General features: G+C 43.0%; 1 protein-coding gene and 1 long non-coding RNA gene across 2 annotated transcripts; one reads left to right on the forward strand and one right to left on the reverse strand.

The window, feature by feature from the left end:
- Positions 1-18,145: 18,145 nt before the first annotated feature.
- On the reverse strand, positions 18,146-228,974 carry LHFPL6 (LHFPL tetraspan subfamily member 6). Its single transcript, XM_039520956.1, has 3 exons — positions 228,572-228,974; positions 38,731-38,829; positions 18,146-19,297 (listed from the first exon to the last, which is right to left on the reverse strand). Exons 1-3 carry the CDS (start codon positions 228,954-228,956, stop codon positions 19,179-19,181), a joined length of 603 nt encoding a protein of 200 aa, XP_039376890.1. The 5' UTR covers positions 228,957-228,974; the 3' UTR covers positions 18,146-19,178.
- Positions 220,760-228,698, forward strand: LOC120396062. Its single transcript, XR_005592953.1, has 3 exons — positions 220,760-221,137; positions 226,491-226,571; positions 228,579-228,698. It is a non-coding gene; the product is annotated as an uncharacterized LOC120396062 (long non-coding RNA).
- Positions 228,975-240,785: the final 11,811 nt, after the last annotated feature.

Raw genomic sequence — 240,785 nt, forward strand, 5'->3', positions numbered from 1 at the left:
GGCTGGGGTTCGGAAGAATCTTTCTCTAACATCTGATACTGGGGATTGTCAGAGACAGGATACTGGAATTAGATGGGCCACTGGTGTGATTGGCATTTCAGTTCCTATGTGCCTAATAAATGCACGGCGGGAGAGTGGTAGAATTGATGGGAAGGGAACATAATTGAAATGACATTGGCAGTCAGAACAAATGTATTGGTCAGGGGCAGAACTGAATTGATTAAGGGGAGCAGTGCACACCGAACTGATTAATTGCTTGGGAGAATGAATGGAGATACATTGGAGGGAGGGAGGAGACAGAATTGAATTAATTAGATTGGGGGGAGTGAGTGAGGGCTAGAAAAGTTAATGAGAAGTTGCACAGAGTATTAATGGATGGGAGATGTGGGCAGATTTGAACTGGGTGTCGGGTACTAGAAAATGGTTTCAGGGGAGAACCAGAGGCTAGATATTGCCTGGATCAGTTTGCACCTATCAAATGTGTCCTGGCCATCCTGCAAAAGTTCTCATTACAGATGCACGCCCACAAGATGAGATTATGCAAGTTGATCATCATATAACTACTCAGTTTATTTTTCAGGAACAGGGTTTGTCAGTATTTCCAGCTAAGTGCACTTAAAATAAATGTATTTGCCAAGTGGTGTTGACTCCCTCTTTATTACGGGAAGTGTTTTTGTTTAAATGGGAAACCATAAAAATAGCGCCTCATTTCTCTGCAGTACAAGCAACTTTGGCAGCTGGGCTGTGTCACAAGCGGAGGTAGGAATTTTTTGTAGGACCCCTTTTTAAACTATTGTCAGTACATCACTGCTTTAACGTCCGTGATTTCAAATGAAAGGAGATGAAGCGAAGAGAAAATTAAAAGAATAAAACAAGTGCATTAATCTTCCAGAGAATATAATATATTCAATAGTTGTGTTTTGTCAGAACCAGCCACACCTGCCATAGCCAATGCACTTAGGCAGTCAACTGATGTCAGACACCATCAGAAGGCAATTTCCAAACTCAGACAAGAATAAAAAGTTTTCAATGCTTTGGCTGAGAACTCGCTTAGTAAAAATTGGTGAACATAAGAATGGCTGTACTGGGTCAGACCAAAGGTCCATCCAGCTAGGTATCCTGTCTACTGATAGTGGCCAATGCCAGGTGCCCCAGAGGGAGTGAACCTAACAGGTAATGATCAAGTGATCTCTCTCCTGCCATCCATCTCCACCCTCTGATAAACAGAGGCTAGGGACACCATTCCTTACCCATCCTGGCTAATAGCCTTAATGGACTTAACCTCCATGAATGTATCCAGTTCTCTTTTAAACCCCGTTATAGTCCTAGCCTTCACAACCTCCTCAGGTAAGGAGTTCCACAAGCTGACTGTGCGCTGTGTGAAGAACTTCCTTTTATGTGTTTTAAACCTGCTGTGTATTTATTTCATTTGGTGGCCCCTAGTTCTTATATTATAGGAACAAGTAAATAACTTTTCTTTATTTACTTTCTCCATATCACTCATGATTTTATATACCTCTATCTCATCATCCCTTAGTCTCCTCTTTTCCAAGCTGAAAAGTCCTAGTCTCTTTAATGTCTCCTCACATGGGACCCGTTCCAAACCCCTAATCATTTTAGTTGCCCTTCTCTGAACTTTTTCTAATGCCAGTATATCTTTTTTGAGATGAGGAGACCACATCTGTATGTCGTATTCAAGATGTGGGCATACCATGGATTTATATAAGAGCAATAAGATATTCTCCATCTTAGTCTCTATCCCCTTCTTTAATGATTCCTAACATCCTGTTTGCTTTTTTGACTGCCACTGCACACTGCGTGGACATCTTCAGAGAACTATCCACGATGACTCCAAGATCCTTTTCCTGACTCGTTGTAGCTAAATTAGCCCCCATCATGTTGTATGTATAGTTGGGGTTATTTTTCCCAATATGCATTACTTTACATTTATCCACATTAAATTTCATTTGCCATTTTGTTGCCCAATTACTTAGTTTTGTGAGATCTTTTTGAAGTTCTTCACAGTCTGCTTTGGTCTTAACTATCTTGAGCAATTTAGTATCATCTGCAAACTTTGCCACTTCACTTTTTACCCCTTTCTCCAGATCATTTATGAATAAGCTGAATAGGATTGGTCCTAGGACTGACCCTTGGGGAACACCACTAGTTACCCCTCTCCAGTCTGAAATTTTACCATTTATTCCTACCCTTTGTTCCCTGTCTTTTAACCAGTTCTCAATCCATGAAAGGATCTTCCCTGTTTTCCCATGACAACTTAATTTACGTAAGAGCCTTTGGTGAGGGACCTTGTCAAAGGCTTTCTGGAAATCTAAGTACACTATGTCCACTGGATCCCCCTTGTCCACATGTTTGTTGACCCTTTCAAAGAACTCTAATATATTAGTAAGGCATGATTTCCCTTTACAGAAACCATGTTAATTTTTGCTGAACAATTTATGTTCTTCTATGTGTCTGCCAATTTTATTCTTTACGATTGTTTCAACTAATTTGCCCGGCACTGACGTTAGACTTACCATTCTGTAATTGCCAGGATCACCTCTAGAGCCCTTTTTAAATATTGGCATTATATTAGCTATCTTCCAGTCATTGGGTAAGAAGCCGATTTAAAGGACAGGTTACAAGCCATAGTTAGTAGTTCCGCAATTTCACATTTGAGTTCTTTCAGAATTCTTGGGTGAATGCCATCTGGTCCCGGTGACTTGTTACTGTTAAGTTTATCAATTAATTCCAAAACCTCCTCTACTGACACCTCAATCCGTGACAATTCCTCAGATTTGTCACCTACAAAAGCCGGCTCAGGTTTGGGAATCTCCCTAACATCCTCAGCCGTGAAGACTGAAGCAAAGAATGCATTTAGTTTCTCCACAATGACTTTATCGTCTTTAAGCGCTCCTTTTGTATCTCGATCGTCCAAGGGCCCCACTGGTTGTTTAGCTTCCTGCTTCTGATGTACTTAAAAACATTTCGTTAGTACCTTTTGAGTTTTTGGCTAGCTGTTCTTCAAACTCCTTTTTGGCTTTTCTTATTACATTTTTACACTTAATTTGGCAGTGTTTATGCTCCTTTCTATTTACCTCATTAGGATTTGACTTCCACTTTTTAAAAGATGCCTTTTTATCTCCCACTGCTTCTTTTACATGGTGGTTAAGCCATGGTGGCTCTTTTTTAGTTCTTTTACTGTGTTTTTAAATTTGGGGTATACATTGAAATTGGGCCTCTATTATGGCGTCTTTGAAAAGTGTCCATGCAGCTTGCAGGGATTTCACTCCAATCATTGTACCTTTTAATTTCTGTTTAACTAACCCCCTCATTTTTGCATAGTTCCCCTTTCTGAAGTTAAATGACACAGTGTTGGGCTGTGGAGGTGTTCTTCCTACCACAGGAATGTTAAATGTTATTATATTATGGTCACTATTTCCAAGCGGTCCTGTTATAGTTACCTCTTGGACCAGCTCCTGCACTCCACTCAGGACTAAATCGAGAGTTGCCTCTCCCCTTGTGGGTTCCTGTAGCAGCTGCTCCAAGAAGCAGTCATTTAAAGTATCGAGAAATTTTGTCTCTGCATTTCGTCCTGAGGTGACATGTTCCCAGTCAATATGGGGATAATTGAAATCCCCCACTATTATTGAGTTCTTTATTTTGATAGCCTCTCCAGTCTCCCTTCGCATTTCGTTGTCACTATCACTGTCCTGGGCAGGTGGTCAATAATAGATCCCTAATGTTATATTCTTGTTAGAGCATGTAATTACTATCCATAGAATTTCTACGGAACATGTGGATTCACTTAAGATTTTTACGTCATTTGCATCTACATTTCCTTTCACATATAGTGCCACTCCCCACCCCACACAACCTGTTCTGTCCTTCCGATATATTTTGTACCCTGGAATGATTGTGTCCCATTGATTGTCCTCACTCCACCAGGTTTCTGTGATGCCTATTATATCAATATCCTCCTTTATCACAAGGCACTCTAGTGGATACAACTAATAGGAAGCTCTGCTTATAGTAAGGTAGTGTGGCCTACCAAGTATAGTACTGGACTCAAACTCAGGAGACCTAAGTTCTAGTCCCACATCTGCCACACAGGCCTGTGAGGTGGCTAAATCACTTTGCTGCTGTGGGCCTTGGTTTCCTACTCTATGAAATGACCATGAGCTCTTTTGTAAAGCACTTTGAGATTTACTGGTGAGCTAGGTATTATAGGAGAAAGGGTCTCAACCTTTTTGTGCAATTCTGCCTTTCTAGAAAACTCAGGTCTCTGTTTAATCTATCTAAGGTATTTATAGAGCCCCAAATGCAGTAGTTGCTAGGTACTGATGTGGGCTGCTACTGATTAGGGCTGTATCAGCATGTGCCTGCAGATTCTTAGTTTACTCTGCATGCTCTGACCTGCAATGAAGGCAGGACTGGACTTTGCAAAGACTCAAGTCTATTGCCAGTCAGAGTATGCACAATAGAGGAAGAGGCAAGTAGCAGTAATACACTAGAGACAAAGATCCATCATAAGAAGCAGAGGAGGGAAACCTAGAGTACTGATTACAAAAGACTGAAGGACGAGTACTGGTATACATTACCAGGCTGGGAGCCACTGTTCTAAGATACCGGGGTATTGTTTGTTTTACACCTTTATTTTAATTAATCAAGACTTGCATGACATCAGTACTCAGTGTGGCATCTGCTTGTTGCCCTTTCAGAAACTCTTTCCAGATCCCACACTGATGATACAGTCACAATGTTGACTACGAAGAAGTTAAGTATTAGAGGGGTAGCTGTATTAGTCTGTATCCACAAAAACAATGAGGAGTCCGGTGGCACCTTAAAGACTAACAGAATAAAATAAATAAAATAAATCTGTTAGTCTTTAAGGTGCCACCGAACTCCTCGTTACTAAGTTGAGACTAAGGCGGCATTTTGTCACTAAGATGAATAACATGGAAAGCAGTGAAATAATTCAATTCTCTTGTTGTCTCCCTGAGATTGCCTCTGCATCCCAAGCGCTCTCCAGTGTGTCTCTTCAACAGCTTTGCTGTTTTTGAATGCTGCTTCTCCAGAGGCAGCTGATCCACCTTAAAGCTAGTCTTACAAAGCTGTAGAATCTCATAGCGTTATGGAGCTTACAGGGGGGCTAGGTCTGAACTAACATCAAATGACAGTTGAAAATTCTTTGACTTTTTCTCATTAGACATGGAAGGCAAGAGGGAACCCATGCTGTGCCTGTAATCCAAAGCCAGCTAAAGAAGGCTCAAGTTCTGTTGGGTCCCAGAAAAGAATCCCTCTAGACACTGTAGAATAATAATGCAGCAATATTTGTCATCCTAAATATGGTTCAGTTATTCCATGCAAAATTCATGAGCTTCTGCTGGATTCTTGGCCATTATAATCCTGGAAAAGTCAACAGCTAAATCCCTAAAATTCATGCACACGAAGAGGAAAAACAATTTGTTGAACAGATGCTCAGCAATTCTCTGATTTCATTACATTAACTTTTCCCTGTAACAGTGTGATAATAAGAAGCCAACAGTATTGCCAAGCAATACAATGGAACACTGACAACATGAGAGAGTCATTAATGATATCCTTCAGGTAATGGAGGTGACATTGTTTTCCCACAAAAAGGATTTCTGATCACACGTTCCATTACTCAAGAGACAGTAAAATAGTAGAAACAATAGCTTCATGCATTGCAGGCATTAGAAGAATCTTCATGGCAGTGAGCATCATTCCTTGATTTTGGGGAGAAAAGGATATACAATGAAGTCTAACTGTAGACATGCAGCATGACACGTCTGTTTCACTTTCATTTTATTTAAAACACATGAAGAAACATACATAGCCAGATTCTGCCTTCAATCCATCTTAGGAACTTGAAGCATGACATCTGTGGGCAAAGGGTATGGCTCATATCATTAACCTGACATGAGCTTTACTCCTGAGAAATGCTGGAATTTCACTGCTCTTTAATGAGCTGTTTCTTTCTCATTCACGTTGGCGGGCACTCGGCTTGCAGCCAACAAGCTGATCTCTACAGTCAGCGCCTTCCCTGAGTGGTGGTTTTTCTAAACCTTGATCTAAGTGTTGTCTTTATGTGTAAACTGGTGCTTTTTGAGTGTATCCTACAGACCGACTCTGGTTTGAGTACAGTAGTTCCAAAACTTTTTGGCCAAAAAAGTTGACAGCAGTAACCAGTACCTACTGCGTCCCCAGCACAGGTAATGGCAGAGCAAGCTTCCCGAACCTCTCTTACCCATAAAAGCAGCAAAGAGTCTTGTGGCACCTTATAGACTAACAGACGTTTGGGAGCATGAGCTTTCGTGGGTGAATACCCACTTCGTCGGATGCATGCTCATGCTCCCAAATGTCTGTTAGTCTATAAGGTGCCACAAGACTCTTTGCTGCTTTTACAGATCCAGACTAACACGGCTACCCCTCTGATACTATCTCTTACCCATGTGCCTCAACTCATCTCTATGGGTGTAAGTGAAGCTCAGTCTCAAGGCCCATTCCCTTTTTGGCTCATCTGCTGAGATGATCAAAGGTGCCCAGTTATTTCTTTGTAATGTGGACATTTGTCCACAAGGATCATGACTGAGATGACTGGCTCATTTTCTATAGGCCACTGAAAACTAACAAATTGCAATGACGTCCAGTCACTGCTGAGCTGGTGTCATGGAAGAGTAAGCCTCACTATGCTATTACCATTCCTGAGGGTATCCACTGGCCCCCAGGTTCCTACGTGAGCAGCCAGCAGCAATGGGCAGAAAGGACTTCCATGAAATGTCCCTTCCAAAAGACATTAGGTGAAATCCTGACCTCACTGAAGTCAATGGCAAAACTCTCATTGATTTCAATGGGGCCAGGATTTCACCCAGCTCCTCCAGCAATGCTGCATCTACCTAAACCACCACTGCAAAGTCAGCACTGGGTGTTAGTAGCTATGTTGCCTGCAGCCTTCAAACTTGAACCCACAGCCTGCTGTCCCAGAAGAAAATGTGTGCTGTCAATTGAGGTATTAGCACTGTACTCTTGAGCAACATCTTGAAGACCCACAGTGCTTTGCACTGCAACCAAGTGTAAGCAGTGCATTGCTAATAGCAAAGATCAATTACTCACATGGCACAACATAGCGCAAACTAGGATTAAAACATTGAAAAACTATGTAGCTGCATGGGAGGCTGAATGGTTCTGTTTTAGGAATGTAAAAGTAGTGCTCATTTGAAAAGGACAGTACCACTTAGCTCATCACTGTTTAAATCGTCCATCTGCATTGTCCCAGCTCTGATGCTTCCCAGCAATGAAAGTCAGTGGATTTCTCAACCATGAGGGCCACATCCATCTTCAATTTACTGTAGTTCACAATGTCAAAGGCCTGTTGACTGGATGCAGTGTCCACTGCATCCTTTATAGAAAGCATTTGTATTGAAATAATCCAGCCCTGAAATTAGGCCCTTTTCCATCACCATGCAAGAGGACAGAATATTTACTTCAGTGGATAAAGTTCATTCTCACAGGAATAGCAACATTTGCAGTGCAGTTAGGAACAAAAAGAGCTTAGTAACACATTATTTAAGGGCTCAGTCTTGCTTCCATTGGGTGAATTGAAGCAGGTGTGTTAGGGAGAATTTGAATTCAAAGAGTCTTTATTTAATAGTGAAAACAGCCTTCTTTCAAAAAATGAGTTAATTTTTCTAAATAACTCATTACTCAACCAAACCCCAATAATTTTCCAACAATTTCAGTTATTATATTTTCTCTCTGATCTTTCCAACCCCTGCCTCTATGACTTGCTTAATAGTTGTAAGTTGTGCACAGCTATCCTACTGGCTAGAGGCAGAACAAAAACAAGTTCCTGAATATTTCTGCCTCAGTGATCTGACACTATTAGCTAAGATTCCACCAGAATTCCCCTGGCGAGACTAATTGTGCCAGAGAACAGCCCCATAATGTACAGTAGCAGATGCTGACAATACCCGGAGGCATAACAGCCTATAGACTAAGGTGCCATGACACCATTCTGCACTACATTGAGAAAAAGAATTCCCTACTGAGAGAGAGAGAGAGAGAATGAAGTGTTTCTTCTAGGCAATGGCACATGGAGCTGATGGTTTAATAGTCATTTGGCATAGCTCTAAAAAGTCAGTGCATGCTTTTTAAAAATGTCACTGCACATCTGTGTATCACAGTATTGGTTTTATACACACACTCAGATATTGTCCCATTCACTGGAAACCCTGCTGGTAAATTACAACTTACAGGGTATGAAACAGACAGTTCATAGTAACTAGCACTGTATTAATGTCTTTGAATAGACTACAAGGTAATTTGATGTAGCAATCACATCAGCAATGATGGGAGTTGATTTGTATAGCTATTATTAACCACTGGACTTATAGCAAGGTACTGCTGGAACCTTTCTCGTGCAATAAAGAGGAATAATAACCTGAGGGTAAAAGCTCTAACTGGTTAGTGAGAGATCAGCTTAAAACTGTGCCCAAGCATGAGATGGTCTGCAATACTTTACAGTGGCACAAAGAGCCAGAGAGGCAGTGAGCATGGTGGGAAATATCCTACTCAGATTGAGATAATGGTCTATGAAAAGAAATAGAAAAGAGAGGTCCCTGGCATATCTGTAAGAGATGCAAACTTGTGATTCAACAAACAGGGCACTGGATGTCACAAGTTCTTTGCAAAAATACAGCTGATTTTTAGAAAGAGGAAAGCAAATATTCTAAACTGCACGGTTGTGGTAATACTCTCGCTTGCACCATGCTTGGATATTAATCCCAGAGTCATAGAGGACAAATGTTGTGTTGACAGCTATTTGAAAACAAATAAGTCTGTAATGTCTGATGTTCAAAATTCTTTGGCTGGTCACTTATCTCCTAGCAATTGCAAATATTTTACCCTTTCAAATATGCCGTCCTAATTATATCTTGCTTTTCAACTCAGATTTCCTTTTCATATCTCCTTACCTACTGAGATTATTTTACATAGCTAACAAAGATCCTTTAAACCTCGCTTCATTCCTGTGTGGTAAATATTATCATTATTTATTCTTTTGTATTGTGGTAGTACCTAGGAGCCTCAGTCGTGGACCAGGACCCCATTGTACAGATACTGTTTAAAAGACTGTTATTGTTCGATCCATTTTCCGCAAAACTAATCTGGGGCACAGAGATTTAAATTACTTACACAGTAAGTTAGGGACAGAGCTAGGAATAGAATCTAGAAGTCCCAACTCCCAGTTCTTATTCTCAGCCACTAGACTTCAGTGTCATTCCCCCAAATCCCCGATTACACTAGCATACACACTTACTACTTTCCCTGTCCCAATGACACACGCATCCGACGAAGTGGGTATTCACCCACGAAAGCTCATGCTCCAATCCGTCTGTTAGTTTAGAAAGTGCCACAGGACTCTTTGCTACTTTTACAGATCCAGACTAACACGGCTACCCCTCTGATCATTTAGAAATGAAACCTTCCATCACTCTGCACATTCTGCTTTATCTTTTGTACAATTGTTCATTATTTTAATTAATGCATGTTTCACTTTTTCCCTCTGGAATGAGCAAGATAAGGATTTGTTATTGACTCACAAACTGGGCTGCACTGCAAAAAGTGTACTCTGTTACCAACTCCACCTGCTTGTACTCATTGTAAAATGAATGCAAAACATTTTAAAGTGGTTTATAACAATACATTCTTAATCTGCATTAATAAGTGAAAATGTGATCCCCAAATTAATACCTGTTTGCAATATTATGTCATACCTTTTGACTTTGTGGCATCTTTTAATGTTCATTTTCAGATGACGTATTGTTTATAGAGTTGACTGGATGGATACATAGACCAAAAGAGAGATTTTATAGATGTATGTAAATATAATATATTTTTCCTATAGAAATTAATACTGGAAGATTAACCATGATACAGCACAGTGGAGGATATAAGATATTTATAGCATTTCTCTTGTTGAATTAAGGCCTAATCCAATTTCAATTTAGGTCATTGGGAGTTTTGCCATTTGCTCCAACAGGAACTGGATTAGGCACTTAAGATCTTATCCAAAGCCCCCTGAAGTCAATGGGAGTCTTAATGCACAACATAGTACTTATGTGAACAGCTCACTTTCCATTTACGAGCTACTGTATTTGCAATGGGCCCACATATATGAGTGGTTACATCTGGGAATCGTGATTGAGACTTTGTAACCAGAATAAAAGTCTGGGCTGAAGGGGTTGGAAGGATATTTAAATAGACTAGCCTATAATTCTGAGAGACTGTTGTGCCATACACTAAAGATTTTTTTTTTAAGCAAGAGCCATCTTGTATTGCTAAGTATATTTCTTTAATGATTGGTTGGACCAAAATTCTTCCCTGGCGTGACCCCGTCTACCTAGGACAACGAGCCGTTGTTTCACAACATTCTTAAGCATAATTAAACACTCGGGTGGCTACACAGTGTTACTAAAATGGTTTTATTGGCCAGTGCGGATAGGGTCAAACTGAGCTCTATCACCTGTGGAGCCTTAAGATCAGATTTTTAAAGGTATTGAGGCGCCAAAGGATGCAGATAGGTGCCCAGTGAGATTTTCAAAAGTGCCTAAGCCCCAGATCCTCAAAGTTATTTAGGGATCTAACATCCATTGATTTCAATGGATCTGGGCCTAAAACACTCACGTAGATGGCACATCTTTTAACTTCTAATAGGCTCCATGTGTCCCACATTAGAATGATCATTTCCCTTGAATTACTTGCTTTAAAGTGTGCAGTGTTGATGTAGTCGTGTTGGTCCCAGGATATCAGAGAGACAAGGTGGGTGAGTTATATTTTATTGGACCAATTTTGTTGGTGAGAGAGAAGCTTTCGAGCTACAGAGACCTCTCCTTCAGGTTCTGGGAAAGGTACTGAGAGTGGCACCTTTCCCAGAACCTGAAGAAGCTGTGCCTCTCTCACCCACAAAAGCTGGTCCAATAAATGATATTGCCTCACCCATCTTGCTTTAAAGTGTTAGATTGGATGTGTAGACTTGATGTGGGGTGTTCTTAACATAGCTATATCCCCCCTAGGTACCTCCAGTGGCATGAAATGTCCTGAAAAGTTTTCTCTGAAATGGGGTCTGATCCTGCGGTCTTTACTCCTCTAAAACTCCCTATTGATTTTAATGGGATACTCTTCCTCAGTAAGGAGTGTGGGACTGGGCCCCTGTATTTGGGGTTAATGTATTAACCATCCCACCTACTCACATGGTTGTATCTTTAAACTACTTGTCTCAAACTCTTCCTTGTTCTCCCTGATCCATCATAATTTGAATAATAAAATAATAATAATAAAAATGCATAATACCTAGTAGAAATCATATCTTTTATATCCTCTCTGCTGAAAGGGTAACATTAAAATGTCATGGGCTTTTTGCATTTATATCTAATTTCACCATTGTGACTCTCAGAGGTTAAGTATGTGCGGGAGAGTTAACGATTATGTTGACACATAGATTGTCTGTCTGTCATTCAATCTGATATTTACAATGGAGCATTTTCAGCTCTAGAATGATATGTAAATTGTAGTGGCAAGTGACTTCTATGAGGTACCTAGGGAGGGAAAAGAGAACCAATTGAGGATTAAGCGTTATGAAGAACTCTTTATCTTTCTTTGATAGTCCAAGATTTTAAAAGGTTTTTCTATGGATCTACGTCTTCAGGGTTTTTTTTCAGGAGTAACCTACATAATGTTTATTCAAATTTTCATTTAACAAATACATACAAACAATTTAAAAGATATGTTTTAGTCAACAGTAGATCCCTGAATAATTAGCATGACAGAATGGAGACTTACAGTAGATGACAATTATCATGAAATGATAAAAATTACAGGTAGCTAATTGTGACAATTTCCTTAGAAGTGCAGGATTTGTTCCAGACAGCATAGTGCTTTGTCCATTCCAGCTTTAAATAACTAAGGGATGCAGCTTCCACTGCTTCCCTCAGGAGACAATTCTCAATGTCTAACAAAGGCTTAAGTGTCCCTTTTCCTCATCCATGTAGCCCCAAAATCATGTTCTCTTTCTCTCTCATGTTTGTTAGGATTGTGCAAGTATAACAGGCTCACTTCATGAAGCAGCTGGTGAACTGAACCCTGGATTGTTGTTTCCCAGGGAAAGAAATGAATCAACACCTGAAGGCTGGAGTTTATTGAACTTGAATCTCCAAGGAAAACCCTCACGGTTGAGCCTTCCCTAAACCATCAAGTCTCTGTTTTATCAGCCCAACAAACTCTGAGATTCCTCCTTCTTACCTTTGATATGGTTCATTGAGGGGTGAGGTGCTAGAATCTTCTGGATAGGAGATGGATAGCAAGGAAAATGTGGAGAGAAGGGGTTCTCAGACAAGAACCCACTGAGGGTGGGATTCACAAAGATATTTAGATGCCTTACTCCCATTGATTTCAGTGGGAGTTAGGTACCTAAATATCTTCGTGAATCCCACCCTGAGTTCTTAGTCAAGTGGATTAAAACTTTTTGTGAGAAAGGTCCCTTTATTTGACCGTCTCGAGTTCTCAGTCTTCCCAGATGGATAAGCAATCAAGTCTCAGGTGTGTCAAACTTTTGCTGGTCTGAGCTTGGGGTCACCAAAACCATAATGAGCTAAGCTATACATATTTAGCTCCTTTGTTGATTTTGGTACCCATAGAGTTCAAGGGCAGATGGGATCACCAGATCATCTGGTCTGACTCCTGTACGTCACAAGCTACCAACACCAGACAGCATCCACAGGCTAAACCCAATCACTGAAATTAGACCAAAGTATTACAGCCTCTGGTTTATCTTGTTGGTGTCCTTCTGTTACGGAGGTGCCCTGAACCATAGACAGTGTTGTGGTCTCAGGACTCAATGTGGCACATAATCAAAATGGACTTTCCTAAAACATGTTTCATATGTAGATTCTTCTGTAACAAAACTTTCAAAACACAAAAATAGGGGCTGATCCATCAATCCTGACTCAAGTCAATGGAAATTTTGCTTGAATAATGGCTGCAAGATTGATCCCATAATAGAGACCCTCCCTCCCCCCAAAAAATCTAAATAGGAAATTCATCAGGATAAATATTGTAACCATTTACACAAATGCCTTTCAAGTATGTTTTCCATAAATATCTAATGTACATTTAAAACTGTTAAATTCAAAGCAAAGTTTGTTGCTGAGTTCTCAGACTATGAACTCAGATAAGCTGGTTAGCAGGACCTCAGTGTGTAACTATGTGATAGGAATGCAGGCACCTCACTCCCACCTGCCCTTAGCATGAGGAAACCTTGTCTGTGCTTGCTGTGGGTCAGCTCTCCAATACCACCAGCCTCTGTCAACACAAGAAATGCCTTCCAGGCCTCTGCAAGCCCTGCTCTCTCTTTACAGGTTAATGATAGATACACTCCAATCCCTCAGTCCTCTGAGCATCTCCCTGGAGTGCCCAGCCCCTGGTCCACTGGACACTCACAGAATTCCCAGATCCTTTGTTCCCAAAGGAATAGCACACTACAGCTTACCGGTCACACTGTAGATCACAGCTTTGGTTAATGCGGGGCACTTAGATTTGCTTATAGAGAAAGCAAGTATCCGTTTATTTAACAAAGAACAGAAATTCAAATCATGGCAAATAGAAATATTGGAATCAAAGGGCTGCATATAAAATAAAATCATAAAATGCATACTAAACTTACCTGCCGAGACACTGTCATGTCATATAGACCAAAAGTTCACCCCAAATCCTTCCAGAATATTACACCCAGGCCTGGCTGTGATCTTATTCACAAGACAAGTCCCATTGTCTTCTTGCCTCTTCAGTGGAAAAATCCAGAGTTTGTCTGTGTCCCTACAGTTATAGTCCAAAAATCCATTGTCTTCTCTTGTAAACATAATAATCCCTGCTGCTTGTGTTTTCCTGTCCTAGATCTCCTCTGGAGAATCACGCTGTCTGGAGTGGTTCACAACTGTGAGTGTCCATCTGTCAAGAAACAGGGCAGAGACCCCAAACTGGTTGTGTGTTCTATAATTAGATGTCACCAACCCAGAAACAAATGTGAACTCCTGAAGCACTGTAACAGTCTTACCACAGATTCACAGACAGTCCCCTTGTGCATTCCAGTCTATGTTGCCACCCAGGAAAGCTGGATTTAGTGATAGTTGGTTGCTATACACAAAAGATCACAAAATATTCAGGTTGCTCCCAGTCCCAAGAGACTAGTCACTTACCTCACGTCAACTTGCACCTTGGATCTCTCATCAAAAACAATGCTTATAGCCAGTCCTGTAATAAACTAACTAAAGCTGTATTAACTAGGAAAAATAAATGAAAGAGTTATTACATGGATAAAGCAGGCAAGCACAAACACACAACTGAGTTAATCTATGGGTTTAAAAAATGGAAGAGTTGCAGTAATTTGTCAGCTTTGAATGTCTTTTAGGGCTACACCAGGTTGACTCTGGGGCATTCTGCTTCTGTTTCATAGCTCCAGCCCTGTGAGAGTCCAAACAACAAAAAAGAGGTGACACATTTTCTTGTCAGCTATTTTTATTTCCTTCTTCCAGAAATCAAGCTGACGGGATGAGCCCTTTTGCACGTAGCCTCTTCATGTGTGTGAAGGGGAAATTAACAAAGTCTTTGTATTGTGATGTCCCACAATGGCCCATTTAGTTTTGGTAGCCTTCTTGGCAGTTAGGCAACGATCCCTCCTGACTAGGTTCATAGTTTCAGAGCAAACATTTTTTACAGTCATAAAGCAAAAACTTACATATTGCCTTACAGCATGTGATAAAGTGTTATAAGTGAGATTAATGCATGCAGCAATTTACGAGCATTTCATAAAGTCTAAACACTAAACGCATTGTTATAAGTCCAATACCATTGTAACCTTACTAGCACACAGGTGAACCAGACTGGTTTCCAGCAACGAATTTGTCAGTGCTTGGCTGAGGCCTAACACTTTGGTAAGAGCAGTCAGCTGGTCTTGATTATAATTTTGCTCAGACTATAAATAGGCATTCATTGTAAAGTATACAATACTCAATGGAGACAGACCAATATATAAACCAGTTTCTTTCAGGCAGAATATGTTTATCAACTTCTGGTGATGGGTCCCAATTCACAGACTGTAAGAATGTAATTTTCAGTATACATACATAACTCCTAACATCCGTACATAAATTTCACAATTATGATGATCCATGTGACACAGGCTTCTGATAGAGACCTTATATAATATGCTTGGTGAACTAGTATGTAGATACCAGATGCAATGGATCCTTGTAACCCTATGTTGCTCTCTTCCTGTCAGCATCAAAAAGTCCCTTGGTCACAAACAACAAACAGCATTTATATTATAATACATAATGGATGCCAAAACCAAAACATATGAATACAGGCAAACCTAATTAAACTGGGATTGGTTTATTCATGTCTCAGCAGCTGAAAGTTATATTTTAACCAGTGACAGAGCCGGTGCAGCATGCATCATTGACTAGAGTATTCAAAACTGCTGTTTTAGTCAACTCCAAATAAAACAAAAAGTGCAAGCTAATTTGAATGAACTCAGTCATACTGTAATTAGATTGCATAATTCCAAAAAGCTAATTTTGATCCTGGAATACTTTTATATTTTCAACTTGCTGTGGTAAGTCACACCAACCCATAGAACGATCTAACAAATGTCAGAAGTCCCTATGATGCAAACCACAAGGAGTCCAGGAGTATGGGGATGTGCAAGGTTCCTTACATTTAGAAGAAGAGTACTCACATTTTCATAATCAAGTCTCTGGAACTTTGTAAATCCCCAGAACATTGTTTCAGTGGCGGTGTGATGTGCAGAGGCAGGCAAGTCCTAGTGAATGCTTTGCTAAAGGTCATGTGGAGCAAAGGACCTGGGGAGCCACCACCGTATAGGGAGATGTGACTATTTATCCTTAATGTTTAAAAGGTTGCACTCAACCCCTCTTTAAGGCAAATTCAGCCTTAGTGTGAATGGATGGAACTCCACTGAAGTCAATAGTGTTTCACATGTATGCTAGGGCTGAATTTGGTGCTATGTTGTAATGAGACTGTAATGTTCTGAAAACCCTAAAACAGAAATATGAAGGGCCCTAGCACTCTGTGCACAACTCTCATTGATACCAGTGGAAGATCCGTGTGAGGATCTAGGCCGGTATATGGTGCTAAGTCTCCACAATATAGCTGATGTGGTTCTTAATGGAAACTTGAGGTCAAACATGATATGGCAATTATGGGCTAATCTGGAAAGTACAGGGCACAAGATTCTTCTCAGCACATGGTACAGTAAAGTGGATAAACACTACTCATCGTACAGTAAAACCCAATACAAATCAGTTTGAGAAGATCGGAATTAATCATTCAAAACTGACATAACTATTCCCACAGCAACCACACCTCTGAAACTCTGTCCAATTTATTTGGCCAGCCCCACTGTACAATTTTCTGAGGTTATTAAGCCAAAAAGTGGTAACTAGAACAAACATCATACCCGTGGCATTCATAATTATATATAAAAAACCAATTGGAAATATATGAACAGAAAAATACATTTGAAATGTAATAGTTAATTTTATGATTAATAAACATTCAAGTTTATCAGTTGGGAAATGCTGAATTACGTTCTATGCTCATTCTGCTTTCCTTGAAATAAATGAGAGGTTTTTTTGCTTTTCTTGTCTGTTTGAGATTGGGAAAGGACTGGTTTTTACTAGGTTTTTGTTCAGTACCTAGCACAGATGGGGCCCAAATCTCAGAGAGGGCCTCTAGGCGCTATTGCAATATGAATAATTATAGTTTAGAAAGCAACCACGTTTCTAAAGAGTATTAAAATTATGGGGTCTCTTCTACACTCGGGGTAAAATCCTAGCCCATTGAAGTTAATGGCAAAACATCCACTGACATCAATGGAGCTAGGATTTCCACCTTGATGTCTGCATAACACCAGCATAGTGTTAGAGGGACACTGCTGTTGGAGGCTCTTGGCTAAATTCTGCTCAGTTATACTAGTATACAGCTGAAGTAACTCGACTGATGTCAGTGGAGTCAAACCGGAGTAAATCTGGAATAAATGAGGGCATAATCTGATGCTTTGTTTTTCAAATGACATGCAAAACCAAGATCCTTTCTCCACTGGTGATCATGCAGCATTTTTCATATCTGCAAGGCGTTAGCTCTGGTATCCTGGCCAAAATCCAGCTTGGGTAATCATTTGTAATAAATAAAATACTATTTCACATGTATACATCATGGGTATTATTCTCCCCATGTTATAGATAGGGCAACTGAAGCACAGAGAGGATAAGTGACAGGCCCACAGTCACAATCAGGGGCGGTTCTAGCCATTTCGCCACCCCAAGCACAGCAGCACGCCGCGGGGGGCGCTCTGCCGGTCGCCGGTGCCGCAGTTCCAGTGGACCTCCCGCAGACGTGCCTGTGGAGGGTCCGCTGGTCCCGCGGCTCCGGTGGACCTCCAACAGGCATGTCTGCGGATGCTCCACTGAAGCCGTGGGACCAGCGGACCCTCCGCAGGCACGTCTGCGGGAGGTCCACCGGAGCTGCCTGCCGCCCTCCCGGCGACCAGCAAAGCACCCCCAAGCACGTGCTTGGCGTGCTGGGGCCTGGAGCCGCCCCTGGTCCCAATGCAAGTCAGTGGCAAAGCCAGGTATTAGAACCCAGGTGTTCAGACACTCAGTCTTTTGATTTATTCACATGACCATGACCTTCCAAAACTGCATTCTACCTAGCTGAGACTGGCAATTTCATTTTTGGTTGGATCAACTATCCTCCACTTCCTGTCCTGAAATGTGTAGGGCAGCTAAGTCTGTCAATTGTTGCTATTTCAGCCCAAAGACTGATGAAGTCACTTGTGAATAGGTTGCATATCAGTCTGCTAGGTTAATGATCCTTTTGAAGGAAAGGTGTTCTATAACTGTGAAAGGTTCTGATGGGAGTTAAATTGTGTGTACATTAGGGGCAGAATGTACCCAAGAGGCGTATGAAGGATGTGATTATTTGCAAGACATTTTTATGGAGATCTAAGAAATTAACTGATTCATCCAATGACACTATAATGCATTTCCAGTACTGGTCAGAGAAAAATTTATTTACAGAGATTTTCAAATACAAACATAATAGCACATTTATATATTTTTTTACAAAAATGAATATTGGAATAATAAACATGGTACAGTACAATACAACAACAATGAGTTAAACATAACAATGACAAAATCTATATCTGGAAGACATTTCCCATTAGTCTTACGTAACCAACAATATCCTACAGTACCATGAGTGGAATTCTCCCTGGACTGAAAGATGTCCATTTACTGCCCTTCATAATAGTACTATAGGCAAAGCCCCTATATATGCTGAGTAAAATGTTGCATTTTTGTAATAACGCTGAAAACACAGAAGCTAAATAAAAATTCTATAGGGCTGAATAAGCAGTGAATAAATGTTTTGGGGAAAAGACTAGAGAGAATATACAAAATATTGTTAAAGTGGCTTATTGGTCCATTTATTAGGTTTCACGTGTAGTTTTAAAAGTGGTATAACGTTGAATTTTAAACCATCAAATGAACAAAAAAAAAAGGAAAAAATGCACCAATAAGTTTGCATTTTATTTATTCTGTGCCATGTTCTATACGTGTGTGTGTGTATATATATATATATGTGTGTGTGTGTGTGTGTGCACGCACACTTTCAGCAGTGTTGTGCTTAAGGGGAATTTTGGAAGAGTATACCCTACCCAAAACATTATTTTCATGAGTCTTTCAATTTATTGGTACACCCATACGGTCACAATTTACCAAAGGGGAGCATTCCTTGCTCGTAAAATTGTATTCTTCCAAACAGACGAGAAATATATTCTGTCAAGCAAGAACTGTCCATGCCTTCCAAGATTTGCAGCGTTTGGTCCAGCTTTCCAGACTCCCCATCCTCCCCACAATTCACAGTGTCACCTCACATCCTTGACCACGTCCATTTTCATTTCATATTGACTGTTCTGCAGTTAGGAGCTAAAGCACTTTTTTCAGAAGAAGAAGTCTGTAAGTCACTTCTGCATCTCAAAACTCATTCATTCTCTAAACTGGACTTTCAGGCCGCCGGCCTCAGTAAGGGTACTGTTTCTGTTTCTTGCCAGAGAAGCAGGCCAACCAAGTGCAGATTAACATAGCGGCAGCTGCTCCTCCTCCGGTGCAGTAGTAAGCCCAGCCAATTTCACAAGTACCTAAGATGAACAAACAAACCAAGGAAACAATGTTTTATTCAAGGAGAGAGGTTTGCTTTCACCATAACTTTATAAGCTCTTTCCTTTTGGAGGGAAATGAAAGCACAAGTAACCAAATACAACATATGGTGCTGTGTATTTTATCCCCGTATCAGCTTACTGGTTTCATTCTCCTTGTAAGCAACTTATATTTATACATCTCCATCCAAAGCCTTCCTATTATGGAAGAAGGCAGCCAGATATCGGTGCTATCTAATCTACCTAGGATGAATTTTGAGTCTGAGCATACAGGAACCTTCTTGCCTTTTTTGTTGTTGTTGTATTAAATGTAATGGTAATGTGAGGTACTGGAAGGCTGTAAATATCTCAGGGCAGTGACTGCATCATTTTATGCATTTATGTCGTGCTTAACACTTGTGTTGACTGGCGCTTCTCAGCACTATTGTAGTAAGTGAAATACTGAACACGGCCACCTGGAAAAGGTACAAGTCATTAAATGATACAGATCCACAGAATCCTGTCTTTAGTATGGCTAATTAGAATTGGTATAAGCACGTCAGGATCTCATAGCTATTTACAATATGGATTTATTACATGATGTTTATATGGACAGAATGGCTATGTTAGAATGTAGACTTAAGCCAAATAGGTTCTCTAGGTTCCTTTTACCAATCTACACAGCATCAAATCCAACAGTGAATCTGGGCTATTGCCAAGGGAATATAAAATTCTGGACCCCCTCCGCCCCCCGAGTAGTTGTGAATGGATGTGGTGAGCCAAATTTATCCTTGGTATGACTTCTAGCTTGTGATAAAAGGAGTTGGTTCACAGGGTCCCACACCCTGTTACTAGCTCAGTGTAGTCAGTAAACCAAAAAGATTAGATCTGTCTATGCTGGAGTAAGTGTGCAGTTCATGGGTTTAGCCTGGTAACTTCCATTCACTTTAACATGAGGCAGACAACTTAAACTACACCAGCCACTTCCAAAATGGAGGCATGTTGTCCTCATCCTGGAAAGAAATGCAGATAGGCAGGCCCTCGTATCTGCACAGGGCCTCACTGATTTCAGTGGAGTTGGGTAACCCACACACCTTCTGGGTGTGGTGTTCTGTCCCATCTAGTGGCAGCGAGACCACTTAGAAAGAGAGAGCGAGAAAGAGATGTTAGATGGGGTGGGATCTGAGTTACTACAGAGAATTCTTTCCTGGGTGCTGGCTGGTGAGTCTTGCCCACATGCTCAGGCTTTAACTGATTGCCATATTTGGGGTCAGGAAGGAATTTTCCTCCAGGGCAGATTGGCAGAGGCCCTGGAGGTTTTTCACCTTCCTCTGCAGCATGGGGCACGAGTCACTTGCTGGAGGATTCTCTGCAGCTTGAGGTCTTCAAACCACAATTTGAGGACTTCAATAACTCAGACATAGGTTAGGGGTTTGTTACAGGAGTGGGTGGGTGAGATTCTGTGGCCTGTATTGTGCAGGAGGTCAGACTAGATGATCATAATGGTCCCTTCTGACCTTAAAGTCTATGACTCTAAGTCTGCTCTTCAGCTGTAGCTAACAGGCATATGGCTTGAGGCTCATGCATTTAGCTCCAGAGATCCCAGGTTTGGTCCTGCCCGCTGATGACCAGGGTCTGTTGGTGTTACAGTTGCATGTGTGTAAAGGGATTGCCACCCGTGTGCATTTCTTGCAGAATTGTAGCCTATATTTCCAAACCTCAATTAATAAAGATATTTAGACTTCACTGTACAGTGCTCCTCTTTCCTCAGACTGATGCCATTCTGCTAGAAGGGACAGAGCTGTGGAGTCTGCCTGTTAAAAATTTTCACACCTGAAGCAAAACTGGTGAATCTATGAAGATAGAAAACCCAGTAGCGTAGCTAGGGTGGGAGCGGGGCAGCGGCTGCTCTCCCACTGAGTACAAGTGGCACCTTTTAAATTTCTTGGCGCCTTTTTAATTTTTACTCACCCAGCGGCGCTCCGTTTCTTCAGTGGGTGGCGCCTTTATTTGGGATCGCTCCCCTTCTTCCCTCCACCTGGCTACACCACTGAGAAAACCCCTCCCCTTTCTCTACTGTAGTTATACAAGTCTGTCATAATAAAAAGCAGGGCTTCTGGGCCTTTCTTTAAAAGAATGCTTCTAAAACAACACCATTTATAAAACTGTGAAATTTCACATTGCAAAAATGCCCCGGTCTACTGCACCATTTCACCAAAGAAGGAAACTCAAAAAGTTTTGGACAGTTCCACTAAAATAGAGAGGACATTGCCTTAAACTGAAGAAAACAAGCATCTGCGAATGACTGGGCCTTTATTACCTTTTTGCATAATGAAAGAGCAGGAGTGTTTTAGGCTGCTGGTGAAGAGAGACTTTAAAGAGTGAAAAGTATTGTCACAGCGGATTCCTTTGGGTTTCAGAGGAGTTCCAAATATAACCAAGAGGCTGCTCTTTATTGACCTGAGGTGCAGTGCTCCTTCTAGAGTTCTGTCCACCTATATTTAATTCACCCAAATGGGGAATATTCAGTTAGAGGACTTGGTTTGCCTACAACCCTTTCAAGAAACGAAAGAAGCAAAATTATTTTAAATGTTCCCCTTCGCTGTCTATAATGGCTCATCAGATAAGCCTCAGAGCTTACTTGGTTGGTAAATAGCTGTTTTCAATGCAGGGGAAAACTACACTTGACAGTTAAAGTAGAGGTTGCTGGCATTGAAAATAGGTTAGTAGTGGAGCAGACAGCCCCACTGCCTGCCAAGTCCAGAGAGACTGGCTGTGGGGCTGGTTTCCACAGCAGCTGCAACTCAGAAGGGTCGATGCTTTTTTATTTTGTTTTGTTTTCTTGGTGTTCTTTTCTGTACTACAGGCAGCTTTTGAGCCCCTTTGTGGTGGTGTAGCAGAGCACTGGGTCTCAATGCAAATAACTCAGTTCTGGAACTTTTACATGCCTCCTCGGAAATAACTGCACGAATCATCCTCTGCCCTTATCATAACTGGTCTGAAAAGTGTAACAAAGTTCTAAACTGCTACCCAAAACTACCCCCAGGGTGCCACTGCAAGCAGCCTTTCCCCATGCCAGTCATACTCAGTGGCCCAAATCTGGATGTTGATTTGCTGTGTGGCATGGAACTGCCTGTAGAGACCTGGGACCCAGTTTGATTCCACAGATGAACAGTACAACCAAAAGTCTGATCGGGGGAAGGCGCACGTGTGGCTATTCTCTGTCCCCAAACCTCTCCCCCTGCTCAGGGGATGGAGTCCAGGAACCCACTCCCTTATGCCCTTGGGGATAGGAGGCACTGCAGGCACAGAGCCATCACAACTCTGTTGCAGGGGTTGGGAAGAGGGGCGGGGGGAGATGCCCTGTATGGTGTAGAGGAATTTAAAGGAGACCACGCAGCTGAGCTGAGATCACCACCAGCTCAGAAATGGAATAGTCAAATGGAGAAGGCGCAGCCTCTATCTGGGAAAAATTGCCCTACTGGAGATCAAGGAGACATCTGCTCTCCCACTTCAGGACACCTACCCATCCCACAGGTCATTTTTATTTGAGCCAAATTGAGGCAATCCTGGGTCCTAAGCACATCATGATACCGCAGCCCCTGCGACTCAGTTTTCGTGGTACATTTTGAATGGGGGTGGCAGGTGGCCCCCTTCCCTCCCATAGAGGCAAGAGCAGCAGCATGAGGCCCTCTTCCTCCCTCCAGGAGCAGCAGCAGGGGTGACAGCAGGTGTCCCAACTCTGCCTTTCTAGAGGCCAGAGGGAAGCTGGTTACCCCCAGGCTCCAGGGTGTAGCTGGGCAGGGGGGTCAGGCCACAGCCCTGCCACATACGTTCTGGGCACACCTCATTCTCTGTTGGGTGGTGTTGGCAGCACTCACAGAGCTGCGGATATTGGAGTTCAGAACCTATGAAGCTGAATGGGAAGCTCTCACCTCTGAGAGCAATTGTGTCAGGCTGTCTGCAGGACCACAGCACTGTTAAATTTGTTGCATGTTTTCAGGGTTTTCTTCACAAGCCTGAGGCCTGGAAACTGTTTAAAAAAAAAAAAAGAGCTGTGATTCTGACACAATCAGATGACTTGAGGATCTGGTCCCTATGCATGGGCCTATACAGCCTATGCCTTAATCCAGCCTTGGGAGGGCAGCCAGACTTAGCCACTTGCTAGGTCCCACTTTTGTGGTTACTCCATAAGGATTAATACCACCCTCAGTGGTGGCCTCTGTGGCTCCTGTGAGGGACCAGAATCCTTCGAGTGTTGCCAAATGGTGGGAAGCTTGGTTAAAGGAGGACCTTAGCCACCCAATCCCACAAAAGGTGTGAATCCCACCGTGGAGCGGGTGTGGAGATCCTTCAACTCCCCTACACCATGGCAAGTCTGACTGGTCCAGAGCCAAAAGTAAGAGTTTAACCTGCCTGTCCTCTAACGTATAGGGCTTATTCCAGTATGTGTTCCTGACTCTTGACAGCAATTTATAACACCGATATACCGCCTAAAGGATCCCGCATTCCAATCTACCTTCCCATCAAAATAAGCTTATTTGCCACATCAGAGGGAGAATCTTCAGCCTGATAATAGTGCACAGCAACATCACAAAACAGTTAGTGAAGAAGAATCCTGTCACGAATGGAAAGTTCAGGTGGAATTCAGACAAGCAGAATGCAGTCACTAAGGTCAGAATGTTTCTCTGTTCTCAGGCGTTTGAGGAGGAAGTGGGAAGCTGTTTTTATATATATTATATTCTGCTGTTTTACTTTGTGTGTTTTAACCTCTGGGATATGCGCCCAGAGATGATGATTGGTGCAGATAGCTGGATTTTACAACAGAGAACTCTTATCTAATAACTATTGCTTGTACATGGAAGAATCCATTATTTTACCTCTGCACAAGCATAATAACAATTTCAGCTGGGATTTTCAGAAGAAGCTGGCAGACCAGGTGTCAAGTCATGCCAAGGCCCCCAGGCCTCACTCAACACTGACAAATGCATATCTGGAAACTAATCTGGCTCACCTGTATGTTAGTACTGTTAAAATAGGTATTAGATTTATAGAGATGTTTAGTGTTTGGACTGTATGAAATGCTTGTGAATTGCTATATGTATTAATCTCACTTATAATATCTGTACCCCATGTTGTATGGTAATATTTAAGTGTTTGCTCTGTAACTATTGTAGTGTTTTCTATGAAACTGGAACTCTCCCCACCGAGTCAGGAGAGAAACATTACCAAGCAATACTAGTTTACCACAATGGGTGTCATCTCCTGCCCAACAAAAGAAGGCCCACAGAAGGTCAGTGGAGAAAAGACTTTATTGATTGCTCTCTCCACACCCGGGAAGAGAGGAAGTGTACAAATCCTCGTCCCATTACTATTTGAACTCTGGGAGAAGGGAATAAAAATCTCTGACCAGAAGGCTCTGTATCACTATGCTACTTGGAATTTGGAGAGGGCAATATTTCTAAGTATAAGCAAGGGATCCCCAAGCTGCTTAGCTTGGGTTAGCCCAAAAGAACATACAGAGCTTGCACATTACAGCAGGTTCTATTACTTTTTGAAACCTATGACTGTGACTCACTTGTGTGTGTATGTGTAACCGGGTCCTTTCTTCCGCCCCTACCTGCTGAGCTCTTTGCTGTTCCAATAAAGCACTGCGAGCCTTTTCTTGCAGCACCCGTGGCTTTTATTCACACAAAGTTCCCACCACCAGTGATACTATTTACAGAGCCTTACAGGTCTTACTGTCTCCTCTTTTACAGGGAGTCTCCCCTAGCCTGGAGACTGCCCTTTCCCTGGCCATTCCCCCCTTGCTCTGGCTGCCAGCCAGCCTTTATGGCTCTTCAACCGGCAGGCCCACAGGTGCAGCCAGTTCCAGAGGCCAGGCACCAGACTTCTCCCCAGCCCCAATCTATTTCCCCTGATTGGGGCTGGCTGAGCAGGGGCTAATTAGGTGCCCTTGCAGCAGCACCCTGCTACAGTATGTTTACCTGCTTTAACCCTGTAAATAACTCTTACTACTTTTTCCTATTTAATAAATCTTTATTTTCTTTATTATAGGGTTGGTTACAAGCATTATCTTTGGGGAGGTATCTAAGGTACCATTGACCTGGGATCAGTGACTGGTCCTTTGGGACTGGGAGTAACCTGAATATTGTTGTGATTTTTGGTGTAAGGGACCATCTGTCACAAAGCCAGGCTTGCCACGAAATGCTCAAGGGGCTGTCTGTGACTCCATCTCAAGGCTGTTATAGTACTTAAGAAGTCACACTTGACACTTGGTTGGTGATATCTAATTATAGAACACACAACCAATTTGGGGTTTGTGCCCTGGTTTGTAACAGTCTGCCCTGAGGTTGGCACTCGCATTCATGAGCCACTCCAGCTTCATAAACCCTTTTGGGAGACGGGTGGCTAAATCTCTGAGTCTGGTTTGAAAATCCCTGTATTCATAATATATCATTCGGGGTGGGAGGGGGCGGCGGCTCCTGCCTGTCTTGGAAGGGTGATGGACTCCATCTAACAGTTCCTTTTGGTCACTAACTACTCTCAGAGTGTGTCTTCTAAAACAACAAAATAAGAATTCTACCACTGCCTTGAGGTATGTCACTTTTCCCTGTTTTGATCCCGAATACAGAAAGTGCTGGCTGAAATGCTACTTTAAAAGAACCGGAACCAAAAATTCACCTGCTGGGATCATTTAGAATGTCTCAATAATGCCCTAAGGGAAAGAGGAAGGAAAAAGGAGACTTGATTTCTGCATGGGGTGAATTCAACTTTTGTATCTTGGCAGCGGACAATGGGGAGATGTATAGTGAGGAGTGTGTTTATGCATGATGAGCCAGCTGCTAGATCAGTGTCACAGCATTGCACATTCAACCTGGGACTTGGCAAGCCATGGTTTCCCCCTCACTGTCCTCTATTTGCCCCAAGGAACACCATTACCCACCTTGATCAGATAAGGAATTACAGGCAGTCTGTTGCTCTTTCAAGCTCGCAAGAGGGAGCTTGGTCAAGAGGAACAAGTAAAGGGACAGGGAAGTACAGCAGGGTGGTTGAATGAACATTGGGACACTGACCTTAGAGCAACAGTGACATGAAAGTCAACCCGCTTATTAGTTCCATTGAGTGCCAGAAGCAGTGGGAGTCTCTTGCTAAAATAGCTGGATGTATACGTGGAGGCTGCAGAATGGGGCAGCATTTGGAGCTGTAACACTGAAGAGGAGCCTACTGTTGGAAGGGGTGAAGTGATCTCTGCAGTGTTCTAATTATAGTTCTCAAGCCAACAATAAAATGTTTCAAATGTACATGCTGAAATTAACGCGCATCTACAACAAATGGCCAAGTGTTAGACTGAAGCAATAGTACTCCCCTTGTAATCTTGTATTTCATGGTGGGGGGAGGAATGTTCTAGTTTATGTTTTTGCTCCAGTGTTTTCATTTTGCTGCATGTACCAGCAATTTTAGTCCATTGCACCCTAAGGAAAGATTGTTGGTTGTCAATAATTGGGCAATTTAGCTGCAGTTTAACCTGTGAAATGACTTTTGTTTCACTTTTGCATTAAATTCTCTCATTTAGAAGGATGGTAAAGCTTTGTAAAGGGCAGGATATAGAATTCAAATGATTAGACTAGAGGCCAAATCAAATGGCAATACATGAGCAGAAATTATATACTTGAGAGCAAAAATATTTAGTTCTCCTGATTTATATTTGCATAGCAGTTATAACAGCAGCTACCATAATAGGGCCCTGATGAAGCAAAGCTTTTAAACACATACTTAATTTTTATCGCAGTGACTTCAATGGGACTACTCACATGCTGAAAGTTAAGCATGTGCTTAAGTGCTTTGCTGGATTGGGGCCTAAATTCATCCATCAGGTACAGTATTTTGCCTTGAGGGACTCTGTCTTGCTAAGCATGATAAATATTGCTTTTTTATTTGATGCTCTGTTGTTGAAATCAAAACTCTAAAAGGAACAGCAAGGTCCACAATTACATATGTAGGCAGTGTTTTTTGTTAGAGTTAAAAAAAATAAGGTGAAATACTGTGTATCTTTGCCCCCCTGTGCTCAAAGTGTGTGTGTGTGTGAGAGAGAGAGAGAGAGAGAGAGAAAACGTGGGGATGGCATGGTTTAAGTTTCATGTAATGGAATTTCTCCAAGGATCTAAAAATACTTAAAATACCTTCCTATCTAAGTAAGTTGTCATGCATTATAGTTTTATGTTCTGGAATGATGCTGTGCTCAGGGCCTACACTAGTTTTTTATACACCAGTATTTACCTTCCAGTGCAGGACAGAGGAAGGGACTCTGGCAGCAACAGGAGCTGCAGAGTCATCATCATGCTGGTGCTGAATGCTCACTGGCCATTTGAAAGCTTTTGGTTTCATTGGTGTTTTTCTGGCAAGGAAGCTGATAGGCAGCATAAAGAATTGGAGCTACGGGCCTTCCGATTGGTCAGTGGGCAGCATCATCCACCAACAGCCCAGGCAAGATTGGAGACAGCCAGCGAGACATTTTTTTAAAATGGGGTTTAATGCTGCTGACGTTTGGGGTGGGGGGTTGGCTAGAAATCAGTTTGGGGATTTAACCCTCAAGTCACAGTCCTTAAACATATACCACAGGTGAACAAAGGGGGGGGGCAGAGTGGGTGCATGGAACATTTCCCTCCATACCACCTGTCCCCAGTACAGGACGTAAAAACAATTACAGCCCAAGCTCCATTAGGAACAAAGGCTGCTAGGACTAGGATCCTTGTAGGGAGCAGGGAGGAGTAAGAAGGAGGTAGGGTCACATCCAGTCAGTGAAGCTAGCTGGCTGTGGAGGGAGCACACACTGTCCCCTCCTTAGGGGTGGCCTTGGAGCTGCAGTAACCAGGATCTCTGAGTGACATGGTGTGTAGTGCCTCCTGGTGGTTGTCCTGGGGCAGTGTCTCTCTGCACTGCTCCTTATTCAGGGATATGCCTCAGCGGTATAATCTGGAAAAGCAACCACAACACAAAGCTGCGGATGTGTCCCAGCTGTCGTGAGAGTTACGGAGTGCATCACTTTAACAGCTTTCTGAAATAAATCTCCATGCTTTTTGCACGGGTGAATAAATGGTCAGTCAAGTGAATGAATCCACAAGTGACTGAGTGAATGGCTGAGTCAGTGAGGGTACAGACTTCACTGGCTCTTAGGAGAAGAGCCCATCTGAAGGGGCAGACGAGATCAGTAACAACAGTGCAGGGATACAAAGCACTAGATTCTTGAGGACTGGCAATGGAGAGCCCAAGAACAAAACTATTATGCCAATGCTGGATGAGCAGGATAAGATAACAAGGGGCAGCAGGACGGTGTCCCTAAGATGTGAGAATGTGTTACATAAAAGAAATCAAAGAATGGGAGAGGGAAAGGGGCACTAGCTTCACACCTAAAGCAAACCAGCAAGAAAAATCTGTAGAAACCTAATTCTGCAGTGATGGTTCAGTTTATTGCAAAACACGTGACTTTTCCTAATTTCTGCTATGATTTCCATGGACATGATATTGTTCCCATAATGCCTTGGCTTTCCCCGACATTTATCATGACAAAGATGAAGCAGAGTTAATTTAGGCAGCTGGAGCAGTGCTAGTCCCTGATTTACCACAGGGCTCCACATGGGATCTGTTTACCTTGATCCAATTGCAGGACTGGGGCTTTCGTAGTATACTTTCAACTCATACCATCCTATAAAAAAAAATCACAAGTACTTAAACCATTCCTGGAAATACATGTGATTTTTATCTAAAATATCCAATAAGTGAAATGTATGAAAACTCCAGAATATAGGAGTGTCTGGGATATGAACCTATTACATTAATTGCAAGACCTAAAATAGGACCTTACATTTTTCCTTTTTTATTACTGTTGAAATCAATGAAACTTGCACTGGGCTAGAAGCCTGGAGAACCTGGCAAACGCTAATAACTTAGCTTTAAGTAGGATCCATTTTCTAAGACAAAAAAAAAAGAGTTGAGAATTATTCCAACTGAGGAATACGGTGCTAAAAAGCCTATGGCAAACATCACTGATTAATCCATACATCTAAAAACTCTTTCTACTCAGAAACCTTGTGCTCTACTCTAGTAACCAGCTTTGCATGAGAGTCCAATACTAGGAGAGAATGTGAAATAATTTAATGAAACAGGGTTGGTTTTTTTTAAACAGAGACTAAAATGGAGAGAGAGATAAGTACAGGAACTGCAGGTCTGAACACCACAAAACTAATAGAAAAGATAATCAGCTAATAAAGAAGAGGACCTGGTTGTTTGAAAGGCAACTAAGAAGAGTTCAAGAACCGAAGATTCTTTTTCTTTACACAGTGCGTTATTGACATGTGAAATAAGCTACAGAAGGCAGCAGTAGAAGTCACAACCTGGAATGCATTCAGAAAGGAGTTAGATAGGTACATGGACGAAGGCAACAATAGAGAAGGTACAAACTACAGCTGAGTGAGTAATTTGGAACCAATAATGTATTTGGTGAAGTTTGCCCCTCTCTGTCCATTGAATGTCGATGATTTTCTCAAAATTATCTGAACATTTCCCCCCTTATTTTTAACAAGATGACATTTTATTTAATATTCGAAACTTGAGCTATGCTGCTTTGTTGCTCAAAGAAAGCAATAATGGTCTGGTGGGATGGGGTGTACCAAGCCCAATGAGGTCCTCCAGAAGGCCCTGTAGTCCTACTACACCCCAGGAAAAATCTCAATCTGTTTGTAGATAACTTGTGAACAGAAGTTAGATTTCTGACTGTTCATGACAAATAGTTTAAAAATCTTTCATTGTTAATAGTGCTCTAAAAAACATCCTGGTTTCTAAATCTCTTCTTCACAGTCTTATCCTTTGGATGTCGACGCTGAGCCAGGATGCTGAAATGATGCCACCTAGCTATTTGACAAAGCTGTTCTATATTTGGTGTTTTCCCAAAGAGATGGCTTTTGTGTTCTTTAGTAACTCTATTGTTTGTTTGTAAAGACAATTTACTGTAATAATTATTTTAAGGCAATAGTGCCTATCAGTTAAATAGTTCTCTTATGATCCTCTCTTCCAACCCTCTGAAAGAAGCAAAGGGAAACTATAATAAAGCCATTAGACAAACACATCCCTTGACAGAAAGAAATTTTGGGATATTTAGAATGAAGTTTAGATGTATGCCTAGCACAGGACATGATGGAGAGAGGTGAGATATGACTATCAAATTCTGAAGTCTGTATTATACCTGTGTTGAAATATTGCCACTGTGACCACATTCATTTGGACTTGCCCAGGGGCAGCCTGTTATGCTGCACTCCAGATAACCGCCCTGCTCAGGAAAGGTGTTTGGCACACCGTGGAAAGGTCATCAGTGAGAGCCATCAAGGCTGCAGTCTGGGGCTATCCGCTTTGACCGACTCAACTACTGGCCCACCCCCATGGTACCAGGCTCTTTCTAGACAGCCTGCAAGTGGGAAAGCAACCATGACTGGTGGTGATAGTTTGAGCACATGGCCTGGAGATGGAGGCCTTATTTGGGAGCGGGTTTCTGTTCTGTGCAGGGGGCCAACCATCACCACATGTAAGGAGCGACTCTGCCCATCCTGAAACACTGTTAACAGATAGACTCACAAGAGGGGGTGAGACCAGACTGGGGAAGGGGCACCTCAGGACTTCTCTTGTTTTCAAAGATCTGTAACTCATGTGCTTTAAGAGTCCAGTCACTGTGGATAAGAAATTCCTTTGCTAAGCCTGTGTTCCTTGTTTTCCTGACGTGTTGTCCTCAAAGGGGTTAAACTGGTAAGTCCAGAGAACCCACAACCTAGGTAGAACTCAGGGGGAGAATCAAGAGGTCTGATTCCAGTTTCAGGGTCTAGGAAAGCTGGATGGCAGCATCCCACATCAGAAGGAGGGTGTCAGATAAGATGCCAGGAGTATGCCTTAGAGTCCCAGAGCTAGAAACAGTGACTAGCTTCTATCCCACACCCAACTCGCTTGGAAGCATGTGGTACCCAGCGACTGAGTCTACTCACAACAGACTCTATGGGGATGGGGAAGGGGACTGGGTCATATTGTAACACTCTCCATTGAAAGCCTGTCAGGCCTTTGCAGCAGCTTGCAACTTCCATAATATGCCTCACAACAAGGAAACGCCTGTGTCTGAAGAGCTCAATCTGCCAAAGGAAAGTAAGCAAAAAGTAGAGGCTCCGGTATATCTTAGAGTACTAATAGAGAGAGAAGATGCTAAGAACATCTCATCAAGACCTATTTCTTTTAGTTAAATCTCTGAAGGCTCAAAGCAGTGGAGCACAGCAGGTTTGAGGTCTCTGTTGCCTTTATTTGCAAAGGCTAAACCTTGCACATTTAAAAACAAAAAGTTACACTAGAGTCCAGGGTGCAGTAAAATACAAGCAAACCGCAATGAATGGGATGAGTCTCTGCAGGATGCTCTAATATCTACAATCACAGACCAGAAAAAAGTTGAGCACAGGAAGATACCATGAAATCTAGCCAATTGTACAGTAATCTTCCAAGGAAAGTGGTGAGATCCCCATGTCTGGAAAAAAGGTAAACTACAGTGGACTAAACATTTGATAACATACTGACATGTAGAAATATATTTTCTAGGTGTCACCCTATCATTTCAGAACTATCCCACTAAATGCCAGCTAATGCTCAGTATTGCAAGTCAAACTCAATATGTGGTGTTTATTTTAAAGTCATTTAGAGCTGATGTAAAAAAACATTTTTTTGGTGGCATCTCTGGTGGATTTGGCAATGAATAATGATAATACCTAGCACTTTTCATCAGTAGATCTCAAAGTGCTTTACAAAGGAGGGTCACCACCATTTTACAGATGGGGAAACTGCGCAGAGACAAAGTCACCCAGCAGGGATGTAGCGGAGCTGGGAATAGAACCCACATCTCTTAAGTCACCATCCACTGTGCTATTCAAGCAAAAGGAGTTGGGTATCTTACTCCTATTTTTGCCTTTGAAAATCTCCTCTGACCCATACAGACTCCCCCGGCTTTTAAGGAAAGCAGCAGCATTTCAGAAACTTTTCACAATGGTGGTTTAGATTTTGCAAAATCTAAAAGCTGTCACAAGTATTTTACACAGTCCTAATTTTAATGCAAATTCCTTCTGATTCCTGACAAGCTCTCACAAACCCGTCAAACCTTTCTCTGCTGGGAACTTCACTTTTCAGCTGTTACTCCTGCATGATGTGGTGGTGTGTTTTTAAGTACTGCATCTAGCCCAGACAAAATTAAATGCACTCTAAAACTGTTTGGTGGAGATCCTTTTAGAGAAAATGACTTGCTAATAGCTCTTGCTGTAAATATAATCCTGTATATCTGAATCAACTTAACTTCTTTCAACTAGCAGCTCAGAACTACAATGGAGTTCTGATCTTGATTGGGGCTTGGGGCAGCTCCACAATATAAATAATGAATAAATAACAATAACAGCATATGTTGCAACAGGAGATGGGAATGACTTTGATCCTTCCCTATATATTTGTAGAAGAATTAGAATCCTTTGGCACTTATGCTCCTTGCTTATGACTGGTGTATCATTTGTGCCAACTGGGGTAGCCTGCAACCGAATGCTAATTTAGATAATTTATTATTGTAGCTTTCTTTCTGACTGACAATAAAAAGCAGTAGTGCATGAGTCTAGTATATTGCAGGGTCTTCTACCGATATGCCCCAGTTTATACATCTATCTATCTAGGTTATCACACCATCCCCATTTCCACAGAGGCTGAGTCTATGGATGTTATTTGGTCTGTGATAGGACTACATGAATTCTACCTGGCCGTATATATTCAGCTAAAACACAACTCCATTTGTGTATGCATTGATCTGTACCAATATTTTCTTTTGATTGAAAAATGTAGATGTTGTACATTGTGTTACCCACCAAACCCAACTGAATAAAATGCACTTGAATACAGTTCACTTTTAAACAAATTTCAAGGAAAGCATCAAACTGTGGGGCACGCCAAATAGTGCGAAGTCGGGGTTTCTGGAAAAGTATACAAAATCCACTTACATATAGATTAAAAGCATGAATAGTTTTCCTGCAGCCATATTAAATGCCACTTTGAAATTTATGTATAAGGGGGTTTTGTTTCCCCTTCAGAATATGGCCTATCTCGGCTGTATCTGGAGTGTCTAATTAATCTGATGCCTTTGTCAATGTTCCTGCAGACATGGTGTGACGATGCGGTTCTGGCGGGACCCAACTGAGAGTGCCAATTCAGGACAAATCTCTTAAAACAGGGCAGTTACAGCCCAAGGCTGGGTTTTTTCCACCTCTAAGGCAAACCAAACCAGCCAGACAAAGAGGACTTTGGTCTCACCCCACTGGCTAATCACAAGTCACACAAGCAATTCCCTTAGACACTCCAGTTTCCCAGTATCACCACCAGTGCCACTCGTCCTGGGGATGAATGGTTATGAAAACCAATACCCCAATAAAGGAAAAAGGTTCTCTCGATCCCAAAGAATCAAGCCCCAGACCCAGGTCAATATACAAATCAGATCTTACCCACAAATCACGCTGTTGCCAATCCTTTAGAATCTAAAATCTAAAGGTTTATTCATAAAGGGAAAAAGGTAGAGATGAGAGCTAGAATTGGTTAAATGGAATCAATTACATACAGTAATGGCAAAGTTCTTAGTTCAGGCTTGTAGCAGTGATGGAATAAACTGCAGGTTCAAATCAAGTCTCTGGAGTACATCCCCCGCTGGGAGGGGTCATTCAGTCCTTTGTTCAGAGCTTCAGTTTGTAGCAAAGTCCTTCCAGAGGTAAGAAGCAGGATTGAAGACCAGATGGAGATGAGGCATCAGCCTTTTATAGTCTTTTCCAGGTGTAAGAACACTTCTTTGTTCTTAATGTGGAAAATTACAGCAAAATGGAGTCTGAAGTCACATGGGCAAGTTCCTGCATACTTTGCTGAGTACAAGGTGTATCTGCCTTCTATCAATGGGTCAGTTGTGTAGCTGATGGTCCTTAATGGGCCATCAAGCAGGCTAGGCAGAGCTAACACCAACTTGTCTGGGGTGTTACCCAGAAGCATAGCATAAGTTTGAAGTACAGACAGTATAGAGCCAATATTCATAACTTCAACTAAAAAATGACACATGCATACAGACAGCATAATCATAACCAGCAACCTGGTCTTAGACACCTTATATATCCCCCTTTACATAAGATTTGGTGCCACTACAGGACCTTGGTTGCAACCATGTTCTATATGGTCCCAGATTATATCAATAACGTCACACATGGAGAAGCACTTCTTATCTAATGTACCTGTAACACCAACAGACCCTGGTCATTGTTGGGCAGGATCAAACTGGGGACCTCTGGAGCTTAGTGCATGAGCCTCTAATGCATGAGCTAAAAGCCAACTGGCTATTAGCAGATTAATTTTATCTCTTTCTCTATGTGGTCTTGGTGCCACTAGATGGGACAGAACACGCCCAGGAGGTGTGTGGGTTACATACTTCCCCTAGCTGAAGAAGCACGTCTGGAGCTTCAGAGTCTTCCCAGTTGAAATCCCCAACAACCCCCCACTTGTAACGCCAACAGACCCTGGTTGTCGGTGGGCAGGATTGAACCTGGGACCTCTGGAGCTTAGTGCATGAACCTCTACTGCATGAGCTAAAAGCCAACTGCTTGTTAGCTAAGGCTATAGAGCAGACTCATTTTATCTCTCTCTATGTGGTCTCGGTGCCACTAGATGAGGCAGAACACCACACCCAGGAGATGTGTGGGTTACACATCCACTAAGGATTATACACTGTTGCTATTTTCCCTGTCTATCTGTGTGCAAAGTACATCTATATCATTTTGTACTGGGGGTGGGGGTTGTGTTTCTTTTCTTAAACCCACTACGTTCAACTGTTAATTCCTGAAGATTTCTAGCTAGCCTTGTTTTATATGATGCAAAATTCAGCCAATTTTTTTTTTTATCTCATGACTTGAAATCCCAGACTCACCACCCCATTCTTCTCATCCACCCATCCTAAAGATCCAGCACCAGGTCAGTCATTATCTTTCTCCAGACTGCCCCAGTCCTCCTGCCACCACGTAGTTCCCAGGTCCCTCTCCAGTTAACCCATTTTGCCGTCCTGGCTTTGACCGCAACTGGGGCTCCCTAAGGTCACAACAGATCCTTCTCGGCCTTTGCTGCTTCCTGCAGCTCAACTCTTGGCCCATGCGTCTTGCAGCAGCTCCATGTCAATTCTGCCAGTCCTAGAAAGTTCTCTAGAGTGCTCCAGTTGTTTTCTGCCACCATTGGGTGTTGACTCTATTCCTCGTTAGTTTCTCTATTTGGTTTCTCATGTACTGTTCCTGCCACTACCTTTTTCTGCCCCATCCTCAGAGGTATACGGATAGCCTCCTCCCTGGCTAGTTAATTTGTCACAGACTAATGGGTCAGTCGCAGAAAACTTGCTCAAAATCCATTAAAATGTAGCATAGAAAAGTTTACATTCCTAACATGTTACTGTGGTGGAGGCCAAAAATAGCTTATTTTTGGCCCCTGTCTAGACAGCAGAACTGGCCTGCTAGCCATTTTATAAGTGGTGATTATGCCTAAGAAATCATCACTTGATGCAACTAAGACAAGTTTGCCAAATGCCATTTTGCATCTAGCTTTCTCTTTTGGGGGAAAGTAACCCAGGAGATTGTGCTAGGGTAACTCTGGGTTCATCTAGAACCATCTGACTTTCTGAATCCCTGTCACTCCCGTTCCAGTCCTAGAATCTGAGTTAACAACCTTGGCTGATAGTTGCTAGTGAAGAATGAATGCCAGGTGTCTGTCCATTTTATTGGAGCTATCAGTAGTCTTTGCTATGATGTTGCTGATTTGTCTGTGTGATTTGTTGTGGGTGGATGATTTTGTTGCCCAGTTCCACACTGTTCCTTTCTGAAAGGTCTTGGGGTTCTCTTGGCTCATCTTATAAAAAGTCCAGTAGGGTTCCATTCTGCCACCCCTTTGGACTACCCATCTGTCTTTCAGGTGCTCCTAGGGTGCCCATACTAGAGCAGCAGCTCTGATACCCTTGAAGAGGATGCAGCATGCTCTCCTGCTCAGTGCCCTGCCAGCTCTCTGCCCTTGCAGACAGCTACGCTCCAACATGATTCTATCTAGCTCCTGCACAAGGGTGAAGGGGTGACAGAAGGAACTCCATACACACCCGCTGCACGCCCACTCAGAGGCTGACCAGCATCTGTCCCACCGCACTCACAGCTCACCTGTCTGTGAATATTGTTTAAATGCAACTTGTGTGCAGTTCTGGAGGCAACTGGTCCCACCGATTCAAAAGGAAAAATCAAATGAATGCTGCTTAATCAAATTAAATATTCAAATGAAAGCAATAATTACTCAAATGCATCTTGAGACTTAGTGAGATGGATTCTGTGAAACACCGGTTTTTTGGCCCTAAAGCTATAATGGGAACACCAGTCTCTAATGATTAAATAAAAAAGCCTAGGCTTGGGTTATCGGTAATTGTAAGGTTTAAATGAAAAGAAATGAGCAATCTCGCTAACACTCACTCCCAGTACTCCACCTCTCCCCTGCCAATGTCCTGGAAAACTCAGCACCAACATCGAGCAATTTAAATGTAAAAATACAAAACCAAGCATTTAAATTCAGACAAGGTATACTGAAGAGAGACTTTTAGCAGATTTCTGGTCTCATTATAATCTGTTAATTACTATGGTAACATAAGATTCTAACAGTCAGCACAACCAGGACTCTAGTAAAGCTTAGGTATGCATAATAGATACCTAATAGCCTTGAAATCCAGAAAATATGGGCAGAGTATCGAGCATCATAATTATTATTATATGTCCCCTGTTCATATTCCTTATGAATTCCTGAAAGAAAAAGCTGACAGCTGAATTCTTTCAGAAGAGTTCTTTTATTGAATGTATTGTTACAATAGCCTGACTTATTCACATGCCAGGTTCATGAGTCATGATCTTGGGGACAAGAGAGGGCAAGGGGTGCTTCTAAACTCACTGAATTCACAGCTCTCCCACCAAGAAGTTATTTAAACATAAAATTATTCTAGGAACTTCTTGTAGCCGCTGCCATCAAAAAGAACTCAAGTTGCCACACAAAACGGTCTTTGTGTGGTGCTTTCTCAAGAAAGAGCAGAGAAATGTAACTGTTTGCTGTACTTCGGCAAGAGCAAAATGGTGGTACTTAGAATGAAGTAATTGAAATCAGAGACACACAAGACCTATTAGGATTGTTCCCTGCAATCTATTTTCTAGAGTTCTGTCTCGTCTTAACCCACAATGGAGTTCCTCTACTTCCTTTGAGAGACCACTCCACGGTATTATTCATCTCGCTCTCAGGAAATTTGCCCTGATTGTTAACCTACATCTTCCTTTTCTTAATTCTGCTCTGTCCTTGGTGTTTGCATACTGCAAATATTCATAGAATAATTGAAGGAATTTTTATATTTCATTGGAAGAAAATATACACTATAACATAGTAATAGCCAAGAATATTTGAATTAAGAAATTCATTTCAAGACAGGATAATGTTTTCAGAGGGTAGACTGGGGTATCCAGGCCAAGAGACTATTTTTGGCAATCTATGATGTTCAGGGCAATCTCTTGCATCCCCAGGTCAAAACGTTTGCAGAGGTTCCTAAGTAGCTTTATGAGCCAAGGACAAACATCTCTTGGGTAGGGATGGTTTGGCTGTAGACCTGGTTAAAATATTTGTGCAAAATGAAGAAACATTCTAGTTTTGTCCTTACCCCCATGGGCAAGAAGAGATTAATAAGTATGCCAGAGTCCTTTAGAGAGGGACTACGGCCAGGGAGTTACGAACTCCACCGAGTGTAGGTCATGAAAGGATTCACAGAGTGACCCCACTGATTTGCTTGAAGGAGTTGGAAGTGAAGAAGTCCCTGCACATTTATTTGGACATTTGAGTTCAATGTACTTGAGCAGCCAATGGCATCTCTCCATGATTGGCCCCTTTATACCTCTCAGATGTAAACCATGAATTCCCCCCTCCACACACACATGCAGCTAAAACCTGCATTGACTTTTTTGCTGCCATATGCCAAATTCACATCTAATCTGCTGTCTTCTGTCACCCCTCAGTCTCTTTTGATGTAACTGCTTCTAATTTCTCTTCAGAGATTCTGCTTTCAAAAAGAGTTTTTCCTTTTGATGATATTTGTGATGTTCCATAGGAAAATATCAATAGTAAAGATTTAAGGAGCCCCATGCCGTATCACACTATATGAAGCAATACAATAATCTACACACCAGCATCTGGCAAATATGCAAGGATTGCTCCCAGTAAGCCTGCTCTCTAGGCTTCTCTCTGCATTTAGAGACAATAGATGAGATTGAATTTAAAGGAACTGAGATCCATTGACAATTACTTACCCAATTCAAACTGATTGGAAAGGTTACCACAGGTCTGTCTAACCTCTTCACGGTCCCAACCCAAAGGATAGAGAGCACAGCCAGAGCCAATCAACAAGCCTACAGAAAGAAAGGAAAACACGACTTAATACAACCCGTGACCATTACCATAATTAAGGCCTACAGGTAAAATCAATACTTGGAATTACATGAAAGGGTCACATTAACTTCTTATCATGAGGCACCTATGCTGGGAGCACTGGTAAAGCATGCATTAAACTTTCTCTACTACTCCTTCTATTGTGGGTATGTCTACTCAGCAATGTAAGCCTAGGGTTAGTGGGACCCGAGTTAGCTAACCCGTGTCTGGGAACCTTGAGCGTCTACACTGCCTTTTAACCCTAGGTACGGATTTTTTTACCCATGCTTGAACCTTGGGCTCTGACGTCCACACTACAGTGCACATACCCGAGTCAAAGTAACTCTACGTCAGAGTGCCTAGCGCCTCTCCCTCCTCTGGTGTTGAAACTCTAGCCCTACGAATGTGTTGCACAGTGGGAAAACTCTACTGCCCACCCTCTTTCCTAACTGTAACGGTGCTAGTGATGGGACTCTGGTCCCCACACGGAGCATGGGTATGTAAACTGCATAATTAGCTCCTTTGGTGGTTGTCTCAGTAGGCTGACTGCAGTTTGAGAAGGCTTTATACCAGGGGTGGGCAAACTTTTTGGCCCAAGGGCCACATCTGGGTATGGAAATTGTATGGAGGGTCATGAATGCTCATGAAATTGGGGGTTGGGGTACAAGAGGGGGTGCGGGCTCTGGGGTGGGGCCAGAAATGAGGAGTTCAGGGTGCGGGATGGAGATCAGGGCTGGGGCAGGGGGTCAGGGTGCTTGAGGGGGTCAGGGGTGCAGGCTCCAGGTGGCACTTACCTCAAGCACCTCCCGGAAGCAGTGTCATGTCCCCACTCCGGCTCCTACACGAAGGCATGGCCAGGCGGCTCTATGCGCTGCCTCAGCCACAGGTGCTGCCCCTGCAGCTCCCATTGGCCGTAGTTGCTGGCCAGTGGTAGATGTCGGGCGGTGCTTGGGGCAGGGGCAGCCTGCAGGGCTGCCCCTATGCATAGGAGCCGGATTGGGGAACATGCTGCTGATTCTGGGAGCTGCGCAGAGCCACAGCACGCATAGAGCGAGGCAAGCCCTCGACCCTGCTCCCTGGCAGGAGCTCAAAGGCCAGATTAAAACATCTGAAGGGCTGGATGCGGCCCCCGGCTTTATACTAAACTACCATCTAATCTGAGAACTGGGTTCTCCACCTCTAGGCTGAGTCAGATTGGCAGAAAAATGCCCATGTGCACCTGTTCTGAGGCTAATGAGGACATCAGTCTCCAAGGGTGTCAAACTATTAAAGTGAAACTTTGCAATTCTTCATTTTTAAAATGGAACGTTCAAAAATGGGAAGGTTGGTTTTTTATTTATTTTTGTCCTTTTGTTTTGAACTTTGACATAAAATGTAGGTTTCAGAGGAAAAACGCACCCACACACCCCGGCCTGGCCCTTCCGGCTGTGGAGCGGTGTGCTCCAGCACCCCCTGGGGATCCCTCCTTCCTGCCCCCTTTTCAGCACGGGAGGCAGAGATAAGGCTCCTTGGGTGGCTGGGGAAGTTTTGGGGCTGGCTCCCACTCATGGCACTCACGGTGCATGGACACCCCTGCACACGCAGCCCCAGGGAAGGCAGGGACACTTGGGAGCAAGTGACAGAGAGAGGAGCAGGACCAAGTGGCTGCCCTGCAGGGCTGGGAAGTGGCAGAGCCTCCATCTTGGCTTGGCTTGGGGAGAGATGACCTCCAACATCCTGGCAGCCACCTCCTGCCTGTCAGCTTTGCTCTCTGCTGAAGGCAAACTCTGTGCAGCAGCGAGGAGGAGCTGGAGCCGCAGGAGGCTGTGGGGAAGTTTGGGGCTGGCTCCCGCTTGCTGCCCTGACAGTGCCTGCTGCCCAGGCATCCCTGCACACACAGCGCCAGGGAGGGTTGCAAGGGCAGAGAGCGGAGCAGGGACTAAGCGGCTGCCCTGAAGGAAGGGGGAGCAGCCAGGATGTTGGGGGTCATTGCTCCCCCAGCCCAGGGCCAGCGCAACCCATTAGGCAACCTAGGTGGTTGCCTAGGGCGCTAACATTTGGGGGGCGGCGACCATGGCAGCCAGACCTTCCGCCACCTCTGTCGGGGGTGACATTTTGGGGGCATGACCTTCCACCGCCTAGGGCAGCAAAAAAGCTGGCAGTGCTCCTGCCCCAGCCATGCTGAGCTGGGAGCTCTGCTGCTCCCCATCCCTGCAGGGCAGCCACTTAGTGCCTGCTCCACTCTCGCCCCGCCCGCCACCGTGCTCCCTGGGGCTGCGTGTGCAGGGGCACCCAGCCAGCGTGCACCAAAATCTGGCTGTGCTCTTGTGACCAGGAAGCAGCTCTCTTTGCAAAAAGCTTCTTCTGATCCATCTCCACTGAAAACCTTGCAGGCTCTCTGATAATGCCCTTGCAGACTGGTGCTCAGCAGACAATGGGTTAACGCTGACCTTAGCTGCTGTCCTTTGCAAAGGGAGGTGTGGCTTCCATCTGTAACAGAGTGCAATAGACTGCACCACAGATTGAAGGCATAGAGAGGACTAAGAAAGTTGCCTCAGGGAACTCTGGGATACATCCAGAGAATATACTGAACCCAAGTCAATCCAGGGCTGTGTGCACACAGGAAAGCAACCCTAGGTCCCATCTTAACATGGGCTCGGACTCTCCAACTCTTCATGGTCCTGGGACCTTAGGGTCAAGCCTTAGGTTAACACAATTGGTGTGTGGATGCAAGGCAGATTAGGCTTGAGCCCGGGCTCTCGCCTGTGGTTACACTGCTGTGTAGACATACTCCGTGAGTCCAGTGGTAAAGAAACTCTGTAGCTAGCTTGGATTTAACTTTTCCTTTTTATGAACTTTTCCTTCAAAACTGCTACATATTTTGTTTGGAAAATTCAGCATGTGGTTAAACAGGCGCCATGTTAATCACTGCATTTAAGAGATGATTGCTTCTGATTAATTAATACAACAATCAGTCATGCTCTATAATTGTTCCAACATGAAAAAGTAAACCAACACTCAAGCCTAACCATTCTAATCCTTCGTTCCTCTTCTCCTCTTTCACATAGCCCAGGGCCAAAACAGACTGACTTAATAGGCACTTGATCAATTCATATCTCCGGAACCCAGAACATACGATTTTCATGAACCATTTCAGCAAAAGCAAGTGAACTCATGAACCACTTCACCTATTACCAGTGGTGAGCTGGAGCCAGTTCGCACTGGTTCGCATGAACCGGTTGTTAAATTTTGAAGCGGTTTTAGAACCAGTTGTTAACCCGCTTCCCTGTGGGGAGGGGGCGCTGCGGCTTTGATGGGCTCGGGTTGGGAAGTGATGTAATTCCTCCTTCAGCCACCAGGGGCGCTGCGCTGCAGGAGCCATGTGGGCTGCTGCCTGGCCCTGGCCCTGTTTCTGTTGCTGCTGCCCCGACCCCTGGCCCTGGGGCTCCTGCTGCTGCCTCGTGGGTCCCCAGCTGCTCTGCTGGGCCTGGGCTGCGTCCTGCTGCTCCGAGCCGCTCTCCCCGTGAGTACCCGCCACCCTGCCCGCAGCCAGCCCCTGCCGCACCCCCCTGCCCGAAGCCAGCCAGCCCCACACTCCTCTGTGTCCAGCCCTGCCAACCACTGCCGCACCCCCTGCGGCCCTGCTCTGTCTCCAGCTAGCCTCACACCCCCTGCCCTGTCTCCAGCCAGCCTCACACCCCCTGCCCTGTCTCCAGCCAGCCCCGCACCCTCCCGTCTCCAGCCAGCCTCACACCCCCTGCCCTGTCTTCAGCCAGCTCCACACCCCCTGCCCTGTCTCCAGCCAGCCCCGCACCCTCCCGTCTCCAGCCAGCCCCGCACCCCCTGCCCTGTCTTCAGCCAGCCCCTGCTGCACTCCTCTGTCTCCAGCCCTGCCAACCCCTGACGCACCCCCCTGCGGCCCCGCCCAAAGCCAGCCAGCCCCACACCCTTTGCCCTGCCTGCAGCCAGACCCTACCTCCAGTCAGCCCCACCCCCGCATGTCCAGCCAACCCCGCACCCTCCTGTCTCCAGCCAGCTCCGCACCCCCTGCCCTGCCCGCAGCCAGCCCCACACCCCCTGCCTCCAGCTAGCCCTGCCCCACGCCCCTGTATGCAGCCGGCCCCATGTCCATTGGTGCCCTGCAGTTCCCAGGGCAGTAACCCTGCACACTTGCTTCAATGAGGGGGGCAGGAAGCAGCTGGGACCCACACATGTGCACACCCTAGGGTGATCAGACAGCAAGTGTGAAAAATCGGGACAGGAGGTGGGGGGTAATAGGAGCCTATATAAGAAAAAGACCCAAAAATCGGGACTGTCCCTATCAAATTGGGACATCTGGTCACCCTAGCACACCCCCAGGGAGTGGCGGGGACCCACATGTGTGAAACGGAGCTCATTTCTAGTTCAGGCCCATCTTTATATAAAATAACTTTAGGTGGAGTTAACATACATCTGTATTTTCCCGGACATGTCAGGCTTTTTGGTTCTTAAATCGCCATCCGGGATTTTTTCCTCCTGGGAAAATATGGACGTATGGTAACCCTATTGGTACAAAAAATACATACTGGTGGCACATCCCTTAAATCAGAACTTTGTATAGGGAACCGGTTGTTAAGATTTTGGCAGCTCATCACTGCCTATTACTGTACTATGTTGAAAGCTTAACATTCACATGTTCTGATTTGTCAGCCCCTCATGCCACCCAGAATGGATGTGTATTTTGCCAGAGTCTGTCTCTTCATAAGATGTTCACAAGGCCATGATCATTGCGAAGATGTAACATTTTTATCAAACTTTCTTCTCAGCTGTTGCTGCAGCCGCTGCTGAAAGGGCAGTGTCCAGCTGGTGATGGTGAACTTTTTGTTGCATCTTTAAAAGGGGAGACTCTACAGGGCATTTAAAAATATACTGCATAGTTTTATTTTTTAACTTCATTTTGATAATGGCCTCGTAGAAGCATGATAATTAATTATGACTTACATTAGCCCAGGGGCACATGGCACGTTGCAGATTTATAGGTCAACAAGATCATTACAGAACTTGCAATCTAGAGGCGTAATCATGTCTTTTACCTAGTGCATGGAGCACTGGGCCAGGATTCAGGAGACCGGGGTTCTATTCCCAGCTCTGCCACTGGCCTGCTGGGTGACTGTGGGCAAGTCACTCAACCTTCCAATGCCTCAGTTTCCTCGTCTGCGAAGTGAAGATAATGATATTGACCTCCCTTAGAAAGCACTTTGAGATCTACTGATGAAAAGTGCTATGTAAGTGCTAGGTATTATTAATATATAGACATTGGCCCCTTTTGGGGCAGTGCAGAGCTGTGCCAATTCAGGGGGAGCTCTGGGAGGAATTCTCACTCAGGATCCCTTTGGAGTTATTTGTCTATCGAGGAGGTACTTGTTTCGTCACATCACCCCAGCATCTGAGCTCCTTGCAATACTAAGGAGTGTAGCCTTACAGCACCCCTGGGAGGTAAGGAAATGGAGTTATCTTCATTTTACTGCTGGGGAACTGAGGCATGAAGTAACTTGCCCAAGAACAAACAGGAAGTTTGGGACAGAACCAGGATCTCCTGAATCCCAGTTTCACGCCTTAGTCCCAAGACCCTCTTTCCTCTCCTTAGGGCAAACGATCAGAAAAGCAATCAGGTTTGCTAGTCAGGTTACTTTGTCTCATCTCGCTCCTGAGACTACGCAACATCCATGAGCCCAGAGCTCCACTACTTCCTGTGAGGTGTGTACAGAGGGACATAGCTGCTGTAGCCTTCCTAGCTTGCCCTCTGTGAAGTGCCATGATACTGGCCCCACTGAAGTCAATGGAAATTTTACTTTGGACGTCACCTGGGCCAGGATTTCACACTAGGAGGGAGCAGTACCTGTGTTGAAAAAACACAGATGGTGCAATTGTACCTGGCCACTGCTCAGGGCACAAAGCTTTGAGTCTTTCCATCTTCTTGCATAACCCTGGGGCAGCCAGGCACAAAGGCCCTAAATAAGGCACATCGTCGTAAACAAAGGATGACAGATGATGGAGGTGGGGTAGAGAAGACAATAGACAATAAAAGGGGATGACAATCTGCACTGTTGGAGCATAAGAATACAGATCAGGTGTGACTCATGGTTATGGGCCAAATTCAGCTCTGGTGTATGCAGACACAGTTTCACTGGCATCAATGGAGATGCATACATTTACACCAAGGCTGAATTTGGCCCTTTATGTTTTTATTTCTTTCACTGTCGTTCCAGATTTTTATTTGTAAGTTTTGTCCTGTTGTTTTTAAACAATTATATCAGGCGTGAGAGAGGGAGTGGTTAGCATGGGCAAGAGATTAAGAAAGTAAGGGGAGGGGTGTTCTAAGGTAAGATCTGAAGGGAAAAAAGGGTAGTTCATTGGTACCTAGGAGAAGGGATGCTGATCTGGGGACATGGGAAAGTCTGAAAGAAAGACACAGAATGATGAGCGGCAGAAGGAAACAAAGGACTAGAACAGGGGTCTCAAACTCAATTTACCTTAGGGCCAGTGCCAGTCCTCAAATCCTCCCAGTGGGCCAATAATGTCACTGAAGATGGTGTTCAGAAAAGAAAATGTTTATATTGTATTTTTTATTTCAAATTTCTTAGAAATAATAAAGCTGTCATACAACGTCATACAATTCTTCACCTGCCAGAGAGTTTTTAGTGTTTGCCAGACACCTGGCAATGCATCAGTTCTATCAGTTTGCTGATGTTTGGCCTCAGTGACTGAGCAGTTGAAACCTTCAGGATTGCAGCAAGGTGTGCATCAGATAGTTGTGCTCGGTATTTTGACTTGTTTATATTCATTGTGGAAAAAAGTGAAGCTGCCTCCATGACTGACTCTGCCCAGCAACTAATGGGGAGGTTCTCGGGTTGCAGATGGCCCATGGGCCGGGACTTTGAGACCCCTGGACTAGAACATCAGCCATGTTCTGGTGCTGTTCAAGCAATGACTAAAACATCAGCAGGGAATGTGATTGGGGAGAGCTGGGCAGAACCTGGAATAAGGAGTTTGAACAGAAAGCGCTAGGGAGCAAGTGAAGGGGCTAGAAGAGGGGAAGACATAGTTGGGGGAGCAAGCAAAGAAGATATTTTCTCTTCCTGGCCATATTTTTTTTGAAAACTTCAACTTTAATAGTGGGAGCATAAAATTAACCTAGTTTTGTTTGCTTCCCCCAACATATAGTAGTGGATAATCTCAGCATATCACATGAGCCTACTCCCGCTGCCCCAGGCAGCCTGCTCTAGGGATATTTTTGATATTTATCCAAGGCTGCAGAGCCAGCAGAAGCAGGTAAACTGACATAAACAATAGCCGCTTTGAATTATGTTTTCAGTCAATTTTAAACATGTAGTTAGTAGAGGTTGTTCCCCAAGCAGTAGCAGTCATAATGTAGGCCCAAACAGGGCCTCTCAGACTAGAACTGAATATTTACAATGTATATAAAAGTTTAGAGACAAAGGTCTTCCAATCATTTTGTAACATTTATGGCCAGATTGCCAAAGGTTCTGAGCAGCCATAGCTGTGAGTGAGGTCAATGAAAGCACCTCACCTCTCAAAAACATAGCTACAAGAGACTGGGAAAGCACCAAGATACTAAAGAAAGCTCTAAGAGCAGCAAAATGGGTCCTGGGAATTCCTCCTCCTTCAAAACTGCTTCCATTCAAAGCCAGCTCAGCACCCTGGCAGTCAAGTGAAAGGAATATTAACATAACAATGTTATTCCTGCCAAGAATGCAAAACAAACTGTTAGACAGCCCTTGCCAGTTACTCTCATCAGGTGGTAAAAATGTACAGGCTGCCTGTTAAACTCATAAAGGGCTGTTTGTTTCCAGTTCAATTTAGGTTTTGTTTCCGTGACAGTGTTTTTTCCACAAATACTGCTCCAAACATTTCCCACCCCATCCCCCTTTTATAGGCCAACCTCTTCCGAGCATCCTGTTCTGAGCATTCTCTCCAACAGCACATTTGGATACCGTGACTCTGTGCCTTTGGGGAGCTAATCTTTTATGCTCTTTCTTCACCTAGATTTCCCCACATAACTAAACTGCAAGACAGAGGGCAGGGGAATGGTTTTCTCTGGAGGTCATCTAGATATCATTCTCTATTGGTCAGATGGGAATACTATATAAGCGGTGCTGCCAGCTTTCTGTATCAAGAGCATTCACAAATATTTTATATTTGCAAAATTCTCACAGACCAGTGACCTAGAAAACGATACTCCTACCTCAGCTACAGAAAGCTGACTATTGAATTATCTGCTCTGGAACATACTATCATTATGTTAACTGTATTTTGTCTCTCAATTGTAATAACTTCCTAGAAGGAAGAATATTGCCTATTAATTTTGAGCTCATGCCTGTTTCCAATGAAGTCGATGGCAAAACACCCAGGATTGGGTCTTTTTGTCCTTTAGTTGACAAGGATTGTGTTTTGATGGATCCCTAATACAGCAATAGCCCAAACAGGCTTCTTTTTGCCCTGTTTTCTGTCTCTGCACAACATGTTGGACATCACGTGCATGGCTCTAAGACAGGTACTGCAGAGCAACGGGCAGAACTCAATGACTGATTTTGGGGTGGGAGCTTTTAAATCCTCTGTGACACAGCAGTGGATTTAAATAAACCTTACATCTATAGCCTAGGGGACATTCCAGGGCAAGCAAGCCACATTTCTGAGCCTACACAAATCCACAGCAACCTTTTCAAATATTCCCAGGCTCTCTCTTTTTCTTGTGGTGAGACCTGTATTCTACTTCTGGATCTGTCACAGACCCCTTTGTGACTTTAATTTCTTCACTTCAGCCTCCTTACCTGTAAAATGGGGATAATAATTCTAGTTTATATTACAGGCATGTTGTGAATCTAAACTGACAGATGTTTGTAAAATATTTTGGTCTCCTCAGATGGATAGGGCTATACAAGTGCAAAGGTTTATTTATTAATTATTGTTATTAATTATTATTATCACAAATGTGTCAAAACACATCCCATATATTCATTAGAAGAAAGTATTTGTTCTCAGATACTGCATGTATCTCCCACTAAAAGTATTTAAGGTCCCCATTTGAATATCTGAGGGCCCAGTTTGGCTCAAAGTATGCTGATATATCTCTCTTCAGTTTTCCTGGTGTAATTTTTTTGGGTCAGCTACTGTCATTTACTATGTGTTCGTAAATTACCTACACAAAAGTACCCTAGACCTGGATGAGACCACTAGCAATATAAATGAATAATATAATAAATACTGTTTCTGTGTTTCAGTTTCCTTTTTGGTCCTTTCACCAAACTAGGAAATTCTGGGGCCTGGCAGAGTCAAAACATTACAAAGGAAGCATCTTGCCATGGCGAAGGATTACACAGTCAAAGGCACTGGTTCTGTTCTCAGTTACTTATGTAAATCTGGAGGAATTCCATTGAAGTTAATGGGAAGAAACCAGTATGAAGCCAGTGTGAGATCAGAAACAAAGCCAATCATGTATACACAGTACTTGTAATGTGGTACTAATTGATAAAAAAACAATCTAAGGTATGGCTGGCATGACCCTTGAAATGTTAAGCTGCTCCAAAGGATGTGCAGCAGGAGCAAGCAGTGCTCTTGCAAATGATTGCACTGTGTTAAAAATAGTTCACATTTTCCAATAACTAACCCATTGCACTGATGTCTGATTCTTACTATTTTTGTGTCACCCAGGAACTAATAAGCCAAAAGGAAAACAGCAAATAATTGTGTGAAGACCAGATCAACTCCCCATTCCAAAGAGAGACAGCTCTCCCCCACTCCCAGTGAGCTGTTGTATTTCAGCAACAAGCAAACATTCAGTTTCTTTTGTGGAGTATAAGTCAGCCACTGTGGTTTCCTTTATCTATAAGTCTGCACTGACTTCTGACTCCAGGCAGTGACAATGAGATCAATCAGGAAGCTGCCACCTAACTTCATGGCTTCCCTAGTGAAAAATTGATGTAGCTAAATTGGTCCCTGTCAGCCAAGAACTGTTTTTTTATTAATCCAGAACAACCAATATTGCAGAGCTTTCCACATTTCCTAACAGACTCTGTAAAATCAAAACAGGATTAGCTTTGCTTAGACATCAAGCTTATGATGAGATCCAGAAGCACAGGCAGCAACTGTCTGAGTGCAGAGAGTGAGGAAGATATAACAGCCCGAGATGTATGTGCCAGTTTGGTGCACAAAGGTGCACACAGGTTCTTTGTGGACTCTCTTTAGTGAATACTGAAACAACCTGAGTCCAAATGGACTGTTCAGTGCATGGAGCCACATGACAGTAAGATGAATGGGGTTTAATTACAAACATACATACAGAGGGTGCCTCCTTGACATTTTCGAAGTAGTCACAAAGAGTTTGACTCACAGAGTCAATTAATTTTAATGGGAGGTAGGTGTCTAAATCCTCTAGATGCCTTTGAAAATCTCTGCCTCTTGTTTTAATGTAACACTTGCAAGACGACTACGGGTCTGATCCAAAGCTCACTGAAGTCAGTGGAAAGACTCTCATTGAGTTTAATAGATTTTGGATCAGCCCTATGGCACCTATCCTGTAATCCGACTGGCACTAGTGAAGCCCCATTGACTTCAGTGGGATGCTGCGTACTTGTAAGTGTCAACCTGGATCAGGACCTGTATGAGCATCGAGCCTGTTTACTATAATCTCCAGTTATTTTCAACCCTGATACTTTAACACAAAAGTTTGCAGACAATTCAGCTAGCCACAAGGAATATTGTTTGTCTAACTTAAGAGCTAAATCAAACTGCCCTGAAAGCAATGAAAAACCCTAACCTAATTTGGAAAGTTCAGCGGCGAGCCGACACTGATTTAATTCCAGCGTGCACATCCTGGTCTGCCCTATAGTTAGAATATTTAGCCTGCAATGCTTTCCAACTCTCCACGCCCAGCCATGCAGCTGCTTAACATGCTTAGAATGCCTGTGACATTCTTTAGAGAAAAGCACCCTGTGGTAATTACCATCATCTTTCAACTTTTGTTACCCCTTACAATCATCAAAAGAAAATGTAAAAAAAGGAACAGGACACATGCAGATGTGTCCATAAAATGCAGATGGATACAGGAGAATCCCAGCTTTCAGGTGTGATGGGATCAGTCAGTAGGAGAGGTCTAACTTGTCACTGCAAAACCTGTGGAGTAATGAGCATATCTAAATCTGTTTTGGATGACATGCTGGGTCATGGAGGATGAGCTGGCACTATAAGCAGCCCTCTGGAGTGATTTCACAACTGGAAGTGAAGGGCAGGGTCACCCCGGGGGGGGGGGGGCAAGTGGGGCAATTTGCCCCAGGCCCCGGGCCCCACAGGGGCCCCCACAAGAGTTTTCGGGGCCCCTGGAGCGAGGTCCTTCACTCGCTCCGGGGGCCTCAGAAAACTCTCGCAGGGCCCCCAGAGCTTCTTCCGCACCGGGTCTTCAGCAGCAATTTGGCGGCGGGGGGTCACTTCCTTCATTCTGATAGTCACAGCTAGCTTTAAACACAAGCAAAGCAAGCAGCCACCTGGGCCCTCCTCTTTTGGTGGCCACTCACCATGCGAGCTCTGCAGTTCCCAGCTTGACCCAATCTCTCATGCCAGCAGCAGGACTGTAGAGAGGCTATACCCAGCCTGATTGCTTTCTTTCCTTCACCGGCAAATCAGAAGGCAGGGCCTCATGATAGCATTTGTACTAGAGTTTGATTACCCAACCTCTCCAGCTGCACATGAATGAGTCAATCAGGTCAACTGGTTCCTAGACTATAATCTATGCATTGTTTGGTGCAGAACCTAATACAGTTAAATCGGCCTTAAGCAACCAGAGAAGAGATTGGATGCCTAGAAGACCTGGGCCCTCCTTCTCCTGCCATAGGATGCGCGTACCTCAGTGGGAGTTCCTTGTTTGCTATGGTAGAAACTAGAACCCTGGAGTGAAACCCTGTCCCCACTGACGTCAACAGGAATTTTTCCAATGACTTCTTAATTAAAGGTAGAATAAAATTGTACTGGATTTGGGGGCTACTTAAAAGTGGTTGCTTAAGGCTAGGCTGTTTCATAGCAGTGCTCCTTAGCACAGGATTCAGTGTATTACCAAATTCTCACACTGGAATAGAGAAGGGAAGGTGGGTCAGACAGATGAGCCCAGAATGTGAATCTTTCCCACTTAGGCCCTTCCTGGGGGACTGCATCTTGTTGGGGTGGGAAGGCTTGTGTGCTTGTGACCCTGTGAGCTATGTCATTATAAGTTCTTTGTAGGGTCACCTAAGCTAGACAGGTCAAAGGGTAGGGAACAGACCTAAAGCAGCCCACTCTTCCTCCAGGTTGGGGTTAAGCAATTGGCTAACAACCTGCCCTCATAAAAAATGTAGTTATAGAAACTCAGGATGTTTCCTGTTAAACTTTAGAAAGCTCCCAATCCATTTCCGTCCCCACTACAATCGTTACCTCTTTTATTCAACCTAAACAAGCCTCACTACCCTGGTGTGATCTCCAAACCCAATAGCTCCCTAGGTTTTGCTCTTTCATTGGTCTTTAAGATGGCAAGTTCCTCATTTGTTTTCTCTCGTAAAACTACATAAAAAATACACAAGTACAATTTGAGATGAATGGACAGGCACCACCTGGATCACAATCAAGGGTCCTAAAATTGACATGGCAATAAACTGAGTTAGCAGAGTAATGGGTAGTAGAATGATGAGTGACAGTGAGTGAGCTTCATCCACCCCCATTATAGACACATTGCTACAAAACAGACAATAAGCTTCATTATTGCTCATGCCACAGGCATAACTAGCACTTGTATTTTACTCCCACTTTGGATTTTAAAAGTGCTTTATGTTGGTATGGATTGGAGTTTGTGACTGAAAACCAATTAACTTACAAATAGTTGCTGTTTATGGCTGATACTGCTAAGCAGGGAAAAGACAGACAGTAATTACGCCAGTCTCTTTGCACAGAACTAAGTTTCAAATTCGAAATTATAAAGTGATGATTTGTGGCATTAAGCAATCAGACAGCCACTCAGAGGTAAAATATTAACATCTATTAAAATCGTGGGGAATTGTCTGGGTCTGGACAAGCCTGAAACAATACATAGAGTGGATTAATAAGCCGAGAGACATTAACTAGTTTTGGCTATGTTATAAACTCAGATCCATCATCATACTCCATGAAGCCCCCTCTTATTATGTGGCACACACGTGGCATGATGTCAGTCCATTTGATTGTTGTCTTATTTAAGGTCTGTAAAGAAAAGCCAAATCTTCAACTACTTTATCTCATCTCTTGAAAAGGAGGAGCCTAAACACAGTCCAGGATTCATCCGAGTATAATGGAAAAACTAATGGTGATCACTGGGGAAAGAAAGTGGTACTGATAGCAGAAAGAGTGCTTAACTTCAGACTTGTCCTTTTAGTCTTACTCCTTGAAACAGGCTTTGCTTTCCAAACGGGACACAAAGCCAATGGTGCTACACCACTTGTGGTCATTGAAGAGCATAACAGCTTTCACAGAGGTGTTACGGATTTTATTCATTTTGTGCACCCTAAATCGAATTGTTTCCTAAATTCCAATCAGTTACACCCTACAAACCTACTGAAAGCAATGGGACTGCACAGATGTCACTAAGGGCATAATCTGAAGGCAACAGCAAACAGATTGCACAGATGTAATTGAGGGCCCACAAAACCTTTATTAGTGGCATGAGAAGCATGAGATGAAAGGAACCCACCTTGACTTTTAAGATCCCAGGTTGAACTTGCAGGGTAAACAGAAAAAACATCTTGACTTGAGCAAATGTGATGTGCAAGTCACTGAGAAAAAATAAAAACTGAACTGCATGATACCACTTTTATAGTAATTTTTTCAGAGAATAACCACCCTTTAAATATGTCCTGGGTTTTGTTTTTTTTCCCTAGCTCCTACTTTTTTTCCTTAAAGTCACAGTTTGGGACATTACCAAAAAGAGAAATCCTTGTAAGGTTTTGTTTTTTTTTCTGGGCAATTCTAACAAACACTGCTCCATTGACAAAAATTCAGGCCATCTGCTGTACCTGAAAGAAACTCATTCCTTTCAAGACAATTTTAATTATGATTTTTCCTTTTCACATATTTTATCTGTAAGCCATACTGAAACTTCAAGGATGACAAAGTTTTCACATTCCCATCTGTCACTTTGAGCTACAGTACTTTCCAAAACAAGGTTCAAATGCAACATAGAATTTGACTCTTGGTTTCATGCAGTTTAAAAAAAATCTCCTTGACATAATGTTTCTAAAGAATTTATTCATTATAAAAGGAAGCTTACAGCATGAAAGTGAGATTGAGCTAAAGGATATGGATTGTTGTGTCATTGGCTTAGAGATGTGCTCTTGCAACTAAACTGGATTTAAAGTGAAATCCTATACGGCAGAGCAGCCAAATTCTGCTATCTTTACTCAGGCAAAACTCCCATTGACTTCAGTGAGAGGAGTGCCTGAGTCATGATTTTAGAGTAGGGTTCAAGTATGTACAATAAATTTAAAATACTTTAGACAAATGCTATTTTAATCAAAGTGGATTTGAGGATAGCTGCTGATCACCTGATGTTATAAATCTTATGCACTGTCCTCAAATTCAAGGGAGGTATAAAAATAAGGACAGATCACAAAACCATGTTTGTTATCCTTCCATTGCTGTTTTTGGCATAACTAGTCATGCAGGCTCATTCAAAACAGTTCTCCTATAAATATGGATCTGCAGACTCTCATAGAACTCTCCTTTTATGGCGTTACAGTCAGGACTCCTATTCTCCCTCCTCTTGTATGTAATTCCCCAGGGCCTCCTCTTCAGGCAGAAGTTCAAACATCCCATTTTGCCTGCGATCTCCACCACAGAAATTCAACCACTTCTCCTTAGCTGTGAATCGGGAGTTTTTTTCCATTAGATACGAAAACGGGAAGGTTTCCAAGTGCAATCTCTGGTATCTGCCTTGTTGTACAACAGATAAAACTGTGCCTCAAGAGCTTTAACTTTTCTAATAATTTTTGGGGGGAGGGGAGAATTAGAGCATCCCTCAACAGTGCACATGTGACCTCCATTCTTGTGTACATTCATGAACATTACAGGGACAATTTTGCAGCCCCCTCCCATTTCCCCAGAGAGTCTGCAGACCCCCCATTAAGGGACTGTGGGTTAAAATCTGTGTTTGAGAACCTCAGAGAAGATTGCACTGACACACCATTCAGTGGTTTCTATTGCAGGCTCCTACAGTCTAGCTACTAAAGGACCAAGTGTGCTGTGCTACTCCAACAAGGGGTGATAAGGACATGAGACACCCCAGCACCACCCTTGTGTTGCCCTGAGCACAGCACCTGTTCCCTCTTAGCAAAACACCCTACACGGGGAGGGGATGTTAGCAGGTGGAATTATGGCACAGGAGCCAGACACACACACTGAGGAATATGCAACACTCTCTCAAGAGATGTTGCAATGGTCACAAATTCCAGAATTCTTCCCTGCCCTCCTCATAAGGTGGGGCAGTCCCACGCGACTCGGTGCCTGCCTGGTACCACTGAAACCCTTGAAATAAAAACAAGCCGCCTGGTCAGGATTTTTCTTCCAAACAGTCAACCAGAATGTTGGAGGGATCCTCAACTTAAACACGCAGGTAGCGGGGGAGGGGCCCAAAAATTCGAAAAGCTCTTAGTTTCTGCAGGGATCTTGCCTCCAACATTCTGCTTTCTCTTTTGGCCCATTAGTCCCTGGGTTTTCAAACAGACCACAAACCGCCCAGCTCTTCACTCGAAGCCCAGATCCCCAGGTTTCGTACAAACACATGCAGGCCTCTAGCTTTGTTAGCTTTCCTCTTTTTGTTTCATCAGTGTCCTGCCTGCAAAGGACACTTTTCCTGTTGTTCTGAGCCATTTTCACATTGTGAGAACAAGTTCCCTTTTGCATCAGATGTGAGAAAACCTCAGAGAATGATTACTGATGGAAGAGAAGCTCCCCTCCTCCCCCTTTCAGAAAGTATATGAAAGAAGGCCCACTGGCAGAAAGAATCAAGAGGTGCAGACAGGAAAAAGCATTATAAATGCCTCTCAGATGCAAGCATCCTGCACAGCAAAAAGCTGCAATCCTTGCCAGCAGCTTTAGCTGTAGCCTGAGTGTATCAAAAGAGAATCAAATGAAGTTTTTAAAATCCTAACCTTACCTTTTGAACTGCCTGTGGGAAACAAATGCACAATCTGTGACAGAGGGTGTGGAAGAATCTTCTCTTCACTTTGATTTTCACTTGATCAAAGGTGGCATGTTCATTACAGCAGAGGAGCTTCAGGCTCCTGGAGGGAATTCCCTCATACAGGCTATCTTGTTACCTATGGGATAACAGCCCCGTTTGCTCTAATGGTTCCTGACAGCTTCTAAAATAATATTAAATACTTCAGATATTGTGAAGGGGGAGGGGAATTAAAGCCCAGTTATGCTAATACATGGAATGGGAGTTAGTAAATGGCTGGATTGCTACTTGATAAAAGTAAAACTCATGGGGTAGAGGCGGTTGCTGATGCAGAAAGGTAATAAAACAGCCTGCATAATTTTCACAACACTGTGCATTAGGGGCCTGGCTTTCAGAGGTTCTGAGAGCCTGCACCTCCCATAGACCCCACCCAGGTGCCCCGCATCTTTGAAAATCAGGTCCTATAACTACTTTTAGTTGTAAAAATCCGATTCCAGGTACTACATAGCATCACCTTAAGCACCAGAATAGAACCCTACTAGGAGAAGTTATGTGATCTTTAAATAACATGACATCATAGTCTATTACCCATTACATGACAGAATTATTTGTTATGCAGCATAATAGGTGCACGTGGGTTTTACAGAAATCTCACAAGACAGGTCCCTGCCCATGTGATTTGCTTTGTTTTGTTGTACATGCATCCTGTTAGTTACCAGTTTGGGGATGTGAGGTGGGGGTTAGGTCGGGCACAAGCACAGGAACAGGTGCAGCTGGAGTGCAAGTTAGCAAAGCTAAGTCAAAGCAGGTTCTGAGGAGGAACTTGGAAGAGAGTGAGGTTGCTCAGTGCCTGGATCCAGGGAGGCTTTACCAGGCCTGGGGGCAGCATGAAAAAAGACCTGACTGGGAGAAAGAGACAAATGAAATTGCAGGGTGAGAGCAGTGGGTAGGACATAGGGGGCAGGAGTGAACTGATCTGTGTTGTATGTGGGGCTTTGGGTTTCTCTTTGGAAAAACCAACATGCTATTTACTCAGAAAAAAATATTCAATAAACCATGCGGCATTAAAAGAAAATATTAATGCTGAGCTCTCCCTCTCCAGCTCCATTATATTGCTGCCCCTTCATCCAACCCCTATGTATTTTAAACAAAATAAACGTTATTTTGTGCTTTATGTTCAGTAAGGAGATTCTGCCATTATGTCCAAATGCTGGAGCTGCCCCGGCAACTCCCAGGAATCCTGTCCCTCCTCTAACAAGAGGATGTGACTGTTGGGGGATGAGAGCAGATCAAATCAGCTGCAGGCAGAGTCCTGTGCGCCATTTTGGATCTGTACATCAAATCTGAGGAGGGCGTCATTGCTGAGGAAACAAGATTGCATTGCCATCTCAAAGCAGCCTCTGCCGTGGCCCTAGGGATCCATGCCAAACGATCTCTCTGGCTGGTTCCTAGCAAAGGTTTCTTCTGCTACAAAATGAACATGCAATTGTGTCTGACTGGCAGGGTTTGCTTTAAAAAGGGCTAGGATGGGAACAACAAGGTGAGTTGCAGATTGGAACCAAAATTCACGAAGAATGCTCAGACAGAATCTGGAATTTGACTGGGGAGCTCATTTTGTACAGCCAGCCATGCTCACCACTTGTACAATCTTAGCCTTGTGAAAAAATACAACAAGTTTTCACATGCCATCAGACTTCTTTATGTGACAACCCATCTGTGTGCTTTCCCCAACATTCTATGGCTCAAACCCAAATTGCTGACAGTTCAAACAGGCTCGAACTGCATAAGGCATGTGACATAAAATCCCTCCATTAAATACATGAGGATAATTATGAACACTGATATAATAGAAGCTAACTTCATGGAGCCAAACTATAAGGTATTTTCCCTTATATAAAAAACATATTCCTTAAAAAAAACCTGTGTTCTACTTGTTGAAAGTAGACAAGGCAGATTTATTATTTATTATTATTATTTATTTGAATTGCAATGGCAACTTGAGGCCACAATTGAGGTTGGGGTGCCCATGTGCTTATACATAGTATGACTAAGAGCCGGCTCCAAAGATGCTGCAATTTAAAGCCCTGATCTTGAAAAGAGGACCATGAGGGCAGACCCTTACATCTGTATGGAGCCTGACTGAAGTCAATAAGGGGCCAAAGTAGAAAAGGCAGACTAAAGGAAGGATTATTATCCTCATTTTAGAGACAGGCTCATGCTTGAGTATCCACACCGCCTTGTAAACCTGGGTTTACAATTCCTGGATCCAGGTCTCACAGCCATGCTAACATGTCCATACAACACTACGTAGGCCTTCTAATTTGGGTCTGTGGCTTCAGCTGTATACGCAGGGCCTGGACATGAATCTAGTGGAACTTAGGCTCTCCATCACCCCCCTAGCCGGGTCCTAGGACCCAGGTCCTGAGTGCTTACTGACCTGAGTCAGAGCCCAGGCTTAGTGTGCAGTGTAGACATACTCTTAGTGACTTCACCAGTGACACAAAGAAAAAGTCTGTTACAGAGCCATAAATTTAACCCAGCTCTCCTGAATCCCAGTCCAGTTCCTTAACCACTAGAGAGCATCCTGATTCTTCAAGTTTTCAGACACTGATTAAGACTGTTCCTGTGGAATTACCTTGTCATACCATACATATAACCTAAAGATATTTCGAGGTATTTCACGGTGACAACTACATGAGATTACCCAAAATGATTTATGAGCAACAATAGTCTGAGATGCCTGCTACAGCAATAACACTCTATCTCAGCCAAGTCCTTCACTTTGATGCGACCGTCAGCTCATTTTCATGATGGTGGAACTGGAACTGGTCCAAATTATATAACCAATGGGGAATATTACCCAGGACCCCCTCTGTCCAGCTGGCATTGGTTTATTTTGTTTCAGGATGGAGCTGTCCAGAAACTAAAGACAGCTAGAAACAGACAATGATGCATGTCGGTCTATATCCCAGGAATATGTCTAAGCCTCGGAAGGAAGATGATAATGGGCTAGATCCTTACCTGTTGTAAATTGCTGTGTAACTCCATTGAAGTCAATGAAGTTGTGCCAATTTACACTATTTGGGGTACTAGCCCACCTTTCCTATTCCCACTATTTCAGATTATGTTCCACCGCAGGCCCTGAAATGTCTTAAACACATGCTTAACTTTACTCACTGTGTGTTATCACACTGACTTCCAAAAAAGCACATAATAGCACACGATAATGATGAGCCCTGAAGCCGAATGTTGGGATATTTTGCAGAACTATTAGTGCAACTTCCAAAGGGATGTACAGACCTCCCCAAACATCAGATGTCTCTCACTACACTGTGGGGCATATGGACAAGTCACAGACAGATGAAGTGGTGCAAAATATATTGGTATTGGTGGGGGAGAGTAAAATGTAATGTAATATCTACCATTACATCTGGATGATTTGTTTAACAGTCTTTTGGAGTCCCATTGACTTCAATGGGACTATTCAGAGAGGATAAAGTTAAGTCTTTGTAGCATCAAGGCCATATTCATCATAGTTGGCCTTTGTACTGAAATTAACAGCATGTAATCAAAAGAAATCAGGCGTAGTCCAATCAATTGTGAGCATCCTGTGAAGTCTGTCAGAGGTGTCCCCTATACCTTTTAGATGAACATTACTATTGTCCCATTCTCTGCCACTTCATTCGGAATTAGAAGGATGATAAAAATCAGTACCAGACTCAAATGAGAATTCCATGACATTCAAAATGTTCCTTTCACCGGCTATAGTTTCAAAATGTCTTCTGTTTCGTCTTGCATGATTTTACTTACCCCAAGGTTAGCTTTTCTATGAAAAGACTGTTTTTCACTTTAAAACTAAATGAAAAAATGTAAACGTCTCCATCTTTTCAGTGGAAAGTCATTTGCACTCACTAATTGGCCTACTTTCCACTGAAAAATGATTACATCAGCTCAATTTTGCTCAGAAAAAGGCCATTTTTCAGTTTGTCACAAAATGTGATAGCTCACATTTTTGGAGAGTTTGCAGTTTGTTAGGAATATTTTACACACCCATAGCTCAAAAGCACTTGGCACTAACACTTTTTCATTATCTAGAACAATCTGTAAGTATGTGGTACCCTGGGCCATCTCACTGCTTACCAAAATCCAGTGCACACTCAACCACCCACAAAAGGAAGAGATGATGGGTAGAGGGAAAGTGCCTATTCTAATGCCTGCCCAGCACAGTACATTTATCCTTAGATTAATTCAGAAGTTCTGACCTGATTGGGGCTCAGCGTGAGATATACCAGAATGTTTGAAAAACCTTTCAGCAGCCTCATCTTCATTGTGTTGAATGTTTTGCTACCCATGCCCATCGTCCACATGCACCTCCAGTGAACTTTCATATGTACAGAACATGCATAACATATCTGAACTGGTCACTCTCCACAGCCTCCCCAGTGTAGATGGTATCTAAGGCTGTGAAACTAGCCGTCAATCAGAAATGGCCCTATATGAAATATTGGAATAATACCAGCATAAGATCAGAGTAACTCAGTGGTGAATTATGCCCATTGTGTCCAACTGGAAAAGAGAAGAGGTGAGTTCATTGGGACATCTAAGTTGGTGGCAAATCTAGATGGTTGAAAGTATGCTTCCTACAAGCCTCTCAGAAATGATGCTTTACGAACAATGAAAGAACCCTTCAATATACAAATTATTGTCTTAATTAATTAATATTTGTAGATTATTTGAACAAGCAAGTGTTAAAAAGCAGTAGTAGTAGTATTTAGTCCAGGGGTAGGCAACCTATGGCACGTGTGCTGAAGGCAGCACGCGAGCTGATTTTCAGTGGCACTCACACTGCCCGGGTCCTGGCCACCAGTCCGGGGGGCTCTGCATTTTAATTAATTTTAAATGAAGCTTCTTAAACAATTTAAAAACCTTATTTACTTTACGTACAACAATAGTTTAGTTATATATTATAGACTTATAGAAAGAGACCTTCTAAAAACATTAAAATGTATTACTGGCACATTTAACCTTAAATTAGAGTGAATAAATGAAGACTCGGCACAGCACTTCTGAAAGGTTGCCAACCCCTGATTTAGTCCTTCAAAAAGGACATACACAGAAGATAGACTGATTCCCAAAAATAATAAGCCATAAAATGAAACTAAGTTCAGCTTAGAGGTCCCTAGTAATGGAGCTCTAAGTGTCAGTGACATGGTCCCAGATCTACAAAGGTATGTAGGTGCCAAACTCTCGTTGAGTTCAGTAGGAATTAGGAGCCTAAATACCCTTTGATGATCTGGGCCTTGAAACCTCCAGAGGAAAAAGTAGGCTTTTATCTCTACTTATTTAGTAAACATCTGTAGTGTTATAAAACCTCCCCACTCAAACAACCAGATGATGTCTCTGATTTGTACCAGCTGCTCGCTGGCTGCTTGTGCTGTTGATCTCTGCTCGAATATGTATCCCATCATTTTTATACTTAAAATCTGAAATGGACACTTTTGTGCCTGGCACTGTGCTTACTGTGATGCAAATGCATACCATCTGCAGATGGTCTCATGTCAATGACATTTGACAGAGTCATGCATTGTGCAGCTAGTCCAAGCTCAGCATTGGAACAAGGCTTTCAGTGAGCAGGCTGTGCTGACTCTCCTTGATTTACTTCCAGAAGTTCAGACACAAAGCCTCCATTTATCTTGATCAATGCATTTGGCTCCCACTTCCTAAGCTTTTCACAATTCTGGCTGAATAAAAATGCTTCTGAGATTTTCCTCCTCAGTCTTTTCTGATCCTCCCAATGTGTGCCAAATGTTTACCTGCCACTTGATCCTAGAGAACTGCAAATATAAATTGATTCAACCCCAGCTGCAACAATTACAGTATTATTAATGCACCTCAAAATATGTACTAAGCACACTGAATTCATCGTGTGTGTGTGTGTGTGTGTGTGTATAGCAGCTAGCACAATGGGGCCCCACCATGAGTGGGGCCTCTAAACTGTGCTCTAATATGAATGTTTAATAACAATAATGAAAACATGAATTGCACTTCAAGTACGGAGGGCACAATGCCACCTATACTTTGTTTCAAAGATGTTATATGCATTTCTATGGAAGAAGCAATCTAGAAAATACATCAATCGGAGAAAATACCAGAAAACATACCTCATATTTCTAGATTTCCTAAAATCTTGAAATTAGTGTACAATATGTGCAAGTGATGAGCTTGATCTTGCAGCCCTTACTCATGGGAGTAGTTGTGATGAGGTCTATCAAGCCTTTTCTGCTCCCTGCTGTAGTCAGCAGAACATTGAATCCCCTTTATTCAAGCCAGGCTACCAACAAGACTAAGTCCTCCAGGGGCCTATGGAGCAGCTGCAATTGTGACAGTAGTCAAAATTGGTGAAATCCTGTCCCTATTGACTTCAATGGAGCTAGGACTTCACCCAATGATTTTAGTGGGGCTTCTTGCGTACATAAGGAGCCTGATCCAATCCCATTCAAATCAAAGTGCCCCCCTCACAACTTGGGAAACACTGACCTAGTCTGACTTCCTCCATAACACAGACTGAAGAACGAAATCTAATAATTCCTCCCTACTGCATATTCTGATAGGTCTTTTCCACCTGCGCCTTATGTGACTCAGTGAGTTGGCCTATGGACTGCACACTGGGCACCTTTGTTGTAGCACAAATCATGCACAGAAGCATCAGGAGAGTTCTGTGAGCAAGTCAGGAGCATAGAGCTCATCCCTATGAAGGCTTTTTCTGGAACATAAATGTTCATTTTAAAGGGATCCCAGCTCAGCTTTTAGATCCAGGATTCAGTGTTTTCATTACATTTTATCATCATTGAATCCTTAGCAGGCCAGTTATGCAATTCAGGGGAAAATGGCTTTATATCCCCCAAGAAGAAAAGCTAAAGATTTTATTTTTGAAAGCTGATGCACCAATGGTGGAGAGAGGAGCTCTGGGATCCCCACTTAAAAGCAAAATTACATAGGATGGAAGGGTTCTAGCAAAGCTGATTAATAAAGCAATTTAGATAAACTCCATTTATGCTTCTATTTGTATAAGTGTCTTGGTAACTGCTTACTTTGCAACTTGAACAAGTCTGGAATCTTAAGCAGGGCAGCAGAAATCTTGCTGAAAACTGTAAAATCTGTGGCAGAAGAAAGTGTGGTAATGAGGGTTTCCTTTCTTCTTCCAACCAAAAGCAATCTTCTAATATTCCTGGCATAACCACTTTAATTAAACATAATTTATTTGATCCTTACACAGGCCCCATGGGATTACTTCTTTCAGATAGTCAATTAAAAACTCTTACATACTTTATAGCCCTTATTATGTGCACCAGAGACACTGTAATAAATAATACAACCCCCCCTTCTACCCATTCTACCTTTAGAAAGAAAGAGGGGGTGGAGTTTTAACATGTTCATATTTCCAAGTGGGCAGAAAACCATTCAGCTTTAGTTTCCTTCCTTGAAATGTTTTTTATTCCCAGACTGGACTCCTGTGGCTTGATTCATTGCTAGGAAAAAATCAAGTTCAAATAGGCATGGACCATGACAGACAAACTGTTGCTGTCCTGTCACTTCCTTATGACATCCTGTCAGCTTCAGAAAAGAGGGAAGGCCTGGAAGCGGGACTAACAGGTTGAATGCAAATGAACAGATAGGCAGTGGCGTAGTTTTAAGGGTAATGAAGCAGAAACAGCCTAGCCCCAAACAGCACTTTCCACCCTGCCTCCTCTGGGTTCCTGTTTCTGAGTTTTCACGCAGCACTGCTGCACCAGCCAAAGTGGTCTGGAAAAAAGCAAAGTTGCTCTAACTCTTGGGATGGCAGACCTCAAAAGGCAGAGGGAATGCCTTGGAAAAAACATGGAATAAAGAACAACATATTGCTCCACAGTGGACTATTTAAATGCAATATTTTCTTTTGAGCAGTATGCTGCACCATGGATAACATTTCACAAAAGATAAGGCCCAGTTGCAAGGGGGGTGATGAGGGTGTTCTTGCGGCCAATCCCCAAGGCTGGTGAATCAAGAGGCCTGGGCTCTGCCTGTACTCTGTCTTTCTGTGTAACAATATGTGAGTCATTTGGTCTTTCTGTGCCTTTACTTCCCTCTATGACGAATAGGGATAATATTTCTGAAAGTCATGGGGGTGTATCAGGCTTAATGCAGGTCTGAAAGATGCTTTGAGATCTTTTGAGATCTTTTGGTGCAAGGTCATAATTAACAAAAAGTATGAATTGTTGCTTCACCAAACTAGGGCAAAACAACAGAACAGAACAGTTCACTGGAGCCTGGGCTTTTATTGCAGGTTGAATCCAAATTCCCATCGACATGACAGAATATCTAGGACTCCATTTCCTTCCATCTAGTTTTAAAAGCAGAATATATATGAGAGAGCGAGCAACCCATTAAAGTACAAAACACGCTGCAATTCAGCCTTGATGGGACAACACAGGAGTGCACCACTTTGGCCTGGACTTCATCCATGAAGAGAAAGCACTGTTTTTTCATCAGTTTAGAGGCAGAAAAGGACATTATGTAGCTCTGACAAAACCTGAGTATATAGGATGAGAGACCCAAGTTGAGTATGACTCCCAGACTACACATCTGCTGACAACTGATGCCTGAATGTCCTCAGATAAGTGAGTAGTGATAAATTCTGCTAGATCTTTGAAATACTTCTCCTTGCCTATCAGGGCTCTCTCCATCTTGCTCAGGTTAAGACTCAGACAGTTGTTAATCATCCAGGTGTTTATCCTTGGCATATAGTTGTCATTTTGCCCTGTTGTGTTCCACTATATCCCCTGGTGGTTTAATATAGGTGTTGAACAGGAGAGAAGAAAGGACGAGCCCTGCCAGACTGACTCGGCAGATGAAGATCATGGAGAGGAGGAGCAGACCTCTGCATTCTGTTTGAGTGGACACCGTACCATTGAGTCCTGCTAGGTTCTACAGACAGGCCAGCGACCCTTCATGGCTGGCTATGTAACATGCTGCAAATAGATCAAATACGAAAATCAAAGATGACTTGCCATTGTCCATAGCTATGGAAAGACCATCTGCCATTGTAACTAAAACTGCCTCTGTGCCACAAGTGTGTGAGAAGCATGGTAGAGATGAGGGTAAAATTTAGCTAAGACTAGAAATGCTTTGCACTAGCTTCATTTCAGATACTGGCCCCTGCCAGGAGGAGGATATTGGACTTGACCAACCAATGGGCTGATCCAATGTGATAATCCAATATTCTTTTAAAAAACAACAAACACACACTGACAAAAAATAGGGAAATATGGTTTTTGTTTTCTGTAGCCACCTTCAGTTACAATAATCTTAAACTCTATCTGTAACAGGAGTAGGTAACAAATTTCTAGGTAGAAGTGTGATGGTATGTATCCTTTAAGGATTTGATAACCCACCTCAGAGCATACACTCTAAGTCTATGTGCACATTTGTGGTTTTTAATGAAGGAAAAAAACCATCTGAAACCACAAACGCCATGGAAGGTGCTTTTTGCAACTCTCAGGCACCAAAAAACAACCAAAAAAAGCCAATAAAACCAATCAAAATACAGATGGAAAAAGAATTGTTTGTACTCAGTCCACTCCCTCACCAGGGGAACCTTGTACCCTAGCACTTTATAGTATGCTGTTCCCTGCAGTAGTTTGTTCCTATCTGTACTGAACATTATGCTTTGTCCACTCTAATTTTAAAAGTTTCCAAGCAAACAGGTTTTACCACCTCTGGGATCATTCATCCTGGGCCCAGTTCAGAAAAATAGTTAAGCACTTGCTTAAATCCATCCCTATTCAGGAATGCACTTACGCACCTTGTTAAAGTTAAGTATGTGCTTAAGTGGTTTCCTTAAAAGGATTTCTTTTCTGAATCAAGGCCCTAGTCAACAGCTGTCTCATTATACTTAGCCTAAACTTTTTTTAATATCTTCCCATTACTAATCTCATTGTGCCAAACTAAAACAAAAGGCTAGATTACAAATCCTTACTCAAATTGACAAGCAGTTTGTCTAATTTAATCTGGCCCAAAGCCACAACATTTTGAATAGGTCTATATGCAGAACAAGAATAATCCTTGGAGTGTCTCACTGAGTCCCTTCAATTTTTCAACATCTTTTTGAAAGTGTGGACACCTAAACTGGACTCAGTCCCAGTCCTCCAGAGTCAGTCTCACTAATGCTGCAGATAGAGATAATATCACCTCCCTATTCCTATGTGATATCTCTACATTTGACCCTGTTAGCCCTTTATTCCTGAACTGGCTGCATTTTAACCAGTCATATGGACCAGCATCTAAATCATAGGTTATTAGGGTTGGAAGGGACCTCAAGAGATCATCTAGTCCAACCCTCTGCTCAAACCAGAACCAATCCCCAAATGGCCCCCTCAAGGACTGAACTCACAACTCTGGGTTTAGCAGGTGAATGCTCAAATCACTGAGCTATCCCTCCCCACAAAGGGCTCTGACATGGCTCCGGCTCTGAGTCAAAACAGAGATGTGACGCCATCTGGATTCTTATATCAAGTCCATCATCTCAGTGTCAGAGTATCAAGCAATGATGCATTAAGTGATATGACTAACATCGGCACAGAGTAATCTGACCTGATTATACAGCTGATTTACAGCTTTATCTTCTGAGGTACTTCCTGAGAGGTCAGGTCCCACTGGCCTCAAGCACCTGTTCACCCTTGGCTTCAGGAGACACTCAGCACCTTGCAAGGGCTCCATTTGCAACACATGCCCAGTGGGCCATTCTGGCAGCTAGGAATTGCCCAATTTCTCAGGCCATGCCCCAGTACATCCCCTATATCAGTGTAGGAAAACAACTCTGTGTCACCTGGGCATTTTCCTGTGCCACGGGAACAAACAGGTAGCTGGTTAAGCCAACTTTTAAGGCTGCTTTATACCACCAGAGCAGCAGAAAACTGCCTTAATGGCACATGAGTCCAGTTTTGGACATGCCAAGTTGAAGCTGATGGAGACACAACCAGGATGAGATGACAGAGAGGTGGTCAGAGATTTGGATTAGATGATGGGAAACAGGTTTAGAAGTGAGAAAACAGATTCTGGGTCATCAGCACAGAGATGGTAGGTAAAGTCCTGTGGATGGATGTTGTCACCTACAGAAGGGGAGTAAGAGGGACATGATGAGTGAGCTAAGAATAATGAATGGGTTGGGGACTGTCACAGTTCAGAGCAACTGCACCTGAATTTGCATCAAAGACACCCACTCTAGGCTCCCAGCTCCTTAGTCATCATCGCTATTGGGTGGAAACCAACATCTTTCTCCCTCCTGACCAGGGTTTTCTAGGCTGTACAGTTTCCTGGCGACACTGTAATATTCCCAGCAAGCCAGACTGCCTAAACAGCCCAGTGCCAGTGCTTTGCTTTCTTTTGAAGGCTACGAACAGCTGTAATTGGCAGCAGTTGTATGTTACCACACAGACCCTTATAAGCAAGCACATTTATTCTTAAGGTGAAAATGCTACAGAGAAAACATATTAAAAACAATAAAATAATCTACATGCATGCTAAATAAGCACAGCAGAGATCATCCCCCGCCCCCCGTAACTTCAACATGGGCTCTGGTAGAAGTCAGTCCTTCAAACCTCACAAAGGGGGTTTTCTGTGGTTACAAGCAGGGGCGGCTCTAGACATTTCGCCGCCCCAAGCAGGGCGGCATGGCGCGGGGGGCGCTCTGCCGGTCGCAGGGAGGGCGGCAGGCGGCTCCGGTGGACCTCCTGCAGGCGTGCCTGAGGCAGGTCCGCTGGTCCGGCGGCTTTGGTGGACCTCCCGCAGGCACCAGACCAGCGGACCTGCCGCAGGCACGCCTGCGGGAGGTCCACCGGAGCCACCTGCCGCCCTCCCGGCGACCGGCAGAGCGCTCCCCGTGGCATGCCGCCCCAAGCATGCGCTTGGCGTGCTGGGGCCTGGAGCCGCCCCTGGTTACAAGTTCATAGCAGCCTTAGCTCAGAACCAGAGCAACCATCAATAGTTCAGTCTTTCCTTTATGCACCTTTAATCTTGGCCTCAAGTAACAGCTGACCAGCAGACTCAGGCCTACTCCTCAGGGTGTAGTTGTAAAAGGCTGGGTTTTTGCATATCCAGGGGCAGAGAATTAACACTCACCTCTCTCTAGATCATTCCCAGGAAATCCACTTTACACATATTGTCCCAAAAGACCATTCTTGTCTGCCACATTGTTCAGTATAGTCCTTTGATCATCCAGGCCCACGATATGACACAACCTTTGCATTTAATACAATGGACTCCAAAGATAATTAAACTTAATTCAATAAGGTTTTTCAAGGTTATTGAAGGAAATAGCCATATCTGTCACAGAGACAACCATGAAAAGTGGTAGGAGAATGGATAAATCCTCCAAAAGCAATGCTGAAGGTATGGCCAAAGAGGCAGGAAACCAGGAGATGATGAAAGCCAAAAGAGGGAAAGAATTCGAGAAGAAGGGCGTGCCTGCCTGTGTTAAAGGCAGACAAAAGGTCAAGGAGGAAAAGGGTTGGAAAGAGACTCTAAAGTTGCATAACCAAGGAAGAATAAACTGTTTTGTATTATGAAGAGGCTCTCCAGTCAAAAGGCAATTGGTGTTGAAAGATATTTCTTAAGAGAGAATCCTTTCTCAGTTCTCTCATGTACAGGGTAGCTACTGTACTTCTCACATTCATTTATTATAATTGCCTGTTTCACTGCCTAATAAGTATCATTATGTCTGTCATTAGAAAAGAAGTTCATGATTATGATAAAAAACTTGCATGTAATTCAGCAGTCCAAAATGCCTCAGCTTTAATTTATTCATTCATTTAGATTTCAGTGGCACAATGACATTGTCCACAATCAGGGCTGGCTCTAGGTTTTTTGCTGCCTCAAGCAAAAAAAATGTTTGGCTGCCCACCCCCCAGTCCTGGGCTCTCTCCCCCCCCCCCACCAGTGCCCTCCCCACCCACAACCCCTGCCGCCCCAGGGGTGGGCTCCCCCCCTCCCCCGCATCTCCTGCTGCCCCAGCCTTGGCAGCGCCCCATCCTCTATGGCCCTGCCACTGCTACTGCTTCTGGCCACCCTGCCGCAGTCCCTGGGTGGCTCGGACTGCTTCGTCCACCCCCAGCTGCAGCTCTGGGGGACGGCCGCCTTGCGGCACCTGCAGATGGCTCCATGTGCCCCGCGGGGCGGCCCCCACCCCAAGTGTTCCCTGCTCGGAGCCTGCCCAGCCCAGCCACAAGGTGTGGGTGCTGCTCCCCCGCAGTGCGAACCGCAGCAGCCCCAGGGCGCCCCCCTGCACGACGCGCTGCTGCTGCCAGGGCCGGCTCTAGGCTTTTGCCACCCGAAGGAAAAAAAAAAGATGGCCAGAATGCCGCCCCTGAAAATGTGCCACCCCAAGTGTGTGCTTGGTTTGCTGGTGCCTAGAGCCGTCCCTGTCCACAATAATATTACATGAATATTGGGATAAAAGGGTACAGCTTGCTCAGGAAGGAAAGACAGGGGGAAAGGGTGGGAGTTGTTGCCTTATATATTAAAAATGTACACACTTGGACTGAGGTTGAGATGGAAATAGGAGACAGACGTGTTGAAAGTTTCTGGGTAAGAATCAAAGGGGTAAAAACAAGGGTGATGTCATGGTAGGGGGCTATTACAGACCACCTAACCAGGAAGAAGAGATGGATGAGGCTTTTGTTAAACAACTAACAAAATCATCCAAGCACAGGACTTGGTGGTGATGGAGGACTTCAACTACCCAGACATCTGTTTGGAAAATAACACAACAGGGCACAGATTATCCAGCAAGAGCTTGGAAAGTATTGGAGACAATCTTTTTATTTCAGAATGTGGAGAAAGTTACTGCAGGAGAGGCTGTTCTAGATTTGATTTTGACAAACAGGGAGGAACTGGTTGAAAATTTGAACGTGGAAGGCAGCTTAGATGAAAGTGATCATGAAATGGTGGAGTTCATGATTCTAAGGAATGATAGGAGGGAAAACAGCAAAATAAAGATAATGGATTTGAAGAAGGCAGACATTAGCAAACTTTGGGAATTGGTAGGTAAGATCCCAGAGGAAGCACGTCTAAGGGGAAAACAGTTGAAGAGAGTTGTTAGTTTTTCATTATTAAGGGTACAAAACCAAACTAATCCACTGCAGAGGAAAGATAGGAAGTATGGCAAGAGACCACCCTGGCTTAACCAGGAGATCTTCAATTATCTGAAACTCAAAAAAGAGTCTTACAAAAAGTGGAAACTACATCAAATTACAAAGGATGAATATAAACAAATATCACAAGTATGTAGCAAAAATATTAGAAAGGCCAACGCACAAAATGAGATTAAACTATCTAGAGACATAAAGGTGTGATGTTATTGATATAAGCTGGGACCATATAGAACATGGTTGCAACCAAGGTCCTGTAGTGGCACCAAATCTTATGTAAAGGGGGTCATATAAGGTGTCTAAGACCAGGTTATGGGTTGCTGGTTGTGATTATGCTGTCTGTATGCATGTGTCATATTTTAGTTGAAGTTATGAATATTGGCTCTAACCTGTCTGTATTTCAAACTTGTGCTATGCTTCTGGGAGACATCCCAGACAAGTTGGTGTTAGCTCTGCCTAGCCTGCTTGATGGCCCATTAAGAACCATCAGCTATACAACTGACCCATTGAGAGAAGGCAGATACGTCTTGTAACTCAGCAAAGTATGCAGGAACTTGCCCGTGTGACTCCAGACTCCATTTTGCTGTAATTTTCCACAGTAAGGACAAAGAGGTTCTTACACCTGGAAACGCCTATAAAAGGCTGATGCCTCATCTCCATCTGGTCTTCAATCCTGCTTCTTACCTCTGGAGGGACTTTGCTACAAACTGAAGCGCTGAACAAAGGACTGAATGACCCATCCCAGCGGGAGATGTACTCCAGAGACTTGATTTGAACCTGCAATTTACTCCATCACTGCTACAAGCCTGAATTAAGAACTTTGCCATTACTGCATGTAATTGATTCCATTTAACCAATTCTAACTCTCTAACTCTATATCTTTTTCCTTTTATGAATAAACCTTTAGATTTTAGATTCTAAAGGATTGGCAACAGCATGATTTGTGGGTAAAATCTAATTTGTATATTGACCTGGGTCTGGGGCTTGATTCTTTGGGATTGAGAGAACCGTTTTCTTTTATTGGGGTGTTGGACGAGTGGCACTGGTGGTGATACTGGGAAACTGGAGTTTCTAAGGGAATTGCTTGTGTGACTTGTGGTTAGCCAGTGGGGTGAGACCAAAGCCCTCTTTGTCTGGCTGGTTTGGTTTGCCTTAGAGGTGGAAAAAACCCAGCCTTGGGCTGTAACTGCCCTGTTTTAAGAGATTTGTCCTGAATTGGCACTCTCAGTTGGGTCCCGCCAGAACCGCATCATCACAAAAGGGTAACAAGAAGACATTCTACAAATATATTAGAAGCAAGAGGAAGACCAAGGACAGAATGAAGAGGCGAAAAAGAATAACAGAAAATGTGGAAATGGCAGAAGTGCTAAATGACGTTTTTGTTTTAGCTTTCACCAAAAAGGTTAGTAGTGATTAGACATCTAACATAGTGAATGCCACTGAAAATGAGGTAAAATCAGAGGCTCAAATAGGGAAAAAAAAACAAGTAAAAATTATTTGGACAAGTTAGATGTCTTCAAGTCAGGGCCTGATGAGATATATTCTAGAATACTCAAGGAGCTCACTGAGGAGATATCTGAGCCATTAGAAATTATCTTTTAAAAGTCATGGAAGAGGAGAGACATTCCAGAGGATTGGAAAAAGGCAAATATAGTGCCCATCTATAAAAAGGGAAGTAAGGACAACCCAGGGAATTACAGAATAGTCAGCTTAACTTCAGTGCCCAGAAAGATAATGGAGCAAATAATTAAGCAATCAATTTGCAAACACCTAGAAGATAATAAGGTAAGTAACAGTCAGCATGGATTTGTCAAGAACAAATTGTGTCAAACCAACCTAGAAAGTTTCTTTGACAGGGTAACAAGCCTTGTGGATGGGGGGAAGCAGTAGATGTGGTACATGTTGACTTTAGTAAGGCTTTTCATACTGTCTTGCACGACCTTCTCATAAACAAACTAGGGAAATACAACCTAGATGGAGCTACTGTAAGATGAGTGCACAATTGGTTCGAAAACCATTCCCAGAGAGTAGTTATCAGTGGTTCGCAGTCAAGCTGGAAGGGCATATCGAGTGGGATCCCACAGTGATCAGTTCTGGGTCCATTCTGTTCAATATCTTCATCAATGATTTAGATAATGGCATAGAGAGTATACTTATAAAGTTTCAGACTAGCAGCCGTGTTAGTCTGTATCCGCAAAAAAAAACCAGGAGTACTTGTGGCACCTTAAAGACTAACAAATTTATTTTAGCATGAGCTTTCGTGAGCTGCAGCTCACGAAAGCTCATGCTAAAATAAATTTGTTAGTCTTTAAGGTGCCACAAGTACTCCTGTTGTTTTTTTTTGCTTATAAAGTTTGTGGATGATACCAAGCTGGGAGGGATTGCAAGTGCTTTGGAGGATAGGATTAAAATTCAAAAGGATCTGGACAAACTGGAGAAATAGTTTGAAGTAAATAAGATGAAATTCAATAAGGACAAATGCAAAGCCCTCCACTTAAGAAGGAACAGTCAGTTGCACACACGGGAAATGAGAAATGACTGCCTCGGAAGGAGTACTACAGAAAGTAGATCACAAACTAAATAAGTGTAACATTGTTTAAAAAAAAGGAAACATGATTCTGGGATGTATTAGCAAGAGTGTTGTAAGCAAGATACGAGAAGTAATTCTTCTGCTGTACTCCACGCTGATTAGGTTTCAGCTGGAGTATTGTGTCCAGTTCTGGGTACCACATTTCAGGAAAAATGTGGACAAATTGGAGAAAGTCCAGAGAAGAGCAACAAAAAATACTAAAGGTCTAAAAAACATGGCATATGAGGGAAGATTGAAAAAAAATAGGTTTGTTTTAGTCTGGAGAAGCGAAGACTGAAGAGGGGACATGATAACAGTTTTCAATTACATAAAAGTTTGTTACAAGGAGGAGAGAGAAAAATTGTTCTTCTTAACCTCTGAGATAGGACAAGAAGCAATGGGCTTAATTTGCAGCAAGGGAGGTTTAGGTTGGATATTAGGAAAAACTTCCTAACTGTCAGAGTGGTTAAGCACTTGAATAAATTGCCTAGGGAGATAGTGGAATCTCCACCATTGGAGATTTTTAAGAGCAGGTTGGACAAACACCTGTCAGAGATGGCCTAGATAATACTTAATCCTGCCATGACTGCAGGGGACTGGACTAGATGACCTCTCAAGGTCCCTGCTGGCTTAGGTAACCAGAAGAGCTCAGGAAGCAGAAAATGCAATTCCCATTGCTATGATGAGTGATGTATACTACTGAAGAGAGTTTAACTCTCTTCATGCAGGTGGTCTTCATGAAATAGTCCTTTTGAACACAAACACTGCACTTACAAAGAACATCCTTACAACACAGAACTCATTACTTTGATCAGGAGTTAAGAATCCCTCCAAATCCCATTTTCGTGGAGGCTCGTCCAACTATCAGTGTTATCTGAAAATGGGCTGCTGGCAATCATGAAATGGATTCATTGTATCTTAGTGCCTAAAAAACGTCCTCTGCTAAGCTGTGCCAAGGGGAACATGTCTAATGGTTTCTGAACTACCAGGAGACAGGCCTTTTAAGGACTCCCCCACCACTACTGTGCCATTTAGCTGACACTAATACAGCAGTTTTTGGATATTTTCCAAAGCCAGAACTACTTAGGAACAACAACAATGCTCTTTACAAGGTTTTCTTATCAGAAAGTAAAGCCAGACAGACAATTCACAATATAAACTTACTTGCCACCATAAAGATGCATTTTATCCCTCCTCCCCAGTATAATCAAGGAGCCCCAGGAGGAATTGTCTCTCTATGGGATGTATTTGAGACTCAATGCTTCCCAGTGCTCTGCCTGGAACGATGCACCTATGCAGTGTGTACAAATAGCACTTGCATCCGAAGAAGTGGGTATTCACCCACGAAAGCTCATGCTGCAAAACGTCTGTTAGTCTATAAGGTGCCACAGGATTCTTTGCTGCTTTTACAAATAGCACAATGTAAGCCGTAGGTTTTAAATTCTTTGCAGCCGGGAGTCTTTTACTCTCTCTGTACCCAGCTAACACAATGAGACTCCAAATCTGGTTTAGGCCTTAGGGCGCCAGAATGCAAATAATAAACGGTAATAATCATTGCAGCTTACAAAGGTTGTCAGGTTGGATTTTTATCTGTGTGGGCGTGTCATTGCGTCTGACTGTCTCTTTTTGTGTTTGTCTAGATTCCTGTATAGCACCCATTTCCATGTGATTATTATAAAGTAAATGGTAAAGATAAAGTTCCCTCTCTGTGCTCCAGTCAGCACGGACTGGGAATGGTAGGTGGACTTTGTGTTTTGTTCTGTAATCACCCTGGGTTTGATTTTTGCCCTTGGTTTCTCTCTTTCTCGATTAGCAAATGTTGTATGAAGCAGGTCTTTTTCAGCCTTTTGAGCATAGGGAGCCCTTCATTTTGCTTGGATGCCATAAATATTGAAAGAAAATCTTATCCCTAACCTCGTCATCTGGAAAGATGATGGCTGCTTGGTGGTGAGGGAGGAGAACCTTTGTGAAAATCCAAGTCTGTGAGCAGATCATTTGGATACAGAAGAAAGAGCTGAACTAATAAATTGCTCACCATGAATAATTCACGCTGCTCTAATGGTAGAGGGCTCTGTCTATCTGTCCTGGGTATTTCTAAGGAGTCCATCATTGCAGTATCTAGGTGCTGAAATAGCACATTAGAAAGCTTTTAACACATACTAATCGAACAGAAAACAAGAACAGTTTCTGTATCCCTGTGGTTCTAACTGTGGAACTGTCTGCTCTGCTTTCACAGACACTCATCAACTGTCAAAGGTGAGCAGAACTAGATGAACCCTTTCCCATGATGATATCTGATGAGATTTCCAGAACCAGTCTGAACCAGTCTTTGCCTTTCACAGGATCAGATACAACATTTGCCTCTGAAAGCCCGGAAGAAGAAACAGAACAGTCACACCTCTGAGTAACAGAGTTACAGGGAGGAGACTGGATTTTTGCTCATAGTAGAAAAAATTATCACAGGGTTCTTGTCACATTCCGGGGTGCAAACCAGACCAATGAGAGAGTGTCTTCCCACCAGTCCCGTAACTGTGGGTGCCTCACAATGCTTTGTTGTTGTAGCTCCCAACCAGGGCTGCTCACAAACAGCCTAACAGCAGGCAGGTCACACCAAGTGTCTGTGTACAGCTACAGCTCTGGCCCAGCAGCCTGTCAGCAACACTCCAGTCACGCTCTGGCTTCCAGCAATCGTGGTTACCACTTGCAGGGTGACCCCAACACACTCCCAGTCCAGGATTTTCCCCAAAACATGTGTTCTGCACTGTCTATCCCTCTCCTGGGCAGGGCAGATATTAGTGGTTCACTGTCCTTGTAAAGGGTCAATATTCAAACTGGAGTTACCAAATTGTTCAGTTTAAACACAAAAACTAGACTAGTTCAGATTAAAAATGAAACAAGTTCATTTAGCTACACAAAGATAGATTTTAACTGAGTACAAGTACAAGATATTAAAGTAAAAAATGGTTACAAGAGAAATAAAGATAAAATGCTTCCTAGCAGCTAAAACTGAATCAACTAGATTTGGTAGAAGTTAAAATCCTTACCACAGGTTCCCAGTGACATGGCTGACCAATTTCTCAGATCAGGATCCCCCACAAAGTCAGAGGTCTGGTTCCTTTGTCTTCTTAGGTGAAAGAGAGAGATCGGGAGAGATCCCTCGTGGTGTTTTTGCCCTTCACTTTTATAATCCAGTCACCCTCTGAAATACATTTTCCTGAAAGTTATCCCTAGATAAAATTCATTCCAAGTGCAAGGATGGAGACATGGAGTCCTGTGGTGAAAGAGGCTCAATGTTGTTTGCTAAAATGTAGACCGGTATGCTCCTGCCCCCATTTATTGCCAAAGAATAGCCACTTGACAGATGATTGCCAATCAACTTTGATGACACCTGGCCAGAAGTGTCAGTTTGTCCTTTGTCTTTGAGAAACCGTTTACCCTCTCCCCAGACTTGTCTGGTAAACACTGTATAGTCATAATTTCAGTTTATGTTCATAACTCTTAATATGCATTTCGAACACACACAACACAAGAATATTAATGATCAGTGTGTTAATAGTTTTAAAATGATACCTAACAAGGCCTATTTTCCACAAGATTATTATATGAATGTATAGGGTGTTAATACAGGGGTGCTTTCGGTCACAGTTCTCTCTAACTCCCCGCATTTATTTATTTTAACCAGGTCAGCATCTTCGAAATCTCAGAGCAGGAGGACCTTGTTTGACATTTTTTATTTGATACTGATGGAAGAGGCTGCAGACAAACAATAATACATTGATATACAGGATATATTCTCTCAGTCTTTGCTGTGAACGTTATTCCAGAAAAAAAATTCAAAACCATTTAACAATTATTTTTACTGGGGTCCCTTTCCTGCCCTCAGGAAAAAAGAGTTAATGCTACTGCTTTCCATGCCATCCAGTTCACAGGCAGGGAGATTAGTGTGATCCTCTTATGAGTGTGGGAGCATGGCAGCACCTTTCCTAAAAGGCACAGGTCTGCCGGCAGTCATGGCTAGGGAAAAGAAACTGGATAGCTTAACCATACAGTTCTCTGCCTTGTTAACTAGTGTGGAGCTGTTTGATTGACAGAGCTAAATTAGGTCATGACAGCTGCATAAAACGAGACAAAGATTGGACAGGGAAAAAGCGGTTAATGAGATACAGTAAATTTCTGAAAGATTTTATTGGAAGGTAAAGGGCGTTTTTACTTCACTAATGTCTAACCTCTGAAAAACTCTATTTATTAATTTGAGATTTTGATGTATTTTAATCAAAAGGTCTAACATGCTGAGAAGTGGAAGAGGAAGAAGTTTGCTTGTTTTAAACCAGCACAGCAAAGCTTGTTAGTCCTTCTGCAGAAGTTCATTAGTTGAATGAGTTGTTCTAAACAAACCTCATCTTTATTCTTTTTTTTCCTCCCCCCCCCCACACTTCTTTCAACACAGAATCACGTCTTTGTTATCACTGAGTACATCAATGAACTATAACCCTGCCAAGAAGCCTAGGGAACTGGTGCAGAGGAGCTCTCATGTGGACTGCATTCCAATTCTGAAGACACTTCCCCCTCTCCCTACCCACCCACACAGGGCCAAATCTTGCAACCCTTTATTATGCCAGCAATCCCACTAAAGACAGTGGGATGCTGAAGGGCTACGGGGTCAGACCCCGATGCTGTAAAATAGTTCTTATATCCAAATATGATTCACGGCACTACAGCATAAAAAAAAGGGTTAGAAATTTGGAGTCACTGAGATGGTATCATTGGAAGATTTAAAGCATTACTAGAAGAGAGAGTGTGAGTAACTGGTGTTCCTTTGCATCTAGGGCACCTCTGTATCATACGCAGATAATGCCATTAGATACTTTGTCTCTACAGCTGTTTGAAGAAGCATGAATTCCCTTATTTATGTGACATTGAAGAGTCTTATTAATGGGGTTTATTTTTTCCCCTCTGAACATTTAAAGTTCATTAATTAATTGAACCAGATGCTAATTTCCTTTTATAGAATTTTAAAATGCTGTGAGGGGTTCTTAAAATTCAACAAAATTAAATTACAAACTCATTTATGTAGCCTAATTTACACATTCACTTTCAGATACAAACCAATGGAATCAAAATCCAGATTATTACAGGGGAAAGAGAAAGGATGGGCCTTATTCCAAGTGGTTAGGTTGCTCGTTTGGGGCTCAGGAGATCTCGGTTCCATTTCCTATTCTGATACAGACTTCATGAGAGACTTGGGTGAGTCATTTACTTTCTTTGCCTCCGTCTCCCATCTGTAAAATGGGAATAATAGAACCTACCTCATGGGGATGTTGTGAAAATAAGTACATTAATAGAGTACAAGTAGGGAGGTTGTTTTATCTCAAATTCAGACTGAAAATAAGGTTGAGATTCGAACACTGAGAATAAGTAACTATTTGAACAATTTGCCAAGGGTTGTGGTGGATTCTCCATGATTGACAATTTTTTAAATCAAGATGGTATGTTTTTCTAAAAGTTCTCCTCTAAGAATTATTTTGGGGAAGTTCTATGGCCTGTTATACAGGAGATCAGACTTGATTAACACAATGGTTTCTTCTGGCCTTAGAATCTATGAATCCTTGTGAAGCACTCAGATTTAAAAATATTATTAAAGCTAGTGTTAAAAAAAATTATATAATACATAGGTTGGGAAAAGTGTTTGTACATCTGGGTATAGTGCTTAGATTATCCACAATACTACACTGGTGGGGGGGCTGTATAAGTGCCTTAGAAGATGCAGGTTTCAGAGTAGCAGCCGTGTTAGTCTGTATCCGCAAAAAAAACAGGAGTACTTGTGGCACCTTAAAGACTAAATAAATTTGTTAGTCTTTAAGGTGCCACAAGTACTCCTGTTTTTTTTTAGAAGATACAGAGATACTTTGAAGCTGGAGTACTTCCATTGGTTTCAATAACCTAGACCTTGTCTATAAGAATGGAGAATCTTTAAAGATTGGATTCTCTCCCCACAAAAAAAATTGAAAAAGGGAGAAATGCAAGGACACGATCCAAAATCCACTGAAATCAGTGCAAGTCTTTCCATTGATTTCAGTGGACTCTGAATGAAGCCCTAAGTGATCGCCTATAGAAGCAGGAGCATTTGTGATCTCACTTTCTCCTGGCTCTGGAAACTGGGTGCTGATGTTTTTTTTTCAGACAGCATGTAAATCTCTTCTTTTATCAAAGCATCTCCTCTTTGTAATGCAAGTGGCAGATGGGGTTAGTGGAAATTGCATATTAAAAACAGCAGAAACTAATATCAGTTTGAATTTGTTCAGACACTGATTATTATCCAATGCTTTGAATGACAGACATTTGCAAATCTCCCGTTAAAGCAGGAGTTTTTGATGAGCCAAATAACAGCTGTGGATTTTCTTGAGTTATCTAAATCAAATATCTCATATAGCCACAGAAACCTCACAATATTGTCTTAGCTGAGTAAAAATTAAACAGCTTTGGCTTTTCAGTGCTCACTGACTCCTTGGCATTAACATCAAAATCCCACAACGGCAAAACCCACTGTGGGGATTACAGCATGTAAACAGTCCAGTTAATCCGGAGCTCTGCGGGAGATTAACATGAAGGAGCAAAAAGGTGCAAAATACGATTTAATTAGATTATAATATTCCACAATCCCCAGCACATAGATTCAACTTTATTACAGGGTTGTGATGTGCTTATTTTGATAGGAAGTTGATTTGCCCATGAAATTATAAAATTCCATCAATAACAACTACATTATTATTATCATAAGGGTCTGACTGCGGTTATGGCCCATCTGGCTGATGGACAATGAAACAGATCTTAGGGGGAATGGATTTCAGAGCCATCATCACCATAACGGAAATACTCCACTTGAGAACACATTTCCTGTCTTTCTAAGATTGCCAGGTTCTGTGGAGCACTGTAGTTCTAAAATGCATTTTACTTTAGCTTTTTCTACATTTGTTTCACTAAACAGTCTCAGAAAGGACAGATAGAGCCTGACCAAGCCTCACTGAAGTCAGTGGAAAGGCATCTACTATCTTCAATGGGATCTGGAGCAGGCCCTTAATGAGCTGGACAAAATATATCAGTAGTACAGCCAACCTCAAGTATTCATAAATTAAGAGTGAATCATGAGATCATCTTACAAAATGATGAATTTATCAAATAATAAATGCAGGGGGAGTCGGGGTATCTGTTCTCTGGATTTTGAGCCTTTACGATCCAGGTTTTCAAGGTTTTCTCCACAACTGTAAGGGATGGAAACTTAAAGTTGAGATTATCACGTAATCATCTGACTTCAGGAGCTAGAACTTTAACAGAAACACCAAGTTTCCTGAGAAAATTGTGGGAACTGACAACACTGTAATATGGAGCTAACTATGCCCTCATTTATACTGGTAGAAATCAGAAAAAACTCTCCAGAAGCTAATGATATTAAGGCAAAAGCAGTGTGAGATCAGAATCAGGCCCATAACAGCTGTGAATGAAATTCTCCCATCCATTTAGGGGCTATAGAAGGCCCTATCACAGGGCAGCTCTCCTGGTGTGCCCTCCAGTGGCATGCTGCAGCAGAACAGGCGAGCCGGCCTCATTCCCTCTCTGAGAGTCTCCAGTAACTCCAAGACAGCTCTCTTGCCTAACAGTTCTCCTCCTTGGTGCTGCTTTCTTACCAAAAACATAGCGCAAATAGTCCTAATGAAAATCCCCCCCCCAAACACAGTCCATTTATCACCCCCTGTGCATGTAGTCCTTAAAATGAGACATCCTCTTCTCCACTGACATAGCACATGTCACCCTCCAACATTTGCAGCCACACCTAGGCTCCTCCTCAGTCCTCTTCTGTCAGAACAGCAACCCAGTCCTTCCAGCTGGAGTGCCGCCCTATTCTTCCCAGCAGGAAACCAGTCCCACCCTGTGAGCTGCTCTGCAGGGAGACATCCTCACCAGGGGAGCATCCCTCATTCCCCCAGCCCTCTCAATGTTCCCCTGGGCCCAGCTCTCACTGGTTCCCCAGTTTCAGCCCTCTCTGGCCCTTAGCTCTGGCTCTCCGGCTTGAAGTCAGCAGGCAGTTCCTTCTGCTGCTCTCCATCCTTCAGCCCTCCAGCACAGGCTGTCTGGCTTAAGGAGTCAGCCAGCAAACCCCTCTTGCTGCTCTCCTGCCTTCAGCCTTCCTTAGGAACCACCTTCAGTCCTCTAGTCTCTGGCAGCTCTCACCTGCCAATCTGACTCTCGCACTCCCAGGCAACTCACACCTGCTGTTCGCTGACTGGCTCAGGCAGCTGTGACTCACCTGGTCTCTCTTCCCTCTAGGGCCCAGATGCCCTCTTTTAAGCCCAACTCAGGTCAGCTACAAGTCACAGTCTGCTGGCCTCTTACAGGGCCAGTGCCACCCAGTGACAGGCCCTCAATGCAGTGGAAGTTTGAACATAACATAAGAACATAAGAAAGGCCGTACCGGGTCAGACCAAAGGTCCATCTAGCCCAGTATCTGTCTACCGACAGTGGCCAATGCCAGGTGCCCCAGAGGGAGTGAACCTAACAGGCAATGATCAAGTGATCTCTCTCCTGCCATCCATCTCCATCCTCTGACGAACAGAGGCTAGGGACACCATTCTTACCCATCCTAGCTAATAGCCATTTATGGACTTAGCCACCATGAATTTATCCAGTCCCCTTGGATGACTCCAAGATCTTTTTCCTGAATCGTTGTAGCTAAATTAGCCCCCATCATGTTGTATGTATAGTTGGGGTTATTTTTTCCAATGTGCATTACTTTACATTTATCCACATTAAATTTCATTTGCCATTTTGTTGCCCAATCACTTAGTTTTGTGAGATCTTTTTGAAGTTGTTCACAATCTGCTTTGGTCTTAACTATCTTGAGCAGTTTAGTATCATCTGCAAACTTTGCCACCTCACTGTTTACCCCTTTCTCCAGATCATTTATGAATAAATTGAATAGGATTGGTCCTAGGACTGACCCTTGGGGAACACCACTAGTTACCCCTCTCCATTCTGAGAATTTACCATTAATTCCTACCCTTTGTTCCCTGTCCTTTAACCAGTTCTCAATCCATGAAAGGACCTTCCCTTTTATCCCATGACAGCTTAATTTACGTAAGAGCCTTTGGTGAGGGACCTTGTCAAAGGCTTTCTGGAAATCTAAGTACACTATGTCCACCGGATCCCCCTTGTCCACATGTTTGTTGACCCCTTCAAAGAACTCTAATAGATTAGTAAGACACGATTTCCCTTTACAGAAACCATGTTGACTATTGTTCAACAGTTTATGTTTTTCTATGTGTCTGACAATTTTATTCTTAACTATTGTTTCGACTAATTTGCCCGGTACCAGCGTTAGACTTACCGGTCTGTAATTGCCGGGATCACCTCTAGAGCCCTTTTTAAATATTAGCATTACATTAGCTAACTTCCAGTCATTGGGTACCGATGCCGATTTAAAGGACAGGTTACAAACCTTAGTTAATAGTTCCGCAACTTCACATTTGAGTTCTTTCAGAACTCTTGGGTGAATGCCATCTGGTCCCGGTGACTTGTTAATGTTGAGTTTATCAATTAATTCCAAAACCTCCTCTAGTGACACTTCAATCTGTGACAGTTCCTCAGATTTGTCACCTACAAAAGCCAGCTCAGGTTTGGGAATCTCCCTAACATCCTCAGCCGTGAAAACTGAAGCAAAGAATCCATTTAGTTTCTTCGCAATGACTTTATCGTCTTTAAGCGCTCCTTTTGTATTTTGATCGTCAAGGGGCCCCACTGGTTGTTTAGCAGGCTTCCTGCTTCTGATGTACTTAAAAAACATTTTGTTATTACCTTTGGAGTTTTTGGCTAGCCGTTCTTCAAACTCATCTTTGGCTTTTCTATTACACTCTTGCACTTAAGTTGGCAGTGTTTGTGCTCCTTTCTATTTGCCTCACTAGGATTTGACTTCCACTTTTTAAAGGAAGTCTTTTTATCTCTCACTGCTTCTTTTACATGGTTGTTAAGCCACGGTGGCTCTTTTTTAGTTCTTTTACTGTTTTACTTAATTTGGGGTATACATTGAAGTTGGGCCTCTATTATGGTGTCTTTAAAAAGGGCCCATGCAACTTGCAGGGATTTCACTTTAGTCATTGTACCTTTTAACTTTTGTCTAACTAACACCCTCATTTTTGTATAGTTCCCCCTTTTGAAATTAAATGCCACAGTGTTGGGCAGTTGAGGTGTTCTTCCCACCACAGGGATGTTGAATGCTATTGTATTATGGTCACTATTTCCAAGTGGTCCTGCTATAGTTACCTCTTGGACCAGCTCCTGCGCTCCACTCAGGATTAAATCTAGAGTTGCCTCTCCCCTTGTGGGTTCCCGTACCAGCTGCTCCATGAAGCAGTCATTTAAAGTATCGAGAAATTTTATCTCTGCATTTCGTCCTAAAGTGAAATGTTCCCAGTCAATAGGAATGGGGGGAGGGATAGCTCAGTGGTTTGAGCATTGGCCTGCTTAAACCCAGCATTGTGAGTTCAATCCTTGAGGGGGCCATTTAGGGAACTAAGGTAAAAAATCTGCCTGGGGACTGGTCCTGCTTTGAGCAGGGGGTTGGACTAGATGATCTCCTAAGGTCCCTTCCAACCCTGATATTCTATGATTCTACTGTGTCCAGTTCTGGGCACCACAATTCAGGAAAGATGTGACTGAATTGGAAGAGTCCAGAGAAGAGCAATAAATATGGGGATAATTGAAATCCCCCACTATTATTGCGTTCTTAATTTTGATAGCCTTTCTAATTTCCCTTAGCATTTCATCATCACTATTACTGTCCTGGTCAGGTAGTCGATAATAGATCCCTAATGTTATATTTTTAATAGAGCATGAAATTTCTATCCATAGAGATTCTATAGAACATGTGGATTCACTTAAGATTTTTACTTCATTTGAATCTACACTTTCTTTCACATATAGTGCCACTCCTCCCCCTGCATGACCTGTTCTGTCCTTCCGATATATTTTGTACCCCGGAATGATTGTGTCCCATTGATTGCTCTCAGTCCACCAGGTTTCTGTGATGCCTATTATATCAATATCCTCCTTTATCACAAGGCACTCTAGTTCACCCATCTTATTATTTAGACTTCTGGCATTTGTGTACAAACACTTTAAAAACTTGTCCCTGTTTATTAGCCTGCCTTTTTCTGATGTTGCAGATTCTTTTTTATGTGACTGTTTATCATCTGATCCGGCCCTTACATTATACTCTTCAGTACTCTGCTCCTGACTATAACCTGGAGATTCTCTATCATCAGACTCTCCCCTAAGAGAAATCTGTGTCCGATCCACACGCTCCTCTGCAGCAGTCGGCTTTCCCCCATCTCCTAGTTTAAAAACTGCTCTACAACCTTTTTAATGTTTAGTGCCAGCAGTCTGGTTCAACTTTGGTTTAGGTGGAGCCCATCTCTCCTGTATAGGCTCCTCCCATCCCAGAAGTTTCCCCAGTTCCTAATGAACGTGAACCCCTCCTCTCTACACCATCGTCTCATCCACACGTTGAGACTCTGAAGCTCTGCCTGCCTACCTGGCCCTGCGCGTGGAACTGGGAGCATTTCTGAGAATGCCACCATAGAGGTCCTGGATTTCAGTCTCTTCCCTAGCAGCCTAAAGTTTGGCAGTTCCACTGTGTGAGGAATGATGACCATAGTGGGCACACAGAACTTCTTACCCATCATGAGTGCCAGAACAGGGCTCCAGACCAGCTCCATAGGAGCTGACACAGAAGGTTCATTTAAGGTAGGGCTGGTGCACTGGATTCAACAATTACACCTCTACCCCGATATAACGCTGTCCTCGGGAGCCAAAAAATCTTACCATGTTATAGGTGAAAACGCGTTATATTGAACTTGCTTTGATCCATCGGAGCACGCAGCCCCGCCGCCCCAGAGTGCTGTTTTTCTGAGTTGTATCCAAATTCGTGTTATAGCGGGTCATGTTATATTGGGGGAGAGGTGTAAATGGATGCAGTAGTTACAACCCCATCACTCCTACTGTAGGAGATGAACAGAGGCTGAAATTGCTGAACGGGGGCTGAAACAGCAATTATGAAACCAGATTGGCAAAGCTGTCCTATCTCCCGCACATCTCTCAGTCCTGCATTGTTTCCTATACAAAGCCTGTTAATTTGTCCGAGGGCACAGAGGTGGTGCCTGTGACATTCACCCTATTAGAATAGCAGCCAGAGAATATACTTGCACAAATCTTCATTCATGTTTAATTCCCGATGAAGGAAAAAACAAACATTGTGGGGTGTCCACTTTATGTTAATAACTGGGCTTGCCAAAGCAGAGGAATACCTATGGAAAATCTAATCTGCTATTTAGTAACATGTAACCATTATTATCTTTCATTTTCACAGGCCCCCGATATTCTTGTCTGTTGTGGAAGAGTCAGTGTCAAAAACACCACAAGAGGAGTTGTTGTGAGTGCATTTCTGGCCTGACTGAAGCAGGAAGTACAGGAAATCTCACATGAAAGCCTGTCCCCTCTGACCCAGAATTGCCAACCAAATTCTGAAAATTGAAGTGGTGCAGATAAGCATGTGAATATTTTAGGGCTTTATCTCCTTTCCTCATAGATGTCTAGCCCCCATTATTGCTAATTGTGCCCAACCCCAGGAGGCAAATAGACCCAGAGGTCTGTTACACTAAAACCATTTTACACTGTGGTGCAAAATGGCCTTAATGTAAACAAGAATCAGGCCCAGAGTTTCCTCAGAGAACAAAATTATGAATTCCTTTATAAAGTCCTTATAGACTGTCTTTAGTTTATTTATCCAAGAACAATCAAAACCTTTGTCAATAGGATTCTCTTTGTGTAAGGCCAGTTGGCATCTTGAGCAGTTTCATATTGTGAAAGAAATTAATGTTGTTTGGAGAGCAAATTTTTTGGTAACATTACATTAACTGTGCATGCACAGTACCAATGTATATTATTTCCCAGCATGGCTTTTGTTTCCTACCATGTTTCCAGGATGAAAAAGTGCTTATCACTCATAGAGGCAGATTTTTAAAAATAATTCTAAGACCCAAAAAGTCATACAATGAAAGAATGCTCTCCAAGAAAAGCCCCAGAGTGCTTCACTCATTCCCTCAGGCTGTCTGCTCATGTCATATAAAACACATGCTTATTCTAATAAAATGTATTAAGATTTGATGGCATAGTATCTTGAAATAATTAGGAAACAACCCAGAAATGTCATTACAGGATGACTCTGCTAGGTGAATTATAGCTTTTGTTCAGTAATTTATTTCATACTCCAAGAAATTTGATCCACAAAAAACATAATTATTTTCATTTCCATCAGAACATTAACCTTGCTCCATCCATGGGTGAATGACCGAACAGGCTCAAAGTTCATTTACATCAGTGAACTGAGAATGAGCCAGCTGGTCTGGAAAACACAGAAATAGCCTCTGTTTCTGATTAAACTGAAAAAGTCCAGTAAGATATTTTTTGGTACAGTACACCCTGATCAGGTGTCTGAAAAACAGCAGTGCAAGCACTACTATTTCAGACAAAGGAAGGTATTAATGTGTCATTTTCTCACTTGGCAGATGAGACACTAAACAAATCATATGACTATTCAGTGCTGAAAGAGACATTACATTTTCTATTTCAGCTCTTTGCTCAGCCTGACTAGCCTTTAATAGGCAGATAAACCATGAAAGAACTGCCATTTTAAATCTCTGGAATATAGTCTCTTCTAATGCTCTTCTTCTCACAGATTTTCTCATAGCAAATCAAGGATTTCCAATGTTCCAATCAACACTGGACAGCTGAAACGATAAATAGGAAAGAAAATACTAGCAAAAAGCTAAAATCATTGGTCATTCCCCATATGCTCCTTCCAAAACAGGGGCAGCCATTGTTTTTCATAATTCTAATTTCTGCGTAGATAGGAATGGTCTATTGAGATGTAAGTTTATTTTATCAACTTACTTTTTTAGTGTACTAATTTCACCTAGTTTCTTTTGAGGATGATGTTATTTGAACAATGGCCTGAATGCACAAAGGGAGTTAGTAGCCTAGAAGATCATAGCAATGCACAAAGTCTGAGTTAGGTGCCTACGGTCCTATACAATGAATGGGGAGAGAAGGAACATTAAGGGAACAGAGAACTTGTTGTTCAATAAATCTTTCTTTGCAGCCACTTTAAACAGAGGATTGTGATACCCTGGAGCTAAATAATGTAGAAAAAATCTTAAGAACGTGATTTAATGTGTAGAGTACTACATACAGTGAACAACAGTTTGCACTTGTTTAGCAGATGCGATAGGAATCTATAAAGTTAATCATCAGCATCATTAAAACATAATTGAAATGAGTGTAACGTGTGGGAAGTGTCCCATCCTGAATGTGACACCCTTAACAGTTAACAAGTAATGTCTGGGCAGTAGCAGTACAATCTTTGTTACTCCCCCCAGTAACGTCCCTCAATTCTTTCAAAGGGACCCTCGATCGATAGTACAGAAGCTGGTTCAGTCTTTAGGATCTTTGATCAATGATGTATTAGCGATGGTGCCCATTCAAATCAAATGTGATACCCCTTTGTCTGTCCACCATCAACTTGGGGGACACCATCAACTCATTTCACACAGGTCCCCACACAGCCATTCAACAGGGCAACATTTCAGTTGCCACTAACTTGGACTAGGTTCAAACCAGTGAGCTGCAAACAGGAATGCACAGCACCTGAGCTTAAGGTTGCCCTTTGCTTCATAAGCCTGTTATCTACTCTGTTAAGATACTAAGGGTTAAATTGCGACATTTAACCACTAGCCTGAACAAGGGGTGACTTGGAACAGCACTGCCCTATCTGTTGCTCACAGATACACAATCCCACCTTTGGCACAGTGTGAACCATTCTTTAGGCTAATCCAGCATGTTCACCTAGTTCAACTTGCCCACTCTGCTGGCTGCAATAGAGAGGGCCAGGGCCTCCTCCCTGCTGCCTTTGGAGAGCCTTCGGGAGAAGGAACTGCAACTGCGACAGGGCCTTGTGTGGGCCATACAAGGAGAGTGGGGGCTGGCCTCTTGCATGTTACCCTACCCATCTGCCCATACTTGTCCCCAACAATGGGTCCAATTCTGTGATTTCTACTCATGAAATGCAGCACCTCCATGTGCAATCCCTTTGGAGTCCAGGGGAACATTCAAACAGGTAAGGGCTGCCCAGTGTGAGTAGGGTGACCAGATGTCCCGATTTTATAGGGACAGTCCTGATATTTGGGCCTTTTTCTTATATAGGCACCTATTACCCCCCACCCCCGTCCCGATTTTTTACACTTGCTGTCTGGCCACCCTAAGTGTGAGTGAGGATTTCAGAACGTAGCCCTCACTGAGCAGAAAGATAGCAGTCTGAATACAGGCACTTACTATGGGCCAGGTTCAAGTAATAAAGTACTGCTCTACGTCGGGCTGACAGAATCTGATCTCTATCTGTTTTTAAACAGATCAGTCCTGAAGGAGGCTGACCTAGTGACCCAAATGTCATTAGGAATTCTATTTTCTATTTCCACTGGCCTTTTGCTCCACTTTTATCCCAGACACTGATGAAGCATTGCCCCTAAAAACACACCCACCCACCCACCCTCCCACACACTTTATTAAAAGTCTCAACATCTTTTAAAAGTTAGATCCTTCCCTTATATGCACAATATGGTGTTCAGTGGATGCTGCCTTGAAGTGAACAAAATGTAAGGCTGTACTATAAACTCTGCATTTAGTAGGAAGATGCAGGCCTTTCAAACGCACCAGGTACATGTGACATTGGTTACGTGGATAATATCACATTGATGGTGACTACAAATCAGCGTTTTCTTAATATTTTAGTGGAAGTAATTCCTTAGTGAGACTGATATAATACAATTAAAATATATTGTAGATTCAGAAGGATATCTTGCCTTTTCTAAGGGACTAATTATAGTAGCAGCCACATTAATAGTTCCTTTTGAAATTGGATTTCTAAAGAATTAAAAAATTCAGCTGTAAGACCATAGCACAATGGAGGCTTGCATAATGGACCAAGATATAGCTAGATTTCATGCTCATACCATTCATCCATAAATTATGAGTTCGAATCTCTGAGATACCAAGTAAGTAGAGCACACTACCTAGTCAATTGTTCAAGCTAGAAAGCTTGCATAGTGCATTTTGGCATTTTTTTCAGTGTATTAATTTTCTGATTACAATACACCTCTACCCCGATATAACGACCATCCGATATAACACGAATTTGGATATAACGCGGTAAAGCAGCGCTCTGGGGGGCGGGGCTGCGCACTCCGGGCGGATCAAATCAAGTTCAATATAACACGGTTTCACCTGTAACATGGTAAGATTTTTTGGCTCCCAAGGACAGCGTTATATCGGGGTAGAGGTGTACAATGTATTCATGCAGTATATTGCCTTCCTTAGACACATCAGAGAGCACTTTAGAAAAAGGTTTTCATATGCTAAATAGGAAAGGAAGGTTTTATGGGATGGTTTAAACAGAGAAAGTGACTCAAAGACATGGATGGAGGAAAGAAGAGGTCCAAACAGATGTGGCAAGCCACATGAAAAAAGTAATCTCAAATACTAAAATAATGGGGCTGTATTAATTTAGATGGAATATATGGGCTAAAGAGATAACATGACCCAGTCACGGTCCAACAATAAGCAGTATTAAACAAAATCAGGGTTTGGTACACAGAGACTTCAGTTTGCTTAGTACCATGGCAAACTTAATTAAAAATCATTTTAACCTTTTATTAAAGATAATGAAAAGAAGGAAAAACAATGAAAGCATTTGAAATGTAAAGTACTAAGTAAGGCTTTCATGTTAACAGCATCCCTTGTTCCCTTTCCCTTTTGCTGGAGAAGGTTTTTAGAAGGAAAAAACTTCTTGTTTGACAGTCTCTTAGCCCTGGTCTACACTGTGTGTGTGTGGGGGGGGGGCGGCGATCGATCTAAGTTACACAACTTCAGCTATGTAAATAACGTAGCTGAAGTCAATGTACTTAGATCGACTTACCGTGGTGTCTTTACCACGGTGAGTCGACTGCTGCCACTCCCCCGTCGACTCTGCTTGCACCTCTTGCAGCGCTGGAGTACAGGAGTCGATGGGAGAGCACTCAGGGATCCATTTATCACGTCTAGTCCCCACCGATCCAGTGGGTAGTGTAGACATAACCTCAGATGGTATCAATGATAGTAATATCTGTCCTTTTTGGGAAAAGCAGAGTTAATTGAGATAGGCTGGAGCTGCTGTTGTTACTGTTGTTAAAATCTGATCCCATTTCATTCCAGATGGTGTCTGGTGTTCAGCTGGAGCCAGCCAGCAGAGGTGGATATGTCATCTGAGTTTCTCTCTCTGGCACGGTCTGGTCAGGACATCTCTCAGGATCAGGATAATGAAAGCCCGGGGACTCAGGAGATGGTGCGGGTGGCAGGCATGATGGTGAAACTTGATTCAGTAGCCAGTTTTTCTCCTGGAAGTCTCAGTTTTCAGGACCCACAGAGGGAATGGTGGGTGAAATAGCCCATCCCCTCATTATTTTGTCCACTGGGTGTGCTTAATTTACAACACACCAATTTTGGCTCACTGATTTCTGGTTCCACACTTTTCTTGTTTACCAAGCATGATCCTAACACAGTCCTTGAGCTATATCAGTAGGCCTTTTTACTTGGACTAATTCAGTCTGTCTCCTTTTCATAGCTTTTCCCAACAATACCTGGTTTTATAGGTTATTGTGACATCTTATGAACTTTCACGTACTTCTTACAGTGGAGCCCACAGTTAGGGTACATTCGTAAGCCCAATTATCACAACAGGCCATAGATAGATAAAGTGGGCTCACTAACATGTTTCTTCCACTTGGAAAATTCTATCACCAGCATGTACTTAGAATGGGGAAAACTGGTTCTATTATGGATATCCCTCAAAGGAGAAGCAACTCTTAAATGTGATCACCTTGGGTGGCCAGGTAAATGGATAGATAGAAAGAACTTTGAAAAATGGAGGGGAAATGACAAAAAAGAAGCTTAAGACTAGAGGAGCGGAGTTAGCAATGTTACTTCAGTAATAACAAAAGTACATATTGTTTTTTGTCCTAGGAAGACAATCATGGTATCTTAGGTGATTATGACATAGCTGATTCTTAGGTGATTATGACATAGCTGTTGCCAGATCAAGATATGGGACTCTAAACTAGCCTGTATGGACTGATTTGAAAAAAGGCTTCCTAATGAGGACATCACTGAGTTTTACCTTCCAAGCCAAAGAGAAACGGGCAAATTGGAAACTCTTTTGGGGGCCGGGATCGTCTGTGCTCTGTTTGTAGCATGCTCAGCACAACATGGTCCTAGTCTGTGACTGATGCTCAGAGGCGCTACATAATGAACGAAGGGGTTAATCTTCTGAAATATTCTTCACTACTAAAAAAGGTGAACGTAAAATTATTTTTTCTTTGTAGAATTAGCTATATAAAAGGCAGCAGGACACATTGGTGCACTTTGTAATCCATAGTCAAATGCACAGGGAAAAAAAGTTGCAGAGTTTTATAGAGGAGTTTTGAATATCCTTGAATAAATGAAATCTTAATACATGAAAATTCAACACTCAGAAATGCACATCTGCTCAAACTGTCATGCAAAAGCTTAAGCCTTGAACCTCTGTTATGTCAAAGGTTCCACTTATATTTAGAGCTACAAAGTCAGACTGATTGTGAATGTTCTGAATGAGTCCTTAAAAAGCTTTTTTCTCCTTTAAAATCTTTTTTATGCAGCATTCAAAGCAATAACATCAGAGATATTAACAGCCCCAAAGGTTTTATTTTAAAGACATAACAGAAAAAAGGAAATATTTTAATATTAAAAAAAAATTCTATATAAAATCCCAGTCTGGAGGGGGGAAAAAAGTCTCTGATAAAGCTTTCAGAATAAGTGAGCCAGCCTTTGCTACAAATCCTGTATCTTCTGCTAGGTGTCACATTGCATTAGAGCCCTTTCAGTACTTCATCTCTCAGAAGAGGATTTGAAGGTCTTACCATTGATGGAATATAGATTGTGACAGCATCAATACAGAAAGGTATATCTTGGAAAACGTGGCAGCCAATATGCAAATACAAATTGATTGCATTCCTTCAAGCCTGTAATAGCTGTTCCCTAACAAACTGAAGCTGTTCAGACCTGGTTACACATTCTTGGGGGCACTAGGATGCAGTAGAGCAGGCAGAGGAGGGTCCTTTTGGTAGACCTTGCCTACCCTGTATCACATCTTCACCCACCACTCTAACCTGACTCTGAGATGTTTATATGACAGATCTGCATATACGCTGTCTCAGCTGTTGCCAGCCTCCACTGAAAACTATAGGACCTTGTGGCATGCTGACCTCCAACAGGAAATATTTCTCAAAGATCAAGAATTTGTGTGGTACCCACCTCCTTATGAAACACCACCAAAGAATTGGGGGACTCCCCTTGCATCTCACTTGTGCGTGACGGGGCAGTGGTGGGGTGAGTTTTCTTGAAGTTTGTGCAGCAGAAGATAACATTCAAGGATCAAATCCTGAATTTTAACTAAGACCTTGTCTACACGGTGATTTGGTGAATGGAAAGCCAGGGTGTGACTCCACAGTGCACTAGCTTGCCATGTACTAACGGGCCATGTGGACCCTGTTACTGCACACTAAAAATTCTGTAGTGCTAAGTTCTGACAAGCTCTACGTTTTAACTTAGGCCTGGTCCACACTAGGACTTTAATTCGAATTTAGCAGCGTTAATTCGAATTAACCGTGCACCCGTCCACACCAGGAAGCCATTTAATTCGACATAGAGGGCTCTTTAGTTCGAATTCTGTACTCCTCCCTGACGAGGGGAGTAGCGCTAAATTCGACATGGCCATGTCGAATTAGGCTAGGTGTGGACGGAAATCGACCTTAGTAGCTCCGGGAGCTATCCCACACTGCACCACTCTGTTGACGCTCTGGACAGCAGTCCGAGCTTGGATGTTCTGATCAGCCACACAGGAAAAGCCCCGGGAAAATTTGAATTCTTTTCCTGTCTGGCCAGTTTGAATCTCATTTCCTGGTTGGACATCGGGGCGAGCTCAGCAGCACCGGCAGCAATGCAGAGCTCTCCAGCAGAGGAGTCCAGGCAATCTCTGAATAGAAAGAGGGCCCCAGCATGGACTGACCGGGAAGTCTTGGATCTGCTCGGTGTGTGGGGCGAGGAGTCTGTGCTTTAGGAGCTGCGCTCCAAAAAACGGAATGCAAAGACCTACGAGAAGGTCTCCAAAGCCATGACAGACAGAGGATCCAGCCGGGATGCAACGCAGTGCCGCCTGAAAATCAAGGACCTGAGACAAGGCTACCAGAAGACCAAAGCGGCAAACGGATGCTCTGGAGCCTGCCACCACTGCCCCACCAGTGACCGTGGATTCTGACGATGGGATAGTGTCGACGACCAGTTCCTCGGTGATGTTCGCGGACGGGGAAGATGAGGAAGGGTTTGTGGAGGATGAGGCAGGCGACAGCGCTTACAATGCTGGTTTCCCCGACAGCCAGGATCTCTTCATCACCATCACGGAGATCCCCTACCAACCCTCCCCGGCCGTTAACCTGGACCCTGAATCAGGGGAAGTAGCAGTCGGTAAGTGCTTTAAACATGTAAACTTTTATTCTTAATATAACAGGAATCTGAACTATGTGAAAAGGAGGTCTATATATATGGGGATAGAACAGAAATCCTCCTGGGAGATCTCCACGAAGCTCTCCTGGAGGTAATCGTAAAGCCTCCGCAGGAGGTTCCTGGGGAGAGCTGCCTTATTGGGTGCTCCGTGGTAACACACTTTCCCGCGCCAGGCTTTCATGAGGTACTCAGGGAGCATTGCCTCCCCGAGCACGGCTGCATAGGGCCCTGGTTTGTGCTGGCTTTCACGCAGCATGCGCTCTCTATCTCCTTCAGTGATCCTCCTCACGGTGATCTCGCTCGGAGACTCCTGCATCTAATTAGGGGAATTACTGTAATGTTACGCCTGGTCCAAAGTATTTTTAAAAAATCTCCGGACAGACGGCGTAGCAGAGACTCAGCACGCTGCTGCGTGACAAGCGTAACGGAAAGCCAAAGAATCAAATGGACGCTCATGGAGGGAGGGGGGACTGAGGACGCAAGGTATCCCACAGTTCCTGCAGTCTCCAAAAAGCATTTGCATTCTTGGCTGATCTCCCAATACCTGTACGGTCAAACACATTGTCCGCGGCGGTTCAGGGCATAGCTCGTCAATGTACCCCCCTCCCCCACCCCCAGAAGGAAAAGGAAAAAAAATCATCTCTTGACTCTTTTAAATGTCACCCTATGTGTACTGAATGCTGCTGGTAGACGCGATGCTGCGGCACTGTACTGTAGCATCCCCCCCCTCCCCCCCGCCCCGCCTCATGGATGGCTGATGGTGCAGTAAGACTGATATCCGTCATCATCATCATCAGCCTTGCTGTAGATGGTGTAGTGCAATACGACTGGTACCTGTCCTCGTCATCAGCCCATAAGTAGACGGCCTGCTAACCGTCTTCATCAAAACAACAGGGGGCTGAGCTCCATCAGCCCCCGCCCTTCATGTGTAAAGAAAAGATTCTGTACTGCCTGGACTGTCATAGCAGCAGGATGCTGTTTTCCTCTCCCACACACTGCTTAATGTCCTGTCTGGACAATCATAGCAGCTGGAGGCTGCCTTCCCCTTATTTCATTTCAGTAACAAGTCACTGTTTCTTATTCCTGCATTCTGTATTACTTCAGAACACAAATCAGGGGACACTGCAACGGTAGCCCGGGAAGGCTGGGGGAGGAGGCAAGCAACAGGTGGGGTTGTTGCAGGAGCACCCCCTGTGAATGCCATGCAGCTCATCATTCCTGCATAATCTGACACGGAGCGGCTGTGCTCTCTGGTTCTCTGAAACACTGGATCTCTACTACACTAGCCCCATATTCTATGCAGGAATTATTCTATTTTTAGATACCATAAAGGAGGGATTGACTCGGGGAGTCATTCCCAGTTTTGTCTTTTGTGCCCCCGGCTGATCTCGGCCAGGGGCACCTATGACAGCAGCAGAAGGTATAATGCAATACGGCTGGTAACCATCATCACCTTGCCAATTTACAATGGCATGGTAGATGGTACAGTTTGGCTGATAACCATCTCTGCTGTCATGCAAAAGCAAATGAATGCTGCTCTATAGCGCTGCTGAATCGCCTCTGTCCGCAGCATCTAGTACATATACGGTGACAGTGACAAAAGGCAAAACAGGCTCCATGGTTGCCACGCTATGGTGTCTGCCAGGGTAATCCAGGGAAAAACAGGCTTGAAATGATTGTCTGCCGTTGCTTTCCCGGAGGAAGGAATGAGTGACTACATGTACCCAGAACCACCCGTGACAATGAAATTTGCACCATCAGGCACTGGGATTTCAACCCAGAAGTGCAAGGGTCGGGGGACACTGCGATGGGGTGGAACAGGGGCAGAGTTTATGCTTTCCGGATTGCCTGCAGCAGGAGTGCGCACGAGATAGGTGCTGTGCATGCTCTTGTTCACAGACACAGACTAGACTGTGTTCATTGTTCGCAAAAATGTATCTTTGCAAGGAATTCACTCCCTTTTTCCCATCATACAGCTTCGACTGTCTCCAGACCTGCCACAGCATCCCCCTCACAGAGGCTGGCAAAGATTAGGTGGCGAAAGAAAAAGACACGGGACGAGATGTTCGCTGGACTTATGGGCTGCTCCCGAGACGAGGCAGACCAGCAGAGCCAGTGGAGGGAGACCCTCTCTCTGTACTAGCGCTCACACAGCGAATGGGAGGAGAGGTGGCGTGAGGAAGACAAGCAGGCGACTCAAACGCTGCTTGGACTAATGCGGGAGCAAATGGACACGCTCCAGCGCCTTGTGCATGTTCTGCAGGACCGCAGGCAGGAGGACAGAGCCCCCCTGCAGTGTATCTGCAATCGCCCTCCCCCGCCACAAAGTCCCATACCCCCCTCACCCAAAATAACCAGAAGGAGGGGCACCAGGGGGCGTTAAAACTGTCACTGCACCCCAGCAGAGTGCTCAAGTACCCAAAAGCTCTCATACCCTAAATTTTGAGAAGTCCTTTCCTTCCCGCCTCACCCAAGCCCCCGTCCCAGTTTCATCCCCTAACTGGCTAGTTGATAATAAAAAATACTTTTCTGTTAATTACTGTTTCCGTCATGTTCTTTTAGAGGAGACTGTGTTTGAAGGGGGTTGGTAATTGGACAGGACAGTCACCTTTAGCAGGGTACAGAGACGGGGGCAGGATCAGCAGCAGGTCACACACACAGTGCAGTCAGTAGGCACCCTGGTCGGTATGGGAGGTGGTTTCCAGGTTCTGTGTGGGTGGGGGGGATGTGACTTTGTAGCGGGGGAGGGTGGTTACAGATCTTATGCAGCGGTCCTTGTCCTGGACCGCTGAGTCACGCAGCAGAGGAATCTGTATCCGTCCTCCTCCGCCACAAGGCCACATAGCCCCCGCACATAGAATCCCAAAAAGGAGGGATGGCAGGCTCCGTTGAAACAACCAGTCCGGCACTGCGGACCGCTCTAGGAGCAGGAACCTGTCATTTCTCGAGTTCAGAGGCGGTCTTTACATCACCGCACACCCTACCCAGCACAGTCTGCGTCCCAGTTTCAACCCTTTAACGCAAAGTCATTAATAAAGAAACCTTTCTTAAGTAACAATGGAACATGTATTTTATTTTTACACGTGTGTTGGAAGTGGGGGAAACGGGGTGAACGGGGTATGTAACTGCAGAGGATAGTCAACAGTAACTGGGTAAAGAAACAGGGGCAGGTTCAGCTTCTCTGTAAAGAAACTGAACAGTCACAGGTCACGCTGCTCGCTGCTACTTGAAGAGTTCCTTGTTGCTGTCCAAGGCGCCTGTATAGGGCTTCATGAGCCAGGGCATTAGCGGGTAGGCTGGGTCCCCGAGGATCACTATAGGCATCTGCACATCCCCAACAGTTATTTTGTGGTCCGGGAAGAAACTACCTTCCTGCAGGTGTCTAAACAGACCACAGTTCCTGAAAACACGCGTGTCATGAACCTTGCCTGGCCACCCGACGTTGATGTTGGTAAAACGTCCCCTATGGTCCACCAGTGCTTGCAGCACCATTGAAAAGTAGCCCGATTTCTCAGCAGCTGACTGTGGAAGAGGTGGACGATAAGGTGCGAGGAGGTGAAAACGGCCATAACTGCAGCGGGCTCCATGCTCGCAGTGCTGTGGCGTCCGCGCTGTCACTGACCAGAAATGTGCATGAACAGATTGCCCGCAGGCACTTTCGGGGAGGGAGGGAGGGCGTGATTGATGGTTCAATGATGACAGTTACCCAAAAGCACCTTCGACACATTTTTTCCCCCAGCAGGCATTGGGGGCTCTACCCAGCATTCCAATGGGCAGCGGGACTGCGGGAACTGTGGGATAGCTTCCCACAGTGCACCGCTTCCGAAGTCGACGCTGGCCCCGTTAGTGTGGAATCACAAAGTCGAATTACTGTCCTTAGTGTGGATACACAAATTCGACTTCATAAGGTCGATTCCACAAATTCGAATTAAGTTGAATCAAACTACTCTTGTAGTGTAGACATACCCTTAGTAAACATTCCCTTCGATGTCAGGGTTTGGCCCAAACACTGAACTCTGACAAGTTAACTGAAAGGAAGATGGAAGTGAGAGAGGCATTGAAATAATATCAGGAAAAATATATTTGGAATAGTGAACTCATGAGAAACAACCCAACCAGCATTACTTAGCTTTTTAACTGGCTAGAAGAAATTATAAGGCTGGCAAAAGCTACTCTGATTTGCAGTCCAACTCCTGTTTTATTGTTCCTATTTGTTACATAAACATTTCTAAAGATTTATATCTTCCCTCTTTGTGCAGTATTGAGTGTCCAGGATCTTTCTCAATGTGAGGCTCCTTTTTTCCATGTCAGGAATTCAGGATCAAAATAGGAAATAATATTCCTACTGTATCATGGCTTAACCTAACCTCTGACTGCATCTAAGTCCAGATGTATAGGAAAGACTTCCAGAGAGATCACCTTACTTCCAGGTTGGAATATGATCCCTTTCAAATTATGTTCCTTTCCTTTTTTCCACCTTTCAAAAGTGCCAGAGAATGTCACAAAATACTCTGTAAATCACTTGTGGCAAATAAATCTGTAGAAACGCTCACAGTGAGTGGTTATCAGACCACTTGCTATAATTTACTTGAGAGAGGGAAACGAGGACCTATCAATGTCCAATGAATGTACATTCCATATGCTTATAGTGGATGTCAAAGAATGCTAGTATTTGTGGTGAAGGTGGGTGAAATTCTTTGTCAACAGACTTCTCAAAAGAGAGAAAAGATCTGGTTCAAACCATATGACAGGAAACCCGTAGACTTCACTGGATTCCTGAACTTTGTTCTGAATACAAATTATACTCAAAAAAGTAGGTCTTGAAAAATAACAAACTTCTACAGAACAATTTTAAACTTTAATCCTTTAAATATAACAGATGGCTCTATATAATTAGCATTTCATTTACATATAGCCACAGATAGAAAAGCAAGAATAATCTTAATGAGTAAATGTGGAACCTGTAGTTCCACAATATTAGTGAGTCTTAGGGCTATGCACTGCCTTTGCTCCACATGCAAAATTCACACTAACATCACTAGGATTAGTGCTCATGGAGAGCAACTGATATATGGCTTTTCATACCTCAAAACAGACATAAACTTTGGCCCTGCCGTTATTTCTGCACTGAGAAATTTGAAAGGAATGGCAAGATCACCATTAGAGAAGATTTTTCATGTCTTCAAATAACTTACTTATGTAACCTTCTCAAAGCCATTTAAATACTCTATTTACTTTACTGAGCCTTGCTGAATTTCTGCTCTGAAACACACGTATCCCTTTCTACTGTAGCCAGCCAAAGGTCTCATTTTTAGATGAGTGAAACCATTAAGCTAATATGCCATATTGATCCTTTTTGACTGATCAGGATACAAGAAATAATGAATTACGGATATCTGTCTTTCTCCCACATTTGAAAAGTAACCACTAACCAACCCCTCCTGAGGTCAGAATTAGGCTTATCAAAAAGGAAAAGGAGCCAACCTTACAAGATCAACTTACAAGATATGTGTTAGTGAAAAGGGTATAACATAGAAGTTCCCTTTTATTACTGAACACCCAAAGTGTGACTGGGGCTTTCCAGAAACAAATAAAGACATGGGGCAAACGCCTCAGCTGGTATAAATTGGTGTCAATCCATTGATTTAAATGGATCTACAGCATAGATGAATTGATTTCAATAGGTTTATGTTGATTTACACCAGCTGAGATGATTCCATGAATCCAGAAGAATTTACTGTTTACGTTATTGAACAATTGAAGGCTATGAACAAACAAAAGGCGAGGAAGAGGTGAAGGAAGAGAACAGTTACAATAATCAGATCTCACACTCACTCCAATAGGGAATGTATCCACTCTGATGGCCTGTTATTTAGTTACTTATGACTAAGTGAGTTCACTTCCTGTAGGCAGCATGGGAGAAGTGACTGTTTAGGAGCTCTTGAAGAAGAAAGAGGACAGTGGCTTGATGTCCAAGTTTTGGGAGGGGTGTACCATGAATGTGGGAGCTCTATAGAAGGAAGAAGAGGGATATGAAAAGGGTAGCATGGCTAGCGTCACTCGCACAGCTCACAGATGGGAGGAAGTATGGAAGGAGATGTAGTGGTGGTCAAAAAAATGGGATGTAATGTTCAAGGTTATGTTAGCAAAAATGTCTCTTTCCTGGGTGAACATTAATTGAAATTTTGAATTCTGGGGTTGTTTGTTTTTTTTGGACAAATCCTGTATCTGGCCAGAAATAACAGGCTGAAATTGTGAAAATTTTTGGTGCAAATTTCAAACTTTTTTTTAAATTGAAATTTAGATTAAAAAAACAGACTTGCAATTGTGAATTCTACATATTTTTGACTAGCTCTGGAGAGAATGTCATCTGTAAAGGTCAGGCTTGAGCAATGTAGGGCCTTGAAAGCACGAAAAGAAGTATGGAACCAATATATAGAAGATTACTAAAGTCTGAAAGATGTAGCTGCAGTTCTAGCACAGAAATTATACTGCCAATTTTGTGTGGGAATTCAACGTTCTAGTTAGAGAAAATAAAGATAACCATTGTATTGACACAGCAGTTGGGCTATGTTTAAAAAACAGCAAAGTAATTTTCTTTTTCTTTTTTGTTAAGCTCCAGTACATTATGAAGGAAATGATTTGTTAAAGCAAGAGGACCAACTAAATGAAAGAAATTAACTGGGCCACAAAGATATTGATATCAAGTTCTAAAACTGTAAGATTAAAAAGAAGGAGACACCAAAGACTGAGTTTTATCTCAGTGTTTTTATTCCTGATTTTATTTCAAGACATAGATCAAGATTATCTTTTGGATCCTAATTATTTTATTTTATACAAGGACATAAAACAATTGTGCATCTTTTCCATGGCCAAGAAACAAGGAAAAATGGCAGCCAATCAGCCATTACTAAGCTTAACAGGGGAAATTAGCTGAGTATTGTGATATTTTTCCCCTCCATCTGTCGCTTTTAAAATGAATTAAGCTATTTTGAATGAGAATGTGCACTAATGAGGGTGTTCCACAAATCTCTCATATAACTGCTTGGAAAACATAAGAGATAATAAGGAGGTATTGTCAATTGAGTGAACATTAGCAAAGAAGAGGCACTATATCTCGGAACTTTTCAAGACAGAGTACAGTAGAACCTCAGAGTTATGAACACCAGAGTTATGAACTGACAGGTCAACCACACACCTCATTTGGAACCAGAAGTACGCAATTAGGCAGAAGAGACCAAAAAAAAAAAAAGACAGTATTGTAACAGTATTGGGTTTAAACATATACTACTAAAAATGATGGGAAAGTTTAAAAAGAGATTTGACAAGGTAAGGAGACTGTTTCTGTGCTTGTTTCATTTAAATTAAGATGGTTAAAAGCAGCATTTTTCTTCTGCATAGTAAAGTTTCAAAGCTGTACTAAGTCAATGTTCAGTTGTAAATTTTTGAAAGAACAACCATAACGTTTTGTTCAGTTACCCCCTTCCTCAACCCTCCCTCCCATTTGTGTTGCTGTGAGCCCCCAAATGCACGTGGAAGAAGAAAAGGCAGTCGGGCCTGGCCCCTTACTCAGTCTATGCTAGGGCAAGAAGTCTTCTCGTGCCATTCGCTGCCCTGCTCCATCCACACGCCCGCATAAGGGACTGCCACAATCTGGCTCCAATGAGATCAATACCATCTATCCTTCTTTCTCTTTCTCATTCTCTCTTTTTTTTTGCCTCTACCTTTCCCTAACCACTCACAATTGGATGGAGATAGCAAGAAGTCAAAACTTGACAACAACAAAAAAATGGGAAAACTCCCATTGTCTTTGATGGGTCTAGGATTTCACCACACAGCAAACCTGTATAAATATTTGGATATGAATGGAACAGTGAGGTTAAAATGCTTCTTCTGACATTCTCCCTTTGCAGCCTCCAAGAAGCTTACCTTGGGGGTTCCTGGGTCTCTGTGTGCTAGTAACTCTCGGATGGTTTGTGTTACCATCAAATTTCAAGCAGACTTACAGCTAATGAAATGCCCCAGATTTACTAATCACATGTCACCCGATGCTCTAAAGTTCAACCAACCTTTTTTTGACATTTTACAGCCAATTGACAAACTACAATGGAAAATGCATTTAAACATGAATTGAAAGTGCTCTGTTTTGGAAACATGGCACAGATCTGTCTGCAATACAGGAAAAGAGATGCCTGCTTGCTGCTGATATTCACTTTGGCTTTTTCTCCGGAAGGGCAAGTTAAAATCTTTAAGCAGGATCAATGAAACCAAAATTATTGTTCATGGAAGAGAGTGATTCTGTGCATTATTTTGTTTGGGCAATAAGAATGGTACATTCTCCAATGACAGCAAGACATTTATTAGCCATGGAAACACGTCAGACTCTGCAACTCTTCCGGAAGTGCTATATAAATCAGTATCCTTTGCAAGCCAAATGTGTTGTTTTTAAGGTTCCAAAGGTACAGAGGTGGTGGCCAGATTTCATAGGGCCTGACTGTGGACTGTGAGCACTTACACACTCGAATAATCCTGCTGAAGCCAATGGGACTACCTGGGTGAGTAAATGTTTACTGGTAAGTAAATGTTTTCCAATCTGGCCCACAAAGCCTATGCTAAAGTCAGGAAAAAAACAACCTCAACGTGTAAGAGAAAAATAAAGAGGATGAATAAATGTGTGCTAGAACAACCGTACAATAAGTTGGCATCATTAATGATCTACATACTACTATACTCTAGGCTAAATTAATTCCTTCCTAAATCTGGTTGGAGTGTACATGAACAGCTCATTTTGGGGATTACAAAGAAGTCTGTTTACTGGTACCGTGACTCTTTCTGCTGATGGATGTTCAAATAAGAATCTGGAACATACATTCCAAAGTCACAGCACATGTTGGTAGGCTACAGCTGTGACTTCCATCTTTTGTACTCTGGCCTTCCATTGTGTATCCCCATTCTCTTGGACAATTATGTGAAATACAGTGAGGTGTAAACAACACCTGAAGAACTTCTCATCTGTGAAGTCAGCTACTTAAACCATATAATGATGATAATTAATAACAGAAGCATTTGTGACTATACTTAGTTCTAGATCCTCAGCTGCAGGTGGTATACATTCAGAGAAGCTGTGGAGACAGAGGGAGTGAAAATGACTCTCAGTCACTCTTACTCCTGGCTGCTCATTGGCCCCAGAGGCTGTTCCAGTACCTGAGGATCACTGGAGTATAGGGATGACCCCTCTGTCCTAGGAATGCCCCTGTACCTTGGGCCAGGAGGAGGGGCTAGCACACAGCATCTACAGTCCTTCCCCCTGTGTTCCTTTTAAATAATGGGATTCTTCAGGGGATCAGTTAAACCTTTCCAGGTGCTTTGTGCTGCCAGACAAGATCTGAAGCCTACAAGCCTGAGCTCCTGTCCTAAGGCTAATAAATGAATCTGCCATGCTAAAATGAGTTAGTTGTTTCAGGTTAGCATCAGCAATGTATACAGCGGGGACCCAGCCCAGCAACTCCCCAGTGCTGCTGTGGGAACTGAGTGCATGCCATTCGTCACAGCAGGTGTTCCTTCTAGGTTCAGGCCTTGTAACACCACTGAGCGAATTTAAGAAGAGACAATTAAACAGACCAAAATCTTCTACCCTGATATTTAATACAAAGCCCCCTCTTCATTTCAGTGACACTATCTGTGTAAAAGCAGCAAAGAATCCTGTGGCACCTTATAGACTAACAGATATTTTGCAGCATGAGCTTTCGTGGGTGAATGCCCACTTCGTCGGATGCAAGAGTAGAAATTTCCAGGGGCAGGTAAATATAAGCAAGCAAGAAGCAAGCTAGAGATAACGAGGTTAGATCAATCAAGGAGGACGAGGCCCTGTTCTAGCAGTTGAGGTGTGAAAACCAAGGGAGGAGAAACTGGTTCTGTAGTTGGCAAGCCATTCACAGTCTTTGTTTAGTCCTGAGCTGATGGTGTCAAATTTGCAGATGAACTGAAGCTCAGCAGTTTCTCTTAGAAGTCTGTGTACACTATCTGTGTAGCCGCTGGGAGGTGTACTTCCCAGACCAGGTAGACGTACACACGCTAGCTCTAAAAATAGCAGTGTGGCTGCCACAGCACAGGTGGCAGCTCAGGTTAGCTGCCCGAGTACAATCCCACTTGACTGCCTAGGTACATCCACAGGTGGCTAGCCCAACCCGAAACCCATGCTGCTGAGACCCGCTTCTATTTTTAGGCACTAACTAACTAGAGCAGAGACAGCACATTTACGCGTCCACCCGAGTTGGGAATTACACCTCCTCGTTGTTTTATAAATGCACCTCAAGTCAAACGTCTATTCCTAGTCTTTCCAGTTGCAAACAGGAATATGTCAAAGCACACTCTGGTACTTTCACTGCCCTGTAACAGTGTCCACACGGTATGATACTGGGGGGCACACTGGCGCGCTGTAGAGTCACACCCTGGCTTGCTGCACAGAACAGTCCTGTGTAGACAATCCCTTAGCTAGTGAACGGCGTCCTCACTACAAGGGTCTTTATTAAGGGGTTTTGCCTTGTACATGGTTCTCAGCTTTTTTGGAGTCCTCTATAAGTAATTTCTTGATATCACACAAAGGCCTTGGCTACACTTGCAAATTTGCAGCGCTGCAGCAGGGTGTGAAAACACACCCTCTCCAGCGCTGCAAATTGCGGCGCTGCAAAGTGCCAGTGTGGTCAAAGCCCCAGCGCTGGGAGCGTGGCTCCCAGCGCTGTACGTTATTCCCCACAGGGAGGTGGAGTACGGACAGCGCTGGAAGAGCTCTCTCCCAGCGCTGGCGCTTTGACTACACTTAGCGCTTCAAAGCGCTGCCGCGGCAGCGCTTTGAAGTGCAAGTGTAGCCAAAGCCAAAGACTTTGGCTTCCATGAAGAGTCCTATATAGAAGGTCCCCTGTAGTTAAAACAATAGATTGGTTAGCATCACCTGGAGTTCCACATAAGAGGCAGACGTCTTTCTCATGTAATGCATCTGCCCAGCAGAACTCTGCTGAGAGATAGCATACAGCATTCCTGTGCTTCATTCAATTTTCCATCTGGGCTGACTGAGGCACCAAGAGGTGTCAATGACTTGTTAAAAGGGATCAGACACATACTAAATCAGTGGCCCTGACAAGGTTAGGAATCAGATTGCACAGACTCCCAATAGTTTGCTATAAGTAGTAAGCCACATGACCTACTTAATGAGGTTTAGGAATGGAATCCATGAAAAGAGTAACTTCACAGTCAAATGCAGATGGTGAAAATTGTCCAGTACACCTAAAAATGTAGTTTTACATTTTTTAAAATGTAAAATTTTAAAAACAGAGGTAATCTTTAGATGATCGTTTGCTACTAATACAGAAAGGACTACATTAGCACTTACTCTCTAATTGATATATCATTCTTTTAGCATTCAGTTTCAGCACAAGCTGGAGAGCTGTGAAACATCTAAAGATCATCTTTTGGAAATGAAAAAGTCTGAGTGGGTGTATTATTAAATTATCACCATCCATCAAATGACTCACTGTTTGAAGGACCCACATCTAATATTTTGGTTCAAATGTTGCTTACTTTAATTGTAGCTATAATTTTAACCCTCCAGAAAGATCTGCAAAAAGGGAATTAATGTTGTTTGTCTTTATGCTGAATGAGACGTTTTTACATCCCTTCTGTTCCTTGCCTGTCTCTCTTGGATGTGTCATCAGGATTAAGCAGTACAGCACAGACAGCAGGCTTTATGACATCCTAAACATGGCTGTTAGCATCTCCAGTTATTACTGGAAAACTATTTATCTTTAGCTGGAATCTGATTTAGCGGTTCGTGAAAATGCACAAAGTAGGGAGAAAAAAGAATTTTCAACGACTAAAGTGAAATGGCCTATGTAACTATAGGCCAACATTTTCTAAAGTGACCAGTCATTTTGGTGCAACAGTTTTGGGGGCAAAACTTAAGACCTATAGCAGACTGCCTTGCCCTGAAGGGCCGAAGCTAGCCAACCCTGATTACAGTATGAGCCACATCTGGGAGACGTCAGGATGACTGCTATATAAGGAGCAGCTGGAGGAGGAAATGAAAGGGCGAAGTGTAGAGAGACTGCAGGTAGTTTGAATGGCTCCTGCAGAAAAGACCCTGAGACTAAGGGAGCCTAGGGAGCAGAAGGCTCCTGTGGGGAAATCTGGATGGCATTTGGGCCTAGACATTTGGGGACCTACAGGCCTTTACCGAAATGCTAAGCTCCAGCTAGGAAGAGCTGGGAAATGGGCTGTGAGATGGAAGTGCTCTGGCTTGGGAGAGAAATCACTAGTGCTAAGTACAGACTGTTGTCTGGTGATGGACTTTGTTAAGCATTGTTTCTGTTGTCAAATGACCCCAAGGAAGGGTGTGTGGTTATTCACATGACAGGCTGTGTACAGTTCTTAAGAGCTAAATGAAGCAGCATGTCTGCAAAGTGATACCTGGCCATGAACATTATAAACAGGAAACAGCCACCCCTCTACACAACCTCTTAAAGATGCCTGCTATTTGGAAAGTGTTGAGTATTCATCCTCTGAAAATCAGAACCTTTTAAGGTGTCTCAATTTAGGTTGTGCAACCAAAATCACTGGCCCCTTTTGAAAATGTAAAAAGAACAAGGAGTGCTTGTGGCACCTGAGAGACTAACAAATATATTTGAGCATAAGCTTTTGTGGGCTAAAACCCACTTCATCAGATGCATGGAGTGGAAAATACAGTAGGAAGATATATATATATATATATATACATACAGAGAACATGAATAGATTGGGGTTGCCATACCAACTCTAACGAGACAAATCAATTAAAGTGGGCTATTAGCAGCAGGAGGAAAAATCACTTTTGTAGTGGTAATTAGGATGATCCATTTCAAACAGTTGACAAGAAGGTGTGAGTAACAGTAGGGGGGAAAATTAGCATTAGGAAATAGTTTTTAGTTTGTGTAATGACCCATCCACTCCTACTCTTTATTCAAGCCTAATTTAATGGTGTCCAGTTTGCAAATTAATTCCAGTTCTGCAGTTTCTGGCTGGAGTCTGTTTTTGAAGTTTTTTGCTGAAGAATTGCCACTTTTAGGTCTGTAATTGAGTGTCCAGGGAGGTCGAAGTGTTCTCTGACGGGTTTTTGAATGTTATAATTCTTGACATCTAATTTGTGTCCATGTATTCTTTTGCATAGAGACTGTCCAGTCTGGCCAATGTACATGGCAGAGGGGCATTGCTGGCACAGGATGGCATATATCACATTGGTAGATGTGCAGGTGAATGAGCCCCTGATGGTGTGGCTGATGTGATTAGGTCCTATGATGGTGTCCCTTGAATAGATATGTGGACAGAGTTGGCAATAGGTTTTTTTGCAAGGATAGGTTCCTGGGTTAGTGTTTTTGTTGTGTGGTGTGTGGTTGCTGGTGAGTATTTGCTTCAGGCTGGGGACTGTCTGTAAGCGAGGACTGGCCTGTCTCCCAAGGTCTGTGAGAGTGAGGGATCGTGCTTCAGGATAGGTTGTAGATCCGTGATGATGCGCTGGAGAGGATTTAGTTGGGGGCTGAAGATGACGGCTAGTGGCGTTCTGTTACTTTCTTTTTTGGGCCTGTCCTGTAGTAGGTGACTTCTGGGTACTCTTCTGGCTCTGTCAATCTGTTTCTTCACTTCAGAAGGTGGGTATTGTAGTTTTAAGAACGCTTGATAGAGATCCTGTAGGTGTTTGTCTCTGTCTGAGGGATTGGAGCAAATGCGGTTGTATCTTAGAGCTTGGCTGTAGACAATGGATTGTGTGATGTGGTCTGGATGAAAGCTGGAGGCATGTAGGTAAGTATAGTGGTCAGCAGGTTTCTGGTATAGGGTGGTGTTTATGTGACCATTGCTTATTTGCACTGTAGTGTCCAGGAAGTGGATCTCTTGTGTGGACTGGTCCATATTGAGGTTGATGGTGGGATGGAAATTGTTGAAATCCTGGTGGAATTCCTCAAGGGCTTCTTTTCCATGGGTCCAGATGATGAAGACATTATCAATGTAGTGCAAGTAGATTAGGGGCGTCGGGACAAGACCTGAGGAAGCATTGTTCTAAGTCAGCCATAAAAATGTTGGCATACTGTGAGGCCATGTGGGTACCCATAGCAGTGCTGCTGACTTGAAGGTATACATTGTCCCCAAATGTGAAATAGTTGTGGGTGAGGACAAAGTCCCGAAGTTCAGCCACCAGGTTTGCTGTGACATTATCGAGGTTACTGTTCCTGACAACTTGTAGTCCATCTTTGTGTGGAATGTTGGTATAGAGAGCTTCTACATCCACTGGCTAGGATGGTATTTTCTGGAAGATCATCAATGGATTGTAGTTTCCTCAGGAAGTCAGTGGTGTCTCAAAGATAGCTGGGAGTGCTGGTAGCGTAGGTCCCATCTTTTCATGTTCTCTGTGTGTGTGTGTGTGTGTATATATATATATCTTCTTACTGTATTTTCCACTCCATGAATCTGATGATGTGGGTTTTAGCCCAAGAAAGCTTATGCCCAAATAAATTTGTTAGTCTCTAAGGTGCCTCAAGTACTTCTCATTTTTTTTGCTGATATAGACTAACACAGCTACCACTCTGAAACTTGTCACCATGCAAGGCACTGAATTTAGCCATATGAAGTGGAAATCCATCAACATTTGAAAATGTGTAAGCCAGAGTTTAAGACTTTCAAATTTTGGGAACAAAAATGCAGTTGTTATTTTCACAACATAGTGAACAAAATGATATGAAAGAAAAGGACTGAAATATTGTTGTGTGAAAGGCAACTTCAGGTTTGTCATGCACCACACTTTTTATTAATTATGAGGCAAGTCCTGCGCTGAAAACAGAGGTGCCTTTTGTTTTGTTTTCATCTTTGAGTAAAGATTATGGTTAAAGCAGGCTTAGGAACCATAAAACACAGCCTGGGATTACTCTATGGATCACGGAGTCTCGGGCCACATTACTCCTTTAAGGCCTGGTCTACACTAGGACTTTAATTCGAATTTAGCAGCGTTAATTCGAATTAACCGTGCACCCGTCCACACCAGGAAGCCATTTAATTCGACATAGAGGGCTCTTTAGTTCGAATTCTGTACTCCTCCCCGACGAGGGGAGTAGCGCTAAATTCGACATGGCTATGTCGAATTAGGCTAGGTGTGGATGCAAATCGAACTTAGTAGCTCCGGGAGCTATCCCACAGTGCACCACTCTGTTGACGCTCTGGACAGCAGTCTGAGCTTGGATGTTCTGACCAGCCACACAGGAAAAGCCCCGGGAAAATTTGAATTCCTTTTCCTGTCTGGACAGTTTGAATCTCATTTCGTGGTTGGACATCGGGGCGAGCTCAGCAGCACCGGCAGCAATGCAGAGCTCTCCAGCAGAGGAGTTCATGTAATCTCTGAATAGACAGAGGGCCCCAGCATAGACTGACCGGGAAGTCTTGGATCTGATCAGTGTGTGGGGCGAGGAGTCTGTGCTTTAGGAGCTGCGCTCCAAAAAACGGAATCAAAGACCTACGAGAAGGTCTCCAAAGCCATGAGGGACAGAGGATACAGGCGGGATGCAACGCAGCGCCACGTGAAAATCAAAGACCCCAGACAAGGCTACCAAAAAATCAAAGCGGCAAACGGACACTACGGAGCCTGCCACCACTGCCCCACCAGTGACCATGGACTCTGACGATGGGACAGTGTCGACGGACAGTTCCTCGGCGATGTTCACGGACGGGGAAGATGAGGAAGGGTTTGTGGAGGACGAGGCAGGCGACAGCGCTTACAATGCTGGTTTCCCCGACAGCCAGGATCTCTTCATCACCATCACGGAGATCCCCTACCAACCCTCCCCGGCCGTTAACCTGGACCCTGAATCAGGGGAAGTAGCAGTCGGTAAGTGCTTTAAACATGTAAACTTTTATTCTTAATATAACAGGAATCTGAAGTATGTGAAAAGGAGGTCTCTATATATATGGGGATAGAACAGAAATCCTCCTGGGAGATCTCCACGAAGCTCTCCTGGAGGTAATCGAAAAGCCTCCGCAGGAGGTTCCTGGGGAGAGCTGCCTTATTGGGTGCTCCGTGGTAGCACACTTTTCTGTGCCAGGCTTTCATGAGGTACTCAGGGAGCATTGCCTCCCCGAGCACGGCTGCATAGGGCCCTGGTTTGTGCTGGCTTTCACGCAGCATGCGCTCTCTATCTCCTTCAGTGACCGTCCTCAGGGTGATCTCGCTCGGAGACTCCTGCATCTAATTAGGGGAATTACTGTAATGTTACGCCTGGTCCAAAGTATTTTTAAAAAATCTCCAGACAGACGGCGTAGCAGAGACTCAGCACGCTGCTGCGTGACAAGCGTAACGGAAAGCCAAAGAATCAAATGGATGCTCATGGAGGGAGGGGGGACTGAGGACGCAAGGTATCCCACAGTTCCTGCAGTCTCCGAAAAGCATTTTCATTCTTGGCTGATCTCCCAATACCTGTACGGTCAAACACATTGTCCGCAGCGGTTAAGGGTATAGCTCGTCAATGTACAACCACCCCCCACCCCCAGAAGGAAAAGGAAAAAAAAAAGTCTCTTGACTCTTTTAAATGTCACCCTATGTGTACTGAATGCTGCTGGTAGACGCGATGCTGCGGCACTGTACTGTGGCATCCTCCCCCCCCCCCCCATGGGTGGCTGACGGTGCAATATGACTGATATCCGTCGTCATCATCATCAGCCTTGCTGTAGATGGTGTAGTGCAATACGACTGGTACCCGTCCTCGTCATCAGCCCATAAGTAGACGGCCTGCTAACCGTCTTCATCATAGCAACAGGGGGCTGAGCTCCATCAGCCCCCGCCCTTCATGTGTAAAGAAAAGATTCAGTACTGCCTGGACTGTCATAGCAGCAGGATGCTGTTTTCCTCTCCCACACACTGCTTAATGTCCTGTCTGGACAATCATAGCAGCTGGAGGCTGCCTTCCCCTCATTTCATTTCAGTAACAAGTCACTGTTTCTTATTCCTGCATTCTGTATTACTTCAGAACACAAATCAGGGGACACTGCAACGGTAGCCCGGGAAGGCTGGGGGAGGAGGGAAGCAACAGGTGGGGTTGTTGCAGGAGCACCCCCTGTGAATGCCATGCAGCTCATCATTCCTGAATAATCTGACACGGAGCAGCTGTGCTCTCTGGTTCTCTGAAACACTGGATCTGTACTACACTAGCCCCATATTCTATGCAGGAATTATTCTATTTTTAGATACTATAAAGGAGGGATTGACTCGGGGAGTCATTCCCAGTTTTGTCTTTTGCGCTCCCGGCTGATCTCGGCCAGGGGCACCTATGACAGCAGCAGAAGGTATAATGCAATACAGCTGGTAACCATCATCACCTTGCCAATTTACAATGGCATGGTAGATGGTACAGTATGGCTGATAACCATCTCTGCTGTCATGCAAAAGCAAATGAATGCTGCTGTATAGCGCTGCTGAATCGCCTCTGTCCGCGGCATCTAGTACACATACGGTGACAGTGACAAAAGGCAAAACAGGCTCCATGGTTGCCACGCTATGGCGTATGCCAGGGCAATCCAGGGGAAACGGGCTCGAAATGATTGTCTGGCGTTACTTTCCCGGAGGAAGGAATGAGTGACTACATGTACCCAGAACCACCCGCGACAATGAAATTTGCACCATCAGGCACTGGGATCTCAACCCAGAAGTGCAAGGGTCGGGGGACACTGCGATGGGGTAGAACAGGGGCAGAGTTGATGCTTTCAGGATTGCCTGCTGCAGGAGTGCGGACGAGATAGGTGCTGTGCATGCTCTTGTTCACAGACACAGACTAGACTGAGTTCATTGTTTGCAAAAATGTATCTTTGCAAGGAATTCACTCCCTTTTTCCCATCACACAGCTTCGACTGTCTCCAGACCTGCCACAGCATCCCCCTCACAGAGGCTGGCAAAGATTAGGCAGCAAAAGAAAAAGACACGGGACGAGATGATTGCTGAAGTTATGGGGTGCTCCCGAGCTGAGGCGGACCAGCAGAGCCAGTGGAGGGAGACCCTCTCTCTGTACCAGCGCTCACACAACGAACGGGAGGAGAGGTGGCGTGAGGAAGACAAGCAGGCGACTCAAACGCTGCTTGGACTAATGAGGGAGCAAACGGACACGCTCCGGCGCCTTGTGGATGTTCTGCAGGATCGCAGCCAGGAGGACAGAGCCCCCCGCAGTGTATCTGCAACCGCCCTCCCCCGCCACAAAGTCCCATACCTCCCGTCACCCAAAGTAACCAGAAGGAGTGGCGCCAGGGGCTGTGAAAACTGTCACTGCACCCCAGCAGAGTGCTCAAGTACCCAAAAGCTCTCATACCCTAAATTTTGAGAATTCCTTCCCTTCCTGACTCACCCAAGCCCCAATCCCAGTTTCATCCCCTGACTGTCTGGTTAATTATTAAAAATACTTTGCTGTTAATTACTGTTTCCGTCATGCTTTTTTATACAACGCTGTGTTTGAAGGGGTGGATGGATGGGTGGGTGGGGAAGGGGTTAGGGTATTGCATAGGACAGTCACCTTTAGCAGGGTACAGAGACGGGGGCAGGATCAGCAGCAGGTCACACACACAGTGCAGTCAGTAGGCACCCTGGTCGGTATGGGACGTGGTTTGCAGGTTCTGTGTGGGTGGGGGGGTACGTGACTTTGTAGCGGGGGAGGGGGGTTACAGATCTCATGCAACGGTCCCTGTCCTGGACCACAGAGCCACGCAGCAGAGGAATCTGTATCCGTCCTCCCCCGCCACAAGGCCACATAGCCCCCGCACACAGAGTCCCAAAAAGGAGGGTTGGCAGGCTCCGTTGAAACAACCAGTCCGGCACTGCAGAGCGCTCTGGGAGCAGGAGCCTGCCATTCCTCGAGTTTACAGGCGGTCTTTACATCACCGCACACCCTACCCAGCACAGTCTGCGTCCCAGTTTCAACCCTTTAATGCAAAGTCATCAAGAAAGAAACCTTTGTAAAGTTACAGTGGAACATGTATTTTATTTTTAAACGTGTGTTGGAAGTGGGGGAAGCGGGGTGGACGGGGTATGTAACTGCAGATGCTAGTCAACAATAACTTGGTAAAGAAACAGGGGCAGGTTCAGCTTCTCTGTAAAGAAACTGAACAGTCACAGGTCACGCTGCTCGCTGGTACTTGAAGAGTTCCTTGTCACTGTGCAAGGCGCCTGCATAGGGCTTCACGAGCCAGGGCATTAGCGGGTAGGCTGGGTCCCCGAGGATCACTATAGGCATCTGCACATCCCCAACAGTTATTTTGTGGTCCGGGAAGAAACTACCTTCCTGCAGGCATCTAAACAGACCAGAGTTCCTGAGAACACGCGCATCATGAACTTTTCCTGGCCACCCGATGTTGATGCTGGTAAAACGTCCCCCATGGTCCACCAGTACTCGCAGCACCATTGAAAAGTAGACCGATTTCTCAGCAGCTGACTGTGGAAGAAGTGGACGATAAGGTGCGAGGAGTTGACAACGGCCATAACTGCAGTGGGCTCCGTGCTCGCAGTGCTGTGGCGTCCGCGCTGTCACTGAGCAGAAAAGTGCACGAACAGATTGTCCGCAGGCGCTTTCGGGGAGGGAGGGAGGGCGTGATTGACGGTTCAATGATGACAGTTACCCAAAACCACCCTCGACACATTTTTCCCCCAGCATGCATTGGGGGGAAATCCCAGAATTCCAATGGGCAGCGGGAAGTGCGGGAACTGTGGGATAGCTTCCCACAGTGCACCGCTTCCAAAGTCGACGCTGGCCCCATTACTGTGGACTCATACAGTCGAATTAGTGTATTTAGTGTGGATACACAAATTCGACTTCATAAGGTTGATTCCACAAATTCGACTTAACTTGATTCGAAATAGTCTTGTAGTGTAGACATACCCTAAGGTACAGCGTGGTGCTGGAATCACAAGCAGGCCCAATGTGTGTGATCCTCGCCCCTGATCTAGCCCCTTTACATCAGGTAAAAGGGATGGGCAGGGGGGCTGTAAAAGCTGTGTACCCAGCTGGTGGAGGCTTTCCTCCCATTCCCCCCGGCTCAAGCACTGTGGAGGATAGCTGTAAGATTGCCTGTGCAGCGCACCAGACAGACCCAGGAGGCTGCCATAACTTAGGCCTCCAAGGCCATCTAAGTTATGTCCGAGACCTCTCCATCTGCAGCAAAAGCACAGCATTGGGGAGGGTGCAAAGGTAGCTTAAAATGACCTTGGCCTGCTCCTACTGCCTGCGAGTTTTCTTAGAGGTACAGCACAGAAGCCCACCCAATGACTGCAGGCTCTTGACAAGTGCAGCCGCACAGTTCCACTGTCTGACAGTGAACAGCAGTGGAGGGCAACCTGTGGGCGTTGCTCACCACTGGCGTACAGAGTGCACTTCTTCCCTTTGTGGGGTGAGCTTTCGTCTCCCTGCCCGTCTGGGCCAGCAGCATTGCTCCTGCTGTGTAGTCTTTATTCTCCCAATGAAAGGACTGTGACTGTCCCCAGCTCCTGAGCAGGTAGACCTAACTTACACCCCCAAACAAGACCAAGCTCAACTGAACTCTTCTTTCACTTACACCAGTGTAAATCTGGAGTAGTTTATTGCTATCCATGGAGTTAATCCAGATTTACACAGAGTAGAATTTAGCCTACTGTGTGCAAATAGTGGGTGGAAAGAATGTAGCACCACAGACGGCAACAGCTCCAAAGTAATAAAGCAAACACATTATGAAAACAGTTATAATTTCTTTCCTCCAGAGAGCGAGGCTGTCAAATATTGTATTACCTTTCTTCTAGCAAACCCAGTGGTATTTATTGTATGTTATGAAGTGTGCACATTATCTGCATGAGTTATTAATGGCAAACAGCATTACAAAATGAGAAAGCAGATGAAAGTATTTTTACCGGCGTTAAGCTATGAAATGAAAGCTTCTGTCAAATGAGCAAAACACACAGTTGAAAAGTGCAGAAATCAAGGAAATTAAATACAAAGTGAAATATATTATTAAACAATTTGGCTCCTGTATTTACTGTGAAGAAGGACTTTGCGTTTCCTTCTCTTGTTTTTAGCAGACACTTTTATTCATTCAGCAAAGACAGAAGGAGAGTGAGCATGTTATTCAATGTGGTGGCTAGCATGAATCTAATGTTTTTTATTCACACATGCTTTTTGACTCTGGGTTGGTTTTTAGATCTGGGACAAATTGTTCTCAACTTACTTTGGCCTTGGAGAAATTGATCTTTTCTAAAGTTTGGATGAGTAGAAATGGCTCTTGCTGGAGAATTCAGAATGACTAAAGTGAATCAGAATAATAAGCTCTCTGAAGGTACCTGCAAATGAGATGCCAAATACTAAGGCAGTTCCTTGTTAATATATTTAAATGAAAACTTTTACAAAAGTAAACATCATTGTATTCTATTCCATTTTATTCTATTCTGATTCTCACCCAGTCCCCATCACTACTGCTTCTTTGTCACTTTCCTCGCATTTTTTCTAGCTAGCCAAAAAAGAGCACTCTTAGGTGCTGTTTTCCCAGCAGTTGCTTTTCCTATGCCCAGAGATCACCCATTAAATATTCCTCAGAGCATACAGACCTTGCTGAACCACAAAGTACAGATTGAGAACCTCCAGTTCAGAGAGATTCATGGGGTGGATGGATCTCCAAGGCTGCTAGGAATGTAGATTGGTTTGGAGTGATCTGGAGATGTCACTTGAAGGAGTGGAGGAACTTTGTGGATGTTGCTGTATGCTGACTGGTAGGTGAAGTGATGTCAGAGGAAAGGAAAAGGTGGAAGAGGAATGGAGAGAAATACTGTCCATAGACAAGTTCTGACATCTAAAATTAGGAACATAGGACAGAGAGGTGAATGGGACCTCTTGGGCCACTGAGTCCAGAGCCTTGCTATTGCAGGCAATAATATAATCCCATTCATATACTTATCAAGATCCATCTTAAAGTTAGGTTGGTAGCCCCACTACTCCTATTGCAAGTCTGTTCCAGATCCTCACTCCTCTAATGGTTAGACACCTTCTAGATTAGATCCCCAGATCTTAAAATGAGGGATATTGGTATGACTTAATCTTGCTTTAAAATATTCTGTGTCCAGCTCGGTAGCATTTTCATTATTTTGGAGTGCATTTGATCACTGCAGGAACAGCTGTTCTTGTAATATTTACATTGAAATATTGCAGGAACAGTTTATACCTGCAATGTATTTCCAATCACAGCCATCTAGCAGGAAGCCCTCCAAGGGGAGAGAGCAGATGGTGAGGCAGACAAGGGAACTGTTTCTTTTTTTAAAAAAAGAACAAGTTGAAAGAAACAAGCAGAGAATGCAAGGGAAAGGGAGCTGCAGAAATATGAAGAAAGAGAAAAATAAACAGAGAAAACAGGAAGAAGGAAAGTGAATGGATAGTAATAGAATATGAAATAACACGTAAGAAAATCTTCCCTGATCATCTACCTGATCTGCACACAAATTAAAATATTCCATATGAACAACATGGGCCCCACAAGTACATCCGGGTTTATTTCCTTTCACATGTATTTGTTACCCAGTCCTTTTAATTTGATGGCACTTCACTATTCTGACCATTCAGATGAAGTCCATAGCTTCACTACTATCCATCTAAAATGGCAGCCTGGGCAAGATCACTGCACCTTGCTAACATTTTTCCTTTCCGAGGGGATTTCTCTTACCCCACCAAGTCCTCCCCCCCCGACTTACCTTTTCACATAGGTTTCATGCACATAAGTTGCTACTGAACTGGGGCTGCCAGGGCGTGATGTAAAGTCCTCCCTTTCCCCCCAGAGCTAAGTATTTTGCCCCCACAATATCCATGATATTTTCTTACCCCAGGATCAGTCACAGTTGCTGTCCGGCCAAAGAGCAGGACTGGGAGTCAAACACAAACTACCTCTAAATATGGTTTAGTACGAACAAACGGTTGCCTTGTCTTGTACATCTCTCTGGTTTGCTCTTAACTGTACAGAGACTACCAAAGCCCATGTCTTTCTGTTTTTATAGTTACTTTTCAAATGCTGCGAGGACTGCCTAAGGGCCACATGGAGCCCCTATGTCAACCAAAGTCATGTTGCAACCGTTAATGTGCTAGTACTCCAAGAATCACTTGCGGCAGTTAACCACTTGGAAACTGGCACGCTGCTGTGGTGATTATTTTCTTACTTTCACAAATGGTTTGATGTGTGCCTGTCTGCAACAGCATCAAATCAGACAACAAGACAAGATTTAAAATCCCCATGCTGGTGCCAACCTGTGCCAATGCTATTTTTGAACTCTCTTGAATTCCTGCAATCAGCTTAAACACTACAGAATATGGAAGTAAAAAATCAGGCCCATCCCAATCCCCCACCTCATTTATTTTACATTAAGCAATACATTTCTTGAGTTGCTATTGAAATTCTCTTGCTGAGCATCATGACTAATTAATCCCTCTGAAAATTGTCAGTGACGTTCAGTGGAACTTCAAATATGGAGCTTGTCAACTCCTTTGATAACCTTCCATGCATGTGGCAAAGGCTCAACATCATGATCAAAGCTCCCATCAACATTTACCCAAATGAAAACCCTATTAGTGCTAGAGTGGAAATAGGTTCAAGGGTCCAAGCAAGAATTCGAAAATCACTCAGATCTAATTGATTCTCTTAGCTGCAACTCAATCCCTTGTTTTTGACAGATGGGCTGCCATTTTAAATTATCAAGATGCCTGTCCCCCTAGGTCCCCTCCCCCTTGACAATTGCCTTGTTGGCACTGAATGAGGAATGTAAAAATGAGGATGGTATCTCGCAGGCCGTGCATAAGCTTTCATTTCAGAAGCTGAAAAGGACAATCCCAGCTTGCCACTGTGTAGCAAAAGTGAATGTCTTGAGGAGTCTCAATAAAAGCAGCATTTTGAGGCCGAGAACATTAAAGGATTTAAAGGCGACCATATGTGACATGCAGCAGCCGCAGCCCTCTTGGAGAATGCAAGAAGGTTACTCTCTGAAAATGCTAATCAAAAGAAAAACGATTCACTTTGGTACCAGCAGCTCCTTAAAATAACCGAGAGTGCTCTCATTTGCATTGCAAGTCTGTTTGTGTAAAGACATGAAGAACATGGATTTAGCATAATGATGAGGTCATGTCACCAACATCTAGCTCAGAAGAACATATTCCTAAGGGCATCATAGCAGGCAACAACAAGGATCAACATGCTGAACTGCAGGGATTTTTTTTAAACCAACAAGCGCCTTCACACATAGAGCCACAGAATTTAAGGCCAGAAGAGACCCCCAGATCATCTAGTCTGACCTCCTGTATAGCACAGGCCACCCAGCACTGAACCCAGCAATGGAAATGAGACCAAAGTATTACAGCCCCCAGGAGACTAGACTGTTATGTGCCAAAGGCAGAGAGTAAGAGGGTCTGAGGTACACCAGGGCCTAAGGCCCTGGTAGTGGGAGGGAAATAATTAAGTGAGATATACCCACATAATCCTGGCAAGTGATCTGCACCCACACACTGTAAAGAAAGACAAAAAAAACCCAAGGTCACTGGCTCTCTGACCTGGGGAAAATTCCTCCCCAACCTCACATATGTCAATCAGGAGTGGGTCTCAGTCCATGGCCCAATCAGCACACAGCTGTGGCCCATGTGACATCCTCAAGGCCATATAGGTAGTATATATATTGTGTGGATGTGGCCCACATAACACCTAGAGAGCTGCATATATGGCCCACAATGGTAAATAGGTTGAGAACCACTGAGTTAGACTCTGAACACGTTAGCAAGAACTGACCAGCCAAGAAGCTGAGAGAGTAAATGCTCTGTGCCACCTCAGAGCCATGGTCCACCCTATTCAGTGTCCCATCTACAACTGTGGCCATCTCTGATGCTTCAGTCCTATTATTTACTCTCAAAAGGCACACTTCCGTTTGCCTCAGTGCAAGCTGTCAGTGAGGCTCTTTCAGGAATCGGTATCTATGTCTCAGCATTACATTAAGTTACCATATTGTTTTAGGGCCTGATCCAAAACCTATTTAAGCCAATAAGCATGACAGGAAAGAGAAAATACACTGTATCAATTAAATATGGTGGCAGCATTTGAGATCCAGAATTTTGGAAAATGAGAACAGGAAAAACAGCAACATATTAGCCAAGGGTCAGATTCTCAAAGGTATTTAGGCTCCTAGCTTCCATTGATTTCAAATTGAGCCCAAATACCTTTGAAGATCTAGGCCCAAATTACAAAATTCTATAGGATTGTATTTTGCCTTTTGGCAGTTCATCAGGATGTTTTCACCCTTTGCCAAACTTGTCATTGTTAGGGATATCAACATCAACTGTGGCAGAAGAAAGAAGAATCCTAATCACAGGTCTTAGTTCTAAAAAGATTTGAAATGCACTTTAATATATTGCTGTTTCAGTAGAAGAGACTTCAGTAGAAGTCTTCAATTTGTTAGTTTATGTAGAAAAAAGAAATAGAGAAGAAGAATTACTTGTCATTTTAAATAATTAGAACAAACATTAACTAATTAGCCCTCCAACATTACAGGAAGGTAGGTATTGCTATCCACACTTAACAAAGAGGAAACTGAGGCACATGGAAGTGAATTATTTTATCCAAGCCCATAGAGTAAATCAGTGGCCCGGCGGGATTAGATCCCATTATCTCACACTGCTTTTCAGAGGAAGAGAGTGGATCAAGAGAACATGCCCATTAGACACAAAATGGTTCATATTTTGACTTCATTTAAAATAGCTCTTTTAAGTGCATAATTTGTTTGTGCATGTTAATCTAATTTGCTATAGGCTGACAGTTCAAAGGTGGAGCATCTTCCTCTTTTCTTAAAGTAATTAGGAAACATGCTCTTTGCAGTTAAATGATGCACTCCCTCCCTCCACCCCGAGGCTGAAAACCAGAAAAAAGACTGAGTGTAGGAAAAAGAAACATGGCCATAGTAGTTATTCAAGCTAATTAGCCCTGCATGAGACATTAGGCTTACAAGACGGATGAATTCTTCTATCAGATAGTTTTATTCAATTTATGTCTGGGAACACCCTCCTGTAATAGAGGCACATATTAGTCAAGAAAGAAAAAATGAGTCAGTAGTTTTCAGAGATGGCAGCTGCCAACTACCGTAAATCAGGAACCACAATTGATTAACTAATTTAAACACTAAAGATAGATTTGGTTGCTATGGCAATAAAAGAAAGGTCAAACCCCTGATCACTTTGAGGCTCACGATCCTCCAGAGATTTCAGCAGCTGAAGTCCGGAAATATATTAAAAGATGCCCAGATTGCCTTGTAATGGCTTAACTATTATGTCAGCTGGAAGAAACACCTACTATGTATCACCCTAGCCTCCAGAGTGCAGCTAGTTCTGACTATATACTATCTTTACAGGATATGTCTTCACAGCCAAAAAACCCAAAACCCCATGGCAGCAAGATTCAGGCTCTCATGGCGAGGCTAAAAATAGCAGCATAGACATTTGGGGTCAGGCTGGAGCCCAGGCTGTGAGATAACGGTGAAGGGGGAGACTAAAATCAGTGAGGACATTTCATATCCCAAACCCTTTCTTTGAGCTCCATTATTGTCCTACAGGCCCAACATATCAATCATTTTATTTCCAGCTTTAGATGAGTGGGTATGTATCACATAGGTTTTTTTGCTTGCTCCCATCTTCATTAATTTTACCTATTTCTGAAAGTAATTTGATGCATACATTTTACTCCATCAAAAGCCACTTCAGAATCTCGCAGAAAAAGAGGGCCAGATCGTTCTCTGGTGTAAATCAGAGTTGCTCCACTGAGCCATGATGATTTCCACCGGCTGAGGATATAGCCCATAATGTTGATGAGCTACTGCCGCATTTTACTCTCAATTTCTGTGCAGTTTCAGTTGACTTCAATGGAAAATCAGTGAAGTTATTCCAGTTTTACGCAACCAACGCTGGAAGCAGAATAAGGCCCAGATGATTTCTTTACCCGTTACCAGGTTGGAACTCAGCTGATGCATTTTATTGACATATTTTTGTGAAGAACAAGGACAATTATTACAGCTGTTTGAAAGCAGCAAATGTTTTTGGACAAAATTTCACCAAAAATGGCTTCAATTTCAGTCCAGTTCATCAGCCAGTAAATTAGACTTTGTGAAACAGTGGTTTTCACACTGGAACATCTGAAATGTGCAAATTTCTTGTGTTTCAATGCAAAAACTGATCTTTGTCAAAACAAATAAAGGGTTGGTTTGAAAACAGGGTTGTGGATGTGTAAAAGTGGATACGTTTTAGTCAAAACTGATATTGCTCCCAAACAAAAAGCTTCAGCTATTCTGCACAGACCTAACAAAGAGCTAGGTCAAAATTCAGCCTTACTTTCTGGAAAATATTGAAGCACGGTTTTCTCCAGTTTTTAATTAAGATTTTTATCTATAGCCGACATTACGTTAAGTAATCATATCATATGAAGACTAAGGAAGCCTGCACATACATTCTGGGACAAAACCATAGCCACATATGTTGTGACCATAACTGTGGAGTAACAAAAAGTGAAATAATTATGGATCAATTCCATCTAAATGTAGTTTACCCATCTGGGGTTTGTTTGGCTATTTGTGGATTCAGTCTTAAAATATTATTAGTCATTTTTATTTAAATGTTGCTTGTCCACTGTGGCAAAATCACAACATGGTTAAAGATCTTGATTAAGTTTTACAGAGCAAAATTGAATGAGAGGAAATGTGCCAGATCCTTGGCTACAGATGAATTGCACTCAGAAGAAGCTGGAGTGGGCGGGGGAAGCTTAAAGCTCACCTTTGCATTGCTATGATCCTGCTTACACCTCTGTGCAACGCTTGTCCCTCTGCACCATGTTAGAGCAGCTTGAGCAATGCTTTCATTTGCACCAGGCTGCAATAGCCCCAGAATGCTGAAAAATGCAGCTGTGGGTCACTGGAGTGCAGGGGAGGCCCAATCACACCCCCTTTTCCCTGGTACTCCATCAACAAGAGGGGTGGTGGCATAGGAGCACCTACACTGGTTCTGTGCCACTGATGGGTCACCGTGGCCCAGGGGTGAGCCTCCTTGGGCCAGCTACACTGGATTTAGGGTCTGATCACTCCAGCGTGTGGTGCAAAGCAGCCACATTGCCCCAGTGAACGTAGCCCTATATATCTACAATCAATTCATAGCGCCATATCCGCTAGTGGAGTCATTTTTCATTGCCAGAGAAAGAGTACCCAATGTGCTTACTCGGTTTTTCTTAACTACAACAGATCTAAGACAGAGCTACAGAACAGCAAATTCATTTAAATAATAAGCATCTTTATTGTAAAAATCTTTGTCTGCTCTATTTCTTTTCCTACACTAATCAGAGCATTGGGTGTAAATATATTTGTTTATATGAGGCTAGGTAATTCCCTACTTGAGGTGGTGGTGGGGGGACATTTTGGGAACAGAAAGCTGTTTCCACTTGCAGAGTTTCTTGAATTGTTGTAATGAGGGTAGGGGGAGTTTTCCTCCCTGTAAGGAACAAGCAGCAAGTTTGGACCTTAAGCCTACAGATCTGAGGACGTCCACAGAGGCTCAGCACTGCCAGTGGCACTAATTGCTGCACAGCTACTTTAGATCTCCCCTGCCAATGTCTGTAAACCCCCTTCAGGGAGACCTGCTGTCTCTGAAGGGGTCAGTCCTTTCAACCCACACAGCTAGGCCCCTGGAACACAGTGATGAATAGTCGACACTATCCCGCTCCCTTCCCCACCAGACCGTATCCACCTGATCTAGATCTCCTCCATATTGCAGAGTAGAGGGGATGAGCTGGCCCGCAGTAATTAAGGGTGAGATTTTCAAAGGAACCTCAGAGAGTTAGGTGCCCAACTCCCATTGAAAGTCACTGAGAGTGAGGGCCTTTAACTCCTTTAGGCCTCCTTGAAGATCCCAGACTAAATTCCTCCCTATAGAACTCAAGACTCCCAGCTAAAGATGATCCTACAGTTCTCTTTGAACCTACTTCAGTAGTTTAGTTTTTGCTTCTCACCAATAGCGATATGAAATAGTGAATGGTAGATTCACAGCAAGAACAGTGAAGTGTCCAACTTCTCATAACAGCAGCAATTCAAGCACCTACCTCATCATTTCCCTTCACTGGGTACAGGAGGATTCACTGCACAACTCCAGTGTAATACTACTTCAGCCGCTTCAGTTCTCTCTCTCCCTAAGGCTGCAGACAGGTTTACAGGGCCTAGGACAAGACGCAGCAACTTGGCCACTCACCATCGTCCCTTGCACTTGTATCCCTATAGGAGTCAATACCTTGTTTTAAGCCCAAGTCTCCTCTCTCCAGAGCCGTCTTAATGACTTTGGAGGCTCTCACTACATTAGGATGTGGCTAATAGTAATCATAGAAATGGGGCAGAAGGGACCTCGAGACGTCATCAAGTCCAGCCCCGAGATGATACAGGATCAAGTAAACCTAGACCATCACTGACAGGTGTTTGTCCAACCTGTTCTTAACAACCTCCAGGGATGGGGATTCCACAACCCTATTCCAGAGTTTAACTACCCTATAGTTAGAAAGTTTTTCCTAATATCTAACCAAAATCTTCCTTGTTGCAAATTAAGCCAATTACTTCTTGTCCTACCTTCAGTGGACATGGAGAATAACTGATCAGTCTTCTTTGTAACAATGCTTAGCAACTGTTATAAGGTCCCCTCTCAGTCTTCTTTTCTCAAGACTAAACATGCCCAGTATTTTTAACCTCTCTTTATAGGTCAAGTTTTCTAAACCTTTGATCATTTTTGTCGCTCCCCTCCGGACTTTCCCATTTGTCCACATCTTTCCTAAAGTGTGAAGCCCAGAATTGGACACAGTTCGCCAGCTGACGCCTCACCAGTGCCGTGTAGAGTGGGACTATTACCTTCTGTGTCTCACATACAACATTCCTGTTCACATTGACTTTAGTGGTCCAAAATCAGACCCAAATTATGAGTAGTTCCACTGGAATCACTATGTTTTCTGGTGTAAAACTAGTGTAAATGAGCTGTGAACTGACCCCCTTATCTCTGCCTCCCCTTAACATTTTGCGTTCCCCTGGTCTGTCTTTTCCCATCCCAAACTCTTCTTTCTCTCTTTCCCTGTTGTTCTTCCTCTGCTCATCTCTCCACTACCCAATAGTCGATCTATCCTTTTGATAGCATGCCCCAGCATGCTGGAAATATCACCACTACCACAGATCAGTGCTGGAGAATGCATTCTGCTTATGGGGATATGAGTCTGTTCCTCTCTCCTACACCCCCACTGGATAGGTACCACTTGCTTAAGGTTTCCAGTGAAAGAATGTTAAAAAGAAAACCTTATTGAAATAGTCAGACATTTAGCAGCTTTTCTGTTCTGGCTGCTGGCAGCCTTGGAACATGGAGCTGGTGGAATGCAGATTGTCAATATAGACTCATCGATTGGTGGTGGACAGTCTAGATGTTGTATGTTTTATCTGCTTGTATAAAAGCACAATAGCATGAAGCAATTGCTGTCACAAAGCCTGTGCTTGCTGATGTTTTATGTACACTCAATGCTTTTTTATTACTCTGCTATTATGCACTCTGCATCTTGTGGGCTGTGGAAATGCAATAAAAAGTTTAAATAATACAGTTTTTAAAAGTAAAGGATGTTATTGTGAACCTCTTTTATAGCCCCAGAGGTTTTCTCTTCTTTTTCTAAACACATTTGGTCAATATAACTATTCAGCTGTAAATTCTTCCATTTTTTAGAGAGACTTCAGTTGTCATTCAATTCTTTTCACTTGGTTTCAGAAACCCTCAGGCTTTGACTCAGACCAAACTCACATTCACTTGTATGAGAGATTTTCCCGAGTAAGGCCAAAGTAAAAATAGAGGCCCAGACCATCCTCCTCCATGGAAAAATCCACCCAGGCAGAGACTCATGGGGAGGAAATCTCCACAAGGATTCCCTCATGGAGACCCCTTGTATCATCCAAGCAGGGGGGGAAGGTATCAACCCTCTGGAAAAGGCCCCAGCCCCAGCCATAGATGCTGGAACTAAGGGTGCTGCTGCACCCCCTGGCTTGAAGTGGTTTCCATCATATCCAGAGTCTACAGTTTGGTTCAATGGCTTTCAGCACCCCCACTATACAAATTGTTCCAGCACCCCTGGTCCCAGCCCCAACCTTTCAGAACCACAGCAGATCAGGGGCCATCATGACGGAAGACCCAAAGCCTCTACACCAGATTTGCCCCTCAGAGCACCATTGCCCCTGGGAGTCCCAACAGGGGCTGAGAGGGGCCTTTGGGAAAGAAAATACAGTCTGGGACTCTCTTCCTGACTAGTTTCTGCAGAGCCAGAGTGGGAGGATGCACATTCCTGTCCACTCCTCCCCACTCAGTCAGTCTCAATTCCCTGTTCTAACCCTGGACTGTACAGAAAGCCCTCCCCAGGGCTATGTGGATGGGGTCATGAAAGCAGCTGAAGCCACCCCTTGCATATAACTGGGAGATTTACATGTGAAGGGTCCCTTCCTTGAGAATGTTTTGGAGGGTGAAGAATGATTGAGGCCTAAGACTTGGCCCTTGAAGCCTTTGTCCAAGGTCCGGTTTTAAAGAGCTGAAGGCTTTTTCTTAACAGTTCCTACTGGTTGTTTTTTCTCCATTGCTTTTCTTTTCTTTATATAAAGATCAAAAATAGCATTTATTAATGTTCCAGCCTGAGCTTTTTTCACTGGGCCAACATTGAGTTTTGAAAGAGTCGGTCCCAGGAGAGACCTTGATTGGTTCTTCACAAAGTGTTTAGAAATAGCTTCTATTTTGACAGAGGAAATACCAGCCCCACAAACCAGCTTTTGTTTGATGCAGTCCCTCACTCCAACTAGCAAAGCTGGCTCATGCATTAGTACCCTTCTCTTGATCACTCTCTGACATGATTCAGTAACCCTAAACAAGGGCAATGTGTTATAATCCATTACTAACCGACTCCCCCATCACTGCCAAATTGTTATTATCTACGACTAGCCCCTAGCAGCTCAAGTTCGCCCTGTTTCATAAACTAACCCCCATTCCGAATCCTGGAACATTTTGACATTTTTGCTTAAGCATTTCATCCAGTGGATTTTTTTTTTTTGGAGGTGATAAAAATAACCTATATTAAGACAAAAGTCCTCTCGTGCTGTTTGGACAAAGGCCAGTTTTTACAACAGGATCCTACATGTCAACGAGTTGATTGATGCTTGCTATATAAATATCAGTGGTATTTAACCTGGAGTAATGATTCCCAACTGTGCTAAGGAGACCACCCCTTTGCCCTCCCTGACTTACAGACTAATCATTTAAAGACAGAGCACTTAATGGCTTCTTCCTGAACCCTGGGTCAGAATGAAGGAGAACTACAACTATATTTCTGAAAGGAAAACAACCCAACACCCACTACATTGTGTTCCCCTGTTTTTATTCTATTTGGGGAGGACACACCATAGCAGCTAGTCAATTAACAAGGTCCATACTGGATATAAAGGGTGAGAATGAGGATCACAGATGATGATAAGGAGGAGATGGGGAGGAGACAGAAGCAGCAGTGCTAGTAGTGGAGGAGGAATTCTAAGAGTCTGGGAAGTCCTAAATGAGAGGCTTGATTTGCTTTCAGGAATCTAGTGGGTCTGAGTCTCATTTATGCCAAGGTTTTTTATTCCACTCAGGCATCATAAAGGGGCCTTAAAGGGAGCAGAAAGGGTCTCCTGAAAATGCCACCTGTGCAGAGCTGTCCCCGCAAGTGAAGCAGAGATCATATAAGGGCGTAATGGCCCTGCTTCTAGCCTCCAGCACAGGGAATGGGTCAGGGACATGACTGGAGTACACTATACAATGGCTCTTCTGTTTCCCAGAGCTCCTAGGGGGGCTTGGGAAGCTGAGCATAAATTAGAGCAGCCTTGAGAGTGCCTAACTTACACCAGGAGCCAGCAGGCCCCTGCACAGCCACGGAATTTGCAAGGTGGCTTAAACGTACCATTACCCTCCTCCCCCACCTCCCTGCCCCAAACACAGGAACAGAGTAGCTGAGTATTAGGCTTAGTACATGTAGCTCACCAAGTGCCAGCAGCGAGTTGATAATATATTTCATGGAAAGGGGAAATTAAAGGAGAAGAAAGAAAAGTGCCCAACATTTATTAACAAGAATAAGCACAGAATTTTGCTCCATTCTGCAAGTCAACTTTTCAGGCATTCCCTGGACTGTGGTGATGTTTGTGTGTATCATGGGGGATACATCATTAACCAGCAATATTCCACGTGGGGGACCAATAAAATTACCTCCAAGCTGCCCCTCACAACATGTCCATGAAGTATCCTCTCAAGTAGCAGCGACTGGAGAGGCTTCCAGACTGTGAAGGGGAGAAGTCTGGATCTTTGGATTTATGAAGAAGGGCAATCTCCAGTCTGCAGAGGCACAGTCCTTCTCCAGGGGTGTCTCCTGGCACAAACGGCTGCTCAGGCCCCCTTCCTCATAATTATATGGCTCCTCCACTGGCTTGGGGCCCGGCTCTGTAGCAGCCATGGAAGGGACCCAGGAGGAATTAATACAGCTGCATGTTGCCTTAACTCCTACCAAGCTATCTGCATGGTCCACTTCTTCCTCCCTCTGCCTCAGACCTTCAACACCCTTGGAGTCTCTTCCATACAGACCACTGGGCAAGGGCATTTGCAGTGTCCTGGGCTGGTGCTGGGAGACAGAAATGGAGCCCGCTGAGATCTGTCCATTGTAGCGAAGTTCTGGCCCATTTATAATTATTTACAAGAGGAGATCAAATTATAAATTCTTACTGTATTTTTTTTTTAGTTTAAAGTCACTGAAAAATGATTAAGGTAAAGTGGCAGAATTTCTCTTAACACAGCATTAAAGTAAAAAAAAAAAATCTTAAAAGTGTTTCCTGCCACATCCGTGCCTGAGCTTACCACCCCTGACAGTCCAATGTGCACCGTACCTCATCCATTTCACATTAGGGGAGCGAGCAGAGATGCTGGCTCAGAGTGCCCCTGATCAGAAGCAGCCAGGAAAACATCTGGCACGCAATGCTAAAGAACTTTCCAAACTAACCATCAGAGTCTTGCCCCCCCCCCTTAATATTTCAACACTCCAAAAAAAAGAGAAGCAGCCACAAGTCTATTTGGTCCAGACACAAACATATGGAAATTTGTAAAAGCAGCTTCACGCTATTATGGAAAATTGTGGACTAATCAATGCACAGTGAGCAAGAAAGCAGGATAAGCTGAAAATGAAAAGTGAGTATTGACTGAGGACTCCGAGGTGGCTAAAATATTTAACAACTATTTTCTTTCTGTACCTGTGCTTGACCATCACTTGATTTGGAACAAGGCCTCTGCTGAATACTTCCATTTAACTTTCCTGTTAATGTTTATAATGAGTTATTTAAGCATAAGATAGCTAAAACTCCCACTTTCTATAACAGGCATAATGACTGATCAAAGCAACAAATAGTGTCAGTTATCTTCCTGGCTGCATAATGAGGTATTCTTTTCAGTTTAATGGTGTTCATTTAGAAGAGAACAATTACACAAGCATTCCACAGTCATTCCACTTTTATGAGCTAGAGATTTCTCACTTGTGAACAGCTATAGGTTTATTTCTGGGACTGCAGTATACAAAACCTATTGAAAAAAAACCCCTCATATGATCAAATAACTGACTTCATAATGAAAGTGGATAAGCTAAGCAATTTGGATTTTGCTGAGATAAATCAACTACCTCCTTTTTAATTGATTTAATGTTTTCTTTTAAAAATGGACTTTTCTCTTTTAGCATACTGAAATGATTTTCTCTCCTTTTCTTATTGTTTTCACACATTGGCTTATGGGAACATGGGCTGCATCCAGCTATGTATATTTCATAAGCCCCATGATTTTGGCTCATAAATTCCAGTAGGAAGGACAACATTTTCATTGTCAATCTGTGCCTTAGCTGGCAGGAGGCATTTTAGCTGTGAAGCAGCCAGCACCTGGCCTCCCCACTTGAAGGACAGGTTTGTCACTCATGTGGCAGACAAGGTGCTCAGTGCTGGAAGCAGGAATCTTAGTGCCCTATTCACAGCAGCAGCAGACCAGCACTATCACATTGCTGAGGGAAAATGTTATTGCAGCTGGAGTAAAAATCAGAGAGGTTTCCAGAAGGAACCTAGTCTTTGCCATAAAACAACCTCCCACCATCGGGAGTTAATGTGAAGCTGCTACTAAGCCAGTAGGTGGTTACTAGTTATCACAGTGATGTTGGCACTCGAAAATCATACAGACAGAGAACTGCAAAAGTGTTTGACTGGTTCAGGTAGTTAGCTGAATGTTCCTTTCCTCATTAGGCTGCTGGTGCACTGTGACCACTGCCTACCACCAATACTGTCTCATTGTTTCCTTGTACTCCCCCATCAGGTTGTCTGTATCCATCTGTTGTCTCTTGTCTTATACTTAGATGATAAACTTCTTGGGGCAAGGACTGTCTGTTCTGTGTTTGTACAATGCTTAGCTTGGTGGGGTCCTGCTCCATGACTAGGGCTCATAGGTGCGACTGCAATACCAGTAATAAAATAATAGCAATACGAAGAGTTTGCTACAGCACCACTGAAGTCAATAGTGAATTCCCCTTCAATTTCAGTGGTGCAGAATTGGGTCTAAAATGCCAGTCAGACTCCAGTCTTTCAGCTACCTTTTCATTGCTACCTCCTGCTTGGGTCCCCGCACTGCCACTCTCAGGCCTGGCCATTAGGGACTCTCTATGGGACTCTCTTTTTAACCATCTGTGATGTTATTGACATAAACTGTGACCGTACAGATCATTGTTGCAACCACTGTTATATATCTGCAGCAAATATTATACAAAGGTTGTCGTGTGAGGTGTCTATGAAAAGGTTATGATTGGCTGGTTATGATTATGCTGTCTGTATATATGTATCATTTTTGTATTTAAAGGTACAAGTATTGGCTCTATACTGTCTGTATTTCAAACTTATGCTATGCTTCTGGGTGACACCCCAGACCAGTGGTCCCCAACCTTTTTTGTCTGGCAGGCACCAGACGATGAGCCATGGAGGACTGGTGCTGCATCCACCGAAATGCCGCTGACAAGCAGCAACGTTAATAGGTGTTGCTGCCAAAATGACGCCGACAAGCAGCAGCATCCAGAGGCGTCGCCGCCGAAATTACCGCCAAAAATTGGCGGCGATGCCTCTGCATGACGCTGCCTCTGCATGATGCTGCTTGTCGGCGGATGCTCGTCTGCCGGCCAGTACGCGGGCGCACTTAGACGCCCCGGCAGGCACCATGGCACTCGTGGGCACTGTGTTGGGGACCCCTGCCCCAGACAATGTGGCATTAGCACTGCCTAGCCTGCTTGATGGCCCATTAAGGACCATCAGCTATACAAATAACCCACTGAGAGACGGCAGATACACCTTGTGACTCAGCAAGGCATGCAGGGACATGACTATGGACCAAACTCTAAGGTTTTTCCATGCCATGTGCTGGGTGGCTTGTGTTTGGAACAAAGAAAGCACAAGCCACATGGCAAAAGGACTATAAAAGGCAGCAGCAGCATCTCCATTTTGTCTTCAGTCCTGCTTCCGACCTCTGGAGGAACCTTGCTGCAAAAGCTTTGAACAAAGGACTGAATGACCCATCCCAGCTCTGGATGTACTCCAGAGACTTGATTTGAACCTGCAGTTTTTTCCATCACTGCTACAAGCCTGAACCAAGAACTCTGTCATTACTGTATGTAATTGATTCCATTGAACTAATTTTAACTGATTTATATTTCTTTCTTTCTATAAATAAACCTTTAGATTTTAGATTCTAAAGGATTGGCAACTGCGTGATTTGTGGGTAGGATCTGATTTGTATATTGACCTAGGTCAGGGACTTGGTTCTTTGGGATCAAGAAAACTTTTTTCTTTTACTGGGGTACTGGTTTTCATAACCATTTGTCCCCATAATGAGTTGCCCTGGTGGTGATACTGGGAAACTGGAGTGTCTGAGGAAATTGCTTGTATGACTTCTGGTTAACCAGTGGGGTAAAACCGATGTCCTCTCTGTTTGGCTGGTTTGGTCTTGGGCTGTAACTGCCCTGCTCTAAGTAATTTGTCCTGAATTGAAACTCACTTGTGTCCCACCAGAGGCCGCATCATTACACCGTCTAACACACGAACTCAGCCTTAGCATCTCACCGGACAAAGCAAAATAAATGCTCACCCTGGCTCACCTCTCCTTTTTCATTAATTCTACACCTTTCCCTCTCTTCTCCCCGAGTTCTCCCTTTGGGGTTAAACAGATTCTTTTTAGAAGTGGGGGCCTGAGATCAGTTATTTAAATCCATATTAGGCACCAAAATTTAAGAGCCCTGATTTGCAGCAGTGCTGTGAAGCTGAGGATGCTCTGCAGCTCTGAAAAATCGAATAGCTTTTATTTAGGTGCCTAAATACAGATTTGGGTTCCAAAGAGCAGGTACTAGATATGAAAATTTTGGCATCAGCCTGCAAGATCTGCAGACGAATGATTCTCATTGACAACCAGGGTAGATCCAATAGCAGAGGGGTTGCCATTTCAGCTCCTTGGGATAGAGACCTTGTTTTCCTTTGTATGTCGAGCCTGATGCACCCTTATGCTATTAAATAATTAGTAAAGCATAACAGTAAAATATGAAGATCATATGGTTCAAATGGCAAGTGCAATATGTGTTTCTGTGCACAGGAGAGATGACTGGGTATGGAATTGTTTTTCACACACCGGATTTATAATCTTGAAAACAAGTTAATCTCACAGAGAAAAGAAGAGGCTATTGGAAAGCAATTCATCCCAAAGCTGTTAATAGTGATAAATGTATGTGCTATCCACCTTGGCAATACAATGCATTCCCCAAAACTGAGTAATGTGCTCAGCCAAATCAGCTCCAGATACCAAAAATGAGATCATTTATTTCTTGTCTTTATTTAATTGTTGGTAAATAGCACATTTTAATTATGGCTGCTCCTATCTTCCATGGCTTGTGCTGAGGTTTTTGTTACACAGCCTCCCATCGATACACAAAAGAATGTTGAACAATCACAGAAATAATAGGCTAAAAACATTCTAAGAACTAACACAGAGTTTAGAAACAGGTGGTCTAGATTCTTAACCAAGCTCATTAGCAAATTCCACCGTTAAAACACAATTAAAATGTATGTATATAGGGTTAGATAGTGACTGGACCGCACACTCATTCATGGAGGTGAAAGCAACAATCTCCCACTTATGCCCCTCCCTGGGTTTACCTGGAGCTTGGTCTAGGACCTAGAGCTACATATCCTCATACTCTCTTCTCAGATCAGCTGGGTGGAGAGTAGGTGGAGAGGGGCTGGGACTGGAGCCTTGAATCCACCCCCACTAGTGGCCAGCACAATGGGGTAAATATTTACTGCTGGTTCAACAACTCAGCAAACTACTGTCCCCTAGGAGCAAAGGGGGAAACTCACAGACCCTTGCCCCTGGGGTGCCACAGCTACCTGCCATCTCATACTATGGCCTCTGTCCTTGGGGCAAATCTTGCCTTTATTTAATTATTTAGATTTGTACTACCCTGCCAACCGCAGTTCTGGGCACATTTGATAATCTCTGAAAAATACTCAAATTATTGGATGTAGCCTTGTCCAATGAGTCCTCACTAGATTTCCACAGTCACTGTTCCCAGCCCTTCTTAACGCCCATCTTGTTATGGGGGGAGGGAGAAATGATTGGCCTTGCAGTCTTCCCTGAAGTGTTAACAAACTCGGTCTATTGCAGGCCAATATTTATTCGGTAGGAAGAAAATGATTCCTTCCAAATCCTCCTTATGCTTCAACAAATATAAAATGAACTTACAGAGGACAACTTTGTAGCAAAAGACAATTCACAGAAGACAACAACACAATCTCAAGGTTGCAAAGCAAGTTCAGTTTTAGGAACACAAAACTCACATTATTCGAGATCAATAAAGCAGACTTCGGCATACACATGACATTTTCTTGTACTCAGAGAATGAATAGCAATACTTATAGCACCATCAGTCTGATGGCAAGTATTTCTTAGAGTGGGTTCTCTATCAGGCCAGTTCATTCTTCTCTCAAACGCACGGCTTGTCTGCTTCAGTATTCAGCAAGGTAGCACATATAAATCACAAAAGTTTCCTCAACAACATTGTATGGTCTTGTTTTAAGCATTCACATATTAATAGCTGGTGTAGGATGCTAAAGTTTCCAGGTACACTGAGGCAGATCTAGCACTAATCCTTCTAAGACAGACTTTCAATAATTATATGTCACAAATGAAGCATTGACTTGCTAAGACAGCTAAAGCTCGATATGGGCTGGGTTGAAGAGTTTATTATTATTATTATTATTTTATTACTATTATTTATTATTTGTTTTATCATAGTGCCTAGGATCCCCAGTCATGGACCAGGGCCCTGTTGTGCTAGGCACCGTACGAACACAGAACAAAAAAAGACAGTCCGTGCCCCAGAGAACTTACAATCTAAGGCCATGTCTACACTACCACTTATGTCGGCAAAATGTTTGTTGCTCAGGGGTGCAAAAAAACACACCCCAGAGCGACATCAGTTTTGCCTCATAAGTGGTAGTGTGCACAGCGCTATGTCGGCAGGCAAGCCTCTCCCACCAACTACCTAGCTACCGCTGCTCTTTGGAGGTGGATTATGTCGACAGGAGAGCTCTCTCCCGTTGGCACAGAGCGGCTACATGAGAGATTTTACAGTGGTGCAGTTGCATTGGCAGAGCTGTGCTGCTGTAAGGTCTCTAGTGTAAATATACTATGTATAAAGCAAGAAAAAACAGACTGCTAGAGACTGACAGGCAGAGGAGGACAAGCAAACAATAAGGCTTTGGCTACACTTGCACTTCAAAGCGCTGCCGCGGCAGCGCTGCTGTGGCAGCGCTTTGAAGCGCTAAGTGTAGTCAAAGCGCCAGTGCTGGGAGAGAGCTCTCCCAGCGCTGTCCGTACTCCACCTCCCTGTGGGGAATAACGGACAGCGCTGGGAGCCGCGCTCCCAGCGCTGGGGCTTTGACCACACTGGCGCTTTGCAGCGCCGCAATTTGCAGCGCTGGAGAGGGTGTGTTTTCACACCCTGCTGCAGCGCTGCAAATTTGCAAGTGTAGCCAAGGCCTAAGACACTTATTCTGAGATGGGGTGGCTGCTGGTTTGGGTGGTGACACAGATAAGTTTCAGTTTACTCTCCTCCAAGTAAATCAAGAATGCCACAAAGATAATCTTCATCTACCTCCTGTATCTATTTCCTTCCCAGGACGTAATACTAATAGCCATGGTGCAGTCATGCACATTGTGTGGTCCTTGGGCAAACATCCTGGGAATATGTTCTTTATGCCTTTCAGGTTGGAAACAGTCCATGTGGGATTATCTTGGTTTGTTGTCCGCGTTTGGAACGGCTGTGCAATGCAATATTGCTACTGACCGATTGTGGAGCATCACACTCCACTGAATCGCTTAGGACGCCCGCCTTCATAACCTCCGAACAGCCTGATGCAGCCGTGATTAGCTTTCTGATTAGCAAGTTCACACCATTTTGCCTTGGAATCTACTCTGCTTCCGCTGGTTCCTATTAATAAACACTTCCCTTTCCACCTCCTAGGGGGTCAGTGCATTGCACTGTTTAAGCCCTAATTACATCAGCAGGCAATGACAGGCCTAGAACATCTTTTAAAAGCAATTTCTCTGACCTGCTGTACCACAGTTCAGGATGCTTGAGGGTCTTTTTCCTACAAAGATTAATGAGGGAGGAAATGAGAGTTTTCACAATAGAAACATTCATAGCAAGTTAACCCAGCAAAACTACAATGACAATAACAAGAATACGGAGAAAATCTTGGTTCCACTGAAGTAAATAGAAGTTTTGCCATTGAGTTTGATGAGCCCAGGATTTCACAATATATTTTGGAGGTCTGGAAGAGGCATGAGAGAGACAAGCTTTCGAGCTACACCGAGCTCTTCTTCAGGGCTGGGAAACTTAGTCAGAGTGTCACAGCTAAATACAAGATGGAACAGATTGTTTAGAATAAGTAGTTAATGTATTTCAAGGGACTTTTCAAGCTGAAGTGGCCCATTAATACCTCTCATAGGGGAGGAAAGGAAAGCGGGTGGGGTGGTTAGTGGGTTATAGATTGTTGTAATAAGCCGCACATCCTGTATCTCTATTCAGTCCCCTGATTTTTAGTATCTAGCAAAGTTATGAATTTAAGCGCCCAGGCTCATCTTTTGAAGGTGGTGTACAAATTACCTTTAAGAATGAGGACTGTGAGATCAGATACAGAGCAATCGCTTTGTCTTGTATCATTTTCCTGTGCGTGTTCATTCGAGAGCATAGTGATTTTCTGTTTCATTCACATAGTTGCTATTGAGACATTTAGTGCACTGGATGAGGTACATCACATGGTGTGATAGGCATGTGTCAGACCCATGGATCTTGAAAAGTGTGTTGTGGGGAGTGTTCACCACTGTAGCAGTGGAGATATGTCTGCAGGTTTTGCATCTGTTGTTCTGCAGGGTCTGGTGCTGCTTTGAGTTGGTGCATCCTGATCTGTGGGCCATTTCACCTTGAATGGTCCCTTGAAATATGTAACTATTTATGCTAAACAATCTGTTCCATCTTGTAGTTATCCACACTCCGAGTGCAGGTCTACACTACTGCATAAGTCAATGTAACTTGCATCGCTCGGGGGGTGTGTGTGTGTGTGTGTGTGTGTGTGTGTGAAAAAGACACACACACCCCCAAGCGATGCAAATTACAGCGACCTAAGCACAGTGCACACTGGCACTATGTTGGTGGGAGACGCTCTCCTGTCGGCAGAGTGTCTTCACAAGACACACTACAGCGGCGTGGCTGCATCAATGCAGCTGTACCGATGTATTGCCTCTAGTGTAGACCTGCCCTCACCAACAGAAGTTTGCCCAATACAAGATATTACCTCACCCATCTTGTCTCTCTAATATCCTGGGACTGACATGACTGCAACAGCACTGCATACAACATTTGGAAGACATTTCAATTCTGATGAAGTTCCAATGGAACACTGTCTGGCTACCTCCAAGCTCACCTGCTGATATGACTCCTTGGCAGCCAGATATGCAGACTGCCTGGGAGTCAGGGATCCCAGCACTTCCAGGGGGGAGAAAGAAAAAGAAAAGAAAAAAGATGGGGAGAAAGGAAATTATTTTTTTTCTTTTGATATTATTAAAGATGGACCCAAACTAAGAATTCTCCTCTGGAAATTCCCACACTTTGGGGACATATAACTCTGGTTATAATACTCTCATAGCTCTTCATTCATTAGCTATTTTTTTCTGAAAATAGAAAGTGATTTATTAGGTACATATTTTTTTTCATGGTTACCAAGTTTGGATACCACCACTTATCTGGCCACAAGATCATTCTTTCAATGAAATGCTCATAGGAATAACAGACAGTTCCTATTTTCTAGGAGTCTCGACCAAAGCCCAGCTGTTTTAAGTTTCTCTAGGTGCTTTTAAAGCAATAAAATGTCCCCTTTCTGTTCTTCCTCCAACCACACACTAATTCTCTCATTTCCTGTCAGACAGCTGAGTTCAAATATTTATTGCACTTGTTGGGTTGGAATTGGAGCGGTCAGTTTGCTACAGCAGAGCCTGACTTCCCCCTCACAGAAAAGCAGCATACTACAGCAAAATACTACTGTTCCACAGCTAGAGTATGCTTAATGTCTTAATACACTAGCCACAAGATTTGATTAGTTATACAGTACCTAGCACTGTCCATGTCCAGGTTTGAGCCCCCCCTTATAATACATTCCACCTCCTCTTGATCTTAGGTGCACTGAGTATAAGAAAGAAACACTGGAAGTTGGGTTATGTCATCACAGCACAAAACATGGACCAAATTCTGGTGTTCTTTGGGTTTGGCGAGAAAACAGCTGCTTAATAAAGGTTAGATTGTGGGTGGCTCCTATGGGGATCTCCAGGGGAAGGCACAAGAAATTCCACCTTCTTGGATTTTCCCCTGATAGTGATCTGCCACCTTTGCAGCCCCTGACCTGTCTGTGTAGAGGGACTGTTTTGTGGAAGAGCCTCTGGGGAAGCTAGGCATACCCATGGTGGTACAGAGAAGTGGAGCCATGGGCCATGCTGGGTCAGGGTGAGTACACACAAAAACCCCTGGGCCATAGTGGCTGGCCCTGTCCTAAAACTCTAATACTGTGGTATTGGCTATATTCTGACCATTCTCATCCCCATATTAGTGGCAATATGCCCAGAATGAGAGTGTGTGGGCCCAGGGCGTGGACTGTCACACACAAAGCTTGCAGCTTGGTCCCTCCCTAGAGCAGCTATTGGCAGCAACACTGGAAGCACTTGCAAAGTAGCCTTTCTGCAAGCATTGGAGCACCCACAATTGAAACAGGAAACTTGGGGCATGGCTACACTTGCAGATGTAGAGCACTTTAAGTTAAACCAGCCTTTGTAGAGTGCAGTAGGGAAAGCGCTGTAATCTGTCCTCACTGACAGCTGACAGTGCACTGGCGTGGCCACATTTGCAGCACTTGCAGCAGCATTGGGAGTGGTGCATTATGGGCAGCTATCCCAGCATGCAAGTGATGGCAACGTGCTTTTAAAATGGGAGGGGTGGGGTGGAGTGTGACAGGGAGTGTGTTGTGTGTATGTGGGGGGAGAGAGAGTGGGTTTCTGGGGGGCTGACAGCATGTCAGCAGGCTGTCTTGTAAGTTCAGACAGCGGCAGACCTCCCCTTCCCGCCCCCACCTCACACACAGCATTCCACAGTAACGGCTTGCATGCCAGCTGTCAGAAATGGAGCTTTGAAAGAGTATTTCCGCATTCCTACAGGAGTTCAAAACAATGACAAGAGTGGCCACTTGACTTAAGAGGATTATGGGATGTTTCCGGAGGCCGATCAGAGCGCAGTAATGCAACACCTTGTTCACACTGACGCCCGGGCATTGTAGCCAAGGCGCAGCAAACGTTATTCCTCTCGCCAAGGTGGAGTGCCAGCAGCGCTGTAGCCGCGGAGTCAGAGAGCTCTACAGGCCTTGCCAGTGTGGATGGGTAGTGAGCTACTGCGCCTGGCGCTCCTTTATTGCACTGTAACTCGCAAGTGTAGCCAAGCCCTTGCTATGTCCTTCCCTTTCTGGGCCTTTTGAAAGTTTCACCTACTGAGTTTAATTCCGGAGTCATGTGAGATGGCCACGTGCTCTGCAATAGTATTTACTATAGTGCTCACCTTCTTAAGTGCTACTAATAAATAATGGATAGCTCTCTCTGGCTACCTGCATTATTTTTAAATAAGTGGCTAAGCATATGAGTATACCAAACTACCATGCTATTTATTATATCCTAATGGACTCTCTGCTTAAATGAGCTAGAAGCAGGAAATTAGAATAAGTGACTGATATTTCCAATCATAGCATCATTGCAGAGGCTTGGCTGGAGCTATGGACTGAGGTAACTAAGTTAGATATATTGTGGGAAATACCTAATGAGCCCTCAGAACTTGTAAGGGCAGCCGCTTATAATTGCCAAGCCCTGGGTCTCAAATACATTTGGGCCAATTGTACAGTGCATTAGGACAGTATCTCATTGCCAGCAACGGAAGTACTGCCACAGGGTGAGTATTGCATATGGTCCTTAGTTTCTAATACATCTTCTTTTAGCCCTTAGCTGTCTCAGGGACTTCATCAATCTACTCCAAGGGAATAAAGAAGGCCATAGAGAGATTTCTGGATATGGTTCCCTGTTCCTTGCTGCTTTATGTGCGTTACATAAGCCTCCCAAATGAAAATAAAGGTATTTCAACAATATAGGCACAATCTTCCCTGTGCTAGTACAGGCACGGAGTGCAATGTCTGTGCCCCTCTGTTCGGGGGCTACCAGGTCAGCCCCTGACGTATAATAGGCTAGCTCTGAGGGCTGCCCTAACTTGCATCCCTGCTTCCATGGCTCCTGTGTGCCACATCACCCGCCCCAGCTGCACTACCTCCTGCTCCCTTCCTCCTCTAGCTGACCCCTGCCCCAGATTGTGACAAGCATCTGTGCAGGCACTTCAAAGCTGGCAGAACCGGCTTTGTGCATGGCATACAGGCTCCCTGGGTCGGGGGTACTCCCCAGCGAGTCTTAGGCCTACCAGCCTAGCTATCTCAAGCAGGCTGTCAGGCACAATGTTTCAAGGAAGACCAAAGTTATTCATTTTGTGTCCTCTCGTAACTATTCTTGCACCACAATGTTGGATTCAAGTTCCTAATATTTTGGAGTATTTGGATCCCGTTTTTTGGGGGGAGGGGTATAGGCTCATCTCTAAATAGAACAAACAAATTTGGGGAAAATTTGGTGGGAAAGAATATCAACTATAAAACTGGGCTTCAAATATCAAACACACAGTCTCCAAGTGGGTCACATGACATAAGCCAGACCTGCACCGTGAATTGGGAACACACTGGCCCACAGTAACTGGCAGAGACACTTGTATACACTTTCAAAAAGCCTTTGACACAGTCACTCACAAGAAACTGCTACGGCGACTAAGTAGCTATGGGGTGAATGGTAAAATTCTGTTATGCATTAGAAAGAGGCTGAGGCTGAGATCACACAGTGGATAGATGGTCTATTTTTAGTATGACAAAAAGCTAACACTGGGGGTGCCCCCATAGTTTTGTGTTAAAATGGGTGTTGTTTAATAGATTTTGAAAAGAGGATGAGCAGCAAGGTGGCAACATTATTTAGGATGAACTTTAAAACAGCAGCCAGAATTTGGAAGCTTAAACATATACAGTAACTCCTCACTTAATGCTGTAGTTATGTTCCTGAAAAATAAGACTTTAAGAGAAATGATGTTAAGTGAATCCAATTTCCCCATAAGAATTGATGCAAATGAGGGGGTTAGGTTCCAGGGAATTTTTTTTCACCAGACAAAAGACTATAGTATATATGTATATATATATACACACACACAGAGTATAAGTTTTAAACAGTTTAATACTGGTACACAGTGATGATAATTGTGAAGCTTGGTTGAGGTGGAGGAGTCAGAGGGTGGGATATTTTCCAGAGAATGCCTTACTGCTAAATGATGAACCAGCAATTGTCTGAGCCCTCAAGGGTTAACTCTCACAGTCTACAAGGCAGCAGGAATGGGGGGAGGGGAGAGAGCATCGCAGACAGAGACAGAGACACACACTGTGTGTGTAAGAGAGAGATGCGCATTTCCCCTTTAAGTACACTGCCTTTTTAATTAGGCCTGGTCTACACTAGGGTGGGGGGGTCGAACTAAGGTACGCGACGTCAGCTACGCGAATAGCGTAGCTGAAGTCGAACTACCTTAGTTCGAACTTCTTACCTGTCCAGACGCCGCGGGATCGAAGTCCGTGGCTCCCCCGTCGACTCCGCCACCGCCGTTCGCGGTGGTGGAGTTCCGGAGTCGACGGGAGCGCGTTCGGAATTCGAACTATCGTGTCTAGATTAGACGCGATAGTTCGAACTCCGAGAAGTCGAACGCTACGCGTCGACCCGGCAGGTAAGTATAGACCTACCCTTAGATCAGCTTGCTGAGACCACAGCTGCTGCTGCCAGCAAGCTCCCTCTGTCCTGAGCCCTGTTGTGTGTCCCCCCTGCTCTATGGAAGATGGGGTAAGCAGGGTGCAGGAGTAGGGGGGAGAGGGACACCCTGACATTAGCTACCCCTTCCTTCCCTCCCCCCCCGCACAGCAAACAGGAGTCTCGGGGAGCAGCTCCAAGGCAGAAGGCAGGAGGAGCACATGACAGTGAGGAGAGGGACAGCTGCAATTGCTAGCCTGCTGGGCAGCTGCTGCACAGGGAACGTAGGGGAGCGGGGAGCTGATAGGGGGGCTGCTGGTCCATCTTGGTTCCAAGCCCCCACCAGCTAGCTGCAACGGGTTGCTCTTTTTGCAAGCAGTGGACAAAGCAGGCGGCTGCCAAACAACGTTAGAAGGGAGCATTGCACAACTTTAAACGAGCGTGTTCCCTAATTGATCAGCAACATAACAATGAAACAACATTAACCAGGACGACTTTAAGTGAGGAGTGACTGTATATAAGGGCCATAAACTCTCAGGCTTCATCATGGTGTAAACCTAGTACTAACAACTAGGGGTTAGGAAGAGCTTTCCCCTGTGGCTAAGTTATTACATCATTCTTCATTACAGGGATTCTAGCGCCAGTATCTTTTTTTTTTTCATACTCCATTATGTTTACGTGCTGTAAATAAAACAACACATGGCATGCTGCGACATTTGTATGTCTTATTCTCTAAAATCAATAATTTGAGAACCCATGAAAGTAATTTTTACAAATAAAATAGCCCTTTCCTATGAGAAATTTACATGCAGCTTCCAAAGCTGCAAAATCCTCAGGGGATAGTGATGGTTAACCTATTGCTGAAAAGTAGTAAACGAATAACAGTTGATAATGTTTTCCCTTTCAGTGCCTTAGATACCTATAGGTATTTATTTGGCAGGTAATGGAGAAATATGTGGTGCAGCCTACAAGGTATTATTAATACTCTAGAATATTAAACCACAGGTGCTACAAAGTTGTCGAGGGACACAGTATAAAAAATTGCCAGTCTCTTTAATATACAGTCCGCAGGTGAAACCCTCACACTAAAAATCACAGGGTTTTGCCATCTAAAATGTATAAGCCTACACAAAATCTAACTACTGGCTATAAATTGAAGTACCATAAAAATAAAATTGAACAATCACCTTTTGTGGAAAGTGTAGATTGAGCCATATATCAGTTTTAACGTCACACCACAGAAGTAAATTTCCACCAAATATGCCTAAAAGTGCCTTCAGCCAATGCTCTATTTAAACTTTGGGCTGAGATATAGGTAGAGGTCAGGATAAATAACTTTCATTCAGTGGTTATGGAGGTAAGGGGAGACAGAGAAAATACAGGTGCCTTACCTAACATTGTGAGACCAGCTTCGTTCAAAAGATGAAATGACTAGAAGAGTTCAAAATGAAAAGGGACACAAAGGCGACAAGTGATAACACCCAATTCTCCCATCAAATGTGTGTGCATGGCTCCACTGATTTCAGTGGGTTGCATGAAGAGGAGGGAGGCTGTTCACACTGATAATGGTTTCTCTTCTTTCTCTTGCTCCTCCCTTTGAAATTTTTTCTTAGGCAAAGCCAGGATTGGGCACATTTTTGGGAACAATGATATAACTTTTTTTAAATGGTTCCCCATTGTTGGCCGGATCCCCACTATTTCATGTGAAGATACAGCAATGAACTACTTTGGTGAGACTAAGACCTATCCACCGGTTAACACACACTTGTTCTTACCAATTTTGAATATATATTGACCATGTCACTAATGTGGCAGCGGTTCCAGGAAAAAATAACTTCTACTGTTTTATTTAGGTTTTTTCCCTTGAAAAGTACTTTGACTAATGGTATTTTGCTATTGGATTTGAATGCCAGTCTTGTAGGTTAATAACTCTGGGTCTGGTTCTGAAAAACCTTGCTCCGGTGAGTAATCCTCACTCTTTCACTGATATCCAATGGGACTATTTGCATGAGGAAAGATTACTCACAGAAATAAAGATCAGACCCTTTCATATCACCTTGGCAACTTCCTTATCATGTTGTTAAATTGCATTCCCACACATACAATTGATTAAAATTAATCCTCAAATTAGGAAAGCCTCTGATTCACAATAGATTTTAAATTCTAAGGTATCCCAGGCAAAATAAGCAAGGGATGTCTCTGCATTGAAGCACACTGGCATCACAGCAATCTGTGTCCACATGCATGAACATGTTTCCAATTCAGAACACTTACATATTAAATTCATTTATTACACCTCACTTGGGTGAAGTTAATCAAGAAAAACTAGTGGGTACAGTTTGCCATTTCAATCATCAGACCTTGCACTTCTGTAGCTCCTTTTATCCATAGACCTCATATTAACTATGCCTCACCCCCCCAGAGGTAGGTAGATGCTATTACACACACTTTATAAATAAGGCAAATGAGACACACACAGAGGCCTGGTCTAACTGGTGGCAGTGGGGAATCGACCTAAAATGCGCAACTTCAGCTACAAGAATAGCGTAGCTGACGTTGACATATCTTAGGTCGACTTACCCCGCGTCCTCACGGCGCGGGATCGATTGCTGCCGCTCCCCTGTCAACTCCGCTTCCGCCTCTTGCCACGGTGGAGTACAGGAGTTGACGGCAGAGTGATTGGGGATTGATTTATTGTGTCTACACTAGATGCAATAAATCGATCCCCAATAGATCAATCACTACCCACCGATCCAGTGGGTATTGTAGACGTACCCAGAATTTACCTTCACTAGAAAATCAGGTCATGTTGGAACACAGTCTTGAAGAGTCACGTTAACTAGCATGGTGTCAAACAGGACTATGCAGTCATTGCAGGCAGGGACTTCCCTGTTTAACATCAAGTCAGGTCATGGTTGATCCCCACTGGAGCCATAGGTTTAACTGCAACTAGCTGGCATGATGTTAAACACAACTTGTCTCTGTCTACACTGACTGGAGTTGTTGTGTTTAACATCATGTTAGTACAGATGACACCTAGAGCTGGTGTCCTAACATGATCTAATATACTAATGACAACAACTCCAGAAAGATTAAGGGCATGACCCCGATTGGTGCTGAGCACTCTGGGAGTCGAGGGTACTCAGAACCTTTGAGCAGGTGTTAAGGAACCTTGTAAGAATGAGTCAAAGTATTTAGGTACCTAAAGACATAGACAGGCTCCAAAGCATCTTTAGAGCTTTTGAGAATCCCATTAGGTGCTAATTCGCATTGCAAATCTGGTCCTAAGTGACTGCCCCATGGTTACAATACAAGTCAGTGACAAAGCCAGAGATTCCAAAAGTCCAGAGTCCCAGCCCCCTGCATTAAACATTAGACACATTCCCTATTAATTTTCAGGTTTTCCTGTAAAAAGGAGGACACCTAATTGCACTTACTCCTTGCCCCTCACCATGCAAATATGCTGGGTGCCCTTAAAAAACAGACCTGCTCTCACTGGTATTAGAAGGGCAATCTAGTCATAACAATACATTGGAGCACTCTCTCATCTTCCAGCTGAGAATCTCAAATTTACAGTCATGGACGATTTTATCCTCAAACACTCCTGGGAGGTAGGGAAGTATTTATTATTCTCTCCATTTTACAGATTCCACAGAGAAGTCACAGCTAAAATTTTCAAACAGAAGTGCCTGAAGCTGGGTCTCTAGGTCACTATTTAGGCCCTGGCAGAAGTGTCTTGGCTTATCATTGTCATTCCTCTCCTATTGTGCGGGGTTGAGGGGATTTTTTTAAAAAGTTTTTAGTATAATCCCCTAAAGCCTATTAATAGGTTAAATTGTGGCAAATTCTGTATTCTCCCACAGAATTGATAATTTAATAAAGGTCATCTGAGGGGTTCTTTCTTTTCTTGTGTATGGAGGACACAGCAGCAATTCACAGACCTGTGTGAATTCATTCTAGCAATCACATCTATGGGAGTTGCCTTTGAAAAAAAGTTTTTACAAGTTCATGTAAGTTCCGAAGTGTTGTAAGTATTTAAGATTGTGTTTAAAGGCCCCAAAGTCACCTCTGAACTGTTTCTCCCAGGTAGGAATGTAAGACCTTGATCACAGCCTGGTGATAGAATGAATGCTTTTTTCCACTTAAAAATCCATAACACCATTAAAAATAAATACATTGTGTTAAATAAATGTATGAAGCTCAGATTAATACTGTTTGTATTTCCTGCCCTCTGTCAATTATTAATATTGCCCATAATAGACATATTCAGGTCGACAGAAAAAAAATCAACAGTCAGCAAACAATATAAGCTTTCTCTTAGGAGAAGAGTTATTTGTACAAATTTCCCACCCAACAGGAAGGAAACCGAAATCTCTGCAGCCTGCTCCTATGCCATTGACCACATGAAGTGTGCAGAATGGATTGTTGCTCCAAGTATGGTCACAGATCACTAGCAAGGATATTATCCACTGGTTCAAAGGCATATCTGTTTGCATGCACAAAGTCAATAAGGGAGGAGAAACATATTGCAAAGAAGAGAAGGAAAAAGGAGTCAGAAGCCGAGCAATTAACACTGCTTTCATGCTCCATTGTAATTAACACAGATCAAAAGGGGACCTGGACTTGTTGATTTCACTAGGAGACAGCAGAGTAGGCCACCCTGGCTAGCAGTTCCACAGCAGGGAACAAACTTTTACTGCAGATGCTCAGCACAAGCTCCAGGCCTTAACTTTTAACATTGAAGGGCTCAGAAAACTTTGAAATGAAACAACAGACTTTTAACATTCTGCAGACCAGCAACACATTGACAGACATTTTGGAAACAATTTTGCTTAATAAAACTAACTACCGGGGTTTATGTTAATACAACTTGTATTTATTATTCAAGGACATAAGTAAGGAGAAAACAATATTAAATGAGGGTCCTCCAGACAAGGATATTAAAAGACCAAAACACACATACATACTGACAAGAAAAACTTGTTATATTACTTTTGATCATGTGTTTACAAGCTACCGTGCCCTATTTGCATATTATATACCTACATGGAATAGTATGAACTTGCTTCAAATATCCATAAATTTAGATCCAAGAATGATGAGTTTTATGTTTGGTGCCACCAGACAACTGTTTTCATGTTCCATTCAATTCCCAGTACTAAACTGACTAATATCTGGTGCTAGCCAATGAAAAATGCACACACAGGAAATGAACTGAAAAAAAATCACAATGCATTGTGTGGGACATAAAATGTCTGTGGGAAGAATTGCTAACTCAAAACAGGAACTGTCACATCTAGCACTCGTATTTCTTCATACAAGGGAATAATAATGAACTGGTTCTTATCTGCTACATCCTATATTGGGTTACTTCCCAGAATTTGAATCTGAAAAGTGGTGCCTGGATTTTAAATCATTTGAGAAAACTTGGAAGGCTAAATTCACAGGTGATATAAAGAGTGGTATAAATGTCAAGACAGCAAATCAGTATATGTTATAGATGGAAGAATGGGATTATATCAGGAAAATTTACCAACAGATATACTGTAAGATGAAGTGGAGACTGCTCTAGCCTATATATTGTGCCATTCTGTTGGTCATTTTTTGCTGGTATCACCCCAGCTTTGTGCTTCATCAGCCATGCAGGGTGAAATTCTAGCCCTACTTAAATATAGTTTGCTTTTGGGCAGATCTCCCCTACCCACAAATAAATTCAGGCAAAATATGAGCATTCAGGAGCTAATGCTACTGTAGCTGTCAACCAGATGCTGTTATTTTAGCTCACTGGCTCTCCAGTCAAATATGACCATTACAAATCTCTGACAAATCCTGGTGAAGATGTTGGACATGGCAAATCTCTAACTACACTAGGCAAATGCAGTATACGGTAAGTGGTTTGCTTGTCACAGTTATACTCTCAAGAGACTGGGGATATCTGTAACACTACAGTGCTTCTGAATATGAAAGCCGCCAAACTGGAGTTATGTAGTTCTTATGCTCCTGTGCATTCTTTGGGCTCAATCTAAAATCCACTGAAGTCAATGGGAGTCATTCCACTGACTACAATGGGCTTTGGGTCAGGCCATCAGCCACTGTTTTCCACATTAAATTGCAGCCCTCCTCCACCCAGAGCAGCCCTAGTGCACCTCGTCTTGGGAAGAAGCTACATCAGATGAAGAAACACAGCAAAAAGTGTTCTGGGGTCAAAAGCTATGCTCATTTCCATCCCTACCTGTGAAGACTTAAGCATCATAGTGGTATTTCTAATGTTCAAAAGGAAAATCCATGGTGGACAAAACTCCCTCTGCAATGTACCTGAATGAGTGTCATGAGGTAAAAATGTTTGCCAAAAGAAATCTGCAAAATTTTGTGCAATCTTTTATTATGATTACGTATTTGTATTACAGTAGCGCCTAGATGCCTCAGTGAGGATTGGGACTTCACTGTGCTAGGTGCTGTCCAAACATACACAGTCAGATATTCCCTGTCCCAAACCACTTACAATCTCAGGTCCTTAAACTGCACTAAGAGCAGAGTGAGTCAATTCCTGCACCTGCAGTGGGCTCCACCGAAGTCAAAGGCACGGCGTGTGGGTGGAAAAGTTTGCCTGTGTAGTTCTCAGTGCAGGATCAGGGGGCCTAGATAGCCAAGACAGACAAAGATAGGAGGAAATGGATGCAACATATATTTGGGGAGAGGGGCTACTCATGGGGAGGGTACTAAGGCATGAGAGGGGCAAAAGGAGTAGGAAAGAAGGGATGGAAGTAAGAATGCAAAGGAAGTGGAGGAAAGAAGGGAAGAAGCAGGAAGAAAAGGGATAATATGGAGGAATGGGAATGAAAAGGGTGTGGGGCTCAGGGGCTATATAAAGAGTATGGCTGCTAATTACACCTGACCTTTGCTTAGCAGTTTAAGGAGGAGCAAGGATTGAGTTTTGTAGGCTGCAATACAGCAAACTCAAAGCAGCAGCATGGAGCGGAGAGCAGCAATAAGATCCACAAAGGAAGAGGGTGAGCATCTGTCAGAGTTCATCTCAGTCTGATTTCACGCTCCAGAGTGAGGTGGGAAGCAAAAGCTACCTCCTCATTTTCTACCCAACTGGGTCAGGATGATTCCCAGGGTACTTTCCACAGGGTAGTCATTTATTCCTTCAGCTTGTCACCCTTTGATGAACAAGGACCACAGATAGTCAATTGCCTATTCAACAGAGCTCTAGGCCAGACTCTGACACACTCTTAAGTAAGTGGCAAAGTCAGAGAGGTGGGGAAAAGGTGTGGAAAAAAAATGTGAGAGATCTCACAGATAATGCAGCGTGGAGGCAGCCATGTAATTATAACCCTCATTTTATTTTCACTTGACAGCACAAAAAAGGAAGGTGAGGAGAGGCTTTTTAATGAAACATGACATTCCCTTATTAAAGTCTGATTTAGACTTCAGCACGCTCGTTGCTTTGTATACATTCTGATGCTCCCTTGCTGTGGGTAGCCAAATAGTAGATGTTCAGTAAATTAAAATAAATTTAAATGGTAATATCCTGAACAATGCGAGACTGTTTTCTGAGCAAACAGCCCCTTTGGTGTTATCAGAGATGACAGAACCACCCAGGCTGTAAATATAAGGAGGAGAGAGAGATACAGTCTCATTTATACACTTAAGTTCTGTGATGCCTCTTTGTTTCCTGAACAGACATATCTATTGTCGGCAAGGCATGGAAAATCACATTACCCAACTGTGTGCGCGGTTGCCCTGTATGGAAGTGGCCATAATGCAGCATCAAATGCCCACTCTACTATATGAGCCCTCACAGGCCCAAAATCTACAGGTCCCAATACGCATTGCATCAGCTTGATCTGAACAGCTTCTACTCATATCAAAATAGAACACTGTATTCTGCAATCTGTCATCCTAGGTAGTCCTATTGTGCAGTCAACAGAGTCCTTTCTGTGACTGCAAGATCTGGGGCAAGGCTTGGGGAGACCTTCTGTGTGAAACATTCTTCTGTATTTGGTTACTCTGAAAGCAAAAGAGCCACAGACCAACAGGGTTTGTCTGGGTCCAGAACTTCAATAAAGAATTTCCTTTGCATCATAATTTACTCTTACCTATCATAATTATAATGGTATCTTACCTACTAGGAGCAGCGCTATGGCTGAACATTTGCATTGAGTATAATGCAAATTGTTATGTAGCTGAGGCACAACCCACCAGGCTTCTTGCAAATAAGTAATGCGTCCATCAGTTGGGGGGGAAATGTGGGCATTTCTCTGCCCTGTTTGCCTGACCCAGTCACATCTCACGGTGACATGATTCCAAACTCCATTTTAGTTCAGAACTGCCTGCGAGACTCTAATGTCAAAGTAAACATTAGACATTTCTGACCTGCTTTTGTCACGTGGTTATTAAAAATGGCACACAGTGAGGTAAGCGAGTGTGAGGGGGTGAAACCAGCAGCAAGAAATGTGAAGGGACCAGGTCTTAGGGCAACAGAAGCAGTCGGAGCCTAAGAATGAGAAAACTGCTTCTGAGGCATTTCTCTCACATTCTTCTGTGAAGCCCACTTTGGTCTACAGCACACCGTGGGAGGTGGCTTTGTTGTTGCTAAGTACTATGGAAAATGCACAAGTACCATGTAATCCAATATTATATGCATTTGGGCCTGATCCAAGGCTCACTGAAGTCAATGGAAAGACTGCCATTGACTTCAAAGGGCTTTGGATCAGGCCCTTATAGACACATTCAGTAGCACGGAACCTTACAGAAGATTATAAACTAATTAACAGCAGCACTAGAGGAACACAGTTTGTAAGGCAACATTAAGCTTCCAAAATTACTTACTTCAAAATCTGCTTTTTGTTCAGATTTGCAAATCAGCTTCTGCCTAAAGAGACCCCTGAACACTCTTTAATCTTTATAATCCCTTCAAACAATCATACATTTCTAAGGGTGCTATTCTGGTCCCCCACGGAGAGATTTTTAGGCTATCTCCTGAAACTGCAATGTAGCAAATGAACCACTCTGAAAAGAATCTCAAAGGTCATGAGTCTAAGTGTAGCCATTTTAAAGCATTTATTTATTCACTGGAACTGTAAAAGGCCTGGTGGCTGGGATATTTGGGAACTTAACTAAAGGCCTTGTTAAAATTACTGAGTATCTCTAATTTTTAAGGGTGCATACCTGGTACTTTGTGGTTTCATCAGGCCAGAATTTTACCTAAGTTCCCCCTTAGAACATAAGAACATAAGAATGGCCGTACCGGGTCAGACCAAAGGTCCATCTAGCCCAGTATCCTGTTTACCAACAGTGGCCAATGCCAGGTGCCCCAGAGGGAGTGAATCTAACAGGTAATGATCACGTGATCTCTCTCCGGCCATCCATCTCCACCCTCTGACAAACAGAGGCTAGGGACACCATTCTTACCCATCCTGGCTAATAGCCATTTATGGACTTAACCACCATGAATTTATCCAGTTCTCTTTTAAACGCTGTTATAGTCCTAGCCTTCACAACCTCCTCAGGTAAGGAGTTCCACAAGTTGACTGTGCACTGCGTGAAGAAGAACTTCCTTTTATTTGTTTTAAACCTGCTGCCTATTAATTTCATTTGGTGACCTCTAGTTCTTGTATTATGGGAATAAGTAAATAACTTTTCCTTATCCACTTTCTCCACATCACTCATGATTTTATATACCTCTATCATATCCCCCCTTAGTCTCCTCTTTTCCAAGCTGAAGAGTCCTAGCCTCTTTAATCTTTCCTCATATGGGACCCTCTCCAAACCTCTAATCATTTTAATTGCCCTTTTCTGAACCTTTTCTAGTGCCAGTATATCTTTTGAGGTGAGGAGACCACATCTGTATGCAGTATTCGAGATGTGGGCATACCATGGATTTATATAAGGGCAATAATATATTCTCAGTCTTATTCTCTATCCCCTTTTTAATGATTCCTAACATCCTGTTTGCTTTTTTGACCGCCTCTGCACACTGCGTGGACATCTTCAGAGAACTATCCACGATGACTCCAAGATCTTTTTCCTGACTCGTTGTAGCTAAATTAGCCCCCATCATATTGTATGTATAGTTGGGGTTATTTTTTCCAATGTGCATTACTTTACATTTATCCACATTAAATTTCATTTGCCATTTTGTTGCCCAATCACTTAGTTTTGTGAGATCTTTTTGAAGTTCTTCACAGTCTGCTTTGGTCTTAACTATCTTGAGCAGTTTAGTACCATCTGCAAACTTTGCCACCTCACTCTTTACCCCTTTCTCCAGATCATTTGATGGTTTTTTGAAGGGGGAAGGGAATGGCGATATAAAACAATTGGTCTTCTAAAGTCTTGACATAAACGAACAAGGTTCTGCACCCTCTTTAGATAGCATACACACACACACACACCATACCAACTCCCTTCATAGGCAGTAAGCAAACCTATGGTTTATAATCAGGTCACCAAGAAAGCTGGCATTTGTGGGAATGGTGTAATTTTTCAGCACTGCTAGAACTGGTTGTCGGAAGGTTCCAGACCACAGCAGATCCAATTTTATTTCCTCGAGGCCTACTCAGTTTTTATTCAGACTCTGCTCCAGAAAAACTCCCACTGAAGTCAAAGGGAATTCTGCCTGAGTAAAACCTGAATCAGCATTTCAGGATTGTGCCCAATAAGACCTAAAAACTGATGACAGACTCTTTGGAACCTATGACCTGCAGTGCTTCATGGTCAAACAATGGGGATTCCATCGTCTCAGCAAACAATGGGAATCTTGCATCCACCTTTCAAATCTGAGCTCATCTATGTGGTGGTAGCATCATAGCAGCTAATACCTGCTCAGTTTTGGTTGGTCTCTTTCCTGTGTACTGTAAAAACTACCATGCTCATATTTTGGGAAGAAGATCAGAAGAGGAGAGACTTGCATGCATATAAAGTTAAAAAGGCCAAAAAGTTTTGGATTAAAATAAGTCATCTAATAGATAGAGGCTGACTTTTATATAACACTAATTGGGACCCAAGGTTCACCTCCAGCATGAAAATCACCTATGTGAAATTAGAGTGGTGATCTCAATTCTCAGTCTTTCTGCTGGCGAGTACGAAAAACTACTCAAAGCTCCTTGAGTGTTTAAGCTGAGGAAGAAAAGGTGATGGAGCCTGTCCCAATTGTCTTAGCTCTTTTTCTAATAGCAGCAATTAAACCTACCTACTTCCACACACACCAACCTACAATGTCCTGACACACACCCACACCCCAACCTCTGACCTACCCCCACACACACCAACAGTAATATGAGCACCAGGAGACAGAATAATGCATGGGAAAGGTAAATGATTGTCTGGTCAGGGCTGGAAGTGAGAGCAATTTAGCTTTCACCCTGACATAGCAGCAATGGCCTGGCCAGCACAGGAGAGGAGGAGTTGGCACAGAGCTACCAGAAATCAACTCTGTCATAGCTCCTGGCTTGTGTGCTTTGAAGGTCTTTGTTTTTTAAAGCCAGCAGTCCTTTTAAAAGTACAGTTTTCATCAGATCTGCATAACAAGGAGTACGGTATGAGAGGCAAAAGCTAATCTGTCCAGGAATCATCTAGCTAGCTCATCAAAGCTCCTTTGCTAGCATGTGCCAGTGGCTCCCAAGCTATGAAAAACTCCATTGATCCACCTGGATTAGACCACAATGTCTCCTGTCGAATCGGAAAACAAACCCTTTTACTGCAAATGCTTGGAAAACCAGGAAAGTAAAGAATCCAATATTTGGAAGCCTAGCAGGTTTTCTACAAGTGTCCTGCTAAGAAAATGTTTTAATTGAGGTGTGCTGTTGTATATGTTCCCCTCCACTATCACGCGCACTGTGTGTGAAATTCACACCTGTGCAGAGTGCTGAAGTCTACACATCACACCCAAAGATGTGGAGTAGGACTTACTGATTTATAGGCTTTGTGCTTCGACCTTGGCACGGTGTGAATTAAGTCCCACTGAAGCATAGGATTGTCTGTGTGTGCAAGAGTGCCTTATGTTGTGCGTAGGCTTTGTGCTGGTCCTCTGAACGGAGTGAATTTCACATACAGAGTATGTGACAATGGAGGTACTAATCCATTTGGATCAATGGACTATTTCCTAGCTAGGAAGCCACCGGCACATGCTAATGAAAGGAGCTTTGATTTGAATTTCACCCCCGTGAGTACCCAGAGACACAAACCCAACCAGTGAATGATTTGGATGTCTAAACACCAACAAGAAACCAAGACTCCTTTTCTCTTGAAGAATCTCTGTTCTTTACTAATACTGACATCATTGCCATATGATGGAGTAGCTACACAGTTAACAAAACCCACTGCACAGTTCAGTCCACAAAGGATTTTGGCTGGGATTTTGAAAGCAGTTATGCACCCAGTAACCATTAGCTTTTCATGGGACTGGGTCCCAAGCTCCATTAGACTCCTTTGAACCCCCAAATTATTTGATTATATTCTTGTACTGACAAGTTTCACTGACCATAAAGATGTCTGTCCCATTAAGAAAACCTTACAAAAGAATTCTACAAGGATCTGAACCGTGGTTTCACCAAGATGTGACATATCACCAGCAGACTCAAGTGTTACTAGAAAACATCACTGTACTGAAGTATTAAATCTCTTTTCAAGATTCAGGTTCTTTGTTTTACAGAGCAACAAAGCAGCTGCAAAGAACAGGACTACGTACTTTACAGTTAATGAACAGATGTATTTTGGGGTCAAATTAGCCTTTAGTCACCTTTATTGATATACCAAGTACCAGAGCTGGCAGTTTATATATTTATTTACTTACTTACTAACTATACACAAGGACTGGAAAATACTGTGTCCCTTTTTGTCCCTGCCCCACCACTTCTGCAAATGTTGCAACTGAAACAGCAAATATGTAAACACCAGCCTTGGTTTTGTAATAATTTTAAAATATTGTTTTATATCATCACTCTCCTCTCTATTTACCTCTGCCAGCAAGCAAAGCAGCCTCAGAGCTATCAATGCAGAATGATCAATTAGTTTACTGATTATCTGTGTATTAACATCAGGCTCACCATGGCTTCCTTGTTGCTGTGCTACACATAGAAATGGAAAAAATGAGTTACCCTAGAGATCATTAAGGGCCAAATTCAATAATGAACGAGCTGCACATCTGATGGCCAAGGCAGACTCTTTCCCTGAGCCTCCTTCGCTCATAAATTGCAGCACTTCCATGTGATTCCACAGTTTAAACCCTCTTCTGTCCACATCTGTCCACAGGTATTTTAGCATGTTCCAGGACTCCACCCACAACATATTCTTCAGCACCTGACATGGCAGATGGGTTGGAAGGATGCTACAGAACTGTATGTGGGGGAGAGGGGATGCGGTGCCAGTTCACCCCTATTCCCTGATAAACAGCTCTGCACTGTAGCTCCTTCCACTCCCATGGCTACACGGCAAATGCTAAGGGAGTCTTACCATTGAGTGAACTCTTTCTGGCTTGGTTAAAGAATGGATGTCAGTCAGCTAGGAAATGTTTAAATGAGCTTCTGACCCAATACTTTTTTTTTTTTTAAAAGAAACAGACCACTGAAGGTTCAGAGCCTTCCTCACGACAGACACCATCGCTGCTTTCACTCAATCAGGTATCCCTGCTGTATGATGTAATCATAGATTAGAAACAAAACAAGTTACACAATGCAGAGGCTCCTGTGGAATTAATTATATGTGTTGCTTTATCCACTGTATGTATATTTAAATTAAATTCATACCATTTTCTTTGTGCTTCATGCCCCCCAAAGACCAAATTCTATGGAGATTTAATTATGTTTTCATGTTGTTTAATCCTTTTGGTGCATCTTCCTCATTCTGTTCCTGTAAGTCACACTTAACATATGTTATCAACAAAGCAAAGGCCCTAGAGCAACAACACAACACAAAGAACCTCAACAGCTATTCCGTACATCCAAGAACCGAATACAAAACACTTCCAGCCCAGCAAAGCTTTCATACCACTGAAATGAGGTCATTTATTTACAAGCCACCCCACATTCTGCTGCTCATGCCTCAGATACCAGACAGCAGACAACTTATCAATTCAGCTACATGCTTTGTGTGTGTGCTGGACCACGCAGTGACTTGATTTCACAAGCATAAGGTTATGCACCCTTTGTTTTTTACATCTATCACACTAGAAACCATCACCTCTGATCTGTAGCTGTTTCTTACTTTCTTGTTTAAAAATATACAGCACATCCAGACTGAGCTCCCATAACCCCCCCTATTTGTGACAATGTCTCTTAAATGCAGCCTGTTCTTCAAGAGAATAGCAAGTGCGGCTTGGGTGTTAATTAACAGACTGAAGAATCTGTAAAGCAAGGAGTGAGAGCCTGGAGGGACCAGGGAACTCATCAAGGCTAACACATTGACTCATTGCGTGACCTTGGCCAAGTCACTTGACCGCCTTATGGCTCTGCTAACCAAACTATGAAATGGGCTAAAAGAAGGACCTCACTGTAAAGGAAACGCTGCATCTAATTTTATTCACATGGGCTTTCCAGGGCAATTTAATCTCCTCAATATAATAGACAAAATAACACAGCTCATATGAAAAGTACCTAGACCCAATATATGGCACGGCTGTTCAGCTGTCTATCCGATCATGCAAAGGTCTTAAAATGAATGTGCTCTTTGGCTACCCCCTTTTGGGTACTGTATTTGGTAGCAAAAAATTATATGGATAACAAGAATATACAGAGTTATACCAATCAATATTAAACACAATAAACATGAGATTTGGAAGGGATAGAAACCCTCAAGCACTGAGGCCTACCCCTCAAACCTCTAGGTATTGTGGGTTGAAGGAAGCTTTCTCTTAACTGCCTCTTGCAGGGTGGTTTCTTAGCTGCTGTTGGAAACAGGATACTCAACTAGATGAAACATTGGTCTTCTCCAGTATAGCAATTCCTATGTCCGTGTATTATTTTTCAAGTAATCCATGCTATTAACATTAGGATCTGTTTTAAGTTTTATATAGCACACATCACTGGGATATCAAAGCGCTGTAGCTAGAGGAGACTGAGTCATTTTGAAGTCTCAATATGCAGTACAAACTGAACTTCAGAAATTGGACACTGAGGTTAAAGGGCCTAGATCTCCAGCTGCCAGCGATTTTGCAAGAGTAATACTGGGTGAGATTTGGGTTGGGCTGGGGAGGGGGGAGGAATGAGAATTGTGACTCTTCAAAATGATAGTTAATTGCTAAAAATGTGACATTGCTTAAGGTGTGACTTGCTGACTTGGGAGAAAAATGTAACAAAATGCGAAGTAGATACATCAAAAATATCAAACCTCAGCTGAATAAATCTCAGGGTGTGGCAGAGAAAGCATAGTTTAAAATAAAAAAAAAAAAAAAAAAAAAAAAAACTAGAGAATCAAAAAAAATTCAAAATGAGCTTTATTTGCATGAGCTTCACACACACAAAGGATGCATAGAATGGAACACACAGACATACACATACAGATAACCATACAGAGAACATGAAAGTGGGAAGTATGCATACCAACAGGCAGAGTGGATGATGCTGAATGAGCTATCGTTAAAAAGAGGAAAAAAAAAACTTAGTGAGTGATAAGATGGCCCATAGAGGAGAGAGAGAGGAGAAAGAATAGAGAAAATTATTGTAAGGTGTAATGACCACCCCATTTTTCCATTGTTTTGTTTACAGTTGTATTAATTGTATTTGCATATTAATTCCAGTTTCATGTTCTCTTCTGAGAGTCTTTTTTGTTTTTTTTTTGTTGCATTGCCACCTTCAAGGCCAGTCCTCTAGCCAGACAGCCTCCCAAACCAACCACCAGCAGCAACACAACACCATACACACTAACACAAACACAACATAAACTATAATGCAATAAAGCCCCTTGCAGCTCAGTCCAGCTCTGTCATTCATCCAACACCATCCATGGACCTACACAATCATCAGACACCATCAGACACACATCACTGCAACACATCTATGCACAAAATGATATATATCATGTGCCTGCCCAATGCCTCCCCTCTGCACATTGGCCAAAGCAAAACGGACCATCTCTAAAACAAAAAATAAACACACACAAATCATCAATCAAAAATCATAACAAAAAAAAAGAACAACAGAACCTTTCTTTTCTAACCACTCAGTGAGGACAGACTTGAACAAATTTTGCAACAAAAAAAAAAAAAAACAGACTCAGAGAGAGACTTGATGACTGAAACTTATAAACAATTAACAATTTTTTTAACTTTGGTTAAAAATGGTTGGGTGGAATGGTTGAATCATAATTGAATCTATTGTTTGTTTCTTAACCTTCTTCTCCTCTCCTCTTATGGGCATCTTAATTATCACTTTTTCCTTTTTTTTTCGCTCATCTCACGAGCTCATCTCAATTGATTACACTCTTCCTGTTGTACTTCCCTTTCTTGTTCTCTGTATGTATAAATATCTCCTGTCTGTGTGTTCCATTCTATCCATCTCAAGAAGTGAAGAGAAGAGAGCTTTCATGCTGAAGCAAAAAAAAAAATGTCTTTAGTCTCTAAGGTGCCACAAGTTTTTTTTTTTTTTTTTTTTTTTAAATATATATATAATATATATATATATATATATATATATATATATATATATATATATATGTGTGTGTGTGTGTGTGTGGATTTCTACTCTTACCAGCATTAAGGGTTGGGGAGCATTTTGGAGGAGGGCCCCCATAAATTGGTCCTCATACAAATTGTGAACAATTTTAAAAAACCAATCAGTAATGTTTTCTTACAGGATGGTCAGGATTTAAGGGTAACAATGTGTATACAAAAAACATCCACAGAGATGGGAGGAAGGTTCGACAGTTGACTTTTATTTAGTAAATTGTTATCTGTCTGGCTGTCTGCCTCACACTGTAGGTGCATGACAGTACCCATTCCAGAGCTCTCTCACCCAGGTTGTTGATCTTCAGCCATTCCAAAAGTAGCTACATTAAAAAATGTTCACTGACATCCAGGCTCACTTCCTGATTTAAGGACAGCTTGTTATGCCCTTAAAGAAAATGGTGCAGCCTCCACTCTGCTGGGGTGAGGCAGCTGATTTAGGAGAAAGTATGTTGGAGACCAATTGAAGAGAAAGAGGAGGTGGGGATTTTCTTCAATTTTCCTTTGCAGGTGAACCTTATAGATAATCACTAGCTGGGAAATTCCACCCGCCCAGCTGACCCTTTTGACAGGCTGAATCAGCTCAATTTCCCCGTGGAAGGTTAAGGTTCAACCTACTCATCAGTGATCAGCAGAAATCAATACTTTCCAGTGGAAGCTGACATTCTCTACCAAAAGAGCACGATATGACAAATTGTCATCTTTGCAGCTCCTCAGTGGTTTTTGTGATTACTGTAATATAGGAACAGAGGGTACAAAGAAAAACCAGCTGCCAAAAAGAGCATTTCTTAAAAAGGGGGCAGAAAGGCTGGGTCTGGGGTTGGGCCAGAGAATGACACTCATTATCCTTCCACCCCACTCCTCACAAGGAATCTGTGTGAAAGGTAACAGTCCTCGGGAAGAGACAACACAGAAAGGGATGGGCAAGGGGGAGTAATTCAGGCTCCTTGAGCGATACACACCACTGATTATTGGAAAAGCTGTTTTATACTTTAAAATACTAATTATTCCCTACTGGTTTCATTCCTATTCACTGCCAAATCCTGGTTTGATTTCCTGTATTCCTAGCAGAACACCTTCATAGGCCATGGTGTGCCTTCTTCTCCATTTACCTCTCCATGGCAAAGTACACTCCTGGGAGGGATAGTTCAGTGGTTTGAGCATTGGCCTGCTAAACCCAGGGTTGTGAGTTCAATCCTTGAGGGGGCCACTTAGGGATCTCGAGCAAAAACTGGTCCTGCTAGTGAAAGCAGGGGGCTGGACTTGATGACCTATAATCTGTGACAGCTACCTTAAGCTTCTCTGAAGTTAGAGTCCAGGTGATGTTCTGGAGACACAACATAGCGTGGAAATATAAACACAAACATAGAAAGCCACCTGGTGTAATTACTAAACACGGATGGAACAAGAATAGCCATCAAAGCTCACTGAACTTTTCTATTTAATGCTCTATTTCCCCCAAGAAGGCAGCTCATGATTTACTGAGGGACCTCAGTGCTGCTCTATCTCAGCGATTCTCAAACTGTGGGTCAGGACCCCAAAGTGTGTTGCGACCCCCTTTGAATGGGGTTGCCAGGGCTGGCTTAGACTTGTTGGGGCCTGGGGCTGAAGCCCAAGCCCCCCTACCCAGGGCCAAAGCCAAATCCAAAGCCTGAGGGCTTTAGCCCTTGGCGGCAGGAATCAGATCGCAAGCCCCCTGCCTGGGGCTGAAACCCCTGAGCTTCAGCTTTGGCCTCCCCTGCCCAGAGTGGTGGGGCTTGGGCGGGCTCAGGCTTCGGTCCCCCTTCCTGGGGTCGTGAAGGAATTTTTGTTGTCAGCAGGGGGTCACAGTGCAATGAAGTTTCAGAACCCCTGTTCTACCTCAATGGCTTTGTGCAGACAGCCAACTGGATACATGTTTTCCTCCGATTGTACTGTAACGGGAGTGACTTAGGATTTGCCAGTAATGGACCCCATGAGCAATGTCTTTCTACCCATTGTGTAGGTGCCCCTTTCTTTGCTGCCAGCTTGTGCCATGTAACCTCTCTTTTTTTTCACCTTCCATCTTGATACTGTACTCCTTGCAAGAGAGGAGAATCTGCACTTTCACTGGAATCAACAGCAGTATCCATACAAACCTGGAAGCCACTTAGCAGTGTGTGATTTCAGAGCAATGCAGTAGGCACAATCCTTGCTCTAGTCTCTCATTACCCTTTGGAAGCTAGTATATTACCTTCGCTGTCTCTCTGGAAGAAGGAGAAAGAGTCCTGAGGTAGCTCCTGAACTTTAGGCTTTGACTGTGCTGGTCTGCTACCTATGCCTGAATAGGGGAGGGGAGAACAGAAAAAAAAATCCATACTCTCCTATCTAAATTCAATTTGCAATAACTTTCATACACCCTCTCCTTTGTCAAATCAGAAACAGTTACTTGGCCTGCAACTGCCTCTTCATACCATATAAGGGTTTGTATTCAGCACCCTCAAGCTTTTTTTTTCCTGGAGACTAGTCTTTCCTAATACACCAGTTAAATCATTTTGTTTAAGTATTGGCTTGTTGCCCTATTCTGTTCACTTCAAGCAGTTGATATCTTGTAGCAATGAGTTCCACAGTTTAATTATACATTGTGCTAAGTATCACCAGAATATCTAAAAACAGTAGTTTTCAATACCCCACATCCAACAACTTGCAAATGGTCTTCTTCAGATACACCACAGAGTTCTTTCCTCCTGTTCTAAAGAGACACAGGATTCCGCAGCACTTCACATGAGATGTGGTAGAAATTGGTGGAGTGGCTTATGGAGTTCTTCTCGCACATTAAGAAGACTAGTTGCAAGTGCCAAAGAAACCTAGAGACAGGAAATGTGAGCAAGTTCCTTATGTTGACAAAGAGAGTTTGGAAATCAGAATCCACTTGTTGAGAACTAAGCCTCTACACCTAGAATCTCACTGCTCCAGGCAGAGAAGTTAGCAATTTCCCAGCTTTTCATTTACTGTTTGAAAATTGATTTTTCAATAGTTCAAGCCTTTTAGTAGGCCAAGACACTGCTATTCTGAGGGCCTTTTCCAAGCTGTTCTTGCTAGTTCCATTCATTTCACATTTTTAGTCTGCTGTTTTCTTTACATTTCTACGTTCAATTCCATTTGCTGTGCATTGACCCAGTTACATGGTATACCCGACATCCCTTTGATTTCCTTTTGCTGTCTGCTCTGCACTTGCAGGTGAGAGCCAATCTAAGAAATCTGCAGCTGGTTTCTTTGTGTGGGTCATTTAGCCAGATTAGAAACACTGAAGGAAGCACTAACTCCTCTTCAGGCTTCAATCAATACTTCCTCCACGTTTGACACAAGGACTCTATTTTTAAGCAATCCACTGCCATGTGTTGTGCTGACTGCATGATCTCTTCAGCTTGAATAGAAACGTGGCAAGTGGGACTTAAAAAGTTTTCTGCAACTCCCTTATATTATATCACATCAAGTTCCATCATTATATTGCCTTCTATTTTGTGTGTGTGTGTGTGCACTCGTGTGCATTATTATGGATGTAAAGGGAAAAGGAACAAAGCTAGCAGAATGGAAAGGAAGTTTCTAACTGACCTGTAATTTTACTGACTGCAACAACTGAACAGCTTCCAGTAAGAATATTGACATATGCTCATTTGATGCACACTTGGTACTCAGTATTTCCATACATTTGGTAAAGTCATCCCAAAAGGAAATGTAAATAGACGTATCAATTATCTGATCCAAAATTTTCAAATGTGGGTGCCAAAAGCAGTATTGCCCATCCCAAGCATTCAAAAACTCTGTGTCAGCCCCCTCAAAAAATCATGAGATTGGCTGAAAAATAACAAGACTTTTGACAAGAATAAGTGTTATGTTCTTTTATTGGCCTTCTGTGGCTGGAGCCATTAGAAGTCATGTTTTCCTGCTTTTGTCCACCATCACGAAGGCTAGAAACTTCTCATATATTTACATGACTCCAGCAGATGAGGCTTTAAGGAAAACACCAAACCTCATGAGGCTCACAATAAAATCATGGAGTTGGTAACATTGTGTAAACTAGGCAACTAAGGGCCAAATTTTCAAAGGTATTTAAGTACCTAAAGATGCAAAGAGGTGCCCTGTAGGATTTTCAAAAGCACCCAGGTGCCTAACTGTTATGCTTTGAGGCACCCCAGAGCAGCAGTCCCAGAGACCCATGCAGTCTTTCCACTATACCATTTCTTTGGGGATGGTACACACCAGATTTATAGTGTACTGTACCAATACACCTTCAAACTCTCTTGATACAAAAAGTGTCCCATCATCTGAAACAAGGCTTTCTAGTAGGCCAAACATCACAAATGAAGTAGCTAATGAGGGCCTTTGAGGGGTCTTGTGAAATTATGACTGCAAAGAGGTAATGTGAGTAATAGTCCATAACAATCAACAATGTGCACACAGTGCAATCGAGGGGCCAGTAATATCCACTGCAATTCTTTGCCAAGCATATGATTACTGGTTTCAAAGGGACCAGAGAACCAGTCATTCCATGCAGTGGGTGGGCTGAGCATGCTTTCATATGTTACTCAAAGTTTGAGTGCAGCCCTGGCCACCAAGCATAACTATGCAGAAATTCCTTCATCTACATAACTCCCAAATGCCTTTCCTGAGCCACATCCAGGACTTCTTGTCAGAGTGCTGAGGGAATGATCCCTTGGGCACCTCTCCATAAGATATGCCAAGTAGCACATGTATTCACTGTGAGCTTGGAACCAATTTTGTAGAATGTAGACAAAGTTCTCTTAAAGACCGGGTCCATCCAACTTACTTGTACAATATGCTATCAGCTTGCACAGTTCAGCATCTTGATCAGACCATCAGTGGTCTGCCCTAAGTCAGTGGTCTGCCCTAAGTCAACTAGCTTATCTTTCAGCAAAAACGCATACAGTATACTCTGCCCTTTCTGCAGACAAGGGTGCCAACCCAGCAGAGTTACTAAAAAGAGCATCAGCAAGTAAATTACTTCTTTCTTTGCAATATATCAAATTAAAGTCATACTGCTGTGACTGAATAATCCACCGCTGCAACCTCACGCTCAGCAGGTCAATGGCCTTATGAAAGAAGCCCAGAATAGGCAAATGACCAGTTTCTAATGTAAAGTGTCTTCCCACTAAGTAGACTTTGAAGAGTACAATAGCAAAAGCCATCACCAAGAACCCTAGATCAGTTAGGGAATACTTTGCTTCCATTGGGGGGAGAGTATGGGACGCAAACATAAATGGCCATCCCTCCTGGAGTAGAACTGCATCCAGACCCTGATTGCACACATCAGTTTGAGTCATTACAGGCTTCCTTGGATCTAAATAAGCACCAGATTGGATCCGACAGAGAGCTTGACACAGGGTTTCAAAAGCCTTTGCCTCTTTAGTTCAAATCAACTGTCCTTGGCCCTGGGTTAAACCCCATAGCAGCTTGGCAAGGGTACTAAAATGGGACACAACGCGGCCACCTATGTACTGAGCTAGGCCAAGGAATGAATGTAAACTGCTATGATCAGTGGTTAATGGTAGAGTAGCAACAGCTTGTAGCTGTTCAAGTGACAGGTTCACACCACTGGCCAACAGAGAATCCCCTAGAAACTCTATAGCATCTTTTGCAAAACTGCACTTTGCCACATTCAACTTTATGCCAGATTTTTAGTCTAGTTAGCACCTAGTCTAGAATAGTATTATGCTCAGGAGGACTTTGGCTCGGGGAGTCCATCATAAAAATTGAAGCCATTACAACCTAAGCTGCTCTGCAGCAAGGGTAACCTAGCAGCATGGGAGAATTACACGATCTGCACAAAGTTCCGGAAATTCTGAATAAAGTATCACTAGTCAACAGCCAAAGGATGTGCAGGCAGCTTGGGTTGCAAAACAGATGCACTCGTTGCCAAAACGTTACGCTCTGATGCACCACAGAACAACAATCCCAAAAACACACACAAAAAATGAAGCAAGACACGCAGGTGGGTTGTCAATCAAAACATGCACTAACCAGGAATCAGTTAGAACAGCAGCAGTCTGAACAAATCATCATAAAGTCCAAACAGCAGATATGTCGCAGCAGGCCCTATGTAGCTGCACAGATCTCACACAATGCACGTGCAGCACACACACTTGCACAGAGGAATAGGAACTGGAACACTGAGTTCAGGGAGCAGGAACCAAACAGGAACCAGGAACAGGAAGCAGGAAGGTAACACACACTCACCAGGCATCATACTAAGGCACTTGTGAAAATCCTGCTAGGCACAAAGAGAAGGTTAAGGAGAGATTTGATGACAGTCTGTAAGTACCTACACAGGGAACAAATATTGGCTAATGGGCTCTTCAGTCTAGCAAGGCATAACAAGATCCAATGGCCGGAAACTGAAGCTAAACGACTTCATGCTAGAAACAGGACACAACTTTTAACATCAACGGTTATCTAGCCATTCGAACAGTTTACCAATGGCCATGGTGGAGTCTCCATCACTGGCCATTTCAAAGTGAAGATTAAATGTTTTTCTAGGGGATATGCTCTGGTTCAAATGGATTGTTTAGGGAAGTCCTATGGGCTGTGTTACACAAGGGATCAGACTAGATCAGCGGCTCTCAACTAGGGGTATGAGAACCCCTGGGGGTACACAGAGGTCTTCCAGGGGATATATCAACTCATCTACATATTTGCCTAATTTTACAACAGGTTACATAAAAAGCACTAGCAAAGTCAGTACAAACTAAAATTTCATACAGACAGTGACCTGTTTATACCGCTCTATATACGATACACTGAAACGGAAGTACAATATTTATATTCCAATTGATTTATTTTCTAATTATATGGTAAAAAGGTGAAAATCAGCAATGTTTCAGTAACAGTGTGCTGTGACACTTTTGTATTTTTATGTCTGCTTTTGTAAGCAAGTCGATTTTAAGCGAGATGAAACTTGGGGGGACACAAGACAAATCAGACTCCTGAAAGGGGTGCAGTAGTCTGGAAAGGTTGAAAGTCACTTGACTGTATGATCACAATGGTCCTTTCTGGCCTTGGAATCCATAGGTATGTGTATGCTGCCCGCGGCAGCAAGGCTCAGTCTGTGTTGAGAAACTGGGACTAGTGGGGCTCATGCTATGGACTACAAATAGCTGTGTAGGTGCTGCAGCTTGGGCTCTGAAGCTCTGGGAGCAGATGGGCTTCAGAGCTCAAGCTCCAGCCCTAGCCCCAACTTCAAAGTGCTGTCTACACAGTTATTTTTACAGGCCTAGCACGAGGTCTGCGAGCCCAAGTCTCTTGACCCAGGATGGAAGGCTCCCTCCCACGGGAAATGTAGAGATACCCTATGAATCTATTAATCTACTATCCACGGAGGCAGGAAGGGAGGTTAACATCTTGGGTTTAAGAAACAGAGAACCCCTGAGTTGTATTGTGCTGCTCCCTTTAAAAGCTTTAAAAAAATATATTAAAGAAAATGTCACCTCTAATCAGAGTTGTGGGTTAATGGGTTGGGTTTTTTTAGGTGTCTTGCCCTATTAATAGAGCCTGGGCAGCTTTCCTAAATATCTGTGCGTACAATGCCATGTCCAGTGCCTTCACCTCTTGGCGTCTTAAGTTAGCATTTCTGACAGTAAACACTAATGTCAAATGAAATGCATCATGCAAATTAGCACTTAGCTTTGGGGCCAAGAAGGTCATTAGCAAATGTTTCCAAATGGTCTATGTCTATGTCAACTTCTATCTCTGTCTTCTTCGGGGACTACCTGTAATAATTGTACAGGGAGGGGCTGGATTCCTTCAGGATCCAGGCATGGGAAGAGTTTCCCATGGGAAAAAGAAAGTGAGTTTCTCCAGAGCATTATCCCCCCTAGTCCCTGAATCCTACAGAGGAGAAGGGTCATGCTAGGAATGGATCCAAGAGGGAATGGTTACATTGTGTGCATTGTCGCACTGCCTGAGACCATTTGTGCTGACTCCTGTTTGTTGACAAGGAGCCAAGGCATCAGGAGGCCCTAGAGCCAGTTTGGAAGAACAGAGCACCCATGCAGATGGTGTGTGGATTTTGGGAGACCCATATGCTTAGGGGGGGGGGAGGATCCTCTGCTTCTTTCAAGAAGGGCACCCCTCCCTGTCAGACCCCCAGCTCTTCCCTGCCAGAAGAATTCTGGAGGAAACTGAGGCTTGTTTTCCTTCCCCTGCAATCCTGCCATGGATTTTCTGATGGGAAGGACTTATCTGGGCCTCTCAGTTCATCCCCTACTCTCAGGCTTCTGTATTACTACCTCACATGCATCTCAGCTTTTTGCAACTTCCCAAATATTTATTCCTAACTTATCTAGCACGAACAATAGGTTACTTAAAATACTGTCCCAAAGTTTGCCCTACCACATTAAATTCCACATAATTGCTTGCATGTATTTTGGGAGGAGGAAGAGGGAAAGAGAAGAAGCAATGATCCCATTGTTAAAAATAAATTTTAAAAAACTATCATGCCCGCAGCTACTTCATCAGCAACCATCCACCAACAAGCGAGTGTAAAAGGGGATGAGGGAGAAACAAACTCAGGACAATATTTTGCGCTCATATCTGCAGTACAAATCTCTACTGAATATTCTGCACCCTGTACTAGTGTGCAGCTCCCACTAATGGTCCTTACGTCCACAAGACCTGATGCTGCAAACCTTTACTCTGAGTAGTCCTTACTCCCAGGATATAGCCCAGTGGGAATTATTTGCATATGACCTACTCCTGTGCATAAGGATATGTGGGACTGGGCCCAGAGGATTCTATTACTCAAGGCCATGAACATACTGTGGCAAAACCCTTTGTGCTCAGCCAAATGCAGGATCACGTCCCTATGATGGAGGGATTTCGTTTTCAAGCTCCCAAGAAGTTGTTATAAACAGGGAGTTTAAAAAAAAGGGGGGTTGAAAAATACCCTGCAGTGTCCTTTTATTGTATTCCATTGTTTCGCACAATTTAGTTCCTTTCTTGGTTTCTTCTTTTGTGACCTGGAATCTAGCTCTAACAAGGGAACCAGAATTCCACCTTATGCTAAACTCACAAGAATTAATATTTGAACAGAATAGACACCAAACAAAAATCCCAGCAAGACCATTGAGCAAACGTGAAGATTTTTTTCTTTTTTTTTTGTAGAACATTAATCCCCATCTCCCCTTTCTAGCCCTAAATCATGTCGGCCTGTCGCCGGCTTTCCATGCTGCAGATAGCCTGCGCAGAAGAGCAGCCACCAGATAAGATCAGGCAATAAGTGAGGAAAATGCTGTGGTGCATTAATATAGTAGCAAGCAAGAAGACAAATAAATGGGATTCGTCCTGGGACAAACTAATGTAGATAAAAGGTTTCTTCCTTGTGTCTGTGTTGTTTTCAGTTTGGACACATGCGGTGCTGTCTGTTGTGTAGTAAAGATTTTCTTGATGTTGTTAGTAATAAAAATACTCTTTGTCTCATAGCTGTTGACACGTCCAGCACTTCTTTCATTTCTCCCTCCCCTAGATTTGTACAGATACAGTAGGTGCTGCCTAATATGGCTCCACTCCACTGGAAGCCATCATATTTCCAAAGACAGAAACAATACAACACTCTGAGGTGAGAACAGATTGATTCCAGTTTCACTTCATACACTGAATACTTGAACTGCTTGTAGCTGGTATCAGCAGTGAGAGCTGTTTCTGTCAAGGCTTCTCCTTTCCAGGAGCAGGGATACACGCAGATTTAATTTAAGAAGCTTTGAAGACAACTCCCATTGATGTCAATGCCAGCGCTGGGGGTGGAACCAGGGTAGAGCACAGGCCATAATTAGAGCTGGATTTTGCAGCTCACAACCCGGGATCGCTGCCTCCGACTCATTTCAGACACTGTAAAACAAGCAGGTTACACGACAACAGGAAGAGGCTGGGGAAGAAAGGCAGGAGTGACATCAGCAAGATAAAGAGGTTACGACACAGCACAGTGGGGTAAAGAAGGTTTAGTTCAGTATTTATTATTAATTTTAATATCCAAGACCCAGCCCTGCAAGTTAGTCTTAGTGTTTGTACAGTGTTTAGCACAATGAGTCCCCAATCTCAGTTCAGGACTCTGGGTGCTACTGTAATACAATTAATCATTAATCGTAATAGTCAGATGAGCAGAGTTAATGCAGTCTAATTCAGCACTCAGAATGGTGTGGGTGGATTCCTGCACCATCCTGAGTCCCACTAGGAATGACTTCAGTGGGAATTCATGCAGGTACAACAGTCCTCCCACCTGGATTAGATTGCCGTTTCAGAGTCTTTGTTTGGGGGGGAGTGGGTTCTTCTCTTATTTAAAATATATATGGAGATATACCTATCTCATAGAACTTGAAGGGATCCCAAAAGGTCATTGAGTCCAGCCCCCTGCCTTCACTAGCAGGACCAAGTACTGATTTTGTCCCAGATCCCTAGGTGGCCCTCTCAAGGATTGAACTCACAACTGTGGGTTTAGCAGGCCAGTGCTCAAACCACTGAGCTATCCCTCCCCAAAAATATTCTGGACTGGTTTTCCAAACAGCAGAAGTTGACAAATTAAATACATAAATTACATTGACTGAAATAAAACATGACTCCGGCTTTGAAGGATTATGACAATTTAAGGCAGATGGCAAGATCAGAATTAGCTCCTCTTTCAGCACCCGGCCAGAATAGATGCAATACCTAATGAGGCTATGTCTACATGAGCACTTTTGTCGGTAAAACTTTTGTCAATCAGGGATGTGAAAAAAACATACCCCTGACTGACATAAGTTTCATCGACAAAAGTATCGGCATGGACAGCGCTATGCCAGTGGGAGATGCTCTCCCGCCGACATACCTACCACTGATCGTTGGGAGCGGTTTCATTATGGTGGCAGGAGAGCTTCCTCCCGCTGGCATAGAGCTGCTACACAGACTTTACAGCGGGGCAGCTGCAATGGTACAGCTGTGCCAGTGGAAGGTCTGTAGTGTAGCCTGAGGGGGTCATACTGCAACGCACATGTGAATTCCCTTTGCTCCTCCGGAAAACCCAGAAATGCTAAGTCACCATGTCACTGCACATTTCATTGCTGGAAACATAACGAGTGACAACTGTCAAGGTAAATCAGTAATGCTGCATACACGCACGCTGACAGTAGAAAGGGAATGGCAAAAGAGCCAGAATAGCTGACATTCCTAACTCCTAACAACATGATGCCTTTAAAAGGAGCATCTTCAAACTCTTTCCACTCCAGGATTGTTCTTTGGGAGGGATAAAGCACAGAGGCAATAACTCCCACTGAAACAGTTGCCTGCTTCTCGCTGCAGATAGGGAAGATATTAAGTTAATTAAAAATTGTTACAAGGGCAGCATTCATGAAGCCTCTCGTTGTCCTAGTAGGAATAATACACTTACCTGGCTGGCTCTCTTGTCAGGGCACTTAGTTGCAAGTTACTCTATGTTAACTCATGCAATGCCAAGACATTAGAGCAAAGGAATGGTAACTCAGATTGTTCTTAACTGTCCAAAGTTGTATGCAGGAAGAAAAAAGTATAGAAATAATGTGTCATCAGATATAAAAATAGATCTTGATGCATGATCTGTCTTTGGGGGGGGAAATTAATTGGCTGCTATTGGACCCTACAGCATTTTCATTTTTCTAAATAATTACAGTATATTCTTTATAGCATAGGTGGATATGTTTATGGAAGTGTTTCTGGGCATTCATTCAGTGGCTCATTCAGATTTAATGCACAAAACAAATGGGATGTAAAGTATTAACTGTGTGTAGATAGCTGTGTTTGCTTTTGTTCTGCTTGTGACAGGCAGAATTTCAAAACTAAATCTGCACTGGGGAAAGTGTTGCTCAAGAAAGATAAATCACACACTGGGCTTCTGTGGCAATGCCAAGAATTCGGGCAGCTGAAATGGATTTGCTAAAATGTATGCTTAAAATGTAGATTAAAACGGAAAGGTATTCCCCACAAAATTATCCATTTAAATTAGAATCTTCAGACCTTGAGCTCCACGGCAGCTAAAACAAGTTGGCATGAAAGTAGATTATTCACAAAGTGCCGCAGCTACCAACCTGCCAGAGACTGTGTGGTACTGCTGCTTTTAAACGCCTGGAAGGAAAGATCAAAGACTGTATCAATAGAGCAAGAAATTCAATGGAAGGGTAAATAACTTCTGCTGTGCAAATAAGATTTTCCAGAACTTAATTTCATAATTCATCCTTTTTGACATGAGTGCACTAGAGTCAGAAAAAGTGTGAGAAAAGCAGGTCACCTGAATCAATGACAGACTGGTGAGAACCATTTAAAGAACTTGGCTGATCACTTCAGAGCATGGACTCACTCTAATGTACACAAATATCCACTTGTTTGTTGACACTATATTTCAGTGTTTCAGTTTTCAAAGGTGCTGATCACCTGCGGGTTTGTTTAACTTCACATGGAACAGAGAGCGCTCAGCACCTTTGAAAACTGGGCTCTACACTCATGAATGGGCATTTGAAAAATGAGTATTGCTGTTTAGTGAGGCGGAGTGGCCTCCCTCCAGACTGGATAGTGAGGGACCACACCCCTCCCCCTGGTGAGTGGAGCCAAATCACCCCGCCCCCTCGCTGGAAATACCGGGGTGGGACAGAAAGTGTAAGAGGAGAGCCCAGGCACTCAGTTGGTGCTGGACCACCGGAGGGAGCAGATGCATCTTCTCAGGAACTGCAACCGCTGCAGGACCCCAGACCAACAGCTGAGCCAACCAGTGCCCTACTGAGCGAAGAGACAGAGGACGCTGAGGAGTGGCTGAAGCAGCCGCTGCCTGACTGTGAGGCAGCAAGACAGAGCCCCCTCTCAAGGGAGCAACACAAACCAAGTGGGGTAGAAAGTAGCCCAGGGAAACCAGACTTCGGTTCAGTTGTGCTGCAAGGAACCAAGGCAGAGTGATTTCCCCACTGACCTGTGACAGGACCACCCGCCACTGCTAGGGTCCTGGGCTGGAACCTGGTGGGGTAGGGTGGACCCAGGTCCCTCTGCCCTTCTGCTGCCAACCCCACCCCTAGGGTAGTGGCTTACTCACCTTAGACCAGAAGGCCTTGTCATAGACCAGGGGTCAGCAACCTTTCAGCAGTGGTGTGCCGAGTCTTCATTTATTCACTCTAATTTAAGGTTTTGCGTGCCAGTAATACATTTGAACGTTTTTAGAAGGTCTCTTTCTATAAGTCTATAATATATAACTAAACTATTGTTGTGTGTAAAGTAAATAAGGTTTTAAAAATGTTTAAGAAGCTTCATTTAAAATTAAATTAAAATTCAGAGCCCCCCGGACTGGTGGCCAGGACCCGGGCAGTGTGAGTGCCACTGAAAATCAGCTCGCAGGCTGCCTTCGGTTGCCTACCCCTGCTATAGACTATTATATCGCTGCCTGCCCTAGCCAGGAGGCTTGGGCTAAAGATAGCTCATTGTTCTGCCCTGCCCAGAGGGCTAGAGCCTAGGCTGTTACTTGCTGTCAGCCCTAGTCTGCAGACTCAGGGTTAACAATTACTTATTCCTCTGGCCCCCCCGGGGTCAGAGCCCAGACTGTTAACTGTTGTTTGCCCTGCCAGGAGGCTGTGAGCCACTGACTACTGCTCACTCGGCCCCAACCAACGGGGCATGAGTCCCATGATCCATCCTGGACAACCCTATGAGCTGGCAGTATGTGATAGGGTGGGGGAGGAACTGTTAGATTTCAGCTTTATTTTTGAGGTAGGGAGCTCTAGGCATTAATACGAAACTCTCTGAACCACCTGATCATGATTCTAACCACTATCAAATGCCAACAGGGCTACTTCTCCATGAAGAAGTGACTTAACGTAAAGGGTCTGGCCTAGGGAGGTTAACCATCCTTCCAAGGAAATCATGATTCTTCGTTCCTATCAAGCTATTCCCTCATCCCCTTCCTGCTGCCTTACACACAAGCAGCATCTTCTTCCACAGCTTGGGGATGCTCTTAGAAGAAAACTTAAAAGAAAATTTAGAGTCCAATGCTGTCCGGCAGCCTATCTCCTAGCAGAGGGATCCCCACTCTGAGCAAAGGGGGCTCTGCTGCCTCTGTGGCACCATCGCTCCCTTCAGTCCCAGCACACTTTCTCTATGAAGTCTGTGCTGGAGGAGGAAGCAGAGTCTGGACAGCCCAGGCAGAGTGGGAGCTACGTTGTCCCTCCTGTCATCCCACAGGCCATTCCTCCATCCTGCCCCGGTGAGCCTTCTCTTCATTGTCCAGGTTCTGTGCTGAGGGCTGGAGACAGAGACTGGCAAGGTGTGAGATCCACATCATCCAAAGCATACTCCAGCAGATACTGCCCCAGAATACAGCCAGGGCACTAGGGTTCCCACAGCCAAGGGAGTCCCTGATAGGGCTGTTCCAATGGAGCCAAAATACCAGGAAGCTGGGTGAAAGCACTGGGGGCCAGAGCATGGATGGTCCTGGCTTCATGCAGATCCCTTTGGTTAGTGGGTGGGATTCACATACTCTCCCATGGTGGGGCCTGTCCCTATGATGGGGTAAGAGGGGAAGAACTTCACAAGGGAATGTCCACAGAACTTTCCTGCTGACTTTAAAACTGGGGATGGGGTGAAGGGAGGCCTTCAATGGGAGGTGCAGGTGCTCAGCATCTTTTGGGATCAGTCCATTAGTTTGTGAACACTTTGGGCCCAATTCTCTGTGCAGTCATTTACTCCTGGGCACAGTGAGTGCCAAGTAGGAAGGCAGGGGCAGCTCTAGGCACCAGCAAAGCAAGCACGTGCTTGGGGCAGCCCATTTGCAGGGGCAGCAGGGATCCAGCACGGGAGCTGAGAACCAACAGGGGGCCCTGGGAGCTGTAGTTCCTTGGTTAGCTCCCTGCCTATAGAGCCAACCCTGGAGCAGGGAAAGAACTACATTTCCCAGCACTCCCTTGGCCACTACCAACTGGAAAGGAAGGGGGGGCCCTCATGCTGCAGCGTGCTGTGAGTGAAGAGCTGCACTGTGAAGGGTAGGGAGACCATATTTTAACATTCAAAAAATAGGACACTCCACGGGGAGGGAGGGAAGCCCCACCCTGCCACCATCCACTCCCTCTGACTGCCCCCCACAGAAACCCCAACCCATCCAACCCCCCCTGCTCCCTGTCCCCTGATCACCCCCTCCCGGGACCCCTGCCCCTAACTGCCCCCCAGGATCTCACCCCCTATCTAAGCCCCCTTCTGAGACCTCCCCCAACTTCCTCCCTAGGACCCACCCCCTACCTGTCCCCTGACAAACCCCTGGGACTCCCATGCCTATCCAACCGCTGCCTGTCCCCTGACTGCCCCCCCCAAAACCCTGACCCATCTAACCCCCCTTTCTCCCTGCCCCTGACTGCCCCCCCGAACCTCCGCCCGATCCAACCCCCCCTGCTCCCTGTCCCTTGACTGCTCCCCTGGAACCCCCTACCCCTTCTCCAACCCCACAGCCCCCTTACCGTGCCACTCAGACAAGCGTGTCTGGCTCCACGCAGCACCAGACACGCTGCTGCATACATGCTGCCGTGCTCCTGCACGGAGCCACAGCCTGCCCCCCCAGCACCTGCCTTCCAGATTTGAACACCTCAAAATTCAGGAGTGCTCAAGCTCAATTTGGACAGCTGTTACTTCATTTCTCCCAAATCAAATATACTGATCCACTGTAACTTGCTGTAGAAAAAGTAGGATAAAATTGAGCAAGAAATGCTTCCCAGTGGTTATTAGGACTGGAATTGCTATTTTCAACAGCCATTGCCTTTTTTTGTTTGTTTGTTTGTTTAAAAGGAAGACAGTGATATTGCATTGGCAAATTCCCCATAGAAAGAAAGAGTGGAACAAAAGAATAATAAAGGCATCTCAACTTTTCCTCATTTATGTAGGACAGTCTTATAATATGCATCCAGATATCCTCCAATCACACCAGCTGAAAATTGTTCCACTTTACTGCAGTTCTGTAACCATATGGGAACCAGTCCTGTCTGCGTTCTGTGCACATCCAAAATTCCTGCTGAATGACCTGCCCTGGGAGCGAGTTACCAGTGACCCAGGGCTGCGGTGGAAGGAGGGTGCAGGTGCGGGGGGGAGAGCCCAGAGCTGGAGCAGCAGAGGGGGGGGGGAGAGCCCAGGGCTGGGGCAGCAGGGGGTTGCGGTGAGGAGCCCAGGGCTGGGACGGGGGGCAGCAACATTTTTTTGCTTGGGGCAGCAAAAAACCTAGAGCCGGCCCTTTTAGGAAGGGCAGTGGAAGGATGTAAACTGCCAACAAGTCAGACTGTAAATAACTACCCAAGGCCCAAGGGAGGGGGGAATCTGGCCACTTGTCTGCTTTCACATCTATAATGTGCCAAATATAATTATGGTGCTATAAAAAATAGACAAGAATAATAAAAACAGCCAATCCAGAATAGCCTCAGCTCCTGCTGGCCCAAAGAAGCAAAAGTTGCAAAGAGCCTCTCCTGGAGGTCTCTGAACCTAGGTGTCTTGCCTGGTGTGTTATTACCCAAGCCAGCAGGAATTAAGTTAGACCTGGAAAATTATTGTTTTCTGACTGTTCACCACTGAACCACTGAGAGAGTTACCAGAAGAGATCTGTTAACCAAAGAGCTAAATCTGTTTACACAGCACCTCTCCAAAAGCATATTCCGACTGACGGAAGACATGTAGCTGAGAGGACCCAGCCTGACTTTAAAACAGGAAATTACTATATTTGCTGGAAAACTGAAACACCTTCCTAGAAGGAACACGACAGTGACTTATTGCATATTGGTATTTTTTTGGCCTTCTGCCCACTGTAGTTCACAGCAGTGCAAAAAACGGAAGGGAAAAAAAAAAAGGGCAAATGAAATAAATGGCAGCCAGCCCTCCCAAGTCAGGACACCATTTACTTCTTTAACTTCCCAGAAGTACAAGAGACAAGGATCAGGGGAAACTATCGGGCCCAACATACCTGCTGTTTTTTTAGCGTGTTCTAGAACCCTTATTTTTAAAAGGATACTACAGTAAAGCTTCAAAACAGTATATTACTGCAATGGTTAGATATTACTGTAATATAAAGAGGTGATTTTTAATTTTACAATGATTTTTCCTGTTTTCCTACCATACTTCTCAATTCTTTCCCTAAGGGAAAAACATCTGTTATCCCTTGTGTAACTGTAATGGGTGGCATGAATGGATATTGACCCCCTGCCATGTGCATTGTATTTAATCAAGTTAACTAGCATCAGGAAACAGGTCTCTTGTCAGCCCACTTTGGTGTATAACACTTTTATTACGTCTTAGCCTTACACATATTCCTTTAGTACCTTATTTCTGCTAGTTTTACAATATTTAGGATGTGTCTCCTGAATCTGAACCCCCTTAAACAGTGTGACAAGAGTGTCTCTATGAAAAACAATCTGGTACCACTATGGACCAATGCTGTTCTCAGTTACCTTTGTGTAGAGCCAGAGTAAGTCATCAATGAGCAGAATGTGGTTCACCATCTGCAAGTTTGGTTACAGCTCTCTGCTTAAAGGAAAGCCAGCCTTTTGTCACTGGCTGGCACTACTATAATGAATCTTGGTCCGCAGTAACCCTAACCAGGTTGAGGCCCCAATCCTGCAAACACTTTCACACATGCTTAACTTTGCACATGTAAGTAGTTCCACTGAAATCAGTTCTTGTATAATGTTAAATACATTCGAGATCAGGGTCTAATATATCAGCACAGAAAAGAAAAGGCTTGTACTTCTCTGAAGCATACACTCACAAACACATTTAAATGAGTGGAGCAGACTCTGAATACCAACTAGTTCAGTCCTCACTTCTGTAGTTGGTTATATGCCTGTGGATGAAAGCTTTGAACTCTGAGTGAGTATTTGGGGCCAGGTATACAATGTTAATTTACAAACAACATTGCAATCAAAAGGCATGACATTCCTCATCCTGTTCTGCTGCCAGCAGAAATCATGTGATTAAAAACTGCCTAAGTACAGCTTCTTTTTCATGAGGTAACCTTTGCCTATAAATATTCAGCTCACAGAATGAGGAATCAATTTTTGCAGTGATGACAAACTAAAGCACAAAATAGGGCATTTATGTGCAGGCTGCCTTTGGGTAGTTTGACAATGCACAAATTAGCTCTGACCCTCTGGGCTCTAACTTTACACATTTCCCTTCAAATGTTTCCACTGTTTCAAGTATCCTGTGACGCACCTGGAGTTTAATCTCTCTATGGGTGGGTAATTATTTAACTTAGTCCATCAGTATAGAAAAATTGACATTTTTAAAAGCAAGGTGTTCTTTAGTTACAGTATGCCTGGGAGAAGGATTGGTTTCATTTTATTATGTGCTTTAGGGCCAGATTACACCACTTTTATTCACTCTGAGAAACACCTTACTCTGCAGATAGCGCTGGAGAAATCAAATTAATGCACTTTGTCTTCTCTGTGTTTAAATTTAAGAACATTGCTGAAGCTGGATTCTCTTTTGCGTCACATGGAGTTGTTTCTTCAAATGGCCATGTTCTTCAAATTGTATGAGCTCATTTTGCAAAGATCAGTATAAGCTATAGCAGAGATCAAGGCAAGAGATATTCTCTTAACCATTGCTTTGTTTTGTTTTGTGGAGTTCAAATAAGACATATGTTTTTAGCAGTTACTAAGCTTTGCATGGATTTTCAGTGTGTGGAAAGAATCTCTGAAAATATATGCTGGCAGCATCATGACTGAGGTTCATTGTTTGTCAGTGTTTGTTTGGCTAGATATAGGGACATTTAGAAAGGACTTATTCTTTATTTTATTGTGATTTGATTGTTGTTTCTCCTTCCTTAGCTACCAAATGGCACAGATGTAAGATGATTGTTTTATGTAGTCTTGGGGAAAAAATAATGCTTTGTTTTCAAGCAACAGTTCTTTCTGTACGGTGTGCCTCTAGGGTTCCTCCTGCTCATTCCTGTTAAGCATGATAAATTTTTAACCTATGTTACTTGGGTTCACTCTCCACTCAGAGCTGCAGCACATTTCAAGCTGTTCACTTTGAATGAAAAGCTTCTCAAAACAGAAAACTCAATTTAGTCCTATTTGTGACATTAAGATAAGGAATTCCTCAAGGGGCACCAGTCCTTATCAGATACATTATGTGCTTTGCAGGCTAAGTAGGAAATTAAGTAGAGTTCCATGTACACATGTTATAAACATGTGTTCCCTGCTGGATAGGACCTTCCATTGGCACATCAAATAAAGCTTTTATATGTAGTTAAATTGAGCCCTGTTCACTTGCAGAATATCACATCTCTCACAAAAGCATATAATAATTAATGATATTCCCTTTTATCATAAATACAGAACATTACTACACTGTAGGAGGTGGCTATTAGTCCAGTACTTATCTTCAGGTATAATGAGTTCTCTATGATACAGTGATTATTTTTTTCATGCCAAATGACTACACTAGGAAAGTGTCACTGAATGTGCAGTAGAGTCTACCAACATGTTGTTGTTATTATTTGTGTTGTATTAGTGCCCTTGGGACCCAAATCATGAATCAAAGCCCCACTGTGCAATGTGCTATATAAACACATGGCATGTATTATATGCAGATATATTCCACAAATATTTAAGGAGAGAAGAGACAGCCATCCAGTCCATTCCACTGCCTCTTGGCTGCTGACCCTTCTTTTTCACCTAAGCATAGCCCATAAAGTGAAAGTCTATACTTGCAATAAATTCTTCAGTATTGCTAGGTCCTTGCACTATGAATAGCTGTATGACTCTAAATTACTATAACCATCTGGGAGAAGAAACTTCTCCTGCTATCTGATCTGAACCTGTCTTCCCCTTAACTTCAAGTTAGTACCACACTTTCTGCTCCTTTTCCTGAAGCTGGACTAAGTCTTTGCATAGGTCCTTGTTTGAATCCTTCAGGTACTCCCATACTGTGATTAGCTTCCACTTTTATTCCAAATGAATTCTATTGAATAGAATAGATTTATATCCCCTCTGCAGAATTGGATAGGATGGTTCAAAACACCTACAGAAAGGACCTCACTTTCTATTAAATTCTACAGATTTTAGAGCAGGAATCGGCAACCTTTGGCACGCAACCTGTCAGGGAGATCTGCTGGCGGACCGGGACAGTTTGTTAATCTGGAGCATCCGTGGGCACAGAGCCCCGCAGCTCCCACTGGTTGCGGTTCACCGTTCCAGGCCAATGGGGGCTGCGGGAAGTGGCAGCCAGTATGTCCCTCGGCCCACGACGCTTCCCACAGCCCCCATTGGCCTAGAACGGCAAACTGCAGCCAGTGTAAGCTACGATCGGCCTAACCTGTGGAAGCTGCAGATAAACAAAACATCTTGTCCTGCCAGTGGATTTCCCTGATCGGCCGTGTGTCAAAAGTTGCCAATCCCTGTTTTAGAGTAATGTCTATAGAACCCTATTATATTGCTATGGAATACTGTTGGGTTCATCCCTATGAAATTCTATAAGACTTCCAGAAAGAGGCACAGGCAAATTCTATGTGGAAGCCAGTTGAATTTTGTTTAACTGAATCCTGTCCTGAGCTAGTGTGGTGAGTATTTAAGATGGTGGCAGGGGCCAAGGTTCTTGTTTGCGCTTGGACTATATAATTTGCATTTGCTTGGCCTTGTGATAGCTCAGGCTCAAATCGAAGGGGATTTGTCACACACAGACAGGACGATATCTGCAGTGGATAAGAACAGCTCTCAGCGGAAGGCATCTCATGGTAATGGGATACACAGAACAGGTTCCATGGATAACCAAGGAGTGGGAGATGCCTATGAAAAGTAATGAAGGGCTGGACTGAATTAAAAGCAACACATGGAAAATGAAACTACTAGTGATGGTCAAATGTGTCAATAGAGCTATGCCAGTCTACACCAGCTGAAGATTTGGCCCATAAATTTTGTGCTGGGGGTAGGAGCCTGAAATGTTCTTGCCTCAGAAAATTCCACAGAGTAAAGGTTTTGTTTCTTTTCCTTTTCCTCCCTATAGTTATCTGTTATGATTTTATTCTCAAGATATTACTATGTAGCATTTCATTGTTAAATCAGATCTTACGGCTAAAACATATGTCTCCCAATAGTACCCTGAAAAACTTCTCCGCTGAGAAAGTTAAACCACATGCAGTCTTACTTCTACATGGGTGTGATGGTGTGTACAGACCCCACACTAGCGAACAAGGGGTTAAGGAGCAGCCCTGGATCCAGGCAGCCCTGCCCGGCCACACCTGCAAAGCCTGCACAAGCTGGAGGCCAGGCTGAAATTGGGAAACAGAGCAGCTCAGAAGGGGACAGGCAGTGGAAAGGAGCAGACCTCTGCTCTCTGGAAGCGCTGCTGAAGACTATTGGGGCCTGAGACCTGGGAAAACAGACCTGACAGGACGTACAAAGGAAAGAATGATGACTGATTGGGAAGATCAGAAACTTTATTTGCGATTCTGTAGTTTACTCCATGGGGAAAAGGGAAATCTGGGTGGGAAGTGGTCTGGGGGGCAGCTGCGTAGCACCCCAAGGTGCAGAACAAAGTTGACTAGAATTGAGCCCAGGATCAGAGCCTGGTGGGCCCGGGGTCCCTACCCACACACAGAAGATGGGACATGAACAGAAGCCTTCGCCTCGGTAGAGTCCTTTGGGAGACCTGGACCGTTCAAGGGTCCAGACCCCAAAGTCACCGTACTAAGGTGAAAGCCGTGATGCCCTGGGGGAGCTGAAGGACAGGACAATAGCTGAAAAGGGGCAACAACCTGCTGCCCTTCTGCCTGACCACTAGGTGCCACTGGTAATGAGTTTTCCCCTTTTAGAGAGGGAATCTCCCAGTAGGACGAGCATACAGCCTCTTGACATTACAATGGGAGGGGATGCATGTTTCATAAAACAAGTTTGTTAAAAAGCATTCTCAGAAAAATAAATTCTCAAACCTCTTGCTGGTGTGTAAGATGTTGTCTATAATGTGTTTCCACTGCAAAAAAACAACTACAATAAATGTTAAACAAAAAGCAAAGAAAGGTTTTTTTTAAACCTACTGTGACAGGGTAGTTGGCCCTTTAAGGGCAGTAGTGCCTACTGGTCAGTCCTCATCGCCTGGCAAGGCTCCCCTGTCACCCAGCTGGCAAGGCATGAGCTGGGAGAAGGGGCCAGCATAAATGCTGCCGCCTCCTCCATAGCAGCGCAGATTCCTGCAGACACGAAAAGGAGTAAGGAGGCTCCTGCAGGGCCCTGAGTTAGCAGGGAGCAGAGATCAGCAGAAGTCTATGAAACCCTCTAAGCCCATGGACTAAGTGGGGCCAGCCCAGGGAGATAAAATGGCACCCAGCTCCAGGAGAAGAGCTGAGGCTCCAGCCATGAGGAGAGACTTAAAGACCCTGAGGGGACTAGGAACAGAGCTTAGAGGGCAGGTGTCAGAGAAACTCTGACAGCCAAAAATACCTTTTGTTTACTTGAGACGTCTTGTTATGGCCATTTTGTACGGGGTTTTGTAATAAACAAGCCCTAGGAAGGATATTATTGAAACAAATGTCAAGAGTGCCTGATATGGAATTATTGGCTTTGTGAGGAGGGAAACTGAGGCAGGGAGCACTTCTATACTTACTGAACGGAGGGTGCTATGGGGCAGGCATGCCCTATGACATCTACCAGTCTGGTCTTTGCAAGGATATTATTGATTAATGTTTATATTAGAGCTGTGTCTATCCAAGATCAGTGCCCCATTGTGCTAAGCACTGTACAAACATACAATGAAAATATGGTCCTTGACCCAAAGACCTCACACCAAAAACATGTGAAAGGGAATAGAATTGAGGCCAAATTGCTCATTAGTCCATAGAACTAATCAGAATACTGATTCTCATTTGTTTATCTCACTGGTTCCCTCTTGGACTGTGTTCTGTCCATTTGGCATAGTAATACTCATTTCTGAAGAATTATAACCCCCATGTGATACCTTGAAACTGCACACAGCCATTTTACCCTAATATGTAGCAGTTCACATTTTCCAAGCACTTAAACATTAATTAGATAATCACCAGGACACCTCTGGAAGGCTCAGGGCCTAGTTTTCATTTTAGAGAAATAGGCCCTAGTTTTCAGAGGTGAGGGTGAGCACACACCTCCCCTGTTGGAGCCAAGGGGACCTGTGGTTCTTTGGCCCTCAGTGGTTTGTAAAAGGCCACACAGAAAGTCAGGAACGGGACTAGGATCAGAATTCAGGAATTCATGGCTTCTGGCCCACTCTCACTCTGTTCTGACCTTGAAACTTCGACATTCCAAATACCTCTAGTCAGACATATTTTTTTTAACCAAAAAACCTTTTTCAATATGCAAGAAGGCAGAAAACTTGATTTTTTCCCCCCTCTCCCCTCAATCACCATCTCCAGGAGCCAAGCTAAGTAAGGCCAGCAACTCATCATTGCTAACCACCTCCAACAGCAGAGTGTGGAGTTGGAGAAGAGTTTGAACAAGGAGTCACCAAATGAAATGAATAGGCAGCAGGTTTAAAACACACAAAAGGAAGCATTTCTTCACACAGTGCACAGTCAACCTGTGGAAATCTTTGCCAGAGGATGTTGTGAAGGCCAAGACTATAACAGGGTACAAAAAAGAACTAGATAAGCTCATGGAGGATAGGTCCATCAATGGCTATTAGCCAGGATGGGCAGGGATGGTGTCCCTCGCCCCTGTTTGCCAGAAGCTGGGAAAGGACAGCAGGGGATGGGTCACTTGATGATTACCTGTTCTGTTCATTCCCCCTGGGGCACCTGGCATTGGCCACTGTTGGAAGACAGAATGCTGGGCTAGATGGACCTCACCCAGTATGGCCATTCCTAGTTCTTATGTCTTCACTAAGCTTTTTAGGATCTCATCAGATGCCTTCATTGTGAATCCAAAACTGCCATTTAATTCAGTGGGCATGTGCAAGGGACGCCATAAAGCACCCTTAATAATTAAAAGGGTTCATCTTTAGTGATGGAGATTAGCTATTTTTCCTTCCATTAAAAAGTAGTGGCATCCAATGCTGAAAATTGCCTTTAATGGACATCCTGGATGGTCAAAACTCAAAAGACGCATTCAGTACTTTGCAGGAATATTTCATTTGCATTTTTAAAACACAGCCAGTTGAGGTACCTAAACATGGCAAAAAGGTTTTAAGAGTAAAAATGATTCCTTGCGAAGCCCGGAGAAGAAAAGGCTAGTCCTTGGTTATCGATTTGCTCGACCACAGAACCATGGAAACGTAGGGGACCAGCTCTGACATCCAACCGAGAATGATACCATTGAAGTTTATACCCTAAGACGAAAACTGGGGAGACCACTCACACTGGCTTTGATTTGCCATTGCCTCACCCCTTGTGTAGTTGTTTGCATCTGTGCCAAGTGGGTGTACAGTGCTACCACTGGGATTTAGGAGCACTCTCTATCCCGCTTGCACCAGTAAAAATGACTAAGCAAGGCAGTGGGGAATCAGGCTCATTTTCTCCCCAGGTCACATAGATCTGTGGAAGACACTGCGAAGAGTAAGATAGTTAAAAGTCTGATTAAATTTACCACCACTACAAACTTTTCTATTAAAAGGTTACCTTTAATGAAATGCTCCAGCCTGCAGACTTTTGCTTCCTAGCCATTACATTCTTTTTCTAATAAACTTTTACAATATGCATCGTTATATGAAACTTGCAGGCTCGGCTCCTGGAGATGGTGATTGAGGGGAGAGGGGGAAAAAAATCAAGTTTTCTGCCTTCTTGCATATTGAAAAAGGTTTTTTGGTTAAAAAAAAAATATGTCTGACTAGAGGTATTTGGAATGTCGAAGTTTCAAGGTCAGAACAGAGTGAGAGTGGGCCAGAAGCCATGAATTCCTGAATTCTGATCCTAGTCCCGTTCCTGACTTTCTGTGTGGCCTTTTACAAACCACTGAGGGCCAAAGAACCACAGGTCCCCTTGGCTCCAACAGGGGAGGTGTGTGCTCACCCTCACCTCTGAAAACTAGGGCCTATTTCTCTAAAATGAAAACTAGGCCCTGAGCCTTCCAGAGGTGTCCTGGTGATTATCTAATTAATGTTTAAGTGCTTGGAAAATGTGAACTGCTACATATTAGGGTAAAATGGCTGTGTGCAGTTTCAAGGTATCACATGGGGGTTATAATTCTTCAGAAATGAGTATTACTATGCCAAATGGACAGAACACAGTCCAAGAGGGAACCAGTGAGATAAACAAATGAGAATCAGTATTCTGATTAGTTCTATGGACTAATGAGCAATTTGGCCTCAATTCTATTCCCTTTCACATGTTTTTGGCAATCCATTTACTTCAGGGTGCTTTAAAGAACATAGTATAGTTGCATGTCCAAGAAGATCAAATAAGGTTTTTTAAGACCTCTAAGTGCTGTAGCCATTTAACATGCGCTCTGTCAAAAGCGGGTGAAATGAGAATGCTGTTTCTATAGAAGAGTCATGGCACTTAGAGCAGTTGTTTGCAGAGAAGGAGAATTTATGTCCTGTTTGCTTCTTCCTGTACCCTTGGATCACCAACAATCAGCTTTAGTATGGCCAGGGAGTATATATCAGCTAATGCTGCATTTCACAGCCTGATATAAACACAGAGAATGATGGCCGCTACTTACTATGTATGATTCCGAGCTAGCCGGGAACTGAACTGTGTGTATACTCTTAATGTTATAAATCCCTTGACCTGAGGAAGTGGAGCAGAGCCACTGTATCTCCTGAAATATCTTGGGGAGGAGGTCAGGGGAAGAGGGAAGAGAGGAGCCATGGTTTCATTAAAATGGAGAACAGGCTCATTTCTTTCCTGCTTTTACTGTCTCCATCCTTACCAAAGGCTGTTTGAAAAGCAAGGCCCTGCTCCCTCTGAAGTAGAGCCATTAGTACTCTCACTGTACTCTTCTCTCTGCTCACACAGCATTGTATTATCCCATTGCTCCACTGGAGATTTCCACACATCGGGTGAAGTTATGGCTCCAATGAATTCAATGGGAAAAATCCAGCTGACTTCAGTGGGGCCAGGATTTTACCAAGAGTTCTTATGAGGGGAGTTGGGACTGTGTTGATTCTATTATGGGAATTATAGGTTAAAACTTTCAAACTTTGTTGTCTAAAGTTAGACCCTGAATACAAGATACCTGATCTTCAGCAATCCTGAGCATCCCCAACTGCACAGGGCTTTGGAAAAAAGTCAGGCCATTATTACTTAGTTATCTAAATAAGAGTGCTGATGGATGCTTCCTAGAGAATGAAGGCAGTAGGTGGCTGTTTGAGTTCCTGTGGAACTGGTGATTATAACGCTGCTGAGATTTTATTTAACTGTACTGATTATATAATTAATTTTGTCCCAGCACCTCCAGGCCTGTACAGATGTATTTATTATTTTAAATCTGAACAAATACATATGGGTTTAGGCACCAAGGTTTGACTATTTTGGCCACTGTGCATGACTAGGAGGATTGATTATGATTATTTTTATTGTGGGTGCACCAAGGCCCCAACAGTGATGATAAGCAAACAGATTCCTGTGACACAGCAGCTCATGATTTTTACTTTGGTATCATTTTCCATCAATGTGAGAATCCAGTGCCCTCTGTCTGAGAGGCTGGCTTTGTTCCAGCTAGACTTGGTGATACAGTTAATTCCTCTAGTGTTCTGACACTTTATTTTAGTTCTGGAGGTGTTTAGTCCAAAGGTCAAAAGGCCTCCTCAGCTTACTAAAGTGATGATACATTTTATTTAATTACGTTTAAATGGGTGAGAGACCCCTCTCATCAACTCATACAAACACAAACCGTAAAAAGAAAACACAAATACATAGGCCAGTCTCTGAGAGTGAATGCAAACAAGGACTGCCCCCAACCAGCTCCCTCAGAAAAAGCCTTGGTAAGCAGATAGGCATGCCTTGCAAGTCAACAAACTCAGGCTCTGACAGATCAAGCGTATAGGGGTGGATACCAGAGGCAAGGGTGTTGTGTATTCCATATACAAGACACAAGACGTATACCAGAAAACAAACATGTCTCCCTGGGTGAGAGCACCCAGTGGGCCTGCCTCTGTAACAGCCACACTGAAGTGCCAGCTCTGCCTCCCAGCAGTCAGGAGACTCTAGCATTGAAAGGTGCAGAACAACTGCCTTTGGATGTATGTGTAGAGCAGGGGTCGGCAGGTTTGGCGGACTGCGGCTCCCACTGGCCGCGGTTCACAGTCCTAGACCAATGGGGGTGGCGGGAAGCGGTTGGGCTGACGGATGTGCTGGCTGCGGCTTCCCGACACCCCCATTGGCCTGGGACAGCAAACCACGGCCATTGGGAGCCGCAGTCCGCCAAACCTGCCGACACGGCAGATAAACAAACTGGCCCAGCCCGCCAGGGTGCTTACCCTGGCGAGCCACGTGCCAGAGGTTGCCGACCCCTGGTGTAGAGGTTCCATTAAAGTCAATCCAATTGTTGCTATTGCCAATCAGAGCTCCTGGTATGTTGCAGATGCTAAGCTGTCAGTGACTCTTTGTTCAATATGTAGAAAGAAGAAAACTCAGCTCTTCCTTTAATGTGGTAAAGGAATCCAGGCCCTAGGATGCTGCAATATTCCATGGACCCTAGTTATAACATACATATCCATGACAGCTTGTCCTGCACATTTCATCATCCATATTTAATCCGGGCATCAATTTTGTCTTGATATTTGCTGCTCTACGAAATGTCATAACTATTTATAATGTACACATATTATAATAAAAGTTAATGTAATGCAAATTGTTACTCAAATTGTCAAATAAAGGACACGTCACATAACTAAAATACACAATATTTTGGAGCCTTCTCATTGTAACATTCATGGGTGATGGAACGTTACCTTGAGCAAATCTCTCACAACAAAATGCTGGAGATCAAATGTCCCATAATGAAGTATACAATATAAAATGCTGTGCTTCCTGTAATGACAGTTTAATATCCTTCAGTCATTTTAATAGCAGTAACATAATACTATATTCACACTGTCTGGCAAAATTTCCAAAAATTCTTCTGCTCCAAAGGGGAGTTACTTTGAATTTGGAGCCAGTACTCTGAATGAAACTGAGCAAAAGAGAGAGTGAGAGATGGATGCATCTGTTTTAAACCTGCATGGGGGGGGAAGGGAGGGCGCAAAGAGGGAGCAGTTTCTAGGCCCTGGTCTACACTGGGGGCGGGGAGGATCAATCTAAGTTACGCAACTTCAGCTACGTGAATAACGTAGCTGAAGTCAACATACTTAGATTGACTTACTGTGGTGTCTTCATGCAGTGAGTCAACTGCTGCCGCTCCCCCATCAACTCTGCCTGCACCTCTCGCGGTGTTGGAGTACAGGAGTTGACGGGAGAGCGCTCAGAAGTCAATTTATCGTGTCTAGTCTAGACGCGATAAATCAACCCCCCCCCCGGATCGATCGCTGCCCGGCGGGTAGTGTAGACATACCCTTACATTGAGTAAAGTTTGCAAAAGTTTGTTTGTGTGTTTGCCTCTGCCAGGGAAGAAAACTATTGTGTTTGCACACCTTTGTTTTAATATGGTTTGCATTTCTCACTCTTGGTAGATCCAGATTTCTGTCGTGATTGGGGGTTGAGCCATGTGTTTAGGGATCAAGGAATGTATTTGTTGGTTGAAAGTTGACTGCTGCTCTTATTGCTGAGTTTATTGGTGCCCGAAGCAAATGAGTGAATGGGAGGAACAGAAAATTGCATTAATCCGCTCTTTGCTGAGTTTGTGCTAAGAGGCGAGCATAGTTCCTGTAGGCTCTCAGACAGCATGGTGATGAGCACGGGAAAAGAACCCTTAATACACCTCTACCTTGATATAATGCTGTCCTCGGGAGCCAAAAAATCTTACCGCGTACTATGTGAAACCACGTTAAATTGAACTTGCTTTGATCCACCGGAGTGCACAGCCCCGTGCCTCCCCTCCCCCCGGAAGCACTGCTTTACCGCATTATATCTGAATTTGTGTTATATCGGGTCGCATTATATCAGGGTAGAGGTATATTAAATGCTAACATTTTCATTGAAAGAGGTCAGCCTAGAATTCATGTCTTTTCAGTCTAGTGTACCTTACTCTTCACTACAGGATATTTTGTGGGGAATGTTCCCTCAGAAGTACAGTGATCTATTACTACTACACTGCAAGCATTCCATGCCATAGTTTCCAAAACAACGGCTTGCGCGCGCGCGCGTGTGTGTGTGTGTGTGTGTGTGTGTGTGTGTGTGTGTGTGTGTGTGTTAAACAGGAATTTACCTGCAATCTTAACTATCAAGCAAGTAGCAGCTGCTCCATAACCTGTTCATGGCCTGCTCCTGCAATCCTTATGGACTCAAAAAACTCCTATTGCAAAGGGTGGAAGATAAGACCCACAGTCTGTTGATATATCAAACATGCTACAGTGCATATGTATACAGTTATTTTTAAACTCCCTAATCCTCCCTTCCTTCCATGCTCTGTCTTCTTTTGCTTTCTCCCTGTCCCAGAAACACTTGTCCAAAAAGCATGAGATCATAAAAACTACAAGCAACTGTCTTAAATGACAATCAGCATACTCTATGAAGAGGGAATACAAAAACTTAGATGCAACCTCTTTAATCAGCTGCAAAAGCCAACAATTATTGTTTAAAAAGTGAAATTATATTTATAAAATGAGAATCAGTTTTATGAATAAAATATATGGAATTTTAAAGTTAAAAAAAAAAACTTGTCTCTGGCAATGTCCACAATGTGTTAGGCATTTCCAGACAGAAATGAAGGCATAGTATTCAGTACAGTGGGAAGGACACATTATATAAAAAGGTGATTCATGTATGGGCTAAGAATCATATTGATTAATGTGAAAGCAAATCCACAAGCCCACTGTAAAGGCATCAAGGAAAACCAAATAACCAAAACAAAGGAAGCTAACTATAGGTAGAGCCTCCCTAATCTAGCAGGCTGCAGGCTCATATCTCTGTGCACCTTGTAATTATATGATTTACTGGGTAGTTTCTTCTTGTTTAAGTTGACAGAAAGAGATAAACTAGGTCATTGAAACTCCACAGCCACCTCACACTTAAGACAGTGTATCAGACATTCATGCAGAGGAGTTCAGTGAGAGGAAGTGGAGGTTGTTTATGTCATTACTGGGATCACATTTAAAATTGGAAGTGTATTTAAAATGGAGTTAACTCAACCAAAACAATTATCAAATCCCTGGAGAATATGGACACAGAAAAACAGTGGCAAGCTTCCAGCATGCAATTGCAGGCGTTCAAAATAATCCTCTGGAAATAAACTGCTACAAAGCAGAAGAAAGTACATACAAGCAAGAGAGCACTCAGGGCCCAGCCCTGCAGTTCTTGAAGATGCAAAATTCCTACTGATTTTCTATGAGAGTTAGAAATACATATTTTCAGAGTTGGGCTTTAAGATGTGCATCCTGTGATGTGTATTCCAGTTACTCAGCAAATGAGGCCAAAAGATATTGTCCATACAAGATAACGCTAAACAATTTCAGAATTTGGAAAAGACTGATGTATCAGCTGTTCTTAAACCAGGTTCTGCAGTGCAAACCAGTTGCATTATTTCACACCACCACCATAAGACAGCCCAAAAACCATTTTACCCCCAGAAGGGGAGGGAGTGTCCCCCAATCAAAAAGAGGACCTTCCAAACTGTAGATCCGGCTTTAGGGCTCTTCCAATTACCCTCTTTCTGCTGCCAGCATCGTGGGGGAAGACCATGTTACTGGGATGTTCCCATGCTACGCTGATCTTCAGCTCTGGTTTTAATCCCATGTGGCCATTTGCATCTGTCATAATTTAGAGCAAACTCTGGATGTTCTAACTCCACACCAGGAGAGTGGTCCTAAACAGAGAATCACATTCAGGAGAGTTCAAAGGTGCATTTCTAGACCTCTTTTGTATACACAACCCATCTGTATTCTGTGCATATCAGATGCACTCTGTAATCTGGCCCATTGTTCTGATTACTCTCATTTCAGAAACAGTCAGTCCCAAAAAGAGATTGATCAATCGTCCTAAGATAACAGCCAATGAGGTGAATACAAATACATCTATGCACAACAGATAGCCTCTGTCCCATACACCAGCCTTCAGTATGAGAAGTCACACAGCTAACTATCTTCCATCTCAAATTGAAGTTGGATTATACAGTGAGCCAGATGATTGAATGAACATTTATACTTGCTAAAATATGGTAAATCAAATCATGATATTCCACGGCATAAACTGATCACAAAGGAATCTCACCTTCCTATGTCACCAAAGGCAGCAAAACTGTTTAGTGCATTATAGCACTGGGTGAGGAGCGGGTTCTATTTCCTCTGAAGAATCAGATACCGGTTGCTGCCAAAGGCAGGATACAGGAACTGATGCAACAATAGTGCAAATCCTACAGCTTTTATACTGTCTCAGGCTATACTAACCTGCTAGTTTGCTTCACACAATAACTACAAATGTGACTTTTTTCTTCCTTATTTTATGAATCAGATGATTAGATAGACAGAGGCCTTTGGACATTGTAAATATAATGAAATAAGTACAAGATAACAAAAGTCTTTGAATATAAAACAAAGACAAACCTATGCTTCGATGAGGGCCAAATAGAGTTCCCATGAACCCTGCTTCCTTGGGATTCAGGTATTAGGCAGGTATGCACGCACACACACACTCAGTGGTTTAATCTAGCAGTAAACAGTAAACTGGGGCGCAAATCCCACTTCATCAACAGAAAACACTGAATGCAGCAGAACTAGCATGGCCCTCCTTATAGGAGAGGGAATAGGATGTGGGGAGCCAACAGACAGATTTTCAGGGACATTCCAGTGAGAACGTTTTGGGCCTGAACAGACTCGAGGATGGTTGGGATTGGTGGATCAACCAGTCAAACTCCCAATGGAGTCAAAGGCAAAGCAGCTAAAGAGCAGTTTCTCTTATTCTTTAGCACAGGGATCAGCAACCTTTGGTACGCGGCCCATCAGAAAAAGCCGCTGGCGGGCCGGGATGGTTTGTTTACCTGCAGCATCCGCAGGTTTGGCCGATCGCAGCTCCTACTGGTTGCAGTTCGCCGTTCCAGGCCAATGGGGGCTGCAGGCCAGCACATCCCTCGGCCCACGCCACCTCCTGCAGCCCCCAATGGCCTGGAATGGCGAACCGCAGCCAGTGGGAGCTGCGATCGGCCGAACCTGTGGACGCTGCAGATAAACAAACCATCCTGGGCCGCCAGCGGATTTCCGTGACGGACCGCGTGCCAAAGGTTGCCGATTCCTGGGTTAGCAGCTAATAATAATAATAATAATGATAATATAATATTGTAATGCCCAGGGATGAACCAAGATCAGGGCCCCATGGTGCTAGGTGTTGTGCAAATACAGAATAGAAGATAATCCCTGCCCCAAAGATCTTACAGTGAAAATAGACAAGACAGACACCCGATGGGGTGAAAGGATATAAAACACAAGCAGAGTGAGCAATGGATGAAGACATTTTTTTGCCTCTCTGACTTCAAGGCCTCTTCCAAATACCCCTGGCCTTAGTGTGGGGATTTTCCCCACCACAGACTTTCTTTTCTCTTCTCAAGCTTCTCAAGAAAATTAAACTGACAACTATTATCAACTCAGTGAATGAACTTTTCCTTTCCACGTTTAAAAAAAATGGCATGTGCTTACTACAATGCAAGTTTCTAGAATAATTCTGCATGTAGCTTGTGAAATGACTGTACTATCATTAGACAAGACAAATTATCCAAAGCCTCAGGAAAAATTAATTTTGTGGGCATGTGGAAGGCTGCAGTGTAATTGGTAGGGTACAATATATGCTTAGCAGATATCCCCTGCCTGGGGCAGGAAATGACCCAGCTATTATCTTGTCTGTGATTCAAAAGTAATTGTACACATCACATACACACACACACACACACACAAACACCTAGTGATATAGATTTTATTATTAAACAATTCTCATTTGAAAACTGCAAGGGACTGAGAACCCAGTATTAACTTATGAGAGTAGTATGAATTCATTAATGGCAAAGAACACACACACACAACACTCTATTTGAGGAGTGAGGCTATGACAGTAATTGCTGAATTGAATATTTCTAAAAAGCCCCTTTGTTCTTACTGGCATCAAAGCATATTGTTGAGCTGTGCTGTACTGTCAGCAACATGAATATTAGGAGTGAAGATCCATGCTTGTAGGAGATCAAAAGCAGTGATGAAGGATTCTGTAATTATTAATAATTGCTTCCCAAGTGACCATTTTCCATAAAGATTTCTTATAACGAAGTGTTCACTAAAGACTACTGGCTGAACTGGATATTTTCACAGCAGCAACATGAATTCATAGAAGACTGTTCACACAGTCTTATCATAGCTGGAAAATACCATTAATAAAAAGATACTGGCTATTACCCTAAAATCTGGGTACAGTTATTATCATTATTTATAAGTTTTAATGCAGTGTGTAATGTTAATTGTTCTCTTTAAAATAGTTTAATTCCCAGGATAGAGAGTTGGCTAAACTAGTTTCAAGTACAGTAATGTTTGTCTTGGTTTCTCTAACACTGTTACCAATTTCTTTACCCAAGTAAAATACAAGGATCACATGGCCATGGGCTAACTTGGTCAGAAGAAAAGAGAGGTGGCAATAAACCTTGTAACTGACAATGTAATCTCCTAACTTTCCACTGATTTATACTGGTGTACATTGAGAATGGCTCCAGTGAAGTCAATGGAGCTACAACAGTGTAAAACCAGTGAGAGCAGAATCAGAACCTACTTACATTTATGTGCACCTATTTTATAAACAACTAATAGCCGATGTATATCTCACCCCAATGTTAAAGTCATTGTTAAGTTTGACCCAGAGATTTCCCTGGAAGCTGCAGGATAGAATTTAGCCCAATAGACAAAATAAAAACTATGACACCATAGTCTCATTGAAATCAATCTCTTTAGGGTAGAAACATTCTCTTAGCTGTCTGTAAAGTGCCTGTTAGGATGCTATGCAAATTAATAAATAGCCAAGTAGTAATAAGAATAATGCTTTCATAGAAAGCCAGCACTTGTGGATTGATCCTGCTCTAATGAAGTCAGTGGGAGTTTTGCCATAGTCTTCAATGGGAGCTGGTTCAAGCCCACAGTGCATTTTATACTATGCTCACATGTAATTTTCTCTAAACATACGGTTCTAGTTTTTATTTTAAAATACAAAAATAACCAGTTATGCAGTTTTCATACATTTTAAAAAGTACAATAACTACATTATATCCCTTTAATCTGTCCTGTTTGTTTTTTTAAAAAGTAGAATGTTTACTATACTAAAGTATGTCGGTGCACGCCTCACGTGGTGATGCTTACTAACTAAGGGCTGGTCTGCACTACAAAGTTAGGTCAGCTTAACTACCTAGCTCAAGGCTAGGAAAAAATTCACTCCCTATGCAATGTAATTAAGCCGACCGAAGCCCTGGTGTAGAATTCTTCCACCAACCTAGCTAGCACCTCTCGAAGACTGTCGTAAATGGAAGACCCCCTTCCGTTGCTGTAGTAAGTGTCTACACAACAGCACTAAAGCAGCGCAGTTCCAGAACTGCAGCTGTGCAGCTCTAGCATTGCTAGTGTAGATATACCCTAAGAACCACTATCCCTTTATATTAAACCCAGGTATCCTCCACAATACAGTCACCTGTATTATACCAAATGGCTAAATTCTCTTGGATTTCTCTTTCCTTCATGGTTCTTTCTCCTATCCTGCGCACAAGACACATTGATAGCACAGAATATATCCATTCCAGGATAAATACTAATTGATCAGATGGTGGTAGCATGAGTTATGCTCAGAGATACACAAGGTTATAATTGGAGACTTCACACAGGAGGCCCAGTAGCTTCATTTCACTCAACACGATTGCTGTGTGTCACCTCCCAAAATAAGCCCAATTTTCCTCTCCCTTTCATCATTTCAGATCAGGAATGATGCCACTGAAATCAGGTCAGTTTCCTGCTGAACATAAGAACGGCCATAGTGGGTCAGACCAAAAGTCCATCTAGCCCAGTATCCTGTCTTCTGACAGAGGTCAATGCCAGGTGTCTCAGAGGGAATGAACAGAGCAGGTAATCATCAAGTGATCCATCCCTATTGCCATAAGATGGTATATGTGAGAAGAGTCACCCAGTGTTTCCAGGCCATATCATGAGGTAACTGGGAAAACAAATCATGTCACCACTTTATTTATGTTTCATCTAATTATGTATGGAATGGCCTGCCTTCAGCACCCATCCTTGGTGAATGTCTGTATGTTATACTTTCTAGTTCTAGCTTATCCATGTTTCAATATGGATTTTGATATCTGGTCAATATACCGAAACTTGCTGTGTCCCATAATTCCCAGTTGCTTTTTGTTGTTTGGGTTTTTGTTTTGTTTTTTGGGGGTTTTTTGGTTGTTTTTTTTGGGGGGGGGGGGGAGAAGGGACAAGAGGAATGGAATCTCAAATCCAATAGGAGAAAAGTACAGAGCAAAATTTAATAGGATGAGATATTAGATGAAGACACAGGGGTCTACTCTGCTTTTAGACCCATGGGAGATTTACATTTGCGGTTCCCATTAATAGCAGCTATGCATTTAATTTATCCCATGTTCTGAAAGAAAAATAAAGTTCCGAGGGGAGAGAGTATTAAAGGGAAAAATATTTTATGCACAAAGCTTGTGGCTGCCAGTTTGTAATGAATGCAGTAGGCATAATAGTAAAAATAATGAAAGAAACCTACTTGTCTGATTAAGGGGGTTTTCAGTATGATCCAGGGAAAGAAACCATCTATTGAACAATTAAATCTCACTTCAGGAGGAGATGACAAGAACATCTACTCAAAATTAGAGGTAAAGAAAAACCTGAATTAATACTTGGAATCAAATAAAAAAGGGAGTGAAAACACATTAAGAATGTTTTCAGCTCTGAAAGCAGCAACCACCCATATGAGGAAAAGGATGAGGAAACTCAAGCGGACCCTGACACTTGAAAAATATAGTTAAACATGCTGCCATTTGAAACTGAGGACAAAAGGCACATAGGTATTGCCATCCTTCAAAGGAAGAGAGCAAACACATTCAAAAGTGACTGGAATAAATTAGGTTTATGGCCTGATAAGGGACTCAGACCGTTCAATAAATGTGTTTATGTATTGAGATTGGGGACCAGAAAAGATCATAGAGGCTAAAGCTTACAAAACAGCATTAAAGGGGTACTCTCAAGTGCAGAATTGCGGTGATTTTTAATAACCTGCTGGCTCAGAAAAATAGAAGAAGACAGGCAGAGCACAGGGATGGCCTTATATGGTGCGGACGGTCATACATCATATATGATGCCATACAATCTGTTGTTCCCAGAAGAGGAGCTATACAACCTTCTGTTTCCAGAGGAGGGTGTCAATCACAGAGGCATTTTTTGTTCATCAGGCATTTTAAAATCTGTGTGTGTGTTTTAAACTATATAATCACATGATCACTAACACAGCAGGTGCAGTTATGTGTCATTTTGTATTGTATTTCCACCTTGGGAGATCATGGATATAACAGTGCAGTTACTAAGTAGTCATGGGTGAGTGTTAAAGTGCTGCGAAGGATTAGGAATGGACTAAGAAACAGATAACACAACAAAAGGATCCAAAAATAGGCAAAGAAAATTGCACAACAGCATTGAAAAAACATGGCACTCAGATACTACAGTTCTGTTTCTGATTTAAAAAAAAAAACTAGTGCTAAACAATACCAATAAATCACATATTAAATGGATTGAAAAACTGGCTAACTGACAAAGTAGTTGTCAATGGCGAATCATCATCCAATCAGTGTGTTTCTAGTGGGTTTACGCAGAAATCGGACTAGGTCCAAAGCTATTCAGTGTTCTCATCAATGATCTGGAAGTTAAATATAAAGTCAATGCTGATACAATTTGAAGACGGCACAAACACTGGCAGAGTGGTAAATAATGATGAGGGTGGGGCAGTCATATAGATCGATCTGGATTGCTTGGTAGCCTGGGCCCATTCACACAAAATGTGTCTTAGTGCAGCCACATGCAAAGTTAAACATCTAGCAACAAAGGATGCAGGCCAGTCCTACAGCATCCTGGAAAGCAGTGACTCTGCAAAGGATGTAGGGGTCATAGCAGACAAACAACTTAACAAGAGCTCCCACTGTGATGCTGTGGCAAAAAAGGCTAATATGACCCATGGATATAGAAACAGGGAAGTAGTGAGTAGGAGTAGGGAGATCACCTTCCGTATATGACCTTGGTGAAACAGATACTAGAATACTGGGTGAAGTTCTGGTGTCCACATTTTAAAAAGGATATTGAAAATTGAAGAGAGTGTAGAGAAGAGCTACAAAAATGATTCAAGGGATGGAGAAAATGCCTTACAGTGAGAGATTTAAAGAGCTCATTCTATTTAGCTTATCAAAAAAATTAAGAGGTGACTTGACTACAGTGTATAAGCACCTTCACGGGGAGAAGGAACTAAATGGCTCCTTAATCCAGTGAAGAAAGATATAATGAAAACCAGTGGCTGAAAGCTGAAGCCAGACAAACTGAAGTTGGAAATAAGGCACAATAATTTTTTTTTAAGCTAGGGTGATTCACCATTGGAACAATCTACCAAGGGAAGTGGTGGAGTCTCCATTTCTTGATGTCTTCAGATCAAGACTAGGCTGAATTCTGAGGTAACTGGGTGAAATTGAAGGGCCTGTAATAAGGCTCGACCCCGCACTCACGGGGCGGCAGGAAGTGGAGTGACCTGGCCCCAGCCCACTCCGCTCTGCTCCCCTAGCTCCCAGCCTTGGGGTTTGGGGGGCAGTGGAGAACTTGGTTCTCACTCCACCCAGTGAGTGCAGGGCACCCGACCCCTGCTTCAGTCCTCAGGGGAAGGGGTGGAGTGGGAGCAGGAAGAGGCGGGGGCTTTGAGGAAGGGGTGGAGTGGGGGCAGGGTTGGGGCAGAGCAGGGGTGGGGGTTGTGGGGAAGAGTCAGAGCAGGGGCTGGTGCTGTACGCAGCTGCGTACTCTGCGTATGGGTAAGGATGGCCCTGCCTGTGATATACAGGAGGTCAGACTAGATGATCTAATGGTCCCTTCTGGCCTTAAACTACACGAATCTATGAATGATGATGGTCAGAGTAGGGTTGCCAACTCTCCAGGATTGTCCTGGAGTCTCCATGAATTAAAGGTTAATCTTTAATTAAAGATTAGGTCATGATGAAATCTCCAGGAATACATCCAACCAACATTGGCAACTCTAGGTCAAAGGCATAGAATGATTTCCACATGGCACTCCGATACTATGGTGATGATCATCAGCACTAAACCTTTAGACTGACAGAAACAAAACATTTAAACTTTTTAGGTCATGGAAAAAAGAAATAAGGAAATCATGTTTTACCTTCTCTCAGGAGAGATGTAATTTAATTTAGTAGTGAGTCCTCAAAACGGACAAAAGGAAGTATTTTTTTTAACCCAACACACAGTTAATTTGTGGAACTCACTGACACAAGAGGTCATTCACGCCATGAACTTAATACTATTCAGAAAACAGAATTAGACATGTATATAGATAATGAGAATGTCAATGGTTACAGTAGACAGGATAAAAATGTATAAGGGGTATATATGCTTCAGTCAACCAGTAACTAATGGGGAGTGAGGAAAAAACTTCCTCTAAGGGCATAATTGTTCTATATGAGGTGTCTTACACCTTCTTCTGAAGCACTAGTGAGGATTACTCTTAGTGGCAGGATCCCAGGGTAAAGAGACCACTGGTCACAGCCAGTATGGCAATGCCTATGCTCCTATACAAACAGCTCCTAAATACCACAGCACAATATGGAATGCTACTAAAGAATATGTCCCATGTCTTGTAAGCTTGGGTCACATCCTCAGTCTACCTTAAGTACTTACTTAGATGGCTCCTCATCACCATAGTATGTGAGCACCTCACAATCATTAATATAGTTATTGATGGTACTAGTATCCCCATTTTACTGATGGGATCTGACGTGATCAAGAGTAAATAGGAAGTCTCTGATAGACCAGGAAACTGAACTCTGGTCCTTCAAATTGTTAGCTAGTACCTTTAACGACTGCGCCATTCTGCCTCTGAACAGGGGCAAACCAGCGTATCTCCATCGAAGTCAATAGAGCTACACCATTTTAGCTGAGGCTCTGGCCCATGATAGAAAACTATTTTATACAAAGAGGGCATAAATCAATAATAGTTATTCTGGCACAAAATGATGCAGCGATGCAGTAGGAAGACCACATTTAAAGTACTGTTAAATTTCAATTCCACGGGAAACATATTACTGAGTTGAAAGTCTCTAGCTGAGGGCAAGCAAAATGTGTCCAGGGTTGTTGGGTTTGGGTTTTTTTTGTGGGGGAGGGAGGGAGGTGTAAATTAGGGTGAAAAGACTGTTCAGATGCTGCCTCTATAAATAACAGCTCATTAAATTCTCACTTTGCTAATCCACACACATTTTTTTAAAAAATCACACCCAAAACCCTAGTGGCTTCATTCCACTTCTTGGCACAGATGTAATTAGTTTAGGAGTAAAGTCTCATTTCTACGACTTCATTACATTTAGAAAACCTACGATGGATGGTATGTTTATTGACAGGCTAGAAGATGTTATCATAAATAATTAAAACTCAACTACACTTATCCAAGTACATTAACAGAATACATTTGATGATGAGCTAGACTTGATCCTTTTTATTTTTTCACATTTAGTGGGCCAGCATGAGGTCAATGCACCAGTTGAAACAGAGACTTAAGTGGTGCACAGGCTCTGTGCTGGATCTCTGCACAGGGGTGATTTTCACCCTTAACTGGTAAACTTGGATGATTAACGAAGTCTCCCATGTTATCAGTGTGAATTAGGGATTTTGCACTGTCTACCTCCTCTAAATTCAGGAAACAAGGAGGAGTCCAATGAAGATACATGTGTCACAATTCAGGGCAACTGCATCTGTATTCCTCCTCCATGGTCCATCAAGGGCACCCAGTCTAGGCTCCCAGCTCTTTCGCCGTCACCTCTCTTGGGCAGAGACCTAGGCTCCTCTCCCAGCTGACCTGGATTTTTCCAGCTCCACAGTTCCTTTCTTACAATATGTTATTCCCAGCAAGTCAGACTGCCTAACCAGGTCGACATCTGCACTTGGCTTACTCTTTGAAGGCTATGAACAATGCAATGGCCTCGTTATAAATTACCACAAAGCTCTTTCTAAGAAAGCACATTTATTCTTAAGGTGAAACCATTAGAAAGAAAACATTACAAACAACAGAAGAACCTATATACATGCTACAAGCCTTTGAGAGGTCACCCATCAGTCTTATGTGGCTTCAGTAGGCCAAACTTCTTCCAGTGCTTCCCAGGAAGGATTCAGGTCACCCTAAGAAAGAAGATCCTCTGTTTGATGGATCAGAAAGCAATTTGAACTCAGACTATTTAGCTAAAAGTCCTTTCTTTGTCTGTTGGTCTCTGAAGAATTCAGTTTGAACCAGCTTCTCCAGATGGCGGTATCTCTCTGGATATGTTACAAACTGAGTGAATTTGCCTAATCATGCCCCCCCCCACACACACACACACTTTTTAGGTCCTAGTGACCTTCACTCATGGAATTTCATACAATCATTGGCCCACAATCATACGTAAAACTTAATACAGTAAAATCTCCCAAAAATATTGCAAGAAATTTCCATGTTTGTCACAAAAGTATCCTATGTAAACCAATTAATAATTCAGGACATGAAGCTGAGTAAGTGTGCAGCCTACAGTATATAGTCTAGTTATTCACACAGATTATCTTTATATACAGATTATCCGAAGAGTGAAACACAGCTGGATACTCCATCATTGTCACTGAAACACTGAGATTCTTCAACATTGAGAAGACACAAATTTTACCTTCAAAAGTTTGTCCTAGGGAACAAACTCAGTGCATCAAAGCATAACTCATGATGGAGGATTATGCAGGGATGTCATTGAAATCAATGCCACTGTCCCTTATCATCCCTGAAAACACCAGCAGTACCTGAGGGTGCTGGAAAAATGTGTATAGTGGGGGTGCTGAAAGCCATTGAACCAAACTGTAAACCCTGGATATGGTGGAAACCACTTCAAGCCAGGGGGTGCAGCAGCACCCCCAGCACTCCTAGTTCCAGCACCTATGTTGCCCACAGTCAGGATGCAAGGTGGTGCAGAATAGGAGATAGAAAAGCCAGCTAAATATTTTAAACCAGATGCTATAGGTGAGCTACCACAACATGAGAAGTTGTGTGAGTGTCGAAAATGACACCAACTTTAATCTTAAGTGGTTTTTTAATAATAATTTAGCACTGAGGTTCAAATTTAGATTTTAGATGTAAAATTCTTTATTTAGTTTCCAAATTTCTGCACCCAACTTCCCTAGATATCATGATCTATTTTTCTATTGTTTTCAGTCTCATTTAGATCCAGTGGCACTATATACATGGCACTAGAATTAATACTCCCTTAAGATGGATATGGACATTTGCGCTTCTCAGGTGCTGTTGTTTCAATCACTGTGTTGTGAGACGCAACCATATTTATAAAATAAAGGCTACATATGCAACCAAAAAGAGTAGAGACTTAATTAATTTTTAAACAAAGGGTCAAATTTCAGAGAAATCTTGGGAAAGAAAGTAATTTTCATTGGTTTCAGAGTTATTCCCCCAATATGTGAATTTTCATTATCCTTGCCAGTAAGGGCACCATGTTCTTAAAAAGATAACGGATATCTGAAAAGTTTAGTTTCCAAAGAATTGGGGGGGAGGGGAGGAAGAAAGTGTATTTTCAATCTGGCTGCTAACGAATTTGGCTATGAATATAATATCCTGTAAACTGGATGTACTAATAAGAAGGTGAATTAAGATGTGATACTTACCATGTCTAAAAAGCATGAATGCATTTGCAGATGTCTCTGTTCTGACTTTGATCATTTAAAAAAGAAGTCACCCATACATTACAAAATGCTACTGTCTACCACAATGACTGTGTACATTTGTACACACACACACACACACGTGGGGGGGGGGGAGTTCTCTTTGTTCTACATCCATCACAAATTTGAGATGACAAGGCTGGGCTAAAATAGTGCAAACTGAACTCCAGCTATAATTTTGGTGCTGTGGTTTTGATATTTATGTACTTGTTAAAACCTTGGCACCATTGTAATAGATCAGAAGCCAGAAAATATACTGCAGGCTAAAAAGAGGAGTCAATAAATGAATACAAATACGGTGTACTTCAAAAGAAAAATGTCTCACTAGTAGCTGATTGGCTACTTTGAAACTGGGTTCACATTTTTACCACTGGACAGCAGCGAGCTAATTCTTAATGAAATATGTTGGATGAGCTCAGTTCAGTACTAATGGACAGGTGAGTGCCTTACAAAACCCTGGAGCCTCTGACCGTTTCTGAACAGAGGTTTGGGACTAAATCATATAATAGGTCAAAGTCATTGGCAGCACACTCCAGAGGAGACATCTCTGCAGTTTCTTCTCTTGTAAAATATAGGTCTGTGTCTATTTTAAGATAGTTTCTGCATCATTACAGGATAGACTAATCTTAAGGAAGTTTGCTCTTTGTTTTACATCTGAAAACAGAAGGCTCCTATAATCTGGAAATACACATGTGAAGTTTAAAATGCTCCATGCCTACTTCCATACTGCCAGGCAAAATAAGAAGTAGTGAAGATACAAAAAAGTGACATGATGGCTCATTTTAGTACCATATGTAATTAGAATATTACTGGCATCATAAGGCATTTAAGCATAATAATGACTCTTTAACTGGTGATGGTCTGATGCATTCTTTCATTACTATTGTATGGGTTTACAAGGAAAAAATGCAAATATTCTCAATCTGGTTTCAAGCCTTTACTAACAACCAGTTTTTAGGTAAAACCAGCATGAAGTAGCATGGCATTAGGCATTACAGCTGGAGCTGGCCTGCATCATGATTACATACAAAATTAAATTGGGAAAACTGTATTAGAAATAGCCCTCATTTTGAAATTTCAATCCATTTTCTTTCCTCCAGACAGCAGAGTTTAATTGTCAGCTATTGGAGATCCATGATGGTCAGGGGCGGCTCTAGGATTTCCGCCGCCCCAAGCAGGGCGGCACGCCGCGGGGGGCGCTCTAGCGGTCGCCAGTCCCGCGGCTCCAGTGGACCTCCCGCAGACGTGCTTGTGGAGGGTCCGCTGGCCCCGCAGCTCCGGTGGACCTCCCGCAGGCATGCCTGCGGATGCTCCACCAGAGCTGCGGGACCAGCGGCCCCTCCGCAGGCACATTTGCGGGAGGTCTGCTGGAGCCGCCTGCCGCCCTCCCGCTGGGACGCCGCCCTGATGATGATGATGGTGTTGACAGCCAACCCAGAGTACAAGCTTGATACCATCACAGAAAGAACCAAAGCAGTTGTTTTAGTTGTATTCATTAAACATACAGTACGTAAAGTCTGGCTTTCGAAACCTCATCTGCAGGATAGCTGTTTGTTAAAAAAAAAAAAAGGATTAGTGAAATCCTCTCCGTTATCTATTGAGTAATGACAATGTTCCACAGTCTTGAGCAGTGACTCAGAAAGGTGGATTCAGACATAAATGTTATAAGGCAAGAGCCTGCAGACTGCTGTTAAATATATATATAAATTATAATCTGTGTGATGGGTTGTACACCCTGTACTAGTAAGAAAAGGCTTAATGAGATTGAGAGAGCTCAATTTAGGCACCTGCACCCAATAACTGATGAATCCCAGCTGGGGAATAAGCTGGGGATTAATAATAAAGAGAGAAAGTTTATAGCAAAAAATGGGGCTATTTGCATATAGGAAATCTCTCGATAGACTGAATTCATGCAATTTTAAATGAAGGTAATAATGTAGTTAAACAACACAGTTCTAACAGAGTTTTGCTGGAATGCACATAGTTTAACAGCACATGGTCAAATTAAAGATAACTGTTTTTGAAATGGAAAACAACCCTGACATGTACAAGAAATGTGGTTAGTGAGAACTTATGTTTAGACTTCCAGGATATGATGTAATCAGAATAACAGAGAAATAACTAGAGGGGGAAGGATCTGTATATTTATAAAGGAAGGTCTTAGTTAATTGACATATATTATAAAGATTCCTCAGCAGAATAACAGCACCTTTATATGAATCTATAACATTTACAACTCATATAAACGCCTAGACAAATCTAGAATTGGAAAATTTAGTTAAGGATGTCAAAAGCCAATATCAGAGGGGTAGCTGTGTTAGTATGGATCTGTAAAAGCAGCAAAGAGTCCTGTGGCACCTTATAGACTAACAGACGTATTGGAGCATTAGCTTTTGTGGGTGAATAACCACTTCGTCAGATGCCAATATATTATTTGTGGTGATCTTAATAGCCAGAATGAATTATGGGGAAGCAGGAAAACTGATTATAATGGCAAATGCCTGGAACAGTTCATTGACATGCACAACCGGGTATTGCTCAATACTAGTGCACCTGCTAGGTTTAATTTGGTGTATAGAACCTTATCATATCTAGATGTGGGAACTGAAACAAGCAATATAGCAAGTAAATGCAGCTGAGAAATCTATAAAGATGATGTAAGGGAAGTAATCACTTCCCTATGCTAATTACATACCAAGGCCAAGGTAATGTTGAAAACAGTGATAGAATTCCTACCTGGAGCCTTATAAAAGCAAACTGGGGACTCTTTAAGACTAAACGTGCTGAGTATCTAAGTACGAGTTGTATCATCTAGAGGAATTTCATGATAATATAATAAAGGGAGTTGCAGCAGCAGCCAATGTAACTATATGAAAGACACTGAATTGCCATGAACTGAGAATTCCAGTTCCCTGGTGTAAAGAAGACTGTAAAGCAGCAATTAAGGAAAGAAGTAAGGCATACAAACAAGCAAAAAGCAAAATGAATAGCAAGGACTTAATGAACTATAAAAGATGTAAAACAATGGAACAAGGAATGATTAAAAAGAGAGATGGAGAAAGTATTGTGGGAAAATGAACAAAGATTCCCAGGTTTCCGAAACATACAAACAAGTTAAAAGAATGAATGGGATACAGAGTCAAAACAAATTTATACCTGGTTTTACAGTAAATGATAAAGTTGAAAGTTCTAACGTAGGAAAAGCGAACATTTTAGCAAAAGAGTTTCAAAAAATTACTAGTGACACAAATCAAGGTAAAGAGTTTTGTAAACAAAGAACAGTGTTTGCTGAAGAAAACTGAGCTCTTACGTGGCTGGGTAGAATACAAAGATGGAGTTCTGAATGAAAATTTTAGCATATGGGAACTCAAAAAAGCGATAGACAAAAGTAAAAATATAGCCCCAGGTAAAGCCTAAATGAGCAATTCCAATTCCTCTTGTTTGTTATTCAGGCTACTAGCACTAGTGTATAGGCAATTCAATAATTTCTTCTCCACGTCCTTTGGTTCCTTGGTTAATTTTGTTGTCAACATCTCAATTTTGTGCTGAGTGCTCATATCTTCTCTCTTCTTACCTTCCCCCTTTGCTGTTAGTTTAACCCCCTCCTGTCTACTCTAGCCAGCCTGTCCCCAGGGAGATTGGTCCCCACTCTACTGAACTGGAGGCCATTCAACCTATATAACCCTCTCTCCCCAGAGAAGTGGACCAATGTTCCACAAAATCAAAACCTGCTTCGACATTTTTCTTTTTCAGTATGTTTCTGAGTTCCCTGAAGTCATGTGTCTGTGAGATATTCCACAACGCAATGTCATTAGTGCTGATATGAACCATCACCAGTGGATCCTTGCCCATAGACCTCAGCAGCCTGTGCAATCTTAGAGTGTAGTCTCATGTCTTGGCTCTCGAAAAGCAGCACACTGTCCTGTTGTCTGTCTGTCCCTTGTAGAATATTCTTTCAATTCTTCTGAGTAATGAATCTCCAACAAAGATCATGTGTCTTCCCTCGATGTCTGAAGAACTCTTTGTGGGCAAGCCTGATTGTCTTACAGATTGGGCCAAACTGCCATCCACATGTCTCCCATACGTCTCTCCATTCCCTTGAACCTGCGGGATCTTCAGAGTTATCTTCCATAGTTTCTACATTGAGGTCTTGGTATTGATTTGAAATGGCTAGCTGTGTGGGATCCCTCCTGCTTCTCTTCTCTCTGGTGGCCACAGTTTGCCTATCCTCACCTGTCTCCAACCACACAGAATGCTGCCATGATTTCTTGCCTCTGGTGGTTATGAACTGCCAGGCCTCCTCTCTGACTTCCCCTCTCACCAATTCCTTTGCAGCCAGCTCCATTCTTCCTTGAGCTTCAGCTGACTTCGGATCACACCCACAGTATACTGTGCATGCCCATGGGAGTAGGGGTACGGGAAATGCAAGGACTGCAATTGTGGGGGTTGCGCAAGGGGGGTAGGCTCCATACGTCTTCCAGAACTACTGTGCTGTTATTCAGAAACAGACAGAATCTGCCCTATTGTGGTTAAACAGGAATATTTTTTGATTGAAAGGTTAAAAACAAATGTAATATATTAAGACTTATTTGCAAGTACTGGTTTGCAAGGAAAGCTGCCTGATCCGTCCATCTTTGTACATATTTAAAAATAAGGTGACTTTTATACCTATATATATATATATATATATATATATATATAGGTATAAAAGTCACCTTATTTTTATATATATGACATGCACACTCAGTGGGTTGATCATGACAATGGGAATCAAAAATTCCTGAGTTCCAAACACAATTCTGCCACTCACTCCCTTTTCAAGTTTGGCTGAACCAGCAAACTGCTTTGCCTCAACCTCCCCAGCTGTGAAATTATGATAACACTTATCTACACAGGGTGACTGTGAGGATCAATGTCTGTACAAAGCTTTTAAGAGACTGAGTCCTATGTAATACTAAGAGTTGTTGTTATTACACATAAAAAAAGCAGTGACTCATTAGAGCCCAAATAAATATTTATCAGATAGGAAATATGTATTAAAATATTAATTCCAAAGAGGCCTTAGAACTCCCTTTCATTGTTTCAGTATTTTGGTGCAGTAAAGAAGATTGTTCTCTCCCGCTCTCTCTCTCTGGGAACAGCAATTTTAATGATAGAGCATTTTACTTCCCAGTGGGAAAGTGAGTTTCATGAGGCAGATTAAGACTGAAAAAATTCAGGTCACATTGGAGACTACTGAACTATCAGACAGGTTCTTCACTGTTTCAAGGTAAAGTCTGTGTTTGTTGCTGTCTTAATGACTTCAGCTAATTTAATGGTTAGTTTAACCAGCTGTTAAATTAATCAGAATGTTTTTTGTTTAAATGAAAATCTAGCCTCAGCTTTGGAAATCTTCATTGGCTCAAAGTAGTACCACTGATTTCAGTGACGATACTCAAACAGTGTATGTAGGTGTGGCAGAATCTGGCCCACTCAGTACAAATGGGAATATGGAGTGTCTAGTCTTTGAAAGTCAGTGGGACATAGGCTCCTAAATCACTTAGGCCAAGAGCCTCAAACATTTAGGTGCCTAAACCCCATTGAAATCAATGGGAGTCAAGTGTATAAAAATATCTTTTAGGAGCTGGGGTTTAGGCACTGCTGAAAATGTTGCCTTGTATGGATTGTGACAAATCCCAGTATGAGATCAGTAATCCTCAGTTGGCTAAAAACTACACAGATCAAAGTCAAATCTGCTAAATATTAGAAACCAAACAAATCTGAGCAAGGGGAGAAAAACCTGTATACGGTGGGCCAAGTTCCCGCCAGAGTAAGTGGATGAATTCCATCTAGGTCAATGGACTTGTGCCTGCATACCCTTTAGAGAGTTAAGAGTGGCATACAAGGGGGGCCAGACTCCAATCTCAGTTTCCCCGGTGTGAGCCTGGAATAGTTCCTTTGAAATCACTGGAGTTAAATAGGTGTAAGAACAGAATTTGCACTGAGAGGAATAGGGACTCCAGCGACTGAATTCAATCCTCGTAGCAACAAAGAGGTATTAAATAAAGCAATGTTGTAAGGAATACCTCTATTGTGTACAAAATCCTTTTTTACTGAAAGCATACTTGAATTTTAAATTGCAATATGGTCGGTAAGCATTTCGGTCTGGCAGCAGTTGAAAAGGCTGGAGAAGGTTTCCATGATAAAAATGCATGCAATACCACAGCCTGAAATGATTGGGTATGAAGCTGGAAGATGAATGTTCAAAGTAGCTGGTACCTCTAAAATTTACTTCACCTGTTCTTTTTCATAATGCCATGGGCCGCCTGCCACATAAGCAAGAAGTGAGCTACATCACTTGATGCCTATTATCACAACAATTCCATTGAACTGTAGAGACAAAAAGTCTATTTTATGTCATTGCCAAATGTCAACCAAGCTCATTATACAAATGCAGAAGGCGCTCCACACAACAGAGCAACCTGAAGAGACTTATTTCTGTGACTGCTGCCTAGAGACAGCTATAAAGTCATAATTAAATCAGAAGATGGAAGAGGCATTGAACAATTGCTGTTGAAAGTTCAGGAGCATAATGTAACTATCTTACAGCATAACTAAAAGAGTACCAGCATCTACTGCAATATGTTTTCACGCAAATACATTAAAAAAAATAAGTCTAGAAACTTAAAATAATCAATAATGCTTTATAAAATACAAAATATGTACAGAAAACTTACAAAAGGGAAGATATGAATAACTTTCAAAAATATAGAAACATTCTAACTAGCCATTTGCACATACAAATCCTCTATTTGTATGCACACTCTGATAACTGCATGCACAAATTAGGCTTGTAAGCACACGTATATTTGTGGAAAAAGCCCTACAGTGTCAGTTTGTGTCATTTGGTAGCACACTACGTCGCTTTTGTACTCCCCCCTATTCTGAGACATGCCAGGGATCAGTTCAGATCTCAGTACAATCTATAGCTGCTCCAACTTGTGTCTGGCTACCAATGGCCACAAAAAGATGCTTGAGGAGCCCTGAGTATCTGCAATGCTGCAGCAATGCTCAGACCAGATCCCCCCCCCCCCGCCGGAAAATGCCTGGGGTAGTGTAGACTGTAGAGCTCTCACATATACTAAGTACCACCCAGACATTCCCTGTACACTGAAGAAAGTCCATGATGACAAGATGTGCCAACTTTACAGCCTTCTTGCACTGATGGAGTGACAGGGCCATTATGCAAGTGATAAATAGGTTCTTTTGGGGGTCGTTGGTCCTTTTTAAATGAAGCAGGACCAGATCTCTTGTGTCAGAACAGGTGCTCCCCATTTGGCCAATTAAGAGTGGGGCTGCATCTAGGCTTATAATGGATCAAGGCAACTCAGAGAGGGAGGAGACACCTGAAGGAAGCTGTAGGAGGTCCCTGGGAGAAGGCAGAAAAATAGCAAAGGTATGTGCTGGCCAACCTCCCTGAGCTCTCCCTTGGAGAGGACTATAGGCAGAAGAGCAATAGAGGGGTTGCTTGCTGAAGTCCAAGCCACAGAGGGCTGAAGGCAGGGAAGCGGTTGAAGGTCTTACCTGCTGATATCTCCATATTAGAGAGCGAGAGGCTGAGGGCCAGGAGAAGAGTGAAAGACCTACCTGTTGGCCTGTCTGAGCTGAGAGGACAATGGGACAGGGCCAGTGATGGATGCTCCCCTGATGAAGATGAATTCCCAACAGAGAGACTGAGGAGGGGTTCCCCACCAGCAAGAGTGAGGTTGCACTCTGGCTGGAAGGGCTGGGGTAGCTGTCCTGGCAGAAGAGGACCAAAGACAAGCCCAGATGTGGTGGAAGATGATAAAGTGTGGTATGTGATACACTGATAGGCTAAATGTTGTGGGATTCTAAGGACTAAATGCACTGGGGGTGATATGGCTTTGGACCTTTGTTACGGATTATTTGCACTTTGCCTATCATAGAGTCCTTAGGGCTCAAGAGGGGAAGTGCAACAGTAACCCCAGTGTTAGGGCCTGGGGGTGCTCAGGAGACTGCAAGGGGGTGTTTGGGGATGGGAACCAGGTCATTCACGGTTCTGTATTTCAATGAGCACACACAGTCTCTACTGCAGTTAGCTGAGTTTATCACTCATTTCTTGAGCCTCTAATGCAACCATAAGAGGAAAAAAACCTCAAATTCTTGGAAGTCTAGAGTTCACAATGAAGAAAGAAAGAAGGTTTCAGGATGGGGCGGAGGGGAGCTGTTAAGCTTTGGGGGCTTTCTTATAGCTGGAATGCGAACCTGAAAATCATCCACTATTCATGCACAATCACAACTTTTTAAAACATGTCATTCTGTCTTAACGTTGTATATTATGGATTGCTGCAAAGCATTATATGTTAAATGACATGTAATCCATGGAGCTATTCGTTTCTGGGATCAAAGGTACATTTTTAAAGTGAGGTTGAATAGGAGTTTACACCACACATACTAATGGCTCTTTTGAAAAGGGTAAATAATCCACATTACATTAATCTTTTGAACGCGTATTTACCCAACAGATTAATGCATAATGGCTTTGAAGGTTATTATAGTCCACGAGATCTATGGGCTAAAATCTTCTCTCCAATCTGCATGTTAGATCTAGTCTATGCTCTCCATAAATTGTTCTCAGCATGTGGGAACAGTAGAATCCCCTTGAAGAGATCTAGATATCCAGAGATTAGTCTGACATTGATCACAGGCAAGATAATGGAACGGCTGATATGGGACTTGATTAACAAAGAACTAAAAAAAGGTAATGTAATTAATGCAAATCAACATGGTTTTATGGAAAATAGATCTTGTCTAACTAATTTGATGTCTTTTTTTGATGAAATTACAAGTTTGGTTAATAAAGATAGTAGTATTGATGTAATATACTTGGACTTCTATAAGGCATTTAAAAATAAGAATATAAAATTAACATGGCACACATTAAATGGATTAAAAACTGGCTAACTGATAGGTCTCAAAAAGTACGTGTAAGTGGGGAATTGTCATCGAACAGGTCTGTTCCCAGTAGGCTCCCACAGGAATCAGTGCTTGTCCCTACACTATCTAACACCTTTACCAATGACCTGGAAGAAAACATAAAATCAACACTGATGAAGTTTACAGCTGACACAAAAAATGGAGGAGTGCAAAAAATGAAGAAACTAGGTCACTGATTCAGACTGATTGAGATCACTTGGTAAATGGATTGCAAACAAGCAATATTAATTTTAATATGGCTAAAGGTAAATGTATACACCTGGGAACAAAGAATGTAGGCCACAGTTACTGGATGGGAACTGTATCTAAGGGCTTGTCTACACTGGCACTTTACAGTGCTGCAACTCTCACTCGGGGTGTCCCAGAACTGGTAGCTATGCCCCTCATGAAGGTGGTTTTTTTAGAGCGCTCGGAGAGCTCTCTCCCAGCGCTCTGCCACGACTACACAAGCTACATTAAAGCGCTGCCACGGCAGCGCTTTAACATTGCCAGTGTAGATTAGCCCTAAGAAGAAGTGACTCTGAAAAAAAATTGGGGGTCATTGTGGATAATCAGCTGAACAGGACCTTCCAGCATGACGCTGTGGCAAAAAGAGCTAATGCGATCCTGGGATTCATAAACAGGGGAATCTCGAGTAAGAGTAGAGAGGTTATTTGACCTCTGTATTTGGCACCGATGCTGGAACACTGTGTCTGGTTCTGGTGTCAACAATTCAAGAAGATAAATTAGGGTTAGGGTTCAGAGAAGAGCTACAAGAATGAATAAAGGATCAGAAAGCATATCTTATACTGCTAGACTCAAGGAGCGCAATCTATTTAGCTTAACAAAGAAAAGGTTAAGGGCTGAGTTGATTACCGTCTATAAGTAGCTATGTGGGGAACAAAGATTTAAGAATGAGCTTTTCAATCTAGCAGAAAAAGGTATAACATGATCCAATAGCTTGAAGTTGAAGGTCGACACATTCAGGCTTGGTCTACACTCCCAACTAATGCTGGTAGAACTACGTGATGTCACTCAGGGGTGTGGAAAATCCAGGAGGGCTTCTCCTGCCAACATAGCTACTGTCTCTTGATAAGGTGCAGTACCTACTCCAATGGGAGTCGTTCTGCCCTCGGCGTAGTAGCATCTTCACTAAGCACTACAGTGGTGCTGTAAATGTAGGCCTGCCCTGAGACTGGAAATAAAGTGTACATTTTTAACGATGAGCGTAATTAATCATTGGAACAATTTACCAAGGGTCATGGTGGATTCTCCGTCACTGTCCATATTTTCTACAAGTTCTGCTCTAGTAATTATTCTGGGGAAGTTCTATGGCCTGTGCTATACAGGAGGTCGGGCTAGATGATAACACTAGTCCCGTCTGGCCATAGAATCTATGACTCCATCAAACAGAACAAAGAGGAAGATTTGCCTCTATCAGGTGTATAATTTAAACTCTTAACACATTGTCTCTTTTACACACTGAAATGCCTTTTTTTATATATATTGTGACAAAGTTCCTCCTCTTCCTTGGTGGGTCCTGCGCTTATTGGCAGATTTGCTCACCTCAGTGATCTTCCCCACAGTCTGGGTCAACTACTCCTGTGTCTGATCAGGAGTTGGGAGGTTTGGGGGTAACCCGGGCTCACCCTCTACTCCGGGTTCCAGCCCAGGGCCCTGCGGATTGCAGCTGTTTATAGTGCCTCCTGTAACAGCTGCATGACAGCTACAACTCCCTGGGCTACTTCCCCATGGCCTCCTCCAAACATCTTCTTTATCCTCACCACAGGACCTTCCTCCTGGTGTCTGATAACGCTTGTACTCCTTAGTCCTCCAGCAGCTCACCCTCTCACTCTCAGCTCCTTGCACCTCTTGCTCCCAGCTCCTCACACACACTTCCTCTCCTCTGACTCCCCCATCCCTGACTGGAATGAGCTCCTTTTTAAACCCAGGTGCCCTGATTAGCCTGCTTTGATTGGCTGCAGGTGATCTAATCACCTTTTCTGCCTGAATTGGTTCTAACAGGTTCCTGATTACTCTAGTGCAGCCCCTGCTCTGGTCACTCAGGGAACAGAAAACTACTCAGCCAGTGACCAGTATATTGGCCCTCTACCAGACTCCTGTACCCCACTGGCCTGGGTCTGTCACAATATATTATTTGTTTATATTCCTAGTGCAGTAGCACCCAAAGATCCCATTCAGGACCCACTGTGGTAGGTGTGGTACAAACACACATGAAAAGCAGAATCCCCACCCCAAAGGACATATACTTTAAGGGCTAGATTATGCATTTTATGCATATCTCTGAATAATTGCTGCAGTCAGTCACAATGCATCCCAGGACAGCACAGTCACTCTGGGTAGATGGATGAATAACAGCCAGTCTAAAATGCAGTTTTTTTCCCTCCTGTGTACAGAAGAGGAGCAGAGACATGATTCTCCATCTCCTTGTTCTCTATACTACTCTCCATCTCGCTCCATCTCTTTGTTCCCTATAATTGCAGCAAGCTCTGTTAGAGCCACAGAATGGGGATGTTGGGAAATCTTTAATCCCCCATGCTACTCCCCAGTGCTTTCACATTGTAGCTCTAAGAAGACAAGTGACATAGTAGAGGGATACACTCAAATAAATACATGTATTGACTCATAGAAAGGATGTTCAGGTGGTTAGAGCACTAACGTAGGAGTTGGAGACCTGGGTTTAAGCCTGTTCTGCCACAGGTTTCCTTGTGTGACCGTCACCATGTAGTCTCTCTGTGTCTTAGTTTCTCCACCTGAATAGCACTTCAATATCTTCACACGGGTGTTGTGAAGATAAATACACTAAAGACTGTGAGGTGCTCAGATACTACAGTAATGATGGCTATATGAATACCAAAGCAGATAGATTACAGACCGATTAAGTACCAACTATCAGTTTCTTCCTTTTTACCTTGATGTCATTGGCTGACTAGTGTAATTTGATGACATCAAATCATGAAAGTGGAGGTTACAGAAAAAAAGTGTGTGTCTTTAAAAAATTAACCACATACAGTTTTAAGTTCCTCCAAACCCTATATTTTTGACCATCATGCTTTGTTTGTGTTTATCCATCTGAAAGATCAGCGTTCTCAGAAACATAACAGTTTGACAAACTGTGGGTCACACTAAATATTTCATCTGCCCTCTCAGATTTACCTTCAGGTATTTGGGGATACATTGCAAGGAAAATTCCGACTGGAATTAGTGAATTTGCATTTAAACCTGTTGAGACTGCAGATACATGTCTGCTTTCCTTTCTGGCTTATGTACTGTTCAAGGTTACTGCAAACTATACACCCTGTCCCTTTAGCGTACTGCAATCCAATTTCACTCTCAAAGTGAAATTGTATTTGAGATCTCAAAGCAAACACCTGTCCCATCTATTCATGGCAATGGTGCTGGAACATTTTTAATAGTGGGGGTGCTGAAAGCCAACCCCTTTACCCCTGTCCATCGCCCCCCCTCCCCAGAGCTGAGGCCGGGACCAAAGCCCCGGGCGTGGACAGCAGCAGATTCCTAGGCGCATGGGACCAGCAGCTGGGGCCTAGTTCCCACGCCTATGGTTCATGGGACAGAAGAGCTTTCAGATGTTCTTTTTCAATTCTGTATCCTCTGTATAAATTAAAAATAATCTGTAATCTCTGTTTGCAGTATTGTTGTAGCCATGTTCGTCCCAGGATATTAGAGAGACAAGGTGAGTGAAATATATTATTTTATTGGACCAACTTTTGTTGGTGAAAGAGTCAAGCTTTCAAGCTTAACACAGTTCTTCCTCAGGTCTGGGAAAGGTGCTCAGAGTTCCACAGCTAAATACAAGGTGGAACAGCTTGTTTGGCACAAAGAGTTAGCACATGTTGCAAAAGACCATTCAAGGTGAAAAGGGCAATTAACACCTCTGCAGTCATAGGACAAAGGAGGGTTAATGGGTTACAGATTGTTGTCATGAGCCATAAATCCAGTGTCCATAAATCCAGAGAATGTGTGATAGTAATAACTGCTTTAATAAAGATTCTTCTGTGAAGAATGCAAGAGGCACAATTTGGAAGTGTGTAAATCAGGGATTAATTCAAATGAGAAGATTTGCTTTCAAGTGCCCTCATTTAGAATTGCTTAATTACTAGGAGGTGTCCTCCATTTTGAAAAGGTCCACAAAGACACTCAGATCCAAAAAATAAACTAAAATAAAAATTATCACAGAGCACATTACCACCTGAAAACTACAGCTGTAATTTACATGTCCACCAGGGACAATTATGACCTATTTACAGACATACACTATTGTGTCTTCCCTTGGAGACCAGGAGGAGTGATTTAACAATGCTGCATTTTATTCCTGTTTTAGGGTTTCATTTTACAAGAACAAATAAAAGCACAATTTCTTAAAAAACTCATCCCACTTTATCTGACTGCACAGTAGATTTGCCCGAAATTGTATTCAAACAGCCTCTCAATCACTCTGAATTTACATTCTTTTGAAATGTGTAAAGATTACCATTGGTTTTTTTAATTTATTTTTTACAGAAACTTGTTCAGGTATCTTATCTTTATTACAAAGAGAGACTGCAAAGTCTTTATTATAGTCTAAAATCACAACCAAGTATACATTTTGACTATCCTTGTGAGGGTAACTGAAGTGAAAGCATTTGCATGCTAAGATTCATTGACTAAGAATATCCTGAGTTCGTATATTTGAAGGAGGCTGCTTATCTGAACTGTTTCAAGAGATTATTTTACATCTTTTAAATTTTAATATTTTATAAGTGAGAAGGTTTCCAAGCAACTTATTAAGTGAACAGAGTATTGCACCCATGTGGCGCAATTGGTGTAAATCCGCTACTTTGATTAACACCAGCCGGGAGTTTGATCCACAGAGTAGTTAGTTTGATAGACTCTTCTTTCAAAGCCAAATTACATTCTGTATTTCAGTGGGCTATTTCTAAATGGGTTATATGTTCACCTTTATCAACATGATAATAAGGCTACACACCTTTGAGTTCTGATACATTTCACCTTGACACCTATTGGAATGTCAAGTATTAACTTGAACTTAGATTCCAAAATATTAATCACCATCTGTATATGGCTGTGTGTATGTGTACACGCGTCACACACACAGCCTGTCACAATCCGTAACCTGTTCTTTTCGTCCTTCTAGCTGAAAAACAATAAGGACCGAGACAGTCAGTTTTCCTCACCACTGATTTACAGAACTGATCATCTTGGAACAATACAAAGCCTTCTACTAAACTTGTACTAGAATTATAAGGTATATGCATCATAAATATCTGCATTTTCAAATATCCCTTTATATTATTGATTCTTACAGGGCTGTCACCAAGCATGAGTGTAAAACATTTTATATACCTTATATAAAGGATTAGCTGTCTATGATAAAGCTGCCTGTAATGGAGTGTATAGATCCTACAAGGGAACGGACACTAAAAGGTTAAAAGGGGGAGCCATCATCTCCCCAGCTTTAGCCTAGAGGCAGGCTAAGGACAGCAAGGATAAAAGGCTGCAGCCCAGCCAGACCAGGGTGGCTGCTGGAGAGACAGAAAACCACAGTAAGGAAGTGCCCTAAGGTAAGAGTGGAGGAAGCTTCCTGGAGAAACCACTTGTCCACCAGAAGGGACTGGAGAAGATTACCAGGCAGGAGATACTTACAAGGCCCTGAGGCCTGCTCTACACTGGGGGGAGGAGGGGATCGATCTAAGTTACGCAACTTCAGCTACGTGAATAGCATCAGAGGGGTAGCCGTGTTAGTCTGGATCTGTAAAAGCAGCAAAGAGTCCTGTGGCACCTTATAGACTAACAGACGTATTGGAGCATGAGCTTTCGTGGGTGAATACCCACTTCGTCGGATGCATGTAGTGGAAATTTCCAGAAGCAGGTATATATATGCAAGCAAGAATCAGGCTGGAGATAACGAGGTTAGTTCAATCAGGGAGGATGAGGCCATCTTCTAGCAGTTGAGGTGTGAACACCAAGGGAGGAGAACCTGCTTTTGTAGTTGCCAAGCCATTCACAGTCTTTGTTTAATCCTGAGCTGATGGTGTCAAATTTGCAGATGAACTGAAGCTCAGCAGTTTCTCTTTGAAGTCTGGTCCTGAAGTTTTTTTGCTGCAGGATGGCTACCTTTAAATCTGCTGTTGTGTGTCCAGGGAGATTTAAGTGTTCTCCTACAGGTTTTTGTATATTGCCATTCCTAATATCTGATTTGTGTCCATTTATCCTTTTACGTAGGGACTGTCCAGTGAATAGTGTGAATAGCGTAGCTGAAGTCGACGTACTTAGATCAACTTACCGTGGTGTCTTCACTACAGTGAGTCGACTACTGCCGCTCCCCCATCGACTCTGCCTGTGCCTCTCGCCAAGCTGGAGTACAGGATGACGGGAGAGGGCTCAGGGCTAGACTAGATGCGATAAATCAATCCCCACTGGCTCGATCGCTGCCCGCCCATTCGTCTGGTAGTGAAGACATACCCTGAGATAGGCAGCAGCCCAGGGAAACAGCAGATTTAAACAAACTCCCCCATTGTTCCACCCAAGGTCCCTGAGCAGGGAACCAGGCCTTAGGCTCTTAAGTCTCTTTGGTACTTTTGAAAATTTGACCCTTAGGCCCTTTATTTTCAATATGACTAGTGATTTTTGGACACCTTCATTATTGGGTGTCTAATATGAGAGACTCTAAAGTGACCTGATTTTCAGAAGTATTAAACAACTACCCACTGAAAATGAGGACCCTTTATATTGGCTCCAGTAAGTTATCCCCAAATCACGGATCACTTTGGCTAATGTAAGACCAGGAGCCTTAACCTTAAGCATACATTTTTGAAAACCTGGACCTATGTTTTGCTAAAGAAGCTCATATTCAGTTTCCATCCAGGGATCACTTACAGTTTCAGAAAAGTTTGACCCACAATAATAAATAAATATGTTGGCTCAGTATTCTACAGCTATTCACTAATTCCACTTGAAAGAAAAAATGCCATTATCCCTAAGGAAATAGAATTTGCAGACTCCGTATAGTACTCTACTCTACAATTATGACAATGTTCAAAATCAATATCAACCTTTAGGCCCTTTATTTATCTACGCTCCTTGAAATAAGGGACCAGACACTCAGCTACTGAAAAAAGCAGAAGCTTCTTTATATTTTATTTTACCATCATAAGCAAAAAACACTTTGGAAATATTTTCCTATTCATTCATTTTTACACAGTGATACAATCATAACTGAATCTTCTTTCCAAACCTGCTCAGTAAAATTATTATTGTGTAAGAGCTTTGCAAAAAGCACAACTGCCTGAAATTACGCCAGAGTCAAATGTTGATTAAAAAAAAAGTGCCACGCAGGGAATGAAAACTAACTGCTGTGAAACTTAATGAAACCCACTGAGTGCCAAGGGCACAGGCAACCAAACTGAATTTTAAAAGGTGCCAGGAAGGGGGGCTCTGTAATCAGACTAGCCACTAGGGTAGATGAGATAAGCAGAGCGACTTTTCTCTGCCATGAGATCAAAACAGAATGTAATTCTTATGCATGAGATGAAAAGTTAAAATATCCTCCAGACTTCCTGTGTTCATAGATCGGATCCCAGGGCTTAGTGCACAATATGGAATTTGCCTTGCCTAATTTAAGGTTTGTCACAGCTCTTTCAGGTCACTGAATGCATCACGGAAGCGCTCCTTCCTGACACAATTTTTATTTCATTCTGTTATAGAAAAAAGGAACAAACCGAACAGAGTTCTTGATAGTTCAGCACAAGTTAGCTGCAGCCCCACACTCAAATGTGCTGACATGGTGAGTGAATTCAGACTGCGTTACTGCCAGCAAAGCACAAAAAATAAAATAAGATAATCAGAAACTAATGGCCACCATTCAAGGGCGGGCTCATTGCTCACAAAATGAGTGGTTTCCAAAGCAGCGCTCCATTATAAAACATTAATAATTATACTGTATGTTTAGTAGATAGGATCTTTCATCCCACAGCAGACTGAAACATGTTAAAAAGTAAGGGCTCAGGTCTGCAAACACTTACACATGTGTAGAACTCTATTCAAGGGAGCAGTCCCATTGAACACCAATGGCACATAGGGGCAGGAAAGCTGTATAGTCCCTTGGGTAGTGTTATTTGCTGGTGTAACTTCTTAGAGCATCCCCGAGGCTGCTCTGATTTACTCTGGGGGATGAGCTGGCCTGTAGCAGTGCTGGAAATCAGGGGAGCATACAGATGACATACATCCTACTTTGTCTCACCCTTCACAGCTTGGCATTATCTGAGAATTGGGCCTCAAGGCCTGATTCTAGCTTATACTAGTGTTACTCCCCTGGGGTTTCCACCAGTGTGAGCTCATAGCCCAATAACCCAGATTCTGCTGGCAGTGACACTGGTGTAAATCTGGAGTAACTCCACTGAAGTCGAGCTGAAAGCATGTTTTTCTGATTGGCTATGTAAAACTCTACAGATAGGATTGGTTCATTTCTCACTCTGGTCTTCACTGCAGCCAACTCTGTTTGCCTTATAGCCCCTGCCCGGAAGTCAGGGGATTGCATGAAAATCTCAGCCTTCATTTAAAAAAACAACCCCTAAGTTTCTAGCCCTCAGAGTTATAGCAAAAAACACGAATCCTAAAGGCTCAAAATCCAGACGGAAAATATAAAGAACCCCAAATTTACCATTTTATAATCTCATGATTTTTTAAGCAAATCCTGTGATTTTGAGGGGCCCATTTCATGGTTTTTGAATGCTTGGGGTTGCAATACAGACCTTTACACAAGTATTGCTCCATTTTGAGTGATGTACTCTTGTGTGAGGTAATGAGTCTCCAGGAATGGAGAGCAAAGCTAATGACTGCCATGAGAGTTAAGATCTGAGCAGATGTAGGACTAAAACTGCACACTACAAATGATTTAAAAGACTTGAAAACTTATAATTATTATTGTATCAGTATCAGGAGTCCACCTTGCACTGAACACAGTGGCTAGAAATGCCTAGTTATTTATATTTATAACACATTAAACTATATAAACCTGCCCCAACATGACAGATTTTAAAAAAATCTAAACCACACAAATAAAAATCATAGAACTAACATAACATTTGCAAGCCATCTGTCTATTGACTAAGACTGAATGCTATATCTCTTTCCATCACCTTTTACCTGTTTTGTCTTTCCACTGCAACATTTCTGGGGCAGTGACTGTCTCTTACTCTATGTGCAGTGCCTTGCACAATGGGGCCCTGATCTCCGTTGGAGCATCGAGGCTGTACTATGAGATTAAATTAATAATATAATAATAAATAACTGTGGATTAAAGTGCAAATTTGCACAGGCAGATGTACAAACCCCCAAAGATCACTTCATGACTTTTAAGGCTTGTACAAGTATTACAGTGTTTGGAGGGTGCCTATTACACATAGGGTTTAACCTCCTTTATGTCCTAGTTAAACCAAAGGACCGTTAAATTCACTCACACATACTCACTGAGGTCCCCTAGCAGAATGTATTGCTACCCAAAGCATCTGCAACCCTTTTAATCTGAATGCTTTTAAAAAACACTTGGGATAATTGGAGTTCTACTGTATTGTGGCCAAACTGAGTTGCCCATGGTGTTCTAAATATCAAGTTCATTCTCTTTTAAAAATCTTAGTCCCAAATTGGCTTTCAGTAGCTCCAGCCGAGACAAAAGCCCAAACTTGTGAAGAAGTCAGGAAGCACACTTTCTTTGGAAACCTCAAGGCTATTTCTTGTACTCTACTGCATAAGCAGGTTTCATACCCTTTCATTGAGAGCTTTATTTTAGAAGCAGCTTTTATCATTCCAGACTGATCATTCATGGCTTTATCTCAAATCCTTTATCCTTCAAGCAAGGGACAAACTCCATATCCCTTTGCATTGATTAGAAAACCATTCTTCTGGAATTAACAATGCCACTTTATAGTACAAAGGCATCTTTATTCAGGGACAATACCAGACAACTGAACTGTCAGATTGCAAAGGAAAGGTCAAATCTTTACATTACCACAGCAACGATACAGAATGTTTATAGGGGCAGTGCATTTCTTTTGCATTCTCTCCTGAGGATTTTGGTTCATGTAACAAGAAATAAGAGTGTCTTATAATATTTTTTTAAGTTTATATATATAATGTGAGATTTCCATGAAATTCCTACCAACTAGTAGTAAGTTCTGTTAAAGATTTTCTGTGTCAGCCCAGCAGTAAATTTTACTTACAAATCAATACTCAAAATAGTCAGTTATCATAAAAAAAACACTTTCAGGCATCTACTGCTCCATCCTGCAAGGCACCCAGCACTCTGGCCTTGATCCAGCAAAGCACTTAAGCACATGCTAAGTACCTGAATGGTCCCACTGAAGTTAAAGTTAAGCACATGAGCATGCAGGATCAGGGTCTAAGGGTCTATCCTGAAAAGTTCTGTGCACCATCTCGAAGAAGCTGAGCACCCTTGAGTCTCATTTCTTCGGTGGGAGTTGACAATGTTGAGGAACTGCCAGGTTTGAACCATAAGGCCTGCTCCTTCTCCCACTGAAGTTGAAGAATTTTGCCATTGACTTCAACAGGAGCAGGCCCTGAGTGATGTATCAGAGGACAGCACAGTTGGGCGGCATGTGAGGGCCTAGTTCTGCTGTTACACCAGTGTAAGTTAGTGGCAACTCCACTGAAGTAAAAGGACTTACATCAGTACAAGCAATGTAAATGAGATCAGACTCAAGTCCACGGCATCATGGGAAGCCCATGGCATAATCTGACAATGTCGAGTTTGTTGATTGTGTGCAACTTTTCATGCCTAAGCTAAAGAAACAAAGACATGTGAAGTGACTGGCAGGGGACTGTCATGGACCATTATGTGAACATTGTCACTCTGGCCTGTGAGGTCATGTGACTGCAAAGTTAGCCCTTCCTTCCTCTGTGACTTCTAGTTTCTAAATTAGGTCAAGCCCCTTCCTATTTGCTATGCCATATGAAAACAACTGCACTGCTAGTCTGCAAGCCATGTGTCTGACCTCACCTTCATGATTAAGGAGTTAGAAGAGGTTTTCATTAGACCTTTGAAAGCCAAAGCCCCACAGCTGAGATGGTAAAAGAAAGTATATACAGAGAAGTAATAGGATGACATTAAGTAAAGGAAAAAGTAGGCTGAATATCAGGAAAAAAAATTCTAATGGAATTCCTATTAGACTGTCTCCCAAAGGAAGTGAGAAAAGCCCCACTAAGAAGTCATTTAAAACTGGATTGGACAAAGCCCTGGAAAATGTGCTGTCGGGAACAATCCTTCACTGTCTATGGGATCTCAGCACATGAGCTCATTGCTAATTGGAAAATACTGCAAAATTTCAGTGACTAAGTGAAGTTTCCAATAACATTCAAACACCTAAATGTGTTCAGGATGCAAAACAAGCTGAGTCTTTCAACACAGAAACAAAATTACTAACTCTAGGCCAAATTTGTTCTCTCATTTACTCCAACACAAATGCAGAGTAATTCCACTGATTTAACTGGAGTCGCTCCAGATTTACACCACAGCACAGCACAGAATTTTCCCAACTCCTTCTAATTAATTTTAATTTAAACTGTTGATATTTTAAAAGCTTGAACATGGAATATTTTCTATAATCTTTATTTTAGAATAAATTTTCTTACCATGTAATTCTCTATCATTGCTCTTGGGGCTTGATCCAGCAGAATATTTTGGTAGCTTTTCTGAGCAACATAACCTCCAAACAAGCGTTGAATGCTGGGTCTGCAGTAGGCCAACCCTTCCTGGACCTGTCAAGCTTCTATCCTGTGGGCTTGCACAGCCCACCGAGTTCTTACAACCCCAGGCCAGCCAAGCATTAACTCATGAGTGAGTGGGGCTACTCAGGTAAGTAACTGTGCACCATTGTGAGTAAGGGGTTCACACTCTGTCCCTAAGCGCTTTGCTGGATGGGGTCCTAGGGCTTGAACACAGCCTCCAAAAAGAGTGGTACTATAATAGTTATAAATGAGATTATGTCCCAGATTGACAAAATTTACAGAGACCCCTCTTGATAGAATCACCTTTACTTACTGGGCCAAATTCTCTTGGCATAAGTCAAACTCGGGCCTGACTTCAATGGAGCAATGCTGATCTATGCCAGCTGAGTAACTGGCCCCCAGTCTCCATTAATGTGAATCAGTGTCTCTCTCAAAGGTTTTTATTAGTATGACAAATGATGAGCCCTTTCATTTGACTTTGTTTTACAAGACAGCAAGGCCTAGTAGTGGGCTGAGCATGAGATTCATTGTGTGCTAAGAACTCCTGATTCTTGGTCTGTCACTGATGCCATTTTGGCTTTGAACAAGTCACTCGGCATATCAGTGACTCAGCTTCTCCATGTGTAAAATGAAGATAATACATCCTTATGAACCTCAATTCGCCTGAAGATTAATTGGTCAATGTTTGTAAAACCCTTTGAATGTAAAGCACCATGCAAGTGCTAAGTATTGTTACTTTCCAGTATGAAAAAAGAGCTAAAAAATGAGACAAGCAAGCATTTCTGTATATAAATAAAACAGCACTCTGAGTTTTCTTTAGATCAAAAAGTCTGGTCTTAATGCAAAAGTCTGCTTAAACTCCAAACAGCTGCAACAATAATCAAAGCATCACACAGTACTTTTATAGTCAACATCAATAGCAAAGAAAGGAGAAGGAAAGCAACTCTTCCCAATATTTTAGCAGCATCATTCTTTTTTGGAGGGTTTTTTGTTTCATTTTTTTGTGCATGTCAGCATTTCCATTATACACATGCTTTCCAGAGGCTTATAATCGGACTTTTAAAAATTTGCTCCAGGCTGAAATTTGGCATGCATGGAATTTTTCTCCTTACTTAGCTGAAGCTTATTGTAGTAGCAAAAATTGTAACTGTTAGTTACATTCATCTTTGGAACCATTCTCAATTTAGGTCAGTGTTCCAACCAAACAGCCTCAACACTTTGGGACAGCTGGTGTAAACTGTCATAATTCCATTGGTTTCAATGGAGCGATGACAATTTACAGCAGCTGAGGATCTACTCCTTTCTCTTTCACCTGACTAATGCAGGAAGACATAAGGTTTAGGCCAACCAAATGGATCAAATTTAGAGGGGAGTGTGAGTCTAAGTGACAACTGGAGAGTCTAAATTTATATTTTTTCTGACCCATATAAGTATATGTTAACTTAGACTCCCTTACAGTCACATGCAGTGGGCCAGGCTCAGAGGTAATATTAAGAGGGGAGAATTACACTTGACTAAGGGTGTGTGTGTCTGTGTGTGTAAGAGAGGTGAAATTGATGTAATCTACACACTAAGGGAGCCCACAAGTTGTAAATTACATCATCTTAGACTCGCTTCTGAATTTGTCCAAATGTCCTTAAATTGTCACTTTTGCAAGCATACAGCAGGGGATCTTATTACCTAATGTTCTACCATATGGGCTGCAAAATCTGCTCAGGATGGCAGATTTTTATGTCTTTCCTTTTATCATGTCTTCCCACAATAACCACCTTACTTATGGCCTGACTGATCCTGCATTTCCTGCAAAGGCAGAACTCTCATTGGAGTCAATGGGTTTTATTCTGTATGGGTGTTACATTATTGTAGGCAGCTGCACCTTTGTAAAGTTGGTGTAAAGTGGGCATTAAACATTACAACTAGTGATCAAAGTGGCTGGCTCTGCAAGCCAAGATGTAATATCCAGGAGTGCTGAGGCTAAGCCAAAAAGGGGTGTGGTCTGCACAAATATACACTGCACTCTGTCTCTATGTAAAACAGGTGGGGCAGCTGGCGTGAACTGGAGCAGCTGTGAGGCCGCTCTTAATTGAAGCATAAAGCTAATGTACAGAGATTCTACTCCATAACAACATCAACCAATGTCATACTCCTCGTTTGCCTCAATGTTGGTGTCTTCTGGCACAGGTGCCAACTTTCTCATTTCCCCAGCAGTGCTCAACCCCTGCTCCACCCCAGGTCCTGCCCCCACTGCACCTCTTCCCACCCCTGCCCTGCCTCTTCCAGCCCCGCTCTACCCCCTTCCACTCCCCCGAGTGCGCCCCACCCTCGCTCCCCTTCTCCCCCTCAGCGCCTCCTGCCCACCGCTGAACAGCTGATCTGTGGCAGTTGGGAAGCACTGGGAGGGAGAGGGAAGAGCTGATCCACAAGGCTACCGGTGAGTGCTGGGCACCCAATGCAGCACCCACGCAGTCAGCACCTATGTCTTCTGGGGAGGCACATGTTCCTTTCCATGCTTTCGTCTTTTTACGGTAGGTGTGTGTGTGTGTGTGTGTGTGTGTGTGTGTGTGTGTGTGTGTGTGTGTGTGTGTGTGTGTGTGTGTGTGTGTGTGTAAAAGATGAAGTTTGTCTTTGTGTAACATGGATAATCACTTGAACCCATGAGAAAGTCACTCCTACCTGACAGAAAAATGAGAGAGAGGAAAAAGTGGCAAAACACCTCATGTGATTATTGTCTGTAGGTTTCCCAACTAGAGCAGGCCATAATATGGAAATCCCTTCCTGTGAAAAATTGTCATGGTTTTTTGAAGGGGTGGGGGGAATTGCAGATTGTAACAAAAATTCAAAAATGCAAAAACTTATTGCACAAAGGGATTTCCAGAAAAATTTCACTTAGAGACGAGTGAAATGGAATTTTTTGGCTTGCCATCTTCTTTTCAGGAAGCCTCTTGCCAATTTCACTGTTTCCCAGCAGGCAGAAATTGAAATTGACAAGAGCCTTCCAGCAAGGCAGCCTGGGAGTCACCATTTCAATTTTGCTGATGGAAAACTTGAATTTTTTTTTGCAAAATTGAAATATTCCCATGGAAAATTTTGAATAAAGGGTGTTTTCAATCAGACAATCATTCTGGTGGAAAATTCCCAACCAGCTCTATCCTCCGCATCCAGTAAATGTTTGTCAAGAGCAGGCAAGGGTCTGTGCAGGCTAATACAGGACTATTGCCCTAGCACAGGGTTTGAGGAACTTCACAGTGGCTTTCCCTGAGGGTTATTTTTCTTCTGCAGATGTTTTCAGAATTTACCTTAGAAACGGCTTGAGCCTGTTTTCCCATATAGCCAAATGTTCCAAATTCCCCAGGCGACAATAAAAGGGCCATCCGTTCACGGGTTACAGTAGCAGCTGGTGTAGACACAAGGGAATGAAGAGAGAGAAATAGGGGCGAGAGCAGGTCTGCAAGGCTTGCTTATTTGGCTCCTCCCATTTCCAAAAGGAACTCCTGTCGGAACTTGAGGAATTCTGGTGTAAAAAAGCTACTGGAGAATCAAGACAGTGCAACCTAGTCAGTTATACCAGATTTACCTACAGAAAAGCAACTCACTTTTCAGATGCATAACAAACTGGGGGTTCAGCCTGACCACTTCTGAATTTTGATTTTATAAAATTACTATGTCATGGAAAGCCTATATATATATATATATATATATATATATGGATCCCCCATGAGTTAGCAGACTTGTGTCATGTCTCTTCCAGGTCAGAGACAATGGTGAATGATCACTAGTCAGTGATCAGCTGTTCAAAGTAAAACACCTTGGGACAATAGGTTTGCTCCGCCTGGGAGAAGACATTTTCTGCTCTTGTCTGAAGGGCGGGTTGAGGGTAATGGAAAATTACCAGAAGGCAGAACAAAAGAAGTAGGTGACCCCACCAGGAGTCTATAAAGGGACTGACAAAGGGGAATGAGAGGAGACAGAGCCATCTTGCACTACAAACATTAAGATGCAGGAAGCTGCTACAAAGAGGCAAGGAAGACAACCGGGTGGAGGACTCTGCCTGCCTGTGAGAATACAGATGATTTCTCAAGGGAAGGATGAGCTAATGAGGAACATTGTGTGCAGAAGGTTTTATTGTTTGGTGTGATCTGTATTCTCCTGTGCTTTACATGATGAAATATAACGCGCATAAAGTTTGATACATTGAACAAAGTAAGAGTGAGTAACTGAGAGAGAGAGACCTTCACAAATACTGTGTGCCTCTGAGGGAGTCAAATTGTAAACCAGAAGCATCAGACCTTGGGGGTGGAGTTCTGGGGGAGGGTGTGTTTAAGTACTGGCAGTCTGAAAGGTCAGTCAGGAGGGGTAAGTGGTTGGACAGCAGGTTCCAACACACAGAGGGGGAGTTCCAGATAGAAGGTCTGAGCCCTCTGAGTGTGCCTAAGGATGGGCAATGGCTGGACTCCGTTCAGGCTCATGGAGCTTGAAACACCTTTGACAATTCAGAGTTCAAAGGCTTGGAGTCCCTTTGGCATTCCTAATGAATGGCCAAAAAGGGGCGCTCACTAGGATCTGTGACAACATGCATCCCAGAATTAAGACCAATGGGTCTAATTCAGAGATGTGTCAAAGATGGTGGGTCATCATTTCACTCACTCCTGAATATGGCTCAACATAGAGTCAACGGGAGTTTTGCCTAAGTAAGTGCAGATTTCAGTTCTTCTCTTTTGTGTGCCGACCCTTTTTATTAAGTCACCTTGTTAGCATCATGCTCTTTAAATTTACTGTATGTGAAATACAGTATCTTTTGATACACTGCATGTAATAAAGCTGGGTAACCTTTTAGTTCATTATGCTTTTAATTTGATTGCTCTTCATTCAGAGAGTGAAATTACTCATCACATTAGTATGTCATATCTAACCAAATTGCAATGAAAAGAGGATCGATAATTAGAGTACAGTTTGCTGTAGATTTGTTACATTTTAGTTTTTGTTAAACTTTACTGTTATTTTTGAAGAAATAACTTTCAATACAGTCTATCATAGGTACACGATATATATCTCAATCTTCCAAACATTCAGAGTGAACCAGCTAGATACATTGCACTTACTATTCTCAATGAAGACTGTATGCATCTACATAACTGTGCCCTCAAGAGGTTATAGACAGTATAACTTTCACATTGGTTATCAGTACTCAGAAGCAATACAGCAAAAGTGCTTGTAAAGTATCAGCTACAGCAGTAGCAGTTCTCAAACTATGATCTATGAGCCACTGATGGTCCACAGAGAGCTGGCTGGCCAAATGGTGCTGGCTCCTTTTCCTTGTGTCTGGCTGCTAATTGCATAAGAAGAAACTAAATATACATTAAACACTTTCCTAATGTTACTTTTCCATGTAAGCAATTGTTGTAATTGCTGCAGTGATATCGGGATCATAAATAGGATTGGAAGTGGCTTGTGTGATTGAGAATGGGAGGGAAGAGTCCACAAGGCAATCTCTGTGCTAAGACTGAAAAAGTTTAAGAAACCCAGAACATAGTATTCTAGTTTTGTTTTAAAATATATGCAGACCCCACTCTCGGGATCCTCTGCAACAGTAAACGAGCCTCTTAAATGCCAGACAAACCAATTTCTAAACTGTTGTTCCTAGTCTGTGGGGATTTGCAGTTTCATGCAGGTTCTACCATTCCATGAAGGTCCTTTCATGGATTGAGAACTGGTTAAAGGACAGGGAACAAAGGGTAGGAATTAATGGTAAATTCTCAGAATGGAGAGGGGTAACTAGTGGTGTTCCCCAAGGGTCAGTCCTAGGACCAATCCTATTCAATTTATTCATAAATGATCTGGAGAAAGGGGTAAACAGTGAGGTGGCAAAGTTTGCAGATGGTACTAAACTGCTCAAGATAATTAAGACCAAAGCAGACTGTGAAGAACTTCAAAAAGATCTCACAAAACTAAGTGATTGGGCAACAAAATGGCAAATGAAATTTAATGTGGATAAATGTAAAGTAATGCACATTGGAAAAAATAACCCCAACTATACATACAACATGATGGGGGCTAATTTAGCTATAACGAGTCAGGAAAAAGATCTTGGAGTCATCGTGGATAGTTCTCTGAAGATGTCCACGCAGTGTGCAGAGGCGGTCAAAAAAGCAAACAGGATGTTAGGAATCATTAAAAAGGGGATAGAGAATAAGACTGAGAATATATTATTGCCCTTATATAAATCCATGGTACGCCCACATCTCGAATACTGTGTACAGATGTGGTCTCCTCACCTCAAAAAAGATATTCTAGCACTAGAAAAGGTTCAGAAAAGGGCAACTAAAATGATTAGGGGTTTAGAGAGGGTCCCATACGAGGAAAGATTAAAGAGGCTAGGACTCTTCAGCTTGGAAAAGAGAAGACTAAGGGGGGGTATGATAGAGGTATATAAAATCATGAGTGATGTTGAGAAAGTGGATAAGGAAAAGTTATTTACTTATTCCCATAATACAAGAACTAGGGGTCACCAAATGAAATTAATAGGCAGCAGGTTTAAAACAAATAAAAGGAAGTTCTTCTTCATGCAGTGCACAGTCAACTTGTGGAACTCCTTACCTGAGGAGGTTGTGAAGGCTAGGACTATAACAATGTTTAAAAAGGGACTGGATAAATTCATGGTTGCTAAGTCCATAAATGGCTATTAGCTAGGATGGGTAAGAATGGTGTCCCTAGTCTCTGTTCGTCAGAGGATGGAGATGGATGGCAGGAGAGAGATCACTTGATCATTGCCTGTTAGGTTCACTCCCTCTGGGGCACCTGGCATTGGCCACTGTCGGTAGACAGATACTGGGCTAGATGAACCTTTGGTCTGACCCGGTATGGCCGTTCTTATGTTCATTTTTTAGGAGAGGAGTTGATTTATGGTAAGTACCCATGAGTAACTAACTCTTGGTTAGTGACTCTTGGTTGCCACATATAGCAACAACTCTGTGAAACCCCAGCTGTAAAACCTTAGCACCATTTCACTAGGGCATGCGTAACTGGTTTTACATAGGGGTTACTCCACTGACCTCTCTGGAGTTGCTCCTGATTTGCACTCAGGTGAGAAGAGAATCAGGCCCTGTGTCTACTAGTGCCCACCCACATCATCTCAATAGCAGAATAAAAAGCCTCTGATACCAGAGCAGGACAATCAAATCAATATGTCAGTATTGGCCCGCCCCCAATCGCTGTATCCGAACTGTATCATGTTCTCACCTGCCCTTATGTCTCCCACTACAAGGCATTTGGCCAGTTAGTTTATTCACCCAAGTTAGTGCCTTTTAAAACACTTAGTGCCCATAACTGTAGTACCTATCAAAACCCATGAGCTAGAAAATCTATCATGTTTTTATGTTTGTGTTTAATGTCAGTTAATATTCTTTTACATTCAAACATTCCCCCTGGGTTGTTGGCAGCAGGCACAACAAGTGTGCTGATGCAGGAGAATCAGAAGGTGAAAGCATCTATAAACAAAAGGTGAAACTGACTGACCTAGAATCACTGCCAATGTGAGTGAAAGGCAAAAAGATAAACAAACAGCATAAAAAGACATGAGATAGTTAACATACTTTGCCTTTCAATAATCTATGTTTTGATTAGTAACATACATAGAGTAACAGTAAGGTTTTTGGGGAGGAAATTGGGATAAATCTTCAGCTGGTGTAAGGACCATGGAGCTATGCTGATTTACACCAGCTAAGGATCTGACCCCTGTTCTTTACTTTGACAGTGTCCCTTTAACTTGTCCAAGTTACTGACCCACCACACCATCCCCCATCTCTAAGGTCTTAAGTTGCTTTTTATGCACCTTCAGAAGTGATGGTTTCTCAATTAGTTCATTTCTTGCGCATTTTACAGCACTGCTGCATGAAATCAGAGATAACCCTAAAACCCAGTAGAGGGGGAAATTACACATGCTGTGTAAATAATTTCTGAACTGTAAGTAAAGTTGTCTGTGATTTTCACAAGTTAACTGATCTTTTGGATTGCACCTACTGAAAATAAACTCTGAACACTTATGTCCACCCCTCCTTGGAAAATTGTTTTGCAGTCTATGCTGGAAAACTCCATTGGCTTGCACTGTAACCTTAAGGATGCCTTTTCCCTCATCACATTTGATTCCAAGTCTCCATCAGTGGTCAGAGAGGGGTGGCATACTTACAGCACAAGACAAAGCCACAAAGATTTGTGAGTTTTCCACTCTTTCTGTTCCCCTTCCCTCAATATTGACGGTGGAGGTTGTCATATTTCACTAGCCTGGATTGTAATCAGACACAGGAGCAGCCTGGCTAGCAAGCCTGCAGAAAGGGGGAGTGCTGCCACAAAAACTGGATCAACTAAAATTAAAATCATCTGATCAGAGACAAATTGAAAACAGAAAACAGTGGCTAAAAAGCAAGGAGTGAAGCCTTTGTGGTGGGTGGAAGTGAAAATAACCAGTCTGAGTGGGATCACACATATTATTTAATCAAATATCTCTCCATCCCTCTGCCTGCGGGCAGGGGAGAGGGTGGAATCTCATGACAAAGTGGGCTTTGGGAACTGTAAGTTACTGTCACAATTCTCTCTCAAGGCGTTGCTATTTTCTTCCAGATTGTGAGCCATATTAAATACAGAAATGCCTATAGGTCACACAGCAGACAGAACGCTGAAGTAACAGTGTCAGTTTATTTCTGAGTGTAGGAATTACTTCAAAGCTTTGGATCAGATTCTCAGATGATGTAAATGAGCTCCTTAATAGAGCTACAACTTACATTAGCTATAAAAGCAACAAAGAATCCTGTGGCACCTTATAGACTAACAGACGTTTTGCAGCATGAGCTTTCGTGGGTGAATACCCACTTCTTCGACTTGCATCCGAAGAAGTGGGTATTCACCCACGAAAGCTTATGCTGCAAAACGTCTGTTAGTCTATAAGGTGCCACAGGATTCTTTGTTGCTTTTACAGATCCAGACTAACACGGCTACCCCTCTGATACTTTACATTAGCTGAGGATCTGGCCCAGATAGTCTTCCTTTCCTTTCCCCTGATTTTCAACTTTAAATTGTGTAGTGCAGTCTTGTTTGCAGTGAAATACTTAAAAATGTATTTCCATTTCATTAGTGTGTGAGCCCTATTTGGAGGGGAGGGAATTACAATATTCCACGACTATGCTTTCTGAATCTGCACTCCTAGAAATGGCTATCACAGGACATGTGAAACATAGCAGCTTTGATGGTTTCTGCGTTGAATGCCATTGAAATACAGAACCTCACTGTAAATAGTACAGCCTAAAATCTCATTCATTTGAAGGGTTATTCAAGAGGAAAGTGTTGCCGGAACATATGCAATGTTCCAGCACCACTTACAACAATACCATGACGATTTACTCCAAAAAATGACTCTATAAGCATAGCATTGTAGGGTTCCAAGTTTAATATCTATGGAACTTTGAGGTCAAATTTGATCTCAATCTATAAGAAAAAAAATTCCCCTTAACTGTCAGCACTGCAAACTCCACCTAGGACCTGAGAGTCAAGCTGTATTCTTTCTGGCTTTGGATCCTCTATTCTGTAATAAAGATTCTCCAGTTGGAATCTGGGGTTTGACCCTGCAGTTGGATCCAAGTGGGTAAACCCATACCCCGTTGCAGTGCCCTACTGAAGTCAACAATATTGTGAAAACACAAGGCAAAAGACAATCCCTTCCCCAAGGAGCTTAAAATTGAATTGTATTCTTACAACCTAATAATAGTTTTAAGTGATTTAATGCAGCATACTATTCTGAATCACTATTTAAGTGATTTAATGCAGCAGGTTAAATGTCAGCCTGGCAGGAACTTCAGTATATGAGAATGAACAAGGTTGACTGCAACCTGCAGAGAAGCTATCATAAGAATAGAGAAAATAATGCAGTCACTGTACAAGCACAGTTCAGGAATCAAAAGCTTGTGACTTACCTCCCAGGAACTGGATGCCTCCTGCTACCCTGCCCACAGTTCTGGAGATGAGCTCGGACACACAGCAGCCCATGAGTGCAGTCAGCGCCACCAAAAGGAGGAGGCCGCAGCCCAGCCCCGTCACCACGGTGCAGATCCTCCACTCAGCACTTGGGATGGCCTGGAAAGATGCGTAGCGGCCACACTGCTCTACCATCACTGTAGTCTGACGGCTCTCATCACGCACTGGATAGGAACACCTTCGGAAAGTGCCAAAGGACACTGACTTCTCCAGCTGAGACCCCAACAGCCAGTAGGGCATAAAGAATCCTATGCAGGAGGCAGCAGCGCAGAGGAAGGAGAGAAGTGCCCAGATCATCCCAGTGCAAGTAAGGCTGGATGCCATCTTTTTACTCACAACCAATAACGGTAGCAATGAGGAGAGAGGGACTGTGTCTGTGTGTGTTAGTTTGGGGAGATTTATGAGTAACCCAAAATCTTTCAGTCCCGGTCAATCCTCAGCCTAGTAAAATCTTGAATCCTAAAGGCCATGATGCTCTCTTCCGTCATGAAGATGAAGGTCCCTGGTTAAATAATGACAAGGAGGAAAATAAAAATGCAATAATATTAAAGTAATAAAATAAATAATAATCAGTTCCACTCTCTGTAGTGCATTCCTTCCAAGAATCTCAAAGCAATAAGACACTGTTCACATAAATCACACTTCTACCTCAAAATGGTTTCCCTAGTATTATTACAAATAGCATCTAGAATTGCCACAACTGACAGAGATTAGAGAATAAATATTCCATTTTCTTTCCTATGTTCATTTGCCAGCACTGTTGAGTCAGTTTCAGTGCCCTCCCACCACCATGTAGTAAGTTAGTCAGTTATTTTCCTCTGTTGTTTGTGTTGGTCTTTCACATAGGGGAAAGGAAAACATCTATTTAATCCTTAACATTTGAGGCCCTGATCCTGCAAAGATTTACACACATGCTTAACTTTATGCATTCAATGAGATGACTCATAGTAAAGTTAAGTATCTGAATAAGTCTTTGCAGGATTGAGGCCCTTGAGACGTTACATAAGTAGTTTTAAAGCACCTAATTTACAGATGAGTAAAATGAGACATCCAGAGGTTAAAATTTTATCAAAAATGGCCAGGGATTTTTGGTGCATCATTGTTCAGGTGCCCAAAAGGAGACACCTTGTGCCTGATTTACAGAGATGCTAAGCATCCACAATTCCAACTAAAGTCAATGGCAGCTGCAGGCGTATTAATACCAAACTATCCCAAGTTGAGTACCCAAAAATCTGTGCTGCTTAAAAGAAGCAGCCACATTTAAAATTTTGCCTGGAAGTGGCTTGCTAAAGATCACTCAGCAGGACCTGAGGAACACAGCCTGGCTCCCAGCCTCCTTCTCTGACAATTACATATCTCTAATGTAGCACTGTAGCATCCTCCCACTTCCGTTTACAGTACAGAACTAATCACTACTCTCCAAAAGTTGGAGGAATATTTTTTTTAAATCCACCATGGATCATTAAATCTGAATCCAATAGTATTTGTATGGTTATGATCATTTCTCACCCTTGCTGCCAAATGAATTCTGACAGCTATTTACTTTTTTTTTTAAGCATGGCTAAATGCCAAGTAAGTGAATTCACTTCATGTACAGGCAATAAAATTAATACTGCATTTTTACCAGCAGGGAATGTAGGAAAGGGTCTTAAAATGAAATTAACCATGCACACCACATTAAAGTTTGTTTACTTTTTTAATTTATTTAAGAAAAATAATCCTCTGCTATGAAGCTTATTTTCTGTCAGAAGAGTCTGTATCTATTTGTACCCATCATCTGTATGTATTCACATCACCTCTGACCTACAAAAGATCAAAAACATGGAAGGAAAACCTAGAAAGTGGTGTATAATGTATCCTGTCTCCTTTGTGTCTCTTTAGGTGGGGCTCTTTGAACCAGAGGTTGTCCTTATCTTTGTGGCTCATGCAGTTCACATCACACTAGCTAGATGTTGATAATTAACAATATACAGGTAGATCACGGTGCTTCAATTTCCCTCTCCCCCCAAATTATTAGGAAAGATCACGTGCTTTAAAATAAAGGACAATATGGAGACTTTGGTGGTAAGATGCCAGATGCTACTCCCTGTGAAATGAACAGCAACGCTCCTATTGACTTCAACGGGAGCAGGATCTCGCCCTAGGAAGGTCTGCTTTCATCCATAGCCCGACTTGCTAGTTTTAAAAAAAACCAAACCTATGTTGCACTGTACTTTTTGTGTGCGGAACAATGTACCCAATATGTCAGTGTCAACTTGAAATCTGCACCCGTCCAGCCTGCATGAAGCTACAAAGTCTCCGGAGCCCTTTCTGGTCCGGGGGTAGAACCGCTCTCCCATTCCCCCGCACGCTGCCCCCCGAAACTTTCCAGGAGGAGTTACTGTAGCAGAGCCCCCGCACTGCGAAACCCCCCGTTACCTGGTTCACGTGGCAGCGGAGTGACTGCGCTGCGCAGCCCGGGCGATCCGGAGGCAGGGATGAGCCAGGTCCTGTCTGTCTGCCGGGGGAAGTTGCCCCTGTCAGGTGAGAAGGTGCCGGGCACAACTTCCAGCCCGGCGGAGGCGCTCAGCCGGCCGCGCCGCTCCCCGCTGCAGCAATGCTCCGCGGGGCTCCAGCCAGCCAGCAGCGGGGCGGGGAGCAGCCCACGGGCCGGGCCGGGAGAGGCGGGTACTGACCCGCTGTGCCAAGGGCTCGCTCGGATCCTCCCGCTCCCAGACGCGCGGGGAACCCGCCCGGCAGCGGCGGAGGGCGGAGGGCGCTGGAGGACGCAGGCGGGGGCGGTGCGGGGCTGGGAGGCTCCCGTGGCCCCTGCTCCTGCCCCCCGCGCCCGGGCGCTCCCGGCAGAGGGCTGGGTGGGCGCAGGGAGGCGGCCGGCTGGCGCTGCCACGCAATGGGCTTCAGGGCAGGCAGGGCGCGCGGCTGCTTTCCCCTCCCACCGCCTCCTGCTCACGGGCGGGACCCCGCTGCAGGCACGGCAATTGCGGGGCTCGCCGGGACATTCTTGGAGACTGAGAAGCAGATAGACTTGGGGGGGGGGGCGGCGGCACAGGCGAGTGGGTGTCAAAGCATCAGTCAAGGGAGCCCCGCCCCCCCCAAGTCCCTGCCGCGGGGGAGTGATGTGGGGGGAGAAGGGGATGGATACGTGGGCTGAGGAATAGCGGAGAAAGTTACATTGCAGAGGGGCCTGCTGCTGCCTGGATGTCTTGGCTTGTGTCTCTTCCGGGGGGAGGCTTGTTCCCAACAGTGAGGCAGATAGGGAGAGCTGGAGGAGCACAAGCCAGCCGCAGAGGGGAGGAAAGGATCGGAGAGGGGTGAAGGCTGCAATCCTTAAATGGAAGAAGATGGGCTAGTCCCCTGAGGACAGCTGTATGGTGGTGGGGAGCGGGTACTGCTGATGCTCCAGCATTTTGATCAGGACAGTTTGGGAGCTGCTTTCCAGAGAGGAGAAATGTGGTCAGGGTCTGAGGAGCCACCAAAAGAGGCAGGGTGGGAGTTTAGCTAATGTTGCTGCAGCAGCCCCACAGGGCTGGGATAGGTCATGCCAAGGGCTGTGGGCAGCAACATTTTCCCAAAGTGTCTCTAGTGGGAAAGGTTTTCTTGCAAACTTAAAAAAAAAAATCCACTGAGAATGAAACATTTCCTGCTTTATTTGTTTTTTTCCTAGCTTGAGTAAGTTTTTTTCAGACAAGAAACTTTGATGCCAGGATTAAATCACATCTGCAGCAGAAATGCAAAATTTCCCTCCTAGCGTTTCTTTTTTCAATCCTGGAACATGGCTTGGGATCTAAGTACTAGTCATGAATATTATTGATGTTAAATGAAAGAAATGCCATGTTCAGAATTAGATCACAAACCTGCTTTGCTGGTGATTTTTTTTTTTGTAAGACTCTTTTTACCAACAGCAAAGTTTTAACATCAGAGTAGTATCAAGCCTGTTTATTTCTCAAGAGAGATAAAAGCAAGCTTTAATGTGTATAGAAATAATAGCCTTTCATCATACAATTCAAAAGTGCATTCCTTAAGGGACATTTTTTCAAGGAGAAATAGAGGAAGTCTGGTTTAGTGGGTAGAACAAGATACTGGAAATCAGGGCTATTACATTTTGAATGTGTTATTTGTATTACAATAGTACCAAGAGGCCTTGACCAAGAGCAGGATTCTGTTGTCCTAGGCACTGCACATACACAGAGACTGTCTCTGACCCAAAGAGTTTTCAGTCTGATATACAGGAGGTCAGACTAGATGATGTACAGGCCCCTTCTGGCCTTAAACTGTGGGCCTTGTTTTCAGATGAACACAGACACATGCCTAAGCTTAAGCATCTGCTGAAGTGCTTTGCTAACGAGACAAGACAGGCAAAGGAAATGTTGTTACTCTCATTTTACAGAGAGTGAACTGAGGCACAAAGAGATCAGATGGCTTTTCCAGGACATCTGTGGCAGAGCCAAGAGTTAAATCTGGAAATGCAGAATCCCAGTCCAGTGTCTTATGGGCAAGACCATCCTGCCTTTTGGTTCTAGCCCTGGCTCTGCCACTGACTTTCTTTGTGACACTGCACCAGTCAGTTTGAATGCATTCCTTCAAGGCATAGAGCACTTCCTGACAAGCATTGAGAATCTTCACTACAGCTGACATCTGTCCAGTCAGCACTTTGCACATGTAGGTTTTTGATCTATCTGTTCTTCGCTTTTCCTATCCAGGAAATGATGATGATGGTCAACTCCCATAGGGGAGATGTGAGGCTTAACATTTGCAAAAATTTTTGAGATTATTGTTTGAAAGCTTCTGTAAATGCAGATTATTATTATAGGGCATTATTATTAAATTATTATTAAGGCCTGATCCTGCACTCCTTGCTCAGGCAAAACTCCCACTGACCTCAAGGATTGGGTCTAAGAGCAATGCAGTGATAAATGTGTCTAAATTATGTCTATGATGGAATTAGACATGCATAAGAATTGTTAGAATGTCAATAGAAAACTTTTAAACACATATATAAGGCAATTTTTAGTTAAAACTGCTGGAGCTAAAAGATCGTTCAGGGGATAAGTACACAAACATTTATTTATTAGTGCAGGGCATTTGTAGTCTATCTCCTTCACTGTGGAAACAGAAAGATTTCAATTGTTCCTAGATGGATTTTAAAATTCTCATTTATAACAGGAGTGTCTGGGTTAGAAATTGAGTGGTTTCTCTGAAATTGTCTTCTTTACACCAAGGTACCTACATCTTTGCTTAGTATGCTACTCATGTCTCAACAGCATGTAGTTTACTTACATTCTATGTTCTAGCTGAAGGACGCATTTATATCCAAGTACACATGAGGTAGCTGCTGCAATGCAACCTTCCATTCATGCAGACTCCACAATCACCAGGATTTTGCATCCATCCTTAAGCATTTCATCTTGCCTACTGTCTCTGAATTTCCCTAAGCTAGGTATGCACCAAGCATTTTCACTTGCAGGAAATGTGCTATATTTCACCATCCATTTTTTGTTAGAGAAGAGTGAGTCTTGGTTTGATTTGAATTAAATTTAAACAAATCACTTTGATAAGTTAATATGCGAACTTTTGCTCCATTTTCATGTTTCAACACACGCTACTGTAATGGCAACATTTGCTGCTCCTTCTACAATTTTTGGAACGACTGCCACTCTTGTCTACACAGGCGAAATTCATCAAAATATTCAAATCTGTTTCAAAAGTATCTGGAAGCACTGGATACACAAGTCTCCAGCAGTGGGCGCCATTCTTATAACTCACTTAGTGAGACCTCCTCAAAGCAGATTTAACTAAACTAGTTATAACAACAGTTCTTGTCTCCAGAGCCTTGTCTACACTGAAGCTCCAGCTGGTTTTAAAATCAGTTCTGCTTGTTTGGAATTTTGAGAAAATATCCCCTGTGCTGAGAAGGCCAGTAAAAGAACACCAGTAAGGTAAAGAATAGACAAATCACAACATGAAAGCCCCATTGCAGGAGTTGTTAAAGGCAGGATTGGACAAAACACTCAAGAGTATACTATAAGAAACAATTCTTTATTGGTAGGGGAAGGGACAAGATGAGAATAGTTCTCAACATACTGTATCTGATTTTCATGATACATAACAGCAGGGCTGAGACATTCTAAAGCCTATTTTGTGCTAATCAGCACAGCAGAACCAACAGAGAAAATTATGTAATTGTAGCTTTCTTTATAGTAAATGAACCCAAGCCAGGACAAACATCACAGACTCAATGACAGATTAGTTGTCTAATCAAAGCATACAACAAAAGACATTTCACTGTCAGATTAGGTAGCATAGGGGAGTATATGTTCAAGAATTTAGAGCAAAATGAAGTCTCCAACAAACCTGTATCTAACTGTTCACTCTTTTTAACTACTGAGAGAAATACGGGAGTGTCTTTCCTTTGCAGACCTTCATCTGGTTTTCTCTTGAGCATGTGTTAGAGCACGATATGGTGTGGTTCTGAGCCTCTTGAGGATATGCTCAGCACTTCAGAGAACTGGATCTTTAGGCCAGGCCTGTACTTGAATTAAAACTAGGTTCAACAGAATGGTATAGACAGAGCCATTGATTTGATGTTATATACTAAAGGCATGATAAAGATAACACAATATTATTCAAATAAAACCACACCTCAATTGTAAAACGAGAGCTAAGTACATAGATTAGATAAATATACAAGAAATCGGATTATAGTTATTAAGAGAAAAAGAATGTTGATAGTTATTTTAGTAGTTCATCAAATATGTTTATCCTAAACTATATTGGTTGGTTGATATAAATTACTGTTAATATAGTCAACCAATTATATACCAATAGGACAAAATCAGACCCTTGAATCCAAACCCCTACAAATTTCAGAGCCAGGGCAAGGTAGGAAGCCAAATTTGAATTGCTAGATCCAAGTACACCCATATAGTTTTGCTGCTAGGTCAGATCTGAAACTGTGGCCAGAATCTCATGACAGCAAGATTTCCATTGTTGACAATTGCATTTAAAAATTCTCTTTTAAAACGGGAATGGTTGGATTAGAAATGGAGCATTTTTTTTCTGTAAAAACTGTTCTACTGTTTCTCTGTTTTCTCTGCTTATAGCGAACCCAGGACAGTTAGTTTGTTCATTCAAGGTTTCAGGTTCACCAGAGTAACATACATCTAAATCATCAATACTGCATTGATGCCAGTGTAAAAAAATTCCTCTGAATGATATAACAAAGTTCAGTTTTTGCAATAATTTTTTTATATGCCTTGTGGGAGTCCATGTCTAGAAAAATATGGTAGTTTAATGAATGAAACATCACATACCTTATGAAGGAATGCATATTTTGTTTAAAATTTAAAATCTTCGATCAGAGGTTGGCTCCCAAGTGGGAGACTCGTTTTAGAATCATAGACCAAAGTGTCTTATTCCCCAGGTTATCAAAGCACAGGAGAGACGCTGTGTTTTGCTCAAGAGCATGTGGTTATGACTTGTGTTACTGAACAGTGACATCTACTGGACAGTTACTAATGCTATTAACTCAGACCCTATGCTGGAGAATTGTGGTAATGGATGATGTATCTATCAAAAGGGGAGACAGCTATGTAAAAGAGAAAACAGGGTCTTTTTTCAGGCATGGAGATGCCTTGTAGCCCCTGCAGCTCAGACCCTAGATTTTACAGCAATGGAGAAATGCAGCCAAGTCCTTGAATGAGCAGCAGCCAGTTCAGTCTTAGACCCAGAAGTTAATATTTTGCCTTAATATTTTGGATGGGCCTGTGATACAGTTTTTTTTTTAAATATAACACAAAATATAACCAATTACTGACAATCCTGATCCCATTCTCATGTTTAGGGCTTTTCTAACTATTTTGAAGGTGGTTCAATGAGCTGATAGTGTGGGATATACTCCAGATTTCATTGACTTATTATGCTTAAAAGGGGTGTGTGTGTATGTGTGAAAGATGGGGTAGATGGAATCTTTAGGTTTCCTTGCCCACAGCCTCTTGCTGCAGTGAAGCCTAGCTGCATGTTCCCTGGAGTCGTAGATCATTTGCACTGGGTCATCTTGGTTCACATTTTCAAGGCCATCTTCAAGGAAATGGCTAGAGAATGGCATTTTAAAAAAGGAAACATGAAAATCCTCTTGATGGGGACAAAGGATGGTTCTGTTAACAAGGGGAAGCTTCTTGCCTTCACTAAAGCCCGTGAGACAGAGGTAGGCAATTATTTTGGCCCAAGGGCCACATATGGGTTTGGAAATTGCCTGGCTCATGAAATTGGGGGTGGGAGGGTTCCAGCTGGGGGGTGTGGGCTCTGGGGTAGGGCTTGTGATGAGAGGTTGGGGGATCAGGGCTGGGGCAGGGGGTTGAGTCATGGGAAGAGGTCAGGGGTGCAGGCTCCAGGCGGCGCTTACCTCAAGCAGCTCCTAGAAATAGCAGCATGTCCCCCCCTCTGGCTCCTACATGGAGGGGCGGCCAGATGGCTCTGCATGCTGCCTTATCTAGAGGCGCCACCCCTGCAGTGCCCATTGTTTGCGGTTCTCGACCAATGGGAGCTGCAAGGGCAGTGCTTGGGGTGGGGGCAGCATGTGGAGCCCTCTGGCTGCTCCTATGCATAGGAGCCAGAGAGGGGACATGCTGCTGCTTCCGGGAGCCATGCGGAGTGGGGCAAGCCCCGGACCCCACTTCCTGGTGGGAGCTCAAGAGCCGGATTAAAACATCTGGAGGGCTGAATGTGGCCCCCGGGCCATAGTTAATTTGCCCACCAGTCCCCTGAGATCTGCACGCATCTCAGGAAATCTATGAAATTGGAACCCCTGAAATCTTCCATGGCCCCATCCCTAGTGGAAAAAAATCCAGGTAACTGTGATTTGAAACTCAAGTAGTTCCCATTTCTTGATGTGGAAACTGTAAGTTACTGCCTTATATGGGTTAGTTTCACATAGGGGAGCACAAAGCTCCTTGTTTGTAATGCCCTTTGAAAAGTTTTTAGATGAAGAGCACTTTATCACTGATGGATTGTTACATAAACACAATGGTTAGTTCTTGTTATATGGTTTATGCATGGAGTCACTGAGTGTCTGCAGTGACATTTGGGGTTGGCCAACATTGTCCTTGTAAATTTTAATCATTCTCCAAATGGCATTTCAATATATTCGTTCCCATTTGTACTTAAAGTTCTGTGCTCTTTAAAAGACATTTGATTGTGTGTCATTGAAATAGTTTTCACTACACACTATGATGCAGCAAAATCACATATGCATGTATTGTGCTTCTCCTGTATATTTGCATTTTTCAGTATTTTTCTTTCCCAATGAAAAAGCTAACTAATGAGGTCATTAATGTTATCATTTATAAGGGGGAAGATAGTAACTCAGTTAATGTGCTTGTAGGTACTTAGTTTAAATTACCTCTTAACCTTTAGAAGGATATTATCACTTCAGTAATTAATTGCTTTTTGCCATTTAATTTGCAGTTTATTATTTTCAAGGAAAATTATCCATTGAAGCTGAGGGCTTTCTTTTCAAAATATCCACTTATGACCTTTAAAATAAGTTAGATATCGGCTAAACCATTTTTGTTTGCTTGTTTGTTTGAAGAGAGAAAACTCCATTGGCATCTTTATATTAAGAAACCATGTCATGAATAATGTATGCATCCCATGTGCATTTCAAATCTGGAGTTTACATAGGGGAATGGGGGTGGGAAGCTGAGCCCCTCTGCTTCTTCTTTTCTCTCTAGCTTGGGTAAGCAGTGTTCTCCGAATCCTTTCATTCCTCTTTGGTTGGTGCTGTGAGAGCTCCCCATTCTGCTTCAGTCCCCTTTAACCATTGCTTCAAATGTAACTTAGACGGGAACATCAAGCTATGAACACTTCTGTGTAACTTTAGCGGGTAAAAAATAAGAGATTGCAGCCTCAGTTCTGTAAAGTGCTCAGCACTCTGGCTCTGATCCAGCAAAACACTAAAGCACACACTTAACTTTAAGCATGTGAGTAGTCCAGTTGAGTTCACATGCTTTACTGGATTGGGACCATACAGCTCAGCATTTTTCAGGACTGAGTTCTATGGACCTATTTCATTGACGTCAACAACCATTAATTCAATGGATCAGACTCAAGCTTTATAGTCTTATACTGTTGTGCTGATACTCATATATATTGTTGTGAATTGGGTTAAACCTCGTTGGAGCTGTTGGGTTTGATCACCCCCCCACCCGCTCATTAAGATAGTTGGCTGGAAAGGCAATGAAAGGGAAAGCATTTTAGATAGCTAGCTGGAAAGGTATGTTTGGATCAGCGAGCAAAGGAACTGTCTCCCTGCTGTTTGATTCTTTCTGTTTTCAGGAAGAAACCAAATGTTATAGATAATCTTTGTAAATAAACAAGATTGCATCACAGAAATACCTGACTCTTTCATCCATTTCTCCTCCTAAGTGAAACAACCCACTCCAAATTTGGCTAACCACTCAGGTCAAAAGGAGGGGTAACATTATTCTTCTCAGTATCTCTAATAAGAATTGTGCCTAAATCCCATCATACAGAAGAAGAATGTATGCAAATATTGTAATTCAGCAGCATGGGTTACCTGACACAAAGTGAGATGTCTCTCTCTGATATGTGGATTTGAATGGGAAGAAGGAGATGGGAAGACTTGGAGGCACAAGTTAAAAAAGGAGATGGTGAAGAAGAAAAAAATGGGAAAGCAGTTGTGAAGTAGGCAGCGCCACTGATTTTTGAATGAAAAACTGGAAAGGTGTTTTGAAGTCAGGTGCACAAGTTAAATTAGCCTTTAGGCAGTTCTAACCTGTATAACTTGCAAGTGTATGACATTATTACCCAAACTGATATGCATTTGGGTGATGGTGTCATGTATCTACTGGCACTGCTGGGGTAATATTTTACCTAGTTATGAATACTTTCCCTTATGTCATTGCAGAAACACAACATCCAGCTTTACTTTTTATGAACAATGCAAGGAAACACCAGGGTGGATTTGAATATGGAAACATCCATAACTGGATTTGAATTCCAATATTTCCTGCCTACAGCTTCCCACAGCAATGAGGCAGGGCAGTGAAGGAGTGGGACAGATGCTTTTTGCTCCATCCTTCACCCACCATATTTTCTAATACGGGTAGAGGAAGTACAGGCTCTTTCCCCCAATACCAAGGGCTGCTGATAATTGAAGCAGCTGCTACCTCGGTTGTTGTGACTGGTTTTGCTCCTTGATGATGTTGCTTACACTTACCTTATTAGAGGACACAGCTTCTTCATGTAAAGGGTCATGGGAAAGGGACAAGCAGGGCACTCTAAACATCTAAAATTAACATTGAAATAGTAAAAAATCAAAGACTGCCAATTTGTTCACCTTGACCTTCACTTTTTCCAAGACACACATTATGTATGCACAACTGAACTTCAAAAATGTCATTGTTTAAGCAAAGCTGACAGTGATGTGTGTTGTATAAACAGAACTATGACATTTTGGGACAATGCAAACTGAACTGAACAATATGGAGCTTGCTGGTTTGCAATACATAGGAAAGTTTCAGATCCATCTTTTGGGGCTAGAAATTCTCATTATTAATTTTGTATCTGGAGATGCTGTGAGAGTTTCTTTAATCACTGAGAACATACAGTTGTTCTCAAATCAGCTGATATTGCATAATACACCAACGTAAGCAACTAACTAAATTACTACAGATCCTTGCACAGAACTGTCATGCTAGCAGATACCTCACCCCAGTGAAATGTGCAACACTAAGGCAGACTCTCACCAAACACAGAATCAGTGACCACAAACTAAAGATGGAAACTGGGAGGCACCAAGTGCAGTCTAAATACAGAGAGGAGCCACTGTGCAGCCCAGTGGGACAGAGGAAAGATTGAGACAAAGGGGCACTTTCTCTCCAGTATCCCAGATGAGAGACAGGACAAGAAACATATTTCCTCAAAATATCAGGAATCATAAAATATCCAAAAAGACCAACAGAAAAACAGTGTCTGAGAGAAATTAGGGAGATGGCATTGCACCCATACATAGCATCCTGCCATCAGATCAGGAATGGACAGTAATGACCAATGGACACAGGGAATCAAATCCCATAACTAGGTAGTCCCATCCTGGGTGGGTTGTATCCACCCCGACAGATGTCTGAGGGGTCT

This window comes from Mauremys reevesii, linkage group 1 (genome assembly GCF_016161935.1).
Source record: "Mauremys reevesii isolate NIE-2019 linkage group 1, ASM1616193v1, whole genome shotgun sequence".
Taxonomy (NCBI): domain Eukaryota; kingdom Metazoa; phylum Chordata; order Testudines; family Geoemydidae; genus Mauremys; species Mauremys reevesii.

What these genes read in the sequence shown, in the direction of transcription:
- LHFPL6 (XM_039520956.1), bottom strand. Translation starts at nt 228,956, where the DNA reads ATGGCATCCAGCCTTACTTGCACTGGGATGATCTGGGCACTTCTCTCC. An exon ending in AGGCATCCAGTTCCTGGGAG is followed by an intron (nt 38,830 to 228,571) that starts GTAAGTCACAAG and finishes TTCTTTCTGTAG; the next exon opens with GCTTGTTGATTGGCTCTGGC. An exon ending in TTCCAATCAGTTTGAATTGG is followed by an intron (nt 19,298 to 38,730) that starts GTAAGTAATTGT and finishes TGTTCATCTTAG; the next exon opens with GTACTTGTGAAATTGGCTGG.